The sequence below is a fragment of the Hippopotamus amphibius genome, chromosome 3 (genome assembly GCF_030028045.1).
Source record: "Hippopotamus amphibius kiboko isolate mHipAmp2 chromosome 3, mHipAmp2.hap2, whole genome shotgun sequence".
Classification (NCBI taxonomy): Eukaryota; Metazoa; Chordata; class Mammalia; order Artiodactyla; family Hippopotamidae; genus Hippopotamus; species Hippopotamus amphibius.
The window spans coordinates 18,748,763-19,037,120 of record NC_080188.1 but is presented as its reverse complement, the minus strand read 5'-3'; the positions used below and the strand labels follow the sequence as shown (position 1 = coordinate 19,037,120).

The following is a 288,358-nucleotide window of genomic DNA, read 5'->3' as shown; positions in this document are numbered from 1 at the left end:
GTTCATCATGGGCTCAACCCATGTTCTGGTTCAACCATGTTCTGGTTCAACCATGTTCTGGTTGAGATTGAGGGCATAGGCTGCCCTTATAACCTCTTGGCAATGGGATTAAGTGATAACACCACAAAATCCTCTGGTCCAGAAATCCTTTAAGATTTTACTTTTTAGGTATATCAGATATACTGGTTTTGATTAGAGAGGCCACCTATCCCGTAAGGGGTTACTGTATGTGGTAGTCCTTCAAGTTCATCACAGTTCAGGACTTGATGTTCAACCTTGCACATCTGGAGGGTTGATTTTTTTTTTTTTCTCCCACAGATCTAGGGCTAATGAGGCTTTAGGTGTTAACTTATAATGACTAAGCTCATAAAAGACCAGTGGATACACTAGAATGGAACTTTGCTATTACAGCAGGGAAATTTCATTCCAGTGCCTGGAATACTTATGTCTCAAATCCAGGCCATCCCTCTCTAGTATTATGATTCCTGGCAATCTGAACTCATAATGCAGAGTGGAATCAGAACAAAGAATTTGGGGGGGGGGGGGGCATATGCCATCCAAACATTGGGAAAGCTTTTTCTTGCCCCACCTCTCTGAAACCAGAACAGTTCTGACTTCCAGATTCTGTGTCACTCTTTAGACAGTGCTGAACTAAACACTGTGTCATTCTTATTCTTAATGCCCCTTTTCCAGGCTCCAAGCTGATCATTCTCTTTGCCCCCCTTCCCCTTTTTTTTTCTAAAGTGGAGTTTGTTAGATTTTAGCTACATTAATGCCTTTGAGTGTGATGGTTACTTTCAGCTGTGTTACCTTAAGTTATTAAATTATAGCCTCATGGATTTTTATGGTCATGCTTTCCTGAAAGGGGCATTCAAGACCCACTTTCAATTCATCTCCGCCCTAAGAGACAATTATTACCTCCCAGTACTTCTTAATACCTACTTTTTTGTGCAGCTAGGCAGATATCCTCACTTCTTTGACTCATTTCTGTATGTAAGTCCTTATTTATTCCTGTTCTGTCATCCGGAATGCCCTCCCCACTTATCTTTCATTTCTATATCCTACTCATTCTTTAGGCCAAGCTTAGTTTTTACATTTGCCTTGATACAGATGCTTTCTCATTTTGATTTTTTCCCACCTCTGGACTTTAACCCTCATTTTGTTGTTTAGTTGATTATACTGCCTTGTATAATTTAACCATATTACCTGGGTGCGACTAACTCCATTTTATCTTTTAAGTCAGTTTAAAAGTCACCTTCTCAGAGAGTCCTTCTTTAACTACCGTAACTAAAATAGTCCTTTCCCCACATACAATCTTTCTCTTTCACCTACATGTTTATTCCCTTTATGTGGAATTTACCACAACTGCCATTATTTTGTTTGTGTGCTCTCCTACTAGAATATAACTATGTAAAAGTAGGAGCTGTATCTGTCATGTTCACTGTTGTATCTATAGTACATAGAATAGTAGTGGCTGTTACATAGTGGGGTCTTTATTAAATGTTTTTCAATTGAATTATTCCCTAAAGAGTTAAGTACTTGAGGACCTATAGTCAGGACCTATATTATTCTATGGCCAGATTCTCTGCTGTGCCCATACAGTAAACCCTTAAATTGGAAATATTAATTTTTCATGAAGGAGAAGAAGGGAATACGCCTGAAGCAAGTTGAAGCAATTTTTTTTTGAAACCAGATGCCAAGTCTTTTCTGCTCTAGAGGTGGGTACAGCAGCAGTGAATGCTGGAGACACATCTTTGTAAGCCTGCTCCAGGCCAGCTGTCCCTCCCACAGCTGGGGGCTTTTCAGGAGAATGTCCTCCTTAGCTTCAGCCCTTAGCAATCCCCATGCAGTCTTATCTCCCCATGCATCCTCCTCCTATATAGGGCATTTGAGGCCTGGAGAGTGTAAAGGGTAGAACTGAAAAGCAGAAGGGTGAAGAAATGAAAGATATATTGTTGCCAAAAGTAAAATTTTCTAGGCTCAGTGTTTTTGCTAAGGTGAATCTTGGAATACTAATAAAGAGGTTGCTTGTAGAAGCAAAGTAGAGGGTGGCAAAGTAGATGGGAATGGAGTAGGTGTGAGGCTTCTGAGTGTTTACCTTGTTATAGAGATTTAAATTTATTTATTTTTTTTGGCCGTGCCTCAGGGCATTTGGGATCTTAGTTCCTTGACCAGGGATTGAATCCAGGCCCCCGGCAGTGAAAGTGCCAAGTCCCTTTTTCTTTTTTTTAACTTAAAAAAAATAAATTTATTTATTCATTTTTATTTATTGGCTGCACTGGATCTTTGTTGCTGCACACTGGCTTTCTGTGGTTGCAGTGAGCAGGGGCTGCTCTTCGTTGCGGTGCGCAGGCTTCTCATTGTAGTGGCTTCTCTTGTGGAGCACAGGCTCTAGGAGCTCGGGCTTCAGTAGTTGCAGCATGTGGGCTCATTAGTTGTGGCTTGTGGGCTCGAGAGTGCAGGCTCAGTAGTTGTAGCGCACAGGCTTAGTTTTTCCGGCATGTGGGATCTTCCCGGACCAGGAATCGAACCTGTGTCTCCTGCATTGACAGGCGGATTCTTAACCACTGTGCTACCAGGGAAGCCAAAGCATGAAGTCTTAACCACTGGACCGCCAGGGAATTCCCCAGATTTAATTTTTGAATCATGAATTATTACCTATTCAAAATAATAATACATTTAAAATATCTCTTTGTATATATATATATCACTAAGAATATTTCTTTCGGGGAATCATTAGATTACAAATTCTGTTCATATTTACTGTTGTACTAAAATTCTGTTTCTTTTTAAGTTATTAAAAAGTCTTCAGAGGGAATTCCCTGGCTGTTCAGTGGTTAAGACTCTGCACCTCCACTGTGGTGGGGGGTTGCCGAGTTTCGACCCCTGGGGAACTAGGCCACACAAGCTGTGTGGCCAAAAAAAAAAAAAAAAAGTCATTAGAGATCAGACCCTGTGAGTTGATATCTGCTAATTATAACACTGAAGATCAATTTATAGGCTAGATTACTTGCTTGTTAACACAGACCAGGATACTTATGTGGGTTGTCAGCTCATTCTCTTCCGGTAGGGAAGTCTACCCAGAGAACCAATGAAGATTGGAACATATTTTGATTAATACAGATTTAGACCAAAGGGAATTGGATCATCTTATTAATCATGTGCTTTGTGTATCTTTTTTCAGAATAGGGATATACTTGCAAGGCATTGTAATTAGATCAGCCTTCCAGAGTGCCTTCTCTGATCCGTGCAGGCATACACTAACAAATTCTTAAATTCTCTAGGACAAAAAATTCTAAGAATCTTATCAGTTTGACAGTTCTCGTTCTCATTACTGAATAAACCGACATTCTTTTGTATAACTCAGTCCCTTGTCACTTTGATTAGTGTGAATCAGTTCACCTAATTGCTTTAGAAAGCCCATCAAAATCTGTGTAACAGCTTTGCTAACCACAGAAATTACTTTGAGATCGTGGTCCATACCTAAAAAATGAACTGCTGAAACCAAATTGTGCAGGGAATATAACTTCAGAGGCCAATTCTGGACTGTGGAACTAATCTTAATATCTGTCATTTCACTCTTAAACCTGTAGTAAAGCTGACCCTTGTGCACCAGCATCTAGTTAAGCAACAATTGCATTGGTGTGTCCACCCTTGAATTTTCCCTCAGCAATCACAGTTTCTCCAGAGTGTTAGAAGGCTATGTAAGGTTTTATTTTGCTTCTTGACTTCATAAATATTTGGTCGTTATAATCTTTGAGACACTTTTCAGTAATATCAGTTACTATAATTTTTTCCATGTTTCATGCTGGTACAGCTGAGAACAGGCTAGGTCATCCAATTGGAACATTATTTTTTTTTTCCATCATTGTTTTCATAATTCTTAGTGAGTGTGAATGTAGGAAATTTTTCCAAATAGCTGTCAGTTGACAGTTTTTATTAAGTGTGATGAATGTGCAGTGTGATTTCTTTGAATTTTCTGTCCTTAATAGTTGGACGGTCTTACTGTTTCCCTTCTAGTACAGTCATGTTTGAAATTAAGAAGATCTGCTGCATCGGTGCAGGCTACGTTGGAGGCCCCACATGTAGTGTCATTGCTCATATGTGCCCTGAAATCAGGGTAACGGTGGTTGATGTCAATGAATCAAGAATCAATGCATGGAACTCTCCTACACTTCCTATTTATGAGGTAAACCATATTAAACAATGCTTTGTTCTTATGCCCTTTGTTTTCTTACTCTTTTTCTAGTTTATTTTTAATGTAAAATTCTATGACTGCAACTGATAAAAAATTAAATGAAAAAAATCTAAATACACAATGTCATATGGACATTACAATTATAATTATGTCAAATATGCTCAGGGAAAATGCCTAGAAAAAACGTATATTGAATATTAATAACGGTTGTATTAGTGGAGTAAGATTATGAGTAATTTTATCGTCTCTATTTTCTAATTTTGTTTGTTAGTATGCTTACCACATTGTAATAGTGCAATTAAAAAGTGGCATTCTGTAACAATAAAAAAAATAAAACTGTGGATGTTTATGATAATTCATGTAAGTCTATTATATTTTGGGTTATTGTATTTATATTAGGTAAACCTTGGATGAGTAAATGGTGTCTTTCATATTCAGTGGTTAGTATCACAGATTTGTTTAAATTGGAATTTCAAAATTTCTGTAGATTTAGAGAACTTGTAGCTAGGAAAATATGCCTCTATTTTATTAAGCATGGTTCCATTTTTTAAAATTTTCACTGTAAAATGACTGCATGATATTATGTTCTTGAAGCCCAACAGAGAAGCATTTGAAATTTTGAGGATAGCATTTTTTCTCCAACATTAATATATTCTCTCTCTTTTTTAGAAACATTTTGTTATTTATAAGACTCTTATCAACCATAGTCTTTAAGTGGTCTTTAGAAGGGGAAGTCTCTGTAAGATAAATCTGCCTGCTATTTATAGGCCTATGAATAGAAATCTCTGAAAAAGTACCCATAGATTAGTAGCCACTTAACTTCACAGATTTACTAATATCTAAATCAGACTTAGAGTTAAAAAAAAACAAAAAAACCCCTCCGTGTATGTGGCAGCTTCTGTTTGTGCTTTACCCTTTCTTCCCCTACCAGATTAACTTTCTGTAATAGTACTTTAAATAGCTCAGTGTTATAATGTTTCTTTTTCTTTACTTTTTTTGTGTTATTGGGGTATTTGCTTTAATTAGTGAACAATTTTCTTTGATTTGTAGGCAGTGGAAGTGAAAAGCAGCTTCAGGGGATTGTTGAAATATTATTATGTGAATTATTATGTTCTTACAAACCTTATATCTATAGCTGATTACTTCTAAATGTTTGGAAAAACTACTTTTGACTACCCCTGTCATATAAGTATAACATTACTACTATATTTGGTTTGGGGGAATTTTTAAAAACATTTGGAAAGATAACTTTTATAATTCTGATATCTATAAAAGGGCTGCAAGTAATCTGAAATCTTGTGAGCCATATTTATATCCAGTCATTCAGTAATTAATTATCTCACTGCTATTTGTAATAACCCCAAATGGGAAACAACCTAAATGTTAATTAGCAATAGAATGGATGCATAAATTATAGTATAATTTTGCAATAAAATACTAAGCTGCATTGAAAATCAATGAAACTACTCCTGCACGCAAGCATATGTTTACATTCTTGCAAAAGTAATGTGTTGTCAGACACAAAGCTGTCCATACTGTATAATGCCATTTGTGTAAACTTCAAATATAGGCAAACTAATCTCTGGTAATAGTATTGCACATGATGGTAGTTTGAGGGGTTGTAGTGACTAGGAGAGGGCATACTGCAGGCTCTGATTTACTGTTAGTGTTTTTTTTGGATTGTTTTGCCATGCCACATGGCTTGTGGGATCTTGGTTTTCCAACACCAGGGATTGAACCCAGGCCATGGCAGTGAAAGCCTGGAATCCTAACCACTAGGCCACCAGGGCACTCCCTGTTAGTGTTCTTCTAATTATTACATGGATAGTGGTCACACAAGTGTGTTCACTTGTGGAAACTGAGCTATACACTTTTCCATACTAAAGTATATGCACTTTTTTGTATTTTGTTTTACTTCAATAAAAATTTTACTTAAAAACAAAATAAAAAGGTTATCTTGAACTAGAAAAAAGTATAAACTATCTATAATATATTGGATTTAGACATTTTTCTTGGAGAAAACAAAAAAATTAGTTGGCCAGGCATGTTCCCTGGCCAGATTCTTACTATACTGTTTCTATCATTTGAAATCTGAAACTCTTTTCCTAAGACTTCAGTGCTTTCCCCCCCTGCCCCCCGCTGTGTTGGGTCTTTGTTGCTTTCTCTGGTTGTGGTGAGCAGGGGCTACTTTTTGTTGCAGTTCATGGGCTTCTCAGTGTGAGCGCAGGCTGTAGGTGCATCGGCTTCAGTAGTTGCAGCACATGGTCTCAGTAGTTGCAGCTTGCAGGCTCTAGAGCACAGGCTCAGTAGTTGTGGCCTATGAGCTTACCTGCTCCGAGGCATGTGGGATCTTCCCAGACCAAGGATCGAACCCATGTCTCCTGCATTGGCAGGCAGATTCTTAACCACTGTGCCACCAGGGAAGTCCTGACTTCAGAGCTTTAAATTAAAAATAGTTGTTCTACAGATACAGAAGACAAACTTGTGACTACCAAAGAGGAGAGGGAAGGGAGGAGAGACAAATTAGGGATATGGGATTAACAGATACAGACTGCTATGTATGAAATAGATAAGCAACAAGGATATACTGTATACCCATCATCTTGTAATAACCTGTAATGGAGAACAATCTGCAAAAATGCAGAGTCACTATGTTATAGACCTGAAACCAACACAGTATTGTAAATCAACTGTACTTCAATAAAAATAAATAAATAACAACCAAAAAACCCAAAATAAAAAAATCAGTAAGCCACAGAAGTGAGAGGATGATCTGAATTTACCATGTTATACTCTTTTTGCTTTTTTAAAAATTAAAAGTTAAATTGCTCCAAGAAAAAAAAAGTGTGTTCTACATTGATATTGAATCCAGCTGGGACATATAGTTAGATTAAAAGAGTTAAGATTTAAGATTATTTTTTTCCGTATCTTACTTGTTTTTTCTTGATAACCCAGCTTTTAGAAACAAAGAAATAAAAGTGTTTCTTGTTGTTTCACACTTTTATTTCATATATAAATTTTGTCTTCTTTAAATCTCTTTAAATAGAATATAAAAGATTTGAAAGTCTAGCTAGCACTGTGCTCATTAGAAGCAACGTCTGAGTTCTCAGAACTCTAATGTCCCAAAATTGTATTGGTTTTATTTAATAGTTGTAATTATTTGGTCTTTAAAGTCTTATTTTTATCTCATTTTTAATATGTCTACTCCAGAAAATTAGATGATGCCAACCTAAGCAGCTATTTTAGTTCTGCACTATTTAGTGTAGCCTGCAAAGGGAATGGAATCTTTTAAAACGATCCAGCTGACTTGGGAGGTTAAAAACATGGCACTGCTACTTTAAAATTCTGGAAGGAATCTTCTTAACAAGTAGAATGATTTTCCTCTTAGCAAGTAAATGACTTTAGGTTTATAATTTTCATGTGTCTTTCTTAGACATCAGTTGTTAAAAGATACCTGCTTAGGACTTCCTAGGTGTGCAGTGGTTGGGAGTCCACCTACCAATGGCAGGGACACAGGATCTATCCCTGCTCCGGGAGGATCCCACATGCCACGGAGCAACTAAGCCCGTGTGCCACAGCTATTGAGCCTGCGCTCTGGAGCCCGTGAGCCACAACTGTTGAGCCCATGTACCACAACTACTGAAGCCCACATGCCTAGAGCCCGTGCTCCACAACAGGAGAAGCCACTGCAGTGAGGAGCCCCCGCTCACCGCAACTAGAGAGAGCCCATGTGCAGCAATGAAGACCCAATGCAGCCAATAAATAAATGAATAAGAAAAAAAAAAGAGAAAAGACACCTGCTTAAGAAATTTATAAATCAGAAGAAAATAAAGATTTCTATAGTGTCATGTATTAAAAAAAAAAAAACCAAAAAACAAACTTGGGGTGATGAACCGTGTGACCCAATTATCCATTCTCAAAGATATGTTAGGCCTTTGTTCCATTTTTTATTTCTTTATTTTATGTTGTAAAACCATTCCTGCACATTTCCTTGGCTGTATTGGAGATGTAAAATGTTAGGTGAAATGTCAACCAGGAAGAACTATAAAAGAAGAAAAACAAATGGCAGATTTAACCAGAATTCGTGCTGCTTTCTGAATTCCTTTATTGAATGGCTTATAGATATTGCTACTACTTGTGATTTTATACTGATCTACCCTGAACAAGACGAAATATTTTTATTTCCAGAGAAAGCTTAGATATCTTTGCAATCAACTTCCTCCTTAAATTTTGAATCCTATAATGGATTAAAAAATATACAACCAAGTAGATATTTGTTTTCAATGATATTATAAAAATCTATGGCATGGATTTTTCATTGTAAATACCAATTTTTCATATCAGAGAGTCTCTTGGCAGCTAATGTTTAACTCCTGCTCACTGATAGAGAAATGATGACTAATATGTGATTATAATATTTAATGAGCTCTTTTGAATACACAGCTTCCTTGAGAGTTACACCTTCACTCCATTCACTCAGAGACTCACTAGACTAACTATAGAAAAAAATTTTTTTTTTTTTGGCCTCACCCGGTGGCTTGCACGAAATGACCAGGGATTGAACCAGGGCCCTCGGCAGTAAGAGCGTGGAGTCCTAACCACTGGACTGCCAGGGAATTCCCAAGAGAAATATTAAGAAGGAAGAAAGATCAGACTTGATAGGTGACTATATAAGAAGGATGAAGGAGAAGAAGGAATCTAGAATGATATTCAAGAATTCAGGGCTGGGGAATTCCCTGGCAGTCCAAGGTTAGGACTTGGTCCCTTCACTGCCATGGCCTGGGTTCAATCCCTGGTCCGGGAACTAAGATCCCACAAGCCTCACAGCATGAGCAAAAAATAAAAAAGAGAGAAAGAGAATTCAGGACTGAAGATGTGAAGTTAAGATTATGTAGGTAGTTAAAAAAAAAATTATGCAGGCAGTAGTCAAAATCAGAGTAGTTAAGCTCTCCCAAGAAGAGCCTGCAGAGAGAACAGAGCATGAGGTCAATGACGGAACCCTAGAAAATGCTATTGTTTGATGGTGGGTGGAGGAAGAAACGCTTTAGAGAAGCAATGAAGAGTAGTTCAGAGAAGGTGAACCAAAAACCAGAAGAGTTTTAGTAGCGCAAGCTCCATAAAAATGTATATGTCCTGATTAGCAGTGACTAACACAGTGACCAGTACTTAGTAAGTGCTCAGCAAATATCAATATTTGCTGAATGAATGAGTAAGCTGTCAATTATGCCAAATGCAGGAGAAAGAACAGAGACATATTCATGAAATTCGGTATTATGGGGGCCATTGTAACTTTTACAAGAACAGTTACAAATGGTAGGACATTGAAGTAGTGAGAGAGTGTAGAGAAGGAGTAAGACTCTTCTTTTAAAAGGTTTAATTAGAAGAAAATAAAGGGGGTGGTCACCAGAGAGGGACACAGGGTAAAAGCAGTGATTTTTTTTTTTAATTTATATTTTTTCCTGGGGTTGGTAAAGAATCAAGCATGTTAATAAACTAAGGTAGACAAATCACATAGAGAAGGAAAGGTCAAAAGTATAAGAAGAAAAGGGCTAACTGATGGAATAAAGTCTAGAAAGATAGCAAACATGATGGAATCAAAAACACAAGAAGAGGAATTGGCCTTGAAAGCCTCTTTCTCAGAGATTGGAGGGGAAGTAGACAAGGGTGCATGAAGATACTCTTTTGTTGGTGAGAACAGGAAATAAAAGTGACTGAAACATTGGTCATCTCAATTGGCTGAAAGTGGGAGGCCAGATACTCTGAAGAAGATGTAGTGGTGTTCGGAGCAGTAATCTCAGAATGAGAGGACAAGTAAAAAGATTACCAGGCTACACTGAAAAACCCAGCTAAATGGACTTCAGGTTCATGAATTTATGTGTTCATTGTGGTTCTTTCTAGTATTATAGGCTTATGTTTTATGGGTCAAAACTATATTAATAAAAAAGTAGTCATTTTTACCACGAGAAGGAAATAGTAATGACTGTCAGATGAAATATGGTAATAAGATATTCCAGTTTTTACTCAGAGAACAGCATAGTAGATACTCTTAATATTTAACAGTGAAGGGAATTCCCTGTTAGGGACCCCACACTCTCACTGCCAAAGGCACACGGGTTCAATCCCCGGTGGGGGCACTAAGATCCCACAAGCTGCACAGTGTAGCCAAAAAAAAACCAACTAATCAAACAGAAAAACCAATGAAAACATTTTGTGTTGTATTGCCATATTTATTGAGTAGTCATTGCTTTTTGTTAACTTTGTTCATTAAAAAAACAATGTAATAACTACTTACATAAAAATCCAAAATGGATAATTTGCTCTGCTTTTCTGAGTAAAATGAAAGCTGACTTAGCCTGTGAAAGGATTTGAGTTCTTCCATAAAAAGTACCATGTAAATTCTAAATACTGATTATGATAATTACATAATAAATCTAAGAAGTAGAACATATATTATCAACTGATTCTGCATGCATTTTGGATATCTACAAATAGCCCATTGATTTTAATGGAATAATGTAGTTGTTCATTTTGGGGTCTTATTAAGACAGTATAAATTCTGTGTTGCTCTGATTTTAGATTAATTTAAATGTTAGGAGATTATATAGGATTGAATTAAATCTCTGTAAAATTCCAGCTCCGTAACCTTTTACTCTCATTTTCTAGAGCCTAGTCAAAATAACCAAGGAAACAGTTGCCATAATTGGTGACACTATATTCATGGTGTCGTGGTTCATACATTTTGCTGGCCCTGTTATACATTTTAGTCAAACAAATGGAAGTTTTAAGTTTACATTTTACACTTTCTCTGATTGCTTATGTTTAAAGTCCTCAGAACCACAAAGAAAAGTGAATTTCCTCTGGGTATAATTCTAGACCTATGCCCCTGAATTGACTTTTTACTTTGCTATATAGTTTTATATACATCCATAATATTTCTGGATATTATTTGAACCTTCTCTCCCAGGAGAGGAGAAGGTCTGTTTTGCTTCGGTTTTCTATAATTCTTAAACATGTCCTTCCCCTCCATGGTTTATTTGAATCAGAGTCCAAGTAAGGTCCATATATTGCAGTAGATTTGTATCACTTAAGTGTCTTTTAAGACCACTATATACATATATATATATATATTTTTGGCCTAAGTGTCTTTTAAGACCACTATATACATATATATATATATATTTTTGGCCTAAGTGTCTTTTAAGACCACTATATACATATATATATTTTTTTGGCCTCACTGCATGACATGCGAGAATCTTAGTTCCCCTGACTAGGGATCAAACCTGTGCTCCCTGCAGTGGAAGCTCAGAGTCCAAACCACTGGACTGCCAGGGAATTCCCTAAGACCACAATATATATATATTTTTTAATTTATTTATTTATTTGGTTGCCCAGGTCTTAGTTGCAACACTTGGACTCCTTAGTTGTGGCACATGGGCTCCTTAGTTGTGGCTCACAGGCTCCTTGGTTGTGGCTCATGGGCTCCTTAGTTGCAGCATGCAAACTTTTAGTTGCGGCATGCATGGGGGATCTAGTTCCCTGGCCCCCTGCATTGGGAGCATGGAGTCTTATCCACTGTGCCACCAGAGAAGTCCCCCGACCACAATATTTTAATTTCTCCTTTTTTCTCTCTGTTTTTCTCTTCAGATTATTTATTGAAGAAACCAGGTTGTTTATCTTGTAGATAAACACATTTTGCTGATTGAACTGATCTGATCAGGTTTAGACCTGATTTTTTGAGGGGGTGGAGGCAAGAATACTTGTTAGGTGGTGTTGTACAGCTCAAAATTCTTAACTATCTCCTGTTAAATTGCATGGGAAAAGTAACAGATTTTTTAAATAGAAATGTTGCTTAAAATAGGACTTAGAAAAAATATATATATATATTTATGTATGTGTAGAGTAAAGACTGTTTCACAGCCACTCTGAATGGCCTGTGTTCTATGGCCTGAATTCGTGGGAGTAAAAACCTGTATTCATAGTGACGATGCAAAATCAAGTGTTTGCTTAAAACCACAAAAAACTTTGACTTTTCCGATGATTGTGTTGATACTTGGAGTTAATTGTTAACTGTTATGAAATAGTCTGGAACATGGTAACAATGACATGCATTAAATTAATCTGCTGCTTTAATTGTGGCAAGTTCAGTTTTGCCTTGTTTGTTATGTTACGTAATAATGTACACGTGATGGCCTCTGGTACCTGTATAATCTTTGATTTTTCTACAGAGGTGTTGAGAGCAAATCTAGACCTTTAAATTACACATGACCTTTCCCTTAATGAATATAATTCTATACTATTGCGTTATTTCGTATGACTCATAAAATGTATGTCTTTTTTCTTTTTAGCCAGGACTAAAAGAAGTGGTAGAATCCTGTCGAGGAAAAAATCTATTTTTTTCTACCAATATTGATGATGCCATTAAAGAAGCAGATCTTGTATTTATTTCTGTAAGTATTCTCCTTTGCTGTGTGAGTAATGTGTCCTTGTCTATATAGAAGTTTCACTGTAGTTTAACAGTAAATCCATTGGTATTAAGCCACAGCATTACTTAGTATAGAGTTGTCCAGTTGAATTTTGATTATCACTGACCTTATCCAACACTTCACCAAACTCTTTAATCACCTGATCATTTCAGATCATTGAAAAAATAAGTTCAGAGAAACTTTCTAATAAGAAATTTAGAATTAGGAAGTGCTAGTAAACGTGTGAGCACGTATGGTGATAGTGTATGTATTTCATTGTTTCTTGTTTCCACTGCTTGGTGGAGGTAAGGTAAAAAGAATCAGGTAAAGTTTACAGCAGACTTACAGGTGTCTCCTATTTAGATGAATTTATGCTTTCAATTGTTATCTTCAGAGCTCCTTTACCTGGGGAAGCCATCCCATCATCCCCTCTGTCTGGTGTTTTACATTATCTCATTAACCATTTTCGCTCTTCTGTGCTCCCCTGAACCCTTCCACGTTGAAGTCTTTTCCTAAGTTATTCGTGCATGTAAACAACTTTTTCCTCCTGCTTTTCAGACCTCAACTCAATCTTCACATTTTGATTTATTTTGGCTTGATTCCTTTATTTAGTCTCCCATTAAGTTATAAGCTTGTCAAGAGAAGAAAATTGGTGCTACTTACTGGCTCCGAAATTATTCCTATATAGAATTTTAGACTTTTCAGAGTACTTTCATTTTTATGAGCGTGTTATAAAACTTCTGTGTTAGATTTTAGGGAGTGTGTTATTCTCATTTTCCAATGAGGTCATTGACACAAAGGCAGCCACACTTCTCCAAGGTTACATGATACAGCTAAGCCAAAACTAAATGCCTAGACTCTGGACTCATGATTTATTTTTCATTCTATATGATAGTCTTTGTCTACATAGTATTCTGTATCCTAAAGATGCTAGATAATTTCTAGCTCTAATGAGCCAAGAAAGCATTTGTGAATGATACTGCAGAGATTTTTAAAAACCTATTGATATAGGTCTATAAAAAAGGAGAGTAAAAAGGAGTTTAAAGTTTAGTTTTAAAAACCAGGATAATATATTACATGCCATTGAGAGAGGAAGAAAGAGAAAACTTACATTTCATTTCGGACTGTGAACTCCTTTTGGAGTCTTTCATCTTTATATCTGCAGGCTTAGCCTGGAAACTGCCTGCCCTGGTTCTGACACATGTGTAGTAGCTTCTCAACAGAAATGTACTGAATGAGTTCTCCAGGTGCTTCAAGCTGTTTCCTCTGGTATTATCTTTATAAAATATTATTTCCATGGAACTAATAAGGTAGTGAAACCAGGGCTTCTGATGATAACTTCCCAGTTGACTAGTCAGTTGATGGTCCAGGGCATATCATGAAATCAGTGAATATCTCACAGATACTCTGTTCTTAACCCCATATGCTTTCATCAGGTGAACACTCCAACCAAAACCTACGGAATGGGAAAAGGCCGCGCAGCAGATCTAAAGTATATTGAAGCTTGCGCTAGACGCATTGTGCAAAACTCACACGGGTACAAAATTGTGACTGAGAAAAGCACAGTTCCAGTGCGGGCAGCAGAAAGTATTCGTCGAATATTTGATGCGAACACAAAACCCAACTTGAATTTACAGGTATAAGAAAAGGAAGCATTAGAATCTGGCTCTTCTTTAAGCCAGAAAGAGAAAAACAAATACCATATGCTAACTCATACATGTGGAATCTAAAAAAATGGTACTGATGAACCCAGTGACAGGGCAAGGATAAAGATGCAGATGTAGAGAACGAACTTGAGGACATGGGGAGAGGGGTGAAGGGGAAGCTGGGATGAAGTGAGAAAGTAGCATTGACATATATACACTACCAAATGTAAAATAGATAGCTAGTGGGAAGCTACTGCATAAAACAGGGAGATCAACTTGATGATGGGTGATGACTTAGAGGGGTGGCATAGGGAGGGTGGGAGGGAGTTGCGGGAGGGAGGGTTTATGGGGATATATGTATAAGTACAGCTGATTCACTTTGTTGTACAGCAAAAACTGGCACAACAATGTAAAGCAATTATATTCCAATAAAGAGCTTTAAAAAAAAAATCTGGCTCTTCTTATGTAAATATTGATGCTTTAAAGTTGTTCATAATTAACTCTAGCTTAAAACTTTCCTTTGCGTTGGGATTCTAGGTGCTGTCCAACCCTGAATTCTTGGCAGAAGGAACGGCCATCAAGGACCTCAAGAACCCAGACAGAGTACTGATTGGAGGGGATGAAACCCCAGAGGGCCAGAGAGCTGTGCAGGCACTGTGTGCTGTGTATGAGCACTGGGTTCCCAGAGAAAAGATCCTCACCACCAACACTTGGTCTTCAGAACTTTCCAAACTGGTTGGTACATAGCACTCAACTCTCTCTTAAATTTATTATTTTTTAAATTTCTATTAAATTTAAAGCCAAGGACTTATTTCTCTTAATGCTGATAAGCTATGTAGGTACTTTCTTAATATTAATAAAAAGATATGCTTTTGAAGATAAGATTCTTGTATATTATGAAATAATTTTCACAAGGGGATCAAATATTTGGGTATAAAATATCCTATAATATGCAAAATAGAGTGTACATTAAAATAGTAATTTAAAAAATCACTCTTTCACTTCTTTTACCCTTTTCTTTTTTAAAAAATATATTTATTTATTTATTTGGTTGTACCAGGTCTTAGTTGCAAGCAGGCGTGCTCTTCAGTTGAGGTTTGTGGGCTCTTTAGTTGTGGCACATGGGCTCCTTAGTTGTGGCTTGCGAACTCTTAGTTGCGGCATGCACGTGGGATCTAGTGCCCTGACCAGGGATCAAACCTGGGCCCCCTGCATTGGGAGTGTGGAGTCTTAACCACTTTCCACCAGGGAAGTCCCTTTTTACCCTTTCTTATCATCTTTCTTTTCTAATTTAAAACATTTTCCCTTACCAACCCATCCACTGCCTCCTCAAATTGAGCCCATCAATAACTTTTATCTCCCTCAGTAATTTGGATCAACTCAATGGAATATAGTATGGATATATAAAATTTATATTTTAGCTCATCCTATTCTTGCTTTTTTTTTCTTTTAAGGCAGCAAATGCTTTTCTAGCACAGAGAATCAGCAGCATCAACTCTATAAGTGCGCTCTGTGAAGCAACAGGAGCTGATGTAGAAGAGGTGGCAACAGCCATTGGAATGGACCAGAGAATTGGAAATAAGTTTCTGAAAGCCAGCGTTGGTAAGTTGAAAGCTTTCTGTACATAAAGTAGGTTCATTTAGCTAGGTCTCTAACTTTAAGGAAGCCTTTGCTTAATGCCCTTAAAATAATGATTCCATTATACATGTGGCTTTCAGCCTAGGAGGGACTTTGTAAGTGAGGCAACAGTTACTTATATTGTTTAATAATTACTGACTGATTGGTAGATAAACATAACTCACTGTTTTAGGAGGAATATATTAGTGTTTTGTTAGACTGTTTAGATAGAATAAATTTGGGAGACCACATAGAAAATCACGTAACATCTTATTGAAGCAAGTAGGAAAAAATTCCTTACCATTTGCTTTTCCTACTAATACACTTATGGAAATGTGACCTTGGTGACAAAAAGTTGATCCTCATTATTCATGGATTCCATATTTGTGAATTAGCCTACTTGCTAAAATGTATTTGTAACCCAGCATCAATACTCATGCGATCATTTGTAGACATAAACAGAGCAGCAAAAAATTTGAATCACCCAACACATGCATTCCCAACTGAAGTTGAATAAGGCAATACTCTTACCTTCTTGTTTTAGCTCTCATCCTGCAAATAGGTGCTCTTTTTGTGGTCTACTTAGTGCCACATTTTTGTGCTTTTTTTCCCTGTGATTTCACTGTTTAAAATGGCCCCCAAGCATATCGCTGAAGTTTTGTCTAGTGTTCCAAAGCGTCAGCAAGCTATGATGTGCCTTACGGAGAAAGTACATGTGGTTTGATAAGCTTCATTCATTCAGGCATGAGTTATCGTGCTATTGGCTGTGAGTCAATGTTAATGAATCAACAGTATTTTTAAATAAGGTGTCTTTAAACAGAAACATGCATAAAACAAGATTATGTTGATCAGCTGACAAAAATGTGACCAGAAGCTCACCTAGGAGCAGTAGTTCAGTATTTGCTAATTCAGTGTTCATGGCAAGTATGTAGAACTACTGAGTTTAACAAGAGCTGACTATATTTTTGGATATGAGTTAATAAGGTTGATGTAAATGTATATAGAGTCTTTTACAGATTGAGCCATAGGCAGCCCTTCTTGTATTTCTGGGGCTTTGTGCCATTTCTCAGGACTGACTTCCCTGGCCTTTTCTATCTTTTGATAGAAACTCTTGTAGCAACCATTTAATAAAAACAGCTACTATTTACTGAAGGCATATTATGCATCAAGGTCTGAACCAGCACTTTATATATCTTAATTATTAATCCTTATAACCTGTTACAAAGGTGCTGGTATTTATAAAGATGGTTAAGGATTGGGGGAATTTTTGTAACTTGCTCAAAGTCATACAACTAGTGAGTGGCTAGGTGTTTCTGGCTAAAAAGCCAACACCAACCCTCACAGTATACTGCATTGCACTAGAACAGGGGTGGGCAAACTACAGCCCCCAGGCCAAATCTGGCCCACAGCTTGTTTTTATAAATAAAGTTTTACTGGAAAATAGCTATGCCCATTTGATTATATGTTGTCTGTGACTGCTTTTGAGCTACAAAGGCAAAGTTGAATAGTGCCAGAGAATGTATGGCCCACAAAGGCTAAAATATTTTTTATCTGGCCTGTAAAAGTTTGCCAGCTCTATGTTAGAGTTAAAAATGTAGGGCAGTGATACCAGCTGAATGAGGGAAAAAAATAGAAAATATAGCCACAATAAAACTTAAGCTAGAAAATTATTTATAACTATTTGTAATTATTTAAAATCATTTATAATTATTAAGAAATTATAGTTGATTAGTTGCTCGCAAATTTCATACAACTTATAAACCCATTCATTTTCACTCAAATTTTATTATTAAAAATCCTAGCATAGGTCCTCTGATTAGTATGACAAAGAAATTTGTAACATGATTTAGTTGTGTGGGTCCTAAATAAATACAGTCTTTTTTTTTTATTTTTTCTTTCTTTCTTCAGGTTTTGGTGGGAGTTGCTTTCAAAAGGATGTTCTGAATTTGGTTTATCTCTGTGAGGCTCTAAATTTGCCTGAAGTAGCTCGTTATTGGCAGCAGGTATTAATCTTTATAATGAACAGGTTATGATTAACTTCTAATTAAAACATGTCACCCTTTTCAGTCAAATGTTTTTGATAGGATTAATTTTTTTCCAGGAACTCAATTATAATTATACTCAGTTTGTTCATTTTAGGTGTATTTATTGGGCTTCTGTGTTTATCATTTGTCTTTTTTGGTAATCATCTATGATGGAAGTTTATGATAAATCAGTATTCCTTCTAATTTTAATAACTAAATTTGCTCCCTGAGTAAAGCAAGAAATATTGCTTTTAATTATAATTCTTCTCTATCTTGAAAGGCATAAGATAAAAGTGAAGGAAGAACCTCTATTGTCATGCTTCGAAGTGGTTTACATGTGTTGATATTTGTTTTGTCCCTTTGAGATTTACAGAGCTAAAATTAGAGACCCTTCTCAAACTGTAAATGGAGTTAACATTTATTGCATGCTTACTCTGTGCCGCGCACTCTTTTAAGCATTTTACATGTAGCATCTTAGTCCTCATCATTAATATTCTGCCTCATTTATAGATGAGGAAGCTGAGGCTTAGCAATGTTAAATAATTTGTTCAAGATACCAGCCAGTGTACGTACCTTTCCCAAATATTTTTCCCCCAAGTTTATAGTTTTTCAGATTTCCGCAGTGAGTAGAAATATAAGGAAATGAACATTTTTAGGGAAATGGACACATTTAAGCTCATTTCACTCAATCCAGTGTGACGGCTTTATCTTACTGTCCACTGTGGGGAAAATGCAGATAAAGGCTTGATTTTCCAAAATTTTCGGCTCATTTCCCAAGCTCTCAGGTTCTGAGATGGCTTGTACAACCCTAAAGCCTTTAAAACAGTCTTTCCTTATGTTTATCTGGTCACCAATATGATGTCTTGTTTATAAATTCTTAGGAGAGTAACAGATTAGGTGATCAGAGACTTTTACTCATAACATTTAGTTAAAAATTTTGCCAGATGTTTGTGGTGTTATGGTTCATCCAGTGGCAGCTGTAACTCTGTGCATGGTTTGACTGTTCTCTGTCTACTTTCTACTCACACTCTGTTTTGGTGAGGCGTCAGGGGTAAGCTTATGAGAGTACTTTGAGGTTTGATTACTTCCACAGGGTTTGGAGAAGTTGGCTAAGGAGAACATTGTTTTCTGTGTGCGTTTTTTAGGCTGACTTCGTGGCTGGACCTCAGATGGGGTTGAAATTTAGCCGTACTCCCCACCTTGACACCCATCCCAGCCTGATGCATGGAAAGTTAAGCCAAATGAAAATTAAAATGTTCAGGATAGCTGTAAGGGGGTGGGGGTGGGGGCGATAATTATGTATTTATTTTTCAATCTGTAGATACTAAAGAAGTTGGTAATCTGTGCCTCCGGTTAATTGATAAGGCTTGTGTTCATACACGAGTACTCATCATAGAGCTGCGGGCAGTGTACGGCACAGGCTGGACCTCTTCTCACAGATCCTTGCATAATTGTACATGTCATTGCAGGTCATAGACATGAATGACTACCAGAGAAGGAGGTTTGCTTCCCGGATTATAGACAGTCTGTTTAATACAGTGACTGATAAGAAGATAGCTATCTTGGGGTTTGCATTCAAAAAGGACACGGGTGATACGAGGTATCAGTTCTTTAAAATGGTTCAACCTTTTTGAGAATGTTAACTCCTATCTTATCCTGATTTTTTGATGGTGGTTGCGTATGTGACATGCATGTATGTATATAGTATAAAGAATAAAAATAAAGTGGACATCCATATCCTCACAAGAAATAGAATCTTGTCTGTATATTAAACCCCTTAGGTATTAGAATATATGCCATTTATGGGACTTCCCTGGCGGTCCAGTGGTTAAGACTCCACTCTTCCAATGCAGGGGGTGTGGGTTTGATCCTGGTTGGGGAACTAGGATCCCACATGCTGCCCAGCGTGGCCAAAAAAAAAAAAAAATTTTAGAATATATGTCATTTAAAAGTGCAGTAATACTGATTTGTTTTTTCCTTCAGAGAGTCGTCTAGTATATATATTAGCAAGTACTTGATGGATGAAGGCGCACACCTCCACATATATGACCCGAAAGTGCCAAGGGAACAAATAGTTGTGGATCTTTCTCATCCAGGAGTTTCAGAGGATGACCAAGGTAAGTAAGGCTTTGAGACTCATGTATCACTTTGAGCTTGGGCCCCCAAATTTGTTTGTTCTCTAGAAACCTTTGGTTGTTGAGTTTTTATCATTTATATCATTGGTAGGACCCTCTTTTCAACCTCACTTCTCTAAAAGTAAACTCTCAGACATTGCTTCATCGACTTTAATTTGAAGCCATCGGCTGTGGGTTAGTCTAGTGATTTTTCCAACATATTCTAAAAGGTCCCAGAGATTCCAAGGAGATGCTTCTGGGGCAAAATTGGGGGATACTCCAGGCCCCCCACTGTTACCCCCGCTCACATTCCAACCAGACTGTTCCACTTCTGTCAGACCCGCGACTGCTCCTGCAACCTTAGTGTTAAAAGGCATAATTTCAAATCACTTCTTTCTTATTCCCACTTTCTGTTGGGTTGTTATAGTGGCCCGGCTTGTGACCATTTCCAAGGACCCCTATGAAGCATGTGATGGTGCCCATGCTGTTGTGATTTGCACTGAATGGGACATGTTTAAGGTGAGGTGACAGAAATGAGATGAAGGAAAATTTTAGCGGTGTTCTAGTACCCGTTGGGGTTGAGCGTGTGTTCCCGTATATGCTCTGACTGTTTCTGTGGTTCTGTCTTTACAGGAACTGGATTATGAACGCATTCATAAAAAAATGCTGAAGCCAGCCTTTATCTTTGATGGACGACGTGTCCTGGATGGGCTCCACAATGAACTACAAACTATTGGCTTCCAGGTAAGCATGATCCTGGATTGGTGGTGTTCCATTCGTTTGGTCATTTGCTTTTTAATGACTTTCAGTTTTAGAATTTTAATATTTTCTCATTTAGCAATAACATAACTCTGGGGCAACATGTCAGTCAACTCTCTGGAAAGTTCTGTGGTATTTGTGAAATACTCCCCTCCCTCCTTAAAATTGTGACTGAAAGGTCATTCAGTGTTCGTTTCCCTTATGTAATATCAGTTGTGTATCGTATAGGGTCAAGACATGCCTTGCCTTACCTTATAGAAACATCAAGTAAGAAAATATACACATTAAAAAAAAAATGTTTTTTTTCCCGGAGCCTCCAAAGCTACTCTGCTGCACTGCCTGCATCACACTGACCCCCTCGGGGCCAGGTCACTTATTCCTATATGAATGTTTTGAAAACTTCAATATGCATATAGTTGTCATGTGTTGGTATAGGATCCTGTACTTCTGAGTGTTCCGCACTGTGCTGGTTCTGTGAGAGGTCTGAATGAAAAGTATGGGAGCTGCAGTGGTGCTGGCCCTCTTTTAATTCAAAGTTTGTCAGTTAATTATGGAATGTTTAGAGAGCTGACAGAAACCTGTGGAGTACATTTTAAGTTGCAGCCATTTCAGTTCTACTAGGGGCCCCAAAAGTATTAATAAGAAGCAGCTACTTTCCATTTCCTCAGAGCAGACATGGAGTGGGAGGCTCCAGGGGGACAGTGGGGAGGATAAAAAAATCTGCCAGGAGATTGCTGTCAGCATAGTCCTGGAGCAGAGCAGTGTTTAGAGCTGGCTGTGTGCGTCTGCTCAGCACCAGTTGTCTTGGAGAGGTACTGATAAGGCCTCATCTACTGTTCAAAATATCTGATCTGGTTCTCTTAACCTGTCACTTGACTTGTTGAAGATTCTGCTTATTTAGAATTCAGTGCCCATTTCTCATTCATAAGAGATTAACTTGCAACAAAAATCAGATGACATCCTTGTCTGTTCACACTCCATCAGAGAACCCGGGGACCCCTTTATCCTACCCCTCCTTCATGAGTAATGTGACTGTTTTTCCCAGTCATGACTTAAATTCAGCAGTGTTATTTTTTAAAGATTATTTGCAGGCACAGATACATTTCTCTCTCATTCCTGATTTACTCATCTAAAGGAGAAGATGTGTAGAGACATATATATTTTAAATGACTTTGAATTCTTATAAAAATTAACTTTTCCAAGTAAGGATTAAAAAACAGTTAGACTGGTATTACTATATAAGGGGAATTTATAAGCCACTCAGTAGGACATTTGATTAATACAAAGCAGAAGCCCCTTGTGGTATGAATCAGCATTAATTATTTTTAATTATAAAGACATTTATGAAAATTGTGTAGTATATTTATCTCTGCTGTAGAGAGGAGATAAACTTATGACTATTAAAGAAGCAGTGTCTTTTTTTTTTTTTTTTTTTAGAAGCAGTGTCTTTAAAGATAAGATTGATTTTGGATAGAGGGGAAAAATTTTAAATGTAATATGCAAAAGGAAAGTTAATTACCCTTGGTTTATTGACGGTTGACTTGTATGCCAGACACTTGTCCTGAGCACTTTACCGAATTGAATCCTTACACAACCCTTGAGGTAGGTGGATTAGCACCATTTACGAACGAGTAAGAAAGAGAGTTTAGGTAACAGCAATTATCAGTCAGGATTCCAGCTGGAGCCTTTCAGACTCTGAAGCCTGAACTCCTAAAAACTATGCTGTTATGGCTTATGCAAGTTTTTTAGAATAAGGGAAACAGACATTAGAATAGAGTTTGAAAGAATGTGAATTAATTGGAATCTGGTCTATTTATTGCTTTCATGTATGCTACTAAAACAATAGTGGCATGTGATTCCCTACTCTGTTTGAGGGGGTCTGGTGTTGAGAATGACAGGAACGAGCGTGTCTAGATATGAATATGAAAAGGGGAGTGTAGACTGACTCTAGAAACATAAAAAATATGGAAGAAACCAAAGATCTTTCATAGCAACCCAGACAACTTGAGAAACTTTTTCTGCCTTTAAAGAGAAAAAAAAAAAATCATCTAGGTTTTAGCCCTTATTACACTACATTACAGAGTTTTTACATGTAGCTATTGTAATGTTAATAATTTTATTTCTAAAATCTTTTTTCCCCTCCAGATTGAAACAATTGGCAAAAAGGTGTCTTCAAAGAGAATTCCATATGCTCCTTCTGGTGAAATTCCAAAGTTTAGCCTTCAGGATCTACCCAACAAGAAACCCAGAGTATAGACATTGCCATTTTTATTTGTAATTTTTTTGGTACTTGAGGATAGCAAATATCTATCTGATATTGAATGGTAAATGAACCAAGTGCTTTTAAGGAAACAAAACTATTTTTTTAATAATCAAATTTATACTAGCTGTATGGGAATTAGTGTATCTGGTAATTATGAAACTAGAATATTTTTTACATATTTTTATAATATTGTTACCTCAGTGATTGGATGAGTAACAAATAATCGTGTTGTTTTAATGGTGTCGATTTTTGTAAAATTAAACTTCAAACACTTTTTACTTGATAAAAATGTCTTTAGGCAGCACTTTAATATCACACTGTAATGGGAATGGCACTCTTCAGTTTTTCTGATCATTGGTTTATCTACTTGTCATTAAGTACTTATTTTAAACCATGAAATGCCTATGCTAAATACTGGGCTAAACCTGTTAACCTTCCCAAAAGTGTAATGGAGATTGAGAGGTTCCTGAATTAATTGGTTAAGATGTTTTCCATGCCATTTCTTATCTCTCTGAACTGAGGAGAATGCAATGGACAGAATGTGGCCTTTGTACTTATTTTCCCCCTATCTTCCATGTTAGAAGTAACCCTACAAGTAGGGTTTGGTTAATGTTCTTTTGCTCCTTTTGTTTTAATGAGCCATATCGTTGGTTTTTTTAGTCCAAAAAGATCATCACTTCCCATTTCCAGTCAGTCCAAATAAGATTAAAAGGCAATATATTTTTTTTAACATGAAGAGAAAATCAGTGTAGTGAAATGAAAATCTATTTCACTCCTCTCCGCTTCCTGTTTTTCCTCACTGATGATTAGTCCAATATTTGTCACTTTTACTTTGCAGTTTATAACTCATCTCAATTTCTCCCTTTTCCTTTAAGTAATAAAACCAATTTAATCTCATATATAAACTTAAAGAAGTAGATTTTACAAGTTATGTATAGCATAATCCTAAAATAAGGAATTTTGTGTTTTCATCTGCTTTTTTTTGTCTCTTGTTGACTTTTATTTTCTCTTGTTTATCATTATTGAAATATGTCAGATGTCCCTTTGATGTTTGTGCTCTGCTGAGAGTGTACAAATTGAGTTAAACAGATACATGTCTCATTCTTTGGGAATTTTGTGGTTCAGTAAGAATGCAGAGCTAAAGATGAGGATGGAGACATCTACACATATATCAAATACCTAAGTAAAATATTCTGCATAAGCCACTGTGTGGGTTATTCTTTCCCTAGTGCAAGTAATTAGTAAGTCATGACAATATGACATTAGATGGGAAAATAACACTCCTTACTTTTTTGAGAAAGGGGAAATTACATTGTTCTTTCAAATGATGCAAGAAAGGGAGGGAATTTAGCAAATAGACCAGGTTTCGGCAAAATAAATCCCATGGGCCAAATCTGGCCAGCCACCTGTGAGGTAAGAATGTCTTTTACAGGGCTTCCTAGGTGGCGCAGTGGTTAAGAATCCGCCTTCCAATGCAGAGGACATGGGTTCGATCCCTGCTCCAGGAAGATCCCACATGCCACGGAGCAACTAAGCCCGTGTGCCAAAAAAAAAAAAAAAAAGAATGTCTTTTACATTTTGACATGATTACATTTTAAATGGTTATATAAATTGCTATCTAGCCCTTTAAGAAAAAGTTTGCAAACCAGAGTGAACCAAACAAAACACCAAGAAGAGACAAATACCAGAGTATTCAAACATAAGATGATCCCTTACTCATAAGACTTTGAAGTAAGGATGAGCTTATTAGAATTTACTTTACATTTTTGCTGAAAATATTCTTGTATTCTGCTTAATAAACTTATATTCTAGTAAAGGGGTTATAACCCAAAGATGTCTTGGTAAAGCAGATAGAATTAGGCACTGGTTTTAAGTTGCAGGATGCTTCATTGCCTAGGATTGATAAGTAAATTGATAAGTAAATGTGTAGAATATAGTTACTGATTAGAAGGTAGGAGAACTGGTAAGTGGAGGAAAATACAAAAGACAGTTCATAGAGCCATGTAAACTGGCTGTTTGTAATGGGGAAAAAGCCCCCCTGTGACTGGACAGGTAACTTAGCACAGCAATTCGAAGGCCTTTGTGTGAAAAGCTGCAAGATGGTTAGCCTTGCTTTCCCCTATTAAGAAAATTAAAGACCATGTGTTTTTTTAAAAATTGATACAAGATTTCTATTTTTAGGCGAGTTCCCTGTGGTGTAGTGGTTAGGATTCCAGGCTTTCACTGCCGTGGCCCAGGTTCAGTCACTGTGTGGGGAACTGAGATCCCACAAGCTAGCTGCATGGTGCAGCCAAAAAAAAAGAAAAAAAAAAAAAAGATTTCTATTTTTATTAGCTAGTACTTTGAGATTATTAACTAGTACTTAAAATTGAAAATAACATGTGGACATGATTTTTAAAACTTGAAACAGATACGAAAAGATACATCTCTCTCCCACAATGTGTTCTCCAGAAGTCGTGTTATTCCATTTAAGACTTCCAGCTTTAAATCCTGACTGCATTACTTACTAGCATGTGACATCTTGGCTAAGTTACCTGAAAGCTTTATTTTCCTCATCTGCAGAGATAATTCATTGCTAACTCAGAGTTGTTATGTGGATTACATGAGATCAATGTCTATACCAAGATCTTACTGGCAGTGGCCGGCAGGTGATGGGCACTCCTGTCAGGCCCACTGACCCAGAGCCACGTGTAGACTCTGGAATCACTGAGTACAGTAATTAACACAGCCTTACAGGCCCTAAAATGGATCCTTTAGGTGCATTTTCTCATCTATTCCTCATGTCAGTCCTCTGAGATACGTTCCAACCCATTTTCAGAGGGAGGGCAGAAGGCTAGAAAGGTTAAGTAACTTGATCACAGTCACAACGGTTTGCATAGGAGCTTTTCTTGCTTGAAGTTGAAAGCATCCTAATTTCAGACGTATTAAGAGTGAGCACCTGTGGCCTTGAGCAGGCTGATGGGATAGCATCGCAGGGGAAGAATCAGGCGATGGCGAGGGCAGAACAGCATGAGCGGCAGCAGAGAAGGATGAGAATATGTGCCCGGCCCCCTCTCAGGCACTCCCAGCCACTAGAAAGGGGTTTGAGGGTCGCAGGGGGCTGGGGATGGGGAGGGACAAAGCGGGTTCAGTAAGCCCAACTGTTGAGACGAAGGTTTCGTTTTCTTTGTAAGTTTATTTGTACAAACATCTGAGTAATCCTAGTCACACTGTTTGAAATTGGGTGTCTGTGTAGTCACTGTACGGTCGATGCTGTGAGGTGCTAAGAAATGGCACAGATGCATGAGGGCAATCTTGCAGAGAAGCTAAGACACGTGCAGAAATAACTGACCAACTATGAAAACAGCCGTAAATGAGAAGACCCAAATGCTTATGTGGGCATTTGAGGTGGGCCTTAACAGACAAACATGGTCTTGAGAGGGAAGCTGTGTCCAGTGAGCACATCAGGGGCAGGAGCAAGGGGAGCCCAAAGATGCCTGCAGGAGAATTCAGACTGGTTCCGGGGAGAGCAAGTTGCTTTTGGTTTAGGGTTGAAGAGAGCGTGAAGAGGGAGAGCTGGAGGAGACTGGAAGTTTAGACTAAGGACAGATTGCAGAAAGCCTTGAGCTTCAGGCTGAGTTTGGGCTTCACTTCACTGTCGAAATGGAGACACCAATGGTTATACAACATTGTGAATGTACTTAATGCCACTAAAGAGTTTAATTTAGAATTGTTAAAATGATGAATCACTGGAGGTTTTCTTTTTAAAATGCAGTCACTTTCTTTAAAAAAAAAAAGAAAAGATATTAACTTTGTTAGTCACACTAAAGGATAGCCCTCAAACTAGTTTTCCAGAGTTACAGCCCCAAACTAAATGTTACCATCTAGTTTATTCATACATTGACACTGTATTAAAGTTTTAGACCAAAACCCAGGCATAAATATATCATTAGTGCCAGCCTTGCAAAATAATACTTATAAAGGACCTTTAAACTTCAGAGGATAAGTTGGATACGTGACCTCGTGCTGTCTTCCTCCCTTCCTTTTTCTTGAATATAGACTAAGAGACTAATTGTAGGTCTGCATTTTACAATATACCACTAGTAACATGGGAGATTATTTTAGGTGAACATACATTTTTCTTAATTTTAATAGGCATTTATTTTAAAGGCATTAGAATAAATGACTTACAAATTATATTAGTATAAACTTGGCTGCTCTAAAAGGGACCAAAAATGATAGTGTCTTAAACAGAAGGGAAACATATTTTTCTCACACATGGAAGTCCAGGTTGGTGGTCCAGGGCTGGCAGAGCACTTCCATAGTTGTCAGAGGCTCAGACTTCTTTACCTGGACTCTGCCACCCTTGACACAAGTCTTCTGTCTCATGGTCCAAGATGGCTGCTCCAGCTCCAACATCATGTTCTCATTCTAGCCAGCAGGGAAGGGGGAAGAGAACGGAAAAGTAGGACCCACCCTTTAATAGCACATCCAGAAATAGCACAAATCATTTATGCTGACATACCATTGGTCCCAACTTAGTCACATATCCACAACCAGCTGCAAAGGACTCTGGGAAATACAATTGCTAGCAAGATAATCAACCATGTGCCAGCTAAATATTCTACATGAAGTTTCATTTTAAGGGGATTTAAAGGACTTCCCTGGTGGCGCAGCAGCTAAGAATCACTTGCCAATGCAGGGGACACGGGTCCAATCCCTGGTCTGGGAAGATCCCACATGCTGCGGAGCCACTAAGCCCGCGGGCCACAACTGCTGAGCCTGCGCTCTAGAGCCCTTGAGCGGCAACTACTGAGACCATGTGCCGCAACTACTTAAGCCTGTGCTCCTAGAGCCTGTGTTCTGCAACAAGAGAAGCCACTGCAATGAGAAGCCCACACACCTTAAGGAAGAGTAACCCCCGCTCGCCGCAACTAGAGAAAGCCTGCGCCCAGCAACGAAGACCCAACGCAGCCAAAAAATAAATAAATAAATAACAAAAAATAATAAAGGGATTTATGTTTAGAAATTCAATCAATTGTAAAAAAAAAATTAATATATGATACTGTAGTTCCTATCCAGATAGAGCAAAAAATTGTGACAGTTTTAAAGGAATGACTAGAGTTTAAGAAACAGCAGTAGGTGATGTATTTTAATTAGTAACACTAAACATAGTGTTAGTTTTTCTAACACTAATGACCAAGCATACATAATGGCAAACATACAGATGGAAAGTGAATATTAAATGTTACTTGTTCTTTATCAACGATTTTCAAACTTGTGACCGACCCAAGCATCTCTATAGATGCTTCAGGCATTCAGCAAAGGATTGATTTAAATATAAACGTAAATATATATATACACACCTAGATAATTATATATCTAAAATTACCTACAAAGCTACTGTGAAAAAGACAGCAAGCAGAATTCTTGGTCAACATGGCAAACTGAGCACACATTTATATCCTTTTCCTTCTAAGGACACCATTAAAATTACAGTGAGGGGGGAAAGGCATAATCCCATAAAGCAAAGAGAATAGGAGGGGCCCATCAGTAGTCAAGAGATTTAAAGAAATTTCTGTAAAGCATGGAGTAGATGGATGTATACTGACTAAAGAGAAGAGTTGCTTCTTGGAATACTGATACGAGGGCCACAGGAGGAGGCCCGGTCCGCAGAACAGCAGAGGCTCTACCCAAAAGGAGGTAGGAGGGAGAGGGACACACACCAGGGCCTTAACTGTAGGTCTTTAACTTGAACAATCAACCTTCTCATCTCATCCACCCCTAGAGGCACCATAACAGACAGCCTGTCACTTACACCCATGTGATTACATCTTCCAGCCCCCAGTGTCAAGGGGAAATAAAAGAAAGAAAAAAAAAAAAAAAGTAGGTGGGGGCAGAGGGAAATTTCTTCTCTAAAGAAATTGATTCAACTGTTTGGGGAGAATTGTCACAATGAGTACTGTTTCACACCAGAACAAAGCCCAAGCCCAATACCAGATGTCTGCAAGCTGGCCCTAAAGCAAGCCAGCAAGTCAAAGGACTGTCTGGACTTTTGGGTTATATGCGTTGAATTAACCACATGCACTATTTTCATTCTCTCCTGAAATCTCACTAAAACGGCAGTAAAGAAATAACAAAAGTATGAAACAGATTAAGGACAGAAAATGAGAAAGGAGGCAGTAGATGAGAGATGTCAAACCATTTTTGGAAGGTGGACAGCAACGGGAGGCTAAGTAATACCATGAAGAGCAAGCAGAAACTTCAATGCCCACATAAGGAACTGCTTTCTAGATGTAGGTAATTGGCCCCTTAGAAGATCATGAGAATTAGAGGCACCACATATCACAAAAAGATGGGGTTTAGGTGTGTGCCAAAAACAGGGGACTTTGATGGAAGACTGTATAAGGAAGACTTGAATGCACCCAAGTCTCTACCCTACCCACCCCAAGAAACTACCTTTCCCACGCCTTAGCCTCAGGGGATATTAGAGGTTTACTTTCAGGAGGAATAGAATGAGAACGTTTCAGCCTTGGAGAGGGTGTTAGTGAGTTGCCACACTGGAAATAAGGAAACTAAATAAAAGCCTGCATACCGAACAGAGACCCACCTTCCCCTATCCGGCTTGCTTTTACTTAGCTGGCTCTGAGTAAGCAGGCAGCCAAGTTTATAATCCTCGAGGCAGGAGACTGGAGGGTTATAATTATTATTTCCAATCTTGACATTTGGGAATCACTCATTGAGAAATCTAACTCACCCCCCAAACACTCTACAGTGAAGCTCTATCAATTAGATAGCTCCCCCCGCTCCACCCCCCAGCTTCCAAATAGTTTTAGAGTGGCTCATCACTTAGTATGTCTGAACAGCCAAGGAACTGAAGGAGAGCCTTTAACACAAAAGGTAGAGACCAAAACAAACTAAGGAAACAGAGACAATGCTCAATGCAGACAACCACAACTTCAAAACACTATCCTTGGGGCTTCCCTGGTGGCGCAGTGCTTAAAGAATCCACCTGCCAACGAAGGGGACAAGGGTTCGATCCCTGCTCCAGGAAGATCCCACATGCTGCAGAGCAACTAAGCCCGTGTGCCACAGCTATTGAGCTTACACTCTAGAGCCCCTGAGCCACAGCTACTGAAGCCCACGCACCTAGAGCCCATGCTCTGCAACAAGAGAAGTCACCACAATGAAGAGCCCGTGCACCACAAGGAAGAGTAGCCCCCACTCACTGCAACTAGAGAAAGCCCTTGCACAGCAATGAAGACCCAGCGCGGCCAATAAATAAATAAATAAACTTATAAAAAAATACCCAAAACAAAACCCACCATCCTCAGAGAGAAAAATGGAAGAAACTGTAGCTAGGAAACAAGAACAGAGTGCTATTTAAAGGAAAAAAAAAAATCAGAGACATGCTCTTGAAAATTAAAATGTGGTGCCTAAAATTTTAGCAGGGGAATTGTCAAATGAAATTTTCATGGAAGTCCAACACAAAATAGATTAAAATGGTATTTTATAAGCACAAATGTATATTAAAATGCATGTGTGTGTGGCTTCCGAGTAGCTGGGACTCCCCACAGGGATGAAGGGGATGTGCTCACATTCTTCTCAGCTGCTGCTCCTGCTACTTTGCTCTATTCATATTCTGAAGAAACCTTTCTTTGCGGTGTTTTTCCCGTTTTTCTGCCTAAGTCCACTGGTGCTCATGTTTCTTAATGCCATAATACAAACAATATCTCTAAAGTTCAGATGCTTACAGGGAATTCCCTGGTGGTCCAGTGGTTAGGACTCAGCACTTTCATTGCTGGGGCCTGGGTTCTATCCCTAATCAGGGAACAAAGATCTCGCAAGCCGCATGGGATGGTCAAAAAATAAAAAAAATAAAAACTAAAAAAATAAAAGTAAAGATATCTCACCAAACAGGAACTGGGTTTCAGGGTTGGCAGATTCAGTGGCTGGAAAGGGGACAGGGACCCCTGTATTAATTGATTTCTTAAAAACCATGTGCATTTGTCACTTTCACTTTCTTAAAAATACCATTTGTGCTTTAGAAAGAAAAAGATCAGACATACTTACTGAAATGGGCACATACCAAATTTTAACACATTGGAGACCACTGATACATTAACTTGTGCTGCCCAATCAGGAAATTTTGTATAGGCTGCCTGCCATGTCTGTGCATTTAAATACGCTTTTTAATACATCATTGTTTAGGAAGGTCAAAGCTCTGCCCAGGCCCTTTAAAATTCAAGTCTGTCCATTCTTGCGCAGTTATGCAAGGGACCACACCTCTACAGCACATGTTCTTCACACTCAAACATCCAGCAAAGACCAGGCACTTGGTCACATATTCTAATGATGAATGAATAACAAATTCAGAAGATACTATTTGTGATTCCACTTTGAAACAAACGTTTCCTGCTAATCATCTTTCAGGTTTTGGATTAAATTTAACTGGAGACTATCTTGAGATGGCAAGATGTTTTAAATTTTTTAAATAATTTACTATTATTTAGCTGTCAGGATCTTTCTCAATACTATGTAACCAAAATAAAACAAGGGAGTAAGCAGACTGTTGAGGTCTCACAAAGACTGCAAATGTCATCCATGACTCCCAATTTCACATTCTTATCAAAACAGCTTCATCCTTACCATTCACTATTTTTATGTGCAGTTGTTACAAATCTAAAACTTTAACATACATTTGTGCTAATAAAATGCCATTTTAATTATTTTACATTGGGATACCAAAAATTTCATTTGACAAAATGACTCTTCTGCTAAAGTGTTTCATTACCAATTGCCTACACTGTGCAAAATTAGGAAATATCAGATTATGTTATAAAATCATAGTTTGAAAAGTAATCCATTTTTCCTGTGAAATAATAGATTTTAAGGAGGGTAGTTGCCAGAAATGTTAAAATGGAAAGCTGATGGGGTTAATTTTACACAGCAAAATTTATGAGAATCTATAAGGAAAGTGAGTCAAAGGCTGAATTAAAATAAAATGTAACTAATTTTCAAAGTTATGCATTTTATAAAAAAAAATTTGTTCACATATTTAAGACTTCAAAACAGAACTGGGTATCCAAAATACATATTTTACAATAGTGCCATCTAAATATTTCCTTTGTGAGATGTAGAAAAACAGGATTCAGAGTCAAAAGATGGAGTTCTAGCACTTAGGAAACAAATTCCTCATTCAGGTCATTACTAGGACAGAACACAACCACCTCACCAGAGTGATATGGGGAACAAAAGGAACAAATGGATAGTGCATGTGATGTAGCAAACTATTGTAAAATGAGAGTTAATATTTTATTCTTAGGTTATATTTCACCATCTTGGACAACATCATGGTCTTGGTTTGAGAGGTCCTAAACAAGTAATCAGTGCAAAACTATTTTGCAGGTCTAAAGTAGTCATATCAATGTGAGAAGACAACACTGAAACTCTTAAGCCTTTTAAAATTATTCCAATGATGTTATGCTATTATGCAAAGGACATATGTTAATCATAAGTAAACAGATATAATCTCAGTCTGTGTTGACTGTTTCATCACAGTATGTCATTTTTCAGAAATGAAATATGACGATGTATACAGGCTTCAAAGATTTTCTAGTTTTTAATGTATTGTTTAAATTATACTATTAACAGTAAACATGAAGATGTTTTATGATTACATCATAACAAGTAATTGTTTACTGGAACAAAGATATTCTAAAAGACAAATGAGTTATAATTAAATATGCACAGCTTATTGACATTTTTCTTAAAAAAAAAAAAAGACTGGGATATATTCACTGAAATCGAGGCATTCTGCCATCACTTCTGTTACCAACTGGAGTCAAAGTTTTAAAATTCTTGTGATCTTGAATGTCTTGTTAAGTGTTAGAGGGCTTTTGTTTCTTTTTTAGCCACTAGATTTTTCAGGAAAAATTCACCTATTTAAGAAAAATAAAAATACATTAGTATCAACTTAAAGTAAATTTCAGAATAATTATACTTCAGTGTTTCCCTTTGAAAGAAGACTTTTGTATTTATTGGTGTTTCTCTCTTCATAGATCTCAATGGCAATAATTTTTCTAACCTCACATATCCCCCATATCTTTGGTCCTTTCTTCAACCACAATAATTAGTCACTATTCTTAAACTTTTTCTATCACTACAATTTCTACCACTATTCTTTCCAGTAAAGAAATATTATAAAGGTGACCCTATTGTTTCTATGGGCTGCTTCTGTGCGTTTATTCCACTTTATGTGCACTATCTATTCCTCCTCACTGACAAAGTATTGCTCTTGGCACAATTCATTTCAGAGAGCAGTTCTGCTACATTATTAGCCTGGATCTGATGTTTATAAAACAGACATTGCTGCAGTTGAGCAGATTCATTTGATAGTATCTCTTTAGCTTATTCCCCTCTAGGGAAGCAAGAGCTCTTCATTTAAAATGGGCTTGCTTTCTCTCCACCCCCTAAGATGTGCCTGTGCACTAAGTTAGCTGCTTAGAGGGGGCACTTTCACTTTTCAGGTCATTAGGGTTCCATTTAGTTTATCACTGTTACAACACGGTTCAAAGCTTGTTGGCGGAACTCAGCACTGCAGGCCTGACTTTATGAGGAGTCTGCTGAACTTCTCTGTCATCTTAATATATGAGTAGAATTGTGATGATTGTATCTGTACACAATCACCAAGAATCCCAAGACTCATATTCTCTCCAAGTAACGGAGAGGATAATCCGTGCTGCTCCACGCCTCATCTAAACCTGACAAGAGTAGAACCATACTATCAGATCCTAATCCATCATCTAAATCTAAGACTTTGATCTTTTACTGGTAATTTTAAAGGAAATAAAAAGTTTATAAATCCTTATAAATATTAGAAATTTTCCTTACCAAAAATAACCCCCCCCAAACAAAAAACAAACAAACAAAAATCAAACCAACAAAGTAAAAACTCCTTTCAAATGATATTATTCTACTTTAACTACCCTGGAAGCTGATGTTGGTCCTATCCTTTATACATATTTTTAGCTTGACAGTAGCGCTCCTTGAAGAAGAATAAATCACTTATAATTATTTGTTTCCAAAATGCCCACATCCTGTCAGTCAGTGTTGAATCAAATTCTTGGGTTTTATAACTAAGATAAGCTGTTGTTAGTTCATTACAATATCTTCAGTTTCTTTACAGGAACACACTGAATACCACTAATACCTGAACATTAATTTTTACAAACAGAATTTATGCCTAATTTTAACACACCTAGGATTTAGACTCCACTATGTAACAGTCATTTAAAAGATCATTAATAAGGGAGGGAATACGGGGATATGTGTATAAATACAGATGATTGAACTTAGTGTACCTCAAAAAAATAATAATAAAATGAAAAAAAAAAGATCATTAATAGTATAATTTAGTTTGGACATATCCAAAAAATAACTAGCTGTTTATTCCTGTAATGGCCATTACCAAAGGACTTTATCTCCTGAAAAAGGCTTTTATTTTTATGTCAGCTCAAACTACTGACCAAAATAAGAACTGAAATTACAAAGGTAAAAAATTGGATTGTGGCTAGTAAAATTACACTAAATGTTTCCACAGGGAAAATAATCTTATGGATTTTTTCCCTGTTGCTTCTGGGAGGAAAAACACAAAGATATTAATGCAAATAGCAATGTTGTCAAATAGATACTTACCCTTATGAAGCAAAATTCCTAAAGATATTCCAGAAAAAAAAAATTGTTTTCTCCCCCACAAAAGACAACCACAGCTATTATCATTCTAATGTGGAAAATTATGGACTAAATAGAACTATGCTCTGCAGCCTAACTTACCTGCTTTATATGAAGAACGCACCAGTGGGCCACTTGCAGTATAATGAAATCCAAGTTCATTTCCTACTTTTTCCCAGTATTTGAACTTTTCAGGAGTAACGTATTCTTCAACCTAGATTTAAAGAATTAACTCTAGATTCTAGAATTTTTCCTAAATCATTTTCATTCTATACAAAAATATACTTGTTGGCTACTTGGTCAGAACGTAATTATAGTAAATTAGAGAGGAGGGGAAACATCAATTCTGTATTATATTAGCTATTCCAAAAGAGAAAGAAAATGAGATTATCTATAGAGATTATATACCTGTATCATTCCTTTATTGACTAACAGGTATCAAAAATTAGTCACGCCTATAAGATTCCTGAAGACAAGACTATGCTACTCATCTTGTATCTTCTGCTCGGCACTGTGTCTGGCACATGGTCACTACTCAAGAAAAGTTTTTTGAATGAATGAATAAAGGTCCACTATAGAAATAGGGAGACTGCCTTTTCTTTCTTACTTTCTTACTGGCTCTCATATAATTCTAAAACAAATCACAAGATCACCAAGTGTGAAGGAACGCAACTTCCCAACTTATAAATTTTTTTCCTGTAGGTCACTTAAGTTGTACAATTTGGGGGGCAGCGAATAAGTGCCAGTGTAGCTGCTTTATGCAGATAATAAAATGGAAACTGTAACTTAGAAATATAAATGGAATATTACACTAAAAAGCCAGCAGCTTCTTTGTTTTACCTAAAGAAAATAAAGATTTAATTCAAATTACCAATAAACATTTGGCAACTTATGGTAGTTGTACCTTAAGGTGGCGCTTTGTTGGCTGCATATATTGTCCTAAAGTCAAACAGTCCACATCTGCCTCACGAAGTGCTACAGGAAAAAAGCACACAATATATTAGCAGATGTTTTTACAATGCTAACTGTATGCATTGTTGTAAAGAGCAGCTTTTAATTATTATTTGAGCTTATTACTCTTTGAGCCAATAAATAACTATAAATTGGCCAAGGATCTTCAAGTAAAATAAAAGCTTTTCTATTTTAAAATTTAAGAAGCCCAATAACAACAGAGCAAATAGGTTTAATGGACTAAGGTTCGGCGAAATCCAAAGCACACCATGTTATGTAACAATTCTATAAATACGCACTTCCTCAAAGGCCTGAAGCCATCCTAGTCATCTTTGAATTGTCAGTGCTTGACAGAGCTCCTGGTACCTGGCTAGCATTCAAAAATTGTCTAATGAGTAAACAAGAAAAGTGGACAAAATCATGTTTTTAGTTGATGAAAGGGTAAGAAATAAAATGGGATGCAAATTTCATATCCTGAGCATCCTGTACACCATTCCATAGAATTTTAAGAAAACATACTTCCCTTCCATTCTATGCTGCTGTTTACAACTTTATACTGTATTTTTGTTCTCACTGGCACTTTCATGGAGACTATGGAGAAAGCCTAACAGGTCCTTCAAAGTGGGATTCCTGCTATTACTCAAATTAAATGGAAAAGAACTTTCATTTTCAATTTCTTTACCTTTCATTGTTGCATACACTTGCTCGTCACTCTCACCTAGACCCAACATTATACACGTTTTAGAAATAACATCAGGTCGGACTTCCTTGGCATGTTTCAGTACACGTAGAGACTGGTCAAAATTGGCCCGGGGATCACGAACTTTCCTTGAAAACAGCAAAGCTGTTGTCAGCAAGAACAACCACAAGCTCAACTGAGTACATAATTATGCAAGTAACCTGAAAGACCAGAAAAGTACATTCTAGACATCATGCTACATCATACGGTTCAATGGCAGCATTTGTGCACAAATGTCTAACTGTTACTTTAGGAAAGAAAATAAGGCTTCACTAGGCCCCCAGCTCTGTTGACTTTTCAGGCCTTTCAAGCCTGGGGCAGAGAAAATGAGAATGAATGAATTATTCATTGAGAAACCAGGATTCTGAAGCTGTGAAAGAGTCACTATAAGGGTAGTTGAGAGAAGGGGAAAAAAGTGGAAGAAAATCTTGATACTGAACAAAGAAAAAACTGTTTAACCTGAACCATTTCAGACGACTGAAACTTTTATGTTCATTTCTCTTCTAGAGACTAAGCTGCCCTCTGCTGGTAAGTATAGAGCGTGGACATCTCTTAAGTAAAAAAAATACGATTCTGGAATTTTCACTGGAAAGGATAATGTTTTTTAAATGAAAACAGAGAAACTGGCACCCACTGGTGGTAGTATCATGAGATATGACAGGGTTGGAGCAGACGGTGCTAGACTTCAACAGGGGCCAAACCACCAAGGCTTAAATGGATAAGGCCCAGAGGAGAGAATGTTGCAGATGTTAAATCAGCATTCATTTGAATTCTAATGTACCTTTATTTTGTGTAATTGATTTGTTGTTATGGTTGTCATTTTTAATCAAAGACCAGTTTACAGGGAAAAAAGGAAACAAATTTATGAATTTAAAAATAACCACAGAGACCAGTGGGTAGGACCCCATGCTCCCAAAGCAGGGGGCCTGGGTTCGATCCCTTGTCAGGGATCTAGATCCTTCACGCATGCCTCAACTAAAAAGATCCCGCATGCCGTAACTTAAGACCTGGTGTGGCCAAAATAAAAAAAAAATTAAAAAATTAAAAAAAAAGAGAAAGGACTTCCTAGGTGGCGCAGTGGTAAAGAATCTGCCTGCCAATGCAGGGGACACGAGTTCGAGCCCTACCCTGGGAAGATTCCACATGCCACGGAGCAACTAAGCCTGTGCGCCTAAAAAAGAAACAAAAAAAAAAAAAAGAGAGAAAGAAAAATGACCACAAAACTGCTAAGGAAATTAATTACTTTTTGAAAGTATTTCTCCACTGAATTTAAGTTATGCTCCCTAATACAATTATGATTTAGTGGAAATGCTGGTTATTATCATACCTCTTTCTATAACACAGAATAATGTGTAAAACCTAATAAAATCACTGTCAAATGAGTTACTAAAATAATGGAAATGAATGTATTGGGCTTCCCTGGTGGCGCAGTGGTTAAGAATCCGCCTGCCAATGCAGGACCCACGGGTTCGATCCCTGGCCCGGGAAGATCCCACATGCTGCGGAGCAACTAAGCCCGTGAGCCACAACTACTGAGCCTGCGCTCTAGAGCCCTCAAGCCACAGCTACTGAGTCCATGTGCCATGACTACTGAAGCCTGTGTGCCTAGAGCCTGTGCTCCACAACAAGATAAACCACTGCAGTGAGAAGCCCGTGCACCCCAATGAAGAGTAGCCCCCGCTCTCTACAACTACAGAAAACCCAAGAGCAGTAATGAAGATGCAATGCAGCAAATAAAAATAAATTTTAAAAAATGCATTAATCTTGGACTCCCTAGGTGGCGCAGCGGTGAGGAGTCCGCCTGCCAATGCAGGAGACACGGGTTCGAGCCCTGCCCTGGGAGGATTCCACATGCCATGGAGCAACTAAGCCCGTGCGCCACAACTATTGAGGCTGTGCTCTAAAGCCCGTGAGCCACAACTACTGAGCCCATGTGTCGCAACTATTGAAGCCCATGTGTCTTGGGCCCGTGCTCCACAACAAGAGAAGCCACTACAATGAAGAGCCTGCGTGCCACAATGAAGAGTGGCCCCCGCTCGCAGCAACTAGAGAGGGCCCGTGTGTGGCAATGAAGACCCAACGCAGCCAATAAATAAATAAAATAAATAAATTAAGTTAAAAAAATGTATTAATCTTGCCTGAAATTTTTCATTTTTCTGAAATATGAATGTACTCATTGATGTAGAATAACAATCTGTAATTATTCCAAACTACCAAAATTATTAGGAAGAATATGAAAGCATAGTATCTACTTTTTAAAAGAGATCTGAAATACATCTGAATGATACCAGGTTTTTCTTCAGCATCATTTACTGCACATATTATTGCCAAATAGCCTCTTTAAAAGTCTTTTTTCAGAACTACAATCAAAGCAATTGCTCTCACGTAATTTTTTCTTTTTGAAAACTGTTCTTTGAAAAAAAGCAGCTCACTGGCACTTGCAATGATACTTTACAAAAAAAGGGAAAAAAAGATGTTCTTTATGTGTGTGTGCACCAAAACATAAATACACATGTATAAATATATAAGTATATATACACTTAGATGTTAGTCATTGATACTACTAGGTGGAAATACTATGGGTGATGTTTTCACTCTTTTTGTTGGCTACATTTTCTGATTTTTCTATAATAGACATATGTTGTTTCTGTTTAAAAAGAGGATTCAGTTTATAAGTCAGTTACAAAGTTCTCCCCTGAAAAAAGTGAGAAAATATATAGCAGATTGTGACCCTCCAAACTTCCCAACATTACTTGTACATGGAATCACCTCTGTAATTCTGGAACTGTTTCTACATTATGTGCATATACATCTAATCCTGACAGAGCAACTTTTTCTATTGCTTTAAGATCTCCTCGAAAATCAGGGGTGAGGCATTCCACAAGGATTTTCGGATTCCTAGGATGAAAAAGAGATAAGTATCAAACTGAGGAAAAGAATTGACATAACTGTTGCTCAAAATAGAAGTCACCAGTACTCATTCAGTATCAGTTTCAACACAGTAAGCTTTAGAACTTTGCCAAGAACAGCCTGAACATACAAATGTTTATATATGAACTGCTAAATGAAAAACAAAACCAAAAAACACCGAACAAACCTAGAACATCAAATAATATGTACACTGTGATTAAAACACATCTGCACACAAAAATAATGATCAGAATAAATTTGGGGATTATACAGACTTTTAAACTTTATTAAGTAGGTATTAAAAATTGTTTAAAGGAATTAAAATATAAATATAAAACATTAAATATAACTTTTGTAATTTTTAGAAAATATTGGGATATTGCTTATGTGAATACAAATATTAATTGCTTTAATTTTGAATTCTTTTAAAATTCACAAATAGTGCCCTCCTGCCTTCCTCTAGACAAATATCTCACAAGTGCTCTGAGCTTTAAAAACTATCTTCTGAGTTGCTGAGTCATGAGCTTTGCTTAAATGAAATGCAAGCTAAACATTAACCTTCCTATTTATATTCTGGCTATATCTATGCATTCAAGCATTAAAACATGAACTAGGTCATAACGCTGTTCCCTTTGGCAAGGAGTAGAAATGACTGGGAAACTAATAAACTTTTTCACAAACCCAACTGCAAAGTTTTTTTTGGAGCTGTTTCATGAGAGAACAGATGTGGAAAGGACCACATACACATCCTCTCATGGCTACAAGAGATGTTGAAAGAACACATCTTACAACTCACTGTTTTTTTAACTGCAAGTTGAGACCCATTAGTAGTTTGTGAAATCAATTTTGTGGGTGGCAAACAAAACTTTTAATGAACTATAAAAAAAATAAAATAGAAAATACTGGAGGAAATCACTGAAAAAACATTTACTGAGTGTGCTAGGTGCCAGACTAGTATGGAGCTGTAAAAAATAAGCATAAACTTTTTTAATGCTTTTTAAACAGAATGTACATATTAATAGAATATGAGTTACGGGTAAAATTCCCAGGGCATATCAATATTGATAAAATGTATATCAAGATTACATATTTTAACAATGTGGGAGTTTATCTCATCCTAACTTCTTCTAGCAGATGATTTATTTAAATCAGTGCTAGGAAGACTAGTTTTATACTTCTCATAAAATTACTCAAAGTTTAGACTGATACTCAAATATGAAGGAAGGGTCCTATGGACTAAAGGTCCATGAATAAGTCTGTGCCCCTGCATCGCTAAAATTTCTGTAAGCATGTATCTGTGAGTTTGAATATGATTTTTCCAGAGAAAAGACCACATAATTCCAGCAGACGGGTTTATAACCCCCACAAAAGGTTAATAACCACTGCTTTAAGGTAAAGACCTAAAATAAACTGAATTTATATGGGTCAACAAAAGTCCTTAAATTACACAAGCAAATGCAAAAACAAGTACCTTTCCTTTAAGTAAGATACAGTCTTTGCAAAGTGCTCAGCTCCTCCATCAGGTATATCTAGAAATAGAAGAGTCCACTGCTTAAGATGATGTTGCAACTTAGTAAAAGCCAGTTTCTAGAAGAGGTAATAATGATGCACTAACCATCTCGATCCACAGACGTCAGGACAACGTAATCCAGACCCCACTCTGCAATTGCCTTGGCAGTATTATAGGGCTCATTGGCATCCAGCGGAGGTGGATTTCTTGCAGTCTTAACAGAACAAAATCTACAACCTCTTGTACATGTGTCACCCATCAACTAGAATAGAGATGTTACAATTGAAACCAAATACACAGATGACTTTGAGGAATGTAATGTTAAGGGAATAAAGCTGTAGTGAATTATAAATTTTGATTCTTTTTATAAGAAATTTAAAACATTCAAAGCTAAAAAATTCAGTTAAGGAATACAAACATACATGGTAAAACTAAAGGAAAGGAAATGATAAACTCAGATTTAAAAGTGTTAAGGGAAAAACGAAGGGGCGGGATCAGGGAGGGACGCACAGAGCAACTCAGAGATAAGACTCACGTTCTGCTCTCAAACTGAGGGTGAGTATCAGGGTGTCTGGGTTACAAAGGCTATAGGTTACAAAGATAACATGTATAAAGATACACAGGTTATAAAGATTCCTTCATATCTATTTAATTTTAATAAAAATAATTTAAAAAATATTCAATTAACCTATCAATATGCAGATCTCTGTGGAAGTTAAACAGAAGAAAGAAAAACCATGTAAGAAGTTAATAATCTGCTTCCCCTTCTGCTGAAAAATTAGCTGATGACCCTAAAAGAAAACAACAAAAAACTGCTTCCCTGCTGTTTCTCCAGGACGCTGCTTCTGCTGCCATAAGTAACCACTGTGCTCTGCCCCTGGCCAAGCACGGCCACTGCATATGTTTTGGAGCCACTGGAGTTTCAAAGTCCCATGCTAGGGTTGTGATTTGGGGGAGAAAGCGATTCTTCCCTTTCATGTTTAACTCTCTCAGCGGGGACTCAGTGCAATGGTAATGAGGCCCAACTCTCACAGAACTTTACTGAAACAACAAAATCTCCCAGGAACCACTATGAGTCAGTAGTGGGGAAAGAGACCAGGCAAGGGATAAAATCAGAGATTTTGGACTTCCCTGGTGCCGCAGTGGTTAAGAATCCACCTGCCAATGCAGGGGATACCGGTTCAATTCCCGGTCCGGGAAGATCCCACATGCTGTAGAGCAACTAAGCCCGTGAGCCACAACTACTGAGGCTGTGTGCCACAACTAGGGAAGCTCACACACCTAGAGCCCGCGTTCCACAACAAGAGAAGCCACCACACAGAGAAGCCTGCGCGTGGCAACAAAGAGTAGTCCCTGCTCGCTGCAACTAGAGAAAGCCCTTGCACAGCAATGAAGACCCAATCCAGACAAAAAATAAATAAATTTATAAAAATAAATAAATAAATAAAATAAAAGCACAGTATTATTAAAACAAAACAAAACAAAACAAAACAAAAACACAGCGATTTCCATCATGGAGTGTTCAGAATTACTCCTTCCTCCAAGAATTGACATTACATAACTTAGATAAGCCATCCAGCTGGCTCTGTATTATTCCAGAAGGAGCTCCATCTCATAAGAATCCCCAGTTCCTCACGTAAATAGCCTCTCTCTCTTTTTTAATAGGTCTGGGGTGGGTCCAAGAGTTCACATTTCTTTTCTTTTAAAAAAAATATTTATTTATTTATTTATTTGGCTGCACCAGGTCTTAGTTGCGGCATAAGGGATCTTTGTTGCGGCATAAGGGATCTTTGTTGCAGCATGCGAACTCTAAGTTGTGGCATGCACGTGGGATCTAGTTCCCTGACCAGGGATCAAACCTAGGCCCCCTGCATTGGGAGTGAGGGGTCTTAGTCACTGGACCACCAGAGAAGTCCCTGTAAATAGTCTCTTGCTGATATAACTCAACAGTTTATCAGACATTCCCCAGACAAGTATGAACTTTCAGTTGCACATAATTTAGATTTAACCCAATACTTCAATATCCAAAGTCCTCTGTATAAATAAATACAGTAGACTGCATTGTTAATCCTATTTTCTACTCCATCGTATTAAGATTATACATCTCACCCACTGCCATGTAACTTGCAGGGCCCTCCTGCTGGAGGAGGAACTTATGCCTCTACTCCCATTCATGTCTGGCTTGGCCATGTGACTTACTTTGGCCAACAGAATGACAGCAGCCATGAGGAATCAGAAGCCTCAAATATGCATGGATGGTTGGCTTGCCCTCTTATACTCCTTTCATCCTCCATGATAAGAATATGCCTTGGAGAGCCAATGGTCCAAGAATAAAGCTGTGTAGAGCAGACCTGAACCCAAGCTACTTCCTGGAGTCCAGCTTAGCCCAGTCATGATCAGATGAACACGGGCCAACTGAAAGGCCCATGAGGGAGAAAAATAAATGCTTGTTATTTAAGAGGCAAAATAAATAACAAGTTAAGCAAACATGAAAAACATTTCCAAAAATTAATAGAAGAGATATCTCAAGGCAGCACATGATTAACTATCAGGTAGATGGAAGAGAAGAATCAATAACAGACTTGTTCAGAGAAGGATGAGATTATAACAGGCTGGATTATTCCGTTGGGTTTTTTCCCACATTTCTCATAAATTCATATGTAACAAAAAATCTGATTAGAGATTCATAATGCACATTTGTAGGAGAAAGACATAAAACATTTCCTTTCAGTTTCTAGACTTTAGAATTTGAGGCTGGCCTTACCATGATCGTGGCTGTGGCAGTGGCATATTTTCCGCCTCCCCAGCACTCTCCAATATTGGGACATCGAGCTTCCTCACACACCTGTGGGTAAAAGGGAACTGAATACAATAAGGTTGAAAATATTTACCAATTGAGCACATTAGTCATCAGGCATTTTACACTATCCATTCTTTACAGCATACTTATGAAGAAATTCACTCTTCAAAAATGCTGTTAATTCCATTTTTAAATTAAAAACTATATGAACGTATATATTGTACATGTGCAAATAAAAAGGTCTGCAAGGGTATATGTTAACAGTTAAAGTGTTGTAACAGTTAAACATGTGAGATTGCATATAGGATGCTTCACATTTAATATACTCTTTCCAACAAGCAAGTACTTAATTTGTAATATAAAACAAACAACAAAAATCCTCATTCCCTAAATTGCAGAAAAAAAATTTTTCTTTTTGTTTGCACTATTAGATGAGAGGTTAAGAAATATAATTACTGGGCCTTCCTAGGTGGCGCAGTGGTTACGAATCCGCCTGCCAATGCAGAGGACACGGTTTGAGCCCTGGGCCAGGAAGATCCCACATGCCTTGCAGCAAATAAGCCCATGCGCCACAACTATTAAGCCTGCACTCTAGAGCCCGTGAACCGCAACTATTGAGCCCACGTGCCGCAACCACTGGAGCCCACACGCCTAGATCCCGTGCTCTGCAACAAGAGAAGCCACTGCAATAAGGAGCCCGCACACCACAATGAAGAGTAGCCCCCACTCTCCACAACCAGAGAAAGCCCATGTGCAGCAACAAAGACCCAATGTAGCCAATAAATAAACAAATAAATAAAAATTTAAAAAATAAAAAAAAAAGACTGTTTTCATGAAAAGAATGTGTTTTTTTTAAAAAAAGAAAGAAATACAATTACTTTTTGTTTTCTTTTGCAGGGAAAATAATCCTTAAATGTATTTCCATTACTGAAAGTAATGTATCACTAAACATCTTTATTTACTTTCTTTGCTACTTTTGATATGTATTTTATCAATTTTTAAGTTACATATATGTAGAAAAATTATGGCTCTGGTAAAGAGGGGTATTTAATCCTCTGACAACTTACCGTATGAAGATTTAAATTCCGCAATGTATATTTCAGTTTATTGTAATTTTTCCCCATGGGAATCTCTGTCTTTAGCCATGGAGGTAGTCTTAACCTGAGGAGAGCCAAATACAACTATACATTAACAAATATGTTCCCAAATAATCACACAGCTTTGAAGTTACGCTGCTCTATCACAATTTCTAGTTAGGACCTCCCCCCCTCATAATTCTGGATTAACTCTTTTAATTTCTGCCATAGGAGTAATAACAGAGAATCAAATTTAGATCTGCTCAAGCCACTTTAGAAAACACCCTTTACTGTGTCTAACAAGGCACTTTGCTTATGTCTACCTTTTGCAAAGGCAGAGAGTAACACCATCCCACTAAAAAATGAAGCTTTTCAACATCTCATTCCCTAATATACAATACTGATGAAAAGTTCTATATTTGTTCAGATTAAGGAAGAAATCCCACAAGTGAACTTTCTGCTCTACATCCTAGATTTTGATAGTTATTAAATACAAAAAAATCTAAAATTTGGAGTGAAGACTATATCCTTAGGTTTCCCTTGACTTCTGCCCACTCATGGTCTAGAAGTTGCTGGGTAAAGCAACCCCCAAAACAATTTGCTCTCTGCACTAAATTCCCTTACCATTCTTTTAAACTAAGGGATGTTACCCATAGGTCATATGTACAGTGACTAGGAGAAGCAACAAGTTAGATCACCAACACCCAGTAACAATGAAAAACTTATCAAAGTGTAATAGAATAGTAGCAAGGTGATAATCTTTGCTCTCTGAAGAAATCTGTTGCAGGTCCCAGGAAGGCTGAAGAAAAACTGTTAGAGGGCAGAGAGAAAAGAAATAGATTCCAACAATTTCACCTATTTACCTATTCTATCTATGTTTCTTATCACTTCTTTCTAATGATTTTTAGCTAAATTTAACAAGCTGATTAAAAATATACTCTAGGGCTTGATTATATCTGAAAATGATGCACTGTGAAGAAATAGGACATTAAAATTATCTCAAAATTTCAGTTACCTTTCTCCTTTCTGGCGTTTTAAGTTTCCTTTATATTCATCCCAGGTGCTCTTGTCTGCTAGATCACCAGATACAAAATCTTGAAGGTCTGGTCCATTCTGTAAAAATTCCCTTTTTTTATCTGTCAAGGAACTTACTTTTCTGACTGGACTGCATAAATATCGTCCAAATACCTAAACAAAGGGTTCATTATGACATTTAGTTAGTGGGGTTTGGAATAACTTAGTTTTAACCTACTTTAATACCTAAAAGGAAGTGTGAAACCCAGAGAACTGATTCAAAAATTATGTCAAATTATTTACAAGCTCTGTGTAGGAGCTTCGAATCTAAGATTCAGGAGGACCCAAGGGGAACAAACCAGACCTAACGGAGAATGGGAGCTGATCACTTCCTGCTAGATTTAGAATAGATCTGGAAATCATTGGAACTGGCTAACATGCCACACTTTCATGTAATCTGTTTAGGTACTAAAAGTCTCTCTTTCAAGTTTACATTGCAATAACGGGAGAAAAAGCTACAGCTCTGAATTTTCTATTCCTGATTTGAGTCAAGGACATTTAAATGACATTTTCAGTAAACCTCTCTGCTTTGGTCTTTGGATAAGTATATGTGTTAAAACGTAAAGGTAGTGCTCAGCTGGTTTCACAGAACTTGAAGAAGGGAAACCAAACCTCATGTTTTAATTTTCTAGGTTATATTCTGTTTTTGAACAAGGAAGTTGCTCAATATACATTTGTTGACCATAAGGAGCCAATGGCTTCTCCATCGGAACACACACATGGACAAGGCGCTGCACGATTGCTACTGTACTCGCCCAGGTCTCCCGCTCAAGTCTAGAGCACAGACTTGGATTCTAATTGCCCAAACTGGTGTCTAGCGCACAAGAAGAACTCAACATAAAGTACTAATTTGGAGCGCCTATAGCAGTGCTCCTATAACGCTCCAATAAATACAGAGTACAAAACACTGATATGCAGGAAAAAAAAGCGCTCGGCCCTAGCCGGAGACACCTACAAACAAGCTAGTACCAGACACTTAACCTCGTGGGGGTGTCGGAAGAATAAAGTGAGATAACACACGAATAATGTTTACAACAGTACCTGGCTACAAAGAAACAGTAAGTGCTGCCATTACTGGGCGCTCTAAAGGGATGGGAGCCCCCACCCCACGCCCGCACCCTGCTCGCCCCGCCGCTCACCCGGGGGCCCACGGTGCGGACCGCGCCCCCGCATCGTAGAGACATCCCGCTCTTTTTTTCCCTAGCAGAGCCGAGCGATCACTAATTCCCAAGAAAAAAAAAGAGATGGAAAAATCCGTCGCTCGACTTATGACAGACAACCTGAGTCACCCCTGACCCGGTGGAACCTGCGCTGCTCCGCGATTGGCTGCTTTAGCTTAGCGGCGTCGTGCGCATATGACGACATACGCAGGACTCCTACGGACTATAAGAACGTGATGACGAAAGACGTTCTCTCTTTGCCGCATCTACTGCGAGGTGAGGTGGCTTCTGACATCCGTGGGCCTTAGGAATCTGAAGCCATCGGCTCAGAGAAAGCCCACGGCGCGAGTCTGGCCCTCGGAGGTCCTATCTTGGTTGTCTCCCGACGCGGCGAACGCCATATGAATTTGGTGGGGCTGGGATCCGAGTCCTGTACTGGGCTTTTCGGCCTACCGCCGCTTCTCAGCCTTGCCGGGGTGGCGCCGGCTTGATGGGACTCCCAGGGTTGCCCTGAGCGGGCGTTGGCCCTTTGAGCTTATAACACCCCGTCTAGGAGCTTCTCCTTCCAGGCCGGGGCGTAGCGGGGGCCGTTCTCCGTGCTAGTCCTCCCGTTTCCTTCCCGGGATTTTTGCCTGCCGTCCTCCGGTAGGAGTGCAGCTCCGTGCATTGTAATTTGGTCAAAAACAGGTCCTCTGCGGCCTTCTTACCCCAAGTGTTTGTGTTTCAGAATGAAGACCATTCTCAGCAATCAGACTGTCGACATTCCAGAAAATGGTACGAGACTTGGTGTTTGCATTTTTCTGACATCTTTGCTATATACTCTATACCTTGTTCCGAGCCCTCACAAATACGTTCTCTCCTAGTCGACATTACTCTGAAGGGACGTACAGTTATCGTGAAGGGCCCCAGAGGCACCCTGCGGAGGGATTTCAATCACATCAATGTAGAACTCAGTCTCCTTGGAAAGAAAAAGAAGAGGGTGAGTTTTTGTTTTCTGACACTTTCAGTTGCTTGTTTGGAAGGTTGTGATTTAAGAGCATCAAATTGGGTTGCTTTTAAATTTATGAAATTGGAGGTTCGATGTTTTAGCTTAAAATTTGGTGTCCAAAATTGCAGCTGGATTTGGTGGTGTTTAGTGGAATTGGAAAACTAAATCCTGAACAGAGTGGATTATAAAAGCTCAGTACTAGTAGTTGTTCGTAGCAGCTCTTAATACTGTTACAAGTTAAGTTTATTTTTCTTCTGATTGTTTTGTAAGAATCTTAGGAACGCAGCAGTAGGTCTGTTAAACCTGGTATTTCAGTTTTCCAGGAGTGAAGTTTGATGCAACTTGTACAAAACTTGTGTTTCTGGGTTGTTATTCCTTTGTGAGATAGTGTACCTGTAATGTATAGTAACAAAAATATTAATTGAGGGCTTTGTGTGTGGCTTAATTTTTCCTTGAAAACTGTGTTTTAATTAGAGCAAATACTAGAATTAGAGTAATTACTGAATAAATGAACTTTTTTCCAAGCCTAGTTACTACTGAAAAGAGTTTTCTGAAGTTTTCTTCTGTTACAGCTCCGGGTTGACAAATGGTGGGGGAACAGAAAGGAACTGGCGACTGTTCGCACTATCTGTAGTCATGTACAGAACATGATCAAGGGTGTTACACTGGTAAGCAAATTAATCAGACTACTTTTGTTTTGGAAGGGGAGGGTTCTCAGCTGTACTTTGTGTATGCAACATAAATGTCTGCTGCAGAGAATAGATTATGCATGTAACTTAGTTACATGTACTTATTAAGTACTTGGGGAAAAGTGATCTTGGCAAATGTGTTTAATAGGCATTCCTGGGTCTTAGGATTAAATGATATGCAAAGATTGAGTGATTAATAGGACTATTCAGATGGTGTGAATAGTATGCTGATGGTGTTTTTTCCACACAAAATAAGACTCACTTTCGGGGTACATTTTTTTTTAATTTTTAATTTTTTTATTTTTTAAAATAAACTGCATATATTTAGAGTGTACAATTTGGTATCCCAATCTCCCAATTCATTCCCCCCCCCAACCCTCCCCGCTTTCCCCACTTGGTGTCCATATGTTTGTTCTCTACATCTGTGTCTCTATTTCTGCCTTGCAAACTGGTTGATCTGTACCGTTTTTCTATAGTCCACATGTATGTGTTAATATGCAATATTTTTTTTTCTCTTTCTGACTCACTTCACTCTGTATGACAGTCTCTGGGTCCATCCATGTCTCTACAAATGTCCCAGTTTTATTGCTTTTTACAGCTGAGTAATATTCCATTGTATGTATGTACCACATCTTCTTTATCCATTCATCTGTTGATGGATATTTAGATTGCTTCCATGTCCTGGCTATTGTAAATAGTGCTGCAGTGAACATTGGAGTGCGTGTGTGTTTTTGAATGATGGTGTTCTCTGGGTATATGTCCAGGAGTGGGATTGCTGGGTCATATGGTAGTTCTAATTTTAGTTTTGCAAGGAACCCCCATACTGTTTTCCATAGTGGCTGTATCAGTTTACATTCTTGGGGTACATTTTTTTATAGAAAATGTAACACATAGGGTAGGCTTTGGTTTCTTGTCTTATGCGTGTCACCACCAGGGCCTCTCGTAGGGATAGAAAAAAAAGGTGAATCTAATTTCCGAGCTCCCTGTCTATTTCCTGAAAAACATACCAGGCTAGGTTTCTTGAGGGCAGAGGCCTGTCTTCGGTGTCCTCAATTCTTGCTGTCTGGTGTACCTTAGTAACTCAGTATGTTAGTTTGATGCCCAAAATGAAGGGCTTTGGGGTTCTTCTCTGATGGGAAGCTAGCATTATTTACTGTGGGCATAGGAGGTAGTAAAATATATGCTTCCTTAAGGAGCTGCACAGTCCAGTAAGGAGACACAGAAACAAATGTTTGTGTATAAAATTGTTGTAAGGCTTGGTGTAGGTGATAATATTTTACAAAACCTTGACACAGTGAGTGCTACGTGAGAACTGTTTCCTTTGTCAGGGAGGAGGAAATTTTCCTCTGAAGTCTCCGTTGATAATTCCTAGAGATTTGGTCATCCTTTTTTAGGTGGCAGAGAGGGAGACAGCCCTGACAGAGACTCAGGAATGCCTATTAAACACATTTGCCAAATGTCCTTTACAAAAGGGCAACTCCTACTTGGTTTTCAGAGAAAAATTGGCAATCCTGTCCTTCACATTTCTCGGCATTACTAATAGTTTGTCTGTTTAACGTAGGGCTTCCGTTACAAGATGAGGTCTGTGTATGCTCACTTCCCCATCAACGTTGTTATTCAGGAGAATGGTTCCCTTGTTGAAATCCGAAATTTTTTGGGTGAAAAATACATCCGCAGGGTTCGGATGAGGCCAGGTATGGTTCAGAAATTTTCTGTTTGTGAATGTTGGTATTTTGGGTTAACAATAAGACCAGATTTGTTTCAGAATTATCCAGTTTGATTATGGCTTTATATCATATTTATACCAATTGTGATTCCTGAAGGCTTACGGTTGGGGTAGTTTGCAGGCCATAGGAGCTGTGATTGGTTTTGCAAACTGAAATCCAAAAAAAGACCATCTGAGTAGTGGTTAATACCTAGATTTCCCAGGTTCGGGCTCAGCTCCGGCAGCCTTGGGCAGATTGCCTGTATGTAGCTCACTTTACTCATCTGTAAAATTGGGACCATCTCGTGATTAAATGACTTAAAGTTGAAATGCATTTAAAATAGTTCTCGTCTGATACATAGTTAACACTGATGCATTAGAAAGTTTTTAAAACTTAGTACTCTTGATGCTTTTTGATTCCATTTAATTGGGGAGGGGTGGGAAGAAGGGTTCTTAGTACCAATTAATGGCTCTACAGAAATATTACATGGTAGTTGCTGTGGTCAGCAATACTTAATGAGAACCCTTAGGTAAAAAATTAGTTTTGAGGGATACCAAATATACACAGTAGAAGTAAGATTGGATACAAAGCTTTGTATAGCTAAATTATGCTAGCTGAATACCATTTTCTTATGCTCCTTAATTGAATCATAGTCTGTAATCAGTCTGAGACAGATTCATTCAAGCAGGAATATAAGATTTTGGCCCAGGTTGCTACTTAATTTAAATATTTTAAATATTCTACAAATCTGATTTTATGTTGACACTATCCACATGCTCTCTTACGTTTTAGGCGTTGCCTGTTCAGTTTCTCAAGCCCAGAAAGATGAGTTGATTCTTGAAGGAAACGACATTGAACTTGTGTCAAATTCAGGTTTGTATGTTTACTGTGTCTGATTATGCCTACAAAATCTTTTTTTTTATATATAATGATGACTAACAGTTATCTTAGAGGTTTTTATTTTTCTAAATAAATTTATTTATTGGCTGTGTTGGGGCTTTATTACTGTGCATGGGCTTTCTCTAGTTGTGGCGAGCTGGGTACTCTTCGTTGCGGTGTGTGGGCTTATTGCAGTGGCTTCTCTTTTGGAGCACAAGCTTTAGTAGTTGTGGCACTTAGGCTCAATAGTTGTGGCTTGTGGGCTCTAGAGCACAGGCTCAGTAGTTGTGGTGCATGCGCGTAGTTGCTCTGTGGCATGTGGGATCTTCCTGAACCAGGGCTCGAACCTGTGTTCCCTGCATGGGCAGGTGGATTCTTAACCACTGTGCCACCAGGGAAATCCCTAAAATACTTTCTTATGGTGAGTTTGTCTGATAAAATAATTGCCTTATCTTTTTCACTTTTACAGCTGCTTTAATTCAGCAAGCCACAACAGTGAAAAACAAGGATATCAGAAAATTTTTGGATGGTATCTATGTTTCTGAAAAAGGAACTGTTCAGCAGGCTGATGAATAGGCTATGAGGTAGGTTCTTGTAATGTCCATATAAATTTTATTAACTGCTTTAGTTGGGGGTCTTAATTGATTAAGACTTAAACTGGAGGCGTAGCAAAGGCAGAAAATGGAGAGTTGCATTCTGAAACAGTAAATTTGGCAGAATAAGAGATAGATTTGACACAGTTTTACTGTGAACCAGTAAGTTATAATCTTAAAGTATGTCTTAGGTGATTCAGAGTAGAACTTTTCTGGGCAAGGATATTGATGGAGATTTACAGGCATTTTCATTTCTTTTTACAGTGATCCAGCTACAGAAACCGCAAGAGGCCAGACTCAGTGAGGATATTTTAAAAATGAATAAAAGCCCTTTTGACTTGAGAGTTTTTCTTAATTTGATTATCCTTTCCAACTATTTGGCCAGTAAGCAGTTAAGTAAATTCTAGTGTGGTAACAGTAACAGAAGGAATAGCAGTTTTTTGTATTTAGTAAGACTTAATGGGAGAAGTGGCTTGAAGGAATAGCAAGAGTATTTCAGGCAAGAGGAATATGGGTATTGGTGACAAGCAACACTGTGGTTGTTCATTACTGGGTGAGGAACTTTGGGAGATGTCTGATAAAAACTCCAACCTATGATTTCTCAGGCAAAACATGACATTCAAGTTTGATTTCTCTTACATATTGTGTATCTAGTACATCAGAAAAATCTGTGTGCTGTGCCTTCAAAGCAAGGTATGTTATGTTCAAGGACTAAGCAAGAAAAAACAAAACCCATTTGGAACATGAGGATCTTAAAAGATCTTGATTTAAATAAATAGAATTAATTTTTACTTTGAGTTAATCTTTGGTTTGAATTGTAAATGTAGGTTTTGCTTTGGAATTTTTGAGATGTGGTTTGGAGTAGGCATTGGATGGGGTTCTAGGTCTAGGGTTTCAATACATTAATATTTGTTGAAGCTGAATGAATGTACTGTTCCTACTTGCATAAAGTTTTGAAGTTTTCCACAATTAGAAGATGAAGGCAGAAACCCTTTGAACTGATCACCTTTGCTCCTCTCAGCAGTAGCCAGAGTGCATCTTTCATGCATTTAACTTTTCTGACTACACTGACTGATTTGCCCTTCCTGCTCTTCAATACCACTGCCTTAAAGCCTTCAAGTTGTCTTTCTCTTTGGAGTGACAGATTATCTTCAGGTCTATAGTCAAGTGTTTTCAGTGCAGCCTACCTTGACCATCCTAGCATACCCTTACCCTGCTCCTCTTGTTTTTGTCCATAGTATTTATAATGTACTATTAATAATTTACTTTGTTGTGTATTGATTGTATGCTTTTTTCCTGCTAGAGTCTAACCTTCATGAGGATGTGATCTTTTCTACACTGGGATATTCCAAGTAAAGTACCTAGAACAGTGTCTGGCACATAGCTGTTTGTTGAGTGAATGGTTCCCACGTTGCCAGGGAGATTCACGTTACGGAGATTCAGTAATAGTAACGGGACTAGAAAGATGCTTTGGAAGGTGTTGACAGAATTTCAAAATTGAATATGAGGGTTGAGGAAGAAGGGATAGAGGTGTTACTATTGAAGAATGTCAGTATATAGGCGGTAGTAGCAGCTGTGGGAGTGTGATGTGTTCTCCAAGAGTGACGTGGGTTTGTATGAGACTTTCACGGGATAACTATTGCAGTCTCGTAGCTAAGGAGTTATTTCCATTTAATAACTTGGATGTGGTAAATGAAAGTCTAGTTCTCCCCAGGGAAAACCTCCATGTTTTCTGTTTTTTCTATGGATAAGCATGTGTGTGGTTTTCGATTTTGAGGTGTAGGAGTCCACGTTTTATAATGAGAAAACATACTCAGGAGTAAGTTACCCAGTTGGCACACAGTTTGGGAGGATGGGGAAGGCAGTGTTGGGGCAGAACCCAGTTACAACACCAAACCCATTCACATTCCACAGTTCTTAAAACTAACCAGATTGTTGGTTAAATATAAATAATAAGCATAAACCAATTTGTTTGGAATAAATTACATTGAGAATTAAACACATAGTCACAATGTACTGACCTCATTTTCCAGAGGCTCTTTAAGTACTATAGTTGTGAAAGACAGGGTTTTTACATTGAATGCAACAATAATGTAACAATATACAAAGTAACACAAGCTACATTTTAAGAGGACTTTCTTCCAAGTCTCAGAAAAGCCTAAAGATCTTATCCTGTCAAAAGCTATCTACAGTTCCTAATTGACCCTTTATGATTTTAAAATGAGTCTAAGAAAAACCTGAATAGTAAGTGTAATCGATAATGGGCCAGATTTAAGTATTTACCTAGGGACACTTGAACGATGATGGCTTAAACCAGTGGTTAAGACTGCTTCCACTGCAGCGGGTGGTGGGTTCGCTCCCTGGTTGGGGAACTAAGATTCCCACGTGGCGTGGCCAAAAAATAAAAAGTTTTTGAAAATTAAAAAAAAAAACCTAGTAAAATAATTCCCAAGTGGCCAAAAAGGGAAGAAGGTAAGCATTGGGTTAGGAACTTCAGTACTTTGCGGAAATTTGTGGCAAGGCAACAAATTTAAAAAGGGGGGACATCAGTTTTAAGCTTAAGCACCTAATGTAAAGACATAAAATAATGCTGTTTAATAGATTTATAAACCATGAATACAAGATACTTTAATCAAAACACAGAGACCAGAAAAGCAAAATCGATTTAATCCCAAAGCTTTGTTATTCCTATGACTGAATGTGCATTTCTTTTTCAAAACCTTGGAGGTTAGAGAGTTGATGAGTTGCTCAACTGATATTGTATAAAATTAAAACAATTGACTAGTTATCGTAATTGGATATAGCCTCAAGTTCAATGACTAAGTGGTTCTCAGAGAAAATGCCAAAAATTTTTTGCAAAACAACCTACAATCTGCTAGGTTTGAAGGAAGGGTGGAGTTGGAGCAAGGAGAACAGAAGAGCACGTGCAAATTTTTACTTTTTGAATTTGGCCAGCCAGATAGCAAATTGATGTCTCATCACTTTTGCAATTTTCAATTGACCAGTTGTGTTATTTGTTTCTTTGAAACAGTGCTATTATCAATTAGTATCTCAGTAAGAGTTTTCCTTTGACTCTTTATTAAAGTCAAAATTCCAGGACAGTAGACAATGGTTAGTTATTTAAATATTGACTCACCTAAAGAAAGGATGGATATAAGTGGGTTTAGGGTCAGGTTTTCTTCCAAAATTTAGAATAATACAGTGAATGAATCTTAAGCATAGAGTTCAAGAAAGTCAAACTGCAAATTCAGGTTTAAGAATTTACTTAATCCTAGCTTCAAAGGTTGCAGTGTAAGAATAGTTTCAACTCATTCAGACCACCATTCTGAATTGTGGCCAAAGAGACACGGTTGAGAGGTCCAGATACGCGTGCATTCTGCATACACCTTGCGAGGTCTCTGTGCATGTTGGTATCAGATCAGTGAAGCACTTCAGGGGAGAGACTAAGTCTTATGGGATAAATGGTCCTTTGTCTGGTAACTTTATAATGAAGATAAACCTTTTCATCTTTTTAGAATGTTTTATTTTCCTAAGTATGCTACATCTTGTCAGAATTCAAATGAGGAATAATGTCAATTTGTCTAAAGAAGTTGCTGTATGGCGAGGTTGAGTGACTTCCCTGTCTACATAGACAGTTGGCTCTAGCTCTTTACTCTTAGTCATCTGATCTTTAACATGAGATGAGTTATGGGAATTAAATGTTATTTTTTAAAAATCATCTGATAAAGGAGAGACCTCACAAAATCAGATATTTTATAAATGCTTAGTAATTTTTATTGAGGAAAACTAAAGGATTGATGTGCTTAAGAGTCTATACTGTAACTGGCTATCAACAAGCATTGTTTGCCCTATTTTTTATTTCCATTTGAGAAGCACCCTGACCAAAGAGGAAAGCACCTTGTTAGAAGTGACAGAATTTATCACTGACTATCCAGTGTTCAGAGTTTTAAATCACTGCTATGGAGTCTTAACTAAGTTGCAATTTTTTCAAAATGATTTTGTCATAAGTAGCTATTGGTATTCATAGAAGAAAACTGGAGAATGATGATAGGAAACAGCTCATCAAACTCCATGAAACAACGTATCAGATAATCCTCATAGCTTACTGTCTAGGGAAGCCTTTACCTTAGATCCAAGAACTGAATTCACTGATGTCAACATCTAAGGGAAATTTTGAACCACACAGTGGAGACATCAATTGTCACGATTGTCATTACCTTGGCTATCAGTAATATCTCAAATTGTCTTTTTTCTACAGTATAGGTATATCTTCTGTAAGTTACCAGTATATGGAACTGGAGTGAATTTTTAAACTTTTCCATCAGGCAGACAGAAATATTGTAGGATCAGCTTAGCTAAGAACTCTCTTGTGGCCTTTCTTTAATGGTATGTGTTGTAAGTTCTTTGCTTTCCAAAATTTTCTTCTCTTTTGCTTATGAAAAATGGTAATTGATAAAAGTAGAACCAAGGTGAAGAAGAAACAACATCCAAAGAATATCAGTGGTTTCTTCTGCACAAGAAATAAGCAGAGAATACATTCTGTGTTTCTTTGAGTCTGACTGCATCTAGGACTACTGTTCTCAGAAAGGAAGCCATTGTTGCTGATCAGTTTGTTGTAAAACTGGACTGAGGATTTGGCTTTGAAATCAGATGTGAAGAATCCAAATCTGGGTCTAGATTTTTCTTCAGTCAGTTTGAATACATAATAGCCTTTGATTTTGATTTTATCAGTCAGGTATGCTGAAAAACATCAGAAATGAACATTATTAATCACAAGTAGACTATAAAGTATCTTTGAATAAGAATTTAGTTTTCATTGAAACAATCTAAAACTCATGCCCATAAAACAAGTGATTTTCATTAAAAGTTTTTTGACATTCTTTTATGATTGATCTTTCTTAAGAAGATGAAGATACGTGTAATATTATAACTTAAAAAAATTTGATGTAATACAAAAACACCTGGAGGAAAAGCAAATTTAAGAATTGGAGCCATGAAATTCAGAGAACTTATTGTCACTTTTGTTCCTAGTGTCAAAAGCAGAAAAATCTTACCTATTTGGCCTGATTGCAAATCTCAAATTTGTGCTGCCCAATAACTACACTTGGTTACCCCAGCCATTTACTCTAGCTCTACTACTACACTTTCACACCTTTTCTGTCCTCAAATTTACAGTCCCTCCTCTGTCATCTTTGCTCTGAAGTGATGACCTTCTCCTCTACTTCCACTGAAGAACTAAAGCTCTCAGAGGAGAGCTTCAATCTCCTACAGTCACATCTACCCACCTACTGGCATCTGCACTTATATTCTCCTTTCTCTCCTGTTATTGTGGACGACCTGTTCATGCTCCTGGAGGAAGCACAGTTCTCTACTTACACACTAAGTTTATTTGTCTACTCAAGGACATTACTCCATTGTTCTCTTATGTATTTTCCCTCACTTCTGGATTGTTTCCATATAAACATGCTGTAACTTCCAGTATCTTAATATGCAGAAAAAACAACATGCCTTGATCGCACATCCTCCTCTAGTTATCTTTTACAGCACTGGCTCCTGTTCAGTCTTTTTTTTTTTTGAAACACTGGTTTCTCATCTCTCTGACCTGAATATCGAAGTGTACCAGGGCTCAGCCCTCTTCTCTATGCTTGCTCTCTTAGTGATCTCATTTAGCCTTATTGTTTTAAATATACCCATTTACTCTTGATTCCCAAATTTGTATATCAGCCCCAGACCTCTCAACTTGAGGTTCGTATCCGTTAGCTTACTTGACATCTCTAATTGGACATCTAAGAGACATCTCAGACTTAACCTGTGCACACCAAACAACTCATTTCCAAAAACCTATTCCCCAACCTGATAAATGGCCACTCATCCTTTTAGTTACTCAAGCCAAAATGTTAGAATCATCTTTCTTCTCTCATACCCACATCCAGTCCTGTTTACTGCCTTCAAAATATATCCAGAACCTGGCCACTTCTCACCATCTCCACTCTTAATAACCTGATCCAATCCAGTTATCCTTACCCAGACCAGTGCAATTCTCCCTGTTTGAATTCTTGCTCCTTTACAGTGTATTCACAAAAGAGCAGCGAGAGTAATTCTTCTAAAGTGTGAGTTGGATCATGTCACCTTCTGTTTAAAACCACCTGGAACCTTTCTATCTCAATAAGAGCCACAGTTCTTACAATGGCCTACTAAGCCCCACCTGATTTGCCTCTACCTCCTTGACCTCATCTTCAGTTACTTTCCCCCTTGCTCATTCTTTTCTAGCTATTCTGACCTCCTGATTGTCAAATAGGCCAGGCATGCTCCAATATTAGGGCTTTTGCATTTGCTCTTCTCTCACCTGGAACACTTTAGGTAAGTACTGGTTTGCTGCCTCACTTCTCGAGATCTTTGAGGTTCCCTAACCACTCTATTTAGAATTGTAACCACTCTCCTATCTCCCACCCTGGGGGTACCCTCTTCCCTGCTGTTTTTTCTCCACAGACCTTTTCACCTCTGACATGCTATATCTTACACTTGTGTATTGACTCTTATCCCAGAAAAATAGGGGCTCCATAAGGATAGTAATCTTTATTTTTGTTCAGTGGTGGCATAGTGCCCAGAACCGTTTTTGCCCATACTAGGTGCTCAATAAATATTTGTCAAATAAATGAACAGATTTCTGGGAACTTTTTGCAGCTTCAACAAATTGATCATGAATATTTAAAAATATTTTTTAAAAAAATGTAACAATAACCAATCCTGGGAAGAGTGTGTGAGATAAGCACTCTCAAACACTGCTGTTTATATGTGACCCCATAATTCCATATTGGGTGATCCATCCTAAGGAGAGCATTAGAAATGAAGACAAAGATTTATATACAAGGATAGCTATTTTTCAGTAGTTAAAAAAACACCTAAGTAGTAAACATCAGAGGGGTGGCTAAGTACACTGCAGTATGTCCCTATAATGAGATATTAAGCAACCATTAAAATAATGTGAACAACATGTATAATGTGATACTAAGAAAAAAATTGGCTATAAGACTATTATAGTACAAGCGCAAATGTATTAAAAATGTCAGCACAAGTCTAGGTGCTTTTTCGGGGGAGTGAGATTTCAGGTTTTTAAAAATATTTTTCTGTACTTGACACATTTTCTGTTATGAGCTGACACTGTCATTAATGAGCCTGTCCGCCTCATTCTTTTGTTCATGTTATCTGGGAATGTCATACTTCACTGTATCTGAAATGGCCCCCGAACCTCACCTTTCAAAGCCTCCTGAATGTATTTCTCTAAGTAGTATTTTCGGAGTTCATCATTTTCCAGAGACTGGTCGTCAATGCCACTGGCCGTGATGTAAACATCCGCGTCTCCATAGTTCCTCTGGATCCACTTCAGCACCTTGCGCTCTCCCCAGGGTATCACGGCCAGGCGGGTTGGGGAGCTCAGGCAGGTGATGTCCTGCAGAAACTGGATGTCCCTGTCCGTGTCATAGTTGTTACCGTTCTGGCGCTCGTGCATCACGAACCTGGTGGTGAAGTGGTTAAGGGCGTAGAAGTCGGCAGTGCCCTTGACCAGCCTCCTTTCCTCCTCTGTGAACTGAGGCAGCGTGGAGCGCGTGAGCCCTTGCTTATTCTTGGAGGCGATGTACTCCCTCATGGCCAACGGGTAGTCCCCGGTCTTGAAGAGGGGCTCTGCGAACCAGGCGATTTCAAACTGGAGGAAGCGTTCGGCCGCCTTCCAGTGCGAGTCTGCGTAGGGATTAGCAGGTTCGGCCCAGTCCGAGTGCAGAGACAGCGACACGGCCCCGCGCTGCACAGGCCTGTACTGCCGGTCGTAGAGGTGCCAGGCCAGGGCGTGGGCGATCAGCAGGTGGTGGGCTGCCCAGTAGGTGTCGTTACCAGAACGGTCGTAGATGTCACTTAGCCGGTTAGGCTCATTGATGGTGATCCAGAGCTTCACGAGGTCCCCCAGCTCCTGGAAGCACAGGTCGGCATAGTCCTGGAAGGCCTTGGTGGTGGACGGGTTCAGCCACCCTCCTCTGTGCAGCAGAGGCACGGGGAGACCTAGGTGGGCATGGGTCGGATAGTACAATGTGACCATTGAGGAGATGTTGAGCTTCAGCCCCTCACTGACCACACACCTGTAGTACCTCAGTGCCTGTCGGTTAACTGTGGACAGGTTGCCAGTGGGAAGGATTGAGGGCCAGTCCAGAGCAAACCTGTAGTGGGTGACTTTCATTCTTGCCAACATCTCAAGCTGTCTTTTGACGCTGACAAAATCTGTGCATTGAGCTGGTCGTGTTTTCAGCCTCACCCCTTCCACTCGGTGCAACAGTCGATTGCCCGTCACATTCCACACATACAGGTGAGGATCGCTGAACTGTGGGGAGGAAGCCACTGACTCGGGCTGTGAAAAACAAGTACATTCAGGTAAAGCGCTCCCTGGCAGATAGACTCTCGGCATACGTCCCCTGAGAGGAAGAAGAGCCTGATCTTACTTTGTCCCTCACTGACAATAGAGAAAATAAATGATGCACATGTCCTTCATAACAACCTATGTCTTCCTGCTGTTCTCCTGGTGATGTCAGGAAAAAAGGCCTGATGGGCTATTCTCCTTCCCAGCCCTTGAAATTTACCAGAGGGACCAGAAAATGTAGAGAAGGAACCACAACCAGGGCTTGCCTTGGAAAACAAGTTGTCTCAGGAAACACTGAGAAGCTGCTTTCCAGTTTGTCAGTCCTGAAAATCCAGGTGAGGTAGTGGGGGTCTCATGTGATTCCATTCAAATGCATCTGGCTTAGTACTGACTTAGTACTCTCAGTTAAAAGGAGTCACAAAAGATGGACCTTCCAAATTCTGCCATAAATTGAAGGCAAAGTTAACATTCCAGTTGTAGAGGATTTCAGTGAGATTAGCACTTGGGGTTAGAGGATGCTGGTTGACCCCAGCCACAGTCCCTAAAAGAGGACAGTGAGATGGGATAGGGAATGACCCCTTGCTTTTGCTGAATGCATCTCTCTAATGCCTTCTGTTTGAAAAGTCCCAGTGATATCACATGTGCATCATTCTGTATCCCCCACCCATGTGCCTGTGAGAATATAGAATTTATTCATCCAAGGGGAGAATACTGAACACCCTCCTTACATACGGTACTTGAAGTATGAAAGGAGAGGACCCTAAAATAAGCCTCAGAAACTCCCAAGTTGACTCTTGGATCTGATGGTGTCTCATTCCCTGCCCCTCTACCACGTAGAGAGCCCTAGACTCCTATTGTAGTTCTGTCCCTTTAAAACTCAGGCTTGGCAACTGTATAGTGACAGGGCAATCTCACCCACCTCACAGGTGTGCTGTGAGGAGTCCGTAATCTGGGCAACTGCTCTGTCGACTCTCAGGCACTCTACAAACATAAAATACTTATGACTTGGGTTTAATTTTCCTTGCAATAATTGCCTGCTAGGCCCCTGAGCCTAAATTAAAACAGAAAAGGGCTTAAGAAAAAATTTTCAAATTCAAGATTAATTTAAAACAAAAGTAAAAGTTCTGAATTTGTTTTAAAGTGCTATTTCTTCCCATGACTGAATTTAAATGCACCTGGAATAAATGGGTAATTAACCTTTGGTAAATATTTTCCCTTTAATTGTTTTCTCGTGTGTCATTGCTCATTGTCTAATTACAAAATCATATCATTGCCCACTTGCCATCTGCCAACCAGTTATCTAGAACATTAAACTGAGAGAACATTGATCATGTGAGCATAAAGTTAAATCTGTATATAATTATTTGGGTAAAATCCTCCTAGCCTAGATGGTCAGTTTAGTGTTTTGAAATCTCAGAGCATCATGATATTGAAAGGGTATTTACAAAGGGCGATCTTGCCATAAGGTAAGGCATGATTAAATGAAAAATCTCTTTTTTTTTTTTTTTGGCCAAGGCGCAGCTTGCAGTATCTTAGTTCCCTGACCAGGGATTGAACCGGGCCACGGCAGTGAAAGTGCAGAGTCCTAACCGCTGGACAACCAGGGAATTCCCCAAATCTGTCTTACTTTAAAAAAAGTCTCCAGAAAGCATTAGTCTTAGCAAGTGTGTGATTAATCTGCCAAGAGAAATAAAGTATTGCACCCTGATCTCAACCCTGGCTCCCAGAGCTTGGTTCTAAAGTTCTATTTTCTATTAAAAGGATCCTGGGCTTTTTGGAGAAATGGCTTTTTGCAGGTCTGGGGCAGGAAAAGAATGAGGTGATGCTGGTACGTCTTGTGCCACAAAAATAAGGAAGTGCTTAAAAACTGAAAGGGAAATGTCAAAAAGACACAGAGCAGTTTGAAAGAGCCCCATTGGCCAAATCTGAGATAATCTGAGCATCAAAAGGCCCAATGAAACAATGACAACAATGAATTATAACACATTGAATTTAAAATAATTCACCTAAAATGGAAGGAATAATCTAATTAGAAACTCACCATTTTTCAACCTACAAAGTAATAATTCAGTCAAGGTTCATGAATCAATGTTAAGACCATTGGTTGAATGTTGTTGGGGAAACCAGGGTATTTATACGGTCTCAAATTATCACCATCAGATTAATTAATTACAAATGGAAAAGGTACTTTTCAGTTAAGAGATCTGGCAAATACCACCTTAACCAAGAAATCTGATGACTACTACTTCAACTAATGTCTTCAGTAATGAAACAAACTGGTTTTATGTGCCTCCTAATGTGAGGTATGGGAAATACACGACATCATCTATGTAGTAGTATTTCCAGAAATGGCTAACTAATCTAATAAAGAAACAAAGAAATCCATGAAACATTCTACAAGCATCTGGCCTGAGCTCTTCAAAAATGTCAGTACCATGAGATTAGGGGGACTGCTCGGAACTAAAGAGACTAAAGATGTACAACAACAAATGTGTGTCCCTTGTTCATGATAAAAAAAAGTTTTTGTTTTGAATCTATAAAGGACATTTGGGGGACATTTAGGAAAATTTGAATATAGGTTGTATGTTGGATGATATTGAATAAATATTAAACTTCCTGAGTATGATACTAGTATAATGAACAGGAGAATGTCCTTGTTCTTAAAAGACACATGCAGAAATATTTGGGGGTAAAGTTTATTTATTTTTGTTTTTGTTTGTTTGGCACACGGGCTTAGTTGCTCCGTGGCATGTGGGATCCTCCTGGAGCAGGGATCGAACCTGTGTCCCCTGCATTGGCAGGCAGATTCTTAACCACTGCGCCACCTAGGAAGCCCGGGGGTAAAGTATAATGATGTCTGTGACTTTTTAACAGTTCATAAAAGAGAGAGAGAGAAAACCAAACGTGGCAACATGTTAACAATCAGCCAATCCTGATGAAGGGAATATGGGTGTTTATTGTACTAGTTTGAAAATTTTCAAAACAAAATGGTGGAGAAGAATATTGGAGGAGAAAAAGATTGGAAAATAAGATGTGTGTGGGTAGGCACAGTAATATTTTTTAAATGTTACTTTCATTTTGTTAGTCTTCCTATAGAGGACATCTACTCTTTTGCCTACCCATAATCTATTCATACATTGTCTGGCTGATTTTTCAAAAAGGACCCTAATTTTTCTTGGCAAACCATTCATCCTCACTCCTGGTCTAAGTTTAAAGGACGCTGACTCCTTGATGGGTTCCAGGTGTGCGCAAGAAACCCAAGCCTGGTTGATCACAGAATTACTTTCCCCTGACCCAAGTGATCAGCTCTTGCTCCGAGGAATAGGAGTATGGTCCTCAGAGTGGGCAGGCATTCACAGAGTCAAACACTGGGGAACAGATGGGTCTTCAGAGGAAGCAGGAACTTGCAGGTTGGGTCATGTTCAGGTTGGAACTCTTGTCTCTCCTGGGGCCTCTCTTTGCTGGGTCTGGAATTTTGCAAAATATAAACCTACTTGAAGTGGTAAGGAAAAGATGGCCTGCCTGTGCCATGTGCAGGAGATAGACATTGGGTAAGTAGGTGGCTCTCCAGGGGACACAAACTGAAGGTGAGTCACTATGTTTATATTACTCTCTATATCTTTCCCCCTTTTATCACCTCTGAGCCTTTACTAAAGTCTTGTTTAAATATCGATAGGGGTTGAGATTCATAACTTTGCCCACTCATGGTTTGGGCCCTTTTGTCTGCTCCTATCCCTTGCACATCTTGTTTTTCCATATGCATCTAGAATACAGGCAGTAGTGAGGTATTGTGAGGTCTTAAACCATAATGGTCAGGAGACAGACAAATCTGGGTAGCCCAGACAAGTTATGTAACCTCCCTAAACTTGTTTCTTTGCCTATAAAATGAGGGTTTTAAGATTAGGTAGGCAGAATGCACATACATACAGCAGTTAAGTACTTGGTACATAGTAGGAACTTCAATAATAGTAGTTATTATTATTTTGGAAAGACCATTGTGTGTCTGGGGGCTTAATGGTTGCCTGCTATAGTTCTGCCACTATTTGTGTTATCTTGGGGAAGTCACTTAGGTCTCAGTTATTAACTGGTGGGTCTTACTTTCCTCAGCTATAACATGAAGGATTTGGAATAAGATGTTTCCTAGGGCTCACTTGGCTCTAAAAGTTGACCTTATTCATGCACTATGCATTGAGCACCTGCCATGTGCCTGACACTGCTCTAGTAAGGCATACAGCAGGTGGCAAAGCCTCAAATGTCTCTAGTGTCTTGCAGAGAAAGTTTGCATTCTAGGAGGGAAAGACAGGTGATCAGTAAGAAAAATGCGTAAAGTGGTTATCAGGTGGTGGGGAAAATGGGGAGATACTGGTTGACGGGCACAAACTTCCAGTTATAAGATTAACATGTTCTGGGGGTCTGTTGTACAGCAAGGTGACTATAGCTAATAATATTGTATTATATACTTGAAAGTTGCTAAGAGAGTAAATCTTTTCTCACCGCAAAAAAGAAATGGGAATTGCGTGTGATGGTATGGAAGTGATAGCTAATGCCATAGTGGTAATGATTTTGTAATATATAAACATATCAAATCAACACATTGTACTCCTCAGGTTTACACAATATTGTATGTCAATTGTATCTCAGTAAAGCTGGAGGAGAAAAGGAAGCGTATAAAGTACATAGTATGTTAGAGAGTGATGAATGTTATATAGGAGAATAGAGCAAGAAGGGGGAATGTGCTCTGATAGTGATGGAGCTATGCTTTTTGAAGTGGAGGGAAGCTTTATTGAGAAGGTAACATTTGAGTAAACATCTAAAGAAGATGAGGAATGAGACGTCGGAAGGCCTCACTGGGGTATAAAGACCTCATAAGGCAAATGACCCACATTTATCAAATAAGAGGAATCACTTAAATAAAGGGCCACTAACAGTTTGCTTTTGGCAAAACAAAAATCTAGGAAATTCCTGGCGTTCCAGTGGTTAGGACTCTGTGCTTTTACTGCTGAGGGTGTGGGTTCAATCTCTGGACTAAAATTCTGTAAGTCGCATGGTGCAACCAAAAAAAAATTTTTTTTTGATCTATAAAAATGTTTTCCTGTAATTTTGACACTACTAACAAATGCCTCTCACAAAAATGACTGTAATTTCCCTCTAGATTATGCAACTTGAGGACAGTATCAAAGGCTCTCAGTAAGCATGAATTCTTCTCTTCCTTCCTCTCTTCCCAACTCCCCCTCATAGCCTCCAGGTAATCATGGTGTTTGATGTTGTCTGGCAGCTATCTCTTAGATGTCACTGAGTAAAATGAAAGAAAATATTATGTACTATTTGCACCACTTTATAGTTAATTGATAAGTAGCCACTTACCTTAAGGACAGATTCGGTGACGCCCCAGGAGAAATCACAGGGAAACTGACCCTGCACGTCTGCTGTGGAGTCTTTCAAAGTGAAACCATTTTCTTGTATGATCTGTTTATAGTAATGTGCTGAGGACTTGGGTTTTCTTTCTTTTTGTTTACTATTAAAATCCACATAAAATAATCCTCGGCGAGTGGTGTAAGCATCCTGCCATTCAAAGCCATCCAGGAGGGACCAGGCAGTGTAACCAAACACTCGTATTTCATCAAACTTGATTGCTGCACAGAAGGAAAAAAGCAGAGATGTTCAGAGGCCTAAACACTCTGGTTCGTGTTTACGACTTCACTAACGACATGCCAGGGGTGGCATGTTGTGAAACCAACCTTTTCCTAATTCACAGGCCCATTATAGCAAATAGAATATTTATTTTTATATTTGAAAAGGGGTGGATATTTTCATCTAGAATGGTCTTCCCAAGTGAACAACGCAGTTAAAGGATCAAATTTAAAATATTCCTGAGACTTAGCGTGCAAATCTGTGTCAGAGGGCATTGTAATTTCCAGAGCCCTTTGGGACCAATGCAGATGCCTGCTCGTGACCAAGAGTTTCTCATTTCAACCTTGGGTTGGTTCCCATTTGTGGACAAACTGTCTTCCATGAAACAATCCTCAGGGACTGAAATAGCTTTGAGAATGAACATATGTGAATGTAGATTTAAGGAGGAGAAAGCAGCACAGTGATGTAAGAGAACAAGAACTGACTGGGCTGAGGGGCAGGAGGAGAGAGGGCTTGCTCTCCTGTGCTCCTGGGATGGGGCTATTGGGCAAGTTTCTTGACCTCAGTTTCCTCATTTGTAAATAGAAAAGTCTGGAAAAGATGACCCCTCAGGACCTCTCCAGCTTTAAATTTAATAACTTTTAGGAACTAGATAAAAATGAAATACGCAATAAAACAACAAATACCCCAATCAATCATGAACCAATTTCCATTTCTTAAAAGCTTTCACTTTCTCATGGAAATGTCTAATTTCTGCCCTTTGGGGGTTTTTATCACTGACATTCTTTTCCTAAAAGGTGGAATCAATGTCAAGGGAATTGATGTCAAGAGATACCGACGTGGGACCTCCCTGGCAGTCCAGTGGCTGGGACTCCGTGCTTCCACTGCAGGGGACGTGGGTTTGATCCCTGGTCAGGGAACTGGGGTCCCTCATGCCTCTGGGTGCGGCCAACAAAAAAGGGGGTTCTGATGAGATAAATATATTCCAACAGGCCGTGGTTCTAGTCTCTCTGGTGTCGTAGGGGCCTGAGGAGTGGTGGAATGGTAAACCCTGGAGAATGACACCACTTCTGCCTAAGTGCTTGGCATTTGGCCCAGGCCCTGTGGATAGAGTCCTCTGCTCTGGAGGCCCCCATGTGCATATGCCCCATGGCCGGGCATGACTGTTCCACATGCCCCTCCTGCAGGTTGAGACAGCAGGTTGTGCTCTCCCTGAGGACCCTCCCTGAACACTCTCTCCTCCAGAACAGGGGATTTTTCTCCAAGCTTGTGACTTTTTTTTTCCTTTTGGCCATTGCTGTGCCACATGGGATCTTAGTTTCCTCACCAGGGATTGAACACGGGCCCTCAGCAATGAAAATGCCGAGTCCCAACCACTGGACCAGCAGGGAATTCCCTCCAAGCTTGTGACTTCTAAAGAGAGCTACAGAGTTGTAGAAAGATCCACCGAGAATTCCTTTATATAGGAGAGAAATGGAGCCCAACTCTGTAGGAGGACAGAACATCATAATTTGAGCTTGTCCTCTGCTCCATGATTTCAATCAGCCACCTGCAGATGTCACTACTTGAGTAACAGAAAAGGAATGAGGGGATGAGCAGGGGTTAGAGAATATCCAAGAACAATAGAAATTGCTCAGCTTAGGCATTCATGGCTCATTCTGTGTCTTCAGACTTTCCATCACTGAGTCATGTAGTAGAGTAAAAGGAGCACAATCCAGGAAAGCTTTCAGCATCTTAGACTAAATTACTACTGTTAGAAAGCTTTTGACATGCCTCCTTTAGCATTATGTCCTTTTTAAAGGAATGAAACAGCATCTTGTTGCCAATTAAGGATGTATCTACAGTCTAAAATTATTTTGTTTCCAAACCTTTATTTAAAAAGAACATGAGAGTTACATTAAAAGATCTGTCAATATTGGACAGCAGAAAAGTCCGGGACTTCCCAGGTGGCACAGTGGTTAAGAATCCGCTTGCCAATGTAGTGGACATGGGTTCGAGCCCTCGTCTGGGAAGATCCCACATGCAGGGAGCAACTAAGCCTGTGCGCCACAACTATTGAAGCCCGCATGCGCCTAGAGTCCATGCTCTGCAACAAGAGAAGCCACCCCAATGAGAAACCCACACACTGCAACAAAGAGTAGCCTCTGATCGCCACAACTAGAGAAGGCCCATGTGCAGCAATGAAGACCCAATGCAGCCAGTAAATAAATAAATAAAGTCCAATAACAACAATAATCATATATTCTAAGGTGACTTTAAATATCCTATAGCATAAGTATTCAACACAATTTTTTCGAGCTAATGTGCAACCAACCTTGAAGAACCTGGTTGAGGAAGTTCTTCATCATGTAGATGGCTGTGGTATCCTCTGTTTTCACATGACTGTCCGTGAACCAGCCATTCTCAGTAATCAAGATTCGGGGATTGCCATATTCCAGTTTAATCCAGTTTAGCACATCTCTTAAATTAAGTGACACATTTTGTCCCATTTTAGCCATGGTGTTGTGGGGCTTGAAATTGTTGGGTCCAAAGGAAAAGGCAAAGAAGTCAGCTGTGCCCCTCACCTCATTCTTGTCTGCTTCAGAGAAAAGGGGTAGAATGGAGAGCAACTTCTTTTTCATCACCTCTGGATAGTCGCCATCCCCGTGGATAGGGTTGGCAAACCACCCGAGCACAGAAACCATGGACTGTTGGCACTTGAGTATATCCATTGTGTTTTCTGATCTGTTTGGTTCAATCCAATGGGATCCCAACGTGATTGATAGCCAACCCTTCTGATGTGGGCGGAAATTTCTATTGTAGTTACGCCAAACTTTCGAATGAGCCTAGTAATAAGAAAATATTGTTAATCCTTATTGTCCTTACTCACATGGTCGTGACTTGCCTGATAGAAGGTCTTTTCATGGACAAATTAATGAAGAGTCGGGTGCTGCAGAGGAAAGCTGCCAAGGAACCCTGACGACCTCAAAGTCTGCTCTCTGTTCACTTCCCCTGTGCTTCCACTCTAGAGCCTCCCCTGTAGGATCACCGAGAGGCAGACAGAGAGCTCTTGTCCAAGCTGCATCTTGGGGCTGGGGACAGGTGAGACACTGTGGATTATAGGGTTTCTTCCTCCACATAAAAGGACTCAGAGCAGTGATCTTTCATTGTTCTATAGAGTCTTCTTTTGGCCCTAACTTAGAAGTCCAGGATTATACAGTCTCTAAATTCTGTAAATGGATAACAACAGAGCACACCTCCTAGGCTTGTTGTAAGGACTGAATGAATTAATGCACTTTAGAACAGTGCCTGGCACATGGTAACCTCTATATAAGCCTTAGCTGTTATTACTATTATTATAAAAGGGTGGCAGGCATGGCATGAAGCAGAAAACCAGTGGAAACAGTGTAGGATTTGGGATCAGCACACTTGGGCTTGAAGTTCAGGTACTAACTTTAGTGGCCTTAGACAAGGCACTTAACCTTTCTGAAATCTCTTTGTATCCTCAGCTGTAAAATGAAGTTAAAAATAATAATATCCTTTGTAAAGCTGTTGTTAGATGTAGAGCTAATGTATATATTAAATATGTAGCATAGAATAGAGCACCTAGGAGCTACCGCCTAAAGATGCATGTTATTACTATTGGTCTCCTGGAGTTTACATTTCTGGTTGAGCTCACTTAAAACAGAGCCTCACAATCAGTTTCCAGTCTATTTAATAAATACTTTACTGAGCGCTGACTCAGTGCCTGTCTTGCCCTGCCCTGAGAGGCTGAAATAAATGGTGCAGGGATTTGCTCTCAGGAGCCAATAATCTTAATGGGAAAATAAGACTAAAATGTGTGAAAGAGAAACACACAAAACTGCATAAAATAAGATTAACTGCATTAAATTAAGCCAGAGGCATGGTTCAGTAAAGAACCATGAGCTGTCTCGGAAGGAGAAGCAAACATGAAGGACTCCAGTTAAATGCGCAAGGTCTCCCTCCTGCCTGGCCAGCCAGAGCTTGCTCCTTTGTGTATCCACCTCACCTCTTCTCAGCACCTGATTTATTGTCTTCCCAGGTCTGCCAATTTCTCCTCTAATTGGGTGTTTCTAAAGCAAGTGCACTAACACTTACTACTTGTAACCCACAAAGTCAGCTTTTAGTCTTGTTCCTTAGCTTTCCTTTTGCTCATTGGAGATGTTTTATATCTGGCTGAATTATCCAAAAGTGCCTTTTTGTAGGTCAAAAAAAAAAAAAAAAAAATACGAGCAATGGCTCAAACCTAATAGATCCTGTGGACATTAAAAATGTTCCATAAACTCTGTTAGGGTGGGGAGAGACATTAATGTAAGGGGTGAGGATGCCAAAACTGGTGTCTCCTTACTTTATGCAAGAATAGCTAATTTAAATAATTCCATGAAAGATTTTCTGAAGAAGTAGATGCTTCAAGGTATTACCTCTATCTACCTGCTCTTACTCAGTTTTCATTGGAAGATCCTGGAACCACTTAGCACCCAAATGTTCCTAAAGATCCTTAAGAATGTTCTCAGAAAAGTGTTCAGGCTGTAGCCTCCTCCCCTGCCTCCAACCTTAGGTTCCAGCTTCTGGAAGGCATCTCAGGGCAGCCCAGGACAGACTCCACCTTAAAGTGGTCTCAGCAGCTCTTTCTGGACTTTTCTGGGCTGGAATCACAGCAGAAAGTCTTAACTGCATTTTTTCCTGATTTGAAACAAAAGCAATCGTGCATTACTAGAATCAAAGGGAGGCATTCATTGCTTTATTCTAATCAGTCATTTAATCCCTTGGTAGCCTCAGTGCTTTCATCCATAAGAGCCAGTGGTCAGTACGCCTCTTCAGGGTGGGTGTGCACCTCTGATGTGTAAACTGTAAAGCACTAAACACATGTACTAGCTGTCTTGCAAATATGATGCCATCGGACACTAAAGGGAGGGTGAGGTGAAATTAGTATAAATGTATTAAACCAGTTCTAAGAGCAATTAACCAGTTCTAATAGAAAAAAGGGAGGGGGGATTTTCTTTGAAATAGATATTCTATTGTATATTTCAGTAATTATATGAAAGATGACAGAAGCTGTGTTAACAGACATGTACCTTTGCAATAGCTTTCCAAGCAAGTTTTCTGGAGATATGTATCTCTCCATGTATCTATACATACATGTGTTGTTATGCCCCAAGGTGACCTTGGTGTTTCAGTGTCTCTTTCACCTTTGCTGCTATTTGCATAGGCTATCAAGGTATCTAGGGTTATCTTTGCTCTGAGCTGAAGACAGCCTCTCCATTCTCATGTAGAGAATGTGGGGGAGGTTTTCTGTGCAGCACTTATAGTTATAATTTGATCCTGTTTGCCAAATAACAAGGTAAAAAGTATTGCTCTGAGACAGTGAGTTTGCCATAACTTTTGATGAAACTGGGATATCTATGCATGTGCCTTGGTACAATGCTCATAAAGGAGGTCTGTTGGGGAAATTGAACTGGGGTTGGTGGGGGAGTGCAACCTGGGCCCTGCAACCTTGCACAACAAGTCATTCTGTGATTTTCCAAGGTTACCCTCTATCTTGTACAAGGCCATCTACCTTTGGAATGATTGATTTAAGGGAGCGTCAACCTTTGTTCTTTAGATTCAGTAGCTTAAAGGGGAAGTCAGCTTTTTCTTTTTGAGGCAGATAGCAGAGCCTAATGTCATTGAGAGACAGGCGGGGCCTAATATCTCATTCTGTTCCCGCCTCTACTCTAGCATAGCAGCTCTTTGATGCCCCTGGAAGTCCAGACTCTGATAAGTTCTATGCATGATAGGAGGCAAATAAGATAGCTGGACAACTTTAGAAACAAACATGAAGAAGGGGTTAGAGGTCAGGAAGACATGGTGGAAGGGACACGGGTGGAAGGCAGTGCTTTGGACAGCATGCCTTGAAGAAGAAACCTAGCACATCACATGTGTCTGTATTTAAGGAGTACCCAATCATCTGTCAAAAATTAATTTTTTGTTAAATTTTCAAATCTGTGCATGATTTTAGTCACATTTTGGCTGAAATATTTTCATGTGAACTATTAACTTGTTTATTGTTAAAGCTGTTTAATAAAGTATTAAATGAAAATCATTAAAGAAAATTTACTTTAAAATGCCACAAACTTTCATATTTGTGTTCTCTCCCAGCTTCTCCAAATATATTTCCCAGCTAAAGTCGCTCTAACGTTTTCCATGTTATTTTTAGTTTTCATAATAATCTTAGTATAACAATTCATCAATTTGATGAAATATGATTTACTTGATCATCCCTCTCTTTTGATAAAAATTAGCTTGTTTTTATTTTCCTTCCTTCTTCCCTCCCTTACTTACCCTCCCTCTCCCCGCTCCCTTCTCTCTTTCTCTCTCAATGCCTGCCTGCCTGCCTGCCTTCCTTCTCTCCTTCCTTCCTGTCATAAATAATGTAGTAACTAAATTTGGTCATATAGCTTTTAATTTGTTTGAATTCTTTCCTTTTTTTAGTCCCAGGAATGAGCTACCATTTTTTTTTTGAATTGTTTTACGTATTTCCAAATTGATTTCCGTACATTTTGTCCTTCAGTTGTTAGTGTTTTTTGACCACTTGCTTGGAATCACTGATTGCTCTTTTTGGGGATAACTGGCCATCAGGAATGATATAAAAGTGCTACTCACCTACGTGGTACCACAGGGTACAGGACCCGGCTGTTGAAAGCAGAACATCTAGGCTCTAGCACTGGCTCTGCTACTAATTAGCTTTATGGTCTTGGATAAGTCATTTCCTTCTCAGCAGCCTCAGTTCCCTCCTTCATTATGTTTAGCTAAAAATAAACACTTTAGAGAGTTGTTGTGAAGATGGAATGAGGTAACATGTGTAAAGACCCTATGAAAACCACACAAACTTAAATTTGAAGTACTCTGAAAGAGCAAGCTGAAAATGATTTAACCTGCTGTGCAGAACAACTGTGGGAAGTTGTGTAAGCACCAGAAATGTTCGCAGACGGCTCTCCCTGACCTCTCAAGGCTCGCGGCTGACACTTTTGTTCTCATTTATTTTTTTGCAGGGGATTGAATTTATTCATTGCTCATTTAGGCTAGGATTAATTTCCATTTGATTTATTTTTTTCATTTACTCAGCACTTCTTTATATTAAGTATCAGGTTTTCTACTAGTTACATTAGCTACTCTTTCAGATTATTTAACATTCATTCATTCCATAAATATTTATTGGGTGCTTAAGATATGTGAATTTTATTGTTCAGTGGTAAAATAATTACATGACTATTATTTCCTTAAAATATATTATGTGATTTTCTTCTTATTTTTTTGATAATCTAGAAATTCTCTTGGAAACAATATCTTACCCTCATTATTCTTAGGAGAGAATTTAAATATTGACAAAAGTTATCACCTTTCATAAAGGAAATATTTACTTGTTCTATTTTTAATGGTTTCAAATTCATGTTTTCTATGGTTGGAGTAACTCAGTAACAATCATATTAAAATTTTTTCCTCCTATTTTCTTTTCAATCATTATATTTTCAACTAATTCTAACAAATCATTGATTATTATCAATCTGCATAGTGTTGGGATTTCCCCATAGAAATCATGTAAAAACTAAACTCTAATATATTTGTTCTTTCAAAAAAAGGTCCTATTATTGTTATAGAATTCTAATTTCAATTATAATACTACTAAATTAAACTAATGCCTGAGCCAGAATCTAAACCTGGCAACACAAAGGGAAAAAGGTCTAGAATAAAGTTCATAATTTATTAAATGAAGCACCATTTTCCCCAGATATTAGAAGGGCAGTTAGAAGAAATCAGTGTCAGTAAATTGGTACATTACTGAAGTTCAGGTTCTTTACCCAAGGAGAATATTTGCATGGCAACTTTGCAGAAGGTGAAATGACATTTTAAGCTTTTTGTTATTAAATTAACAATAGTGATCCTGTTAGTAATTTTTTTTTATGCAAAAAGACCATATCTCCAAGTATAATTGAAGCTAAAATGGCCTGGGTTGGAGACTTGAAGTCTTTCTTCAGGATTTGGGAATAGAAAAGTTAAAGATAGTCACTGTAGAAACCACTCTGAAAATTGCAAATAAAATACTTATTACAAAAACAAAAATAAGACTTACCATTTTGGAGCCTGCAACAAAGGCAGATTGACCATGAACCTAACGAAGCAGAAACTTCAGGGCTCCTCACTTGCCTGAGTCCCCATGAAATGTGCAAGGTGGGTGGGGAGCTGGGTAGTGATTGGAAACATTTCTAAGTAAGTATCAATATTTCTGATAAATTCCTTGAAGAGACCTCAGAAAACAAGGAATCTGAATCTCCAAGACTACAGTAATTTGTTGTAATATTTTAGATTGTGAAAAGTGAACACTTTTGTAAACTTTTGTGTCCATAGTTTTGTATTTTTTTTCCTTATGGAAGTCTCAGGCCCAGGCACCATAGACCCACTCCTGGCCTACTAGCTTCTTGAGAGCAGGGACTGTGTCTGTTTTGTTCACAGTTGTACATACAGATGCCCAGGGAAGAGCCTGGCATAGAATGCTTGTTGAATGAGTGCCCACTATGGATCAGATAGTTTGTTGGTGACCTGACATACATTGTTGATAATGCAGCCTCTGCAAAGCAGGTTTTATTTTTCCCATTTCAGAGAAGAAACTGAAGTTCACAGGGGCTGGATTGTAGTGGAGCCAGCATTTGAATCCAGGCCTCTCTGATCACTGTACTAAACGATCCTGCTTTCTGTGTGTCCCACCAGTTCTAAAGTTTGAATGTTGGGGAAAGGCCATTTGACATGAACCACAATGTACTGTTTTAAAATTTTATTTTCTTTTTGCTGTACTTGGTTATCAAAAGAATTAAACATTCCTAGAATGAGAGTTCCACTCTCCCCTGTTGAGAATAAAATATCTCTACATGTCTGGAATTTAGGATCACCTAAAAAGTTCATGAAGGACCTGCCAGCAAATTTGGAATATTCAGAAAACCACATAGTTGTCCAAGTGCCTAGTACAGCATGTAACATTTATGTGTAATTCCCTGTACCTCTTTCCTAGAAGCGGCAATGTTGACATTGGATGTTGTCCTCACTAGTGTCAGAGGCTAAATGAGTCCCTTAGGGAGGACTTCTACCCTTGACTGAAGATGGTGATCTTTACACCATTGTCAATGTTAGACTGAAAGGGCAGGGATGCTGTGGTTGCATAGCAATTAGCCCAGCATCACCTTCGAACATGTCATAATTAAATGATCCTTAAAGGTGTGTAACTTGATTCGTGATCGAATAGAATAGTGGTTAAATTACAGAACCATAGAAAATTTACAGTGTAAACAGTAATAAGAATGAACATATATTTAGTGCTAAATGTACTGAGCACTATTCTAAGCACTTTCCGTGTACTATCTCATTCAATCTTGAGAGGTAGGTACTATTATTATTCCCGTTTTACAGGAGAGAGAAGAGAAGTTAGGTAGCTTGTTCATAAGCTAAGTCAAGCCCAGGCTGTATTGCTCCAAGTTCTGTGTTCTTGCCTGCTTCTAATTAGAGGTAGAAGATGGACTTTAGAGATCATTTGATCCAATTATTTAAAACTCTCTATTATAGATAAGATGCTGAAGCAAAAGAAATAAGTGACTTGGGAATTCACTGGCAGTCCAGTGGTTGGGACTCCATGCTTCCACTGCAGGGGCCTGGAGTTTGCTCCCTGTTCCGGGAACTAAGACCCCACAAGCCTCATGGCGTGGCGAAAAAGAAAAAAGAAAAAGAATAAGTGACTTGTGACTTCCCCAAGGTCTCAGTTAGTGCAAAGCCAGCGTTAGAACTAAATCCTTCTGCCTCTGGATCACTGTGATTTCTGGACATTGATACACATTAAATTATGTGCTTTTGAAACACACTTTTACATCTTAGATACAAAGGTGATTGAACAGGCTGTGCATATGAAATGGTATGTAGCAGACATGGCACAAAAACCAGGGCCCGTACATCGAGGAAGCCATGTGACAGTGTTTGGGTGCCAGGAACACTCTAAGAGGCAATCTGAGAGTCCTGGTTCTGATTACGCCTTTATCCAGCCTCACCAGCTGGGACACCAGCTCAGTCCCCAGTCAAACAGGGAGTTCATCAGCATTACTTCTGTTCTGCTTAATTATTTTTCCCCCTTCAAGAAATTATATACATCAGCAAAATCAAGTTTAGAGAAATCATTTTTACTTATCTCTTTCCTTCAACCCATGGCTATTATTTTATCCTTTTCTTCACTCTTCATTCACGTTGATTGATTGCTTAAATTCAAGTCTCTAAGCACTTATTTAGCAAATACGAGACAGCTTTGCACAGTGGCAGTATCATAGCCAATGAGGTTTATCTGAGGTGTGATTTTTGCTAATTGAAAACTTTTCCCAATACCCCACCCTGAAGACTTGAAATATAGTCGGCGTTGGGAATTTTTGACAGTCTCTATGGAGACTGCTTAAAAAAAAAATACAAGGCACCTTAGTAGGCATTTAGAAAAAATATTAACAAGATAGCTCCTGCCTGCAGATGACCTATGACCTCTAGTAGGAGAGAGAAGTAGAGAAATAAGTAGAAGAAAAACAGTATACTTCTACATTTCAATTAATTAGAAATGATAACAAAAGTTTAATGTAATAATATGATTCAAATTTGTAAAAAATGACTACATGTGTATGCTTACATATACACAGAAAAATATTTGGACATTGAACAAGCTGTTAGCAGTTGTTACTTCTAGGATATGGGATTAGGGAGTAAGAAAAGAGGAGACCTTTCCTTTTTAACTTTATGTCTTTCTATACTGTTTGAATGTTTTGCAGTAAAAATGCATTATTTTTGAAATTTAAAAAAGTCACAAGAATTGGTTGAAACAGATGGTTTCTGCAGAGAATTTAATTGCTTCATGCTATCACTCTTCACTGTCTCTGAAGTTCCAAAAATATCAAAGGAAAAAAAGAAACAAATAAAAAGTTCTGTTATTCTGGATTTCGTTATATATTAAAGATTTTTTTTTACTCCAGAATAATACGTTGATATTCAAACGTAAAAGGAGGAGGCGTACAATACACAGGTGATTAACATGGAAGAAGAACTGATAACAGTAAACCCAGCCCTTTATTTAAGACTCAGTCACATAATCTCTGGTCAAGATATGATCCTATAAAGAACAAATGAATGGAATCCTCCAAATACTAAAAGATCCTGGTTTTAACCAGCCTCAAGTCTCCCCCAAACAAATAGCACTATTAGATCACCCAGGAAATCACTTTAATTACTTCTGTGATTCACTCTTTACTGGTTAGTAAGTTAGAAGATTCTGATCTATTCTCAGCATCCCTGTACTTTTCAGCAACAGAATCTCTGTTAATGTTCAGTAATTTTAATGACTCCTTTTTCTTTAAACATAGACTATTTTCTAATATTGAGTTTTCTCAGTAAGATTTTTTACATGCAATTAAATGACACATATAAACTACTGTGAAGTTTCCCTCAATCCATAGTTTCATCATCTCTAGCACTGTTTCTATTACTTACAATATTTTCTGATCTCTAGTTGGCCTAATTTTCCATGTATGAGAGTGTTCATATCATATCAAGCTGTTTAAATACGATCACAATGTTATTCTCTGAACATTTATAATTACATTTATTTAAACCTGTTAATCATTCACTGACGTATAACTTTTTCTACTTAATGATTAGAAAAGGTAAATACTGCTCTCTTGAAGTTTTTAAAATACAAATTGTCGTCTACAAATAGTTTTTTTACGTGACTCTACTGTCTAACAATGGTATTCTGGTTATTGAAACTTTGGCACTTCTTATCCAAAAGCTGTTTTTACCTTTTATTCAAATTTGATTAGGAACATCTGTAAGAATACTAGTTTTAATTTGTTTGATCATTATTTCCTATATTTTGTTAGCGGTGTCTTAGATCCTAATAAAGGTGAGTGGGATTATAATATAGGTACTATTAGGATTCTGGGCTTTCATTGTATGGCCTGGGTTTAATCCCTGCTCAGGGAACTGAGATCTGGTAAGCCGCGTAGCATGGCAAAAACAAGCAAACAAACAAAAAAGTATACTATGCATTAGCTAATTAAATGAATAATTGTGCTAACATTTTTAAACTTTAGATGGTATTGCCAAGGGCACACGTATGTGATTTAACAGCATTTTACTGGGACAGTAAAGTTTTGAGCAAATAAAAATTTAAATCCATTAATTAAAAAACGAAAAAAACTCATGGTTAATGTATGAGTCAGGGATAAATTGTTCACAGATTTTGTGGACAAATAAACTTGTAGATAGATTGTTTTGGTCTTTATTTTTTTTGTTTTTTTGTTTTTTTTTAAATTTTATTTATATATTTATTATTTTTTGGGGGGGTACACCAAGTTTGGTCTTTAAATAGGCAAAGTGAAGTCAAATATCTACTGAGTCGGCATCAACACAAGTTGCTTCCATGGGGTTATAGGCTGTAAATTGTTTTTCGCTGAGGCTAAGTAGCTGATCCATGTCATTAAAACTGGCTAGCTTGGATTCAGACAGACGAAATTTAAATTTTGGATTTGATGCTTATTATGAGTAAAAAACCCAGACGTACAGCTTTGTAACCTCAGGCAAATTTCTGTGGGCTTCAGTTTCATCAGCTATAAAATGCCTATAAGAATACCTACCTGGCAGGGTTGATGTGAGAATTAATTGAGATAACTTTCCTGTAGTAGGAAAGTACCTACTGCAGTTTCTGACACTACATTAGGTGTGCAATAAAATATTCTTCTTATAATAATAGTTATTAAGAATAGTATGATAGAATGTCAAAAAGTTATCTGTAATAATTGTCTCAAGTCTCCACTTTAAGACTCAAGACCAGGGACTTCCTTGGTGGTGCAGTGGTTAAGACTCCGTGCTCCCAATGCAGGCGGCCCGGGGTTCTATCCCTTGGTCAGGGAACTGGATTCCACATGCATGCCGCAACTGAGAGTTCACATGCCACAACTAAGGAGTCTGCCTGCTGCAACTAATATCCAGCACAACCAAATAAAAAAAAGAAAAGAAAAAAAGACTTAAGACCAGTCTCTGTCCTTGTCCTCTATTCTCCCCATTTCTGTGTTCTCTTTCACTTGTTTGCTTGTTTTCAGTGTCGGCGGGACGTGGTGGAAGGTAGCAAGTCAGTTTTTTTTTTTTTAACCTTCTTATTGACAGGAAAGCTTGGGCTAGTTTTTTAGCTACAAGATTTAGCAAAAATTAATTTTAATATGCTGTTGTCTTGCAACCCAACGTTAACAAAGGAGTTTTTAAATTTTTCTTTCTTTTTTTTTCATGGAAAAAACCATTTCAGATGATCCTTGAAAATTTTGCTTCTCTCTAACCAAAGCAAGCTAAAAAATGCTCCTGCTAGAAACTCCATTTCAAAATATTACACTTAGTCCTCAAAATATTGGTGGGGGTTGGGCTGAAGAGGTTTAAAAATGACATTTAATCTATTTAAATGTGACTGTGAAACACTGCAGCCTTCTTGTTCAAGAAAACAGTTGCAGCTGTCTGTTGCCAAAGAACGCTTAGCTATAAATCATATGAATGGTGGCTTTTTCACAGCTGTTTTTGCAGTTTTAGCACTAAATTTTGGTTAAGAATTTCAACAGAGCCCTTAATAAGTGTACTATATAAAGATGATTGTTTTCTTTTCTTTTAAAAATACAAAATATTCTCTTTACTTTTTCATGTATTTGTTGCTTTTAATTGTGAAAATTGTCACAACACATAAAAATAGAAAGAATAGTATAATGACCCCTCAAAATACATCACTTAGCTTTAAGAGTCATCAACACTCTGCACCTTGTTTCAAGATGGGCTTTCAATGTAAACTTTTTAATAGAAGCAGGTATACACAATTGTTTTGCACGTTCTGAAAAGACTATATGTTTATGCCAGTATCTGGGTTGGGGTGTGTGTGTGTGTGTGTGTGTGTGTGTGTGTGTGAAGTCCACTTTTATTCAATTACAATTTTAAATCCTTTCTGGGGCAAGGCAGATAGTCCTTAAAGAGAAAATAATCAATTGAATTATTTATTGAATATCTAATACATATGCAGCCTTGTGTGACCTTCTCTGAGGGAATGACGCCAATAAATGCTAAAACAGAGTTCCTCAAAGAGGTGGAAAAATAGGGAATAAATCAAGTCTTATTTCAGGCTCAGAACAAATTGGTGAGGCCTTGACCTAGAGTAGAGTTTCCCAACATTTCTTGTCCTGAAGGCCTTTTTCACAGTATTAAGCAATCTCTTGAGCCCCTGAGGAATTTAAAAAATCATTTCATCATTTGTGTGTAGTATACAAACAAGTGTTGACCTATATTTTATTTTATACGCCTATTTCTTTAAAGATTGTACTGAAAAGTTTATTTCAAAGAAATTTAAGTCAGAAAATAAAATATGATTATTTAAAATACTCATATGTAAACAAAAATATTGGCATTTTCCCATTTAATAAATATTTTTACATTATTAAAATTATTTTAATTATATAAGAAAAAGCATTTTATGGCACATTTTAAAATGACACACTGTGTTTGATTTTAGGACTGAACATATACTAAAATGCACAATAAAGTTTACATATTCCGTGATGTTTTCTAAGGCTGGTACATCTAACTCTTTGTATAGGATATGATATTGGGCATAACAAGAAGAACATTTTTAAATTGTAAATGTTACATATTTATTTTAAGGATATTAGAAAATATTGGTATTTCATGTATAGTAGGATAAACATTTTTTTCCACTTTTTTTTTTTTTTTTTTGGCCATGCAGTTTGTGGAATCTTGGTGCCCCAAACAGGGACTGAACCTGGGCCACAGAATTGAAAGCACTGAATCCTAACTAGTAGACCACCAGGGACCTCCCTTCAAAATAAACATTTTTAAAGAAAAATATTTTAATAAATAATAGTGCGTGTGGTACTTGGATATACAAAAAAGCCAGTGAAAAAGCCACAGTGAAGTGTTGCACAAAATACCCAAACTTTTGTGTTATGGCATCAAAAATGGATAAATATTTATACATTTATAATACTGCTTCTGTAAAATGTTGTTTGAATTCTTGAATTTTGCTCTTAAAAACAGTATCAGCTTTCAACAAGTAAGTTAACTGTTTTGTTCATAAATAATATATAAGAAAAATGGTTTGGGCAACTCTTTCAAGTATTTTACAAATAACACAAAGCTAGTAGGAACAGTCTTTATTCCCAAAGAGTGAAAAGCCAAACTAGGTACAATCGTCAATGTTATTTCCTTGTTTAACATTTTTAAAAGAATGATTTGTTCTCTAAAAACATCCTGATATGCTATAAATTGGAGTCTATCTTTGCGACTTACAGGTCTGGTGAAAATCTCCTTGAGGCAATTTTGTAAAACTGAGGCAATTTTATGTCCCTCAATATGGATTCTAGTTCAAACTTCTTGTTCTCTATGCTTCATGTCTTTAACTAATTGCCAATGTATAGGTTTCAAGCAGTGGTTTTCAAGGGAGGGAAGCAAGAAAAATTTCGTCCCACCGCCCCCCGCCCCCCCCAAATCCAGGGGACGTTTGGCAACATCTGGAGACAATTTTGGTTATTACAACCCTGGGGACAAGGGTGCTACTGTCATCTAGGGGGTAGAGGCCAGGGTGCTGCTACACATCCTATAAGGCACAGGACAGCTCATGACAAGAGAGAATTTTATGTCAATAGTGCCCAAGTTAAGAAATCCTGGTACTATGTAAACAGTACACATCTATGAGAGATAACGAAGTCATGAAGTGGTTAAAACTATGATGGAAGCTGGCAGGATTTAGGGGAGTAATAAACTGAATGAGTTACCATCTCAGGAGCAATCTCATATCCCCCAACTTCCTTGTGTGTTTACTCAGAGGCTCTCAAATATTTCATTTTAAGGAGGAGGGGATGGAACCTATAAATTTAAATTATTATGCATATTTATTGCTTTAAAAATAGAATGAAAACAGACACCATTATTGCCTTTACTAATGTGAAAACTTGCAGCTTTGCTGCTCTGAGGCCATGAGTGCATAGGCCAAACAGGCTGGAATCTGTCTCTGGGGTTTTAAAAACTGAACTGGGGAGAGAGAACTCTTTCCTCTACAAAGCAGAGAATGGAGTGAACCCACAAGAAGAAATGGACATGATAGACTGAGATAAAGGGTTCTGAGAGTGTCCTGGTTACTGGGTCCCTGTGATTTGGTTACAGGAAATTGCTCATTTTTGTTTAAGCCAACTTGAATTAGATTTCTGTCTCTTGCAACCAAGAGTCCTGACTCATACACACGCCACTGGATTAATATACGCAATATTTCAAGAATGAGCAAGAATGCAATGAAATATGAATTTTGAACTTGAGATTGGTTCTTTGGTTACAAGGTTTAAGATAGAAATCCTAAACCACTCATTCCACAAACATTAATACCTAGCATGTACCTAATATTGTGTGCTAGGTGCTGGAAACGTAAAACACATTAAAAATAGTCTCTCCTCGTGAAGAACACTCAGGCTAGTTGGGGGAGATGGAAAAGTACCATATGAAAAGACTGCTAGGATAAAAGCAAACACATCTTATTATGGGAGCCTTTAGGAGGGGCATTAAACCTAAGTCAAGAAGAACTTAGAGGTGGTGACTGCCTAAACTGAGTCTTGAAGGACATTAGATGGATAAAGCAGGGAGCAAGGAGGGTGTTCTAGTTGGACAGAGCACTAGTAGAGGCCGAGTAGAGAGGAACAGTGAGGTAAAATGAAGGCACTCCTGATAATGCATTATTGTGGAGTGTAGGTACAAGGGGTCTGACGGGAGAGTGGCCAGGAAGGAGGAAATGGAAGCTGGGGTTGTGTCTTGAAGATCTTGATGAAAACTTGGGACTTTATCCCTAAAATTTTGGGAAGCCACTAATGGATTTTATTCAAGGAAGTTACATGATGCTTGGCAGAAATGTCACTCTGTAAACAGAGATATAATAGGTACCTGGCAAGGTTGTAAAAATTATAGATAATATTTAAAGCTATGATTACAGTGCTTAGAGATGGTTAAGGCAAAGGAAAAACGCACCCTCTTTCTGTTCCAAATATTGTTGAAAACTCAGAGTGAAGCATCTGTTAGTAGGTGTGATTATGGCAGATTTTTACCTGAGACTTAGACTCACTCTAAGGTAATCACCAGATCAGCAATAAAGTGGAATCTAGATTCCAGGTCAGTCTCAGGACTGGCTAGACCATTCAGGTTTCCTGCAAACCTGGACATTCAGACTGAGATGGCGTTTCAGCATCATCCTGGAACTAGAAAGACTGCAACAGCCACTGTGAAATCTTTTCACTGTTCTGAGGATTGGGGAATAAAGTGATCTATAAACCACCATGAATTTAGTTTTATATGTTTTTTTATGATTCAATAATGTTCTTGGACAAAAAACGAATCCTAAAGAATGTTGCTTCTGGGTCACAAGGTGGCATAATAAGGAAGAAATACTTCATTGCAACACAAAATATCAAATTAATCTTTTCTATGTTAAAAGGACAGAGAAGAGGCAAGTGGGAAAACCTAGTTCACCAAACTATTGCGAGATTTCTCTCTGGTGCTATAAGTCACTGCGTTATGCAGCAGATTTCACTTTCTGACTGATTACAAGGGACCCCTCATGCTCCTTATGTAGGTTCATGATTTAGAAACTTTAAAGGGATGGAAGAAATTACTTGGAAAACATAATAATTTAAAAATGTAATCCATCAGTGTAAAACAATAAAATTTATCTTACTATCAGAGAGTGTTAATTTTGTGTTAAAAGCAGAGTTTATCTTAAATGAGAGGAAAATGAAAAACATCTGAAAATATAGCTTTGATAAGTTTGGAAGTGGTATCTATTTGTTAGCTATAACTTTTTCCTGTGTATTTTTATCAGTCAGTTTTTAAGGCTTTAAATGAACCACTGAAACATATTCTTCATGATAATTCTAATTGTTAACATTTCCCCAGGTAACCAAAACCTTAACAATTTAGAATATTTTTCTTTATAAACAGTTGAATAAGCATATATGTGCATGTATTTGCATAGAAAACTTTCAAAAGACTACATAAAATACTAGTGACACTAGTTTTCTTGAGGTTGGGATTATCAGGAGAGGAAGGGAGAAACAACTTTCTCATTGTATATCCTTTGGTACAATCTGATGTTTCTCAATTTACACAAGCATGTATTGTTTGAATAATTGAAAGAAAAGGAATACTTTTTCTAAAATATAAATGCATAATCTCCATGTTAACAGCAAAACTTTTCTCCCCTTTGAGATCCATTTGCCAAATCACAGTATACCCACATAGTAATAATATGTCCTATATACAACTATATTCAAAGCTACGTAAATGACCTTGAGATCATAATGCAATCTGTCAACTGCAAGGGCAGATGTGACTGAACCAAAGTGCAGTGCACAAGTATAATAATCCAGAAAGTTCAAAAATAAGAGAAGGATTAACAGATATTTTTGTATGTGCAAATTTAGACATGGAGTAATTTTTTATGTTCCTACACATTTTTGTTTCTTTATATTTAACATTTGATTATTAAAAAATCAAATTACTTCTCCTAGCATATTATGAAACCCTACTAGTAAAGCTTTTTTCATTTTCAAAATGTAACAGGTGTCCAGAGTAATTTATTTTTCCCAAGCAAACTATTTAGCTTAGATAGTGAGGCCTGATTCTAGATATTAGCCTCAATGTGAGATGAAATCTCTTGAAAATTCCTGAAAGATTTCTCTTTTAAAAATATTTTTAATAGAGACAGTGTTTAATAATGTTGTAATTTATAAATTCCATGTTCACAACAGCTCAACCTTGGGCAAGTTATTTAATCTCACTAAGCTTCAGTTCCTCATCTTTAAAATGGGGACAATAATAGGACCTGGTTCATAAGGTTATCATGAGGATTAAATGTGATAATACGTGGAATATGCTTAATGTCGTCTGTGGTAAATAGTAAGCACTCAATAAATATTAGCTATTATTTTGCTTACATTTTCACTATTGTTTTACATTTTAGCATTTCCCAGCATAAACTCTGGCTTTTGAAATATGCTCCTTTAAAACACTTAGAGAATATTCTTCCCATTTTTTGTACTACTAGTTTAATCTTAGCTCCTAGAACAAATAATCTCATCTTTTCTGCCATGTAACACAAATAAAATCAACTGTGCAATACAGTCATTTCAATTCCTGCATTTAATATGTATCAGCAGTTAGCTAACATTTATTTAGCTCACTATTGCTGAATATCACTAAGATTAGAAAGACTAACAACAAATACATATTTGAAATGGTCATGCCTTAACATAAAATTCTGAAATTGTTGCATGTGGTTAGAAAAGGGTTTCAACAATCAAATTTATAAAGGACTGGTTTTCCACAGAATGAAAGTAAGATCACATTCTCTTGCTCTGATGTATAACTGTAGATTAAAAATAGTTAATTTTAAAGGTGCAATATTTAAGGAAAATAATTTGATTAATGCATTAATAATAGCTTAGATAAGTAAAACATACACTAAGTATGAAATCTGAGGATAGAATTTGTGAATTAGACTAAAATTAGTTGAGTTGATTTCAATAAAGTTATTTAAATGGAAGATACATTTCTTAAGAGTTTCTTTTAAACTCCTCCTTTTTATATCCTGAAGCTATAATATGAAGTCAGCTGTACAGTACCTTGATCAGGTTGTGTCCCACGGTGTAGACAGCTGCTAAATTTCCCTTCTCTCCAGGGGCATGGATACCTGTCCCATACCCGTGCCAAGCGACTAGATACGGGTTGTGAATTGTAATCCAATATTTGACACGGTCTCCAAACGTCTGGAAGCAGTATGTGGCATAGTCATTGAAGATATCTATTAAGGTTTCATTTTTCCACCCCCCATATTTTTCTTGTAGCGCCAAAGGCAAATCCCAATGGTATAAAGTAACTATAGGTTCAATGTTTCTAAGTGCCAGAGCGTTGAGAAGAGTGTCATAGTACTGGAGACCTTTTGTGTTAGCAGCTGATACTATTCCATCAGGGAAAAGCCTTGGCCAGGAAATTGAAAATTGATAAAAAGAAACTCCTATAAAATCCAGGGCTGATAAGTCTTTTTCCAGAAAAATGTAACTGTCACTGGAACTATTTGTGCTGTTGACATTTTTAAGGTGTGTATGGATGAAACGATCCCATATAGAGGGTCCTTTTCCGTCTGTCTTCCAATTCCCTTCCACTTGAAATGCTCCAGTCCCAACGCCCCAGGAAAAGTTTTTAGGAAAAGTGTCATAGAGAAACAGCTGACTCTCATTTACCGGACTAAAATTAGGATTTTTGGACCATATAGCTCTTCCGTCTCCAGAGAATCCAGTAACAGCTTGCAGGAGCATAAACGCTGACAGGATGACAGATCTTTGCAGTGCCCCGCTGGACATTGTTTTCCTATAGCGTATGTTTCTTTCATCGGTGCTGAAGAAAATCCATTCATTCCCTGGAGATCATGCTGCACAGCCTGGCTTCATTTGCCACTAACTGCTCGACTGTCTTATCAACGCTTCAGTAAAAAAGCTTGTGATTGTAAAGCTCTGTCAATGATTAGCTTGAACTGTGAGACTTAGGATGGGTCGTGGAGAGCCACGTAATTTGAGGGAGGTGGCTCTATTACACTCACCAACACGTTGCCTTCTCTCTTATTATTGGAAAAATTAGATGGAAATGCATCACTGGCAATAGTTTGAATGTGTAACAAAGACATATAGACAAGGAATAAAATGCCATAGTTTCTCTGTAGCCTTTCATGTTGATCCAAATCTTTTCTGAATGTTTTGGACATTATTGAGCAAAGTGTATACCTTTACTATTTTTATAGTCTTTGAGTGATAGTTTTATTTTTCACAGTTCAGGGAAAAAACAATCTTATGGACAAAAAAATAGCATTCCTATATGTCAATAATAATTTAAAAACATAAGATATTACACTTCCATGAAAATTATAACACATAAAAGAATAATCTTATTAAATGCTATCTATTTTAAGAAAGTTATAAAAATGTATTTATAAATTAAAAAAAGATGAGTGAAGAAATATATAGCACTTTCTGGGTGGAAACACTGAATAATTTCCAATTTAATTTATACATTTAATGCACTTTTAACCAAAGTCCTCTAATTCCAAATTTTAGTTCAACAAAATTATCGTGGAAGTTCACTTAAAGAATAAATGGACAATAATTATGAAAAAATACCTGAAAAAGCAAATAGTGAAACTGTGTACTATCTTCAGATATAAAAACATTAAAAAGCACAATTTAAAGAGAATTGTCTGGAATGAGAATAAATAGAAAGAAATATTGTGCTGAATCTATCGCCTCCAAATAACCTTGAAAAAAGTTAAAGTTGTAAATATTTGAAGTATCACATACTAATGAGAGGCAAAGTGGTTAATAGTTTGGCCCCTGGAGTTAGACTGCCTGAATTTAATACAGCTGTGTGACATGGGACACGTTCTGTCACTTTTCTGCTCCTTAGTTTCCCCTCATGTAAGATAAGGCATAATAATAGTATCAACTACCTGAATTATTATGAGGGTTAAATGAGTTCATATATGTAAAGCACCTCGAACAGGTACTGCATAGTAAGTGCTCAGTGAGCATTACTCTTATTTTTATGTGAAAGGTAACAATTATTCAGGCAGCGATGCTAGGATTTAGCACAGAAGACACTAAGTCCTGGCTCCTGCCTACTTTTTTAGCTTCATTTCTCATCCGTTAACCACATGTAGCCTCCTCCCTGCAGCCATAACAAATAGCTTTTAATTAGCTGTGCGCACGTTGAACGCTCCCGTCACTGTGCCTTGGTGTGTGTGCTCCCTGCATAGGGTGTGTTCTTCCCTCTTCGACTAGCTCGTGTCTACCTGTTCTTCAAAACTTCAGTCCCTCCTGGGGAAAGCCTTTTTGACTCCCCAGCTTGATTTTATTTATTTTTAAATTTAGATTTTAAGAAAATTTTTAGTTTATCAATCCTCTTGTGAAAAATCCTTACAAGGGCTGCAGATGAAGTCACTGCAGAATCCACTCCACCTGCTGCCTAGTCTCCAGCTCGCTTTTTGCCAGCGTTAACAATTGGCCTCACAGTTCCCTGGTTTTAATTCATTCTGTTCTTGCATTCCTTGTGTTGTTTTCTTGAGGTATGTGTCTTCGGGCCACCTCTTGGAATTCTGTGTCCGGGTTCATTTTTTTGGCTGTAGTCTAAGGAATTGTAAATCAGCTATCTTATTACCACCAAAATAGGTTGAGAATCCAAAGATGATATCGGGTATGGTCTTGTATATTTTAGCTAGTTTTTCTAGAATTTCTGTGTTAGGTACTGTTGTGTTCCCAGAATGAAGGACATCAGTGACCATTTGTTTCTGCTGAAGTAGTCACTCGGTCATGAACTTCCTGGTCCAGGTGGTTGATCCTCAGACAGCCAGGCAGTGAAAAAAGCCAGTTTGATATGATTTAGATGGATATTCTGTGTGTCCCCCTGGCAGCGCATGCTTTCACTGTTTTGACACTTAGCATACGCTTATCTGTATCCTCTGTTTGACTGTCATCTCTCACTCTTTTAAAAATAAGGGCCATGACTGTTTGGTTCGCTATTGAATATCTGGGGCCTAAAGTGTATGTTGAATGAAGGAATGTACCTATGGTGTACTATGTATACCGCTATCATTGCATTTGTCACATAATCTCAGAATTGTTTGTCTCCTTTACTAGGCTGTAAGAATATCTCTTATCTACATTTTTATCATCACTTATCAGAGTAAATGCTTAATCATTTTCTGTTAAATGAACGGAGTTCATGCAATTAGTTCTCTATTTTAAAATAAAAAGTTTCCAGGTTTGGGACTTCCCTGATGGTCCAGTGACTAAGACTCCACGCTTCCACTGCATGGGATGTCTTCCATCCCTGGTCGGGGAACTAAGATCCCTCATGCTGCGTGGCATGGCCAAAGATAAAAAGTTTTCCATGGGCTTCCTAGGTGGCGCAGTGGTTAAGAATCCACCTGCCAATGCAGAGGTCACGGGTTTGATCCCAGCTCCAGGAAGATCCCACATGCCGCTGAGCAACTAAGCTCGTGTGTCAAAAAAAAAAAAAAAAAGTTTTCCAGGTTTATTGAGATTTAATTGACATATAACATTGTTTTAGTTTAAAGTGTACAACATAATGATTTGATATATGTATATATTATGAAATGATTACTAAAAATAAAAAAATTAATGTAATAATTTGCACCCTCACAAATATATTTATTTCAAAAATATATAGCCACAAATATTTAAGATGGTAAATTTTATGTTATATGTGTTTTACCACAATTAAAAAAAATATATATATATATATGGAATTCCTTGGTGGTTCAGTGGTTAGGACTCTGCACTTTCACTAATGAGGGCCCAGGTTCAGTCCCTGGTCAGGGAAATAGGATCCCACAAGCCACACTGAACAGCCAAAAAAAAAAAAAAAATATATATATATATATATATGTATGTATATATATATATATATTTAGGAAGAGAGAGCAAGCCACAGAAATCTAGAAGACAACAGAAGTAAATATGAAATTATATAAACACACAGTTTGTATGATCTTATGTATGCATGATTATATATAAATAATTTATAATTAAAATATTTGAAAAAATAAAAAATTGAAAGGCTAGTAATAATCTTGAAAAATGAGCAAATCTGGAAAGCAAATGGCCAACTTTTTATTATGTAAGTAATTCATTGCAAATCAGTAAGAAAAATACTCTAAATCAAATAAATGGACAAACAACGTGAATAAAAATATACAAAAGAGGAAATGTAACTGTGTAGCCAGTGAAAAAAACTTAAATGATCAGTAATGAAAAACACACAAAAAACTATAAAATAGTTTCTTTTTTTTCTTTCTTCTTTTTTTTAAAGGTTTATTTTGTTATTTATTTTTATTTTTGGCTGCGTTGGGTCTCGTTGCTGAGCACAGGCTTTCTCTAGTTGTGGTAAGCAGGGGCTACTCTTCATTGCAGTGCCAGGACTTCTCAGTGCGGTGGCTTCTCTTGTTGCAGAGCACAGGCTCCAGGTTCACAGGCTTCAGTAGTTGTGGCACACGGGCTCAAGAGTTGTGGCTCAAGGGCTCCAGAGCGCAGGCTCAGATGTTGTGTGGTGCACGGGCTTAGTTGCTCCGCAGCATGTGGGATCTTCCTGGACCAGGGATCAAACTCATGTGCCCTGCACTGGCAGGCAGATTCTTAACCACTGCGCCGCCAGGGAAGCCCTATAATATTTTCTTTTATAAAATTAGAAAAAGGAAATATAAGTAATGAAAATCAATGTTGATGAGGTTGTAAACATTGCTGATTAGAATATAAATTTGTGTAATACTCATGGAAAGCAATTTTTCAATATATCATGAACCTTAGATTTTGTCATATCTTTTAATCTAATAACTTCAGATATGTATCATAATAAATTTTTTTAAAAAATATTTATTTTTATTTACTCATTTATTTGGCTGCACTGGGTCTTAGTTGCAGCACACAGGATCTTTGTTGCTGCATGTGAGATCTTGGTTGTGACATGAGGAATCTTAGTTGCAGCATGCAAACTCATAGTTGTGGCATGCATGTAGGATCTGGTTCCCTGATCAGGGATTCAATCCAGGCCCCCTGCATTGGGAGCTCAGAGTCGTAACCACTGGACCACTAGGGAAGTCCCGTATCATAGTAAGTTAATTACAAACATACAAAATGCTATATGTGCAAATATTTTTATAGCAGCATTATTTACAACAGAGGAAAATTAGGAATAATTTAAAGATTCACTCATAGGGGAATAATTACCTAAAACATAAACTATCCATTTGATGAAATGTTGTAGAGTCATTAACGTTTTCAAAGAATATATAGTAACATTAAGATGTTGAAGATAAAAAACTAACTGAAAAAATCTAGACAATAAATAGAATAATCAGTACGACTATAATGATGTAATAAAAGCTATAACCAATACATAGAATTATAAGAAAATACCCGCATTTTACCATATTGTGTTTGGATGGTGAAAAATAGATTATAATTATTTCCTATATTTTGTATATTTAATTTAAAAACTTTACCTTTAATAACAAAAATGAACATAAAAAGAGAAAAGTCAATATTAGATATAAAAGTTTACTGATGAGAAATTAGTTTCCTGCTAAGATTAGGAACAAGGTAAGGATTTCTACTCTCACCACTTCTATTTAACATCATACTATAAGTCCTAGATAATGTAACCAGACAAGAAAGGGAAATAAAAAGTATACAGATTGGGAAGCAAGATATAAAACTGTCTTTGTTTGTAGATGATGATAATCGTCCATGTAGGAAATCCCAAAGAGTTAACAACAGCAACAAAAATTCTGCAACTAGTGAGCAACTATATCAAGGTTATAAAATATAGGTTAATATACAAAAACCAGTTGCTTCGTTATTTAGCAGCAACAGACAATTGGAATTTGTTTTTTTATTTTGTTTTGTTTTTTTGGTTTTTCTTTGGCTGCATTAGGTCTTCGTTGCTGCGCCCAGACTTTCTCTAGTTGTGGCGAGCAGCAGCTACTCTTGGTTGGGGTGCATGGGCTTCTCATTGTGGTGGCTTTTGTTGCGGAGCACGGGCTCTAGGAGTGTAGGCTTCAGTAGTTGTGGCACTTGGGCTCAGTAGTTGTGGCTTGTGGGCTCAGTAGTTGTGGTGGGCGGGCTCTAGGGCTTGCAGGCTTCATTAGTTGTGGCACGCGGGCTCAGTAGTTGTGGCACATGGGCTTAGTTGCTCTGTGGCATGTGGGATCTTCCTGGGCCAGGGATCAGACCCATGTCCCCTGCATTGGCAGGTGGATTTTTAACCACTGCAGCACCAGGAAAGTCCCTGGAATTTGAAATTAAAAAGATAATACCATTTACATTAGCACCAAATAAAGTTAAATAATTCGGTATAAATCTAACAAAATATGTACAAGATCTATATGAGGAAAATTACAAAACTCTGATGAAAGAAATCAGAGAAGATCTAAATAAATGGGGAGAGATTGCATACACATGGGTAGGTAAATTAAATATTATCAAGATGTGAGTTCTCTGTATCTTGATCTATAGAGTCAATGCAATCCCTAAAAATCCCAGCCAGTTATTTTTATGGATATTGACAAATTGATCCTAAAGTTTATATAGAAAGGCAAAAGACCCAGAATAGCCAACATAATATTGAAGGACATTCCAAGGACTGACGATACCTGACTTCAAGACTTCTCTAAAGCTACAGCAATCAAGACTGTGTGGTATTAGTAAAAGACACACAGAGAAATGGAACAGAATAGACAGCCCAGAAATGCACCCCCACAGATACGGTCAGTTGGTCTCCGAGAGAGGAACAAAGGCAATTCAACAGAGTAAGGATAGCCTTTTCAACAAATATTGCTGGAACAACTGGACACCCATTTGCAAAAAAATGAATCTAGGTAAAGACCTTACATACTTCATGAAAATTAACTCAAAGTGGATCATAGACCTAAATATAAAGTGAAAAACTATAAAACTTCTAGAAGATAACACAGAAGAAAGTCTAGGAGACCTTGGGTTTGACAATGACTTATTAGATGTGGCACCAAAAACATGACCCAACAAAGAAAAAATTGATAAGTTGATCTTTTGAACTGCTGTGCAAAAGACATTGTTAAGAGAATGAAAAGATTAGCCACACATTAGGAGAAAATCTGTGCAAAACAGATAAATATCAGATAAAGGGCTAGTATCCAAAATGTACAAAGAACTCGTAAACTCAACAACAACAATAATAAAAAAAATCCAATTAAAAGTATGCAAAAGATCTGAATAAACACCTCAGTGAAGAAGATGTACAGATGGCAAATAAGTATATGAAAAGATACTCCTCATGATATGTCATGACGGAATTGCAAGTTAAAACAATGAGATACTGTTACATACCCATCAGAATGGTCAAAATCCAAAACACTGACAACACCAAATGCTGCTAAGGTTGTGGAACAACAGAAACTCTCATTTATTGTTGATGGGAACGCAAAAAGGTGCAGACACTTTGGAAGATGACTTGGAAGTTTCTTACAAAACTATAAGTTTCTTACAAAACATACTCTCATCACACTATCCAGCAATCATACTCCTTGCTATTTCCCCAAGTGAATTAAAAATTTATGCCCACACAAAAACCTGCACACGAATGTTTATAGAAGCTTTATTTATAATTGGCAAAACTTGGAAGCAACCAACATGTCATGTAATAGGTGAGTGGATAAACAAAGCTGTGGCATACTGGTACAATGGAATATTATTCAGCAATAAGAAGAAATGAGCTATTAAGCCAGGAAAAGACATGGAGGAGCCTTAAATGCACACTACTAAGTGAAAGGAACCAATCTGAAAAGGCTATATACTGTATGATTCAAACTATAATATATGTTAAGCTATAAAAAAAAAATCAGTGGTCGCCAAGTATTGGGGAGAGGAGGGGATGCATATGTGGATCACATGGGATTTTTACAGTAGTAAAAGGAATATTTTGTAGGATACTGTAATGTTGGGTCCATTAATCAAAACCCATAGAATGTATAACACAAAGAGTGGACCCTTGTGTAAACTATGAACTTTAGTTAGTAATATGTATCAATATTGGCTTATCAATTGTAACAAATATACCACACTAATGCTAGATGTTAAAAATAGGGAAAGTGTGGGAGCAAGGAGCGAAGGAGTGTATGGGAACTATAATTGAACAATAGAAGTCTATTAATTAAAAAAAATTCATTGACGAAGGCTAAGTTTTGAAATCTGTACTGAGTATTTTTTTTAATTAATTTATTTTTATTTAGCTATAGTTGATTTACAGTATTGTATTAGTTCCAGGTGTACAGCTTCAGATTCTTTTCCATTATAGATTATCACAAGATATTGAATATAGTTTCCTGTGCTAAAAAGTAAATCTTTGTTCTTTATTTTATGTATAGTGGTATGTATCTGTTATTACCTTACTCCTAATTTTCCCACCCCTCCTCCTTTCCCTTTGGTAACCATAGGTTTGTTTTCTATGTCTCTGAGTCTGTTTCCGTTTTGCAAATAAGTTCATTTGTGTCATATTTTAGATTCCAGAAATAAGTGATATCATATAGTATTTGTCTTTCTATTTCTGACTGACTTCACTTAGTATGATAATCTCTAGGTCCATCTATGTTCCTGCAAATGGTAATATTTCATATTTTTATGGCTAATATCCATTATATATAATACAGTAATATGTATAGTAATATAGAGTAATATTCCATTATACATAATGGAATATTACTATATACATCATGCATACTATATACATTGTATGTAATATATACATTATATATATAATGAAATATATCTTCTTTTTTTATATTTGTAGAATTATAATTTGTAGAATTACCAGAAGGACTTTGCCATTTCTTGAATATTATCATTATTTATTTTATCAATCTGCGAGAAGCAAGATTTTAAAAACACTTTGGATAATATATAACCTCACTTGTCTCTTCATGAATTCCATGAACATTCATGTAAATAGTTGGCTATCATTTCTTTTTCAGATCTTTATTGGAGTATAATTGCTTTACACTGTTGTGCCAGTTTCTGCTGTACAACAAAGTGAATCAGCTGTATTTATACATTTATTCCATTATATATGTATATATTTCATTATATATGATATAGTAGTGTATATTATATATAGTATATATAATATGTAGTTATATATAGTAATATATAGTTATATATAGAAATATATAGTAACATTCCATTACATATAATGGAATGTTACTATATATATTATACATACTATATACATTGTACATAATATATACATTATATATATGATGGGATGTATCTTCTTTATCCATTTCTCTGTTTATGGGGCACTTAGGTAGCTTCCACGCCTTAGCATTTTTTTTTTTTTTAAAGAACAGAAGAGGGCTTCCTAGGTGGCGCAGTGGTTGAGAATCTGCCTGCCAATGCAGGGGACACGGGTTTGATCTCTGCTCCAGGAAGATCCCACATGCTGCGGAGCAACAAAACCCGTGCGCCACAACTATTGAGTCAGCACTTTAGAGCCCATGTGCTGCAGCTACTAAAGCCTACACACCTAGAGCCCATGCTCCGCAACAAGAGAAGCCACGGCAATGAGGAACCTGCGCACCACAATGAAGAGTAGCCTCCACTCACCGCAACTAAAAAGAAAGCCTGCACACAGCAAAAAAAAAAAAAAAAAGAACGAAAGAGAAAAAAATACATGAAGAAATTTTATGACAACAATGACATAATACTGAGACAAAAATTTATAAATATTTATGAAAATGGATTATGAATTTATGAAGTATTTATCATGACAGTGAATCAGGATAGTGGCTTCATCTTTCATAAACAATTATCAAATATTTATTCAATATTTACTCATAAAAGGACCCATCTTAGGTCCTAGGAGAGAACTATATATGTCCCTGCTCTCAAAGAGTATATAGTTTACTCAAGGAAAAAAACATAATAAAAACCATAAAATGCCTAAGAATATAAATAGTATCTGCCAAGTACCAGGTAAGTGGGACAGATGTCCACACTCTAGGAATTCTACATTCAAAGCATCATTTCATAATGCTTTGTACAAATGACAGAATTTTACAACTGGAAGGGTCTTTAGAGATCCTCTAGGTCAGCCCTTTATTTTATAGATGAGCGTTTTGAGACCAAGATATTAGAGGCCAGAATTCATCATTTAATCATTCAGTTATTCATTCAGCAAATCTTTATGGAGCATCTCCTATAGGTCAAGCACTTTGCTGGAGGTTGGAATTTAAAACTCAAGAAGATGGGGACTTCCTAGGTGGCGCAGTGGGGACATGGGTTTGAGCCTGGTCCAGGAGGATCCCAGGAAGATACCACATGCTTCAGAGCAACTTAGCCCGTATGCCACAACTATTGAGCCCATGCTCTACAACAAGAGAAGCCACCGCAACGAGGAGCCTGTGCACCACAATGAAGAGTAGCCCCTGCTCGCCATAACTAGAGAAAGCCTATGTGCAGCAATGAAGACCTAATGCAACCAATAAATAAATAAATAAATAAAATTAAGAAAGAAAAAAAAACAACCCTGAAGATGTTATAGTATTCACAAATGTTATAGATTTGTGGCCATCTCTAGAGGAAAGGTGGCTGAGCACTGTATCCCCTACTCTATACTCAGTTCTGTGGAAGGGAGAGCACACATTTCGGAGGCATGTATAACCAGCATTGTGAGTCTGTGTGTGTGCATGTGTATGTATGTAGGTGGAAGGCTGGAGTCGAGATGTCTGAAAACTCTTAGTTAAGTCCTGAAAAATGAAGAATAACAAGATTTAGCCAGAAGGAAGAAGGGAGGAAGGCTATCCCATGTAGATGGAGGAGCATATTTAACGTCCCAGAAATGAAAAAGTTTGACACGTGGTTCAGGACACCCAGCTCACAAGAGTTAGAGGGAAATGGCAAGAAGTGATTTGCAGAGACTGTCAGGGACCAGGTCATAAAGAACTTCATGAACTATGTTACTGGAATTTGGGCTTTACCTTGAAAGAAACAGGCAGCTATGGAAAATCTTTGAAGCAAGTGTGTAAGTCAGGTAATACTGTACAAATAGACCCTCAGATACAAAGTCAAGGCCCAAATAGAAGGTCATTTGCCACACATTTGTCTGAAGACAGACAGATCTGCACTCTAGGAGAATGACTCTGGCAGGGAGTGGGTAATTCTGGAGGCAGGGAGATTGATTAAGAGGCTCTTCCATTAATCTGAGTGAAAAATGATTTGGCTCGAACAAAGGTAACAGTAGTGTAGGTGGAGAGAAAGAGACAAGTTCAAGAACTAGTCTCAATAATCTACAGGCCTCAATAATCAACTGGATGTTGAGACTGAGTTTAAGAGAGGAAGGGGCCAATGGTGACCCAGAGTCCTGACTTGGGCAACTGGTACAATTGAGAATACAGAAGACTTTGGAAAGAAGATGGTGTTTTAAACATTTTGAGTTTGAGGTATGAGATTTCTGATGGCCTGGTGGTATTTGAGAATAAAGTTTGAGGAAAGATCTTTTCTGAAGGTATAGATGTGGGTGTTATCAGTATGTAGACAACAGTTGAAGCTCTAGAAATAAACGGAGATGCATCACACAAGAAGAAGTGAAAAAGTAGTTTTTCTCAAGTCTTTAAAACTATTTTTATTGTGGTAAAATATACGTAACATGAAATTTACCATTTTAACCATTTTTAGATGTACGGTTCAGTGGCATTAAGGACATTCACATTGTTGTGCCACCATCTTCATCATCCATCTCCAGAATTCTTTCATCTTCCCAAACTGAAACTCTGTACCCATTAAACAATAACTCCCCATTTTCCCCTTCCCTGAGCCCCCAGGAATCAACAGTCTACTTTTCGCATCTATGTGAATTTGACTTCTCCAGGTACCTCATATAAATAGAATCATACAGTACTTATCCTTTTTTGGCTTATTTCACTTAGCTTTATGTTTTCATAATGGTTCATCCATCCGTAGCATGTGTCAGAATTTAATTCCCTTCTAAGGCTGAATAATATTCCATTGGATGGCTCTACTACATTTTGTTTATCCACTCATCCATTGATGAACATTTGGGTTGTTTCTACCTTTTGGCTATTGTGAATAATGCTGCTATGGACATGAGTATATAAATATCTGTTAGAATCCCTGCCTTCAGTTCTTTGGAGTGTATACCCAGAAGTGGAACTACTGGATCATATGGAAATTATATGTTTAATTTTCTGAGGAATTTCCATACTGTTTTCCACATTCTCAATTTTTGCTGTGCATCAGAATCACCTGTTGAGTTTTAAAAAATACATATGCTCAGTCTCTACCCTTGGAGACTGATTCAGAAGATCTGAATAGACGTCTGACTTCTGTTTCTTTTTAGAATTCAAATTCTTTAAAATATTAGAAACAAATTATTAACAGGTGGTTTTATTTATTTTTCTTTTTTAAGAGCTTTTATTGAGATACAATTGACATACAATAAACTGCATATATTTAAAGTGTACAATTTGATTTTTTTTTCTTGTTAGTAATGTATATATGGTGATCCCAGTCTCCCAATTCATTCCATCCCAACCCCAACCCACGCTTTCCCCACTTGGTATCCATGTGTTTGTTCTCTACATCTATGTTTCTGTTTCTGCCTTGCAAACTGGTTGATTTGTACCATTTTTCTATATTCCGCACATATGTGTTAATATACGATATTTGTTTTTCTCTTTCTGACTCACTTCACTCTGTATGACAGTCTCTAGGGCCATCCATGTCTCTACAAATGTCCTAATTTCATTCCTTTTTACAGTTGAGTAATATTCCATTGTATATATGTGCCACATCTTTTTTATTCATTCATCTGTCTATGGACATTTAAGTTGCTTCCATATCCTGGCTATTGTAAATAGTGCTCCAATGAATATTGGAGTGCATGTGTCTTTTTGAATTATGGTTTTCTCTGGGTATATGACCAGGAGTGGGATTGCTGGGTCATATGGTAACTCTATTTTCAGTTTTTTAAGGAACCTCCATACTGTTCTCCGTAGTGGCTGTATCAATTTACATTCCCACCAACAGTGCAAGAGAGTTCCCTTTTCTCCACACCCTCTCCAGCATTTACTGTCTGTAGATGTTTTGATGATGGCCATTCTGACCAGTGTGAGGTGATACCTCATTGTCGTTTTGATTTGCATTTCTCTAATAATTAGTGAAGTTGAGCATCTTTTCATGTGCCTCTTGGCCATCCATATGTTTTCTTTGGAGAAATGCCTATTTAGGTCTTCTGCCCATTTTTTGATTGGGTTGCTTGTTTTTTTGATATTGAGCTGCATGAACTGTTTACATATTTTGGAGATTAATCCTGTCTGTTGAATCATTTGCAAATATTTTCTCCCATTCTGAGGGCTGTCTTTTCGTCTTGCTTATAGTTTCCTTTGCTGTGCAGAAGCTTTGAAGTTTCCTTAGGTCCCACTTATTTATTGTTGTTTTTATTTCCATTACTCTAGGAGGTGGGTCAAAAAAGATCTTGCTGTGATTTATGTCGGTATTCCTATGTTTTCCTCTAGGAAGAGGTGGTTTTAAAAGAGTAGAGATAAAAGAATATGGAGCAAAAAGCTAAAGTTCCCCTGTTAATGTTTGGAATGTATCCTTACACACACACACATGCACACGCACACACACACACATGCACACACACACATTTTTGTACTTTTAAAAAACATACATATGATCACACACCACACACAGTATACTACAACATGCTTTATTCTCTTAATATTCTGAAGGTCTTTCTGTATCAGTACATACGAATCTAGCTCAATGGTTTTCAATAGGTGCATAATATTCCATGGCATATGTGCACCTATATATTTTATTTATTTAACTATTTATGTATGTACAGGTAAACATTTAAGGTTTTCCATTTTTTCTATTACAAACAATTCCGCAATTAATAACCTTGAATCCATAACTTTGCATATGTGAGAGATACAAGAGCTTGCTAAAATTGGAATTGTTGGGTTAAAGGGTATGTACATTTTTTATGTTCAGGGATATTTCCTAACTGCCTTCAGAAAGGCAGTTGAAACTTTCAAGCTCCTACCGTTAGTACATGAGGGCCATTTTCCCCTATTTTCCTCAGAATTGACTATTATCAGTAGTTCTCTTTTTTGTCAATATGGTAAAAAAATGTCATTTCATTTTTGTATTCATTTGGGTTTCTCTTATTACTAATATTTTCCTATTTTTATTGGTCCTTTATATTTCCTCTTCTGTGAGTTACCTTTTCATCTCCTTTGTTTACTTTCTTGTTTTTTCTTTTTCTAAAGAATTAGAGGAGGAAGCTCATTTATATATAAAGCATTAAATCCCTTGCCTGATGTATATGTTGCAAATATTTTCTCCCAACAATTTGTCTTTTAACTTTTAAAAAACAGCTTTATTGAGATATAACCCCCATACCATACAGTTCATCCACTAAAAATATATACAATTCAACAGCTTTTAGTATATTCTTTTTTTTTTTTTTCCTCTGTTGGGTCTTCATTGCTACACGCAGGCTCTCTCTAGTTGTGGCAAGCAGGGGCTATTCTTTGTTGTGTGTGCGGGCTTCTCAGTGAGGTGGCTTCTCTTGCTGCAGAGCACAGGTTCTAGGCATGGAGGCTTCAGTAGTTGCAGCATGCGGGCTCAGTAGTTGTGGCATGTCCAGCCCTAGAGCCTGAGGGTTTCAATAGTTGCAGCGCATGGGCTCAGTAGTTGTGGCACATGAACTTAGTTGCTCCACAGCATGTGGGATCTTCTCAGACCAGGGCTTGAACCCATGTCCTCTGCATTGGCAGGCAGATTTTTAACTACTGCGTCATCAGGGAAGTCCCTAGTATATTCAATTTCAGAATATTACTGAACTTTGCTTTAAAATATTTATGTGTGCAAAAGGTTTTCACTTTGTACTATCAAATTATTCATTTCCTTTTGGGTTTCTGGGCTAGGAAAGCAGTTCCCACTCCAAAATTATAAAGCTATTCTCTTATATGTTCTTTTTAGTACTTTTATAGTTTTGTTTTTCATGTGTGATCTTAAAATCAATTTTTATTTTTATAAAGGTATTTACTCCCCTGGTCCCCTCCCCCAATTTCAACTCTGTGGTTGTTCTTCTAGAATTTGTACCTCTCCACATTTGTACTTTGCATAATACCCAGGTACTGATATCTTTCAATTCATTATTTTAGGCTATCTATTGACGTCCTTTCATGGTAGATAAAGATTTAGGTTTCTTATATCACCATTTTCTGCTGGTTAAAAAATTACCTTTTTGGTTAAATTGATATCTAGAATTTACATTATTTTTTACATAAATATTATTCATTGCTGAGTATTGTAGTATACTATGATTATGTACTTTTTTTTCTTATAGTTTAATAATTGCCTTGTTTTTCATTTGCTTAGTTGTCTGTACCTATTGCTAGGTTCCCACACCTGCCAATAGCTCTTAGTACAAGGTCAAGCTCCTCTATTATTAGTTTCAATCTGTTTTTTTGGAGTTACTCTTCCTGGAGACATTTGTTCCCTTCTATCTACTGATGCTCTGGGCCTCCTCCATTCTGCCTATTTGTCATTTTGGACTTCTCTTTGCTGACAGCTTAGGAATTCCTTTACTTTTTCCTAGTTTGAATTCCATTACATGAATCTCATTCTTTCATTTTTCCTGGTTTATTCCCTCCTTGTCATGGAGTAAATGCTCCGGTAGCTGTGTCCAGAGGGCACAGTGATGACAGCCCTTGCTACGCCTGTCTCTTGAGTGGCACTGCTGCAGCCTGGACCACTTGCCCTCTCTCTACACCTGGGACACAGCCACCACCTGGGGATTCCCCTCCCTCTTTCTTTCTGCGCTAGATTGCCTTTTTCTTTATCCAATGTCTTCCTTTTTGTTTGCTCTCTCATTTCGAGTAGTTTCCTGAGAAAAGCTTCAGAGGGAATACAGAGGGACAGGGCAGATTACATGTTTTCTCCCCCACACATTTGTTTTGTTGTTTGGCTGGTTTTAGACTTCTAGGTTGGGGATCATTTTCATATAAACTTTCAAAGAAGACAGAGGAGATGCTTCCTGTGGTGGTAGAGGCCGATAGCCCACCTCTCGCATCATGAGTAGCTGAAGCAGCCTGCTCCACATGGCCTGGACTGACTCCAGATTCCTGAGTGTGAGAGGCCCTGGCAGTGGCAGTGGTTGTGAGAGCAACAACAATAGCTGCAGTTTCCAAGTGTGACCTTAAAGCCAAAAGTCTAGTGATGGTGTCTGGCTTCATTTCTTAAACCCCTGTCCCTCCAACATATTAAGCACTAAATTCCTGTAAAAAAAACCAAAACAATACTCTTTTCTGAATGACATACCCAGAGTGATTTCTGCTTCCTACACGGTTGGTCAATAGATACCATGTTCCTCTCTGTGATTATGCCTGTAAATACTCCATACATAGCTGTTCTGTGTTCTGAACTGCTAGTTATTTGGAATCTAAATCTGTTTTTTGGTTGTTTCTGCTGATGTTCACTCGTGGCGCTGGTGTTTGGCCATTTTTGCTTGTGAGTAGAGGCTTTACAGTGGTGAGGGGTGAACTGTACCAGTATTCGAGGGAAGAGCCCTTGACAGACAGTAGAGAGTGAGACGTCCTTGAAGCAGAAGCATGTCTGGCACCTTCAAGAAATAATGAAGAGGTCAGTGTGGCTGAGGTGGAATGATTGAGAGCAGTAGGCAGTAATTAGAGAGAGGTAATAGGGCCAGATGGTGCAGGGGAACAGGGAGGAATTTGTCTTATACCCTTAGTGAGAAGAGGAGCACTGGGGAGTTTTCAGCAGAGAGTGACACAATCTAACTCACATCTGAAAAGAATCAATCTGCATGCTGTGTTCAGAGTGTACTGTGAGGGGAACAAAAACAGGATCTGGGCGATCAGTCAAGAGATGATAACCTCGCGAGAGCTGACGGTGGCTGGGACCTGTGTGGTACTGGTAGATGTAGTGAGATTTATTAGGTTCTGGTTATGTTTTGAAGGTAGAGCCAGCAGAATTTGATGGTGGCTTGGATATGTGTGTCTCTGTGTGTGTGTGTGAGAGAGAGAGACAGAGAGACAGACAGAGACAGGCAGAGAGAGAGAGATGAAGTAGGATTGCTTCAAAAATTTTTGACCTGAGCAAATGGTAGGATGCTATCCGTTGAGATGCAGATTGGTGAAGGAAGATCAGGAGTTTAGTTTTGGACAGATTAACTTTGATGTATCTATTAGAAAGCCAAGGGGAGATGTGAAATTGGAAAATGGATATATAAGTCTGACCTTGATAGGAAAAATCAAATTCATATAGTAGGTAAGCCTATGAGATTGGACGAAATCACCAGGCAGTGAGTACAGAAATAAGCCCTAGGGTAATCAAATATTAAAAGGACAGAAAATTAGGAGCAATGAACATAAGACTCTGAGGACTGGCTACTGAAGAAAGAAGAAAATCAGAAGACTACAGATGTCCTTGAAAGCAAGTGAAGAAAGTATGTCATCAAGAAATACTTCTCATGAAGAAATGTTTTAATTGAAATAGTAAATATTTAAGTTCCAGGTTATTAATTATTTACTAATTATACCTTCAAGTTTTTTTTTTTAATGGTCCTTCTTAAAAATCTCATTAAGCTTCAGAGCCATGTTATATATCACTTGGACATAAATACAAATTTTCTGATTTCTTTGCTCATGACTATTTCTTTCATCCCAAGTCTAACAGACATCTCAGACTTAACATGTCCAGAAAGCAAATTCTTGTTTCCTGCCTCCAATCCTGTTTGTTTAACAGCACAGCCATCTATCAATACTTTGGGGCCTTTTTTTTTTTTTTTTTACTTAAAAAAAGTTATAGGGAAGCTGCAAAAAGAGTACAGAGTTCACACATCCTTCACTCAGTTTTGCTTCATTATATGTTATATAATCACTTGCAATTATCAAAACTGGAATACTATGCTATGCTACTATTTACTAAAGTACAGATCTTATTCAAATCTTATCCTATTTCCTTCTAATGTCCTCTCTGTCCAGGATCTCACATTGCATTTATTTATTTATTTATTTACTTTTGGCTGCATTGGGTCTTTGTTGCTGTGTACTGGCTTTCTCTAGTTGAGGAAAGCGGGGGCTACTCTTCATTGCGGTGCATGGGCTTCTCATTGTGGTGGCTTCTCTTGTTGCAGAGCACCAGCCCTAGGCATGCGGGCTTCAGTAGTTGCAGCACGCAGGCTCAATAGTTGTGGCACCTGGGCCTGTGGGATCTTCCTGGACCAGGCTCAAACCTATGTCCCCTGCATTGGCAGGCGGATTCTTAACCACTGCACCACCAGGGAAGCACCCACATTGCATTTTAAGTCCCCTCCAATATGTGGCAGTTCCTCCATCGTTTATGACCTTGCTTTCATGACCTTTCATGACCTTTCATGACTGTTGCTGAATCCTGGTCAGTTACTCTGTAGAAGGTCTCTCAGTTTTGGTCTGTTTGATATTTTCTCATGATCAGATTTAGATTATGCACCCATGGTGGAAGAAAGGAAAAGAGGTGAAATTAAAATTCAGATACTGCAGAAATGGGTTTCAACATACAGTAATGTTAGGTTTTTGCAAATCACACTCAGACTAAAATAAACATCTGCTGAAAAACGTCTAGGGAATCCCAGGTATTAGTGATATGCTGTAGTTACCTTACCAATTATAGTGCTTCCCACCGTCCCAGAGCTAACGATAATACTTATAGAAAGGCATCAAATCAGGTATAATATTTTAAAATATAGACTCCAAAGCACTTGACTTTGTCTTAAAGCAAGGTTAGCTCTTTCTACAGGAACTAGCAGTTTAAATGAGTATGTTAAAAGTATTATTTATATCCTTTTTGTGGCAATGAATCATGTTTCATATTAATAAGATTTTGCTGTATATTCTATGGAAGATGTGAATTTGTGGGAATTCCTTTTTCATGCATCTTTTCTATTCTGACTTGTGTTCATTTACAAGATTTTTTTTCCCTCTCTAATATACACTACTCTGTATAAACAGTGATTACATTCAATTCTATTTAAACTGCATGTTGAGAAAAATGACATGTGAGATTTCCATGGACGTTCAAAAATATTTTCATTGCAAACTTTGTTGAAATATAAATAACAATTCTGGGTGTATCTTATCATAGAAGCTCAGATTCTTAAGAATCTTAAAGGTCTACAATATCCAAGTATGTGATCATTCTTATTTGCTATGCCTCACAGTTTTCCTATGAAACAAAAAAAAATTCTAGAATTACTTTGATTTGTAGGACTTGGAGAATGACAGATTATCCTAATGGTAAAATCTTCTATCACTACAAAATACTGTTGGCATTCCTGTTGCTCTGTGTATAAACACTTTTAAAATTGCCAATGAATACTTTAGGGAATGAATTCACAATTTGAGATACATTATATATATAATCAAATGCATATGTCAATAGTAAAGATATATGCTTTTTGTTAAATTTACTATTTTAAATGTAAATGTTTCTTCTAACTTCTGGTTTATTAATGGAACAAACATTTTATTATTTGTAAAATATCATCAGGCAAGTTTATATAAATTTAGATTACTCAAGCATAATCACATTAAGAAGATTAACTGGATATCATCCAAGAATTAAGATAAATGACATAGTTAGTGCCTCATTTCCTAAGTTAGAATATGTCCACTTTATGGATGGATCATTTCCTAAGTTAGAATATGTCCACTTTATATGATGGATTATGCCTTAACCATTATGTTCATAAATGGATTACAAGGTCAACACCACCGTTCTGGAACTGTGCAGGCATCACAAACACAGAAAAGGACAAGCTGCCTAACAGGCTGTTTTCTATAAGGAAAATGCTCCAACAAACCCGGACAAAGCAGGACATGCTAATATTTATCCAGAGGGCAGAAAGTCACATTTGTTGTTGCACAGTGAAAATTCGATTGATTTCTGCTGACTTATAAAAGTCTGTGTGGAAAACAATGTAACGATTGTGCTCTTGAAAAGCATTCCAAAGTGACTCCAAGTAAAGAGTTATTCCTGTCACACAGATAAGTTAACTAAGGCACAGGCATTAACACTGAGAATTTATACTGCCCTTTGCAATTGTTTTTCACATATATATGGCAGTAATTAGTTAGATGATAAAGAATGACCAAAATGCAAGTCATGTACTTTCTAACTAACAGACACACAGCTTTAAAGTCATTTTCAGGAGGGCAACGATTTAACTTCCTGTATATGTTATGGAAAGAGAACCAATTATTCACATAATCCAACTATTCACATGTTTAGAAACATACTAGTAGAGATGTCACTGTCAATATTCTAACTTTTGGGGTAAAGAGTTCTTCATGCAATGTCAGCAATTCTTCTACCAGTGCTATATCTCTAAGTGGAAGAGGGAAAGAGATCCCTAACTTTCACAGAATTGACTTTGTTGACAGTTTTCCTTGAAGTCCTTTCTTTTAAGGATTAAGACAAGGCCAGTAAGCATCCAATACATAATATATCCCTTAAAATGGGTCTTCTCTGTGATAGGTCTCAAATAATATTAAAAGAAAAAAATATTAAAAAAATATTTTAGGCTTTTAATAGATGTCCTTAATTCTGGAAACTGCAGTGTTTATACAGTTGCTGTATTATCTGTTACCGGTGTTACTCTATAAATGAATTATTAGTCTTATGTATTTGTCAGCTGATTTCTGACGCATTCATACTAAGAGCTGAACTAAGGAAAGCATGACTAAGGAAAACATGAGGAAATAGTTTTTATGAAAATACTTTAAGAAAACATGCAAGGAATCTTTGTTAGCTAATGTTTTCCATTACCGATTAAATGACTTTCTGGGCCTCCCTAAAAAACTATCTAAAAATCGACAGCCCTAGTTTGTTGTATTCTTTCTTTGTGTATCCTCAACTTCCTGGAGATGTATTATTGTTGTCTTTCAGTTAATACTGAGGGATGGAGGACCTCCCTGGTGGTCCAGTGGTTAAGACCCTGCACTTCCACTGCGGGGGGCACAGCTTCCATCCCTGGTTGAGGAATTAATACCGTGTGGCGCAGCCAAAAAAAAAAAAATCTTGAGAGACGGGAGTAGTTATGACCTATTATCATTTTATTCTCGTTGTTGTAGAAAGGCCACGTAGAGATGGAAGGTACACATAGGTTGGTCTTTTGCCTGGAATAAATTCAAACTAGACACTATTATAGAATAGTGCTCTGTAAAGGTTAAAACCCAGATGTAGTTTTATGTAGTAACAAACTTAATAGGAGACTCTGCTGCTCTCCTACAGATAGATGGAAAAAAATCATATTTGTTAATCTTTTTAGCACTCTTCAGATTTCTCTGCTACAGGAAACAAATGACTATCATATTTTGCCACAAAACACATAGTAATCTTCTTCCTTCCTCCCTCCCCTTTCTTTCTTTCCCTTTCTTTCTTTCTTTCTTTCTTTTTCTTTCTTTCTTTCTTTCTTTCTTTCTTTCTTTCTTTCTTTCTTTCTTTCTTTCTTTCTTTCTTTCTTTCTTTCTCTCTTTCTTTTCTTTCTTTCCCTTCCTTCCTTCCTTCCTTCCTTCCTTTGGCTTAAAATCTTATGAAGCCTTTCTTTATAGCACTTACCCTTAACTGAAAGTACAGACTTTATTTTTGTCTACTTACTTATTTTTCTCTTTTCCTCAAAAACATAAACTTTAGGAAAGCTGGTACTGTCTGTCTTATTTATCATGGTTTCCCAGCATGCACATAAAAAGTGATGAAACATGGAAGATGCTCAATAAATATTTGTTAAATGATGCATCAATAAAAATCACCATAGGGGAGAAAATAAGCATGAATATTCTGTTTCTGCTTATTTTTTGGTTACCCCTTGGGTTCTTTAAAACATATCTGTTTATCTATTACTTTACAACAAACTACCCCAAACTTAGTACCTTAAAAGAACAATAATTTTATTATGCTCACCCACTGTGGGTCAGAGAATTTAGGCAAGGCTTGGCTAGGTGATTTTTCTGCTCTACGTAGTGTTGCCTGGGGTCACTCAGTGGAATTCCACTAGCAGCTGGTATAGTGGGTCCAAGATAGTTTCACTTACAAGTCTGGTACCTGGTGGAGGTGGCTGTAAGCCTGGGCTCAACTGGCTCCTCCTCCTACTTTACATGGTGGCTCAGGGCTTCAAGAGAGCAAGATGAGAGCTGCTGGTCCTCTTAAAGCTTACATTTGAAGCCGTCATAGCATCATTTCTACTACATTCTTTGGTCAAATCAGTCACATGTTTGGGGAGGAGTATCAAAACACATACAGCCATTTTAAATCTGGTACATTTTTGAGATAGAATATTTCCAAGTAAATGTTCATAAAGAAAACAGTCCAACAAATTCAATTCAGTATCTTTCTGGAAGTTACTGTTTTCTGACTTAATTCTCACCTGAATTCAAGAAAGCTTCAAAATATTAAAAAAGGAATGCAAAAGTTTAAAGTATTATAATGTAAAAGATATGTAAAACTGTTTTAAATAAAACTTTTAATATATATCTTATTTGCTTATTTATAACACAATGAACATTGGAAATTGGTTTCGGTTCTCTGAAGTTATAGGCAAAAATTTATGTGATGTGTTTGCTATGCACAGTTTCCTGGGGAGTAGCTTCAGAGTGTTTTATTGATTTCTCAAAGGATCTCATGACTCCCCTCCTCCCCAATCAAGTATTTCCCTGAGCAAAATTATGGAGTAGATAAGTTAATTATTTGGAACTATCTCCCTTGTTAATGCCTAGCCTTGTGTAATAATAATGATAATAGATGACTTAAAAAAGATTATTATCTGCTTATGTGACAGGAACAGTTTCATCATAACCCTATGAAGAACATAGCACTATTATCCTTGTTTTACAGTTGAGGGAACTGACGCATAGTAACTCGCCCATGGTTACACAATTAGCACGTGGTGGGGCTAGGGACCCTAGCATATTGGCTTCAGAGGGTCCCAAGCAATGAGGCCCTGTTCAAGAGTAATAGTTTACTCCTTTGTAAATTGGGGATGATAATAACAGCCAGTGTCATTGTGGGTATTAGATGAGTTAAACTGGGGTAACCCCATAGCTGCACGCCTGGCACGTATTACAGTGGGTGGTTAAAAATTACAGAGCTCTCCATGCTTAGCTTCTGTTTTATTCCTGAAGGCTTTGCTATCTTTCATTGTAGAGATATGGGTGTGATAAAATGCAAGACAGAACAGGGGGTGCGTGGGTGGGTGAGTGGGTGGATAAGGTGGGTGAGAGTCTAGGGCGGAAGCTGGAGGTATTGCTCTTCCCATTAAACTCCTTAAGGCCTCACGTTTTCTAGTAAAATTGTATGCAAATGTCACATTCTGTTCCACAATTCAGTTGCTTATCTATTAATATAAAACTTGTTGACGCCGAAGCTTTCGGGATCATTGTTCTTCTGTGGCCATGTACCTTGTTTGTGCCGTGGCTTCCCACACACCCCTTTGAGGGACTCAGCCACGCAGGCTTGGGAATTTGGAGGCCTAGATTCCCAGCTAGGACCCTTAGCTTGTTTGGGCCTTATATTTTTCGTTTATAAAATGCAGTGGGTAGTCATGACTATTTTACCAATGTCATGTTTGCTGGAATTATACGACATACAATTGTCCTAAAAGTGTTTTCAAACTGTGGGTCTCCATTTAAAAGTAGGCGAAAAAACCCAATTCGATTGGTCAAACATTAAAAAAAAAAAGACCAGGTTAAGTACTGTTTGGTGAAATTTTTGTTTCAGAATAGGTATTAAAATGCAACACGTGAAACGTACACCTAAAATGTGTGTCTCACTGCGGCTGGTAATAGAAACATTTTAACGCTACTAAGGAGGGCGGCGCATCCTCCAAACGTGCCTCCCCTCGGAGGAAATCAATGTCGAGACTTCCCCACGAGAAGTCGAAGGCGCGAACTGGGCTAGGGCCTGGGTCCCGCCGCTCCTCGCGATGGCAGCGGCCCGTGGGTCTCGCGGGCGGCACCTGAGCTCTCGTAGCAACTCCCGCCTCCCGCCTGCCGCCCAGGCCCAGAGGCAGCTGCGCGACTCCTGACGTCATCACCGGGCGCCGCTGCCTCGACCTCCTTCCGCTTCGCGGGAGAAGTTGTTGGCGCGAATGGGTCCCGAGCCCCGGTAGCGGATTCCCCAGCCGGCCGGCCTGCCCACCCGCGCCTTCATCCGTGGGCTGCAATGGTGAGCCCCCGAGGGAGGCTGTGCGGCTGGGTGGCCGGGGAGCGTTTGCAGGCTGGGCGTGGACCTGGCACTCCTGGCATGGAGCGTCGGGGAGGACCGCGATGCGTGGCTCCGGAGAGGAGCGAAGGCACGAGAGGGGCCACAAACTGGGCACTGGTTGCACAGCTTTCCCTTCAGCTCTCAGCCGCAGCCAGCGCGCAGTTAAACTGCTGCGCGGCAGTTTAACTTTTTTCCGCTCTTGGGGGAAGGGAGGTAGGAAGGGAGTCATGAAGGTGATTTGGGGGGCTCAGCGGTAAAGTTGCTTTTCCTGTTCAGTGCTGCCTCGAACCTCGGTTTGAGTCCTGCGTAAAGCGTTGATTTCAGGCTTTGGGTCTTGAAGGAGAAGAATGTAACAAACTTTCCTTTCTAATGAAGAAGTTAGCTTAGGCCTTCAACTTTCGTCATTAGCAGCTCCGCGAAATGCTCATTACAAAGCTGTTTTGAGATCAAGGTCATGGGAAGGATGTTTTATTTTGTTTAGATGAGTTCATAGAAATCAAAAGGATAACACGGTTAACCGGGGGTGGGGGGGGGGGAACCACACCCAGCAACCTGGTAGAAACAGTTGTAATACATTTGACAGCTGTCATCGCTTATCACCTGATGTCAACAATAATCTTAAAAAATCCTCAGTGCATAATTCTGCATAAACCTTTTAAATAATTTTGCAGCCATCCAAACAGACATTCATACTGGAATGGCAATAGATACAAGTATGTGTTTGAAATATTTTAAAGGACAATTTATGATGGTCCAATAGGCCAGAGTCTACTTAAAAAATCAGACATAATTTTTTCTGTCATTTTATTTTCAGTCAGCTTATTTGTCTGTCACAGTGCCAACATTCTGAGCTGTGTGTGTGGAATTTTATGCCAGATTGGGAAACCTTACAGCCCTTTGCGTTTCTTCTCAGAGAGTGATGAAATAATAATAGCCCCCTTGTAACAAGTTTCTTCAGGTGGATGTGTGGGCTGTTTTACATACCTTTTTTCAGTTAAACCTCACAGCAGTCCAGTTTTACAGATGGCAAAGGAGGCTTTTAGTTTTAAACAGTTTGTGGTATAACTGATAAATGGTTGAACTAGAATTATAACGTAGGTTTTTCTGACTGCTACATTATACCATCTCCCTGAAGTGACTATAATTACATTGTGCACTTTGGGCACTGTGGTAATGGTGGAAAGTTCATGAGATCAGGAGTCTCGAAGGTGAGAGTGAGGCAGTGTTTTGGTCTTGCTCGCCATCTAATAGTTAAATGGTTTTGAATAAATAAATAGCTTAACTTTAACCTCTTAAGTCCTCTGTTTCCTTACCTGTAAAAGCGGGGAAATATAGCTGCCTTAAGTGATTGTCTTGAGGATTAAATAAGATAATGAACATAAAGCTTCTATTCCGATGCCTGGCATGTGGTAGGAGATATACAACTACATCACTAGTCGTCTGATTTTCTCAAGAAGGACTCTGTGAAACATTACAAAGAGTTTAAGGGGCATCAAAGATACTTCTGGTGTTGCCAGTTAATGGTGAACAACAGCTTATATAATCAACTTTTGGTCATTCAGGTACTTTAAATGGTTCTTTTCCTTCTTAGTACTCCTGTTCATGGTGCAAATGAAAAATAAAGCCCTTCTCAGGAAAGAAGTGGGGAAAATGTTCTATAAAGTACATAAGCGTTTTGGGTTATACTGGTGTTTAATTTAGTCCTGTCTTTAGTACAAAAATTAGCAGAATCCTGGACCAAAATTCTGTTCGACCTATGTTTATTGAACACCTGTGCTCAAGTTACATTGTACAGTAGTTCTTTTTGGTTTTTTTTTATGATTTATTTATTTATGGCTGCGTTGGGTCTTTGTTGCTGGGTGTGGGCTCTCTTTAGTTGCAACGAGTGGGGGCCACTCTTCGTTTCAGTGTGGGCTTCTGATTGCAGTGGCTTCTCTTGTTGCGGAGCAGGAGCTCTAGGTGCTTGGGCTTCAGTAGTTGCGGCATGTGGGCTCAGTAGTTGTGGCACATGGGCTTAGTTGCTACATGGCATGTGGGATCTTCCTGGACCAGGCAGGGATGAAATCTGTGTCCCCTGTATTGGCAGGTGGATTCCTAGCCACGGCGCCACAAGGGAAGTCTCTGTACAGTCGTTCTTAGATTTTGTTTGGGTCACAGCTTTCTTTGTTAATGTAGTGAATGCTATGCACATTTTCTGCCGACAGAAATACATATGGGTACACATACACCACTTTAGGGGATTCACATATCTTCTGAAGCCCTTCTATAGATGCAAGGTTAGCAATTCTTGCCCTGGGAGCTGCTTCTTTTTCTCAGATCTTTTCCAATTAAAGTTATCAAAGGAATAAAATACTGTATATCCACAAAATGGAATACTATGCAATCATTAAAAAAGAAAAAACTTTATGCCTTGATATGAAACAATTGCCAAGATAATTAAGTGAAAAAAGAAGGTGCAGGACAATACGTGAAGTATGCTACCACTTTATGTAGAAAAGGAGAGAAAAGAATGTATGCACATATTGCTTGAAGATGTGAAGGATACACAAGGAACTAACTGATAACATTTGTTGCCTCCAAATATAGGAAATGTGTGTCTGAGAGACAGGGTGGGAGGGAGATATTTTACACTTTTGAATTTTTGAACCATGTGAATATAATGTCTATTAAAGGAATTGAAATGAAATTAAAATAAATAGAATGAAAAAGTAGTCATGTAAATGATTTGGAATGCTATGAGGATTTAATTATTTGCTCAAAATGTGAATAAAACTTGAGAGATGCCATTTTTAAGAAGTCAACATATATAATTCATTGGCTGGCATAGGTATTTATTGAAAATATGCATAAGTTTGAATTAAACACACATAAGACTTAAGGGATAGCCTTTTTGAAGAGCTTTCAAAGAGAGGCTGAATATATCTTAGCTGCTTCATTGCCACATACTCAGGGAGACATTTCACATTATAGTTTACTATGTGAATGCTTTCCTGGAGCAGTGTTATCACCCTTTTATAATGTAGCTTTTGCCATTTGTACTAGTACTTGACCTATAAGGCTCCTCCTACCTTTCTGATCTCATCTATGTGTCCTTTGTGTTAAGCTGATTCTGTCTTGGCTATTATTCTTGCTATTTCCTCTCCTTGGAATACTCTTCTGTCTCTTGGAATATTCTGCCTTTTTCTTATCATTGATGTCTCAATCATCACTTCCTCAGAGCTTTTGGTGTCATATCTAAGAAACCGTTCCATAATCCAGGGTCTTGAAGATATACGCTTCTGTAGTCTTCTAAGAGTTTTATATTTTTAGCTCTTATATTTAGGACTTTGATCCATTTTGTGTTAACTTTTGTATATAGTGTGAAGTAGGGGGCCCAAGTTTATTCTTTTGTTTGTGGGTCTCCAGTTGTTTCTGTACCATTTGCAGACTATTGAATTATCTTGGCTCCTTTGTCAAAAATCAGTTGACTGTAAGTGTGAGGGTTTTTTCCTGGACACTGAATTCTGTTCCATTGATCTGTCTTCTGTAATGCCAGTAATACACTGTTTTTATTACTGTAGCTTTGTGGTGAATTTTGAAATTGGGAAGTGTGAGTCCTCCAACTTTGTTCTTTTTCAAGATTGTTTTCCCTGTTCTGGATCCCTTGAATTTCCATATGAATTTTAGAATCAGCAAAGAAGCCAGCTAGGATTTTGATAGGGTTTGTGTTGAATCTGTAGATCAATTTGGGGACTGTTGCCATCTTAACAACATAAGGTCTTTTGATCCATGAACATGGGCTATCTTTCCATTTTTTTAGGTCTTCTTTAGTTTCTTTAAACAGTGTTTTATAGTTTCCAGAGTATGGATTTTATACTTTTGTTCAGTTTACTTGTAAGTATTTTGTTCTTTTTGATGATACTGTAGATGGAATTGTTTTCTAAATTTCACTTCTGGATTGTTCATTGCAAGAGTATAGAAATACAATTGGTTTTAGTATATTGATTTTGTATCATGCAACCTTGCAGAACTCATTTAATAGTTCTAATAGTTTTTTTAGTGAATTCCTTAGGATTTTCTCTATTTAAGATCATTTCATCTGCAAATAAAGATAATTTTTCTTCTTCCTGTCCCATCTAGGTGCCCCTTCTACAATTTATTTTTTGCCTAATTAGGTTTTTTTTTTTTGGCCAAAGTGTTGAATAGGAGTGGCAAGGATGGATCTTTTTCCTCACTTAAGGGGACTACATTCCAACAACTTACCTGTTGTTTTTAAAGTATAAGGAAGGTCTTAATATAATTTTATCTACTTTAAAATTATTTCATTTCATTTGTTTCTTCTGTACTGCTATCATTATACAATTTTAGTTAGATATATAATTTTGCATTTAAGTGGTTTTCAAGATAAAATATTTTTACATTTTGTGAAGTGTGTGGGTGATAATCAATTTCTGCTTGTGGATTTGATGGAGGACTCAAAAATATTAATCAAATATTTATATTTCTTTACTTTCAAAATAGAGAAGTGAAGCCAAAATGTAATATTTTGGCAACTGCCCCACAGAACATTACAGTACTTATTTTGCATAAAATCCTGTACTCTTCAAAGTAAGTTAACACAGTGGTATGATTTGCTTTCTCTTTGCATTGTTGGTAGGCAAATATAACTTGTTTGTTGGTTGAACCCATCAGCAGTGAAAAAAAGTTATTAGAGCCGTTAGGTTATACTTCAAAGTAAATATATATCAGCTTTTGTACTTTGACCTTTTAAAGTTAAAAGGGCCTTATGATAGCTTATTTTGTGCAGGTTTAGGAGTATTTACTGCAATTTTTTTTTTAATCTCTCTGTCAGTAGGTTTATAATCAACCAGGTTAGAAACTTTAAAAAAAGACATGATTTTTTTGAGTACTGGTGAAGTCTGGTATTTGTCTTGACCTATGTATATTAAAATTGCATTTGGGCTGCCTGATAGGCAATGTTTCTCTGTAATAGTGTTGTAGAATTGTTAGTTACACCTTAGGGTGGGAGAGTGCAATAAATCTTTTTTTAATTTTTAATTTTTTTTTGCTTACATTTAAGACCATTTTAAATTTCAAAACTTTTAGTAGAAAATGTCATGTTGGCATTCACAGTTTTTTCATCTGTGAATTAAAGCACGTCATAGATTTGTTCTGTGGGTTAAATTAATTTTTTAAAGTGTTTAAATCATTGTATGGCACTGAGTAAGTCCTGTTTAAGGGTTTGTTAAAGTAAATAAATGAAGCCCTAAATCAGGGCATTCTAGAAATAGAGGAAAGAGGACAGCAGTCTTTGGGAGATTAGGTTAGGTGGGATTATTAGGTAGAGGGTCAGAATGAGGAGGAAAAACAGTGAGCATTTTTCTGTTTTGGATGAATTGTGGTGCTATATGTTGAATAGAGAGAAACAAGTCCTCCCCAAATATGAGCTTAGTTTTGGACATTGTGAGTTGGGGGCACCTTTGGGTGTATGCATAGAGGTGGAGATGACTATTGGCTATGGGGATATGGAGCTCAGAGTTCTTGAGCGGAGACAAGATTTAGGAGGTAGCAGTGTGGTTTTTTTTTTTTTTTTTTAATTTTAATTTTTGGGTGCATTGGGTCTTCGTTGCTGCATGCGGGCTTTCTCTAGTTTTAGCGAGTGGGGGCTTCTCTTATTGCAGAGCACAGGCTCTAAAGTGCAGGCTCAGTAGCTGTGGCACACGGGCTTAGTTGCTCCGAGACAAGTGGGATCTTCTCAGCCCAGGGATCAAACCCATGTCCCTTGCATTGGCAGGTGGATTCTTAACCACGATGCCACCAGGAAAGTCCAGCAGTGTGTTTTTAAGTGGTACTGACATTGAGATGGATGTGAGTTAGCTTGTGCAGTGTGTATATATGTGAATCAGAAGTTTTTAATTTAGGGTTTGTGGAGAACCATTAATCAGCTTCAGGGAGAAGCCCTGAAGAAGAGGAAGTATTATACTAAAAGTGAAAGTATTTTGTTTTTTTGTAGCCACGATTTTGTAATATGACAAGAAAGTACCATATGATAGAATAATACACAGTTAGTGTTAATACCCACTTAAAGTTTCTTAAAACAAAGAGCAATAGGTAAAGTGATGGCAAAAAACTAATCTCAACTAAAATTTATTTTAATACACAATCTTTAAAAACAAATCTACCATGAATTTCATTTTACATAATTAAGAACCTCTCTTTCTGAGCCCAGGTGTGAAGGTCAGTGACCTTAGGAATAACCACTCATGTGTTCAACCATTATTAATTAAGCATCTACTTACCTGAGGTGCTGGCCCTGTGCTTGAGATACAGAGGTGGGATAAACAAGCCTGCTGTATGGAATACAGCAGTATATTCAAACTCAGATTTCTATGACTATCAAAAGTATCTTCTACTAATCATTTTGGGACCCATTTCAAGTGTTGCTTCTTTTGGTAAACTGTCCCCGAGGCTCTCTGTGTTAGGTGCTCCTGGTGCTCTTACAGTTTTGTGATTTAGCTCTGTCTTTAATTCTTTATATACTAATTTGTCTCCCAGGTAGCTTCATGAGGGCATTTTCCTGTTTGTGTCCTAAGTCCCTGGAACGGTGCCTGCCTGTAATCATACAAGGATCAAATGTATCAGGAATAATGAGAAGGGAAAGGCCACATTGCTAGTTGTGGGGTATGGCTACTTTTGCACAGATCCTTAGAGTTATGGTAAAACTCTGAGGTGGCTGTCATGGTCGAGTGGAGAACTGTGAAAGGGATTTGGAGTCAGAGGACCAGGTTCCATTCTGGGGTGTCACCTCTAATCCCCATAGGAATCCTGTGAGGCAGGTGGCATTATGAGGAAGCTAAGGGCCAGAGAAGTTAAGTAATTCATGCTGTGTCTGGAAGTCAGTGGCAAAACTGACAAAAAGCTTGTGTTTGTTTGACTTAATTCCACTTACCTCTAAAATGGAGATAAATCATTCTGTTTGCCTTTATACCTCATAGAATCATCAAAAGAGATAAATCTATGTCTAGTAGCTGTAAGTAAAAGCGTGAAAAACTTGCTTGTTACTATTAGATGTCTGTGCTAAAGTTTGTTTTAATTTTTATGTAATTTTTGCCTAAATCTTTTGCCTTGTTTGAACGGACCTGTTCAATTAATAACTATTAAAAAAAAGTAAGAAGAGTGAATTACTACTCTCTTTTGGTTTCCCCAAATAAAACTATTTCTTTTACCATTTATTTTATTTTATTTTTTTTAAAGGTTTATTTATTTATTATTTATTTATTTTTGGCTGCATTGGTCTTTGTTGCTGTGTGTGGGCTTTCTCTAGTTGTGGCGAGCAGGGGCTACTCTTCGTTGTGGTGTGCAAGCTTCTCAGTGCAGTGGCTTCTCTTGTTGTGGCTCACGGGCTTTAGAGCTCATGCCCAGTAGTTGTGATGCATGGGCTTAGTTGCTCTTCAGCATGTGGAACCTTCCCTGCCCAGGGATCGAACCCCTGTCCCCTGCATTAAGAATCCTGCAGGCAGATTCTTAACCACTGCACCACCAGGGAAGTCCCCACCATTTTTTTTAGAAATGAAATTACTGGGACAAAGGGTATGCACAATTAAAATTTTGACAAGTATTGTTGGATTGTCTTAGAAAGGTTATACCAATTTTTACTTTTATTAGCAGTGTAGTATGTGAGCATTTGTTTCCTCATGTTTTTGACATACCTGGGCATTATCAGTCTTTTAACAGTCAGAAAAATAATCAAGTTCTAATTTATCTATTTATTATGTGAAGTTGAACATCTGTTTGTTGGTTATTTGCATTTCTTTTATAAATTGTCTACTGGTAGCTTTTATTTATTTTTCTACTGGGTTATCTTTTATTGATTTGTAGGAGTCCTCATATATACCATGTTGTAGATATTTTCATGTTAATTGCTTATATTTTAACTTTGTGGCATCTTTTGTTTTATTTTTATGTAGTGAAATCTGTGTTTCTTTATGGAAGGTTTCTAGCCTTGGTGTTCTGCTTGCAAGGACTTCCCTTTGCTAAAATTATAAAAGTAAATTTAAAAATTTGTTCTTTTTTCTACTCTTATACTCAGCAAGAATTATTCTGTGCAGGTAAGAGTGATGTCTAGATTCATTATTTGTGAGTTTGATCAGTCACTAGTCTTGTTCTTCATTTCATGAAATCTTTGAAGACCTTGAATACCAGACAGGGAATGTTAATTAAGAGTGAGGTGAAGTCACAGTATAAATTAAGGTCAAATTGGTGACCTTTACCTCTTAAATGTTTATACACCAGATGGCAGCTCACACTGGAGATGATCCTTAAAAAGGTGTGAGTAGAAGGGCTTTCATTCCGATGAAAATTCTTTTCCGAAAGTTTAGATCTTTAATGTATATTGAGTTAGATTAGGATGCTGTAATTTAATTGTTCTGCTGCCTTCAGAGTATAAGGGCGTGGGGAGTGGGAGAGTAGGGTAGAATAAAGGGAAAGGAAAAGAAAGGGGTTGTGTATAGGAAGGATTACTTAGGAGGGAAAGACTGTAACAATGCTGAGGATTGGCAGTATGGTACAGACAAAAATCAGAGAACTCAACGTTACCAACAGTTTCATTTCCTGAATTTGTTTTCTTTCTCATTGCGGTTTTAAGTGTTTGTGGTTCCAACACAGGTGGAAAACCACCACTGACTTCAAGCTGATAATTAATATTCAGTTTTCGTATTTCCATGGTGCTTGTATACTCTGTGTGTGTGTGTGTGTGTGTGTGTGTGTGTGTGTGTGTGTGTTTAAAAAAATCACCACTGTTTGAATGAAGACTAGCTTGGTAATTTCAAAAGCGAAACTCCAATGTGAAACTCTCATTTCCTCCAGAAGCAATAAAGTAAGTAGTTGTCAGCCTCAAACTCAATTCTTTGCAAATTATAGGGAAGACTGTGGCTTTCTGGCTTTCCTTATTGTCTATCTTTTCTTTAGCACCTGACACAAATGTCTCAGTTTCATAGCCAAGGTATCCATTCTGCAAACAGTATTTTTTACACTTAGATTTTATTAGGATGGATATGTGACTTTTTTATATTAAGAAATTTACAAAAGAGGGTATAAAACCAGGGAAATCTGTAACCTTTCAAAAAAAATTTAACATCTGTGTACCGCATTTGTTTTTTCTTCTTTTTTTTAATTTACTATTTTTTTGGAGGGTACACCAAGTTCAATCTGTTTGTTTTCTTTATTGACTTAACCACAAAGCTGTGTGTGTGTGTGTGTGTGTGTGTTTGCATAACACACTTGTTTGGGGTTTTTAAAAAAAATATTTATTTATCTTATTTATTTGGTTGTGCCGGGTCTTAGTTGTGGCAGGTGGGCTCCTTAGTTGCGGCTCACTGGCTCCTTAGTTGAAGCATGTGGACTCCTTAGTTGTGGCATGTGAACTCTTAGTTGCATTATCATGTGGGATCTAGTTCCCTGACCAGGGATCGAACCTGGGCCCTCTGCATTGGGAGCACGGAGTCCTACCCACTGCTCCACCAGGGAAGTCCCTGTTTGGTATTTTTGTCATTTTAAGAGTTTGACAATTACTGCCAGGAGTTAGGAAAAAAATTGTTACCTTTTTACATTTGACAAAGTACTTTTAACCGGAATTTTCCTCGCTACAATAAAGAGAGATAGGTTGGAACAGGTAAAAAGAATTGAAGACTCAGGCTTATGACCATTATGGATAGGAACAGGGAAAACAGTACAACTGGCTCTCGAGCCCAGTTCTTTGGAATTCAGATCCTAAATTCCACTGTGCCTGTGAACAGAAATAACTGTAATTGGAGATGTTTCAGTGGCATGAAGGGATAATAGTTCATAAATGAGGGAGAAGGGAAGCTTTTCCCTGAGCCCATATTGTGATAGATGCATAATTAATCCTCATAAAGTGTAGGGAGTATTAGTCTCTGTTTACTGATGAGAAAACAGATTAATTTGCTCAAGTTCCCATGGCTAGAAAGCACTAGAGCAGAAATTCATACCAGGGATTTGTCATTCTAAGGTCTGTTCCCTTTTCTCTACACCACAGTTTCTTCAAAGCTAAAATCTAAAAGGATAGGGAAGAATATATATGCAAAGGGTAAGAAAGGTGAGTGACAGTAATTGTAAATTACATTGTAAATGTTTCAGTATGATTACTTTGATTCTGCTGTTAACATGGGGTAGAGTAATAGAAGACAGTATCGTAATCAAAATTTTTTCTTTGGAAGTTGGAAAAATCATGTAAAGGAAAATAATTTCAAGGTTCTTATTTATTAAGGTCTTAAGTGATCAGCGTCGTGAGAGTTATTCTTCTCTCAAACTGGAGTATAAATCCCATAGGCAAGGATTATGTTCTTCAACTTTTTGTCTTTTCCCCTAGTGTGTCTGTGATGGGGTAGGTGCATACATGATCAATAAATGCTTGTTACTTGCCTCTTTAGTAATTGTGCTGTCGTTAGCAAAAAAATTTCCCTTGTTTATTTTTGCCCTGTTTTTGGCCAGATTTTGAGAACTGATATTATTTTTCATTAGGCACATTATTTTTTTTATATCTTTTTTTGGGGTGGGGGGTGGGGGCGTGTACCACACGGCTCGCAGGATCTTAGTTGTCCCACCAGGAATTGAACCCAGGCCCTCAGCAGTGAAGGCGCGCAGTTCTAACCACTGGACTGACAGGGAATTCCCCAGGTATGTTATTTTTAACTCAGGTAATTTTATCAGTTAACTTTTGCGTATAAAAAGAATGCTGCTGCACACTGGAACTATCTCATTATGAAGAAATTACTGACAGTAAACCAGTGCGTGTGTAGAGTTGTTCCTTTTTACAGTTTGACATTAGAAATTTGTGCAGTTAATGTTTGTTTATGAATCTCCTTTTTTGCTTCTAGGATATTCGAAAATTCTTTGGGGTTTTACCAAGTGGAAAGAAACTTGTAAGTGAAACAGTAAAGAAGAATGAGAAAACAAAGTCTGCTGAAGAAACTTTAAAAGCAAAGAAAGGAAAAAAGGAAATCAAGGTCAGTTTTCCAGGTACAATACTGAATTGTATAAAATAAACTCAGTTTTGAGATTTGATATATTGGGAGCCTCGAGTAAATACAGATTTCAACTCATTTAGCAGAGGAAGAAGAAAAGTAATAAGGTATTACTTATTTTTAGTTATATATCTTACTGCATTCATAGCTTGTTGTTTTCCTTAACTAGACATGGAACCCTTTTTAGTTGTTAAAACTTCGTGTTTTAAGACCAAAGTTTGCTCATAAAGACAGGAGCTCCAGGTGAATGGTATTGGGCTTCTGGAGAGGGAAGGCTTTGGAGGAAAGCTTTATTCTTTTCCCTGTCCTCCTTGGGCCTTAGAGAAGTTAAGATATAATGTCACTATGGAAAGCAGGCAATGACTCTAATAGTGTATTTGAGTTAATATTTTTCCACTTTGTGTAACATGTAAGAATTTTGCAACTCTACAGGTCTGTTTACCATCACTGCATCCTTTATGCCCTAATTGGCATATGTATTATATCTACCTATGTTAATACTCCATATTCAGTGTAATAATTATTGCTGTAAACTGACATTATTTTGAAGAAATTAAAAGAGGAAGATGGATTTGCAGGTATGTATGGTGATGAATGTTAATGACTTGTGGTGGTTGTTATACAATATATACAAATATCGACACATCATGTTATACACTGGAAACTAATGTTACATTAATTATAGCTCAATAAAAACAGAAGTTAATAAGGTAAACATAAACAAAATTTTAAAAATTTGTAAGATTAAAATTATAAATAAATACATGTAATAACTTAAAATAAGCAATACATCAAAATCATCAATAAATTATCATTTAAACACATAAATTTTTTTTTGTTTCCTAGATGAGAATAAAATAAAAATCTCAGTCTTCTGCTCTCAAAAAAAAAAGAGGAAAATTGATCTTTTGTACTTTATGTATTTGCTGCCTCTAGTGCTTTTCATTTCTTATTGAAGATCTGAATTTCTATCTAATATCATTTTCTTTAAACCTGAAGAATTTTCTTAAGCATTTCTTGTAGAGTAGGTCTGTTGGCAATGAATTGTGTAAGTTTTCGTTAATCTAAAAATGTCTTTATTTTGCCTTCATTCTTGAAGGATATTTTTGCTGGATATAGAGTTTTGGATTGACAGTTTTTTGTTTCAGCACGTAAAAATGTTCCATTTTTTTTTGGCCTCCATTTTTTCTGGTGAGATGTTAACAGTCATTTATATTGTTTTCTCTTGTTATGTAATGTATTATTTTTATCATGCTGCTTTAAAAGATTTTCTCTTTATCTTTGAGTTTCAGCTTTACCCATGGTATACTTGGGTGTGATTTTCTTGTGTTTATATATATTCTTTAGGATTTCTGAGCTTCTTGAATCTGTAAATTTATATTTTTCTTCAAATTTGGGAACTTTTGCCATTTTTTCTTTAAATACAAGTGTATTTCTGCCTCATTCTCTCTCTCCTGTTCTTATGGGATTCCAATTATATGCATATTAGAATTTTGGAGTTGCGGGACTTCCTGGTGGTCCAGTGGGTAACACTCTGCGCTCCCAGTGCAGGGGGCCCTGGTTCTATCCCTGTTCGGGGAACTAGATCCCACATGCATGCTGCAACTAAGAAGCCTGCCCGTTGCAACTAAAGATCCTGCAGGCTGCAACTAAGACCTGGTGCAGCCTAAATAAATAAATAAACTAAATAAAAAGAATAAATAAATAAAAAGAAAAGAATTTTGGAATTGCATCACAGATCATTGCGGCTTGTTCATTTTTATTCTTTTTTTCTCTGTACTTCAGGTTGGATAATTTCTCTATTACTATCTTCAAGTTCTTTGACTCTTGGTCTCAGTTTAGTGCCTTTTATCTTTAGTCTGTGGCTCATGTGTTAGTCAGTTTGGGCTACCATAAAATATGTACCAGAGACTGGCTGACTTAAACAGAAGAAATTTATTTTCTTACAGTTCTGGAAGATAGAAGTCTATGATTAGGGTTCCAGTCAATTCAGTTTCTGGTGGGAACTCTTTCTGGTTTCCAGATGGCTTGTTGCTGGGTCTTCCTATAGCCTTTCCTTGGTGTGAGCACACGGGAAGAGAGAGGTTGAGAGACTGAGTGAGTGAGTGTATGCATGTGAGCTCTCTGGTTTCTCTTCTTATGAGGATGCTAACTTGTCAGATCAGGGCCCTACCCTTATGACTTCATTTAACCTTAATTACCTCCTTAAAGACTCCATCTCCAAATACAGCCATACTGGGGGTTAGGGATTCAACATATGAATTTTGGGGGGATATAAGCATTCATTTCATAATATTCTGCCAATGTCCCCCCAAATTCATATCCTTTTTGCATGCAAAATACATTTATTCCATTCTAAAGCCCCCCAAAGTCTTAACTCAGTGCATCACCAGTTCTAAAGTCTGAAGTCCAAAGGCTTATCTATATACCATCTAAATCAGATATGGGTGAGACTTGAGGTATGAGGCATCCTGAGACAAAATTCTTCTCCAGCTGTGAACCTGTGAAACCAGACGAAGTACATGCTTCCAAAATATAATAGTAGGACAGGCATAGAATACACATTCCCATTTCAAAAGGGAGAAATCAGAAGGAAGAAAGGGGTGACAAGTGCCAAGCAAGCCGAGAACCTAGCAAGGCAAATTCTGTTTGATCTTGTTTTATGAAATATCTGTGTACCTTGTGACCCAGTCAAGTTGACAGATAAAGTTAACCATCACAGGTCACATTTCCTATTTCTTTGTATGTCTGATTTTTTTTTTTTAATTTTTTACAATAAACTGCATATATTTAGAGTGTACCATTTGGTATCCCAACCTCCCAATTCATTCCCCCCCAACCCTCCCTGCTTTCCCCACTTGGTGTCCATATGTTTGTTCTCTACATCTGTGTCTCTATTTCGGCCTTGCAAACCAGTTGATTTGTACCATTTTTCTATAGTCCACATATATGTGTTATTATACGATATTTGTTTTTCTCTTTCTGACTCACTTCACTCTGTATGACAGTCTCTAGGGCCATCCATGTCTCTAGAAATGTCCCAGTTTCCTTGCTTTTTACAGCTGAGTAATATTCCATTGTATATATGTACCACATCTTCTTTATCCATTCATCTGTTGATGGACATTTAGGTTGCTTCCAGGTCCTGCCTATTGTAAATAGTGCTGCAGTGAACATTGGAGTGCCTGTGTCTTTTTGAATTATGGTGTTCTCTGGGTATATGCCCAGGAGTGGGATTGCTGGGTCATATGGTGACTCTATTTTTAGTTTTTTAAGGAACCTCCATACTGTTCTCCATAGTGGCTGTATCAATTTACATTGCCACCAGCAGTGCTAGAGGGTTCCCTTTTCTCCACACCCCCTCCAGCATTTACTGTTTGTCGATTTTCTGATGATGGCCATTCTCACCAGTGTGAGGTGATACCTCACTGTCGTTTTGATTCACATTTCTCTAATAATTGGTGATGTTGAGCATCTTTTCATGTGCCTCTTGGCCATCCATATGTCTTCTTTGGAGAAATGCCTATTTAGGTCTTCTGCCCATTTTTTGATTGGGTTGTTTGTTTTTTTGATATTGAGCTGCATGAACTGTTTACATATTTTGGAGATTAATCCTCTGTCTGTTGAATCGTTTGCAAATATTTTCTCCCGTTCTGAGGGTTGTCTTTTCGTCTTGCTTATAGTTTCCTTTGCTGTGCAGAAGCTTTGAAGTTTCATTAGGTCCCACTTATTTATTTTTGTTTTTATTTCCATTACTCTAGGGGGTAGATCAAAAAAGATTTTGCTGTTATTTACGTCAAATAGTGTTCTTCTGATGTTTTCCTCTAGGAGTTTTATAGTGTCTGGCCTTACACTGAGGTCTTTAATCCACTTTGAGTTTATTTTTGTGTATGGTGTTAGGAAGTGTTCTAATTTCATTCTTTTACATGTAGCTGTCCAGTTTTCTCAGCACCACTTATTGAAGAGGCTGCCTTTTCTCCATTGTATATCCTTGCCTCCTTTGTCATAGATTAGCTGACCGTAGTTTATCTCTGGGCTTTCTATCCTGTTCCATTGATCTTTATTTCTGTGTTTGTGCCAGTACCATACTGTCTTGATCACGGTGGCCTTGTAGTATAGCCTGAAGTCAGGAAGCCTGATTCCACCAACTCCATCTTTCTTTCTCAAGATTGCTTTGGCTATTCGGGGTCTTTTGCATTTCCATACAAATCGTAAAATTTCTTGTGCTAGTTCTGTGAAAAATGCCATTGCTAATTTGATGGGGATTGCATTGAATCTGTAAATTGCTGTCGGTAATATAGTCATTTTCACAGTGTTGATTCTTCCAATCCAAGAACATGGTATGTCCCTCCATCTGTTTGTGTCTTCTTTGATTTCTTTCATTAGTGTCTTATAGTTTTCTGAGTACAGGTCTTTTACCTCCTTGGTTAGGTTTATTCCTAGGTATTTTATTCTTTTTGTTGCAGTGGTGAATGGGATTGTTTCCTTAATTTCTCTTTCTGATCTTTCATTGTTAGTGTATAGAAATGCAAGAGATTTCTGTGTGTTAATTTTGTATCCTGCAACTTTTCCAAATTCATTGGTTAGCTCAAGTAGTTTTCTGGTGGCATCTTTGGGATTTTCTATGTATAGTATCATGTCATCTGCGAACAGTGACAGTTTTACTTCTTCTTTTCCAATTTGGATTCCTTTTATTTCTTTTTCTTCTCTGATTGCTATGGCAAGGACTTCCAAAACTATGTTGAATAGTAGTGGTGAGAGTGGACATCCTTGTCGTGTTCCTGATCTTAGAGGGAATGCTTTCAGTTTTTCACCATTGAGAATGATGTTTGCTGTGGGTTTCTCATATATGGCCTTTATTATGTTGAGGTAGGTTCCCTCTATGCCCACTTTCTGGAGAGTTTTTAATCATAAATGGGTGTTGAATTTTGTCAAAAGCTTTTTCTGCATCTATTGAGATGGTCATGTGGTTTTTATCCTTCAATTTGTTAATATGGTGTATCACATTGATTGATTTGCGTATATTGAAGAATCCTTGCATACCAGGGATAAACCACACTTGATCATGGTGTATGATCCTTTTAATGTGTTGTTGGATTCTGTTGGCTAGTATTTTGTTGAGGATTTTTGCATCTAAATTCATCAGTGATATTGGTCTGTAGTTTTCTTTTTTTGTAGTATCTTTGTCTGGTTTTGGTATTAGGGTGATGATGGCTTCATAAAATGAGTTTGGGAGTGTTCCTTCCTCTGCAATGTTTTGGAAGAGTTTGAGAAGGGTGGGTGTTAGCTCTTCTCTAAACGTTTGATAAAATTCACCTGTGAATCCATCTGGTCCTGGACTTTTGTTTGTTGGGGGATTTTTAATCACAGTTTCAATTTCATTACTTGTGATTGGTCTGTTCATATTTTCTGTTTCTTCCTGATTCAGTCTTGGAAGGTTATACCTTTCTAAGAATCTGTCCATTTCATCCAGGTTATCCATTTTATTGGCATATAGTTGCTTGTAGTAATCTCTTATGGTGCTTTTTATCTCTGCGGTGTCCATTGTAACTTCTCCTGTTTCATTTCTAATTTTATTGATTTGAGTCCTCTCCCTCTTTTTCTTGATGAGTCTTGCTAGAGGTTTATCAATTTTATTTATCTCCTCAAAGAACCAGCTTTTAATTTTATTGATTTTTGCTATTGTTTTCTTTGTTTCTATTTCACTTATTTCTGCTCTGATCTTTATGATTTCTCTCCATCTACTAACTTTGGGTTTTGTTTGCTCTTCTTTCTGTAGTTTCTTTAGGTGTAAGGTTAGATTGTTTATTTGGGATTTTGCTTGTTTCTTGAGGTAGGATTGTATCTCTATAAACTTCCCTCTTAGAACTGCTTTTGCTCCATCCCATAGGTTTTGGAATGTTGTGTTTTCACTGTCACTTGTCTCTAGGTATTTTTTGATTTCCTCTTTGATTTCTTCAGTGATCTGTTGGTTATTTAGTAGCGGTATTGTTTAGGCTTCATGTGTTTGTGTTTTTTTACATTTTTTTTCCTGTAATTGATTTCTAATCTCATAGCATTGTGGTCAGAAAAGATGCTTGATACGATTTCAGTTTTCTTGAATTTACCAAGGCTTGATTTATGACCCAAAATGTGATCTATCCTGGAGAATGTTCCATGTGCACTTGAGAAGAATGTGTAATCTGCTGTTTTTGGATGTAATGTCCTATAGAAATCTATTAAATCCAGCTGATTTATTGTGTCATTTAAAGCTTATGTTTCCTTATTAATTTTTTGTGTGGATGATCTGTCCATTGGTGTAAGTGGGGTGTTAAAGTCCCCCTCTATGATTGTGTTACTGTCGATTTCCTCTTTCATAGTTGTTAGCATTTGCCTTATGTGTTGAGGTGCTCCTATATTGGGTGCATATATATTTATAATTGTTATCTCTACTTGGATTGATCCCTTGATCTTTATGTAGTGTCCTTTCTTGTCTCTTGTAACATTTTTTATTTTAAAGTCTATTTTATCTGATATGAGTATTGCTACTCCAGCTTTCTTTTGATTTCCATTTGCATGGAATATCTTTTTCCATCCCTTCACTTTCAGTCTATATGTGTCCATAGGTCTGAAGTGGGTCTCTTGTAGACAGCATATATATGGGTCTTGTTTTTGTATCCATTCAGCCAGTCTCTGTCTTTTGGTTGGTGCATTTAGTCCATTTACATTCAAGGTGATTATCGATATGTGTGTTCCTATTACCATTTTCTTAATTGTTTTGTTCATGTTTCTGTAGGTCCTTTTCTTCTCTTATGTTTCCCGTTTAGAGAAGTTCCTTTAGCATTTGTTGTAGGGCTTATTTATTTATTTACTTATTTATTTATTTATTTACTTAATTGGCTGTGTTGGGTCTCCTTTTGCTGTGCGCGGGCTTTCTTTAGTTGTGGTGAGTGGGGGCTACTCTTCGTTGTGGTGTGCGGGCTCCTCATTTCTGTGGCTTCTCTTGATGTAGAGCACGGGCTCTAGGCGCGTGGGCTTCAGTAGTTGCAGCACATGGGCTCAGTAGTTGTGGCTCATGGGCTCTAAAGCACAGGCTCAGTAGTTGTGGCACACAGGCTTAGTTGCTCTGCGGCATGTGGGATCTTCCTGGAGCAGGGATGGAACCCGTGTCCCCTGCATTGACAGGTGGATTCTTAACCACTGTGCCACCTAGGAAGCCCTATATCTGATTATTTTGGATTTACCTTGGATGGTATGAATTTTACAATGTAGGAACTTTGGATTCTGTTATTTCCTCCAAAGGGTGTTAATTCTTTCAGTTTAGCAGGCAGTTAACTTGGCTGAACTCAAAGTCCAAACTATTGTCCACCCTATTATGGGCAGCGTCTGAAATCTTTGTTCAGTTTTTTTCACCTTAGCTGGGCACTTCGAGTGGTTCTGTGCATATGTAGTTCAGGAGACAGCCACAGATTTGGGCTAAGTTTATTGGCAGAATTTGGAGCACTGCTTCTGTGGCCATCTCCCTCCTGGGATACCCCTTTCTCTTACTTTTCAGTTATTGTTTCTAACCCTGTCCTCTAGTCCAGTGGTGTATTTGAATTACAATGGTTTATTCATCTCATTTTTTTCCAAGCTAGTTGATTGTGCTTATGTTTTTGAAGTTTTATTATAATGGGTAGAAATGTATTTCCACCTTGTAATTGATTGTAGTCAGTTTTTTTGCTGTCTGCTTTCTTGTTTTTTGGGGGGAGAATTTGAATGTGTTAGGAATGTGATGTATAACTACAAAATATTAGTAATACATTATGAATATGTTATAAATGTGTATATAACTAAAAAATATAAATATTAATACCCTTTGCCTTGGTTTTATTTAGTTTTCTAACCAGGCATTGAGTAGTGGTAGCTCCAAAACTCCTTAGCTTTTATTTCTGCCTCAATTTTTCATTTTCAGGAAGCACTTGCCTTGTAATACCTGACATGCTTTTGTTCTTCATTATACGTAGGTCAGTGTTGAAAGTGGAACTGAATAATAATACTGCCTCTTCTACAATCCTGTCTTTCCTATATGATGCAATTATTGTCCAGCTTTTACCACGCACTGCCCCCCGTCCCCCCCCATTTTATTGAGAATTGACATACATCACTGTATAAGTTTGAGGTGTACAGCATGATGGTTTGACTTACATATGTTATGAAGTGATTACCACGATGATTACCACATGTGGGTGCAGATATCTTTTCAAGTTAATGTTTTTGTTTCCTTTGGGTATATTCTCAGAAGTGGAATTGCTGGGTTGTGTGGTAGTTAGTTCTATTATTAATTTTTGACTTCCATACTGTTTTCCGTAGTGGATACACCAGTTTACAATCCTACCAACAAGGTACGGGGTTCCCTTTTCTCCACACCCGCACCACCATTTGTTATCTCTTTTCTTTTTGATGATGGGTCTGGTCTGTTCTTTAGCCTAATTAGGGCATTATTGGCATTTGGGACGAGATAATTCTTTGTTGTGGAGGACTGTCCTGTGCATTGAGGAATGTTGAGTAGTACCCCTCATCCACCCAGTATATGCCAGTAACACCCCCACCCCAGTTATGACAAGTAAAAAATGTTTCCTCTGGGGCAGTGTTTCTCTAGTTGTGAACTGTTGAGCCCACATTTAATGAGGAAAAAACAGCTAAGTTATATTGGCTTCTTTGTGTTCTAATTATATTGTGATGTTTATAGGTAAATAGTTCTTGTAAAGAAGATGACTTCAAGCAGAAGCAGTCAAACAAGAAAAAGAGGATCATCTATGATTCAGGTAATATTGCTTTTGAGAAGCTTTCAAGTTTAAAAATTATTTTGTATATGTTAGAACAGTGTTTTCCAAACTGACGTTCTGAGACACATAGCTTTCTGTGATGATAATGGATGCTGTGAGAAGAGGGCTCTATCTACGTTCAGGTAAAGTTGAAAACAACTTTATTACACTACAGAATTTATCAGAGTCGAAATATGTTAATATATTTAAGTTTCGTTCAGGGGGAAGATAGTATATATAGCATGTCTGAAACTTACTTTGAATATGGTATATTTATTTTTAAAAAATTCATATTAACTCTTCTTTCAGCTGAGGTTCTTGGAAACTGAATTTGAAAAATAGTGCCATAAAATATTGCTGTAGAAGAAAGATCTAAAATTTAATTTTTGTGCTTTTGATCTGGTCCTTTTTTGTTGCAGTTAAAAAGAACAAGCACAATTTAAAAGCTTTGAATATACAATTGACCCTTGAAAAATGCAAGGGTTGGGGCTTCAACCCCCCTTGCAGTTGAAAATCTGCATATAACTTTTGACTCCCCCCAAAACTTAAGTACTAATGGCCTACTGCTGATCAGAAGCCTTGCCAATAACATAAAAAGTCAATTAATACATATTTTGTATGTTATATGTATTTTGTACTGTATTCTTACAATAAAGTAAGCTAGAGAAAAGAAAATGTTATTAAGAGAATCTTAAGGAAGAGAAAATACATTTATAGTACTGTACTATATTTATTGATGCTGTAAGTTTATGTTGTCTGTTTATAAGATGAATCATCTCTCAGTACGGACATCAGTATTGTGTAATATGGTACAAAACACTGTAGATGTTATATGCATTACTAACACTAGACATCAAAAGTGAAAAAATAATGTGAAAAGGAAATTCGTATTTATTTACAGGTATAACAATTCATGCATTGGTAATGAAGAAGCAGCAGTATGATTGCTTTATGGTAGCCAAGTGTTGTTGGTGCAGCCTATGCACTAATGAATGAATCTGTTATAAAATTTTGGCCTACAGTATTACAGTCATATTCATAGTACAGTATTGGAAACATTGTTACATTAAAAAAACCTCACCTGTGACGATAGTAGGCTGATATGCAGTTTCTCCAGTTACAGAGAGGCATACTGTATAGTGATGTAATTCTTTGAAAGCAAAGTTATAAAACAGAAAACTAACACATTAATTTTATACTAAAGATCACCTTATACCTATGCAGGGATAGACTAGTATCTGCATATATTTTATGCATTCATGACATACTTTTTTTCTTAATTTCTTTAGATATTTCTAGGTTATGTGGTTTGTCTCTTTTTTCAAATTGTTGTACATCTCCAAAAGTTTTTCCAACATATTTATTGAAAAAAATCTGTGTGTAAGGACATGTGTAATTCAAACCCATGTTCAAGGATCAACTGTATTTTTAAGATAGGGAACATAACGCTTTGATGCATGGCTTTTATGATATATTAAAATAATGGTAGAACTCAGAAAGTTTTAGGTTTTGCTTTTTTGGGGAAGATCTATCTGGTATGAATTCTTAAAATTAAAAATGTAACCTAAGGAAGCATTTATAGATTGTCAGTAGTTTGACAGTGATAGTAAAGATTCTGACTCAATTCTAAAAGTACTTGAGTGTTTATTGTGAGTCTTTTACTGCTATATATTATAAAGAATTTGAAATAAGTACATATCACCATTCCCCAGGAGTTTCCATCTTTTGGGAAAGTGGAAATTTAATTGATACATTTTAGAGCAGTATGAGAGAGGATTTATAAATGCATGGTGAGAGGAAGAGGAAGGACAGTAAAGTTTCTGAAACTTCTGTTTTGTGCCAGGCATATGCTAGGTATTTATACTTTGTCTTGATTTATATTTAAGTGCTCTGGGTGATTAGATTGTGGTAGACAGAATAATGGCCCCCAAAGATGTCCATACCCTAGTTCCTAGAACCTATGAATATGTTTGGTTATGTGACAAAAGGGAGGTAAAATTGCGGATGACATTAACGTTGATGATCAAATGACCTTAAAGTAGGAAGATTATCTGGTTGGGCCCAATGTGGTCACAGAGAAGAGGAAGGCAGAAGAAGAGATTTAGAGAGAGATTGACTATGGAAGAAGGTCAGAGAACTAGAGAGGTGGCAGCATGAGAAGGACCTTGCCTAATGTTGTAGGCTTTGAAGATGGAGGAAGTGGGGACCATGAGCTGAGCAATGCTAGCAGTCACTGGACACTGGAAAAGGCGAGGAAATGGATTCTTCCCTATAGTATCCAGAAAGCATCACAGCCATCCTGATGCTTGATTTTAGCCCATTGAGACCCATACTGGATTTCTAACCTCTAGAACTGTGAGATAATACATTCATGTTAGTGTGTTTTTTGTTTTGGCCGTGTCACGTGGCATGCGGGATCTTAGTTCCCTGACCAGGATCAAACTCGTGCCCACTGCAGTGGAAGCTTGGAGTCCTAACCACTGGACCGCCAGGGGATTCCCCATTTGTGTTGTTTTTAAGTCACTAAGTTTGTGGTGATTTGTCACAGCAGCAACAGAAAAGTAATACAAAGGCTTAACACTGGATAGAAGCAACCTGTGAGAATTTATAAAAGAGATTTGCTTTGAAAAGGGTTTTGAGGAATTGGTTAATAATAACCACTTTAAGGGAATTCCCTGGTGGTCCAGTGGTTAGGACTTGGTGCTTTTATTGCCGTGGGCCCAGGTTTGATCCCTGGTTGGAGAACTAAGATCCCACAAGACGTGTGGCACAGCCAAAAAAACAAAACAACAAAAAAAACCCCACTTTAAAAACACATTATTTTATACTATTTCTTTTCAAAGTTTTAATTTTTCTCTCATTCAGATTCAGAATCAGAGGAGACAGTGCAGGTAAAAAACACCAAAAAGCGACCAGAAAAATTGCCGCTGTCTCCTAAACCTTCTAAAATTCGACATCAGGATCCTATTACATACATTTCAGAAACAGGTAAAGGTACTGAATATGTTTATTGTTTTAGAAAAAAGCACAGTGTGTGTTATGTTCTTGAGCTTCTCATTGGTATCTTAATGTACCTCCTTCACTTTGAACTGAATTTCTGTTGCCTTTTTTGCTTTGTTGAATTATATTTACCAGGGGAAGGCTTTAATTATCTTTGGCATTTTCTGTGAGCTAAGGGCCAATTACAGGGGAATTGGTTCTTGGAATTTTTTTAAAGTGCTGTATATTGAATCATATATGTTGAAGCTCTCTCTTGAATCATATATTCAAATAGTATTGGGTTGTTTTTTAAAACTTTTTAATGTGAGTTTTTTTATCTTGGGTGTTAAAGTCATTACAATCTAAGTATATAATGACTGTTCATATTTGTGCTCTATAATCTAGCACAGATGTGACCTGAATTCCTCATATTCTCTGATGACGCTAAAGATTTTAGCATTGGCTTTTAAAAAAATGATTGTTATTGTATTTATATTTATTCGGTCTGTTTTGCATGATCAATAAACAAGACATTTATAAATGTACACTAATCTTAAGATTTCATAGCATAAAGAATTGTTTCATAGATGGTATTCTTTTATGGTGAGGAGCCCTGGATTATATCGTCATCTTAGGAAAAAACTTAAATGGGTTCATTATAAAGTCATTTTGATTTTAGCATTGTTAACTCCTAGAGGAGACCATCTTCAAATTCACAGAGCCTGTTGAATCAGTTCCTATATAGAAATGCTTGAAGGGGCCATGAGAGCATCTCATTGATTTGTTCATCTTGAGGAAAACCTCTGACACCATTATTTTTAGCACTGTGCTACTTGTATTGTTAGTGAAGTGAATATACCTGGTTTGAAGAGACAGGGTAAAAACCACCATTATTTTGGCACAGCATGCTACAACATATTCAACAGACATTTATTGATTGTCTTTTCCATCCTGGACTCTTGGTGCTGGGGATACAAAGGTGATTAAAGACTCCTAAATACTGTGGCCTGAGGCTGCAGTATGCAATAGTCCGGGAGAAGGCTTGATGGAGAGGGTAAGATTTGATCTGACCCTTGAAGGATGAGCAGGTCATGGAGGGAAAGAATGTCTGGTTAATAAGATGGGATTGTTTAAGGCACAGCGTCTAGCATAAGGCTTGATATGTTCCTAGGACACTGAAGAGATTGCTTGCCCACATGGTGAGGACTAATGAGAGTTAATGAAGCCAATTTAGGGAAGACCTTGAAAGCTAGGCAGAGGAATTTCACAGAACAGGGAAAAGGGAACCATTAAAGTTTTTGAACAGAGTTATAGAATGATGAAAATAGTATTTAAGAGTGATTGCTAGTATTTAAGGTGGGAAGGAGAATAGAAAAATCATAATTGGGGAAGCTGAAGCATTTATGGTAATCTACAAGTGAATTAATGAGAGTCTTGAAAGTTAGCAGTAGTGGGCTTCCTAGGTGGCGCAGTGGTTGGGAATCCGCCTGCCAATGCAGAGGACATGAGTTCAATCCCTGCTCCAGGAAGATCCCACATGCCGCGGAGCAACTAAGCCCGTGCGCCAAAAAAAAAAAAAAAAAAAAAGTTAGCAATAGTAAGGGACTGATTTATAAACCTTTTGGGGAGACGAGTTATAGATTAGGTTTTGGATTACCTATGGGCTTCATTCAGCCATGCTGTCTGTGGTTTACTATTAGGATAATTGAAGAGTTGATGTTGTTAGCTTGCTTATGTTTAAAATTAAAAAAAAAAATTTTTTTTAACATCAGCTTTATTGAGACACAATTCACATACCATACAATTCACCTTTAATGTTTTAGTGTTACTGGAATTTGCTTACATGTATGGGCTGTTACTTGAGAGTTTGAAGGTACCCATTGTAAATAAATTGGTCAATAAGTAGGGAATGAAACACGAAAGAAGTCCTTGTGCTGTAGAAGGAGGCTGAGACTGGAAGCTCAGAAGCCCTGTCTGGAGGGTACATCCTTGGTTCCCATGTAACTGCTGTGTGACTGGGCTAAAGGGCAGTGAGTCTGTCTCCCTTTCTATAAAGCAGAAACACGAACTGAATAGGCTAGTTGGGAAAACTTCATGGGATGATGGTGCATATGAAAGGGCCAGACCCAGGGCTTGAAATGTATAAATAACAGGCTGTCAAAAGGAAAAAAAACAAAAACGAAGGAAGCCCATAGATGAGGTTTGTAGGCTCTTTGAAACATTTACATATTTGATAAAGTTGTTCAAATGACCAAAGACAAAATCTAAGTGATGTGAACATATTTTCTGTAAAATTTTTTGTAAGCTGAGATATTACTTCATAATGGTCTATGGCAGATTGACTCTTGAACCTTTCTGTTCTGTTTGTTGGTAAATATCTGCTTAGGCACGTTGTGCAAATGCACTCTTCCATTAAAAGGCCCCCTCTTATATCTGGCCACCTTTGTCAAGTTTTGAATATGTGGGAGGGGTGCTAAAACCAGTAAGGTGATAGGTTTATTATGTAACTGAAGGTGGTGTGATCAAGCTTCCCAGTGTCACCCTGAAAACGTCAAAGTTAGTGTGCAGACAGCGATGACCTTCAACTGTGGATCAAGGCTATCGTTATCTTGTGATTTTAGGTACACAGAAGGGTCAAACAATTTAAGCTCTGATCACAGGTTTTCTTTAACACAGGACTGTTTATTTCAGACCAGTTATTTTTGAAAGTCATTTTCTGAAGAGATAAGTAGCATCTTATCTGAAATTTTTATGACCATTAGACAGTGTTTACATCATGCTGCCAAGGGTATGTACATGTGAAAGTGAATGTTGTCATCTTGTTTTAGCAAAAAATCTTGAGGTTTTAATATATCTATCTAATATGATGTTCAGTATTACATAGCATTCTGCTTTTTCCTAGAATTGAGATATAGGAAAGAAGCGAGCTGTCTTTTTGCGTGTTTTATCTTCTCATACTTTTTTATGCCTTGGAATGATAGGTGAATGGGAGAAAAGCCCTTTTCCTTCTCTTCATAAAAGAGAATGAGACTGTTAAAAAGAGGTCTGCAATAAAACTAGCATAATAAAATCAGAAATATAATAAGTTTCAAAAAAAGAAAAGTGCAGCTTCTTGAAATTAATTAACTAGAAATTTCTGACCACAAAATAATTTTTATTCTTTTTTTTTAAGCTAAAACTACATACAAATTTTCAGTATCTGGTTATGAATAAGTATTCATATGGTAAATGTAGATATCAGTGTATTAGGACTTCCCTGGTGGTCCAGTGGTTAAGACTCCATGCTTCCAACGCAAGGGGCATGGGTTCGATCTCTGGTTGGGGAACTAAGATCCCACATGCTATGCGGCCAGAAAATTTTGTTTTTATCAGTATAAGGTTAAATAAAATATTTGCAGTAATAATAGTTTACAAATAAAAATTCTAACCGAAAATTGTACTTTTTTTTTTTTTGAGTTTGGAGCTTCTTGTGGAAAAGGATTATAAGACATGATTCAGTTTTAAAAACTTGTTAATTCCAAAGGAAACAATTTTGCTTTACTATCCATAATTTATCTTTAATAAACCAACTTTTTTTTCCCCCTTCCAGTATATCGTGTGCAGTGTTTAAGAGCATGAGCTCTTGAGTTAAACTTCCTGCCTGGGTTAAACCTTCGTTTACCTTCCCTGTGTCTTAGTTTTCTTGTTTGTAAGATGGGGGTATTACTAGTGCCTACATCAGAGGCCTTTGTACTTGATCAAATGAGAAAATGCTTGAAAAACACTTAAAATAGGGTCTGGCACATTACTGAAGTGCTCAGTAAGTATTAACTGTTATTCTTATGTTTTGATTTGATCTTATACCTACATCTGCCTTTAAGATTATGCTAAAGACATTTGCTTTTGCTTAGGTACTTAGGGTTTTTTTGATTATATAACAGTGCTTTAGAAATTTAAAAATTGTATTTGACCCACTTATGTTATAGATGTTCTCTGTCCAGTATGGGAACTACTACACCTGGCTATTGAGCACTTGAAATGTGATTGGCCCAAATTGAGAATGTTGTATGTGTGAAGTGTAGATTTCAAAGACTTAGTACAAAAAAAAGATAAATTATCTTATTAATAATTTTTTAGCATTGATTACATGGTGAAATAATAATCTGAGTATATTGGGATAAATGAAGTATATTATTAAAATTAATTTCACCTGTTTCTTTTTACTTTTTAAAATGTGGCTCGCATTTTATTCCTGTTGTACAGTGCTTTATAAACAATAAGAAACATATTTAGGAAATAACCTTACTTTATTAAAAAAAAGTTCATTCATTCATTCATTCATTCATTCATGCTGCACCGGGTCTTACTTGAGGTATGTGGACTTCTTAGTTGCAGCATGCGAACTCTTAGTTGTGGCATGCATGTAGGATCTAGTGCCCTGACCAGGGATCAAACCTGGGCCACCTGCATTGGGATTGTGGAGTCTTACCCACTGGACCACCAGGCAAGTCTTGGAAATAACCTTACTTTAGAAAATCCTACTAAGCAACTATACTCCAATAAAAATTAGGGGAAAAAATCAGGTTAAAAAAAAAAGGAAATAACCTACATAACCTACTTCCAGTGCTTTTGTTTGTACTGTTACACAATGACTGCTTTAGGCTAAATTGTTATACATTTAGCTCCGTGACGTACTTCTCATCATCACTTTGTTTGATTAAATGTCTTCTATTATTATTATTATTTTTTAAGATTTTATTGGTGTGGTCTATTTTTAAAGTCTTTATTGAATTTGTTACAATATTACTTCTGTTTTGTGTTTTGGTTTTTTGACTGTGAGGCATGTGGGATCTTAGCTCCCCGACCAGGGATGGAACCTGTACCCCTTGCATTGGAAGGGGAAGTCTTAACCACTGGACCGTTAGGGAAGTCCCTTACTGATTTTTAAAGTATTTAAGTACATTAGTTTCCCAGATTACAGGAAAAGGAAAAAAATTGCTTATACATATCTTCATAGCTAACCATTGACTGTAGTAAAATGTCTTTGTAGGTTGGTAAAAATCCAATACTGTTGTACTGGGTAAATATATTTACTTTTAGCTGTTTAATGAAGTGAGAGACCTTGAGTTTTGTTTGGCAAAGATGACCTTTTATTATGCAGTTTCATCAGGAGCTGCTGGTGTTTGGTTGAAAGTGGTGGGGGTTTTCCCTATCTTGAGAATTATTTATGACTGGTAAGTAAAAACTTTTTTTATTGCAGTATGGTTGATTTACAATGTTGTGTTAGTTTCAGGTGTACAGCAAAGCAAATATCTTCATATATATATGCCACTCTTTTTTAGATTCTTTTCCTATATAGGTCATTACAGAGTATTGGGTCAAGTTCCCTGTGCTATACAGTAGATCCTTATTAATTATCTGTTTTATATATAGTAATGTGTATATGTCAATCTCAATCTCCCAATTTATCCCCTCCCCCCGTTCTCCCCTGGGTAACCATAAGTTTGTTTTCTACATCTGTGACTCTATTTCTGTTTTGTAAATAAGTTCATTTGTACCATTTTTTAAGATTCCACTTATAAATGATATCGTGTGATATTTGTATCTCTGTCTGACTTACTTCACTCAGTATGACAATCTCTAGGTCCATCCATGTTGTGGCAGATGGCATTATTTTGTTATTTTTTTAAGGCCGAGTAATATTCCATTGTATATATGTGCCACATCTTTTTTATCCACTGCTCTGTTGATGGACATTTAGGTTGCTTCCATGTCCTGGCTATTGTAAATAGTGCTGCAGTGAACATTGGAGTGCCTGTGTCTTTCTGAATTATGGTTTTCTTTACATATTTGCTCAGGAGTGGGATTGCTGGATCATATGGTAGTTCTACATTTAATTTTTTAAGGAACCTCCATACTGTTCTCCATAATGGTTGTACCAGTTTATATTCCACCAGAAGTGTTGGAGAATTCCGTTTTCTCCACACCCTCTCCAGCATTTATTGTTTATAGGTTTTTTTTTTTAATGGTTAGATTTTTTAAAATTTATTAATTAATTTATTGGCTACATTGGGTCTTCATTGCGGCACGTGGGCTGTCGCTAGTTGTGGCGAGTGGGGGCTGCTCTTCGTTGTGGTGCTCGGGCTTCTCATTGCAGTGGCTTCTCGTTGCGGTGGCTTCTCGTTGCGGTGGCTTCTCGTTGTGGTGGCTCCTCATTGCAGTGGCTCCTCATTGCAGTGGCTTCTTGTTGCGGTGGCTTCTCGTTGCGGAGCATGGGCTCTAGGCTCTTGGGCTTCAGTAGTTGTGGCGCGTAGGCTTAGTCGCTCTGCAGCATGTGGTATCTTCCTGGACAAGGAATCAAACTCAGGTGCCCTACATTGGCAGGAGGATTCTTAACCACTGCGCCATCAGGGAAGTCCCTATTGTTTGTATATTTTTTGATGATGGCCATTCTGACCCGTGTGAGGTGATACCTCTTTGTAGTGTTGATTTACATTTCTCTAATAATTAGTGATGGTGAGCATCTTTTCATGTGATTTTTGGCCATTTCTTTGTCTTTGGAGAAATGTCTAGATCTTCTGCCCATTTTTTGATTAGGTTTTTTTTTTTTTTTTTTCATCTTGAGCAGCAGGAGCTGTTTTTATGTTTTGGAGATTAATCCCTTGTCAGTTGCTTTGTTTACAAATATTTTCTCCCATTCTGTGGGTTATTATGACTGGTAATTTTTATTGAGCACATAATTCCAGAGGGAGATAGTGCTCTTGAAGTTATAATTATTTTGGGAACATTAAGTGGGGAATAATTTGTGACTTGGGAAAATAGCCGCAGAAAATATTACTGGGGAACATGTGTGCTAATTTTTAGTAACATATAGCTTTGTGTACCAGATAAATAGGAATAGATTCTGTATAGGATAGAGAGCTTCTCTTCAATATTTTCAGAGAGACCCAGTGTGACTGAGACAGAATTTCCTTGAAGTGAGAGGAAACTTAAGAACTGTGTATTATATTTCTTTCATTATACTCATTCAAAAATTAATATTGATTTGTGCACTAAGAAACTAAGTTTAGATTTTTGAGGATGAGTATTTAGATTAACATTTTTAAAAATTACCTAAGTAACACATTCTTACTGGAAAAGAATTAAACAGCTCAGATAAAAAATGTTCCATTCCTTCATCCATCCCTTTTGCCTTACATAGCTATATAAATTTAAAAAATATGTGTATACACACATATATATGTACATATATACACACTTGTATTTTAGTGGCATCTTGTAACATTTTTGCAGCTTGCTTTTTCATAACTTACTCTCTCCCTCCCTTCCTCCTTCCTTCTTTCCTTTTCTCCCCTCCTTCCCTCCCCACTCCCCTAGCCCCTCTTTCTTTCAGTACAGAAAGATCCCTATCTCATTCTTTTAAGCTTCTGCATAGAATTTAATAGTATGCATTTAATTTTTCGCATACTCTTATTTTGGACATTGGGTTATTGATATGAACATACCCGTTTATGCTTCATTGTAACAGAACATATTTAATATCAGTAAGTGGACAATTCACAATGAAGAGTATGATCAAAGAGAACAGTATTTCTTGAGGTTAAGTGGCATTCATTTTAAGGTTGTAGTTTGTCTGCCTATATTGTGAAGAATAGAATGGAGCTTCCACTTTCTGCTTCTCAGGTCCAGAAAAGGGACTTTACATTTATCCCTTTTTTTTTTTTTTTTTTTAAATAAGAATCACTCCTCTTTTTTAAAATTACTTAATTGATTTTTTGGCTGCATTGGGATTTTGTTGCTGCGCACAGGCTTTTTCTAGTTGAGGCGAGTGGGGCCACCCTTCCTTGTGGTGCCTGGGCTTCTCATTGCAGTAGCTTCTCTTGTTGCAGAGCATGGGCTTTTAGTGCGTGGGCTTCAGTAGTTGTGGCATGTGGCCCAGTAATTGTGGCACATGGGTTTAGTTGCTCCACGGCATGTGGGAATCTTCCCAGACCAGGGATTGAACCTATGTCCCCTGTATTGGCAGGAGGATTCTTCTTTTTTTTTTTAAACTCTTTACTGGAATATATTTGCTTTACACTCTTGTACCCATCTCTGAGGTACACCAAAGTGAATCAGCTGCATCTACACACATATCCCCTCCCTCCCACTTTCCCCTCCTGGCCCTCCAAGGCATCTCCCATGAAGTTGATCTCCTTTTGTTATACAGCAACTTCCCACTAGCTATCTCTTTTACAGCTGGTAGTGTAAATATGTCTATGCTACTCTCTCACCTCGTCCCAACTTTCCCTTTGCCCCTCACCCCAGCCCCGTGTCCTCAAGTGCATTCTCTACTTCTGTATCTCCACTCTTGCCTGTCACTGGTTTCATCAGTACCATTTCTTCAGATTCCATATATATGTGTTAGCGTACAGTATTTGTTTCTTTCTGGCTTACTTCACTCTGTATGACAGACTCTAGGTCTATCCACCTCATGACATATAGTTCAATTTCATTCCTTTTTATGGCTGAGTAATATTCCATTGTATATATGTGCCACATCTTCTTTATCCATTCATCTGTTGGTGGGCATCTAGGTTGTTTCCATTTCCTGGCTATTGTAAATAGTGCTGCAATGAACATTATGCTACTTGTTTCTTTTTGGATCATGGTTTTTTCTGGGTATATGCCCAGTAGTGGGATTACTGGGTCATATGGTAGTTCTATTTTTAGTTTTTTAAGGAACCTTCAAACTGTTTTCCATAGTGGCTGTACCACCTTACAATCCCACCAACAGTGCAGGAGAGTTCCCTTTTCTCCACATCCTCTCCAACATTTATTGTCTCTAGATTTTGTGATGATGGCCATTCTGATTGGTGTGAGGTGATACCTCATTGTGGCTTTGACCTGTGTTTCTCTAATAATTAGTGATGTTGAGCATCTTTTCCTTTGTTTGTTGGCCTTCTGTATGTCTTCTTTGGAGAAATGTCTATTTAGGTCTTCTGCCCATTTGCGGATTGGGTTATTTGCTTTTTTGGTATTAAGCTGTATGAGCTGCTTGTGTATTTTGGAGATTAATCCTTTGTCCGTTGCTTCATTGGCAACTATTTCCTCCCATTCTGAGGGTTGTCTTCTTGTCTTGTTTATGGATTCTTTCGCTGTGCAAAAGCTTTTAAGTTTCATTAGGTCCCATTTGTTTATTCTTTTTTTTTTTAAATTTTATTTATTTATTATTTTTTGGGGGGTACACCAAGTTCAATCATCTGTTTTTTTGTTGTTGTTGTTGGTTTTTTTTTGGGTTTTTTCTTTTAACTTTTTAAAAAAATTTTATTTATTTATTTATTATTTTTTGGGGGGTACACCAAGTTCAATCATCTGTTTTTATACACATATCCCCATATTCCCTCCCTTCCTTGACTCCCCCCCCACCCTCCCTCGAGTCCCCCCCACCCTCCCTGTCCCAGTCCTCTAAGGCATCTTCCATCCTCGAGTGGGACTCCCTTTGTTATACAACAACTTCCCACTGACTATCTATTTTACAGTTAGTAGTATATATATGTCTGTGCTACTCTCTCGCTTCGTCTCAGCTTCCCCTTCACCCCCCGCCCCCTCCCAAACCTCGAGTTCTCCAGTCCATTCTCTGTATCTGCATCCTTGTTCTTGTCACTGAGTTCATCAGTACCATTTTTAGATTCTGTATATGTGAGTTAGCATACAATATTTGTCTTTCTCTTTCTGACTTACTTCACTCTGTATGGCAGACTCTGGGTCTATTCACCTCATTACATATAGCTCCATCTCATCCCTTTTTATAGCCGAGTAATATTCCATTGTGTATATATGCCACATCTTTATCCATTCATTTGTTGATGGGCATTTAGGTTGCTTCCATGTCCTGGCTATTGTAAATAGTGCTGCAGTGAACATTATGGTACATGTTTCTTTTGGGATTATGGTTTTCTTTGGGTATATGCCCAGTAGTGGGATTACTGGGTCATATGGAAGTTCTATTTGTAGTTTTTTAAGGAACCTCCAAATTGTTTTCCATAGTGGCTGTACCAACTTACATTCCCACCAATGGTGCAGGAGAGTTCCCTTTTCTCCACACCCTCTCCAACATTTGTTGTTTCCAGACTTTGTGATGATGGCCATTCTGATTGGTGTGAGGTGATACCTCATTGTGGCTTTGACTTGCATTTCTCTGATGATTAGTGATGCTGAGCATCTTTTTATGTGTTTATTGGCCATCTTTTATGTCTTCTTTGGAGAAATGTCTATTTAGGTCTTCTGCCCATTTGTGGATTGGGTTATTTGCTTTTTTGGTGTTAAGCTGCATGAGCTGCTTGTATATTTTGGAGGTTAATCCTTTGTCCGTTGTTTCATAGGCAACTATTTTTTCCCCTTCTGAGGGTTGCCTTTTAGTCTTGTTTATAGTTTCTTTCGCTGTGCAAAAGCTTTTAAGTTTCATGAGGTCCCATTTGTTTATTCTTGATTTTATTTCCATGATTCTAGGAGGTGGGTCAAAAGATCTTGCTTTGATGTATGTCATAGAGTGTTCTGCCTATGTTTTCCTCTAGGCGTTTTATAGTGTCTGGCCTTACATGTAGGTCTTTAATCCATTTTGAGTTTATTTTTGTGTGTGGTGTTAGGAAGTGTTCTAATTTCATTCTTTTACATGTAGCTGTCCAATTGTCCCAGCACCACTTATTGAAGAGGCTGTCTTTTTTCCATTGTATATTCTTGCCCCCTTTGTCAAAGATAAGCTGCTTGGGTTTATCTCTGAGTTCTCTATTCTGTTCCATTGATCTTCCTTTCTATTTTTGTGCCAGTACCATACTGTCTTGATCACTGTGGACTTATAGTATAGTTCTTAGCAACTGTGCCACCAGAGAAGTCCCTTTACATTCATTCTTATTAAATTTTTTCTGAAGCTCTTATGGTTTTATCTTGTTAGATTCCAGGATTTTGTATTCTGATTCTGTCATCTATTTTTTAAAATTTTAAATTTGGATACTTTTGTTTAACAATATTAAATTCTCACTCATTTATTTATTTAACAAATGTGATTGTTCACTGTATGTGCCCAACAGTGTACTGGATAATCTATGGAATAGATAAGAGAGTAAAGCTCAGTCCTATCTTTAAGGGCTTAAACTCTATTGGGGAGATAAGCCTTTTAAATAAAAATTGTAATAGAAGGAAACAACAGTGATAAAAATATCTTCCAAGGATATTTGGGCATGAGAGAGGTAACTTTTATTTTGGAGGTTCAGGAAACATTTCCTGGGAGAGAGAGAAATTTGAGATAACGTCAAAGGTTTTGATAGGATTTAACATGGAGATTTAGGTGCTGTGTGTACTAGAAAGAGAATAATGTGAAGTTTGAAAATCAGTAGTGCTATTTCATATGCATTATTCATTACTTTCTAACTTATAGAAAGATAAAATCTACTTAAAAAATTCAGTTTATAAACTTTCATAGTTATTTACATCAGATTAATACTACCTAGTATTGTATTGTACCTTGTATTTTCTTAGTTACAGTATCATCTGTGTAGGAATCTCTTTACTTGAAACAGTGAAAGGCAGGGAGAATTTGACCTTAATGTTTCAGCGTGAAAGAATTCTGTAGTTCTTTGTTTTTTATTTCTAATTAAATTAAATTTTATTTTTTTCCACATCTTTATTGGAGTATAATTGCTTTACAATGCTTTGTTAGTTTCTGCTGTACAACAAAGTGAATCAGCTATATTTATACATATACCCCCATACCCCCCTTGCCAAACCTTCTTCCCACCCTCCATATCCCACCCCTCACAAAGCATCGAGCTGATCTCCCTGTGCTATGCAGCAGCTTCCCACCAGCCATCCATTTTACATTTGGTGGTGTATGCATGTCACTGCTACTCTCTCACTTCGTCCTAGCCTCTCCTTCCCCTCTGTGTCCTCAAGTCTGTTCTCTACGTCTGCATCTTTATTCCTGCCACTAGGTTCATGTGACGTTTTTTTAGATTCCATATATATATATGTTAGCATATGGTGTTTGTTTTTCTCTTTCTGACTTAATTCACTCTTTATGACAGACTCTAGGTCCATCCATCTCACTACAAATAACTCAGTTTTGTTCTTTTTTATGGCTGAGTAACACTCCATTGTATATATCTTTATCCATTCATATGTTGATGAACATTTAGGTTGCTTCCATGTTCTGTCTATTGTAAATAGGGCTTCAGTCAACACTGTGGTACATATATCTTTTTGAATTATGGTTTTCTCAGGGTATATGCTCAGTAGTGGGATTGCTGGGTCTCATGGTAGTTCTATTTTTAGTTTTTTAAGGAACCTCCATACTGTTCCTGTGGTTCTTTGTATGCCCCTCATCCAGTTATTTTTTATATCATCTGATTTCATATCTTCCACAAATTTGATAAACCTGTCTATGTATTTCTTTCTGAATCATTAGTAAAATCATTTAGTATAAAAGGACATGTAAAGAAACCTTTTTCAAAATTGACATGATCCATTATCAGCACCCTGGATACAACTTTTTGGTTTCTTCTGAATAGCTTTTCAATTACTTATGAATCTCAGAAACCACTGTTACTTATCTTGTACTTCTCCATCTTGCTATTAATCAGTGCTTCTTAATTGAGGGTGATTTTGCCTCCCAGGGGACCTTTAGCATATCTGGAGTGCTATTTTTTCATCATCACACCTGGCAGGTGCTGTGGCATCTAGTTGGTAGAGGCCAGAGTTGCTACTAAACATCCTGCAATGCACAGAGAGCCCCCTACAACAAACAGTTATTTGGCTCAAAATGTCAGTAATGCAGAGGTTAAAAAGTCTGCCACAGCCTATCGGGAGACAGTTTGGTAGATGCTCTGTTAAAGTCCAGACATCCCTGTTTGTAGTATTCATCACATCTACTAGTCCTGTAACTCAAAGAATAAATGATGGCTTAGGCCAGCATAGTTTAATCTCAGTGCATCTCTGTCTGCTTCTGTTAAATACTCTCTTTTTGGTTTTTGTTTGTTTTTTATTTTAATTTTTCATTGACGTATAGTTGATTTATAATGTGTTATTTTGTGCTATATATATAGCAAAGTAACTCAGTTATACATATATGTACACTTGTTTTTCATTATGGCTTATCACAGGATATTGAACATAGTTTTCTGTGCTATACAGTAGGACCTTGTTGTTTATCCATTCTGTATATATCAGTTTGTATCTGCTAACCCCAAATTACCACTCCATCCCTCCCCGCCCCACCCCACCACCCCTTGGCAACCACAAGTCTATTCTCTGTGTCTGAGTCTGTTTCTGTTTTGTAGATAAATTCATTTGTGTCATAGTTTAGATTCCACATATGTGGTATCATATGGTATTTGTCTTTCTCTTTCTGACTTTATTCACTTAGTATGATCATCTCTAGTTGCATCCATGTTGCTGCAAATGGCAGTATTTCATTCTTTTTTATGGCTGAGTAGTATTGCATTGTATATATGTACCATATCTTTATTCGTTCATCGGTCGATAGACATTTAGGTTGTTTCCATGTTTTGGCTTTTGTGAATAGTGCTGCTATGAACATTGAGGTGCATGTATCTTTTTGAATTATAGTTTTGTCCAGATATATGCTCAGGAATGGGATTGCTGGGTCATATGGTAGTTCTATTTTTAGTTTTTTGAGGAACCTCCATACTGTTTTCCATAGTGGCTACACCAGCTTATATTCCCACCAATAGTGTAGGAAGCTTCCGTTTTCTCCACCCCCTCTCCAGCACTTGTTATTTGTAGACTTTTTGTTGATGGCCATTCTGACTGGTGTGAGGTGGTAACTCATGGTAGTTTTGATTTGGATTTCTCTAATAATTAGTGATGTTGAACATCTTTTCATGTGACTGTTGGCCATCTGTAAATACTCTTTTTGACCTGCTCTTGATATTGTTGTGCAGAATTATTACCAAACCTATCTGCTTCTATATTTCTGTAGTTAGGGATCTACCTTTCTCTTTTTGGCAATTAGGACTCCATTTCTCTAATCTTTAGAGACGTCTTCCATTTTACATGATGATTCAAAGGTCACTGATATCCTTTAGCAATTTCATTCACAAATTCGTTTTGGCTAGAGCATCGTTATAAGAGCTAGATGCTTTCTTATAATCTTTTTTGCCTAGTTTGCTCTTCAGTCCTCTTTCAATATGCATAGTATTATGAGACCTGAAAAAAATTTATGGGGAGGGAGAATTGAAAAGGACAGAGTGAATATTGAAGCACTAGCGTAACTGGAATGATTATCGAGTGTCTGAAGCACCTTTGAAAATGAACAGACTGTTGTTTGTTTTGGTGACACATATTTTGTTGTCAGGCACTTGTGAAAGTATGAGAGACACAGAATTCTATTCCAGAATGCTAAGAAAGTAGGATTGTGTTATGAAAATGTCATTAAGTACTAATAAAACAATATACAGGTGATTTATACTTGGTCTTAACACAGAAACCAGCGTTGTTACGTCCTCTCATGTGCGGGGAAGTGGAATGTGAATGGAAGTGGGGAATTGCATTGCTGAACTACTCCTTTAACTCTTCTGACCAGTCAGGTTTCCTTCTATTGCCTGTTTCATGCCTTAGAGTTGTAAGAAGCTCTGGATAATGGACTGTGGCCAGTTATCCAAGCTTTCCCTCCCCTAACCCTGACCCTTCTTTTCCTTTTCCTGTAAGATGTAGTGGAGATGGAGGAAGGAGGTAAGTAGTAAAATGTTCCACTTTCTGCTCCTGTGTTGTTTTCTTAGTAATTGAAACCAGCTGTGACTTTCCATGGACTGTTACTCCTGCTCTGGTGGGGACTCTATGTGGTAGATAACATCACAGCACAAGCCAGTACTTTTTTCTCTTAACGATAAGTGTCATTACATACCTAACCTCACTAGACCTCACAAATTATTAAATAATTTTATTTTTAAAATATAACTGACTCCTTTTGATTCTAAGAGGGTTTATTAGTAAAGAATCATGATATCTCTAAATTTCTTGATTAAAGATGGGCAGTCTCAGTTTTATTTCATTATACTGAAATATATCTGATTCACCACATAAATCATACAGTAATTCACCACAGAATGTCTGATTCTCACACCACATAAGTGGTGCAAAGATGGTATGTGTAGTTTCTCTTCCATCCACTTAATTAACAAATATTTATTGAAGACTTGGAACATGCACGAACCTTTTTCTGCGTCCACAACCAAAATGACAGTTTGGATTTTTGACTTAAGGAAGTATTGAAAAGAAACTTAGTAGAAAAAGGCTCTAAAGACCCAGATTCCCTGTTTGATTTTTGACTTGTTGCAAAATAAATTATTTTTAATCCTCTGTAACCAGATTCTCTAGCATGGTTTCCATTTGGTTTCTGTGTGTTTCACACTGAAGGAAAAAAATCAGAATCACAAACTCTTAGCAATAGGAACTTCAGAATTAGATTTTTTTAGAGACCTGCGCATTATTTTCCTGCTCTTTCATCTGTAATCCTTCTAAATAAATGAATGTATCTAACTCAGAGTGGCAAAGCAATCTTCTCTTCCAGGCAATTCCTCTGCTGTATGTTGGATAATGCTAGTTTACGTGGTGATTGTTACCACATTTGAGGCTGTGTTGTATATAAATAAAAATAAATGTTTTTATAAGGAGTCAGATGTCCTGGGGGGAGATCCTGAGTGTTCAATTGCCCATGATTTTCAACTAGGTCAGAGAAATTTGACTTAGATCTATTTATCATTATTTTATTGTAAGTTTCTGGGAAGAAGAGAACATAGTTTTTTGCCTTTGGCTTCTGACAAGGCAGAACAAATTTAAGCTCATTAGAAAACAAGAACAAATGTTAAAAAAGAAAAACAACTATAACTTTATTTGGAATGTTTCATCTCTGCACACTGTGTAGAATTGTAAAATATTTATTTTATGTAAGGATGGTCATAGCAGCACCTGCTAAATGACGGTCTTTGTCAAGTGGCTAGTTGCATTGCTCTAGTCCTTAGCCTTTTTTGCCTTCTTTGTTCATAGTATGTTGGTATAGCCTTTGAAGTATCAAGGGCTAAAGGAGTTTTAAGAGCTAGTTCAGAAGTCATAATGTAGAGATAGGAGGACTGCTTCTTTCTTCAGGTTTTCTGGTGTTATCAAGGCAAGATGACAACATGCTTTCAGACATGCCTGTGAATTTATAGAATACCACATTTAGTTGCCTATCTTCACTTTGATGAAATCCTCTAAATTTGTAAGAAATGTCTTTATGCTCAGGATCATGAATGTACTTTCTTGGTGTTAGTTTTCCCCATGTAACTATAAGGACTGTGGAGAAGTGCACAAATCACAGGGCACTAAATAAGTATTAAATCAAGCAAGTCAATATTTTTTTCCCTTTTTGCATAACTGTATTTCACTAGAATTTCTCCTGCTTTCCAAGGGGGCCTGGAGAACCATTTATTTTGTGGTTAGTAGAGAAAAAGGGACCTCGTATATAATTTTTGCTTAGTACAATGAAAACATACTTGAAATTTCATGCAAAATATATCCATATTTTTTCTTGAAAATTACATTTTTACTCAGTATTTATGAAAATGTTTATAAAATTATGTCGGTATTTAGGTATAGAATATTTTGGGGATCTATATAGCTTGAAGACATTGTTAACTTAAACCCATTGTAAAAAGATCTCTTGTAGAGAAGCCTGTGAAAAGAAGCCCTCCTTTAGGAGTGATGTTTAAGGCTAACCTAATAGAACAAAGTGATGCACTTTTGGTTTTTTGCCAGCTTAATTTTACTGTTTTCATAAATTTTTTTGAGCTTTGAAATTTGGGCTTTATTTTTAATGACTGGATGAATCCATTGTATGGCTAGATCACAATTTATATAGCCCTTCCAGTTTTAATTATTTTTGTTGCTTACATTTTCAGTGTTCTTAATAGTGTGATGAATACATTTGTATATAAATATTTGTCAGCACCTCTGATTATCTCTAAGAATTACTATGCTAAAAGTTATGCACTTTTTTAAGGTTCTAGATATAGTTTGCCAAATTGCTTTCTAGAAAAGTCACACTATATACTTTATACTTTCATAGTTAGTGGTTGTGTTAGTACAAACATATCACATTCTCACCAGTATTGAGTATAGTAGCTACAAAATCTATGTGACTTTCCACAGATTTTCGGAATTATAGAAGGGAAAATCTTAAAAGACTTTGTCTGGTCCAATATTTTGCAGAGAACAGTGAATCCCAGATAATTATTTAAAATAACAATAGAAAGTCGAAGTTGGGTTAAAATTTTAGTTTTCTGGACTTCTGGTTCAGTATTGTTTTTACCAGAGAATACTGCTTTATTATTTATTGAATGTTTATTATAACATGGCGAGGTGCTATACTGGGCACTTTGATTTTTAAAAATCTAATCTTCCCAGTAACCCAAATGGTGAGTGGTTTGAAACTGTTTTACCATTTGTAGGGAAGGGAGCTAAAGAAGAGAGTGAGGGCAGTCTTCAAACACTGAAATGAAAAAAGATGAATTAAGGAAAATAGGTGGAATTCACAGGGAAGTGTTTTGGCTTAATATAAGGAAGAACTTTCCTAGAGAGTACAGTGGTGCTGTTCACCAAAGAAAAAGGAGGTCACGTTGAATTACACTGTTCAATTTTGAAAATATTTAAGCCCAGTCTGTGTTTGCCAGGAATGTGGAAAATGGAGTCCATGTATTGAATAAGAGAACTAGTTGACTAAAGATAATGCATTATAAAGAATGTGGTAGACAGACATGGAGAATGGACATGTGGACACAGGGTGGCAAGGGGAGGGTGGGATGAAATGGGAGATTAGGTTTTACATAAATACATTATCATGTGTAAAATAGATAGCTAGTGGGAATCTGTGGTATAGCACAGGATGCTTAGCTTGGTGTTCTGTGATGACCTAGATGGGTGGGATGGGGGAGTGGGAGGGAGGTCCAAGAGGGAGGGGATATATGTATACATGTAGCTGATTCACTTTGTTGTACAGCAGAAACATAACATTGTAAAGAAATTATATTCCAATAAAACAATAAAAAAGTAAAAAGGAGATGAAAGATCTTAAAAAAAAAAAAAAAAATGTGGTAGAGTACCCGGCATGGAGTTTAATGCTCAATAATAATAACTATTATAAACTAATTATATCATAAATTAGATGAAAAGATATCCTAAAGTCCCTGAAGCTAGTGGCAGAATAAGCAGAGATGCTAATAAGTAATGAAAGAAGTGAGCAAAGAAAAATGGAGAGGAGAGGGAAACTAAGACCAAACCTTTTCTGTCTCAGAAAGCCAAGGGGACAGAGAGTTTCTAGAAGACAATTTGTTGTAAAATATTAGATGCAGGGTAAAAAGAAAAAGTGTAATATACAGGTGAAAAAGATACGATGAAAAAAATGAAAAATCACCCACAATCCTCTATCCAGAGGTAAAAGTTGCTAACATTTTATTCTTTTCAGATCTTTGAACGTGAATTTAAAAGCATATCTATAAGTACATAGATGGGTAGATTCAGATATATCACTAAACATCTTGTAATCTCTCTTTTATCACTTAAACATTTGAATATCTTGATGTCAGTAAATGTGGATATGTATTATAATTTTCTGTTGCTGCATAGACTTCATTACATGGTTGAACATAGTAGTAGATATTCAAGTTATTTGTTTTCCCACTTTATGAACAGTATTTACTTATCTCTATCTTTGGTGCCACTGTCATAGTTGAGGCTTTTTTGTCTAAACTGTATTAGTCCCTTAATTTTTCCTTCATCTCCTCTTGCCCTTTTGCAGTCTGTTCTCCATACTTTTGAATGGACAAATGCCATGATAAGCATTTTTGTACATATATCTTTGTGTACATATATCTTTTGTTTTCTGGCCGCACTGCACGGTATGTGAGATCTTAGTTCCTGACCAGGGTCGAACCTGTGCCCCTTGCAGTGGAAATGCGGAGTCTTAACCACTGGACCGCCAGGGAAGTGCCTGTTTTGTTTTTAGACTAATTAGTTAGAGGTGGAATTGCTGAGATTTCCCTGGTGGTCCAGTGGGTAAGACTTTGTGCTCCCAATGCAGGAGGCCTGGGTTCAGTCTCGGGTTGGGAAACTAGATCCCGCATGCATGCTGCAACAAAAAGTCTGTGTGCCACAACTAAAAGGTCCCGCATGCCTCAGTGAAGATCCTGCGTGCAGCAACTAAGACTTGGTGCAGCCAAAAAAAAAAAAGGAGTGGAATAGCTGTGTCCAACTAATGGGTCTGCATATGTGAAGGTCCCATTTCCCTACACTCTTGCCAACAGTCTTTTTAATCTGATAGTCTTAGAAAGTCTTGATCTCACTAAATTTCATGCTAGTCTGTTACCTGTGAATATTTATGAGATTGCTGGAGAAAGGGTTAAGCTAGGGATTGCAAATATCTACAATACCATTGTTTCCCTTTCTGAGGCTATACCAAATAACAGTGATTGATCTTGCCTGAATCAATTCCTTAAGGACAGTTACAATATTTTGTATACTAAGGAAGTTCTTGAGTAAAGGGGGAAGAACTATGACAGAAAAATATAGTGGTTGACTTGGTCCATTCAATTCTGGGATTTTCTATTATATTGCTTGTATGCATGGCTAGGTGTAGTGGAAGTGGAATGTTACTGCTTTTGGCATTTTTAAAGTGGGGGGAAAACTAGCTGAGGACTGTCATTTTGCAGATACAATTTAATTTTGTTCTTTCCCCATTAAGGAAATCCTTTCTCCTCAAAGTACAGTTGTTGAACTATACAAACCAAGTAAAAACCAAACCAAGTAAAAATTATAAACAAGCCAAGTAAAAAATTATAAAACAAACCAAGTAAAAATTACAAAATTTAATAAGCTCTTAGATAAGGTTAGAAGTCTTATCTTATATACAGTATGTACGCTTTTAATTTTGCATTTACTACCTAAGGAGATGTATTGGATGTCTATCCTTAGGAGGTTCCAGTTTTGTGGTTTTCTTATTTTATTTTTATTAAAGCCAGGATATCAGCAATGCTATTTTTGTTCTGAATCTTCTTTTAAGGGCATTTTGTGTAATTTGTTAGACTGCTAGGGTAGAATAGTTTGTTGTTGAATGCTACTGGTTTGGTTATGCTACAGCTTAACTGAATCTAGGAATTAAAAATTGACAAATTGTAAATTATAAAAAATTGTTGGGGTTTCGATAATATAATAATTCATTATGTTATCTTAGAGAAAATAGAAGGGATTTCAGATTATATTCTCAATGGTTATAGTACTATTATGGGTAATTCTCATGGCTATTGTACCTAAGTGGAATGGGGATAATGTCACCTAGCCTTTGCAGAACCATCTGAATCAGGTGGCAGAGGCAGAGAAGGACTGGTTGTCAGGTAGGGAGAACAGATATATGAGTGACTGAACTTAGTCTGTTGACTCTTGTCAACACATGGATTGAAATCTGGTAAGTGTATCAATCCTTGGATGTGCTTAGCAGGATTGTTGAATGAATTTTTTATTTAATCTTGAAGGTAGGTTGGCTATAGTTGAAAAGTAAAACAAGTATGCTTTAATTAAAATTTTTGGTTGCAGGTTAAGAAGAAAACCTAGCTTGTTTTAAGCAAAATGGAATTTATTAGGTAGCCATTGTTGAACCTCATTGAATACAAGAATAAACCTTTAGTACCTTAGTTTAAACACATTAATTCAGGAAACTCATCAAGGGTAAGATTGGACCCACCTTGTTCAGGTGCCCACTGCTGGTCCAGTTTGTGACGGCAAGGAATATGGAACTATCTAATAAATATATCTGTGGTTATTGGAGGCCCTTGGAGGGTGGAGTGGGGTGTAAGTCCTTAGGGAAAGTGGGCTTATAGTGAACCGTATGGGCATCCTCAGAGGTGTCTACTCTGCTCTTGCTTTAAATAGTGGATTACTTTTTACATTTAGTACTTAGAAACCTGTAAGAGTTATTTATGCTATGTAAAGCATAAAGAACTAAGCTATAATTTAAGCTATAGTTTAATTGTAATATAAATATAATTAGAGAGTAAGAGTGAATCATTTTTGATTTTTTCCATATCTTAGGTGCTGTTTGAGATGGCAGCACCTAGGAATAGCACAGTGCTTGGCACATATGACCCTTAGCAAATACTGGTGGTTGAATGAGTGCTTGAGAGGAAGTAGGACCCGTTCATATGTGGCCTTGAACACCAAACTTATAAAGTGAACCCTCCCTCCCCTGCAGTGACCTAGTCTTCTTTCTTTTTATTGGATTTCTTTTGTTGCTAGGCCAAAGTAAAAAGCTTTTTGTCTTGAGTCACTGAATCAAAGAAAAAAGTTTGCTGAGGCCCTTTTGAACTGCATTTTTGGGGTCCTCTGCAAATACCACCCTAGTCCAAGGCTTCAGCATTGCTTCTGGAACCGTGTGGAGTAGCTACCTAAATGGCCTCCCTGCATTCGCTTTCATCATCCCTGACCATGTGTTCTCCAGAGGACTTGACTTAAGCTGAATTACTCACAACTTTGCTGAAAATTCTCCAGGGAATTCCCATTCTAAAATAAACCCTAAAATTCCTTCTGTGATCTACAAAGTCCTACAGGATTTGGCTTCTACCTCTCTCACCTTACTCTTGTGGTGTACTCACTTCATTGACCTCCAAGCACACTCAGTTGAAGGCTTTTGCACTCGTAGTTTCCATCGTCTGAACATTCTTGCCTGAGGTAACTTCATTTCCTGGCTCTGTTCAGATGTGGCTTATCAAAGAAGCTTTCTCTGATTACCCTATCTAAAAGAGCACCCTTCATCACGCTCTAATTCTTTCATTCTGTTTTACTTTTCTTCATAGCACTTTTAACTTGACAGTATATGTTTGTTTATTTCTATATCTGTTTCCTCTTCTAGGCTCCAGGCTCCATGAGGGCAGGGATTTTGTCTTTTTTATTCACTGCTGTATCTTCAGTGCCTAGCACATAATGGATGCTTAGTAATTATTTGTTGAGTACATGAGTAAATATACATGTTTGTGTACTCTGGGTAGTAATTGGGGGAAATGGTGTGTTACAGACTTGGCACTGGTAAATGTGAGCATAGCTGTTGAATGGAGGAGAAGGAGGAAAAGAAAATCATTAGCATCCCATAGCACTTGTATATTTTTTATGAAATTGGTGAAAGTGGTTGCTTTTGTAATTAGAATTGATGTTTTATCAAACCATATTTGGTTATATTTCATTTAAGATGAAGAAGATGACTTTGTGTGTAAGAAAGCAGCCTCTAAATCAAAAGAGAATGGAGGATCTACAAATAGTTATCTTGGAACATCAAACATGAAAAAGAATGAAGAAAACACTAAGACTAAGAATAAGCCTTTGTCACCAATAAAACTTACCCCCACATCAGTGCTTGATTATTTTGGAACTGGAAGTGTCCAAAGATCAGATAAGAAGATGGTGGCAAGCAAAAAAAAAGAGGTGAGTGTACTACATACAAGCAAGAATGTTCAGGATTTGTACCCATTCAGTTAATTAATAAGAGGTGAGTGAAATTTGGGTTTTATAAATAAATTAACATTTTATTGATGAAAATAATTTTCCTGTGATTATGGGTAAAATGTATTGCTATTATCTTGGAGGATGAGGAAGTTGGAATATCACACATTTAAGTTTTTAATATTTGGAAGTGGGAAAGATCTTTAAAATCCTAAGAATAAGTTGTAATTCTTAGAATTTAAATACTAAGAATGCAAACTTATTTTACTGTTGACCTCGGCCAGACAAAATTGGACAATATAATTGTTCCCAAATGAGGTCATGAATACATAACTTAGAATAGAGCCTTCCTATGCTATACTTGTGACCTTCTCTATTTTGGTTGGTGTTGGATTCATCTTTTTCTGGACGTTTAGGAAACAGAAATACAGATAAACCAATGAAAGTAGTTCCCTGCGTGGAAGCCTGCCAAGTGATGTGTGTGTGTGTTGATTTTGTTAGTACCTCCATTAGACAGTGTCATCTTTCTCATGTATTGGTTTCCTGGACTACTTCTGAAGCCAAGATGTTAGTCTGTAGGGTTTTTTCTGGGTACTTCTTTTGAACATTTCAATAAAAATAAGTGAGAAACATCTGTCTGTAGGATATTTGCTCGTTAGAAAATTGGATGTGGTCACGGAATAACCATGAACATAATTTTTTGGCTGGTGTGCATTGAGACTATTTCACAACTGATAACATTTATCTCTCTGGTGTATTTATTCAGCTACAGTTAAGAAAAAGTACCTTACTTTCAACTTAAGGTGTTTATGCTGATCTTACTTGATTTTCTTTGAAATGTAGCCTTCACAAAGTGCAGATGATTCCAGATTAAATGATGAAGCCATCGCTAAGCAATTGCAACTTGATGAAGATGCAGAGGTATTGGCATTTTCTTTAGATACCATTAACACCTCGATGTTGTCACTTGCTATTTAGTCTATACAGGCAGACAATTAGGATTGTTCTAGTCTCATTTTGGATTGAGCCTTACTGTAAGAGTTATGTGTAAAATAAGTTAAAATCTAATACTATATAAAAATCTAAGTTTATGTAAAAGATAAATGATGAGAGCAGAGGATAAAGATTTATTATTAGATTTCTTTGAATGGAAGCCTCCTTTAGAATAAAGTAATTTTTTTTAAAGCTCTTATTGGAATATAATTGCTTTACACCGTTGTGCCAATTTTTGCTGTACAACAAAGTGAATCATCTGTATTTATACATATATCCCCAGATCCCCTCCCTCCCACGACTCCCTCCCACCCTCCCTATGCCATCCCTCTAAGTCATCGCCCATCATCAAGTTGATCTCCCTGTTTTATGCAGCAGTTTCCTACCAGCTTCTGTTTTACATTTGGTAGTGTATATAGGTCAGTGCTACTCTCTCACTTCGTCCCAGCTTCCCCTCCACCCCCCCACCCCATGTCCTCAAGTCCGTTCTCCACAACTGCATCTTTAGAATAGTTAAAATAATTTAACTTGGTCATCTCTCTTCTCTTTTCACTATGGGCAATCTCATCTACTCCTATGGCTTTAAGTACTATGCATATGCTGGTAAATCCCTAAATCTGTCTTCAGTTCAGAGTGCTGTTGTAGTAAACCTGTTATATTCATTCAGTAAGTATTTATTGAGTACTTACTGAGTGTGTGGCACCCTTGTAGGTGTTAGGGATTCCCCACAATTAAAAAAATAATGTCAAGTCATTATAAATGCTATGCAGAAAAGTAAAGGAATAGGTACTTTGAGGGTGATAATCAGTGGGGTTATGAGTGTTCTATTTTAAATTCAGGGGTTAGGAAAACCCCTCTAAGGAAGTGACATTTTGGCACAAAATTAAGTGATAACGATGAGCCATGGGGCTTCCTTTCATCTGGAGGAAGATTTTCTCTAACCATAGAAAATAGCAGGTGCAGGCATCCTGAGGTAGAAATGTTTTGAGTTTGTTGAGTTTGGAAGAAATGACCAGCAGCAAATCCTGTTAAGTCATGTCTGGTCTTTGGTACCTACCAGAAAGACTTGGGATGGTAAGGAGTTTGGATTTTAGTCTCTGTGAGATGAGAAGCCATTGGAGTATTGAATAGAGAAATGACATGACTTTTGATGGATCTTAGAAGAAAATTATTCTGGCTGCCGTGAAGCTAATAAGCCACGGTGGGCAAGAGCAAAAGATGTTTGGAGACTTAGGGTAGGGGAGTAAGAGAAGATGTTGGCTTGTACCAGGGTGGTGGTAATGAAAGAGGTAGTGAGAAATGGTCATAGTCTGTGTGTGCTTTGAAGGCGCAACCTTTAAGTTGTTGCAGATGAATCGGTTGTAAGGTATGAGGCAAAGAGAAGATTCAAAGGTGACTCCATGTTTTTTGGCTTGAGCAACTGGGTGAATGGTGATAGCATTTATTAAGTCTGGAACACTGGTACAGGGAAATCAAGAATTCTGTTTTGCACATAAGTTTGAGGTGCCTAATAGGCTTCCAAATGGAGATGCAGAGTAGGTAGTTGGGCAGAGGAATCTGGAGCTCAGGGGCGAGGTCTATCTCAGCTGAAGATATTTATTTGGAATCATTAGCATTTGAATGGTATTAAAACCCGTGTAACTAGATGAGGTCATGGGGAGAGAATGTAAACAGGAGAGAAGTCTCAGGATTGAGCTCTGGGGCACTGTTAACAATGGGAGGTCAGGAAGAGAAGGATGATCCAGCAGAGGAGATTTAAGGAAGTGGCTAGTGAAGTCAGGAAAGCTTGGTATTCTGTGGAAGCCAAGTGAAAAAAATATTTCAAGGAGGAGTGTTCATCTCTGTCAGAGGCTCCAGATCTTGGTACCTGCTTTTTGAACCCGTTTCCTGTTTATTAGCTTAAGTGTCACCTCATATTCCCTAAACTATGTTAGAAATCCCTTATATACCCTGTAGCTACTATTAACATTTATTTAAGTGTCTTCCTGTATTGTAGACTGAACTCTACCTGTCAGGGCTGTTGACGTCTCAGCTGTTGTGACATCAGTGCTCATTTTAGTGCTTGGCAAACAGGAGGTTCTTGATAACAATTGTTGTGAGAGAACAAGATTCCAGTCTTCTGACGTATATCTGACTGTTCATGTTTTATTAATTTGGCAGTTTATAGTTTGGGTTTTCAGAATCTTTTCCCATCTTACTGCCTACACTGAATTTTATAAACTGTATATACAGTATCCACATGACTCAGGGTAGGACAGATGGCCTAGGTAAAATTGTGAAGTGTTTTTTTAGGGACCTGACTTCTTATCTGTCCAAAATGCTGGAGGCTTTTTCTTCCCTTTCCAAACCAGGTGTGGCACTTTGTATCACAATCCTTTATTTTCCCGTTTCTATTACATTCTTTCAGAATCTTGTTTGGGTAATTTATTAGTCTGATGAAGGACTTTCAGGGTGTTAATAACTGACTGATGATGTCTTTCCTAATTATCCCTCTAAGAGCTTCTATTTTCCTTTCTCCCCCCTCCCTTTTACCTTTTGGTTTATTCATTTAGTGAATGTGTGCCCAGAATTTAACACACAAGTCAGTGTGTTAAACACTGTCTGCTGTGCTCAACACTGTATTAAAATATAAGACTTTTGATCACATGATGCCATAATTAACAATAATTAATTTCTAATGGAAATATTTAAATTTCTTCTGTCTTCAGAAACATCTAGAATCCTCTTTACTGAAAGTATACTACATGGTGTGAAATTTTAGAAAAATGGTATAGAGTTCAACCAGAAATCCTTTCAGGACCACTGGAAGTTTAGAGTTTGAAGGATCTTTATACGATGAAGATTTTCATACTGTTTTTAGCAATTAGATGTGTAGTTCAGTTATGGTAAAGAAATATTAGGCAGCAGAGGGTGTATTGATATGCATCAAGAGGAGGCTTGGTTACTGAGCTTTCATCAGGCTTATACCAGTTTCTAAACCTTTTCTTTTGGGTTGGATGGATTTTGAGTTCCTTTCCTTTGTTTGAATAATATATTGTATTAAGCCATTTTATCAGGGAGCATAAAACCATTTAGTTTATAATGAGAAATATATTCTACTTCTCTTCTGGAAGAGCTCCATTTTACTGAAAGTAAAAATATTTGGAAATAACAGTGAGGGAACTGGAATGTCTGTGTGTTACATTAGCATATTAGGAAAACTTCCGATATAATGACTTAAATTTTCAAAAGTCAGGACAGATAAATTACTACTGTGTTGTACACCTTAAACTAATATGATATTGTTAAGCCTACTATACTTCAATTAAAAAATCAGAACAGATACATTTGAATTAGTAATTGAAAATAGAAGTGTGATGATATTAGTGCTAGTTACATTAGTATATATGTCTTACTGTTGTGTGCACAGAAAGTATATACTGTTCTTGATTTATTAGAGTCAATTTTTTTTGTGGCCCCCCCCCGGCTATTGTTTTCCTGTTAGGATAATGATTCTTTTGTGAGCTCTTCTTAGAGTTTTAAAATAAATAGAAATGAGAGATCTGTAAGTGTTGCATTGGGACCATTTAGAGAAAGCTAAAGACTTGGAACTTTACGCCCAATTTATCTATCATGCCTGCAAAACTAGAAATATATGTTCTGCAATCTAGTTTTGGCTTAGTGAAACAAACTCATGATACTCAACTATTAAAGTGAAAAAATGTCATAGTTACTTTCTGGAAAATGTTTTTCCAGTTTCTTTTAAGTATCATGATACAACCATTTTAAAACTTTTCATTTGCAAAAAGAAAAAAAAGTGTTGACACTTTTTACAGCTGGAGAGACAACTGCATGAAGATGAGGAATTTGCCAGAACGTTAGCCATGTTGGATGAAGAACCCAAGACCAAAAAGGTGGTGTGTTAGCATGCTGTTTGCATGCTCAGTATACAGTACAGATCAGTGTTCCCTTTCAGACCTGTGCATTCCAAGCTCTGGAAATATAACCATGAATAAATCTTCTAGAGAGAAGCTAAACTATTTTAATTTAGAAAAATGTTTTTGGAGAAGCTCATTGAGAAACTTATTTTTCCTAAAGGAAGGTTGATAGAGCCAAAGCCAACCAGAACCCTTCTTCACAAAACAACAAATTGTAACTTTTACTTACTCTGTCATAAAGGGATTCTTATGTATTTGTTCAGAGAATAACACTTATAAAGATTGCGATGGAATCTAAAGTTTAATAGCTTTAATATTAATCACTCTTTTTAAAAGCATAATTTTGCTGTTTCCAGTTAGCTAACTTTGAGATCTGTATTAGGACGTCTCAAATAATAATGAGTGTATTTTTGGGACTCTCTAGAATCATCAAGATTTTTTTCTTTAAGCACGTGATCTCAAAAAATTAGCCTTATTTCTGTTGAATCACATTCTGTTAATATTGTCAGTTATCAATAGCTGACTTTTAAAAGATTTTACAGCAGGCAGGTTAAGACAATAGGGAGTGGTAGGAACTTTGTCATTTGAAAAGCCTTACTTTACCTAAAGGCATTTAAATTATAATTATTTAAAAAAAATATTGTCATCCACCCCAATTTGTGACCTCTTTGTAAAATGGAGTTTTGAAGGAGCAGTGAAGAGAATGGACATTTTATTCTCCTTTGAGAAACTACTCTGTTTTTCTTTTGAGCTTTAGATTGTTTTTAATTTAGTCTTTTGGGTTTAGATTGTAGTTTTTAGCTGCATAATGCTAACAGTTTGAGAATTGAGATGAAAGCAGCAGAAACAGGGCTTTCATTTTCAGACTCACAAGTGGGGAACAACTGGGATAATTTTTTGTAGATGTATTTTTTATACCCTTTCATCTGTTTCCTTGTTTGTAAAATTAAAAGTAATAAAACATGTTTCATCTGCCCCAGAAATTTAGTGTATGAACGAATGAAAATTTATTGTATTGTTCCTCTACTTTGGAAGATGACCCTTAATCTTTGGTTAATTTTAACAGTGTATTTTGTGCTAATAGTTTTCCTGTTATGTGTCACATTTGACACTTTTTATGTTTTCTTAGGCTCGGAAGGACCCAGAAGAGAGAGAGACATTTTCATCTGTACAAGCCAGTTTATGTAAAGCAGAAAAACCTAAATATTCTCATAAAGGTAAAACTAGCAGAAAAAAGGAAGCTGGAACATTTGTCTTTATCAAAGAAAATTCATGTAACCTTGTTTAAACATTCTGTTCAGTAATTGCCTGGTATTCTTAGGTAGACATTATTTCATAGGAGTACTGGAGCATGTTCTACTTAAATACTTGGAAAGCTGTTTGAATATTAGCTGGTACAGAATGCCCGTCTGCTCTGATTGTGAGAAATCTATCATAGCTCTTGGCTTCACGTTAATTTCCAAGTGTAGTGCAGCTGTGTGGACTTCAGTACATGAAGACAAAGGACTAGATGTTCCGGGCTCATAGAGTTTACTCACAGCTGTCCGGGTCATCTGAAGCTCTTCTGCTGGTTGTAGCTTTTAATTTTTTTTTTTTTAGTGGTCCTGATATCTAAGCATTTGCTAATATAGATGGGCTTAGTCTTTTTTTTTTTCACCTCCTTTTATTTTTTTATTTTTTATTTTTATTAAGCTCTTTATTGGAATATAATTGCTTTACACTGTTGTGCCAGTTGTTGCTGTACAATGAAGTGAATCATCTGTATTTATACATATATCACCATATCCCTTCCATCCCGTGACTCCCTCCATCCACCCTCCCTGGGCTTAATCTTTTTTTTAATTAATTAATTAATTTATTTATTTTATTGGCTGTGTTGGGTCTTTTTTGCTGTGCGAGGGCTTTCTTTTTAGTTGCAGTGAGTGGGGGCTATTCTTTGTTGTAGTGCGTGGGCTCCTCAGTGCCATGGCTTCTCTTGTTGCAGAGCACAGGCTCTAGGTGCATGGGCTTCAGTAGTTGTAGCACATGGGCTCAATAGCTGTGGCTCACAGGCTTAGTTGCTCCGCGGCATGTGGGATCTTCCTGAAGCAGGGATTGAATCCGTGTCCCCTGCATTAGCAGGCGGATTCTCAACCACTGCACCACCTAGGAAGCCCCCCTGGGCTTAATCTTATAAGTATATCTGTTCATGTAATTTTAGTCTTGAAATCCCAGGATTCTTTCAGACTTTATTACAAATAGAATTTTTTTTTTAAATTTTATTTATTTATTTATTTTTGGCCACATTGGGTCTTCATTGCTGCGCACGGGCTTTCTCTAGTTGCAGCAAGTGAGGGCTACTCCTTGTTGCGGTGCACGGGCTTCTCAGTGCGGTGGCTTTTCTTGTTGCGATCTTGGGCTCTAGGCATGCGGGCTTCAGTTGTTGCGGTGCATGGGCTCAGTAGTTGTGACTCGCGGGCTCTAGAGCACAGGCTCAGTAGTTGTGGCATATGGGCTTAGTTGCCCCGTGGCATGTGGGATCCTCCTGGATCAGGGCTCAAACCTGTGTCCTCTGCGTTGGCAGGCAGATTCCTAACCACTGTGCCACCAGGGAAGTCCCCAAACAGAATTTTTTATGTGACGTGTTCTAGTTAGCAACTTTTCTTTTTGTGAATTTCAGATCATTGACGTTTATCCGTGGAATAAAGTCCGTGTTCTCAGATGTAGTTTACGATATCATTTCAATTAGAGTAATTTATATTTCAAAAGGCAGATCCCTTAATTTGAACTGGTTATACAAAGAAGTAATATACAGATGTTTAATTTTTAAAAATAAATGTTCCGTATAAACTGAAGAACTAAAAATCTTAATGTGAATGTTATGAAGTCACCATGTGACATTGTGTTCTACTAAGATTATTCTGTTGAAAATAATCTTGATATTTGGTATCATTTTCCAAAAACAACAATCATAGTCTTTTCTTTCTTCCTAATAAAAATAGAACAATTTTCAGATGACAGAAAGAACTGCAGTCCTAAGAAGCAAGCTAAATGTGAAAGTTCAAAACAATCTCAGCAGCGTTCCAGGTCATCAGCTCATAAAATAGGAGGAACTTCTTCTCCAAAAGCCAGTTCCAAGCTGGCACTTGTGAAAAAAAATGAAGAAAGTTCTAATAAAGAAACAGAGCCTAGGGCCTCAAAAAGAAAAGAAAATGCCATTGAATTAAAAGAGACTAGAACACCTAAGAAAATCAAAAGTTCTCCAGCTAAAAAAGAGGTATAAATTTTCTAAAAGCATATCATTTTGGGACTATTTGTTCTTCTGGGTTTGATTATTTTCAAGTTTTATTTCTGACTGTATAAGTCATTGTAGTACTTTAAAGATACCCTCTTATTTAATGATGATGTTGCAGAATATAGGTTATTAATATAGCTAAATAAGCCAATATTTATTGAGGGTTAATGTGTATCAGATATTCTGCTAATACATGTGGTATGCCATGTAAGCTTCACAACAAGACATATTTACTTTTATTATCCAGGTTTTACAGATGAGAAAACAGGCTAAAAGGGTTTAAGTAACTTTTCCAAGATCATCCAGTGGCTAAGTGGCAGAGCTATTTTGAATTCAGGTCCTCTGAGGCCAGAAAAAAGCGGTATAACATGATGGCTCTGAGCATAGACTCTGGAGACAGTTTCAAATCATAGTCCTGCCACTGAGCAGATGTGTGACCTTGGTCTGGTTCTTCCCCTCGCTCTGCTTTGGTTTCCTTATTTGTAAAATTGGCATAATAATAGTACCTAATGAGTTAATGTGTATAACCCCTTGGAACAGTGCCTGGTACAGACTAAATGCTGTATAAGTTTTCGCTATTATTATTAAAATGACTTATTTGGATTTATCCTGAATGTACTCCTTTTTGTTCCTCTTTAACAGTGTTGAGATACTGAAATCATTTTCAGAGGAATAAACAGTGAAATAATGCAGAATGGTTTCAGAAATTTTCTTTGTTTTCATATATATTTGACAATTGAATAATTTCTTAGAATCTCCAGTTTGGAACCACCTTATTAGAGTCATAGTGAGAAACCACTATTCCTTCAAGCCTCTGAGGCACTTGGAGTTAAAAGCAGAATATTATCTATTTTAGCTGCTCATCACCATTATTTTTTAGTGAAAACCTGTGAAATAGTGATTTCTAGATGCTGTTGTTTTTGGTCAGTGCTGATAAATACGCTTAAGGGAACAATTAACTTTTTGGTCTTAGATTTTTCTTAACCAAGCACTCAGCTGGTGAACGAATGTTTGTCTTCAGGCACAACAAGCATGTTCAGTTTACAGAGGCTTGTCTGTTTTTATTAAAGTAGAAGAAATTTTTAAATGATACTGTTACACCACCTTATTTTTCAAGGTTGGAATAAAAATGGCTCAGAGAACTTCAGTTTTGGGAACATGAAGGTCTATTTTATAAATTCAGTCTATCTCAGTCAAATAATTTTGACTTTGTAAATGGGTGTGCTTCAAAGTTATTTTATAATTTGTTTATAATTCAGAATTATACTTTTCATAGAATTAATGTTATAAATGATTTCCCATTTTGGCATGCATTGGACTTTCCTGGGAAGCTTGTTAAAAATATGGTTTCCTAGGGCATGTGGTCTGGGCAGGTGTATTTCAATAAGCTCCTCAGATGATATGAAGGCACACCATTGCTTGAGAACCACTGTTAGAAAGTAAGGTTAGGGTCTAGGACTAGCCTATAATAGCATAATTAACTCAAAAGCAAAGCAGCTTATCCTATTTTGTTGTTTAAATCATTTATTTGTGTAGAAGTGGTATTTTGTCTACTATCAAAGGGATTTGAGGTGGCTTACAAGTTAAAAAAGAATGTAAAATAGGAAGTGGAAAAAAACAGCAGAGACCATTCTTGTAGTAGATCTTATTTATCTAGGATGTTCTTCCCCGAAATACACGTCCCAGTCATACCCTATATCTCTGGGTCAAAAACTTGGAGTGCATCCAGGGATATACAGTTTAAAAAATTTCCCCAGGATTTTCTGAGCTACACCCATGGTAAGATCCCCTTGAGAGAAATAGAATAGGAGAGCTTAAACCCAGGAGGGAGAGGGGTGGCATATAGAATGTGTCTGCTTTTTGGAGTAAAGCTTGCCCCTCGTTTGAACCAGCTGTTTGTATGAAGCCATGAATCCTCAGACTGTAGTGCTTATATCCCCAGTGGTACAGGGGATAAATTATTTTAAGGGTGTACGAGGCCATTGGATAAAAATAGGATATCTTCTTATGTGACCAAGTTTACTTGGGGAAAAATAATTTTTCCATTAAAATACACATGATATATTATGGAGTAGAATTTGAAGTTCACATGAGTTTTTAAAATAGAATATACCTTTTTGGTTTTTTGCTTGGGGCTAGCAACTTGGCTTATATACCCAATCCACCCTGAGGTATGTGCCTTTAGAGAGAGTGAAAGGTTTGAGAAGGGCTGATGGCAGGGATGTTTATAAGCCAGGCATATGTAAATTGGAGAGTACCTGTGTAGCTAAAAACCTTAATATCAGGACCAAACACCGAAGTGACTTATTGTTTATTTATCAATATGTATTTTTAATTTTACATGAATTTTGCATAACTTTATTCAGTTTCCTTTTCCTCTCCCCAAAGTCTATAAGTCCTGAAGATTCTGAAAAGAGACGCACTAATTATCAAGCTTATCGAAGCTACTTAAATCGAGAAGGTCCCAAAGCTCTGGGCTCCAAAGAGATACCAAAGGTAAGAGTACTGAGAGGACCTGCCAGGGCCTCTGGCCTGTGGGTCCATGTATGTATTTACTGTGTTTACAGTAGCAGAGAATTAATAGTTAAAAATGGACAGAAAAGCCTTAGTCACCATCTTTACTAATTAGGAAATAGGATACGACAGTCACCAGACTAATGCTCTTTGCTTTCATGGTACTTATGGTCTAACTCAGGAGAGAGACATTAAGTAAATTGTTGTTTAATTATAATTGTGATATGTGCTATAAGGGAAAAATCTGAGATTCTTTTAGGGAGTATAACAGAGGAATCTGGCCCTAAGGCAAGTTGTAGGTGGGGGAGTAGTATGACCAGATTTGCATTTCAAGCAGAGCACTCTGGCTGCTGAATAGAGACTGCAGTGGAGGGTGAGGAATAAACACAGGGAGATCAATTAGGAGAGATGGTGAGAAATAATAGAGACTTGTCTAGGGTAGTAGCAGTGAAAGGGCTGGGAAGTGAAGTAGCTTCAGTGGAAAAGGCAAAATGAGTAGGACTTGGTGATAATGGGAAGTAGGAACTGAGAAAGAGTGAGCATCAGGGATGATTTCCTGGTTATTGGCATGCACAGCTGGGTGGATACTGATGCCACTGGAGGCAGAGCAGATCTGGGGAGATGATAATGAGTTGATTGTGACCATGCTGTGCTTTAGGTGTACGTGAGGGATCCACATGGAGATGTTCAGTAGACAGGTAGCTGTGCAGGACTGGAGCTCAGAACAGAAGTCAAGGTGGGATGTAAAAGATTGGGCATTATTGGCATGTAGATAATGTTTGAAGGAATTGATGTCACCTGGCAAACAGGGACAGAATGAGAAGGGGGCTTTTGGTCATGAAGTAAAGGAGGGTGAAACCCCAGAGCAAACTGAGAAGAAGTAGCCACAAAAGTAGGAGAGAAATCTGGTAAAGGTGGTATCACAGAAACAAAGGGAAGAGAGATTTTTAAAAAAATCATTAAGAGGAGACTGAAAATTGTCCACTGCATTCAGTAACGTGAATGATCCTTAGTGATCTTAGCAAGAGAAGTTTCAGTATAATGATGGAGGCAGAATCTGATGGAAGTGGGTTGAAGAGTGAGTGGGAGGAGATAAAATAGAGGCAACGTAAGTAGATGATTTTTTTGGTAAGTTGGTGGTGAAGGGGAGAGGAGAGAGAGGACTTCTAGCTACAAATGGAAGGTGGGATTTAGGGGGAGAATGTAAGGGTTTTTAAGGTAGGAGATACTTAAAGCATGTTTTTTGCTGATGGAATTGATCTACCAGAAAGGGAGAGACTGAAGATATACCAGGAAGAGAAGGATAATCAAATGTAGTCGGAGATTTCTGAGAATGTAGAAGGGCAGGGAATTCAGATCACGCATGAAGATGTAGTTCCCCTAATGAAGAGGGGGAGAGGATGAGCCTTAAGGGGCTAGGGGGTTGTGTAGGAGGCTAGAGGAAGATGCCAGTCTTGCCTCCTGTACATAGTGTGTGAAAGACTAAAAAAGCCTCTGCTTGAGAGAACTTGAAGCAAAGTGGTGTTCTTGGGGGGGGGGGGCAGGTTTCAGTGAAGGCAAGGCCATGGAGGGAGTATGAGAGAAGAGGTTGAGAAATACTGGGTAGTTTGCTGGTTCTACACTAAGAGTTCTAGAGCGGAAGAGTTTGGTCGGGAGGCCAGAAGTGCTGAGATTGGGTAAGTAAAAAGATAGAGCCTCAGTGGGTGACCGTTGCAGATGATAGGTAATTGGGGTGTGTGGGCTAGGGGTGTGCATGTAATTGTCCAGAGTTATTTTACATTTGTTGAGAAGACTTGAAGTACCTTAGTATTCACAAGATCATTTCCATCCTAGAATCACAGGGACCTTGAGATGTTGTTAGTCAGACCTTTCCTCTCTGAGCAGGTTTATTGCCTCCACCTCCACCCCCGCCCAGAGTAATGCTTCACCTGGATGGTGAAGGATTGAACTTGTATTGGGGCAGTCTTTGAATTCTGTTTGGCTGCTTCTTTTCAAGCCTGTTTTAAGTCTGTGTGGATCTCAATTCTCTATTCAAAGAGTAATAAGTAACTTGGAATGACGTACATAACTTTCATTTTGCTTGGTTGCACCGTTTTGAACCATTGTGAAAATAAAAAAAACCTATAACTATACACAGTTCCAATTAAGTTAAATGTGCTTTCCCTCTGGTTCTCTTTGGCGTGTGTCTTTTGTATGATCAAGTTAACTTTCCAATCAAGAGATTATGTGATGTTGCCTTCACGTTACTCGCAGGTTGTTAGATTTACTGTCATAGGGTAAATAGCCTGAGAGAAGGGCAGGAGCTCATACTTGTTTAGTTTTTTCAGAATTGAAATTTCCCTTTTTTTAACAATAGCAAGATATTCTGTAGGTGCATAGGTTGTTTACTTAAAGTTATACAAGTTAACTAGTAGTTTAAATATTTTAAAAAATGAGAGTAGCATGAATGGATAATTTTAATAAGCTTTCCTAACCATGTTGGACATGTATTTTTTGTTGCTGGTTTTATAAGTTTATTAAATGTTAACCGACATAAGAATGTCTCAGGATTTAATTTGTTTCTGCTTATTTGCTGTAAATTTCCTGCAGATTTTTTCATGCTGAGATTATTTATGATGTCAAATGAGAAAAATCAACTTCCTGCAGCTTTGATGCCAAATATTTCTTTGGAAAGCTACCATGTAATTTCCTCTCTGCTTGAACATTTTGGTTTTTAGGGAGCTGAAAATTGCTTGGAAGGCCTTACATTTGTAATCACAGGAGTACTGGAGTCCATTGAACGCGATGAGGCCAAGTCTCTAATTGAGCGTCATGGGGGAAAAGTAACAGGAAATGTCAGCAAGAAAACAAACTACCTTGTCATGGGTCGTGACAGTGGTCAGTCCAAGAGTGATAAGGTGGGTACTGCTGTGTTCTCAGCACAGTGAAATAGCCTGCTTGCCTTGGCAGGCTCTTCATGTGACTGTATGTAGTAATGTCCTCTACACAGAGTGAGATGAAGGAAAAAAACGGAAAAGTAATTTCTTCCCTACATTATTTCGTGTCCACAAAAGTGTTGTTTGGCTTTGACCCCGGGATTTTGGTTTTCCAGGTGAAGGCACAGTTCCTGTTTACTTGCCTTTCTTAGTATAGTATTCTAGTCAAAATCTTTTTTTGAAGATAGAAGCAAATGTAGTTTTCTTCTTCTTCTAGTCCTAAGTATTCCTATATATGCTGCTGTGGACTCCATCCTAAGTTTTTTAATCAGAAGCTCCTTTTATTGTAAGGTCTGTTGAGTAGGATTGCATTTAGTTCCAAGTAATAGAATACCTGACTAACTGTGGTTTTGACTAATAGCTGCTTATTTCTTTACCTTGTGAGAATTTCAGCAGTTGCGAAGGATGGTTCAGCACCTCGGTGATGTAGCTAGACTTAGTGTCATCCTCCACTTCTGCGTTGCAAGGTAGCTGCCACTCTCAAGTTTACATTCAAGGCAGGAACTAGGGAGCAGTGACAAGATGTTCTATTAACTATGACTGACCTTATGAGTTTTCCCGGAAACACCTCTTATAGAATTCCACTTGTCTCATTGGTCAGAGCTGTCACATGGCTCTTCAGAGCTATGAGAGAGGTTGGGGAGGATGAGGACTTTTCTGATTCTTAGATCAATCATAAGTCATCACTTGGAGATGGACTCATTGGAGTTCTGTTAGCGGGGAGAAGGTAGAGCTGGATTTAGGCCCTAGTGGCTTTGACCTTTGTGGGGCAGAAGGAAACGTAGAGCAGTCCACAAAAGTGGCAGTGTGGTACCACAGGTGGCAACCTACTACTCTTAGAGGAGGTATCTATTATTTTCTTTCTTTTAATGATACTTTTTCATGAGTACAGTTTTAAAAAATGTTCTAGTGTTATCTAATTTACAAATGTGGTTTTTCATCTTCTGACAAGCTTGAGAATCATAATTTTTTTTTACGGAAAGTAATGGTTTCAATGATTTGTATTTTTAATTAATAGGCAGCAGCCTTGGGAACAAAAATTATTGATGAAGATGGCCTATTGAATCTGATTCGAACTATGCCAGGCAAGAAGTCCAAGTATGAAATAGCAGCTGAAGCTGAGGTTTGTATAAAATGGACTTAAGTTGGTGTATAGCAACTTTCCTGTTTCATAGAGACATTTCTTGGGTGGATACAGGCCTGTGGGCTAAAAAATTTTTTCCTTCTACAACAAATGAACTTCCCTTATTTCCTTTTGAGTAGGTGGACTCTGCTCTAGGCTGTGATCTTTGATGTATTTCCTTACTTGTCTCAAAGGAGTATCAGGCGGGAGAGGGGACCATGTATTGCACTTACCATGTCTGCTTATTAAATAATAAGATTATTTTCCATATTCTTGCAATAACGTTGTGTAAAGATTCCTTCTTAAGAGTTCTCTGAAGGATTTACTGTAGGTATCAACATGATGATATCATTTTTGTTTAGAACTATATTAGGACTTTTTAGTTTTGACAGAAACCAAGCTCATAATAGCTTTAGCAAAAAGGGAAACATTTTGACTCACATAACTAAACTCTGGGCAGTCTGATGTGGGAACTATTGCGTCTACAGGCTGCAGTGCTTTTAGGACCCTTTCAGTTTCTGTCTCTCCACTTCTCCTAGTGTTAGCTTCATTCATTTCCACTATGTACAGATCTTTTCCATGTGTAGGACACAGGGGTGCCAGTTGCCCAAGTTTAATGTCCCCAGCTCTGTCACCCAAGTGGTGAGGTGGTCTTCTGATTTATTCCAGTTAGAAAAATCTTGGGGAATGATTTGGGTTAGCCCGTCATCCAGTGTCCCCTAATGTTGACAGCTTACGTAACCATAGTACAGTTAGCATAACTGGAGATTAGCACTGATGCTGTACTGTTAACTTCACATCCCCCCCATTGTCCTTAGAGTCCTACACTGCATTGAGTTGTGCCTTCTCTGTCTCCTCCAATCTATGATAGTTCCTCAAGTCTTTCTTTGTCTTTTTATGACCTTGATTTGATGCGTACTAGTCAGTTGTTTTGTGGAATGTCTCTCAGTTTGGGTTGTTGATGTTTTCTATGGTTAGATTGAGATTATGCATTTTTGGCAGGAAGATCATATAGATGATACTGTGTCCTCCCCAGTGCATCATGTCAGCTGTGCGTGATGTTGCTACGTCTTATTACTGGTGATGTTAACCTTTTATTACTTGGTTGAGATGACGTCTGCCTGGTTTTCCCAGGCACTTAGTGAAGTGACAGTTTTTCCCTTTTGGAATTGATAAATATCTTGGGGAGATACTTTAATACAATGCTAATACTTGTTTTTCCTCATTCACCCGCTAATTTTAGCACCCACTCAGTGGTAAAGAGGCACTAACTTTTTTTTTTATTGAGACATTATTCACACATCATAAAATTCACCCTTTTAAAATGTATGTTAGTGGTTTTTAGTATACTCACAAGGTTGTGCAGCTGTCACCACTGTCTGTTCCAGGACATTCTCATCACTCTCCCCCCACAGTCCCTGCATCCACTAGCAGTCACTCTTCATACCCACCCCTGGCAGCTACTACTCTACTCTCTGTCTATGGATTTGCCTATTCTGGACATTTTGTGTAAAGGGAAACATGTAATATGTGGCCTTTGGTCTTGGCTTTTTTCACTAAACATCATGTTTTCAAGGTTCAGCTATGTTGAAGCATACGTCAGTGCTTCACTCCTTCTTATTGGTGATTAGTATTCCATTGTGTGGATATATTATTTATTCCTTCATCAGTTGATGGCCATTTTGGGTTGTTTCCATTTTTTGGCTATAATAATATAATTATTTGTATATATAAAATATAATGATGCTGATGTGGACATTTGTGTACAAGTTTTTGTGGAGGAATTAAATATTAATTAGCCAGAAAACAAATTCTTAATCCTTCACCTTTCTTTAAACTGATTTTATAATACTTATTACTTTTAAAAAACTAATAGTCTCATTTTTAAAATTGTATTTGGGTGCTTTTTGGTGTGTTGTTAATTTTTTTAAAGTTTGGAAGGTGGGAGTTTCCACAAACAGCAGGGTCCATTGTGAAAAAACAGACCCAGGTTGGGTAGCTCACTTGGATACCTCAGATTGCCCTCTAGAGTACATTCAGAAGAATAGAAATTCTGTATATCTCATCAGATTTCTTTTTTCCTCCAATTTTTAAGATGAAGAAAGAAAAATCCAAATTGGAAAGAACACCCCAAAAAAATGACCAAGGAAAAAGAAAAATTAGTCCGACTAAGAAGGAATCAGAATCTAAAAAGTGCAAACTGACTCCCAAAAGGGAACGCTCTATAAAGTCAATAAAAAAGGAAACCGGTGGGTCTCAGAGAGGCCTGGACTTCAAGGAGCAGGTGGCTGAGGAGACAGATGGTGACAGCTGGGCTAGGAATTTGGCTGATGACAGCAGTGAAAACAAAGTGGAAAATTTGCTCTGGGTGGATAAATATAAGCCAACCTCGCTCAAGACCATAATTGGACAGCAAGGTGACCAGAGCTGTGCCAACAAACTTCTACGCTGGCTTCAAAACTGGCACAAGAGTCCATTGGAAGAGAAGAAACACGGTGATTTTACAGCTTCATTCATTTTTGTGTGTGTCTGTCACCATGTAAGTGCTCAGTGACACATATGTTAGGGAGTGTAATAGTTGGTTCATTCATCTCTCAGCAAGCATTTATTGAGAGCCTGCTCTGAGCCTCGGTGCTGTACTAGACCCCAGAAGTGCTGTTGTGACCAAAACACAGTCCCCTTTAAGGTGCTCCCGGTCAGTGAGGGAGACATAGATAAACCAGCAATTAAAATGCATTGTGCTAAGTACTGTTACAGGGTTAAGTATAGAGTGCTCGGGGTGGAAGTGTGATCAGGAGTCCCCATCCCTAGAGGAAGGGATATCTAAGCTATGGCTTGGAAATAAGAAGCAGTTAGCTAAGTGAAGGGAGGGGAGTGTCAGGGGGAAGAGCATACATGCACCAAAGTCGGAGACGTGAGAGCAAGACCCCTGCGAGGGCCTTGAGAGACTCCAGGGAAAAGGTGCAAATGAAAAGCTGAGGCACGCGTACAGAGTAGGCAGCCTAAAAATCCTAGTAGCGTGTTTGCTTTTGGTAGGCATGGAAAACGAACAGTCACAATATGTATTTAAGGTCCAAAGTATTTATTATTGGAACTGAAGTTTCCAGTCACAAATGTTAGTAGTGTTGTCTTGAGCTCCAGCCACAGCCCTGGGGGATGTTGTGTGAAAAATAAGAAGGAAAAATTTAGTGAGCATGATAGTGAATTCCCAAGTGATGCCTGGGTTATTACCGTCCAGGTGGCCACTAGATGTTGGCCAACAATGCCAGTTTATTTTATTTATTTATAACAGTTAGATAATATAATTGTAATGATACAGCGTTAAACTTAAGCTGACCCCTTTTCTCTTTCCAAAACCAAGTAAAAGGTGGTATAAGTGCTTTGTGTGCCTAGAGAAGACTTTTTAAGGCTTCGGGTGAACAATAGTCCCTTTTCCCGTGCCCGAAGTAGGTTTAACCATCTCTCTCTCAGTCCTTGTATATGAATTGAGCACCCATCATGTGCCAGGCTCCCATGTGATAAGGGGAGGAGTTGAGGTGGGCAGGATAGTTGCAGATACAACATCTTCAGTTCATTCTTTTTGTGATCATGTAGGCGACCCTGCTTGTTAATATTTATTGAGACATGCCAGGCTCTGTGCTCAGCAAGTCTATCCTCACAACATCCCCACCAGGCACATTACTATTGTCACCCTCATTTTACAAAGGAGGAAACAGATACAGAGGGGTGAAGTCACGTCTGAGGTTCCGCAGCTGGTGCGTGGTGGAGTTAGGGTATAGCTGGGGTTCAGATCAGAGCCCAGGCAGTCTGCTCCATGACCTGTGCTTTTGTAGAGGAGGAAACTCATAAAATTATTGTTTCAAATCAGAGTTTTAAAGTTAGTTTTCGTTTTTTATTTTGAATGGAGGTGAGGTAGGGAGTAGAATTTTATTAAGTGCTCTGGAAACTTGTTTATACTTTGAAAAAATATTCTGCAAATTTCCAAACTAAACTGGAGCACTTCTGTTGGTGCTAACACACAGTTATTCCTGCCATGCACAGTTATTCCTGCCATGCCTGCATTTCTGTTAGGTAGTAGAGGTTAACATTCTGGGATTTCTTTTTTCCCAGCAGCAAAGTTTGGTAAATTTGCTGGCAAAGATGATGGCTCCAGTTTTAAAGCTGCACTGCTCTCAGGCCCTCCTGGTGTTGGCAAAACAACCACAGCTTCTCTGGTTTGTCAGGTGGGTATTCTGTCATAACTTTTCTAAAATCAAACCTCAAGAATTTGCTTTGGTTCTGGGCATATTTGTCATTTTCACCCCTTTTTTGAATATTGGTAGTGATAGTTAAAGGTGATACTTACTTGTGTGCCAGGCAGTGTGCAGATAAGTTCTTGGGTGCATAATCTTATAGGTAATATGTCTTAGAAACTCTTATAGATACAGATATCTCATATACCCTTGTAGGAAGAATTCTGTGTACTGAATGTAGGTACTGTTGCCATCCTCATGGGACAGGGGAAACCCAGGTAGTCTCACTCGTCACTGCTACGGGATCCTGCCTTTGCTCTTGTTGTCTCTACGGCTGCCATATCCCTGGACAATGAGAGGCCGAGGCCCTAGAGCAAACCAGGGCTCACATATCAGGATGGTATGAAACAATACATGAAATAGTATCAGCATAGTAAAATGAGAGGTTTTAAACTTACTTTAAATGTATTGTTGCATTTCCCAACCATCTGTCCCATAGGCTGGTGGTTTTGTTTAGTCTTTGTTGTATGAACCAGACCATACATTTTTAGCTGGTGTAATAACTGTGTATTTTCTACTCTACTGTTTAACGTTTAGAAAAACAAAAAAATTTTTTTCCCTAGTGTCTACAGTTGTGAAGGTGATGCTTTTTTCCCCTTTATTATTATCCTTACCTTTTGGGGATTGAATTACCGTCTCTTGTGATGCCCTATGGTCAACATAATCATCAATTGTGGGAAGTACGTCCAAATTCCTTGATTTTTCACAATTTGAGAGGAAGGTTGTATATGGAGATAGCTTGATAAAGAATAATTTAACCTAAAAGTCTGTCTTGAAGAGTCAATAATTACTTTTTGGTATCTTTAAAAAAAAATTTATTTACTTATTTGGCTGAGCCGGGTCTTAGTTGCGGCACGTGGGATCTTTGTTGCCGCGTGTGGGATCTTCGTTGTGGCATGCGGGATCTTTTGGTTATGATATGTGGGGTCTTTCGTTGCAGCATGTGAACTCTTAGTTATGGCATGCAGGATCTAGTTCCCTGACCAAGGATTGAACCCAGGCCCCCTGCATTGGGAGTGTGGAGTCTTAGCTGCTGGACCACCAGGGAAGTCCCTGGTATCTTAGTATAGATTAATTCTAGATCTAAAATTGAAAGTTTGGGATGGTTATATTTAATTCTTTGGGTACTTTAAGAAGCAAACTTAGTAAAATTGCTTGTGTTCAAATATACTCTTCCAGATTAGTGATATATCAGCTGAGGTTTTAAGACCAAACTTGTGTGTGTTTATCTGTGTGTGGCATGTATGTATATGATATTTAAAAAAATCTCTTAATAATGTGAGGCATATTATAGTTAGTTTCATTGTCTGTTAGTATCCTACTGTATCTTTTTACCCATGGTTACTTATGTGACTTTTCTACCCTCTTTCTTCCTTAATTGCCTTGTTTTTGGGGGGAGAGTTAATAATTTGCACTGTGATAGTAATGATTTCCAACATTTTGATTAGGAATTGGGATATAGCTACGTGGAACTGAATGCAAGTGACACTCGGAGTAAGAACAGTTTGAAGGAGATTGTTGCTGAATCGCTGAATAATACCAGCATCAAAGGCTTTTATTCAAGTATGTGAGTTTTTAAACCTTTTTTGGTGGTGGTGGTGGGGTTGTGTAAGAAAAGCAGGTTTATTTCAATGTTCAATAACCAGTATTGAACATTAACTATGTGCCAGGCACCCTGCTAAATCCTGAGGCTAATGAGAGAATAAGAAAAGCCTCTGACATAACACTTGATAGGATAGTAGTTAACTTTTTTTTTTTTTCAGGTCTTAGTGGTTTCTGAGAAAGTGATAAGAGTGTATACGTGGACATATTTATGCAGATTTTAGAGGATTCAAAAGTGAATCCTGTGAAGAAAGTTAATAAATAACTAATACATCGCAATGAGTGAGGAGATAGAGGCCTGTAGATGAAGGAATGATTCTGTTGGGGACATTGGGGAAAGCTACCAGTAAAAGGGTGACATTTGTTTAAAGGGCCTTGAAGAATGAGAAAGAATCATTTGTGGGTGAAAGACGGTATTTCAGGCAAAGGTAGTAGAGGAGGAGAAAGGACATAGCGTGAAAGTGCCACTGTATTTCAGGTTGTAGCTAGCGGTCTAGTGTGGCCAGAGTTTAAAGGATAAATAGGATACCCAAATTACAGACTATACTGCATGTTTAGAATCTGTGGTAAATTGCATGGTCACCTGAATGGTAGATGATGATTATTAAAAAGAATTTGATCAGGAAACGTCACTCTTATACATGATTGATGGGAGTATAAATCAGTGCAACTCTGGAGAGCAATCTGGTAGTATTCCTCAAAGTTAAATGATACATACCCTTTAACCCAGAAAATCCAATTCCTGGAATTTAGCAACTGTTATACTTGTATATATGCAAAATGACATATGTATGTAGGGGTGTTCATTTCACACGATTCATAATAGCAAAAGATTAGAAACATCTTCATAGTTTATCAGTGGAAAGTGGTTAATTATGATATATGTGTAAAATGGAATATTTAAATATTTTAAAATATTTAGATGTATTCTATATCTACAGATAAGGAACAGGTCACCAAAATATATTAAGTGATAAAACCAAGGTGTATATTTTTATGTACACATGTTTTTAGTATGTATAGAATGTCTCTTAAGGGATATATGTACAGGAGGCTGTTCACACTGTTTACCTCTAGAAACTGCATATCCCAGGGGACAGAGGTGGGAGAGAATTTCTTTTCACTGCTTACTCTCGTGCCTTTTGGATTTTGTACCGTGGACCTGTGTTACATGGGTACGTTTTTAAAGCAGCAGTGTTTGAACAATTGTTATTTTGTTTGTGTCCCATCCCATCGCTTCTCAACATGGGTCAGGTGGAGCAGCCCAGTCAGTAGGTGTGAAACATGCTCTCATCATGGATGAAGTAGATGGCATGGCAGGCAATGAGGACAGGGGAGGAATTCAGGTAATGAGAACACTGTATTTTTGTAGTTTTACTGTTGATTCTTAGGTTTTAAAAAAAAATTTAAAGAATAGTTATGCTGTAGTATTTGTGGCAATTAAGGCATGTTGCTGAGGAGGTTTTAAAATCTAAAATACATACGTTGTGTGATATTTTGTTGTTGTTTTTACAAATTATTTTTATGTTGCAAATTTGCCTTTCAGGAATTAATTGGCCTGATAAAACATACGAAAATTCCCATTATTTGTATGTGCAATGATAGAAATCATCCCAAGATTCGCTCTTTGGTTCATTATTGTTTTGATCTTCGTTTTCAAAGACCTCGGGTTGAACAAATTAAGGTATGATAATTGGAATATTTTTCTCCATTACACTATCCTATATTTTGGGGGGTCAATTTTTTAAAGTACCTGATAAATATTTTTAAAAATCTGATTATACAAATTAAAAAAAAACATTGGCGATTCATTCCCCTTTGTCAATTTCAGGGTGCTATGATGTCTGTTGCATTTAAAGAGGGTTTAAAAATACCCCCTCCAGCTATGAATGAAATAATTTTGGGAGCCAATCAAGATATCAGACAGGTAAATTAGATATATACTATATAGAATTGATGATTCTTTTGAATTGATGCCTTCAGTGTTTTGGGGATGGGGAGTGGCAGTATTTTCCCACCTTGACAGTGTCTTACTTGTGATTCTTTCAGGTTTTACACAATCTGAGTATGTGGTGTGCACGAAGTAAGGCACTAACCTATGACCAGGCTAAGGCTGATTCTCATAGAGCCAAAAAGGATATCAAATTGGTAAAATAAATTTCCATTTCTTAAGTGCCAAAGCATTTCTTCCTCCTGTTAGTATTAATTTAATTGAAATAATAATAATTATTATAGTTCCTTGAGACACTTGTAGAACCTATGGGTATTTATAGGAAGAGATATAGACAGCTGCTAAAAGTGTTTCTAATTCAAATGAATTTTTCCTTAAGGACTGTCAATGTAATTGTAAATTTTGAGAAAGGAACGTTTTATGCCTCAGTGCTTATCAAATGGCGTTTCTAGAGTCCCTTATGTATGGATTTCATGTTTTGAATGGTTTTGGAACTATTCAGAATAATCTTGTTTCAAATGGCTTATAGTTTAAATGACCTCTCTGAAACTAGAGTAGAGGTCTGTATCAATTATCTCTGCGTTCTGTTTCACTTAGTCACTAGTCAGAATTTATTATTACAGTTAGAGCAATGATTAAACAGTATTTTTCCCCTCCCTCCCTCTTTTTACAAAATCAAACATTTTCAGAGCCATTTTAGGTTCACAGCAAACTTGAGATTTCCTGTGTATCCCCTGTCCCCAGACTTATATAATGTCCCCCAGTATCAACATCCCCTACCAGAGTGGTACATTTGTTACAGCTGATGAAGTCCATAGTTTAGCATTAGGGTTTGCTCTTGGTGTTGTAGATTCTGTGGGTTTTGACAAGTGTGTAATGGCCTTTATCCACCGTTGTAGTATCATACAGAATACTTTCATTGCCCTAAAAATCCTCTGTGCTCTGCCTCTTCATCCCTCCCTTCCCCCAACCCCTGGCAACCACTAATCCTTTTACTGTCTCCATAGTTTCACCTTTTTTAGAATGTCATATAGTTGGAGTCACATAGTATGTTGTCTTTTCAGATTGGCTTCTTTCACTTAGTAATATACCTTTAAGGTTTCTCCATCTTCTCATGGCTTTATAACTCATTTCTTTTTATGTGGATATGTTTTCAGTTCACTTGGGTAAATACCAAGGAGTGCAGTGATATGCTGGATGATATGTTAAGAATATGTTTAGTTTTGTAAGAAACTACAGATCTGTCTTCCAAAGTGACTGTACCGTCTTGCACTCCTGCCAGCAACGAAAGAGAGTCTCTGTTGCTCCACATCTTAGCTAGCATCTGGTGTTGTCAGTGTTTTGGATATTGGCCATTCTACTACGTATGTCCCTCTCTCTTTTTAGGGCCCATTTGATGTTGCCCGGAAGGTGTTTGTAACTGGAGAGGAGACTGCTCATATGTCACTTATGGACAAATTAGATCTCTTTTTTCATGATTATTCAATAGCACCCCTCTTTGTCCAGGAGAACTACATACATGTGAAGCCAGTAGCTGCAGGGTGAGTGTTAAGAGCTAGTGCGGGGGAAGATGAGTACCCTCCCAGCCCTGCGAAGGCTAGATACATGGGAGGGCAGGGTGTGGAGTGTGGGCAGTGATGTGATCCAGACTGGTTTATTCCTGCAGGGGTGACATGAAAAAGCACTTGATGCTTTTAAGCAGAGCAGCAGACAGCATATCTGATGGTGACCTAGTGGACCGTCAGATCCGGAATAAACAAAACTGGAGTCTTCTGCCCACACAGGTAAGCATCGGGCTCTCCTTAAAGTGCAGACTCTGCTTTAGTTAGAACAAAATAGTTTTTAGCTCTTGTAATTATTTGAAATACCAGATACACATTACGGCTCTTAATGGCAAAAATATAATGTTATAGATTAAAATACCCTGTGGTCACTATCGTCTGTTTCTTAATCTAGCCTTGTTTTTCAATGTTTTTAATGTAAGTGGACATATGGAAGTAGGAATGTTAGATTTTGGTCATAACTAAGATGTGAGTCAAAAGTTTCATTTGCTCTCTTTTTTAAGAATCCATTTCTTTTTTGTCATTCTTGGCTCTCCCAGATTGTTACTAAGTAGCTCATCCTTGAAGAAATGCAGCCGGCGCAGGTCCACAGCCACTTTTCTGATATATGAATTCTGATTTTCTTTTTTCTTCCATGCTACAGAGGCAGCTTTGTATTGGGCACTTTATTTAGGTTGATATCTTTTACTCAAAACAGAGTTTTGCAAACTTTCATATTAAGACTGGTTATTCTTGAGTTTTGGGTATTTACATATTATTGACCTGAGTAATAAGCAAGGGACTTCTGGTGGTCTACTCTTCTTTTAAAGATTCCTTTCTTTTTTTTTAAATAACACAAAGATTCCTTTCTCTTATTTTTTTTAAGCTCTTTATTGGAATATAATTGCTTTATACTCTTGTACCAGCTTATGAGGTACACCAAAGTGAATCAGCTGTGTTTATACACATACCCCCATATCCCCTCCCTCCTGTGACTCCCCCCCCACCCTCCCTGTCCCGGCCCTCTAAGGCATCACCCATCATCAAGTTGATCTCCCTTTGTTATACAGCAACTTCCCACTAGCTATCTATTTTACATTTGGTAGTGTATATATGTCTATGCTACTCTCTCACTTCGTCCCAGCTTCCCCTTTGCCCCCTGCCCCCCCAACAACGTGTCCTCCAGTCCTTTCTCTGCATCTGCATCCTTATTCTTGCCCTGTCACTGGGTTCATAAGTACCATTTTTTTTTTTTTTTTTAGATTCCGTATATATGAGTTAGCATACAGTATTTGTTTTTCTCTTTCTGGCTTACTTTGTATGACAGACTCTAGGTCCATTCACCTCACTACAAATAAGTCAATTTCATTCCTTTTTATGGCTGAGTAATATTCCATTGTATATATGTGCCATATCTTCTTTATCCATTCATTTGTTGATGGGCATTTAGGTTGCTTCCACGTCCTGGCTATTGTAAATAGTGCTGCAGTGAATGTTGCGGTACATGTTTCTTTTTGGATTGTAGTTTTCTCTGGGTATACACCCAGTAGTGGGATTACTGGATCGTATGGTAGTTCTATTTTTAGTTTTTTAAGGAACCTCCAAACTGTTTTCCATAGTGTCTCTTATGTTTTAAAAGTGTTCTTTTTTTTTTTAATGCCTAACAATTATACCTATGAGAATTTATCCTAAAGAAATAATGTTAAGTACAGGAAGAGCTTAATGTGCAGAAATACTCCCTAAAGCATTAATTCTGATAGCAGGAGGTGGGAGAAAATCTCCATGTCCAGGAGTACGAGTCTGATGCATTATGGTAAATCCTCTTGATGGAACGTTATGCAACCTTGAAAGTTACTTGTAAAGATAATCTAATATAAAAAATACTTATGAGAATATTATTAGAATAAAGCAGGATACAAAATTTATGTATAATTCCAACCTTTAAAAAAGTGAAAACCCTGCATGTAGAAGATAATCCAAGGATACCTTTAAAAAAACCTTTTTTCAAGTGCCAGTTAACTTGATTTTCTAATTATTAAATTTTCCATGCTTTCATCCACCTGGTCTGTCGATAGCTTATGTTGAAGACAATCGTATTCCTCTTAATCAGTTTTTCCTTTAACATTGGCATTGTGAGGTAACTGGTGTACGTTGAGATCAGTTGGCTGAGGAGGCTGGGTTGGCAAGATGATCTTTGAGGGTCATAACATGTTTTGGACCAAGGCATTTGCTGCAATTAATTGTTTTCTTGAGTTGAAGTTTCCCATACCAACAGATCAGAGATAGAGGGAAAGGGCCTATCTTGGAATTAGGTACTAGGGGCAATGTTGCTTCATTTTCCAGAGACTGTTTGGAAGCCAACAGCTGCTAAAGAAGCAACTTTGGACTGAATTTAACTTGTGCACTGCAATTAATTTTTTCAGGCTGTTTATGCCAGTGTTCTTCCTGGAGAGCTAATGAGGGGGTACATGACCCAGTTTCCTACCTTCCCAAGCTGGTTGGGGAAGCACTCATCTATGGGCAAACATGATCGCATCGTTCAAGACCTAGCACTGCATATGGGTCTCAGGTAAGTGGTGTATTACTCCATGTGTAGCATTTTATCAGGGTAGTATATTTATTTATTTATTTTTATTGAGATATAATTGTTTTACAATGTTGTGTTAGTTTCTACTGTACAGCGAAGTGGAGTTCCCTGTGCTGTACAACAGGTTCTTATTAGTTGTCTGTTTTATACAGATTAGCATATATACGTCAATCCCAGTCTCCCAATTTATCTCCCTCCCTCCCCCCCCCCAACTCCCCCCACTTGGTGTCCATATGTTTGTTCTCTGCATCTGTGTATCAGGGTAGTATATTTAGCCTTTATCTAATAAAGATAAAATCAGTCACAAAGATTTGTGTTTTAGTTTTGATTTTATTACTAACTAGATAAGTGATCATGGATAAGTTCATGGCCCTGAGTTTTATTATCTGTAATTAGTGTAACATTTGTTTTATCACTTAAAAGGATACTTTGGAGAATAAGCCAGATGGTAGATGTGCCATAATGTGAAGATAAGTTTTAAAGCTGTATAAATCTGAGGTAGTGCTATTATTTATTGTTAGTGTGACTATGCCTATTACTAGTAGGCATACATAATGTCTTGGCCTCTAAATAACTTAATAGGAAAAAGGGAACTATTTAAATAAATAGTTTTTGCCTCCTATCCTAATAGTAAACTGACCTAGTCATTTGAGATAGGGGATACAGTTTAGCGTATTACAGAAGGTGGATACTCAGATGATTGAAAACCAATGTCCTTCGAGAAGTTTAAGGAAGTTCAAAAATTCTTAGTATTTGGTTAAATTTTGTTATAAATTAGAAACTTTGAAATGTGCGTGCATGCAAATATTAAGTGAACTTTAGGGGTTCATTTTTAACCATGAAGAACTTCTTAAGCAATTTTATTTCCCTTTCTAGTCCCTGGAGAGAATATTAATATTAGTCCAACCTTAACTTTTGTTTAAAACTGAACTGAGATGTTCCTTTCTTCTGTTCCTGTAGAATTCAACTTCCGACTATGTTTCCTCTTCGTAGCCTATTGTATGGGTCTTTTTTTTGCTACCCCATATTAGTTTTCTGTTGCTTCTGTAATAAATTACTGAACCTTAATGGCTTAAAATAACACAAATTTATTCCCATCTTGAGATGGGAAGATTATCCTGGATTATCTGGATGGGCCCGATGTGATCGTAAGTGCTTTTACCAAAAAAAAAAAAAAAGGAGTGGTGGGGATAGGCAGCAGAGTCAGAGAGAGATTTGAAGATGCTGAACTTCCACTGCTGGCTTTGAAGATGGAAAAAGGAACCATGAACCAAGAGATGTAGGTGGCTTCTAGAAGCCGGAAAGGGCTCTTTTCCCCCTGTTCTTCTCATTGCTCAAGCTGAAGGCCTGCCTTTCAACTCTTTTCCTATCCTGCCCACTGCTTTTTAAAGGTGACACATCACTTTGCTCCGGGGTGTAATGATGTTTCCAGTATATTTGTGTAGATACATTGGTATGTGTGCATTACCCTAGTGGTGTAGTGCTAAGCTTTCCCTGCACCAGCTGTTAATTGGTAAGCATTCCATTGAGCATTATTAAAAGTGGATTAAACTCCAGCAAATTGTGAGTTGGTGGTAGTTTGCCATTGACTATAGGTGTATCTCTTGTTTTGGTTTAAGAACTTACTCCAGCAAAAGGACTGTAAACATGGATTATCTGTCACATATAAGGGATGCACTTGTACAGCCCTTGACCTCACAAGGGACGGAAGGAGTACAGGATGTTGTTGCTCTTATGGACACATATTATTTGATGAAAGAAGACTTTGAGAATATCATGGAAATTAGCAGCTGGGGAGGCAGACCTAGTCCCTTCTCCAAGCTGGATCCTAAGGTAAATTGTGTACCCCACTGACTCTCCATCACTTTGTAATTACCACGTACTAGGAGTACTTCAGAGGTGTTTTAGATTTTTAAAAGTTTTTAAAAAGTTTCAGCTTTTAAAAGTTTAATTTTTTTTTCTTAAATGCTTTTTGCTTATGTTCTGTGCTTTCCAAAGATACTATTTGAGTACAATATTGAGTAGACCTTGGGATGTGACTTTATAATTTATAGTTTTATCTTTGCTTTATACTGAGTGGGAAAGCAAGGTGTGAAATCTGAGGATCAAATGTAAATGTATTCTTTACAAGGATGGGCAGATGAGCCTGGGGAAGTAAAAGTGAGGTGGTGGTAATGCATTATTAAAAGAAGTGTTTACTGACTGAGCATTTTTAGACTTTGTCTTAGTCTGCTCAATCTGTGTTTTAGTGTGTTTATTACAGTTGGACAATCTATTATGTAATAGTGTATCCCCTGCCTTATATAATGAGCATGAAAAAACTAAAGTGACATAACATGAATTTGTGATATCTAATACCTCCCCCTGTGCCTGTTTATCTGGTGCTGTTCTAGAAGCCATATTCTCTGTGGTTTGCCTTCTCTAGAATTTTGATCTGACTATGGGTATGAGTATAGGTAAATTCTCACAAGAGACATCCGTTGTTAGAATTTGTGAACTAATTCTACAATTAGGTTTAGAAGCTTGAAGTTAAGGCTTTTTAAGTTACTTAGTATTTTAAAATAACCTATTTTTGTGGTAAAGGTAATTTACATATTTTGTGGTAATTAAAGGCCAACTTTAATTTGTACTTTATTGTAAGCTTTTTCTGACTTATTGTTTCACCAGCTGACTTTGCTTGTCACTTTATAGAACTGCAGAGAACACTGAATAGATAAAATTGATGACTTAAAGTGAAACTCTGCCTAAGGTTCCTAAGTACTGATTTTTATTTTTTGAGTCATGGCTCTATAAAGAATGTCATGAAAAATATGGAACTTCTCCATAGAAAAATGCATATAGATATCCTTACATGTACATGCATACATATTTTACAAACAATTTCAAGGGACTCCTAGGGTCTCTCAAAGCCTCTAGGCCTACAGAGTTTAAAAGGGTTGTTTGGCACTTAAGAGTTTTAAAAACCTCCGTCTGTTCCTCTTGTGTAGGTGAAAGCAGCCTTCACAAGAGCTTACAATAAGGAAGTCCACCTTACTCCGTATGCACTCCAGGCAGTAAAGACACACAGACACAGCACAGGCCCAGCACTGGATTCTGAATACAGCGAGGAGTTAAATGAAGATGACTCGCAATCTGACGAGAAAGACCAGGACACTTTGGAAACTGATGCTATGATCAAGGTAGTGTTTTAATCTACAAATAGGAGAAGCTATGATACGCCCTTAAAATAGCTTATCTTGTGTATAACTTGCCTTTTGAAATTATTCAGAGCCTGTTTAGCAAGTAGCAGAGGAAGCTGAAAATACTTTTGTTTTTTTGTTCATCACAATTCTGAGGGTAGAGAAGGTATAGATTTCATATTTATAAACAGTCTTCTTGTAACAGTGGAAGAGCCAGATAGCAAGAAAATATGCCACCATATTGATGGTAATATGCTCTGTTGGAAAAAGGACTTTTTTTTTTTTTGCCATTGGTGTGTTGCTTTACCCACAGACACGTTTTCACAGCATAATCAAGAAAAGCATTTTTAATGAAATCATTTCTCCTTTCTGTTATTCGTTTTTTGTTATAGTTGTTGAACTGCCCATAGGAGTTTCTCAGAGCAAAACAGCCTCATCTTTTGCTAGGAAAGATTAAAATCATTTATGATATCAGCCCACTGTTTACCATTGGCTGAGACAAAGGAATCTAGTTTGTATCCTCTTCTGTCCTTAGTGTGTGTGTGTTTATCATTCTTGCCCCTCAGTTCTGTTTTGTGTGTGTGCAGGAGTGGGAATAGTGGCCTTCTCCAGTGTGGTTCTCTGTAGTCTTGTGTAGACATAAGAGGTCTACTCCCTCCCCTGCTCAAACTGAGCGTGTTTGGATCTCTAAACTGAAACTGAAAGAAAAGGAAATTCTTCATGAAAATGTTACCATGTGTGTAAACTTTCTCTCCCTTATTTTGTCTTTCCTAAATTTACCCATGTTCTAAGTCTAAGAAACTGCATGCCAGGGAACATATCCTCGTTGTAGAGTCTGGATAGCTTTTCAGTAGTTAAAGGCTGCAACTAGCCAGTTGTTGTTAGTAAGCTCATCGGGGTAGCAGTGGTTCAAGATCTAGGTGTTTGCAACCTTTCTGCTTTTATTAAGTTGTAGGTAAAGATTTCATTTATTGTAGAGATGAACTTATTTTATTTACTCATAAACACAGCTACTAACTATTTTGTCCATCTTTCCCTCCCAACAGAAAAAGACAAAATCTTCAAAGCCTTCAAAATCAGAAAAAGATAAAGAGTCCAGAAAAGGAAAAGGAAAAAGTTCAAAGAAATGAAACCACTTTTCACTGCTGACAGCTATTTTTTACTCACCCTGCTGACCAGTCTAGCTGGTCTTAGAAAATGCCTTGTTTTTCCAAAGAAACCATGTTTTAGTGTAATGGGGGCAACCTCATGGTCCTATTACAAATAAGCAGTGGTACCGCTAGAAGGATGTAACCAGTAGGCTGATGTACACCTCTTATAGAGGTTGATAGGACTGCTTGGGTCCTGCTGTCCCCTGTCAATCTAATGAGATTGTACTTCAAAATGACTGTATAATCAGAAACTACATGTGGGCTTTGGAGTCAGATTTTTAGTTAACAGTAATATGTCTGGAAACAGAGCTACTAAGGCAGCTTTTGTAGGCTTAAGAATTTATCCTAATGGCCATTATAGGACCAATGTCGATTTTTAAAAGAGTAGTTACTATTATGTGGTGAAATTTTGTAAATAAATCAAAATACAAAACAATCACCACTTAGAACTGGGTATTCTTTGTACATTGTCAAATATCTTGCAAAATATAAATTAGAAATAAAAAAGTTTCACATGATAACATGTACAAATTCTTAAGATTTTCATCTTGTACAGTAAAATATTATTTTGGTATATTTTTTTCCTTTTTCCTTTGCAAATGTTTGGATAAAAAAGCTAACTATATTCCTACTAATCTGTTGTGTGAAACATAACTTTGGTAGTTGAAGAGCCAGAATGCTAATTCCCAACTTCATTACCCCTATGAGTGTCAACCACACCTCTGCTGTGAATAGAATTTCATGGCGAGATCTCTTTGTTATTATTAGAGGGTATTGTGGCTGCAGAAAGATTGTCAGACATTCCTAGCCCTGCAGAGTTTCAACTCAGTTTCAAACCAGCAGGGCCTAGGCTGGGTCAGACTCTTAGCCTCACTCTGGTTTGGGACAAAGTGAACTGGGAAGTCTAGTTCTGTCCTGACAGATTTCACAAACCCTACTGGAAATTTAGATTGTACCTGTAACTGTGCTTGTTGACAGACCCGAGGCTGTGGAACTAGCCTGGAACTTGGGTGTCTTGCAGTTTTTTTAATCTTGTCTGTAAATGCTCAGGGGTATGTGCTACTTCTGTGAGGTATGTGCTAAAAGGGATGTAAAATGAGGATTCTGTTCCCTGCCTTTAAGGAACTGATAGTCTTGTTTGGGAGGTGAGACAAAGTCCTTGAGATCTGTGAAATGTATTTACCAGCGTGAGAATTGTCTTTCATGTAGATTAAGTTCATTATGGGAATAAAACACTACCTTAAGCCTTTGTGTACTAAGCCATGTTCCTCTCTTTGTTAAAGGCCTGCTTAAAACTTGCGCTTGAGTGAAGGTTTTCTTGATTGACGACTACCTCACCTCACCAGTGGGGTGAGCATAAATTTCTTATGCATATTCTTCCATTTCTATTGCTTTTTGATATACAAGTCATATCTGCCTACTTGCTCTGTGCTTCACAGGAAAGGGACTGTAATCTCCTTGCAGCCAGAATAGCAGATATTGTCCTTTATTTGTTCATTACGATTTGGAGCCACCAGTAAATCCTTGTTGGAGCCACTGGATGCCACACATCATCCTTGCAGCATACAACTGTATATTTGCTTTGAGATCCATTGAGTCTTGGCCATTTGGTAGTCTATAACAAACTACTACTTTATCCTTCATCTTGTAAGTTTTGGCAATCTGTTATTTGCAGCAACATTATTGGGCCTCTTTAAGTTATTAATAAGGAGCACATTGTTCTATGTACTTAGGAGGAGTATCTTCCTAAATAACTTTTGGTACAGTTATGCTCGTTAGTGAATGTCTGAGGCCCATAACTACCAAAATACAATGTGCTTACCCTTATAGATCCCCAGTGCCTATGGCTCTTATTATTCCTGTAACCTTACAACATCCCTCTAGTGATAACAGAAAACAAAGGGACTATGGGTGAGTTTAATGATAATGACTTGTATCACTTAGTAAGGCCAAGGCCTCTACCCAGCCTTTGGGAGGGAAGAATAGATCATAAAGCTGGAGGCATGCATGTGGATACCTGGATGCTATAAAACTTTATTGGCACTGGGTTCTACCCTAGGCTCGTAGGTACCTCTGTAATGCTCAGAATGCTGGTGGTTATAGTGTAAGATCATGTCATCTGATACATTCAAAGTTAGGCCACATGACTGTCAACTCCTCAGACTTTGGTACTTTGCTTTTGGATGGTAAGGAAGCATATACTGATATGTATAGTATTGGGTGTGTGACATGTGGAAGGAACCCTCCAACCAAAGGGGGAAGATTCTGAGTAATGTACATCTTCAGGGGAAGTCAGATGATTTAATTTTGTGACAGAAATTCCACATTATGTAGTATAATGACTCAAGAAACATAGCTTATAGTTTCATTCTTTCAGAGGTTGTATGGATTTTTGATGTTTTTATCCTAGGACTGAATCTGCTAAATAGTCTTCATTTGTGTAAGCCTCTCACTTCAAACTTTTTAACACTGTTAACATCTGTGCTGTGCAGACTTCACAATATGGTTCAAAGCTACCTTCCTTTGTTTCCTTTGCTGTCTTTAAATCCAGGAAAACATTGCAAATATCTAATCAATAAGTTTATTTTAAAGGAGATATTTCAAAATAGAAAAGATATCAAAAAGCTGCATATTTACAATTATGTCATAGGTCACTATTAACAGTATAGAGCATAGAATATGTAAGACTCAGAAGAGGAAATATACAAAGTATAGTAAACAGCATGTTTTATGTAATGGTTTGCCACTCTACAGAAGCTGAAAGTGGTGAGCTGGAGAGGTGACCTTGTTTTTTCTGTATCCAGGAAGGACCATCTCTGAATCTGCCAGGGGTAGAAACAGCATCCTGTGGAAAAATGCTATCTTCTCAGAACCATTGTACCTAGAAAGGACAAAATAAACCCATATGCTTTTAGAAGGGTTTCAAGTAACAACTGGCATTTAGTAACAAAGCCAAGCATAATAAAGAAGACAGTTTTGCTCATTTGTGGAATGTGGAGCAGGATCACTACATTCAAGTGAGAAATTTCCAGTCTGTAATTGAGTTTCAGTCTTGGCTTTTCAACTGAGTAAAACTATGGGCAAGCTGTTGAACCTCTGTTATAAAGTGAGGATGGTGATAACAGCCACCTTACTAGGAATGAGACAATGCAAAGTTAGTGCTCAGCAACTCACCCCAAAAAGCCCCACACCAAGACACGTTATAATTAAACTGCCAGAAGTTAAAGACAAGGGGAGAATCTTAAAAGCAGCAAAAGAAAACAACTTGTTATATACAGGGGAATCTCCTTCCCCCGTAAGACTGTTAGCAGATTTTTTAGCAGAAACTTTGCAGGCTAGAAGACAGCGGCCTGGTAATATTCAAAGTACTGAAAGAATCAAACTGCCAACCAAGAATAGTCTACCTTGGCAAAGCCATCCTTCAGAATTGGAGGAGAAAGAAAGAGTTTTCCAGACAAGGAAAAGCTAGAGGTTCATCAACACTAGACTAACCTTACAAGAAACATTAAAGGGACTTCTTTAAGCTGAAACATAAGGGCACTAATTAATAATAGGAAAATATAAGAAATTGTAAATCTCAATGGTGAAGATAAATATATAAATTCAGAATAATCTAAAGTTGTAATGGTAGGTACTTATAAATATAGTATGGAAGTTAAAAGACAGAAGTAGTAAAAACTATAGCTACTAATTTGTTAACGGATACACAAGATAAAAAGATATAAATTGTGACATCAAAACCAGAATGTCAGTGGGGAGCATAAAAATGCATTTGAAATTAAGTTGTTATCAACTCCAAATGGGCTGTTATATTTTATGTAAGTCTCATGGTATCCACAAAGCAAAACCTACATAGACAAAATAGAAAGGAATCTAAGCATAGGACTACAGAAAAGTTTGAAATCACAAAAGGAGAAAAGGAGCAAGAAAATAAGAAAGGAACAAAGAAATTACAAAACAGCCACAAAACAGTGAACAAAATGGCAGTAAGTTCCTATCTCTCAGTAACCACTTTAAATATAAATATAAATTCTCTGATCAAAAGACAGAATGGATAAAAACCAAGATCCATCTATATGGTGCCTACAAGAGACCCATTCAGTTTTGAGGACACACAGACTGAAAGTGAAGGAATGGACAGATATTACATGCTAACGGTAACCAAAAGAAAGCTGGAGTAGCTATACTTAGACAAAACAGACTTTAAAACAAAGACTGAAATAAGGGACAAAGAAGGCCATTATTTAATGATAAAGGGATCAATCCACAAGAGGATATAACACTTGTAAGTATTTATGCACCCACCATTAGCCATATATGTATGTGTGTATACATATATATGTATATATAAAATAATATATAAAATATTTACATATCTAAAGGGAGAAAGAGCAATACGGTAATAGCAGGGGACTTCATTACCCCACTTTCATCAGTGAATAGATTTTCATTTGATAGAAAATAAGGAAACACTGATCTTAAATGACATGTTAGATTGGATGGGCTTAACAGGAATTTACAGAACATTCCATCCCAAAGCAGCAGAGTACACATTCTTCTCAAGCACACATGGAACATTCTCCAGGATAGATCATACATAAGGCTACAAAACAGGTCTTAATAAATTTAGAAGACTGAAATCATATCAAGGATCTTTTCTGACTATGCAAGTATGAAACTACAAATCAATTACAAGAAGAAAACTGGAACATTCACAAACATGTGGAGATTCAAACATGCTACTCAACAACTACTGGGTCAAAGAAAAAATCAAAAGAGATAAAAAAATACCTGAGACATGAAAATGGAAATATAGTTGGCCCTCCATATCTGTGGGTTCCATAACGAGAGATCCAACCAACCATGGATCAAAAAATTCAGGGGAAAAAAAAAGTACCAGAAAGTTTCAAAAAGCAAAACTTGAATTTGCCACATGCTGGCAGTTATTTACACAGCATTTACATTCTATTAGTCATATAAGTAATCTAGAGATGATTTAAAGTATATGGGAAGATGTACATAGGTTATATGCAAATACTACACCATTATATATAAGGGACTTGAGCATCTGTGGATGTTGGTATCCACTAGGGATCCTGAAACCAATCCCCCATGAATACTGAGGGACAATGATATAGCGTACCCAATCTTATGGGATTGCAACAAAAACAGTTTCTAAGAAGGAAGTTCGTAACTAACAATAAACACCTACATTAAGAAACAAGAAAGATGTCAAATGAACAGCCTAATTTCACACCTTAAGGAACTAGAAAAAGAACACGCTAAGCCCAAAGTTAGTAGGAGGAAGGAAATGTCAAAGAGCAGAAATAAATGGAGGCTAAAAAGACAATAGAAAAGTTCAATGAAACTAATAACTGTTGTTTTTTCCAAAAGATAGATGAGTAGACAAACCTTTAGCTAGAATCAGCAAGAAAAAAAGGGGGACTCAAAATAAGAAATGAAAGGAGATATTACATTCAATACCATAGAAATACAAAGGCTCATAAGAGACTACTATGAAATACTATAATGCCAGCAAAATGGACAACCTAGAAGAAATGGATAAGTTCCTAGAAACATACAACCTTCTAAGACTGAATCATGAAGAAATAGAAAATTAGACCAATTACTATCAAGGAGATTGAATCAGTAATCAAAAACCTCCTGACAAAAATCCAGGACCAAATGGCTTCACTGGTGAATTCTACCAAACATTTAAGAACAAATTAATACCAGTCCTTCTCAAACTTTTCCAAAAAACAGAAGAGGAACCTTCCAAACTAATTCCATGAGGCCAGCATTACTGATACCAAAACCAGACAAGGAAACTACAAGAAAGAAAATTACAAGCCAATATCTCTGATGAACATACTTGCAAAAACCCTCAACAAAACACTAGCAAACTGAATTCAATAATACATCAAAGGAATCATACACCATAATCAAGTGGGATTTATTCAAGGATTGCAAGGATAGTCCAGTATCCACAAATCAATCAATATGATATACCACGTTACCAAAATGAAGGATAAAAACCATATGATCATCTTGATATAGAAAAAGCATCTGACAAAATTCAACATCTGTTTCATGATAAAAACTTCCACAAAATTGCATATAGGTGGTCCAGTGGTTATTAGGACTTTGCCTTCAAATGCAGAGGGTGCGAGTTCTGTCCCTGGCCAGGGAGCTAGGATCCCACATGCCTCTCAGCCAAAAAACCAAAACATAAAACAGAAGCAATACTGTAACAAATTCAATGAAGACTTTAAAAATGGGCCACATCAAAAAAATCTTAAAAAAAAAAAAAAGGATATAGAGGGAACATACCTCAACATCATAAAGGGCATATAGGACAAGCCCACGGCTATCATACTCAGTGTGAAAAGCTGAAAGCTTGTCCTCGAAGATCAGGAACAAGACAAGGATGTCACTGTTGCCTTAGGCAAGAAAAAAGAAACAGAAGGCATTCTGATAGGAAAGGAATAAGTTAAACTGTCACTATTTGCAGATGACGTTATATATGGGAAACCCTAAAGACTACCAAAAAAAGCTGTTAGAACTAAAAAATTCAGCAAAATTGCAGGATACAAAATCAATATGCAAAAATCTGTTGTGTTTCTATATACTAATAATGAACTATCAGAGAAATTAAGAAAACAATTTCATTTACAGTTGCATCAAAAAGAATACAATGCCTAAGAATGAATTTAACCAAGGAGGTGAAAGACCTGTGTACTGAAAACTATAAGACACTGAAGACATAAATAAATGGAAAGATTTTCTATGCTTATGATAGGATTGAAAGAATTAATAATGTTCACCCTACCCAAAGCAACCTACAGATTCAATTCCTGTCAATTTCCATTGCCATTTTTCACAGAAGTAGGACAAACAATCCTAATATTTGTAAGGAACCACAAAGACCCTGAATAGCCAAAGCAATGTTGAGAAAGAACAAAGCTGAAGGCACCATATTTCAATCTACATTATGCAGCTGTAGTAATCAAAACAGTATGGTATTGGTATAAAAACAGACACAGAGATTAATGCAATAGAATAGAGAGCCCAGAAATAAACCTGTGCATATATGGTCAATTTATGACAAAGGAGCCATGAATATACAATGGGGAAGGGCAGTCTCTTCAACGTGTTGGGAAAACTTGACAGCCACATGCAAAAGAATGAAGCTAGACCAGTGTCTTACACCATACACAAAAATTAACCCAAAATGGATTCGTCTTGAACATAAGGCCTGACAGCATAAAACTCCTAGAAGAAACCATAGGGGGTAAGCTCGTTGACATTGGTCTTGGCAATGATTTTTTGTGTGTGACACCAAAAGCAAAGGCAACAAGGCAAATATAAACAAGTAAGACTATATCAATCTAAAAAGCTGCACAGCAAAGGAAACCATCAACAAAATGATGTTAAGAATCCCCCTTCCAATGCAGGGGACATGGGCTTGATCCCTGGACGGGAAACTAAGATACAACATGCTACAGAGCAACTAAGCCCTCACACTCTGGAGCCTGTGCGCCACCACTAGAGAAAAGCCCATGCTCCGCAACGAAAGATCCTGCATGCTGCAACTAAGACCCAACGTAGACAAATAAATACTAAAACAAAAACCAAAAAACCTCACACAACTCAATAGAAAAAAATCCGATTAAAAAAATGGGCATGACCATCATCAAAAAATCTAGAAACAATAAATGCTGGAGAGGGTGTGGAGAAAAGGGAACCCTCCTTCACTGTTGGTGGAAATGTAAATTGGTACAGACACTATGGAGAACAGTATGGAGGTTCCTTAAAAAACTAAAAATAGAATTACCATATGACCCAGCAATCCCACTACTGGACATATACCCCAAGAAAACCACAATTCAAAAAGACACATGTACCATGATGTTCACTGCAGCATTATTTATGATAGCCAGGACATAGAAACAACCTAAATGCCCATCAACAGATGAATGAATAAAGAAGATGTGGCACATATACAGAATGGAATATTACTCAGCCACAAAAAGGAAACTGAGTTATTTAAAGTGAGATGGATGGACCTAGAGTCTGTCATACAGAGTGAAGTAAGCCAGAAAAAGAAAAACAAATACCATATGCTAACCATATATATGGAATCTAACAAAACAAAACAAAACAAAACACGGTACTGATGAATCCAGGGGTATGACAAGAATAAAGACACAGGCATAGAGAGTGGTCTTGAGGACACGGGGGCAGTGGGGAATGGGGAAACGGATGAAGTGAGAGAGCTGCACAGACATATATACACTACTAAATGTAAAGCAGATGGCTAGTGGGAAGCAGCTGCATAACATGCAGAGATCAGCTAGATGCTTGGTGATGACCTAGAGGGGTGGGATAGGGAGGAGGGGAGGGAGGCTCAAGAGGGAGGGGGATATGGGGATATATGTGTAAATACAGCCAATTAACTTTGTTGTATAGTGGAAACTACACAACATTGTAAAACAATTATACTCCAGTAAAGATCTGTGGGAAAAAAAATGGGCAAAGGCTCTGAATAGACATTTTCCCCAAGAAAACATACATATGGTCAACAGGTATGTGAAAAGGTACTCAGCATCACTAATCATCAGGGAAATGCAAATCAAATGGATAAAGAAGATGTGGCACATATATACAATGTAATATTACTCAGCCATAAAAAGGAACGAAATTGAACTATATGTAATGAGGTGGATAGACCTAGAGTCTGTCATACAGAGTGAAGTAAGCCAGACAGAGAAAAACAAATACTGTATCCTCACTCATATATATGGAATCTGAAGAAATGGTACTGATGAACCCAGTGACAGGGCAAGAGTGGAGATGCACATGTAGAGAATGGACTTGAGGACATGGGGCTGGGGTGGGGGGCGAAGGGGAAGCTGGGATGAAGTGAGAGAGTAGCATAGACATAGATACACTACCAAATGTAAAATAGCTAGTGGGAAGTTGCTGTATAACAAAGGGAGATAGATCAACTCGATAACAGGTGACGCCTTAGACGTCCAGGACAGGGAGGGTGGGAGGGAGTCGCGGGAGGGGGGATATGGGGATATACGTATAAATACAGCTGATTCACTTTGGTGTACCTCAAACACTGGTACAAGAGTGTAAAGCAATTATATTCCAATAAAGAGCTTAAAAAAAAAAACACACAATGAGCTATCACCTCACACCTGTTAGAATGGCTGTTATCAAAATGACAAAAAACAACAAGTCTTGGCAAGAATGTGGAGAAAAGGTATCCATTGTGCACTGTTGGTGGGAATGTAAATCGATGCAGCCATTATGGAAAACAGTATAGAGATTCCTCAGAAAGTTAAAAACAGAACTACTGTATGTTCCAGCAATCCCACTTTTGTGTATTTATCTGAAGGAGACAAAATCACTATCTTGAAAAGGTATCTGCACCTCAGTGTTCATTACAGCATTTTTTATAGTAGCCAAGACATGGAAATGACTTGAGTGTTCACTGATACTGGATAAAGAAAATGACATTGGATAAAGAATATGTGGTGTATATGTATATACAAGTATATACATATAAAAAAGAAGGAAATTCTGCCATTTGCAACATAGATGGACCTTGAGGGCATTATGCTAAATGAAATAAGAAAGACAAATACTGTATGATCTCACTTACATGTTTAATTAAAAAAAAAAAACCCAATGGGGACTTCCCTCATGGTCAAGTGGTTAAGACTCCACGCTCCCAATGTAGGGGGCTCGGGTTCAATCCCTGATGAGGGAACTAGATCCCACAAGCCGCAACTAAAGATCCCACGTGCTGCAATGAAGATCTCACGTGCCGCAACTAAGACCTGGTACAGCTAAATAAAATAATAAATATCAAAACAAAACAAAACACAACCTACTGAACTCATAGATACAGAACAATTTGTTGGTCGCCAGAGGCCCAGGGTGGAGGGTGGGCAGAATGAAGGTGGCCAAAAGGTATAAAATTCCAGTTACAAGTAAGTCCTGGGGATGTAATGTACAGCATGGCGATCATAGTTAACAACACTGTATACTTGGAAGTTGCTAAGAGAGTAGATGTTAAAAGTACTCAATTACTAAAAAATGTGTGGTGATGGATATTAACTAAATTACTGTAGTAGTAATTTCACAATATAAACATATATCAAATCATTATGTTGTACACCTAAAACTAATACAAGGTTATAATTATACCTCAAAAAAGTTGTTTGATATTAAATATATATTGTTTAACAAGATGCTAAATATGTTATCACATATTTATGTGGCAACAGAAAAATAAACATATCCTAACCATAATTTGAGCAAACTTTTAAAACAATTTGATAAGCTGATTGTAAAATTTTATAGAGAAGTGGAAAGAAGAGTAGTCAAAACAATGGAAAAAAATGACAAAGTTGTAGGAGCCATAATACCTGGCTTTAAGATATACTATTAAGTAACAGTAATCAAGACGGTGTAATGTAAAAACAGGGGACAAATAGAGCAATGGAAAAGAAGAGAGGGTCCAGAAGTGGACCCATATTTAAAACCCAACTGATTTTCAACAAAGGCATGCAAGCAGTTCAATGGGGAAAGGAAAGACTTCTCAACAAATGGTGTTGGAAGCCTATATCTATTTGAGGGGGAAAAAAAACTCAATCTGCACCGCACATGGTAAACAAAAGTAACTTTAGATGGATCACAGACCTAGAGCTTCTAGAAGAAAACACAGGTGAATATGCTCCTGGCTTTTGAGTAGGCAAATGTTTTCTTAGACACAGGAAGTAATAACAATAAAATAAAAAGCTGATAAACTATAATTCATCAAAATCAAAATCTGCTCATCAAAAGACCATTAGAATATGTATAACTGATTCACTTTGCTGTATACCTGAAACTAACACAACATTATATTGACTAAATCAACTATATTAAAAAAAAAAAGACCATTAAGAGAAAGAAGTGGGAAGCCACAGAGTGGGAGAAAATATCTGCAAAAGAAATCTAAGATTTATAGGTAGAATGTACAAATAAAGAACTTCTATAACAATACTAGTAAGACAATAACCCAGTAATAATAGGAAAGGAATAGTGTTTTTAACAAATGGTACTGAGATATCTGGTCATCCACACACAAAAGAAGGAAATTGGGTCCCTACCTCACATCATACACAAAAATTAAGTGGATCAAAGATGTAAATATAAGAGCAACAACCATCAAACTCTTAGAAAGAAAAGTGTAAATCTTTGTGACCCTGGATTAAGCAGTGGTTTCTTAGACATGACACCAAGAACACAAGTACCCAAAGGAAAGAGAAATAAATTGGACTTCATCAAATAATAAAAACTTTTGTACAAAGGATACTATCAAGAAAGTAAGAAAAATACTTCCACAGAATAGAAGATATTTGCAAATCATGTATCTGATAAAGGACTTGGACCTAGAATAGGATTCTTATAACTCAATAAAAAGACAAAACACCCAGTTAAAAAATGGGCAAAGGACTCGAACAGACAGTTCTCTAAAGAAGATATACAAATGGCCAACAAGCACATGAAAAGATGCTCAACATCATCACCAGGGAAATGCAAATCAAAACCACGAGATACTACTTCACACCTACTAGGATGACTATAATCAAGAATGCAGACAATAAGAAGTGTTGGTGAGGATGTGGGGAACCTAGAACCCTTGTATACTGCTGGCGGGAACGTGAGAGATTGCGGGTGCTGTAGAAAGCAGTCTGGAGTCCAAGGAACAGCCAAAAGGCCACTGGGGCTGCAGCGTAGTAAGCAGAGGAGGAGGCTGGGACCAGCTCATGTGGAGTGTTTCAGGCTCTTTGTTTTTGTAGGTGCAATAAAAAGCCCCCCTGAGGAAGGGAACCAGGTACACTGGAGGTAGACTGAGAGGACCTGCTCATGGACTGGGTGACTGGGGGTGTCCACATTTCCATCACGATCAGCTGGCAGGATGGAGCTGCTCTTTACTGAGGGAGTGAAGACTGTGAGAACAGGTTTTGTGTGAAAACCTAGAGTTCCATTTTAACTATGTTTAGTGCTGTGTCAGGGACTAATCTTACTTTTTCCTTTTAATGAGAGCATCTTAAAGAGTTTCTGTAAGGGGCTTTTGGCTTCCCAACTAGAGACTACATTTCCCTGCCTCCCATTGTAGTATGTGTGGCCATATGAGTAAATTCTTGCCAGTGGCGTGAGAGTGGGAGGGGTATGTGCTGCTTCCATGCAACAGAAACGAAACTTGGACAGAAAAAGAAATGGAGATTTTTCAAGTCTCTGGAAGCAGAAGGTTTTACAATGTATTCTGAATTATAGAACTAAAAAACTCCATAGTTAATAGCCAGCTACAGTTTTTTAACAGACTGGTTAAAAAAAAGCCCATGTGATTTGATAAAATACGTTCTGGTTGGAATCCGTGATGCTGCTTGGCCAAATAACCTTTGTCACCATGGAGACCATACAACCTGTGTTTTAGCTTTTTTTTTAAAGTACATTAAAGGTTTATTGTTTGTTCAAATCTGACAAGTTACATGATGCGCAAAAAGGAGCCAATGGCAAAACACAATGTAAAGCTGTGTCTACCCTGTGGATCTCGTGCCCTGGGAAGGTGAGCGGATGGTCTGGCACTTACCTGCACATGCCACTCACTGCTCCACTTCTGTCCGCAGGTATTGGGTACAGTCTGAGATTTTTTTCAGTTGAGTGAAGTTTAATCTTTCTGAACACATAGGACATGTGCTTTCAGTGTTTAACATGCTGTTTGGGGAGCGAAAGGCAGAGTACATTAAATATATAATATTCCTTTACCTTTGGGTTATCGTGATGTGAAAAACAACTGTTCCTTTCTACTTCTTAGTGTATGTTCATCATGTACGTAAGAATTAGGAGCATTCAGTCTCATGTAAAATCCCTTTTAAGGAAAAGTTCTCAAAGATCACAGAAGGTTCTTCCAAGGAGACAGTTTGAGTCTTTAGAGATTTTAAGGAACATGAACAAATAAAGAGACCTCAGTATAAAAGTGGTTGAATAAAAGGCCTAGTTTTCAATAAATCTGTATGGCTGAGGGAAATGATGCGCACTTACATCTTGAATTCTGAATACAGAGCAGGGAAGTCGCAATGTGGACACACCGTCCAATCATCCTTTAACATATGTCGACCCTGGAAACAGTACATTGAAGAGTAAAATTCATCTTTATTTTACCCCCCTCCCCAATTATTCAGTTATAATACATGGTTACAGTTAAAAGCCAGACCTCTAAATTATAAAATTATTGATATTTCACATAGCTGGATAATTGATTAGAAAGAAACGGCATCAGAAAGACTAAAGCCAGATTTATTAGATTCATGTATAAAAGAATAATCTTCCATATTGTGACATTACCTAAATGTATTTTCCTTTAAAATAGAGCTTATATTAGCCTAGTGATGAACAAATAATCTGATATTTTAAAATTTTCTAATAGGTCTTAATATTAAAGTTTATAATAAAAGCTACCACTTATTAAGTGCTACAGCATGCCAGGAATTGTATTAAGTCTTCAAACATGTTCTCTCATCACCTGCGGTTTATCTCAATAGGCAGGTACTGTTACAGATGGACCTAGCAAAGTAAAAGGAAATCACACCAGATTATGTAGTCAATAAGTGGCAGAAAGAAGATCTAAGCCTAGAACCATCTGATCCCCCAGCTGTGTGCTCTCCTGTCCCGCAGTGCCTTCCTGATACTCGCTTAGGCTATTATGTGCCTTGAATATAACTTTCAACTTTGTTGACCATGAAATTATATGCTAAATGTTGTGGGAAGTTTGAGGGATAAGATTATTTCAGAAGTGAAGAAAGTACTGACATACATCAAGTATTCAAATGGGCTACAGATATGTATGCAAAGAAAGGGAAATGATGGTAAAGAAACTTACTGTTGCAATGCAATACGGGATGTTATTTTTACATCCAGGACAGAGGAGTTCACACTCTGGGAGAAGAAATTCGCAAAACGGACATGGGGTTGTGGCCTCTTCTGTCTCGGATGTATCAGGTCTCCTGTGAGGAAGAATCACATGAAATGCACCTACTTCTTCATAATCAGACTCTGAGACTAGAGATACAAGCTCCCCATCGGCCCAGGCTCCAGCCCATGGAGGAGGAAGAGGAATGGGGACTGCCCAGGCTATAGCATTATGTGGCCACCTCTGAGAGCTGGAGTTCAGAGCACATTATGTGGGAGAGCACACGGGTGGGTCTGGCTGTCTCCTGTCTTCCTTGCCCCTGGAGTGGTGAGTTTGCTACTTCTCTGTCTCTGTGTACTGAAGTGGTAGAGGCTGTCCGGGGCTGTGAAACACAACGTTCTGTGACGATGGCACTCTTCTAATTCTGTGCTCCACCATGGTAGCCATGAGCCACGTGGGGCGCAGAGCACTTGAAATATGGATAGTGTGAGGAACGAAGTCTTAAATGTATTCACTTTTAATTAATTTAAATTTAAATAGCCACATGTGGCTGGCAGATACCGTATGAGACCTCATAGTTTTGGAGTACTTGCGCAGGGAGAGAATAACCAGCACCTCTTCAAGCCGGCACCCAGGCTGGTGTGGCACGAACCTGGGGGGTAAATGTGCTCTAGCATTTTCTCCTCATCTCACTCCCCCTGATGGCAGGTATGATTTGGTCTGAAGCTACTTAGGCTTATCAGCTTTGGGAAAAAACCAAAACAAAACGGAGTGTCCCGTGTGGCCCTATCCAGGTTAGAGTTCTCGGCCATGAGCCCAGCTAGCAGTAAGTACTGTTTGCTTCCCTTTGCTGTTACTGGGGCAGCCATCTCCCTTGGCTGAGATGAGAGCGTTCTGGGTCAAGATTCAGGTACGCCTGAGTTCCCTGGTCAAAATGAGACTAACAGGTACCCCAGATGTCTTCAGTATGAAGCAGCGGTAGTATAGAATTACTATCTGATTGCAGTTAATTTTTCCTTTTGTAAAGATGAGCGCTACTTTTTCCTAGTTTTCCTGCAGAAAACCAGGCTTTCTGACGTGAGGACATGCCTTATGTGCCTTTGGAGCTACACAGGGTTTCAAAATGAAGACTCTTTTGGCAATAGGTGGTGTACTTACTAAGTTTCTTACGCTAAGAAATATTCACTGTCTGTCCATCTGTGGTAGACACTGTTTTGCTGCCTACCTAATAGCCATCTTTTCCTTCTTCCTTGCCAACAGAACTTTGTTTCTACTCAGCAGTACGCTTTTCAGCTAGAGGTAGCCACGCAGCAGAGTACTGGCCAGTGAGATGTAAATGCAAGGCCTGGGGGTGGTGTCCTTCCTGACGAAAAAGGCAGAGACCTTTTCATGTTTTAATTTCCCTACTTCTTTCTGCCTTGAATGGGATTCATGATGTTACCCCACAGTTGTGCACACCTGAGGAGGAAACCTCTGTGCTCTGGGGGGTAAAGCCCAAAGGCAGAGGGATCGTCTTGGTGACCTCAGGACACAGCGCCATCAGCCCTGCACTACAACACCTTGTGTACGAGTCAGATAAGTCAAATAAAGCCATTGTTGCGATTCCAGTTGCTGGTAGCTGAGTACAATCCTAACTGCTACCCGCAATCTGTGTCTATGTTTAGCCTACATATTAATGACTACATTCTGAAAAATACACTTGTGAAATGTGATTGGATGGTAGAAAGCTGTCACCGCCTACCTGACCATTGCCTCGATCTTCTTTTTGTACTTGGCATCTATCTTGTTGCGGTACTCCGGCCTCATCAACATTGCTGCAAAGCTGAAGGCTGAGTTCTTCAGGCCGGCCCTGTGACACTCGATCACGGTTGACGTCAGGATTGGCACAATGTCTGTGATGCAAACGGAGGAGCAGAAAGAGCACGTTGCCTCTACTGGCATGATGCCAGGATCGCACCTCTCTAAATTTGTTTTTTTCTGGCAAAGAACCAGAAATGGACTGTTTAGTGAGGAAAGGGCAGAGCAGTGGAGTCGGGTAACTGCTCATCCCACTGTCCTTCCTCCTATTATACTGTGTTTTGCCTGAAACACCAGGACCCACACTCCCTTGAGGTAACCTTTTGCGTGCATCCTTCCCCGCCTCTCAGATACAGGTTTGCATTTGACAAGACTGCTGATGAATGAATGGGTGGGGAGATGAACAGTTTCATGCACTAACCTCTCTGCGTACATCTGTTTCCTCAGGACACATACCTAAAAGTCAAATTACTGGCTCAAAGAACGTGACTTTAAAAAAAATACTCCTCACACAAACTGCCAAACTGCTTTCTAGAAAGGCCACAACAATGTCCATCCCACCAACAGTCTTAAGAGTGCCCGTCCTGTCACACCCTTTGCCAGCATGGTGTACAATTATGTTAGTCTTTGTCATGCAACAAAAAAGAACAGTTAGAGAACAGGGGCTGGTGAATTATGGCCTGTGAGCTAAATCTGGCCCTCTGTTTTTATACAGCACATTTGCTAAGAAAGATTTTTACATTTTTAAACAACTGGGGAAAAAAAATCAGAAGAATATTTTGTGACGCATGAAAGTTTTATGAGGTTCAAATTTTAGTGTCCAAAAGGATAAAGCTGTGTTGGAACACAGCCGTGCTCATTCATTTACGTGTGGTTCACACCAAAATGGAAGAGCTGAATAGGTGCCGCAGAGACCACGTGGCCCACAAAGCCCGAACAGTCGACACCTGACCCTTTACAGAAAAGTTTGTTGGCCCCGTCACAGAATGTGACAAAATCTAACCACTGGAAAATGTTATAATGACAAGTCTTTTAGAACCCTGGGACCTTTTTCAGAGGCAGTCGTCCACAGTGGTTGAGAAGACAGAGTCAGACTTATCAGCTGACAGTATGATCTCGGGCAAGTTACCTCTTTGGCCCCAGTTTGCTTCTCTGTAAAATAGCGAAAATAATAATAGGACACTTGTGTGCCATCTTGAGGCTGTTTTTCTTAGAAGGACCTGCTTGAAACTGGGATCTGGGAACTTGGATTTGGAAGAGTTCTCGCCATTTCCAGAACTGAGGAGAGGGGCTCCCTGTGCCTGACCTGTTTGTACAAACAATGGGGTTTATGCCCAGCACCTGCTTTCTGGGAGTCTGAAACTCTGGTATATGCCAAGCAGGGGGTGCCTATGTGGCCAGGTCCCCAAGACCACCCCTGGGCACTGCGCCTCCTCTCACAAGCGCCCTGGTAGATGCCATCTGCCCCGTTTTGCCCAGAGGGGTTGAGTGTCCAGTGCGGCTGCACTGGGTGGGGCTCTTGGACGCTTGCACCTGACCTCCAGATCCCACCCCTGCACCGTTCCCCTCTGCTGAGCGTGCTTGCATCCTTTCCCTGTAATAAATCTTCGCTTTAGCACTACTATATGTTGTGTGAGTCTTCTCCGTGAATTATCATACCTGGGGGTGGCCTTGGGGATGCCAGTTATAACATTTAATGGGGCCGTTGTGAGGATTAAATGAGCTATCACGTGTAGAGAACAGTGGCTGGCAGAGTTAGCGAGGATGGTCTCGCCATGCTACGCTCAGGCTCCTCTTAGTACTCACGTGAGGGAAATTTGCTGATGTTGTTGGCCACCCGGATAAGCATTCGTGCCCCTTTCATGTGATCTCCATTTTTAACATGAATCTGAAATAAATGATCCATTTTACTTTTCTTAGAGATTTTAATTAACCCTAATTCATGTTTTATCCCCCCAAATAAAAAACTCCTTGATTGTGACCCTGAACAGGGTGGTCACGAGATCCTTGCAGCCTTACTTTAATGCCACTTGGGTTCTCCGTTACTGCTCCTCCTTCCAGCAGCTGCTAACCTGGCCCCATGGCCTCACTGGCCTAACCCTTACTCTACACTCTGCTTTTTACTTTGCCTTAGATCACTCGACATGAGTTCAAATCCTTGGTCCATCTGTTACTGGCCATTACTGGGGGACTAACAGGTTGTGAGAGCTGAAAGCTGAGTTGGGCAGGAGGAGAGAGGATGAGTTGTAACAGGAAGCGGGCACTGCCTGTTGAAGAGAAGGGGCAACGACGGCTAGAGGGGCCTGGGATTAGGTAAATACGAGCGGGACTGTGATGAAAGGAGAGGGTCCACATGAGGCTGGAGAGTTGGCAGAGCCGGACCACGATGTCAGTGCTGTCGTCCAGGTGAGAGGAGGTGGTCCACAGAGGGCAGGCGGAGGGGATGGAGAGACATAGACAGACAAGGAGTTAGAACTGATGATATTTCGTGAGAAGGTGAAGGGTGAGTATAGAATAACTCCCAGACATAACATCCATCAGGTCTGGGCAGATGGATGATGGTATAATTTACTGAGCACTGCAACATAATAAATACCAACTGAATCGAAATTCACCCTCCACTGACTCCCTGGGCCTCAGACTGTCTGGCTCAGCCATCCATATGCAAAGGTCTCAGGCTGTCCTTCAGCCATAGTCCCTGTCTCAGCTCTGGGGAGGAAGCATGCACCAAAGCCATGTCGCCCTCTCCCCTGAAACGTGGATGACTTTCTCCAGTCCTTTGTGTCAGAGAGGCCTGTGACATTTTTACACCAATCAGTTCTTACTTGATAAGGTCTAATAGTTTTCCTTTTGATTCCACAAGCAGTTGAAAATCTTGAAAACATCTGGTGCTTGAATAAGAGACTAGAGCAGAGGGAAAGAGACGCCAGGGTGCTCGTCCGTGGGAGGGGAGGAGGATGTCTGGTCCAGCGGAAGCGGTGGGCCCACTCTTACGGCCGGAAGAAAAATGACTTGCGAACCATCCCTATGGCTTTTGGTGGAAGAAAGCCCTGGTTCTGGAGGGCTTCTTACGGCAACCCCTATTTCTGTTCCCATCTTCTACCAACTTGTGTCTCTCCTCCCCTCCACCCTTAAAGGCTCCATTTTGCTGGATTCTCTGCCCCCAGCCCATTGGCACCACTACTCACGTCTGAAGCTGAGAAAGCCCTCCCTCCCACTTTCTAGTCCTTTCTGTATGAGAGAAGGGACCCTCCTGTGGCTCCAAAGGGAAACACACTCCTGGTGGCTGCAAGTTAGAATTCTAAGTTTTCCCTTACAATCAGTGCTGTAGACCTGTGGGGCCTAAAATGGTAGCCACTAGTCATATGTGGCTAGTTAAATAAAAATTTATTTAAAATTTAGTTTATCATTTGCACTATCTGTATCTCAAGTGCTCCACAGCCAAGCTGGTGGATACAGAATACTTTCTCTCACTCCAGAAAGTTCTCCTGGGCAGTGCTGTTAGGGACCATATCATTCATAACATGTTTGCTGTAACCTAGAAAGCTTCAAAATTGAATAAGTTCTTGTGGGCTGGCCTGAAAACCAATTTAGCATTAATATTGGAAGATGTACTCTGACATAAATGAAAATTTGGAAAAGTATGTAAGTTAGCATCTACCTGTATTTTTACAAAGATGTGTGTGTGTGTGTGTGTGTGTGTATAACATTTATGTAAATTGTACATAGAAGTATTTCAGGTTTGCATGTTCTATTTTGTTTTTATTGAAAATCACTGATTAAAAGTACAATATACAACTAGACACAAATACATTCCTAATGTAAAAAAAGGGTGCACACATATACTTTAGAAATATGAAGGATATATGCAACACAGTTTAATAATTCTTATATCTGATGATGGATTTAAAGGGGGCACATTATTTTTTCATTATACCTTCCTATATTCTCTAAATTTTCTCAGTGAATACTTTATATTCAGATGAAAACTAAATAGTATTAAAACAGCAGAATTGTATAAAATCCACTATCCTAGAATTAATAAATGAGGAAGCTCTGGTTAAACAAAAATGTTTTCAGTAAATCTTTTTTGGACCGAGTAATACATTTATATGCTTCAAAATCAAAGCAATATAAAAAGACATACCACATGGAGAAATCTGTGCTTCCTCTTCTCCCTGGGCTGGGTCTGGTGCCATGCCTCCTCTGCCCTATGCCTTGATCCCTTCAGGAAACTATTTTTCCTAATTTTTTTAAAAAGTATATTTCTAATTTTATTTGCAATGGAAAAAAATATTTCTGCCTTTTGGTACACAAAAGGCAGCATACTGTATAATTATCCTGTATCTTGCTTCTTCAGTTAACAATATAGAGATCTAGGAAACTGCTCGAATCCAATGGAGAGGAGCCCAGAAGGAAAGCCCTTCAGGTGATTAATGCGCCTGGCAGACTGTGTCCCAAGTCACTCAGAGGGCCTCACCTTCACGAGTATGTAACTGTGCAGGATCATGAGGTTGGTGGCCATCTCAGAGGGAATTTTGATCTTCTGAGACTTAAGTTCTGCATACATGCTGAAGAGAACGTCATGTGCATTCCGATAGTTTCCTTGAAAAGAGTCGGTAAGATGACGTCACTGCAAAGGATGAAATCTGAGGATTTTCTATGGGCTACCATTTTACAGGTGGGTTTTGTTAATCTTACTAAGTTACTAAGTAATAAAGAATGACATTTAATTCCATATTTTCCAAAATTATATTCCATACTTATGAACATCTAAAAGAATCAGCTTGCACAAATTAGTGAAGATATCAGACCAATTCTGACTTTTTCTATGAGTATTTACAGAGCATAGACATGAACAGAACCATTCTAGAGATTCTATAAACAGTCCCTGCGTGTTATAAAGAACTAGGTCAACAAGAATACCACATCGCCTTCCACCTTGCAATATGTTTTATATTGTTAAGGCCAAAAACCTGGGATGGAAAGAAAGTGTGGTGAAAGGGCAGGGAGCTGTGGGCTGAAGAGGTCAGAGAAGTCGTCCTCCACGGGACAGAACTATGAGGGGAGAGGAACTAGCACCTAACACAGGAAGGCTTCAGTGGAGCTATTCTGTGATGGTGAATTACTTTACTTCCCAGAAACCCAGAAATGGTCATCCACCTAGCCTTCTGCGTTCAAAGCAAGCCGAGGTTAGAAATGGGCAGAGAAGGGACTGGAGCTTGCTTCTACGACTTGTCTGGGGAGAGAAGCACGCCTATCGGGGACCTACCTGCAGACTGCTCTTCCCTGGCGATGATGATGGCAGTCCGGGCGGCTTCTCGGTACTGCTTCAAGGCCATGTACAAGCGGAACAGGTACTTGGCATCCTGACATACAAGCCGTTAGAGAAATATCACTTTCTGCATTCGCTAAGAGGAGAAACACCTAAAATTCTGCATTTCAATCAGAATCACATTCACCTTCTAGTAAATGAGGGTTGAAATCGTTTCTGTAAAAAGCCAACAAATAAAGAATTATTTATCAAGTATTTATTCAGGGTTTAATGTGCCAGGTAGTATTCTAAGTATACTTAGAAAGAATAACTCAGTTAAATCCTCACACCCTCCCTGGGAGGAAGGTATGATTATGTACTAATTTCATTGATGTGAAACTGAAACTGCACCTCTCCAGAGGCAGGATCTGAACCACAGTGGTCTGGCTTCAGAGTCTGCGTTCTAACCCTAGCCCACAGAGTTCTCTCTCGTGTGCTTCAAATGAAAAGGTGTTTTTATACAATACACCAACTTCACAAGATTTCAAAAAATTTTACACCTATATAACCTTCTCTGGCCTATAAAACTTTCCTTAGCCCATTTTCCATTCCTATTTTAATTCTAAACAATTTCATATACTTGATGCTGGTTTGCTAATTATCAGAATAAGTGGACAAAAGGTGAGGTGGTTCAGCACAGTTCAAGGGCCTGTGCCCTTTGGCAGATTAACTTAGCCTCCCTGGGTCTCAGTGTCTTTATCTGTAAAATACAGGAAATTGACTTGGGGATGAGAATGGCTACAATCCTCTCCAACTATGACATCCCAGCACCTTGTACCCAAATCAGTTACAGCTGACCTTTGAACGGTGCTGTGGTTAGGGGCCTTCATGCAGTTGAAAATCAGTGTTTAATTTATACTCAGCCTTCTGTATCCACAGTTCCTCTGTAACCATGGAGTCAACCAACCTGGGATTGTGTAGTATTTACTGTTGAAAAATTCGTCAGTAAGTGGACCTGCGACCCATATCATTTAAGGGTCAACTGTGCTCGAGTTCCTTCATGAGCAGATCCCCATAAACACCAAAGCAAAAGGGGGAATACGGCTCTGGGGGCATTATCAAAAAGTCTGTCCTCATTAGGACCGAGAGAAGACCAATTTCTGCACAAAATCCAAGAGTCATCTATTTTGAAAACATGTTCTTAATGATTTATTTCTATTTTATATTTATAGTGAGTTACTTTTATGGTAAATAGGATTTTTACTTATTTCTGTAATTTTTGAAATATGAACAAAGTATACTGATTTTTAGGGATTAGTGCTAACTCATGGTTTTAATAATCATTTTCATAGTTCCTAGAATAAACAAATCTCTATGACATTTGGGGAAAATTGTGGGTGGTGAGGACTGTTACCCAGAAGGGCGTGGCTATTTCACAGGGGGCGATGCCAATTTCAAAGAGTGAACATACACAATATCCAAAATGCAGGGTCTGTCTAGATGACCTAAAGCTGCGTCCAGAAAGAAAATTCTTTACATCTATGATGCAAAAGCATTAATAGATAAGAACAGGGCAGAATAAAGTAAAACCACAACTAAGATACTTAAGAATCTGAGTGGTGAGAACACCGTTAGTACCTTAGGCATGCCATCACTCTCCCCCATAAGGTGGTCTATCAGTTGACTGGTCAGCAGTTCATCTTTGGCCTGACCAACCTGTTTAGGAAGAGAAAGAAACAATAAGTTCAGGATCTTAAACCTAGCAAGCGGTGTTGGGGGGAAGCACAAACAATCGTCTACTGAGGAGGTGAAATTTAAAAAGTGTGTAAAAATACCTACACTCAATGCCTGAAAAATGATGTAAGCTCAGGATCTGTCTTCATTCATTTGTAGAGTCTCCATTAAGAAAAATCCATCCATAGAAGCTATAGCTTTTCTAAGTTGCTGTATCAAAATACTGTAGTATTATTTTTATGCACAGAGAGAATGTACTTCTTGGATGTTTCAATAAAAACTTTCTTAAGATATGAGTGACTGTGACACAGAGAGAACGCCATCTTGAGCACAGGAACTGGGCCTTATACAACAATATACCTCCAAGTGCCTCACCTCCAGCAGCTCCCTGAGAAAACACGCTTGCACATGACTGTGTAATCTAAAGTAGAAATAAAAGTATGGCTAGAGGATCCCAGAAGAGGGCAGGCAGCTGGACATGTAGGGTGGAGTTCTGGAGAGGACTCAGGCCTGGAAATCTGGTGAGAGTCATCTCCATAAAGTTCCAAGGTAAATCACTGCCATGTTGGGCAGTGTTGATCAGGAAAATTATTTATCAAATTGGAGGACAGAAATGTATTAGATTTAGTTAGTAGGAATAAGTACTGAGAAGATTAGGAGGCTTAAGAGTCTTGTGTCTACAAAAAAGAGGTGAGCCAAGAACCCAACTGGAGCTTGACCAAGGGGAAGGAGCACTGAACAGCCCAGCACCGCCCTCGTGTCACATTAGTGACATAGTGAGAAAAGCTACCGGAAAAGGAGGGAAACTCACTGGGGACAGAGCAACACCTGGCCTAGCCTGCCCCCGCTCAGGGAAAGTGTAAGGAGAAGTTCAGAAGTTCTTTGTGCAGGACAGGAAGGATGAGATCAGTAGGCTTGACCACAGAAGAGGCTGCCGTGAACCTGTGGTGGGCAGAGGCTCTCGGGCTGCAGAATTTCTATACGCTCCGCTGACCGTGGTCGATGCTGGTGTAAGAAAGCGAAGCTTTGACCAATCTGTTGCCTCTGCTCCTGCCATTGCTCTAAGGAAGGGAGAGAAGGTAGAGCTCATCACCTCGATGGCTTTTGTGCATGGCTTTGGGTGAACAGCCCGTATAGAGAAATGGTTAAAGCTTTGGAGTCAGCCTGCCTGAGATCAAAATATCACCTGTGTGATCCAGAGCAGGTCACTCTTGGGACCTCAAAGAGGATAAAAATAATACCTAACTGACCGAACTGTTGTAAGGAATAAACAAGTTAATGCACATACAGGGCTTGGACTGGTGCCAAACAGTGTTGCCAGGTAAAGCAACCAAAAAATATAAGATGTGCAGTGAAGTCTGAATTTCAGGGAGTTGAACCCAAAACATTAGGCTAAATGAAAAGGGGAGGCAGCACGGAACAGATGTGGCCAGTCAGAATTAAAATTAAAAGAAGGGTAGAGACAATGCTCAGGACACTTCCACTGAAGGGCAGAGGAGCCAGAGAAGAAGGCTGAGAAGGGCCGTCTGAGGAGTAACTAGAGAACCAGAAGCAGTGTTCTAGGGGAGTAAAAAGTTCAAGAAAGATGTGGTGCAATAGTGTAAAATGCTGCCGTAACACGGAGTAGAGTGAAGGCTGAGAAGAAATGTCTGTATTTAGCAAGGAAGAGATCCGTGGGGACCTTTTAGAGAAGTTTACAGAATGGTGAAGGCAGAGGTGTCTGCAAAGAGGTGAGCAGGCCCCCCGACAAAGCTCACGGCTGCTGGACAGATCCATCTTTCCCGTCCCTATCATGGGTTCTCTCAGGTGATGAGTCCCCACCAGGGGTCCATTACTGCCCCCTCCACCAATACACACAGCAAGAAGGTATTTCAGAACTCTGGGCTGCAGAGGATGGGGGTGGGGGTCAGTGACGTATGAACATTTTAAAGATGTTTTCCAGCGATTAAGGGCGATGCCTTCTGGTTGAGAATCAGCAGCTACAAAGGCACAGGTTGTGAGAAAATGCCTGTCACAAGCAAAGGAGATTTTTTTTTTTCAGGGGAGGGGTCTCAAGGTGGAAAGGAGATAAAAGAGTAGAGGAATGGGAAGGAAACAAATATAATCTACACAGTCCTCTGAGCGGGGACCAGCATGTATTCATCTCAATAAATACTGAGTGTCCAAATGTGCTAAACACTCCATATAAAGAGATGGGCCTTTGACCTTGAGGAGCTACTGATCTGAAGGGGGTTAACTGTAGCAGTAAATGAGTTTCAAAGTACTTACAGGGTTCTAAGGAAGGTGAAATTTCACCCAGAGGACAGTTCAGGAAAAACTTAACAGGGAGTGGTGTGTGAAGTGGGTCCTGCGTGTTGGGTGGGAGGCAGGGGTGCAGGAGGGAGGGTGTCCTAGATGTGGGGAACAGCAAGGGTGAAGGAACAATATCAAGAAATAATTGTTGGAGAAACTGGAACCCCTGCACATTGCTGCTGGGAATGTAAAATGGTGTAGCTGCTTTGGGAAACAGTTTGGCAGTTCCTCAAAACGTTAAACATAGACTTTAAACACATGGCCTAGCAATTCTGCTCCTAGGTATATATCCAAGAGAAATGAAACACATGTCCACACAAAAACTGGTGCACAAATGTTCACAGCAGCATTAGTCATAATAGCCCCAAAGTGGAAACCACCCAAATATGTATCCACTGATGAATGGATTAAACACAATGCGTACAGCATTCAATTAAACATTATTAGGCTTTAAGAGGAATACAGTACTGATACATGTTATAACAATGTATCTATCTGATGAAAAGATTTGTATCCAGAATATATAATACAGTCCTACAAATCAGTAAGAATGAGATGATACAATTAAAAATTAGAAAAAAGATTTGAACAGAACTTCATAAAAGAGGATATTCGAATGGCTATGACATATTCGAACCACGACACATCTATCAGAATAGTTACAATGAAATAGACGGATAAAGCACTGGTGAAGATGGGGGGCAACTACATCCTTTTACATTGTTGGTAGAGTGAAACTGGTACAACTACTTTGAAAAAAATGTTTGGCAGTACCTACTATCAGTGAAGATAATTATACTCTGTGACCTAATAATTCTACGCATGGATATATGCCCAATAAAACTGAGGGCTTATGTCCACAAAAAGACATGAACAGCAATATGGCAACTTTATTCATAATATGCCCAAACTGAGACAACCTAAACGTCCATTAACAGAATAATGGGGAAAGAAACTGTGATAGTCACATGGTGGAATACTACACAGCAATGAAAAAGAACGGACTATTGCTACACATGATAATACAGATGGCTTCTCAGACTAAATGCTGAGTGAAAGAAACTGGACACAAAAGAGAACATATGTATGATTTTATTTATATGAAATTCATAAACATGTAAAACCAATCTATAAGAACAGAAGTCAGAATTGTGGTTATCCTTGGTGGGGAACACTGACTGGGAGGCAGCATGAGTGGGCTTTCTGGGGAGCTTGATCTTGGTGGAGGTTACACAGGTGTACATATCTGAAAAAACTAAATGAGTTGCATATTTAAGATTTGTGCATTTTACTGTATGCAAGTTATACCTAAAAGACAATCCAAAGGTTCTTATCTTTTAGAGATAGATTTTGTATCCACAAATGAAACAATATGATGTCTGTGATTTGCTTTAAAATAATATAGGGAAAGAGGATGGGGTATGAATAAAATATGATTGGCCATGTGTTGATAGCTGTTGAAATGAGATGATGGGTACCTGGGAGTTTGTTATACAGTTTGGTCTACTGTTGCAAATGTTTGGAAATTTCTTTAAAAAGTTAAAAAAATAATTAACATTCTTGAGAGTTTCATTACAGAGTTTACTTACTGTTTCAATTGCCATTTCTATTGCTGCATTATCTTCTGAGCTTGGACATTTCAGGAAGTGTTTAAGTGCCTGAAATGAGAATTGCAGAGCAATTAAAAATTTTCAGACTGCTTTCCCATTGAGAAAAACAAAGCTTTCACACAAAGTAATCACAGTTTGTGAAAGTATCTTCATCTCACCCAGGAGCTTGCAAGGTGCTGGATCTTAAAATATATACTTAATAGGCTGAGTATAGTTTAAAAAGTGGAAGGATCCAGGTGACCCTTTGAAGAATCTAGTTCTGATTTCGAAAGAAATCAGAATGACAAATGTGCCCTCTTTCAGTAGGAAGATTTAATTATTTTCATTCATTTATTCCCTCAACAAATATTTACTGACAACTTGCTGTTCTGTATATGAGACTGTGCTAGATGCTATGGAAAATACCAGGCCGTCTTTCTGCATCATGTACAATCCAATTGTAGAGATCCATGTGATGTGATGAGAATATAATTATAATCAATTATTTTAAGCCACAGGTGTCTAACTCCTGAACACCACACCATCACACCCATGAAGACGGTTAAAGTTATAAAAATTTCAGAGACAATGGGCAGTATTGCCAGTTGGTTTTATAGGTGGTATGAGGAAGAAAAGATGATTAAACACGAGGGATGATCTTGAAAGTACCACAGAGGAAAAGGGCTTGAAGATGAACAGGTCTGTGGAAGGTGGGGAAGAGGGCAGAGAGGAACCCACGTGGAGAACAAGGACTGGAAAAGGCTAGTGGAAGTGTAGGATTCTTCGGTGGAAAAAGCTAGATGCCAGACTGGGAGGTTCGGGCTGGTTGGTCAATTGTGGAAATTCTCTGGAGTGTCAGCTAAGGAGTTTAGACTCAGTAACTAAGAGGCCAGAGCAGCAGATTGGTAGCCTGAAGGCTGAATTCACACACAGACGTGTTTCTTTGGCCAGCGAGATGTTATACAAATATCTGGACCTATATTTTAATACTGACCCAGATTTTTGTTTCTTGTTGAAAACCCTATGATGTGGAACTAGCAGGCCCAAACTCTTGGATCCTTTTTTGGAGATGGGCAGCAGCTCTTCCCTTCAGACAAAACACGTGCCGCTCAGCAGTCCCTACCTCCTCCCTCAAGGAACGCCCAGCCCAACGCTGCAGCTTCACTTGTTTACCTCCTTCGTTTGAACACCATAACCCCTGCTTTAGGGGCTCTTTGGCAATCCAAGGTAGTACCATTTGGGGAACAAAATGAAGGGTGAGTTATAGAGAGAGAAGCTAAAAACAAGGAAAACAGGAACCATCGCCATAGTCTAAAGTGAGGTGAGCCAGGTGTGGATTACACGGGTGGTCGTTAGAACGAAAAAGAGAGAACTGTGAGAGAGGTTACAGAGGCAGAATGTCACTGCATGTGGGAGAGAGGGGAAGACTTTAAGGTTGACTCTGAGACTCCAAATCGGGGTGTCTGGGAGCGTAATATATTTTCAGATATTTCCTCTAATCATTCCTGTGGAGTCCAAAGTATGTTTTCTTGGCAAATACTCACTCGTGAATACTGGCCACACAGCAAGAAGAATTTTCCAGCCTGAAAATGTCTTTTTTCTCCTTCAAAATATAAGGCAATGCTTTGATAGTCCTCATTAGTAGTGTCTTCAGAACCTACAACAGAAATTCACTGCGTAAAATATCTGAGCAAAACATGTTTACCTCTTATTGCTAATCTAAAAAAATCAAGATCTAAAAACAGGTGATCTAAAAAGAGGTGATTAAAACCTTTTAACAGCAAATACTATCATCAGTGTCTTTTTTCATCACAAAACACAGTCACCATAATAACCCCACATATCAACTCTGTTCCATCTTCTTTTCACTCTAAACAGCAGTCAGGAGAGGAAGTTATGAGGCTTTATGAGAAGCTAGGTTATGGCTTGACATTACCCTTAGCAACTTTTATCTTTCCTTAAGAGTCTCAATCTCATTTCCTAAAAAAATAGGAACAAGGCAGGATTTCCCTAGGGTTTCACCACAATCAAGAGCAAAGTTAACCATAATGCAAACGTAATCCATCTCCTTTCTCCAATGCCTGGTTTAAACAACAGTCTGCATGTATTTGTCAGACAAGGAGGTGATACTCAAGAAGACAATAGATGCTATTTAAAAGTAACTGTTTTTCCTTTTTCACTATTTTTCTTTTTTTAAATATTTATTTATTTATTTTTGGCTGCGTTGGGTCTTATTTGTGGCATGCTGGATCTTTAGTTGCAACATGCATGTGGGATCTAGTTCCCTGACCAGGGATCGAACCCGGGCACCCCCTGCATTGGGAGGGTGGAGTCTTAAGCACTGGACCACCAGCAAGGTCCCTTTACTGTTTTTCCTTTAGTTTGAGGCTTAAACATATTAAGCACAGAAGACCCCAAAGCTGTTGGAGTTCCAATTCATTGCTTGCATTTACCCACGGGAGCTGGAGGCCCAGTAGGGCACCAAAGCATAAGAACAACCCCATGTCTCCAGATCAAGGCAGATATGGAGTTTATAAAAGAAGGGAGTAAAGGAAGGTGAAGAAAAGTGTATGTTATGCTTCAGGAGTGGGAGGGCATATGTGTGAGTGTATGTGTATGATACAGGATAAGTCACATCCTTATGAAATTAGAAAAAATGAATGCTTTAGTGCAATGATGATTTGCAATGTTAGGACAGAAATGTCATCTGTCATGTTAAACATTAATAATTGTAATGGTATCTGTACTTTATCTGTACTTCCTTTTTTTCTTTAACTCTTTATTTTCTCTAATTATCTGAATGACTTCCTAAGATATTAGAAGATACTTTCACCTATTACTTCCCTTGAAGACTGAAGCAAAAATTCTCTCGTGAATCCCACCATCAATTCTCATGGTCATTTTGTGAATTTAAAAAAATCAAAATAACATAAAAGGACAAATACTATAATTCCACTTATATAACGTACCATGAAGAGTCAAATGCATAGAGACAGAAAGTAGAACATTGGTTACCAGGCTGGGAGATGAGAGGAATGGGCGCTCTTGCTTAATAAGTATACAGTTTTAGTTTAGGACGATGAAAAAGTTCTGGAGATGGATGTGGTGATGGTTGCACAACAATGTGCATGTACTTAATGCAACCGAACTACACACTTAAAAATGGTTAAAACAGTAAATTTGCTATGTATATTTTACCCCAATAAGAAAAAAAAAGAAAAATCATACCACAAATAATGTTATATATGGTCTATGAAGTAAAAAACCTGAAAATTATTTCAGTAGTTTCTGAGAATAATTGTAAACATGGGAAGAAAACCTATAAGCTGGTATTCTCAGAATATAAAATTTTCTTCTGGACTTTCAAAATCTTTAAAAACCACATCTTGTGTAGATCACTCTTCATCACAGTAATTAGATGTTCTTAATTTGTAACAATTTTAAAAATTTATGAAAACATTTACGTTTTCAAAAATCATTCTGCATTTCCTATTACCTTCTTTTGGAAGCTTGCTTTACCACTGGTTGATCAGCAGCAGGATTTGGGAAATCTGGCCTCTCACGGAAGTCACCTATAACACCTTAATTTTTGAAGATGGTCTTATAATTCCATCTGACCTTTGAGGTGATAGTAGGGATCTTGAAATCTAACAAGTAACATACAGCTGCATGTGTGTTTGTGTATACATGGTGTGTGTGCATGTGCTTGTGGATGTACCAATTTGATCATTAGCCCATAAGAGTCAAAGTGTTCCTTTGATAAAATCTTTAAGAGAAATTAGGGAAAACAATGATATTTACCAATAATGTCTGCATAGATTTCCATTTTGTTGTGTTGCTGAGCCAGTGTGAAAGCTTCATTATTACATTTGGACATAACAAGAAACTGGATGGCAGACCCGTAGTCACTCAGCTGTAGAAAAAACCTGAAACAAAGGACTTTAATTAGCTTGACTCATTTAAAAGAAGTGTATCATTTACAAAAAAAAAATCTTTTTCAACCAGGAGAAACCATTTAAAAGTAAAAATGTATTCAGTAAACTGCAGTTCTATATCATACACTTCTGTTTGGAAAACGTACTCTCATACGCTGACTACAACAAACAGCCTTTGAATTTAAACACTTAGATATAATTTTAAAAAAATAGAATAAATATTCCATTTGAATTGATTTATTTGATAAGAGGACATGGGGGCTCTCTTTTAAGGCTAGTTTTTAGAAATCCAAATATATTAATGCATTGTTACCTGGCTACCATCTTGGCTCCATCCAGGGACTGGGTCTCTCTGACAATACTGACAGCCTTTTCCGGGTTGTTGAGGTGGTCCAGGTAGATGCGGATCGCGCTGTTCCACTGTTTTGCATTCTCATAAGCCACAACAGCTTCTTTGTATCTATAAGAGAAAATTATTTCAGACAAACTTTCTTAACACTGTCACATTTGGGGGAAAAATGTCAATAAATGTTTGGGACACTTTTTTATTGATAGTGGTTGCTTATTTTTTTGAACTTCTTTGTGTTTTTATCAGAAAGAATACCAGGAACCATTTCACTAAAATGTTGTTTTTAGAGGTTTGATAAACTAACAGTAAAATACCAATACTGAACTGTGTTTTCTTGTCTGAACAACTTATATACAATTTTTTACATTTTATTGTTTTTGTTAGAAAGATTATAATAGTAATACAGGCTTATTTTAGAAAACAGAGAATAAGGAATTTTTCAGTTATAGATACAGCTTAACAGTGATATATGAAATCATTGTGTGTTGACCTCTAGGTGGAGCTCAAGACTCCTGTTCAGTCCCCAAGAGCTCTCTAGCTCTTTCCATTTTAACAAGACATTTCGTGTATATCTCTTTCTTAAGGTTACTTTTCTAAAAATCGAAGGAAGTAACCTTTAAAAATCTCTTAATACATATTGCTAAACAACTTTCTAAAGGCTTTAGAAATTTACAGTCCCATCAGTCATGTATAATAAGTGCTTTCTGACAATATGGTTATTAGTTTAAATCTTTTCCCAATATGATAAGTTAAAATGATATACTGTCCATACAGAATAATTTCACAGCCCAGTACTCTGCCTATTCATCCCCCACCTTCACCGCAACCAACTCCCGGCAACCACTGACCTTTTTACTATTTTCATAGTTTTGCCTTTTCCAGAATGTCATATAATTGGAATCATACAACACATAGCCTTTTCAGATTGGCTCTTTTTCAATTAATAATATTTATTTATAAATTATTTTTTTTGCACAAAGATGCTCAATTGTTCCAGCGCCATTTTATTGAAAAATTGTCCTTTCTCCGTTGGGTAGTCTTTGCCTCTTTGTCAAAGATCAGCTGACTATACATTGTGCAGGTCTATTTCTGGGCTCTATATTGTGTTCCATTGATCTATCTATTCTTTCCCCCATTTAATTTTATTGTCTAGAAGGTTATTTTTATAAAGTATCATTTATATTATCAATTTCTAAAATAGTAATATTCTAACATTAATATATTCATGGAATGCATTTAATGTACACATTTTCATTTTGGATTTCTTCATCCAGAACTTAAATAAAGGCATTGAATAATTAAACACTAAAAAAAAAAAAAAGATATACTGTTGCTTTAAGTTAATTACTTTCAGTGAGCTAGAACTTTTTCATGTTTGCATAAAATATAATTTCATAACTGCATTTCCTCCTCTGGGACTCCTTCTTATCTTTAGCCCATTTCCTCCTAATGCCTCTGAGTTTCTTATATTAAAGTTTCAGGAGATCTTTGTATATTTAGGATACCAAATACCCATTACTATATTTTAATACTGTTTTGCAGCTTAAACAGTGCCAGAGGTGTGAACCTCTTCATTTTTTTTTTTTGGAACCTCTTCATTTTTCTTTTCCTCTGCATCTGTAAGTTATCCTCCTTAATAAAATGACTACTGCCTAACTTCATTTTCATGCCATAGTATATCAAAATTTCAACTTCTAGTATTTAACCCTCAAGTAAAAATGAGATTGTACAACCCTAACCCTAACCCTATATGAATACATAAAGGATTGACTGAGGTATATGAAGTATGGGAAAAATTTAATAGTCTGGCACTTCAAGCCAGGTGAGGGGTAAAGATGTTTTCTGTCTGTCTTTGCTTTGCCTTTCTTAGAGGGTTGCAAATATCAACAGTTAATTTATAAAACATTCTTTTAAATTTGTATAAAATCGAAAAATTGTACAAACCTTCCATCTGCTTCTTTAGCTTTGGCATACTGCAAGTGAATCTTTGGAGAAGAAACATGGGGCAGAAGCTCACCAACTTTTGCCCTAGAATGGTAGGTTTAGCAGAATAATATCAGCACTACATTTGCTCTAAAAGTAGCTTCCTACAATTAGATATTAGTTTTTAGAATTCAAAAACCAGTTATCGTGATCTTTAAAAAATCTTGGCCCCTATAGGTGAAAGATTTAATTGCTTTTTTTCCTACCCCCAACCCCACCAGTCCACCCTCTGTGGGAAAATGAAGGTTAGTTCATTAACTCTTTTGGGGATGACAGGGCTTTTTTATTCTAGTAATTTATCTGACTGGGTATTTCCCCATATTAAACCAAGAAAATGTGCTGTTCTTTGGAAACAGAACTATTAATATGAACTCATCTGAAAAAAAAAAGAGGAGATGGAGGGAAGGCCCAGATAGAGGCAATAGTTGTACAGCTGGGAGAAACAACAAGAAAACCACCGACACATTCATTTCCACATCTGCTTAGAACAAATTTTAGCAAATTCTTACCAATTCTTACAGCGGATGTAAACAGATGCTGCTTTGTCGTAGTAGAGACCTTTTTCATATAGTTGAGCTGCTTCTGAAAATTGCTAAAATAATACGAGATTATCAAAATACTAAATTTATTATGTATGAGACCACATGAGTATTTATTCACAGAAAAGTCTACCTTCATATTCTCCAATATGGCTCCACAGTCTCTTTTAAGGACCCTGCTGGGATGCTTGAGGGCTTGGCTAACCCCTCGACGGATGTCTCCCATTCTTATGGACATCTGGGCCACTCCAGCCAGACATACTTCATCATGTTCCTGAAATTAGAAGGCAAACAACTAATGAATCAGGCCCTAACTTAAAATGATGTATTTTAGCCAAACAATCTAAATCTAAAATGAGCCCAAAGATTATGGTTTACTTTCATTAATCTTTTCTGGCAAATTTCAAGATTTTGAAATAACACTGAGTCTTTTTTTAAAACTCATCTGTTGCAAAGTTGTATTCTTTTCTTTAGAAGTCTAGATCTTTTGTGCTCAAGACCAAATTTTTATTGTGCCTTTGTTGTAATACTTTGCATATCTTTGTATGTCTTCTTGGTACAAAGTTTTGTGTGAGAGGAAATATACTGGGTACATAGCATAAATGCTATGAATAACATTAAGAGAAAAAACATTTATCAAATTGAAGACTTCTCTACTAGGCATGATGAAATAAAAACTTTATTTTGTGACAGAGGAACTGAATTTTACATTTTATTTAATTTTAAATAAATGGCCACATGTGACTAGTGGTGACTATATTTAATAACACAATTAAGGATGAACTATCAACAAAATAGATGCAGCCGAGCAAAGAAAATGTCAAAACCCCAAGAGATAAATGAGCAAAGGATATAATCAGGCAATTCATAAAAAACATACAACTGGCCAATAAATAAATAAAACATGCTTGACTTCATCAATAATCAAACACACACAAAATAAAATGAAATTCTCTTTTTTTTTTTTGTGGCTGATCAAATTGGTAGAGGTTGGTAGTGTTGAGAATGTGGGGGAAACAGACACTTTCCTACATGACTGACAGCTGGATGAGTTACTACAAGTTCTTTTGGGGAGCAATCTAGCAGTACAAAAAATTAAAAGCACACATTTCATGACCTAGAAATCCCACCTGTAAGACTATATTCTGCAGAAATACTACCTTAAGTAACTAAAGATACATTTACTAGGTAGAATATTCACTGTGGTGTTTTGGATAGAAATAAAGCCCCAAACAACTACAGTATAATCAATAAGGGAGAGGATGAAAAAACCATGGTACATCCAAGCAATGAAATTTTAGAAGCTCTTAAAAAATTAAAACATTCATGTGTATTGATTTGGAAAGACCACAAAGCAAAATGCTGCTTTTCACAGAATGGATTCTCAGTTGATCTCTGCTGAATGAATGCAAGTAAATGATTTCATTTTCAGTAAAAACCCCTATTATATACAGATGTGTATGCTTAGAAGAGATTCTGGATGGAAATACATAAAATTATGAACAGTGGTTACCATTAAGGAGTGCAGATGGGGGAGAGAACGTTGGACTCTCACTCTGCAGGTTAACATACTTTGGTGATTTTTCAAATTGATTGTGATGAGATTTTATTGCTTTTGTAATAAAATGCTAGATATAAAATAGAAAATAAAACTCTTGACGTCACCTAACTTAAACACATCAGTTTTTATCACAAAATTTAGCTTCTTGAGCTAAAATTCTGGGATGGTCTGGGATGGGAGAATGGACTGGTATAAAGTACATGCTTACCAGGTTCATCATAGAAAGTACAGCATGAGGAACGAAAGGGCAGAACAAACTTTTGTGGACTGGGAATTCGCTTTCGAAGTGGTTACTGAAACTTTTAAAAGTAAAAGGAAAAGCCTTATGAAAATCACAGCTAGACTGTAAGTGGGAAGGGATAAAAATCTTACTCCCAACCTTAATAAGAACCTCATGTTTAGGGTACAATGGAAAACACAGCTTTTTCAGACTGATAAAAATAGTCAACTTCAGTTTTTAAGAGGTCAAAGTGTTTTAAAATGATTTAACTATATCCTTGCAAAGTTGTTAATAAACTGAAAAAAGGCTCACCTGCTATATACTGAATAAATACAATGAAAAATAAGATTTTTTAAAGGAAACTCACAACAAACCCAAAGATAATTATGCATATCTTAACTTTATTCAAGGTTACCTTATTATCACCTGTTATTCCTTTCTCATAATGAGCCAAAGCATTTACATAATCACCCCTGAAAAAAAAATCAGTGAATTTTAATACACATTTAAGTATCTTATTTATGTATACAAGATTTAAAAGCCAATCTGTCACTGAGTTGCTTAAGCACATAAAAGATGTGATATACAACATTTACGTGTGCATTCTTTCAACTGTAGTCCATTATTTTGCTACTTTAAAAATAATTATTAAGCTAGATTATGCTAAGACTGTATGGTACTAACTTTGCATTTTGAGGAGCTACATAAAGTTTTATGGGTCACTTTTGCTTAATTATCTCCTTTGGGGCACTAAAGACAATCAAGTGACCACAAAAAACAATGTTTTTTTCCAAACACCCAATATTTATAAGTACAATATGTGTTGAGAGAATCTGGGTAGAAATGAAGGAGAATACCGGGGATGACAGTATTAAGGGCCCTGGTTCTCACTCTGATAAAAAGTGTACATGATGTAAATAGCACCCCTCCCTATTCCGACGACTGATGCTAACACGGACCTGCATATCTAGAGGTCATATTTATTACCTCAATTCATTTTTATTGCTTGGAACAGAATGGATCAGTGGTTTGCCTAAGATCCATTTGGAGATTCATCAATCGTCTTCTGAGAAACCATTTCCCCCAGAATAAATTAATCAGCTCTGAAAACGGCATTATTGGAGCTCCACCTTATCAGCTTAGACCAGTGATTCAACCTCTCTCAGCCTCACTCAGTTTCCTCATCTGCTGGTTACAAGGAATTTCTTGGAAGAGAAGCCGGATGAGAACTTTGTTTTGGGCGTCACAGTCAGTAGCGTTCCCAAGTGGAATTTCTAATATTTGGACACAGTCACATCAACACAGCTAAAGAGATGTCTCCTGACAGTTCCTCCCTCAGGACCCTGAGGTTTTCCTTGAGCAAACCCAATTAGGAGATGCTAAATTAAGACTCTGGAACTCTCACTTTATTTTTATGGTATTTTAGCTCTCTCGCTTTATTATTATTTTATTTTGGGACTCTCATGTGGATCTAGCTCATTATTCTACTGCCAGACTGGAGCGCTAAATCCCTCCCACACATGACAGACTGGTCCTGCTTTGATCTAATCAATGCCTTGGATGCAGAATAAAACAGACTGTTGGAACTGAGTACAGGCCTAGAGCCCTAGCATCAAAATCAGCAGCTGGCGGCTACTGGGGTACCGGATGATGATGAGATATACTTAGTTCATGACTATTCTCACAAGGGAAAGTCTCCTGATTTGGGGGCTGGAGCGTGTATCTAGATCAGGGTCCAGGGGTCGCCATAGAAACCGCAGTGAAAGTTTTGGGAATCGGTGGCTTCCCAGTCAAGTGTTGAGCAGAAAGGGTTAACCAATATCAATATCACAGGCTTTCAACTGTCTCAGCTCCATCTAAGACCTGCCACAAAAACGTGATTCTCCTGAAAGAAGTGACAATGGAAGTTTTCTGCATGGTCCTAGGGGTTCCTTGGCTGTTTGTGCTCTGACAGGAGATGGTGGATCATCTCCAAATGTAGGGACCCTTTTCCCTTCACTCTAAGACCCAGTCACTCTCAAGACAGACACGGAGGGCCAGGGAACGGGGGCCTTGTCCCTTGTGTTATGCACTAAGATTCCTATTTGACCTTTTCAACACATGGATTAACTATGTAAGAGGCAGAAATGTGACAAATTTAGATCAAGGTCGACTTAAGACGAAATAAAATCTCCAAAAAGTTTTTATTTGCAAAATGGAAAATTTTAAATAAGGTATTCTGGTTAGAAATGAAAGAGTACTTTTTGGTGGAATAATTTCTACGGCTATAATCTGTCAACATTCACAATGAATCTAAAGTCTATACGAAAATAAAGTGGAACTATATAAAAATGTTTTTTTAAATGCTAGAGCCATATTTTCTTTGTTCAAAAAACAGTGTTTTTCCCATTTTTTTAATTTTCGAAATTGGAGTGTATCCTATGATAAATGTCAAAAGAAACTGTCCAGTTGTGATGTAACTGCATTGCACATATACCTGAGAACTTATATTTGCAAATGAATTATTCACTTTTTGTCTCTGCAGGTATCTGCATTAGTGGCATTAACCATGGCTGAATGTGAGCTTAAAATTGGGTCTTGAATGCCTCTTGAATTACATTTTTATGCAGCACTGAAATAAAAATGTATAGTCTGTCAATTGAGACTACTGACAGTTAAGACTGTCTAGCAATTAAGAGCACTAGAAAATTCTAAATCTCAGATAGATTATGGCATTTTCAAAGGTAGGAAAGATGTGTGAAGCCTATTCATCATGCATCATGAAGGATTATTACTTAAGCACTGCATATCCACCTGTGAAAGGTTTCTGGCTTGATTTGCAACATTAACTATTGAATTTTTATCCATGCTCAATTCAATTTAAAAAAGAAGAAGTACAGGGCTTCCCTGGTAGCACAGTTGTTAAGAATGCACCTGCCATTGCAGGGAACATGGGTACGATCCCTGCTCTGGGAAGATCCCTTAAGAAGAAAAAAGAAAAAAGAAAAAGTACAAACTTAAGCTAAGAGAAGTTGTAGAACAAAGCCTGGTATTTTTCACTGTGCCTTGAAATCACGCTGCAAATCCTCAAAGTGTTCAAAGAGGTCAAGGTCATGAGCACAGGTTAAGAAAAGCAGAGTCACCCCGATGCTACGTGTAACTGTTGTTGGCCAAATGTGATTCAAAACAATATTTAGACTCTAAATATAGAAAAGGCTTAGACCCAAACTTAGACTTTGATGCTGAAAATGAAAGTGGATAAATCCATGGATGAGACATCATTAGAATAAAACATTTTTTGGATGTATAATTAATACGGCTTTTTCCACCTAAGAAGCAATTACTAAATCAATGGCCTTATAATGAACAGCAGTTTAGAACTGAAGATATTCAATAACCAGATACTGACTGAAACATATAGAGATGAGTACTTACGTAAATTCAAGCTGAATAGCATATTCTTTTGATATAAATGGTATTTGGTCTGGGGCTAAACGCTTTGCCAGTTGTAAAGCACTGTCCCAGTGCTGTAAATCCCTTCTCATCTATTAGGAAGAGAAAGACATTAATTTCAAATAAATTATTCTGCAGACTCACCATATACTTTTTAGTAAAAGTGATTAGATACTTTTTGTTTAAAAAATGAAACTTGGTCTTTCCAAAGACAAAAAATTACTATAGCATACATTCTCAATGCAGGTGACAGAGCCCTCAAAAGGGTGAAAATTGGTTCTTGGGGAGCAAAAACATCTTGGCTATTACAATGGTTTGTGGCCCACCAAAACTCAATCCTAAACAGAATCTTATTCTCTTTAGTATTTCATTTTTCTCCAAAGGAAAAAATTAAATTGAATTAAAATTAATTCAATCAGCTAAATTAAAATTAGTATTTCTTCTTAGAGGGGAGATAATAAAGAGAAAGTTGAGAAATACTTTACTGTAGGAATTTATGTTATTTTCTGAGAAAATCTGAACCTATATCATGAGATGAATAGTAGCAAATATAAATCAAAGGTAACTGTGTCTTTCTCTGTCTCCCGAGGTCTTTTATCTGTGTCTGGTACACAATTCTACATGTACACTAACCATTAAAGATTAAACCATTAATCTTTTAATCATTCCTCACTTTATTCACCCTTTGTAAAAAATTAATAATGGCTAACTTTTTGCAAGTGCTATTTTCTGCCAGGTATTATTCTAGGACATTAGCCTATTTACTTTTCACAACTAGAATTTTTGTAATGAGCTGTTCTTGTGCCCATTTTAGGGATCCAGAAACTGAGGCAGAGAGCCTAGTAATTTTGCACACAAAGTCTCACTGTGAGTGTGTGGCAGGGCTGGACAGTAGGGCTTTGCCTCCAACCTCTTTACTTAGCTAACCTGTCAGCTTTCGAAGTGAGGTTAAAGGAACAATGGGATGCAATCACCTCTTTCCACTGTGAAGCCATCACCTTAAATACTTTACAAATCCAGTGTCCACAGCTAACGCAGAAGAGCTGGGATGACATCTCTGCCCTCGCTCAGTGCAGCCATGTTCCTACTTCAGTGCGTACCAATCCAAGTTCTGAAAATTTCTCAGGGTGTCCCCAATGATCTCAAATAATATTGTAAAATTATCTAATTTTTTTCTTAAAACAAAACTGATTTAGTTCACTTAAAATTTAAAAATGAAAATCTGCTATAGAACAGTTTGAAAAAGAGAAGTTGTAAAATCAATAGCAAATAAGTTTTCCTCTGTGTGGCTGTGGAAATGCTGGCTGGGGTGGAGCAGTGTTAGTGACAAGAGCTTGTGTCTCTACAGTCCTTCAGGCACTGTTCCAAAAGACCTAATCCCATTCTTAAGTTGTTACAACACCCTGTGGGCTAGATATTGTTATCCCTCCTTTAAACGGGGTCGAGGGCACAGAGAGATGGAATACCTCGTCCAAGGTTACGCAGAGCTGGGATCTGAACCCAGCCATGTCCGACTCTATAAAGTCCACGTTCTTAACCACTACCCTCTGCGGCCACAGCTCTCTCCTTCCTTGTGTTGAACTAGGTCCTTCACTCTGTTCTGATCCTTCCCCTTCCCAGGTGACTCTGGGAAACTAGTGATGATGCACAAGCCTTAGCCCGCTCTTCATACACAAGAGAATTTCACATCATAAATAGAAGACAAATGGCGACTCAGTTTTCCCATTTGGAAAATAGAGAAAATAACAAGAGTATCTCACAGGACCGTTGTGAAGGTTAAGTGAATTAAAATATGTCAACGCTTAGAAAAGTGCCTGGCACGTGTGAGCACTCAATAAATGGTGGCTGTTATTATATGTATGTGTTTTTGTAAATTACAGAATCTGTTCTCTTTGGACACAGTCTGACTCCAAATTATCTGGTAATGTTACAATACCATGCCTTTTATGGCTCCACAGAATGTGGAGTGAAAATATTTCTAAAGTGAATGAATACTCAGGGGTTCTTAAAGCTGAAGTCTGAGTTCTAGGAGGGGGAAGGCACCTTATATCTGGTGGTGAGAGATTTTAACTCTACAAAAGGTGACAGGCTCTTTGCATGCTTTTCCCCTCGTTTGCTGCCATACCTCCAGGGCAGCAGCAGGACAGCTGGATGCCAGGTACAGGTCCTGAGCCAGGTTGAAATCATTAGTAAACATGGCCAGATGTCCTGCCAAAAGATTGTAGTCTTCTATTCCCTACAAATAAAAGCAGTTTTAATGCGAAGAAATACAAAGGTTTCATTTTTATTTAAGGACTGTGCTTAAGAGGAAGTGGTAGTGGTCTATCAATTAATTTGCTGAGTTAGGTAAGATTAACTACAGAAATTTTAAATGTCTGACTAATTACCATTTAAATGCTAATCTGATAATTCCCATTAGATGCTGTTTACCTTTATTTGTTCCAAGGACATCACCATGCCAACGTTTCCAATTGTCCGATAAACACGGATTGCAAACTCCACTTCCATGTGGTGCAGACAAGCTCTGCCCAGCTCGTTCCAGGCAGCGTGATCATTCAGAATCTTGCACGTTTCCCAAGCATCAGAAAACCTAGCATTTGAGTGCATAAGCTTACTCACGGAGCTCTATTTGCTGCCATTAGGCAATTTTCAGAGTATATACAGTTTAATGTCATGCCCTAGATAAATTCTGCAAAAACATTTCTTAATCTTTGTCATTTCCAAGTTATGAAAAACCACATAAACTTTTCTTTCTTTTATGTGCAGATGTTTTTTCTTGAATTTCTTGGATTAATCTGAATCTATTCTGTGTAACTACCTTCCCTCATCAACAACTAATTCTATTTATTTGCTTTTTGGTTTACTTCACACACAGATGAAAATTATTTTTAATAAGTTTGATAAAATTAGTATTCTATTCCTACAAATTGGGAAGTTTAAAACAGGGGTCGGTAGCAGAAACTGGCACAACAGTGTAAAGCGATTATACTCCAATAAAGATCTGAAAAAAAAATCCATTCCTAACAAAGTTAATAACATGTAAGTAAACGAAATGACAACTCATGCTAATAGAAAACAAATAATAATAGAACCAATCCTAATGTGCTCTCCAGCATGTTAAATGAAAATAATTCTTTCTCTACCAAAACAAAACAAAAAACAAACAAACAAAAACCAGGGATCGAAGATGGTTTTTTTAGGAGACATTAGTCTGCCATCTTCACAGTTTGCCGGCTTTCCGAATAAAGTCGTATTCCTTGCCTCAAAAAAAAAAAAAAAAAAAACCCAGGGATCGGCCAACTACAGGCAGCAGCTGCCTGTTTTTGGAAATAAAGGGTGAGAGGAATACAGCCCCTCACTCGCCCCTCTTTATGGACCATCCCAGCTGCTCCTGCTCTGCCATAACCGACCTGAGTAGCTGTGGCCCTTGGAGCCTGAAATACTTGCCATCTGGACCATAAAAGAAAAAGCCTGCTGACCTCTGGTTTAAAACTTAACTGTAAGTGCCAATGAGAACTTCTGTGGAACCCCTACATTAATGAATATATTACCCCTCCCCATCTATTCACTGATGCACTTTTTTCATCCAACACACATTCACTGAGCACTGTTATGTGCCAGGAACTGTGCCTGGATCCAAGATGTTAAGATCAAACATAGTCACTATCCTTTGGTCACACCTGGGGATGGTGGGAAAGACAGGTAAGTAAACAGATGACTGTGACACGGTATGAGGAGGTACCAAGTACCTACAATGTGTGAATCTTTGTGCTAAGTGCTTTGCATAAATTCTCTCACTGGATCACCCTAACGACCCTGTCCACTATGTGTTATTATTATTTCTCCTTTAGAGATGAGGAAAGCCAGGCTTAGAGGCCTTAAAAATCCAGCCCAGGGACTTCCTAGGTGGTGCAATGGGTAAGAATCCGCCTGCCAATGCAGGGGACACGGGTTTGATCCCTGCCCCAGGAAGGTACCACATGCCGTGGAGCAACTAAGCCCGTGTGCCACAACTATTGAGCCTGCGCTCTAGAGCCCGTGAGCCACAACGATTGAGCCCATGTACCACAACTACTGAAGCCCACGCGCCTAGAGCCCATGCTCTGCAACAAGAGAAGCCACTGCAATGAGAAGCCCACGCACCACAAGGAAGAGTAACCCCACTCGCTGCAACTAGAGAAAGCCCATGTGCAGCAATGAAGACCCAAAACAGCCAATAAAATAAATAAATAAATAAATTAATTAATTAAAAAAAAATGCAGCCCAAATTGCACAGTGGTAAAAGATAACGTGTTCTAAACCACTCTGCATACTGGATCCTGGCTCTGAGGCAACACATCAGACTGCCAGCGGTTGGGGGCTTCCAGGAGGGCTTCCTGGAGGAGGAGAGGGCTCTACTGAACAGCGAAGAATGAGGAGTTACTACCTACAGAGACAGGGAGGGGCAGTCCAGGATGAGAAAGCGGCACGTGCCAAGGCAGGAAATCATGAAAAATACTGAATTCAAGCAGTCGGTGAACAGCGAAGAATGGAGGATTGGGGACAGGTGAGGCTGGTATGAAGTCATCAAGAGCCTAGCATGTCATGCTGAGGTCCCCAAGAAGCAGGCGTTTCTTCCTAAAGGCAACAGGAAGTCACTGAAAGATCTTCACCTGGGATCAGGCTCACATTTTCCAAAGTGTGTGGATTAGATTGTCATGAGGCTACCAGCAGAGAGAGCAGCCAGGAAGTGGTTCTGCTATATATTACTCCATGTGAGGGCCTGAGTTAAGGTGGGGGAACAGTGAAGGAGAACAGGACCTGGGCTCTGTGTGTGTGTGTGTGTGTGTGTGTGTGTGTGTGTGAGAGAGAGAGAGAGAGAGAGAGAGAGAGAGAGAGAGAGAGAGAGAGCGCGGGAGGGAGTGTGTGTAGTACAGCATGTGCACAATGTGATCAGGGCAGGGGGAGAAGAGGCTGGGGAAGGTGAGGAGCTAAGTTTGAGGAACTCGTGGACTCGCAGCTACATACGACTGGGAGGCAGCAGCAAATACAGGTTTAACTCACGGACACAAATTTTGGGGTCAGCCTCGTATAGATGGTATTGAAACCATCTTTGGGGAGATTCACGCAGGAAGAATAATTACAGTGAGAAGAGAAGGAGCTCAAGGGACCCTGAGGATGAGAAACATGTAAGAAATGGTGAGAAGAATGAGAACCACAAAGGAATGCACTATGGCCCTAAGAGGTGAAAGGGAAAAGCAGGAAAAGGAAATCTCAAGTCAGGTAACGTCAAAGTTTGTTATGATGAAATTAAGAGAGTGTTGAAATAATTATGTTTCTTAGAATTTCACAATAACTGTGATATTTGGATGATTAGAAATCTTTCTGTTTGGACAGGCTTTGCTTGGAATAAAGCACAGAGAGTACAAAGGTACTTCCTTTAGAATTGAAATACATTCTCACATCCATCATCTCATCTGAGCCTCACAATCAGCTTGGGAAGCAAATGAGGTAAATACTATTATCTCCATCTATTTTCATAGGGTTTGACCTTTAAAATCACAAAAGCAAGTGAGAAGCCACATGAGAAGTGTTTAAAACATAAAAAGAATGACATTTGCCATCTGCAGCAACATAGCTGGATTCGGAGGGTATTATGCTAAGTGAAAAAAAGTCAGACAAAGACAAATACTGTATGATATTGCTTATATGTGGAATCTAAAAAGTACAACAAACTGGTGAATACAACAAAAAAGAAGCAGACTTACAGAAATAGAGAGCAAACTAGTGGTTACCAGTGGGGAGAGAGAAGGGAGTAGGGGTAATACAGGGGTAGGGGATTTAAAAAAAAGGGGGTTATTATGGGATTATATGAAATCATGTGTGTGAAACTTTTGAAAATTATAAGACACTATAGAATTTAAATAACCTTTCATTTAATTACATAAAAAGTTTAAAAAATAAACTCAAAAACAACAAAAACAAAAAAACCCCTACCTTTTTAGCATTAAAGTCTGCGTCAGCATCTGCCGCAGTTCATGAGGCCCCACATCTTTTACGCTGTCAAGGAAGCTGTGGGTGCTAAGGTAGATGTTGTTTATTCTTCCACTCTGTGTCTGGCAGGTCAGCTCTCCATTATATAACAGCAAAGGTTTATGAGAGAAAGGAACTTTGGTGCCACCAGCCAAAATGACCTTGGATCCTATATTATAAAATAGACATCTTAATGCTGAAAGCTAATACTCACCACATACATCAGAAAGGAATGTTTTAATTTCACTGCAATGGAAATGGATTTCTCAACAAATGTACAAAAAAGTGATTAAGTACCTTGTATAGTGTCCTTGTGAAAGACATAAGTGTACACCTTATCATCATCGTAGGCAATAAATACACCTTTATCCATCGGCCAGTTTTCCCAAAGGATACCTTTAATGGTTGGTGAAAAATTTGGAATCTCATGGGTAGCGTCATTAACCTAAAAAATAAAGATTTTCAGATTTGCCCTGAGTCTGTGCTTAAATCCTCCTCATTTGCTTTGGTAGGATGGAGCCTGACTGCAGCCCTAGCTGGCAAAGCTTACCAAACCACATTCCAGTCAGTAACACCCCAAGATAAAAGAAGGAAAGTTTCTTTTCCTATTCCTATAGGTCTGGCTTGAAAAAAACTGCAGTTATATGGGAAATCAAGAGTTTTATCTAAAATTTGGTGAATTGGCAGGAAAAACAAGTCTGGACACAAAACTTCAGGGTAAGAAGAAAAAGTTGATGTTGCTCAAGATGGCAGAAATTTAAACAATGAAAACACTTGTGCTTAGAAAAATTTCAGTAATACTGGGTACAGCAATGCTCCAACTAGAGAAGAAACTAATTCATATATGATTTGAAATTTAAGTAAATTCCACTGGGTATGTTTTATTTCAAAAACTTCTCTGCAATGCATTCCAACAAATATAAACTGTAGCTACAGTAATATAAGTATTAAAAATCAATCCACATATTCCTGTGAATTCAGGCAGATAGGCTTATATATAATCCCAAATGTAGAGTCGAAAAATACCTGCCTCCTCCCTAATCTATCTTCCTTTCAAAATAAGAATGAAATGCAAAATTCCTACAAATAATGACTGATATTATAGAGCCATGCTGTCCCATACAGTAGGAACCACTATTTAATATCCACATTTGGTTATTAAGCACTGAAATGTGTCTAGTTCAAACTGAGATGTGGGTAAGCATAAACTACCCATCATATCTCAAGGAGTTAATACGAAAAAAGGAGTGTAAACCATCTCATTAATAATTTTTATATTGATTACATACTGAAATGGTAATATTGGGTTAAACTAAAAACATTAAAATTAATTTCACCTGTTTCTTTTTACCTTTAAAAAATGTGGCTAGTAGAAAATTTAAAATTATATATGCAGTTCAAATTACATTTCTATTGGATAGTGCTGCTTACCAGGTACTGTACTTATATTTAATTATACTTATTGTATTTATATTTACTTTATTTTGTAAATTACTTTTTGTAAATTATACTTATTTAACATAAAATTACTTTAAGATATGTAAGTATATATATAATTTAATACATTATAATTTAATATATAATTTAATTCTAATCTCTTACTCTATAAGACAGATACTATTATTATGCCCATTTTGCAGATGAAGAAACTGAGGCACACAGAAGTCTGCCCGAAGTCACACAGCTAATATGTTGAAGAGTCAGGATTTGAACCCAGGCAGTCTGGCTCCATAGTCTATGCGTCTAAACACTATGTCATACTGAGGATGAGCACACCAGTGCCAGATGGTAGAAATGTTTCAAAGAGGGTAACCATTTGTTAAGTGCTTACTGTGTGGCAGATGCTGTACTGAAAGCTTTATGTGCATTATCCCATTTAATTTTTATACAATCTACAAAGTAGATCCTGGAATCATATTCATTTTATAGATGGGGAAACTGGGAATCCAATCAAAGTGAGAGCCCTGGAGGAAGCCAGCCTAGGCTCACACCACTGATACCACGTGCTGGCCGTGTGCCCTTGGACAACTGACTTATCTTTTCTATGCCTTAATTTCTCTACCTGCAAAATGGCAATATACAAATATTTAATCTCTGGGGTTGCTGCAAGGATTAAAAGAGATCCCTGATACATGGACAGCATACTCAGCACAGAAATATGAGTCGTCATTATTACTAATCTTAAATCCAGGTTTGTCTGTCTGCCCATGCACTCAACCACTACACTCTACTGCCTCTGTTTATGAACTTCCTACAGTATATCACAAGCCATCCTTTGTGGGTATACAGGGAGTGAAGGGGTACGAGGTTGTTTTATTAGGGCACATGTAAGAAAAAAGTCATCTCTCCCAATTCTAATGTACAACTGGAGTCACTTCCTTGCCGTGAGGGAAAAGAGGCTGAATAAATACAAGTATGAAGGGAAACTGCGAGTATATATGGGAATTTTAAAAAGGAAGCAATGTCACAAAAGCAATGTTTTTCTCAGATTCTTTGAAGCTGGGTGGAAGAGTAAGCTGCACTCTATGACAGGGTGAGTTCTTAAAAAGAAAAAAAAGAAAAAAAAGAAAAAAAAAGAAGCACAGCGCTCTGTCCAAGAGTCCAAGGGCCTTACCACATCTTCCTCTTGTGTCCGAGGTGCGGGGGAGGCTCTGTACCACAAGCCCGTCTTTCCCTTCCCTGCCAGGCTGGCCCTACTCCTAGGAAAGACTGGCTGTTACTTAAAAGAGGGACATTCTCCTTTGGTTCTGATACGCCTCTTGGATATCTTGTCCAACAACCTAAAATTCTAATCTACCAATGAGATCCTAACTTGGAAAGCAGCTCACACCCAGCCCCATGTTGGGTTAGGGAGAGGCTACGCCCTCGTGGAGTCATTCTTTTGTGTGGATTTGTTTGACCAGGGTTTTTCTTTTTCACTGAGCTGCAGGTTAGAGTTGGGAAAGGGACTGGGGATGAGCAGCAACAGGAGAGAAAATTCTGGAATATAAGTGTTCTAAGTTGTGATAAAGAGGTAAAGAGGCCAGAGCTTTAACTAACCTCTGCTAAATAGCTACCTTGTGTCTGATAACACGTTTGGAAAAATCAGCTCGCTGAAACCTCATCCCAACCCCAGGAAGGAGGTCATACTAGCCTCTTTGACAGAAATTATCAAGGAAAGGAGAACTGTAAAAGGAGAATGAAAAAGGCATCAACTTGTTCAGGACAGGCCTTACCACGGGCTCTCCTCCGAGCTGTCAGACCCCCATTCTGACTCTCAGCCCTGTCAGATGCCTGCTGCGCCCTGCTACCCTCTTGTGTACCCTGTCTAAGCAGCAGATTCCACCTGGGGTGAACCCACATAGGAAGCAAGGCAGCTCAGCTTCCTTGTATCCTGTTCCCGAAAGGAAATCTCTACAGATTGGAATTTCCTTTTAGTAGAGGGAACTCAAGGCCATCTTTATATTTAGGTCATTTTTCCTCATTTGTTTTGTGATTGAAAAATGGGCTGAATAAGAACTAGCATATTAGGAATTTTGCATACATAATCCAGGCACCCGTGGAAACCTGTTACATTTCTCAAAGAAAGAAAAGAAAAGAAAAAGATAAAGAAAGGAAGGGAGGAGAGGAAGAGAGAGAGGGAGAGAAACAGAAGGAAGGAAGTCTTACTATCTAAGAGGGTGTAACATGAGGGGAGGGCTGTCGTCACTGAACTGTGTCTTCACTCTGGTGAAGCGCAGACGCCTGGGGAACAGTTACTAACGGTGGGTCCAAGAGCAGCTGTGTGAGCTGTGACCAAGAATGTACTACATCATTAACTGGATATCAAAAATAAATGAAAAAACCGAGTACAGTAAATGATGTAAAAACACAACATTTCCTTTTTCTAAATGTATTCTCAAAAAAGTTAAGAATTTAAAAATAAGAGTAACGATGTCTAAAAATAGGTTCATCTGTTTTTAATCACCTAATACAAAAATACCTTTCCTTTGTGTTCAGGATCTTTAAGGAAGAAGGAAATCAACTGAGGTGGGCAGAAAGGACAGAGAACAGTCCCCGCCCTCTGAAGCTACTGCATTTCTAGACAGAAAACTCATGTACCCGAAGATAGGTTGTAATGCTGTGCAGTAAATAAGATTAAAAATGTGCAGACTATAACAACTATTCTTTCCATTAAAAAATGGCAGAATCATAGAAAAACTGTTCTTGATGTAGACAGTCATGAAAATGGATCACGAACATGATAACAAAGTACAATAATACTTGGCACAGTTTAAGAGAAAATGATCTTATACATGAAATATACCTTAAAAACACTTCTTTTCTTCCTATGTTGCATTTTTTAAAAACAAGCATTTGAAAACTTTTCTAGACTTACTGGACAGTAGACATATCCATCACTTTTTTCATCAATGAAAACTATTCTGGTCCCATTTGGGTCAGGAAAAATCTTTTTCACGCCGACAGGATGTCGATAATCATTAACAAATTGCCAGTCTTCAATGTAGAAATACTGAATGACACCAGTCTAAAAAAATCCAGCCGTAGAAATAAAAGGTTGTCAAGCAAATGCTGACTTTCAGCATTTATGTTAAACATACTTCCAAACTTAAAGAAAAAAATGTCATATTTTTGATCAAGGAAGAATCTAAGAATAATATTTACTATATGAGCAAAGCACAGACCCAAGAAAATAAGTAAAAGGAGAATGCACCTGTGATTCAACAGTCTGTTAATTCTAATATTCTTAGTGATATTAAAGCTTAGTTGATTTTTCAGATTTTCTACTTGCAAGAAATACCCTTATTGTTTCAGAGTGACTTTCAAATCATGCTACTTTAAATATTTTTGCTGTTAATAAATTAGAAAATTAAGTTTAAAATAAAAAATAAACAAAACCCCACCATATGTGATCAAAATTGTAGTTCTACATAATAACAATGAACACGTAGACATCAAAACTTAAAAATATATCATTTACAATCACTCAAAAAAAATGAAATACTTGGGTTTAACTCTAACAAAGCACGCACAGGATTTGTGTGCTGAAAACTGAACACATGAAAGAATCAAAGAACATCTGAATAAATGGTGAGGTGTACTGTGTAAATGGATTGGTGTCAGAGTAAACATTTTATTTCTCCTGAACTGACATACAGTTTAATATAATTCCAACAAGTCTCAACAAGATTTTTTTCTAGGTACAGACAAGATTATTCTAAAATTTATATGGACCAGCGAAGGAACTAGAAGAGTTAAACAGTTTTGAAAAAAAAAAATAAAGTGGGAAAACTAGTCTATTAAATTTCAAGACTTTTTTTTTTTTATAGCTACAGCAATCAAGATTCTGTAGTACTGGTAGAGAGACAGACACATAGATCACTGTAATAGAGCAGAAAAGGCCAGATTATTTGTTACCAGGGATTAAGGATGAGGTGAGGGCAGGAGGGAAGTGGGTGTGGAGATAAAACAGCAACATGAAGGATCTTGGTAGTGACAGAATTGCTCTGTATCTTGACTAGTAATGTCAATCCCCTGATTGTGATATGTAATGTAATGTTACCACTGGGGGAAACTCGGGAAAGGGTTTATAGGATCTCTCTGTATTGTTTCTTACAATTGCATGTGAATCTACAATGATCTCAAAATAAAAAGTTTAATTAAAATAAAAACACATGATAATATCTTAGATTTCTGTTCAGGCCAAGATAGAATAACAGACTGGATTTAACTTTCCCACCCAAAATGACCAGAAATAACAGACAAAATATATGAAAAAACAGTTCTAAAGATATTAGAATAAATAAGGCAACAAAGGACAATGATCCTGCGACATGGGAAATAAGTTAAGTCCTGTGATTGCTCCAGTTTTTGCCTTGAGGGAGTTTCCAAGCCATGGCTAAAGAGGGAAAATGCAGGTGGAGCGTGACCCTCTGAGCTGAGGAGACAGAGCGGAGAATCCAGTGAAGGCAAGGAAGGAGGTGGCTAGACTTTGCAGGGTTACAGTACCAGAGAGGAGAGAGCTGCACTGAGAGAGAACCTTGGAGATCTTCAGAAAGTCTGCCTTGAGTCTTCAGCAGAGTCCTGATCACTGCATAAATATGAGAAAACTGCTGAAGCCAGGGAAAAGAACCATCCAAGAGGATCAGAGTGAACAGTGACTGGCACTCACCCAGGACTGGGAACAGTGACTGTTCACAATAGCCAGATTGGAAAACATAACTCACAGGACTTTGGGTAGAGTACTCAGGAATCTCTTGCCTCAAAAGTGGGAAATAATTAGCTGTAGACTAAGCAGTATTTCACATCTACCTAACAAATTGAAAAAGCAGACTCAAAAGGGTCAAACTGTTTCCAAGCAAATTACCTGCATCCCAGAACAAAGCTAAAGACTATTTTTAGGAATACAAAAACATCCAGCACCCTGAAAGGTAAAAGTACCACGTGTGCAAAGAAGTAGGAAAACATAACCCATATTAAGAAGAATAACTGATCAATCAAAACTGACCCAGATATTAGAATCAGCAGACAGTTAATATAACTGTATTGCATGTGTTTAAAGAGGTAAGTGGAGACATGCAAGATACAAAAACAAACTCTCATGTATCTTCTGCACGTGAACTACTATGTCTGAAATGAAAAATACAATGGATGAAGCTACTGGCAGATTACACACGACAGAAAAAAAGGCTAGTGACCTTGAAATACAGCAGTAGAAATTATTCAAAATAAAACTGAAAAAGAAAAAAAAAGAATTAAAAAATTTAAAGAGCATCAACTGTGGGATAATTTGAAGTGGTTATATATACATATATATATTTTATATATATATAAAATTGGAGTTTCTGAAATTGGAATGCAAACAGAGGGAGAAAAAATATTTAAAGAAATAATGGCTGAAAATGTTCCCAATTTTATTAAAACTATAAACCCTTGGATTCAACAACCTCAAGCATAAGAAATATGAAGAAAACTACATCAAGACACACCATAATTAAATTGCTCTAAACCAGTGATAGAGATAAAATATTAAAAGAAGCCAGAGGGAAAAAACAGCTTATACATAGAGGAGCAAAGATATGGATGACAGATTTCTGGTTAGGAATAATGTGGGCAAGAAGACAGAGGAGCAACATCTTCAAAGTACTGAAAGAAAAAACCGTCAACCTACAATTGTATATCTAGCAAAAATATCTTTCAAAAATGAAGATGAAATAAAGATGTTTTCAGACATGAAAGCGAAAGAATTCATCACCAGCAGACCAACATTACAAACAGTGATAAAGGAAGTCCTTTAGTGGAAGGAAAATGATACCAGCTGGAACTATGGATCCACACAATAGAATGAAGGGCACCAAAAATGGTAATTATATGGATATATATGTATTTTTTATTATTTAAATCTCTTAATTGATTGTTTAAACAAAACTAACATCCGTGTATTATGGGGTTTATAACAACTATAAAAGTACACTGTAGACAACAATAGCAGTAAGGTAGGAGGGGACACATACTATTCTAATAAATGGACTTTTATTCTCTATACCTTACATGGTACAATGTCACTTGAAGGTAGCCTGTGATAAATTAAGGATGTATACTATAAAACCTAAAACAACCACTAAAATAACAGAGTTGCAGCTAATAAGGTCTGCAAATGAGATAAAATCGAATAATAAAAAATATACAATCCAAAAAAAGGCAATAGAAGAGGAAAATGGCAACAAAGAAGAGATGGGACAAATAGAAAACAAACAGCAAGATGAGAGACTGAACCTCAACACGGAGAATAAATTCATTAGTCATTAAATTCAAAATTCTAAACCCCCTAATTAAAAGGCAGAGTTTGTCAAACTGTGAGATCCAATCTGGTGCCTCAAAGAAAAATATTTTACATATAAAGACACAAATGGTTAAAAATAAAAGATTGGAAAAAGATATACCACAGTAACATTCTAAAAAACTGGAATGGCTATATTAATATCAGGCAAAATAAATTTCAGAGCAAAGACTATTACCAGGGATAAAAAGAGTCATTTCAAAATGATAAAGGGGCTAATGTATCAAGAGAACATAACCATCCTAAATGGTTATGTGCCTAATAACAGAGCTTCAATACTGATAAATAAAAAAAACACTGATAGAACTGCAAAGAGAAACAGACAAATTCACAACTGTAATCTGAGTCTTCAATACCATTTTCTCAATAATTGATAGAACAAGTACATTATAAAGTTAGAAAGAACACAGAAGTCTTGAACATTACCAATCACCTTGATCTGACATTCAAGGACAGCATACATATTCCTTCAAATACACAAGATCATTAACCAAGATAGATTACACTCTGTACCATAAAGTAAGTCTCACAAATTTAAAAGGATTCAAGTCATACAAAGTATGTTCACTGCCCATAACAGAACTAAATCAGAAATCAGTAACAGAAAGATCTCTGTAAAATCTCGATTATTTGGAAATTAAACACCAGACTTCTAAATGACCCATGAGTCAAAGAAGAAATTAAAATGGAAATTATAAAATATTTTGAACTGAATAAAAATGCAAACACAACATATGAGAATTTGTGAGATGTTGCTAAGATAGTACTTAGGGGAAAACGTCTAGCACTAAGGAGTATACTAGGAAAGAATGGTCTCAACTCAATGAACTCAGCTCCCATGTTAAGAAACTAGAAAAAGAATAAATTAAAGCCAAAATAAGCAGGAGAAAGGAAATAAAGATCAGAGCAGAAATCAATGAAACAGAAAAATAGAGACAAATCAATGAAATAAAAAGCTGCATTCTTCTAAAAGGTTGATAAAACAAAACTGATAAACCTCCAGGCAGACCAAATCAGGAAAAAAAGACACAAATCACCAAAATAAGGAAAGAAACAGGTGATATTACTACAGATTCTACAAATATTTAAAGGATAATAAGGAAAATTATGAATAATTTTATGCCTATACATTTGATAACTTAGATAAATGGACAAATTCCTTGCAAAACACAAACTACCAAAGCTCGCCCATGAAAAAAACAGATAACCCAAATACTTTGATATTTATTATCGGAATTAAATTTATAGTTTAAAATCTTCCCATAAAGAAAACTCCAGGCCCAGAAGGCTTTTTAGGAGAACAGCTCCACCATGGCACCCTGACTACCTTGCAATGCCACAGAGTCAAGGCCCAAGTGTAGTCTGACCCATGTCAAGATTAAGATAACCTAATTCTCTGCTATCTTACAAAAAACATGGTGAGATGGGCAGTCTTGTGAAAAGCTGTCACTAAGTCATCTCTCATCCACTTCTCTATCTTGTGGGAGACTTACATGAAGGAATTTCTCAGCTGTTTCCCTAGTTCCAGTGATGCATGAGACTGTCCAATTCATCTTCCTTAGGGTATAGCTGCAGAGTATAAACTGCTTGGTTGTAATAGAACTGGGTCCTCCACAACAGATTGCCCAGAAGAGCATATGGCCCCTTTAGTTTGGTATTATCCTGTGGCACTAAGCATGTGGGGAACTGGTAACATGATGATTTTGCCTTTGCTATCTACATCCATTTGGGACTGTTTTCTCCTTACCAGCTGAATCTATGAAAGTGCAGGAAGCCAACCTAGTAGGTACTAGTCAACTGCTGCTAGGAACTGCTTGATCACTTGATAGGCTTCACTGGTGCATTTTTTCAAACATTTATGCTAAAAACAAACCAAAACAAAAAACAAACCAAAACAAAAAAATACTGATTTTAATGAACTCTTCCAGAAAATTGAAGATGACTAACTCATTCTATGATCAATTACCCTGATACTAAAATCAGGCAAAGGCATTATAAGAAAACAGCAGACCAATATCCCTCATGAACATATATGTAAAGATTTGAAATAAAACTTTAGCAAATGAATTCAACAATATATAAAAGGAAGACTATATTGTGATCAAGTGGGGGTTACCCCAGTAATGCTGGGTTGGCTTAACACTGGAAAATTAATCAATATAACCCACAAATTATAAACAAACTAAACAAAGAAATCCCATGTGATCATTTTGATAGATGGAGAAAAAAGCAGTTGATAAAATTCAACATCCATAAAAATTCTTAGCAAACTAGGAATAGAAAAAAACTTCTTCAACCTGATAACAGGCATCTGTAAAAGACCTACAGCTAACATCATACTTAATGGTCAAGAACAAGATGAAGATATCTAGTCTCATCACTCCTATTCAACAATGTATTGGAACAGAATGCAGTTTGAAAAGGAAGTAAAACTATCTTTATTAGCAAGATGACATGATCATCTATATAGAAAATCCAATGGAATCTACCAAAAAAAAAAAAACAACAAAAAAACCACTACTAGAACTAGTGAGTTAAGTTAGGTTGCAGGATACAAGATGAATATACAAAAGTCAGTTGCATGTCTATATGCAAGAAAAATGAACAATTAGAAACTGAAATAAGAAAGCAATACCATGTACAAGAGCACCCAAAACATGAAATACTTAGGTATAAATCTGAAACAAGATGTGAAAGACCTGTATACAGAAAACTCCAAAACACTGCTAAAAGAAATTAAAGAAAACCTAAATAAATGAAGATATATGTCTTGTTCCTGGGTGGGAAGACTCAGTATTGTTAAGATGGCAATTGATCTGTAAGTTCAACAATGATCCCAATAAAAATCCCAGCAGGCTTTCTGTAAAACTTGATAAGCTTACTGTAAAATTCAAATGGGATACGAAAAACTGAGGATAGGGGACTTCATAGCTGGCGCAGTGGTTAAGAATCTGCCTGCCGATGTAGGGGACACAGGTTCAAGCCCTGCTCTGGGAAGATCCTACATGCCACAGAGCAACTGCACCTATGCGCCACAACTATTGAGCCCAAGAGCCACAACTACTGAAGCCTGCGCACCTAAAGCCTGTACTCCACCACAAGAGAAGCCACCACAATGAGGAGCACGCATACCACAATGAAGAGTAGTTCCCGCTTGCCGCAACTGGAGAAAGCCCTTGCACAGCAACGAAGACCCAATGCAGCCAATAAATAAATAAATAAATTTATTTAAAAAAAAAAAAACAAAAAATTGAGGATAGCCAAACAACTCTGAAAAGGAAACACAAAAATTAGTGGGCTAACACTACCTGATTTCAAGGCTTATTATAAAGCTGAAGTAATCAAAACAGTGTGATACTGATATAAAGATAGACAAACAGATCAATGGAATGAACAGAGAGTCCAGAAAAAGATCTGTGCATTTATGGACAATTGATTTTTGACAAAAGTACAGAACTGACTCAATAAAAGAACAGTGTTTTCAACAAATGGTGCTGGAACAACTGAATAGCTACATGCAAGAAAAAAACCCACAATACTTTGATCCATACCTCACAGCATAAACAAAAATTAACTCAAAATGGATCACAGACCTCCATGTAAAACATAAAACTTTAAAACTTCTAGAAGAAAACATAGGAGAAAAACTTTGTGGCCTTGGGTTAGGCAAAGATTTTTTAGATATGACACCAAAAGTGCAATCTATTAAAAAAAATTAATTGATAAACTGGACTTGGTCAAAATTTTTAAAATTCTTCTCTTTGAAAGACACTGTTAAGGGAATGAAAAGACAACTCATGCACTGGGTAGAAAATACTTGCAAGGCATATATCTGATAAAAGACCTGAATCCAAGATGTACAAAGAACCATCAAAGTTCAATAAGAAAACAAACAATCCAATTAAGAAATGGTCAAAAAATCTGAACAGACACTTCACCAAAGATAAACAGCTAGCAAATAAGCATATGAAAAGATGTTCTACATCATTAGCCCATTAGTAAAATGCAAATTAAAATCACAACGAGGTACCACGACACATTAATCAGAGTGGCTAAAACCTAAAAGATTGATCACGTCAAGTGTTAGTGAGGATGCAGAGGAATTGGAGCACTCATACACTGCTGATGGGAATGTAAAATGGTACAACCAATTTAGAAAAGAATTTGTAAGTTTCTTAAAAGGTTAAACATACACATGGTATATGACATATCATTTTACTTCTAGGTATTTATCCAAGAGAAAAGAAAGCATATGTCTATAGAAAGACTTGAACATGAATTTATTTATAGCAGCTTTATTTGTAAATATTCCAAACTGGAAGTAATCCCAATGTCCATCCACAGGTTCATGGATAAGCAAATTACGATATATGCATGCTGTGGAATACTACTCAGCAAGAAAAAGGAATGAACTATTGATACACACACCAACATGGATGAATCTCAAAATAACTATACTCAGCCAGACAAAAGGAGTGCATATTATATGATTCCACGTATATACAACTCTAGAAAAACACACTCATTTATAGAGACAGAAAGCACTCACTGGGGAGGGACAGGAGGAAGGAATCATAAAGGGTCATGAGAAAACCTTTGGGGGTGATGCATATGTTCACTATTTTGATTAAGTTGATTGCTTCACAGGTATATACATATGTCAAAACATCAAATTATAGACTTTCGATACTGTAGTTTATTGTGTAACAATCATACTTCAATAAAGCTGCTTAAAAACCCCGATATTTTCAGAATCACTCAAGAATGAGATATATCATAAGAAAAAAAGATTTTGTAACTTTGTGTGGCGATGGATGTCAGCTAGACTTGTGGTTAGCATTCTGCAATATGTGCAAATATTGCATCATTATGCTGCACACCTGAAACTAGTACCATGCTATATGTCAACTATATCTCAATAAAGAAAAAGAATGAGACAGAGATAGATGCTACATTATTGCCACATTACTACATTTTGAGTTCTTACTACAAAATGCTGTGTGGCATGGTGGGAAGAGTAGATTTTCCATCAGGAAATCTTGCTTGTTAAGTCCACCTCTATTACAAACTTACTAACCTCTCAATCTTCAGTGTCCTTATCTCTAAAACGTTCCTGCTTATTTCACAGAGCTAAGAAGATGAAATAAGTGAAATGAGGGTTTTACAAATTGTGTGTCAATCAAATGTACTATATTTACTAATTATTTACCATATCACTTACCACTTTACCTGATACACAAAACCCACCCGACTTGTGTATATTAGCTCAAAGGTTCATTATTTTAGGTCAAACTTAAACTTAAAAAGTCTCTCTCTGGCAATAAGCATGTCTTAAAACATGTTTTTTTTAAAAAACAGTGTGAGAAAATGGAGCCTTTGAAATGGTGAATAATTGTTTTTCCAATGTAGAAAACAATGTCTTTTTTTGTTTTAACCAACTTTACTGAATTCTTCTAGAGGCTAAGCGAGATAACAGGTATGATATGCTTTGAAAAACTCTGAAAACTTTTTACAAATATAAGATGCTTTTACTAAGCTATGTTTTATGTGTATGTGGCTAATGTAATATTTAGGAGTACAGGGTACTGGTGGTTCAAAAGACCAAAAGACTGAAGTGGGATTCTCAATATTCAATTAATTTTAATTAAATGCCCACTAAATGTAGGCACTGGAGAGCTAAAGTTGAATGAGAGGTCTTACATTTGCCATCAAATTAAATCCTTAAAGCATCAGATAAGGAAAATGAGGCTGGGAGGCGTCCAGCAGGAACTAGCAAGTAAGAGAGCTAGTATTTGAGCCCAGATTGTCCAAAGTTGTTGCGCCATCAAAATTGCTTATAGTTACAAAAGCACTTGATACTAGCAAATCACACCACCTATGTGCTCTACATAAGTATATAATGTTTACCTTATAATTGCACATATAATATCTACATAGTATATGTATATTTACATATATATAATAAACTACAAAGTAAAAATGAGAAATTCGCCCATGTTCTATGTTAGGGAAGACAGTACGCACATCTGTGCCATATATGAGGAAATCACCAGTTAAGGCATGACATAAAATACGGCACTTATCATCCACTGCTGGGAAAAGTCGAGTCTCACGTTCTTCTTGAGTGTCCAACATTTCACTTTCTATCTAAAACATAAAGAATAACAGTGGATCACAGACTTATCTGAATAAACCCGGTTTGCAACATCTAGGGGGTAGGGGAGAGTCTTTTTCTTACGTTCAACTAAACATTCAGGCTCACCAAACTATCACAGACCAGTTTACTCAGAAAGATATCAGGAGGAAACCAGCTCGCCAGCAGGGCACATTAAACATCCCTTTTAATGGGAACAGTCTTCGTGGCAGGCTCTGAAGTTGTCTAGTAGCTAATCTCTTTGGCTTCCCGGAAGCAAAGAGCCAAGACACAGATGTGGGAGATGCCCTGGCTGAGAAGCCCCATATTTCAGGGACCAGTATCTCTTGAGAAACTCAATAGGCATAGTTTCAAGCTCCCAACAAGTGACGTGCCCAAATACACGGGTGAGTGCATTCAAGGAAGCTAGACATATGGCATTTCCATCAGTTTTTACAATTTACTTATAGTTCTTCTAGATGCAGCTTACACAGTCATTTTTGCCATAAGCAATGTTGTGAACAGCACAGCTGAAACTCTGTCAGGTTTCCTGGCAACAGAGCAAGGGAGTTAACTGAACAGCTCGTGCAGAAGGGTAAGGAGTTTTGTTAGTTCTTTATCCATATCTGACTTTCTAGCTAGTCTGTACATGGTCACTTCTTGACCAAAGTTCTTGATGATAAAACATTAGGCTGTTCATCACTTACCTGAGCAGGCCTCAGGACATCAAAATTATACTTACCAAATGTAACTGGACTTTGCCTTCAAAAAGTGCAGCTGCATAGTCAGAATGAAGGCAAACACTGGCTACTGTCCCCAGATATTCCACATCTTTCAATTTTTTAACAGCTGCAGCAATTAAAACAAAACCAAACACATTAAAATATAAAGTTATATAATTAATGATTTGCAAATAAGTTTTAAATGTGTGCCTTCACAAGAATATTTTGAATCTAAAATTTTTATTTTAGCCATTCTAAAGAAAATCTTAGTTGCCATATAAATTTGCCTTCAGGAATTTCATAGTGGTTCACATAAAACAAAGTAATATAAAATAAAATCACGTGCAAAACAACCAAAAATTAAACTTTAGTCACAATAAGCTTAATAGAACATGTAAGGATAATTCTCAGGCTGGCTCTATTCCTGAGGGACATCTGACCTAGTGGGGAAAAGGGTGGAGAGGAGGAAGGAAGGGAAGAAAAAGCAAGGCTCCCTTCAGATGCTAATGGTCATTATTCAAAGAATAAAGCAGGGGAGAGAATCAACATTTACTAACTACCCACCAGACCAAGGAGTGCCTAAAAAAGACTGTGTGCAAAAGCAGATCACACATTTTATTTCATTTAATTTTCCTTATGACAAGTAGAAGAATCCTCATTTTCCAGATGAGTAAAACCAAGGCTCAGAAGGGTAAAGAATTTGTCCACAGGCACCCAGCTAAAAAGGGCAGAAGGGAATTTGAACCCAGGGCCCAATTCTAAAGATCACACACTGCCCCACTATACCATGGTATCTTCACAACAAAGGCAAAGAATAAAATCTTTCCAAAAAGTATGCAAAATTTTTAGAAGATTTGCAAAACCATTTAAGCTAAGAAAAAGATGTCTGAAGAAAAAGATTGAAAGACTTGGTCTTAAAAGAAACTATCAGTGCTTCCTAAATAAAAACAAATTAATCTATATTTCTGTTTTTGTGCCAGTACCATATTGTCTTGATTACTGTAGCTTTGTATTATAGTCTGAAGTCAGGGAGCCTAATTCCTCCAGCTCCATTTTTTTTTTCCCTCAAGATTGCTTTTGCTAATCGAAGTCTTTTGTGTTTCCATACAAGTTGTAAAGTTTTTTGTTCTAGTTCTGTGAAAAATGCCATTGGTAATTTGATAGGGATTGCATTGAATTTGTAGATTGCTCTGGGTAACAGAGTCATTTTCACAATATTGATTTTTTGAATCCAGGAACATGGTATATCTCTCCACCTGTTTGTGTCATCTTTGATTTCTTTCATCAGTATCTTATAGTTTTCTGCATACAGGTCTTTTGCTTGCTTAGGTAGGTTTATTCCTAGGTATTTTATTCTTTTTGTTGTAATGGTGAATGGGATTGTTTCCCTAATTTCTCTGTCTGATCTTTTGTTGTTAGTGTATAGGAATGTAAGAGATTTCTGTGTATTTATTTTTTTTAAGATTCATTATTTATTTACTTATTTTTGGTTGCTGTATGTGGGATCTTCATTGAGGCATGTGGGATCTTTTGTTGCAGCACACGCACTTCTCTCTAGTTGTGGCATGCAGGTTTTCTCTTCTCTGGTTGTGGCGTGCGGGCTCCGGGGCATGTGGGCACTGTAGTTTGCAGCATGCAGGCTCTCTAGTTGAGGCACATGAGCTCAGAAGTTGCAGCGCACAGGCTAAGTTGCCCCATGGCATGTGACATCTTAGTTCCCTGACTAGGGATTGAACCTACATCCCCTGCAATGGAAGGTAGATTCTTTACTATTGGACCACCAGGGAAGTCCCTGTGTATTAATTTTGTATCCTATGACTTTACTAAATTCATTGATTCGCTCTAGTAGTTTTCTGGGGGATCTTTAGGATTTTCTATGTATCGTATGATGTCACCTGCAGACAGTGACAGTTTTACTTATTCTTTGCCAATTTGAATTCCTTTTATTTCTTTTCCTTGTCTGCTTGCCATGCCTAGGACTTCCAAAACTATGGTGAATAATAAAATATAGATCAATGGAACTGGATAGAAAGCCCAGAGATAAACCCACACACATACAGTCACCTAATCTATGACAAAGGAGGCCAGAACATACAATGGAGCAAAGACAGCCTTTTCAATAAGTGGTGCTGGGAAAACTGGACAGCTACATGTAAAAGAATGAAATTAGAACACTTCTCAACATCATACACAAAAATAAACTCGAAATGGATTAAAGACCTAAATGTAAGGCCAGACACTATAAAACTCTTAGAGGAAAACATAGGCAGAACACTCTGACATAAATCCCAGCAAGATCTTTTTTGATCCACCTCCTAGAGTAATGAGAATAAAACCAAAAATAAACAAATGGGACCTCATTAAACTTAAAAGGAAACCATAAACAAGATGAAAAGACAACCCTTGGAATGGGAGAAAATATTTGCAAATGAAGCAACTGACAAAAGGATTAATCTCCAAAATATACAAAAAGCTCATGCAACTCAATGTCAGAAAAACAAACAACCCCATCTAAAAATGGGCAGAAGACTTAAATAGACACTTCTCCAAAGAAGATATACAGATGGCCAACAAAGACATGAAAAGATGCTCAACATCACTAATTATTAGAGAAACACAAATCAAAACTACAATGAAGTATCACCTCACACTGGTCAGAATGGCCATCATCAAAACATCTCTAAACAATAAATGCTGGAGAGGGTGTGGAGAAAACGGAACTCTCCTGAACTGTTGGTGGGAATGGAAACTGATACAGCCACTATGGAGAACAGTATGGAGGTTCCTTAAAAAACTAAAAACAGAGCTACAATATGACCCAGCAATCCCACTCCTGGGCCTATACCTTGATAAAACCATAACTCAAAAAGACACATGCACCACAATGTTCACTGCAGCACTATTTACAATAGCCAGGACATGGAAGCAACCTAAATGTCCATCAACAGAAGAATGGATAAAGAAGATGTGGTACATATACACAATGGAATATTAGCCATAAAAAGGAATGAAATTGGATCATTTGTAGAGACATGGATGGACCTAGAGACTGTCATACAGAGTGAAGTAAGTCAGCAAAACAAATACCATATATTAATGTATATATGCGGAATCTGAAAAACTGGTATAGATGATCTTCTTTACAAAGCAGAAATAGAGACACAGACATAGAGAACAAACATATGGATACCAAAGGGGAAAGGGGGGGTTGAGATGAATTGGGAGATTGGGATTGACATATATATACCATTGATACTATATATAAAATAGATAACTAATGAGAACCTACTGTATAGCTCAGGGAACTCTACTCAAAGCTCTGTGGTGACCTAAATGGGAAGGAAACCCAAAAAAGAGGGGATATATGTATACATATAGCTGATTCACTTTGCTGTACAGTAGAAACTAACACAATATTGTAAAGAAACTAGATTCCAATAAAAATTTTAAAAAAACAAATTATATGCTAGATAAGAAAACAACTGGATTTAGACTTGCCATTCTCTCCAAGGAAATAAAACCAAGCTCGATTATTCATTCCCACAGCCAGGTGATAAAGCCCTACTGCTACAAAGTTGGGTTCCACATCGACAGAAACTGTGATGGGTAGTTCCTGTAATAGAGAAAAGTAACTGTAGTTAATCAACTGCTGAAACTGTTTTGATTTTATTAATAAATAAAAATAACACCATTTTCATACTCCTTCAACAGGGTTGGCTACGGTGACTTCAAGGAGGGAGGTGAGATATGCAATCCTGGTGCTGCAGGCATCGCCGAGAATGGGAAGCTTGGTCAGGAAAACATGGAGCGAGCCCCTCTGGGTAGACAGTGCCAGCAACTGACCATCATCTGTCCAGGACAAGGTGCCCAACCCTGAAATAATGACCAAAATAAAGGATTATTAAAAAACAGATATACTATTGCAGGCAAACAAGCAAATGTCTTCACTTAAGCTACCAGAGGCATAAAAATCTTCAAATTTTAAAAATAAATAGTCTTTATTTAGACTAGGACATTCATCACGGATTGGCTTATGAACATGAGCCCTGATTCATTCAACACTGACTCAAAGGGAAGGTATATAAGAATTTAGTTTTTGCAACTGGATTTGAGACAAAACACCAGAAATCTTTGAATCAAAATGGACTTATATCCTTCTAGTCAAGGAGTGTGATTCAACATAATTAGTAAAATAAGGAGGCTATTTTAGGGAACTCTAGTGAAAGGTGTTAAATTTAATCCTCCTATACTGAATGCAAACCATACAGTAACAAACATATTACTGTCTGTAATCGAAACGACAAAATGTCAATCTGCTACAGAAAAATCAATACCTTTATTTTCATCATCCAGGTTGATTATAGCATACATGTCTTTTAATTCTGCCAAGTCATGGATTTTAATGCTGAAAAATGAAAAATATATACTTTAAATATGAGCACTAAGTTAAACTGTTTTTGTTCACAAACAATTATAAGCTATGGAACAGGTCAGTGTTCTTCAAAAGGGAATGTACAGAAGGATCTACTGGGTTAAGGTAAGAAAATATTAAATTTTCTATATTTAATTATATTTTATCGTTTAAATTTTTGTTTGTTTGTTGAGATGTGGCGCGGGGGTTGTGCCCAGCTTAGTTCTCTGATCTACAGCTTCAGGAACAAGGAGGTTTAAGTTATCCTGAAGAAAAGTTTGAGTAGGAAAACATTCCCCTGAGCAGTACTGATGATTGCAAGCGGAAACAGGTTTGTCTTTGCAATATGTCCTCTCCCCCACCCCCAACTGAGCCAAGAGTTCATTCCTACAAAAAGAAGTGAGGTATAATAGAAAGAGCATCCGACTTGGAATCACAAGGCTAGGTGGAAAGCACTGAAAAATGGGGGCATAATGCTACTTCACAGGGTTATTGGGAAGAGTAAATAGGCTAACGCAAATGAAAGCTGTGCAGCATGACGTTGGGACCTAATAGTTGCAATATTTCTTTCTTCCTGTCTTTCCTCCCTTCTCCTCCCTCCCACTGTTTCCCCCTTATATATTTTTCCTTATTGTTTTCATTTAATTAAACTTTTAATTTTGATATAATTATAGGTCCACATGCAGTTGTAAGAAATAACAGAGAGATTCTGTGTACCTTTTACCTTTTCCCCAATGGTAACACCTTGAAAAACTATAGTATAATAACATAATCAGGATTTTGACATTAATACATTCCATGAATCTCATTCAGACGTCCCCAGTTTTACTTGTTCTCTCTCTCTCTTTGTGTGTGTGTGTGTGTGTAGTTCTACGCAATTCTATCACACATGAGATTTCTGAGAGCCAAAACCAGAGTCAGGACACAGAACTGTTCCCATCACCACAGGGCCCCTTGTGTTGCCCTTTTATAAACACACTTACCTCCTTCCTCCCCACCACACCCCAGCGCTATCCCTAACCTCCTGCCACCATTAGTCTTATTCTCTGTTTCTATAACTTTATCATTTCAAGAATATTATGTAAGTGAAATCATACAGTATGAAACCTATGGGGAAAGTCTTTTTGCAATCATAGTTTTCTGGAGATTCACCCAAGTTGTTGTGTGCATGAATAATTTGTTTTTTTTAATTGCTGAGTAGTACTCCACACCATGGATATACCAGGTTGTTTAACCGTTTACCCACTGAAAGACATCTGGATTGTTTCTAGTTTTTGACAATTACAAATAAAACTGCTGTAGGGACTTCCCTGGTGGTACAGTGGTTAAGAATCTGCCCGCCAATGCAGAGGACATGTGTTTGATCCCTGGTCAGGGAGGATCCCACATGCTGCGGAGCAAGTAAGCCCATGCGCTACAACTACTGAGCCTGCACTCTAGAGCCCGCAAGCCACAACTGTTGAGCCCATGTGCCACAACTGCCGAAGCCCAAGCGCCTAGAGCCTGTGCTCTGCAACAAGAGAAGCCACACAATGAGAAACCCACGCACCGCAACGAAGAGTAACCCCTGCTTGCCACAGCTAGATAAAGCTCACGTGCAGCAACAAAGACCCAACATAGCCAATAAAAAAAAAAAAAAAAAAAAAACTGCTATAAACATTCATATTCAGGTTTTTCTGTGAACATGTTTTCACTTCTCTGGGGAAAATGGCCAGGAGCGCAACTGCATGTTTAGTTTTTTTAAGAAACTGCCAAACTACTCTGCTTTCCAGAGTAGCTATACCATTTTACATTCCTACCAGCAATGATCTAATTTCTCCTCACCGTCGCCAGCATTTGCTGTTATCACTGAGTATTTTTAATTATACCCATTCTAATAGATGTATAGTGATACCTCACTGGTTTTAGTTGGCATTTCCCTAATAGCTAACGATGCTGAGCATCTTTTCATGGTTTATCTACCATCTGTATATTCTCTTTGCTGAAATGTATGTCTTTTGCCCATTTTCTACTTGGATTGTTGGTTTTTTACTTTTGAGTTTTGTGAGCCCTCTATGTATTGTAGGCACTAGTCCTTTGTTAGATGCGTGGTTTGCAAATGTTTTTTCTCATTTTGCTGCTTATCTTTTCATTCTCTTAACAGAATCTTCCACAGAACAAAAGTTTTTAATTTTGATGAAGCCTAATTTAACAACTTCTCCTTATATAGATCATGTTTTTGGTTTCAAATCTAAGAACTGTCTGCCTAGCCCTAGATCCAAAAGATTTTCTGTTCTACATGGTTTTACACTTTACATTTAAGCCCATGATGCACTGAGTTAAGTTTTGATTAAGGTGTGAGGTTTAGGTTCAGGTTCATTTTTTTTTTTGGTGTACAGATATCCAACTGCTCTAACACCATATGTTGAAAAGGCTATTTTAATTCTATTTAATTACTTTTGCATTTTTGTTAAGAATCAGTTGTAGAATGGACTGGAGAACTCGAGGTATGGGAGGGGGCGGGGGGTGAAGGGGAAACTGCGACGAAGCGAGAGAGTAGCACAGACATATATATACTACCAACTGTAAAATAGTCAGTGGGAAGTTGTATAACAAAGGGAGTCCAACTAAAGGATGGAAGATGCCTTAGAGGACTGGGGCGGGGAGGGTGGGGGGGACTCGAGGGGGGGAGTCAAGGAAGGGAGGGAATACGGGGATATGTGTATAAAAACAGATGATTGAACCTGGTGTACCTACCCCCCCCCCCCCAAAAAAAAAAAGAATCAGTTGTACATATTTGTGTGAGTTTATTTCTGGCTTCTCTATTCTGTTACCCTTAATCTATGGCTTTGATTACTGCAGCTACATAGTAAATTTTAATATCAGGTAGAATTTTATTATTATTCTTAAAAGATTGATTTCAGCTATTTTAGGGCCTATGATTTTGCACATATATTTCAGAATAAGCTTGTTTATATCTACAAAAAACCATGCTGGGGTGCAGCTATGAATTTCATTCAATCTATAGACTGATTTGGAGGGCACTGGCATCTTCACTGTTGTCTTCCACCCAATGAACACAGCATGTCTCTCCATTTATTTGCATCTTCTTTGATTTCTTTCAGCAGCATTTTATAATTTTCAGCATACAGACCTTGAACATATTTTGTGAATTATGTATCTAAGTATTTCTTTTTTGTCGGAGTGGTTAAAAATAGTATATTTTAAATTTGATTTCCACATGTTCATTGTTAGTACATAGCCATGCAATTGATTGTGTGTTGATCTTGTATTTTGCCACCCTGCTGAACTCACTTATTAGGTTTAGGTCTAAGAGTTTGTTTGTAGATTCCTTGGGATTGCCTACATAGACAATCATGTCACCGGCAAATAATGATAGTTATACTTCTCCCCTTCCAATCTGGATGTGGTTTATTTCTTTTTCTTTCCTTACTGCAGTGGCTAGAACATCTAATATTAGATTGAGTTAGAGTTGTGACAGCGGGTATCCTTGCCTTGTTCCCAGTCTTAGGGGAACAGCATTCAGTCTTTCACCATAGAGTATAATGGTATCTGTAGGTTTTTTGTAATGTTCTTTATCAAGCTGAGGTAATGCCCCTCTGTTCCTAAATTGATGAAAGTTTTTATTATGAATAGGTGTTAGATTTCATGAAATTTTTGTGTGTCAAATGATGTGATCATATGATTTTGCTTCTTCAACTGCTGATATAGTAATTACATTGATTTTTGAATGTTAAGCCAGCTTTGCATACTTGCAATAAATCCCACTTGGTCATGAGGTACAATTCTTTTTTTACATTGCTGGATTCAGTTTGCACAATTTTGTTGAGGATTTTTGTGTCTAAGTTCATGAGAGATAGTAGTCTCTAGTTTTCTTTCCTTCCTTCCTTCCTCTCTCCTTCCGTCCCTCCTTCCCTTCTTTAATATTACATTTGTTTGCTTTGGTATAAGGGTAATACTAGCCTTATAAAATAAGTAGAGAAGTTGGTTGGTGTTCTTTTTTTGTTGTTATTGAAATTTATTTATTTATTTATTGGTTGCGTTAGGTCTTCGTTGCTGCACACAGGCTTTCTCTAGATGCAGCAAGTAGGGGCTACTCTTCGTAGCAGTGCACAGGCTTCTCATTGCGGTGGCTTCTCTTGTTGTGGAGCACAGGCTCTAGGTGTGCGGGCTTCAGTAGTTGTGGCACATGGGCTCAGTCATTGTAGTGCACAGGCTTAGTTGCTCTGTGGCACGTGGGATCTTCCTGGAGCAGGGATTGAACTCGTATCCCCTGCCTTGGCAGGCAGATTCTTAACCACTGTGCTACCAGGAAAGTCCTGGTGTTAATTCTTTTTTAAATGTTTGGTAGAATTCTCCAGTGAAACCACCTGGACATGGAGATTTATTTTTCAGGAGCTTTAAAATTACTATTCAATTTCTTTAATGGTTACAGGGCTAATTCAGATTACCAATTTCATCTGGGTTGAGTTTTGGTAGTGACCTTTGAAGAATTGTTTCCTATCTTCTTTTTCTTTAAATTGTAATATAGTTGATTTACAATGTTGTGTTAGTTTCAGGTGTACAGAGAAGTGATCAGTTATGCATATACATATATCACTTTTTCAGATTCTTTTCCCATATAGGCCACTACAGAATATTGAGTTGAGTTCCCTGTGCTATACAGTAGGTCCTTATTAGTTATCTATTTTATATATAGTAGTATGTATATGTCAATCCCAGTCTCCCAATTTATCCATCCCCCCACTTCCCCCCAGTAACCATAGGTTTGTTTTCTACATCTGTGACTCTATTTCTGTTTTGTAAATAAGCTCATTTGCACCATTTTTTTAGATTCCACATACAAGCAATATCATATGATGTTTGTCTTTCTCTGTCTGACTTATTCACTCAGTATGACAATCTCTAGGTCCATCCATGTTGCTGCAAAAGGCATTATTTTGTTCTTTTTTATGGCTGAGTAATATTCCATTGTATATATGTATCACATCTTCTTTACCCAATCCTCTGTTGATGGACATTTAGGTTGCTTCCATGTCTTGGCTACTGTAAATAGTGCTGCAATGAACACTGGAGTGCACGTGTCTTTTTGAATTATGGTGTTCTCTGGGTATATGCCCAGGAGTGGGATTGCTGGATCATATGATAGTCCTATACTTAGTTTTTTAAGAAACCTCCATACTGCTCCCCATAATGGTTGTACCAATTTACACTCCCACCAGCAGTGTAGGAGGGTTCCCTTTTCTCCACACCCTCTCCAGCATTTACTTCTTCTAGATTTTTTGATGATGGCCATTCTGACTGGTGTGAGGTGCTACCACATTGTGGCTTTGACTTGCATTTCTCTAATGATTATTGATGTCGAGCATCTTCTCATGTGCTTTTTGGCCATCTATATGTCTTTGGAGAAATGTCTATTTAGATCTTATGCCCATTTTTTCATTGAGCTGTGTTTCCTATCTTCTAAGTTGTCAAATTTCTAAGAGTGTAGAGTTGTTTGTAGTATTCCCTTATCCTTTTAATGGTTTTCAGATCTGTATGGATACCTCTATTTCACTCCTGATACTGGTGAATTGTGTCTTCTATTTTTGTCATCCTTGCTAGATATTTATCCGTTTTTTCAAAAACTTCAGCTTTTTGTTAAATTCTTTTTGTACTTTAAAATTTTTAATTTCTGGTCTTTGTTACTTTCTTCCTTCTGCTCTGGGCTTATTTTGCTCTTCTTTTTCTAGTTTCTTGAGGTAGGAACTTAGATAATTGATTTGAGATCTTTTCTCTTTCCAATGTATGAATTTAGTACATTTTCTTCTCAGCACTGCTTTAGCTGCCTCTCATATATTTTAATATCTTGCATTTTTATTTTCACTTAGTTCTATGTATTTTGTAAATTTGCTTTGAGAGTTACTCTTTGACTTATGAATTTTTTGGAAGTTGGCTAATTTCCAAGTGTTGAGAGAATTTCCTGTTGTCTTTGTTACTGATTTCAAGTGTGATTACATGATGGTTAGAGAATACATTTTGTATGATTTCAATTTCAATTTGTTGAGGTTTGTTTCATGGTCCAGGATATGGTCTACCTTGGTGAACGTTCCATGCGGGCTTGGAAAAAATGTGTATTCTGTTGTTGTTGGGTAGAGTGTTCTGTAGATGTCTGCTAGGTCTAGTTGGTTTATAGCACTGTCCAAGTCTATTGAGAGTTTAGCTAAACTACACCACGATATAGATGCCCCAACATCTACTTTGTTTGGCCAAGTGGCCTGCAGGGACTTTAACACTAGTCCTTCATGTACATGCATGCCCTACATAGCAGCCCACAGTCACAAGCACATGTGAATTCCTGATGTGATTTACCAACAGCCCTTGTGACCAACAGTCTCCCCTACTTTCTAATACCTTCATCTTATCTTCCCAGGTATTTACCATTTCTGTTGCTCTTCTTTTATTCTTGATGTTCCAAATTTCCTTCTATCACCTGTTTTCTTCTATCTGAAGAACTTCCTTCAGCAATTCTTTTAGAGGAGGTCTGCTGGTGGTAAATTCTCTTCATTTTCCTTCATCTGAGAATGTTTTTATTTCACCTTCATTACTGATAGATATTTTTACTGGATATAGAGAGAAGTTTGGTTGACAACTCTTTTCTTTTAGCACTTTAAGAATGTTGCGAGTAAAAAAAAAAAAAAAAAAAAAAAAAAAAAAGAATGTTGCGAGTTTTCTTCTGGCCACTATGGTTTATGGTAAGAAATCTGCTGTCATTCAAAATGTTCTCTGGCTGCTTTCAAAATCTTTTCTTTGCCTTTAGTTTTCAGCAGTCTGATTACGAAGTGTCTGGGCCTAGATTTCTTTGGATTTATCCTTTTGGGGTTTGCTGAGCTTCTATAATATATAGATTTATGTCTTTTGCCAAATGTGAGAAGTTTTCAGCCATTATTTCTGAGATTCTTAAGACACAAATGTTAGATCTTTGGTAGTTTCACAGGTCCCTGAGGCTCTGCTTATTTTTTTTTTCCCAATCTTTTTCCCTCTGTGCTCCAAATTGCTATTTCTATTGTTCTATCTTCAATTTCACCAACTCTTTTACCTTGTGATTTCCATTCTAGTACTACATACACTGCATTAATTTTATTTTTTCAGTCCTAGAATTTCCATTTGGTTCTTCTTTATAGGCTCTATTTCCTTTCTGAGACTATGTTTCCATCTCTTTTGAGAATGTTAGCCTTTACCTCTTAAAGCATTTTTATAACAGCTGCTATTTGCATCATCTTGGCATTGGTGTCTTTTGATCACCTTTTCTCAAGTGAGTTGAAATTTTCCTGATTCTTCATATGTCAAGTAATTTGGGGTTATATTCTGGACATTTTGAATATTATGTTATGAGACTCTGTCTTGTTTATATCCCATGGAGAAGGTTAATTTTTTTTTTTTTTTTAGCACGCAATCAGCCCAGTTGGGTTCAGGCCACACATGTCAACCAGCCTTCTGTGGGTTATGGTTTCAATGTCAGTTCCACTTCCAAAGCCCTTGCAGTGGTATTCAGATATGTCCCTGCATGGCTCACTCAGTGGCCAATATAGGACCTGGGCTATGACCTATCCCTTAGTTCAGTTCTCAAAGTCTTTGATATGTGTTTAGGATGTGACAGGCACATGTAGCTCTTGGATGAACCTGGGAGTTCATAAATATCTTCATAGGGTTGCTTTCCAGAATTCCTCCTTCTCCAGGACCTCCCTGGTATATTCTGGTTCCCTGGGGCTCCCCATTTGGGTATTCCAGCATGAAAGCTGGGACTCTAGTTCCTCTGCTCTGCCTTGTACTTCCTACAACTGCACCTCTACCTGCAGCCAAGTAGTGAGAGGACAGAGAGAAAAATAAAGAACAAGGGTATGGCCCACCTTCTTGGGACCACAGCTTCTCCAATTGGAGAGGAAGGTTACCCTCCATCAGGGTTTTAGGTGCCTGTGGGTCCTTGCTGTCACTACCATGCTCAGACTGCTTGGTGGCTGGGGCATGAGAGAAGAAAGAAAGAAAAAAAATTGAGGGATTTCCCCAACTTTCTCTAAGCGTTAGGAGTTCTCTTTCCTGCAACTTGAGCCAGAACTAAAGGGTTTCTATCAGAGTTCTCTCTGTCTCTGCTCCGGTGCTTATGTCCAGGTTTCAGGAAGCCTTGAGTCCTGGCTGAGAGAGACCAGAAGACAAATGGGAGACTCACCGCTGGCTCAGTGATACTTCAAATGCTGGCCTTCTTCTCCAATCTGCCTGCTACTATTTACCTTTCAGAATCCTTAAATAGCTGTTTCATGGATTCTGTTCAGGTTTTACGGCTGTATTTAGTGAGAGAGACAGGGTGGAGTATGCTTACTCCATGTTATCCAGAAGCACCTATTTTGTTTTTAAGATTGATTTTAAAGCATACTCCATTTTAGGTTTTGTATTTAGTACACATTTAGTATTTTAGGTTTTACCCTGAGTGTTAAAGGCAGAGGTAAAGGCATCTTAGGAATTTTCAACTGCAAACATATTTTAATAGTGCAAGTATGGTTGATAGATTCACATCAGTTAATGTCTTACTGAATCTCTTGAATATAAGCTTTCTTGGGAATATGTGAATATAACTTACCAGTTATCACCACATGTAGCAGCTTTGTTAAGGGTCTGTGATACTGCAATACTGGTTAGACTATCTTTATGGTCACGAGCCTGAAATATCTCTTGACCGATCTCTCGAACATGAGTGGAAATGACCACAAAAATTCCACGTGAAAAACCAATCATTATGTAGCCATCACCGTACCTATAGTAACAAAGGCAATAATACAGTAAAAAGGGAGATTAACTATCATTTGCAATACAGTAAATAAGCAAATACCTTAAAACTAAGGAATGAGAGAATATAATTTATCAAGGGCCTATTTGCCAGATAATATGCTAGGTAGTTTCACATACTAAATAGGAGACTGTAATCCAGAAAACGTTACATAGAGAAGTGAAAATTCTACAGACAAAAATTACATATAATTAGTAAGGAAAAACACAGGGGTATCTTTCTGTAATGAGCTTGTGTACATACCAACTATAGCAGACAATGTTGCCATAGCGCTGCTGGAACTCCAGATCAATTGGGCTATCTGGTTCATTCAGGTTGAAAAGAAACAAGGTTTTCTTGCCAACCACTACACTTATCTGCCAGAAAAGAAGAGATCATGAAATCAATTACTCAGTACTTCTCGAAAAGACAAATCTAAACAGCATAGACCTTATTTAGAAAAACACTGAGCCAAATTTTAGAGTGTTAAATGTTATAAATTAGTAAGTAACAACAGGACTAACTCAGAACATTTGTAATGTTTTCCTAATATGTAGTCTGGGAAGGATCCTTGGCTTTACACATATCCAAGATACTCTTGGAAGTACACTAAAAGAGCTCGATGGAATAACTTTTTAAAATTCTCTATACCTCTAATAAGAGTACTGTGCCTTACAGCAATGTAAGCCTGACACAGTTCCACTGAAACTGAATTCACATTCAGAGTATAGACAGTCTTCTATCCTAAGGCCATCTGATTTGGATTTTGAGCCATGTGGGACTACAGGTCCACAGTTGTGTGGATAATCTAGCTCAGCTTTTTTTTTTTCTTCTCATTTTTGCTCAGCTTTTTATATCATCATTCTTTCCATCACCTGCAGGGCACTGGTCAATGTGGCTAGACTAGCATCCCTCTGTTACTCACAAGTCAATACTTAACTATAACTCTCAGCTGAGGGTGTAACTGCGTTGGGGAGAGAAAAGAGTACATTACTTATTTGGGCTCATTAAGGGTAATGGAGATACACACACACACATATATAAAGAGAAACACTTTGATATAATTCCTTGATTCTAAGATGCTATAATTATGAGTCATTATCAATTTAACAACTTTTTAAGCAATAAAGAAACGTTACTTCATTAAATATATTCTTGTTGATTATGAAAATCATCTGGATTTCAGAATGTTAAAATGTGGCAGGGAAAACAAATCTAAGGTATTAGAAAACTATAATTTCCAGAGCTCTGGTCCCTGCATTAGAGAGAGTGAAAATTTAAAAAAAGATGTAGAAATCAATACTCTTGTTTTTGAAGGTGCCCCCACTGTTTTTGCTAGAACATAAGAATAAGAAGAGCAACAACAAGTGTAACAGCAAGCCGCCCTCATTTGCTGTGATATTACGTGACAGCAAAAACAACATTTACGCCTGAGAAACTGGGGCCTAAGTTGGTTTAATAAGTGACGGACTATAATTTATCACTATAGATTCTGAACCATCCTAGAAAAGGAGACAGTATATCCTACAAAATTACTAAAATAATTTGAGCTTGGATTTGACTTATAACTCTTACTGTGCTTTCAGTGGTGGAGGTTCGGTCATCAGTCTTCATCATGGAAAACTGCATGTTGCTAGGGTCTGATCTCACTGGTGTCTGCAGGGGTGAAAATACTATCACTATGAATAAACCCCACACTCAAATTCATTCTATTAATAAAACAGATAACTTGCATTCATTTCTGTTATAGGTTGGGCTAGCAACCTGAAAATCCCATTGCTACAAACTTCTAGAAATTCTAGATGAAACTGAACACGTATCTTATTAAATGGCTAAGATAAGCTTGAAAGAAGGTTAGAAAGATTTTCAAGGATCCTAAACAAAATTTAAATTGAAAACCAAAGTGTGTATGGAAACTGATGCTGCAGATATTCAGAGCGGCAGCTGGTAAAGGGAGACAATAAAGAAGCCCATTTGACCGAAGCTGGGCTTTGGGTCAGAAAAAAGTCTTTTCAAATCAAGGACTTTCCTTCTTATGCTCATTGTGGTGTAAGGTCCAAAGTTATACTTTGAGTGGTCTAGAAACTCCCTGCAGTGTTTGGCAAGAATGAATCTAAAGCCACCTCAAAGACTGCAAAAAACTTCCACAGTTAAGCCCTGCTGGAGATGAACTCACAATCCAAAATGAGAAAACTCACAAACAAACAATGGTTCAAGAGCAAGAGTCAGCAGAACTAAAAAGAACTGAATTATCAGAAAGAGATCATAAAATAAATATTTTTCAAATAGCTAAAAACATAAAAGGACTCATAAATATAAGACAACACTTTCTTTAAAAGTCCTGGCAGATTTTAAGAAGAACTACAAAGTACCTTCTACAAAGAAAAAGTAGAGTCATTAAAATAAAAAGACTCAACTATTTATAATAGTCAGGTCATGGAAGCAACCTAAATGTCCATCGACAGACAAATGGATAAAGAAGATGTGGTACATATATACGATGGAATATTACTCAGCCATAAAAAAAAAATTGGGTCATTTGTAGACATGTGGATGGACCTAGAGACTGTCATACAGACTGAAGTAAGTCAGAAAGAGAAAAACAAATATATATTAATGCATATACGTGGAATCTGGAAAAATGGTATAGATGAACCGGTTTACGAGGCAGAAACAGAGACGCAGATGTAGAGAACAAACATATGGACACCAAGTGGGGAAGTAGGGGTGGGGGGGTGGGATGAATTGAGATTGATGTATATACACTAATATGTATAAAATAGATAACTAATAAGAAAAAAATCAAATGTACACTTTAAATATATGCAGTATATTGTATGTCAATTATATCTCAATAAAACTCTTTGAAAAAAAATAAAAAGACTCAATAGGATAGACAGAAGATTAGACAAATTTGAAGAAAGAATAAGTGAACTGATTTAAGGAAATTATCCTGAAGATTGCACAGAGTGACATAAAGAAACAATGAAAGAGATTAAGAGGTATGAGAAGATCCAACATATGTCTAACAGTAGCTCCAGAAAGAGAATAGAAAGGGCAAGAGGTGAATTTCAAAGAGACAATGACTAAGAACTTTCCAGAATTGATGATAGACAGCAATCTTCAGATTCTGCAAGATAAAGATAAATTCACACAAGTTACACTGGAGTGCTCTGCAGAATAGCCAAGTCAAAGCAATTCAAAGAAAATACCACACAAAACAATACTTATATGCTTTGTTTACTACATCATAACTTAAGTAGTATGCCAAATTCTGGAAGCATACTTCTTGGGGATTAAAAATGGAGAATAGCTGTCTTATACATTAATAATGACTCAGTGGTAGTGGCTTCCCAGGATGTTACGTGTGGAAAAGTATTCTAAGGTCATGTCTTGATTCAGTGAAGAAAAAAAATGCCAATATCTACTGATAATGTCTAATATGGATATAAGATGGGGGAACCTGTAGCATTCTAATTCTAAAGGACATCAATACATATTGATCAAAATTACAAGATTTCTAGAAACTTTTTTTTTTACAGTAATGCCAGATTAATCTTCCTTAAGAACCACTGTAATCATGCTATGGTCTGTTCAACATGATTGAGTTACTTCTACCTCACTTTCAAAGCTTTCCAGATATAAGAACCAACTTTCTTTCTCAGGCTCATCTTCTATAAATTCTCAATCAAAGCCCAAATCTTCAGTCAGTCCAATCCTGAACAAGCCACGAACAAGCTGTAATAAGTTTTTCCTCTTATCTTTGTTCTGCTCTGCATGGAGTGAATGACAGCGACTGCTAAATGTCTTACAATACCCATTAAAACACATTTTAGCAGGTACAGGATCACCCAGGCAGACTAAATTTGCAGCTTCCCTGGCAGCTGTTAGGTGTGACCATATAACTAGGTTCTGGTCATACAATATGAATGGAAATAATGCTTGCATCTTCCAGGTCAGGTCATTTACAAATTTCTTGTGGTCCACTTCTCTTTTTCCTTTCCCTGGGGCTGAAATGTGGTGCTATAAGATGGAAGGAAGGGAGGGGAGGCAAGGAAGGGGGACTTTATACAACCTTGAGAAGCAGAGAGACATAGATAACCTGCTTACCTTTTTCTGTTTTATGAGGGAAAAAAAAGAGAAAAAAACTATCCAAACTACCATATTCTTAGAGTCCTTGTAATTTTGAGTCTCATTGTTACAATAGTTTAGCCTATACCCCGACTGATTTAGATCATCTTCTCTCTTACAGATTCGCAATCCAACTTTCATTTCTCTCCTCTGTCTCACAAATGCTATAGGACTTATAAGCTACATCACACAACTTGATAATCATATAAGGTCATATGTATTTTATCATGATTAGTTTTCTCTTCTTAAGAGTAGGGGGCCTATGGTGGGCAGCTTATAAGATAGTCCACAATGATCCTCACCTCCTGGTGTTTATGCCTTTGTGTAATCCCCATCCTGGCCCCTGAGTGTATGCTGGGCCTAGTGACTCACTTCTAGAGAACAGAATACAACAAAAATAATTTTGAGATCAAGTTATCCACTAGTGATCGTGGCTTAAGTCTTGAATGACTATTCTTATTCTCTTGCCAGCTGCTTGGTTGTGAGGTATTCTATGGAGAGATCCATGTGGCAAGAAAATGAGGCAGGCTTCCAGTCAATGACCAGAGAGGAACTGACCTGAACCTAACAGCCTGCCTGTCAACAACCACATGAGCTTAGAAAGAGATTTGTCCCCAGTCAAGCTTTCAGATTAGACTGCAGTCCAGACTGATAAAGTGACTGCAGCCTCATGAGAGACCCTGAGGCAGAAGCACCCAGTTAGCTGCACCTGGATTCCTCATCCACAAAAACTGCAAAGCGATGTTTGTTGTTTTAAACTGCTAAGTTTTGGGGGTAATTTGTTATGCAGCAATACATAGCTAATATAGGGCCATATTTCATATTTCTTCTATAGTCATATTTCATATTTCTTCTACAGTACATAGCACAGTGCCACATAACTAGCAGGTATTCAAAGAATGTGTTAGTCAATACTGCTCTAGAAATGATAAATCATAAGCCAAGTCCAAAGTGAAATTTTGCCACTGGTGAGATTATATAGCTATGGGTAATACAAATTCCCTTCAGGAGGAGCCTTGAAGATCTAATCAATCTTGGGAAATTTGAACAGCAGTAAAAGTTAATCCTAAAATTAAATTTAATTAGCATTAGTTTGCAAGCAATTTAACATATCAGTTAAAGGAGTGGGCTTTAGAATCAGGCAGACCTGACTGAGTCCAGTTGTTAACATTCACATTGTAAATATACATATATATAAAAAATACATATAAGTTTTTTCACAAATATACTGTTTGACTAAAACCACAGAGCTGATAATCCGTGCTAATACTAGCCAATGGGAAATGTACAAAGGAGGATATTTGGATAAAGTATTCATATTAAAGAAATATGTCCTCATACATTAAAAAAAATTGACATTTAGAATATGAAGTTATTGTATACATATGTCACATAGAGATTTTTAAATTTTATAGATCGGTTTGATAGACAAACTTCATTTTGGAGGAAAATTTGAATATAGCAGACCAAAGAGATGTTACTGTATTACCTGTCTTATCGTGTCACCTTCCTGATTACTAACGGTAATCATTTTATCTTCACCGCCTAAAGCAAGCATGTTTTCTGCATTCCAACACCCACATGTGATTCTCTTAGTATGTTTTCCTGAAAAAGAGATGATTTTTATACATATTGACTTCTCAAAAAAAAATTTAAATATCTGTGATGTTAATCTGAAAGTTTAGGTAATATACTATGGAAATTAAAGAATTTAAAATCTCATCAAAGCAGTTAGTGTCTAAGCAACCTTATTTAAACCAGTTTATTACCAAGTTGTAAATCAAGATAAAGGCATATAAGGGCAATCGTGTTTTCTAATTTTTTATGTGGATATGAGCATAGGTCCTAACATAAAAAGATATCCCACCCCTCGACAAGTTTACCATATAACCAAACCTATCATAATAATGTCTTAAGCACAATGATGTGCTTAAATCTCAAAGCATTAAAGCTATCTTTACTATATTCAGCTTCGTGGGGTGGGAGACCCTTGGCATAAGCAGATTCAACACCACAGTTTTGATGATTCGTATATAACTAAGGGATGTACAACGATCGTGATAATACTGAGGCACAAATATGAATGCACCTTGGTGAGACTTGTGTTAAGAACTGACTCATTTGGCTAGTGAGGGATATTAGACAGCCACTAAGTATCAGGACGCTTTTTTATTGAGCAATGTAGTCAGTGCAAAAGCCACATTTTGGAGTGGAAATCACATGCCTGTCACTGGCAGCATCTGTTGAAGATCCTGGGATAGATAAATACTTGAGAGTCCCAAGGTTAACTAAGTATACAGATTCTGGAGGCAGACTGCCTATTCTGAATAAGTGGCTCCACCACTTACTGCAAAACCTTGGGTAAGTTACTTAACCTTTCTATTCCTTAGTCACATCATCCAAAAACTGGGGATAAGAGTAGGAGCTATCTCATAGGGTTGAGGATCAAATGAGTTAAAGCACTTAGAAGAGTGGCAGGCATATAGGAAATGCTATATGTGTTAGCTATTTTGGCTGTTATTGACAGAGGTCATGTTTATTTTATTCACGAACCCCTTAAAGAACCTAATACAGTATCTATGCAGAAGGCAGGCTCTAAATAAATAGTTGTTAAGGGAGTAGACCCTGAGGTGAAAGTGTGCCGAGCATGGTAGAGGCTCAGCTAGGAGGACAGTGTGGCTGTGAAATGAAGCAAGATGAGTAAGAGATGAAGTCAGAGAGTTTCTAAGGGCGAGGTCCTGGAGGGTTTAGCTGGCCAGAGTGAGGACTTTGACCCTGGGTGACAGGGAGAGCCATTGGAGAGTTCCAAGCAGAAGGCTCACTCTGGCTTCTGGCTTGAGAATATCCTATAGCACAGCAAAATTTGAAGCAGGGAGACCAGTTAGGAGAGTCTAGAAATTCAGGTCAAAGATGTCTGAGCCCCACACCATAGTGGTAGCAGTAGAGGTGATGAGAATAGTCTTGATTCTGGAGATATCTGGAGGTAGATCCCACAAGATTTTCTGGGAGGTTAGGTATGGAGGATAGAAGAAAGATAAGAGTCAAGGATGACAATAAGGTTTGGCTTAAATATCCAAAAGGATGGAACACCATCAATGATGAGAGGGAAAACTATGGGTTTTGGTGACATTAAATTTGAAGTGTTTACTAGAAATCTCATTGGAGATGTTAAGTCAGCAGTTGGATATATGAGTCTAGAGTTTGGAAGAGACATATATGGGATGACAAAGACAGTATTTCAAATCAGGAGAGCAGAGCACAAAAGTGAAGGGAACATTCAGAGAAGAGATTGGGATATACATTTTGCTGATCATAGATTAAGGGACTTAGGTGGTACATTGGAACCAGGTGTCCAAAGTAATGGACATTAGAAGGGGAAAAGGAGTACATGAAGAGAGGTGGAAAGATGCCAAAGACAAACTTCTTCCTATACTCAAGAAAGGGAGAAGAAAATCTCTCCTTTTCTTCTAGTGCTTAGAATTCAGATTAGCCTTAACTTCAGTGATAACAGTTAACATTTTTGGGTGCTTACTTAACAGTGTTCTGGGCACTTTACATGTATTGACTCAATTAATATTATAGTTACCATACTAAGGTCACTGAAATGTAAACCATGTTATTGGGAGACCAGCAATATTAAGTAAACTTTATAACTATTGAGTCAATGAAACTCATGCATATTAGAGCCATGCAAAGTGAGAACTGCCTATATCTAGTCTAGTTCAAGGAAATAAACCAGAGCAAGACAAAACAAGATAACAGATGTTAGCTACTGTAAAAATCGCTTGCTGGTCATGCATTCGTGCAGCTGTTATTGAAAGTAAAATGCCTTCGTTTTAAGAAAGTAAATTTTTCAAAGGAAAAAAAGTAGAGCCACAAATCACAACTAATTCTGAAAGAGGCAGCTAAAGGACCTAAAATATATAATTAGCCTGAATCTTTTCAGGTCCGTTTTACAGTTAATAAAATTAGACTGAGATTAGAATATTCATATTAAATACAAAGATCACATATAAAATCATGTATATATGACAAATACGGACACAAAATAATTACGCTTTGACAAATTATTTTCTTATACCTCAAGTGTCAATTTTCTAGGGTTTATAAGTTAACTGGTAGGCTATACCTGTAAATGAAGTGGGATATAGAAAATGCCTACTGAAGTCAAATAGTTTACATGGTGAAAGCTGATTTCTGTAACTCAAAATTTTTTAGTTTAATTTTTCAAATGGATCAATGACATAACTGTTTTAGCTAGGGCACTAAAAATATTCCTATGAAAGATATACATATATGTGAAAATAATTTGAAATGAACAAGTGTCCTTAATTGAAAGGCACTTTCTTAAGTATTCTGTGGGCACTATTATCTCCAGCATTTAATTCTTGCATTAGCAGTAAATTATACTGGCCACCTGTATGTAATTAAGCTAATTTGTTTCACCATTCACCAATATGATGTTACAATAATGGAAAAGAATCAATACTGTTTCCTCCTGGGTAGTTAGAGGGCAGAGGCTAAGTGACCAGAGGCTAGGGGAATCAAAGACTGAACCAAGAAGGTCAAAGAAGGAATAAACACACATACCCTGCAGTCATAGACCCTGAGGCAAATATAACTCCTAGTCCACACCTAGATTAAATTGGCGTTTGGAGAGAGTGAGGGGTCAGAATTAGGAATCTGGATATACTCTGTCCAAGACATTAACAAATGTTTTAGCTCATCTACTAATGTGTTGATATGTATATGAGCTATTATATGCCAGAGGCACAGTCTGGGTGAGAAAGGGACAGATGGAAACCATGGTATTAACCTACTGGTGTCCAAAGGCACACGCTCACCCTAGAGCAACCTGTTCTATGTAGTGTGGGAAATTCTTAGTAGGTAGTGAAGATGGATCTTCTAGTTTAGATAGATGTATGGCTTGACCAGGGGAGTCTTAATTTTAAACTACAAAATTTCCCTTGCAATATCAGGGACATCTGAGGTGCTAAAATTTACATTTATGCAAAGCATCTCAAATATTCAGCAGTGTTTCCAGCTGTAACCTACCAAGGACAGGAATCTTTCGAGATGTCTGACGATTATAAATAAGCAAATTTCCTTTAACAGTTCCAACAGCCAGGAAACTTCCAAATTTTGACCAAAGAAGGAAAGACAATTGATCCCTGTAACATTAAGATATAAATTACTGAACAATTCACAATCATAATCCCTACTAGCCTTCTAAAAAGTACTTCATGAATAAATGTAACATCTACTTAGCAGCTGAAGTACAAAATTACAACTTAATGCTTTAGGACAAAGAGCGCTAAAGACATTTTGGGACACTATCAAATGATCTTAGGTCAGTGAGACAAAATACAAGCGCATGATGAACACAGGCTTCAGTCCAGTCATGATGGAATCTCAAATTTCATGAGATGGCTCATGATGAGGTAGTTATTCATCTGTCTACTAATGACAGTTGTAACTCTGTGGTAAAAATCTTAATGGATGATAATATCTCATGCTTTAAAAAAAATAGGGCCCAACTATATGATATATTAAATTGGAAATATCATTGGGAATTCATGATTCTTGAAAAAGGACATATATTTTCCAGCTCTGTCACTATTAAAAGCTCAGAACGAGGTAGAAAGCACGTTTGCCTACCACCAGTTCTTAATGCGCATTCTAGGACCCATAGGTTGAACTTTTATACAATTCTCTACTAAAGGGAATCAAGACTCCTTGGAGAGCAGCTCATTTATATGTTGAGGAAAGAAATCACAATGGGTCTAGAAAAGTGGTTATGAAAATACAAATCCAGGACCAGCAGCATCACCTGGGAACTACAGAAATGCTAGTTCCCAGATCCCACCCCTGTCCTACTGCATGAGAAACTCTGGCAGTTTGCGCAACTGTGTGTTTTCATAAGCTCTCCAGGTGATTCTGATGCAGCTAAACTTTGCAAACCACTGACAGATCACGCTACAGTTTTCAGGAAGCATCCCAGCTTTCAAGAATGTTGGGAGCAGTAATAAAAGGACAAAAGAGTTACCTTAAAGGAGTCTCCTCTGACTAAACCAGGGGAATTTGAGCATTAAAAATTACATATTTGATTGAAACAAGTTGAGTTTGTGAAAGGCCAGAAAACCTAATGATACTTGGAAGACAGAAATTCACTTAAAGCATAGGAAAAGTTAGTTGTAATAAGTGAATGTAATAAAATGTTTAGCTAAAGATCAATTTTAATAAGAAGTACTAATATACCAGGCTACTAGGTTTCTTCAAGTGAATATATATATATATATTTATTTTTTATTTCAAGTGAATATATATTTATAACTATTGAATATATTAAGTGTACAGTATATTTTATAAAAGATATTAAGTACATATTTTATAAAAGATAAATATGTATTTGTCTCTCAGTTTGAGTAGCTACAGCAGCCCTGAGAAGGTGCCTCTCATATCTCCAACTAAAGAAAGTGTAACTGACCAAGGCTCCCAGCTGCTAGGCACTGGAATCCATCGCCTCAATGTGCTGGGACCACGCCTTCCCACGGGCTGCTCCCAGACAACCACTGAGCATGGCAGGGAAGCCGCTAAGGCCCATTCCTGGGAGGCACAGGACTCCTTTGATGGTAATGTTGACTCAGACTGGGCCTAGCTGAACTTTTTAGAACTGTGCTGCAGTCTCAGATGTTTCTACCCCACTTTCTTTCTTTCCTCTCTCCTTCACAAGGGTCAGACATGCACTGGGGTCTGATGGCTCTTCTAACCTCTTCTTCCCCCCCTCTGTTCCCTCACAGATATTTCCTGGGATAAACACCTTACACATCTAATCATGTTTTGGAGTCTGCTGCTCAGAAAACATGAATTGAAAAAATTGGAGTGAGCTAAATATTACCAGAGAAAAGAGGAACTATATGACAAGAACAAGGTCTGATTAGCAACTGTGGTCACATATAGTAAGAGTCATGTAACAATATTACTCCAGTCACTAGTTAATCAGTGCTAACACTCACACAACAACCAACTAGAAAGAGGGTTAAATAGTGTATTCCAAGAAGATCAAGTAGTCAAATGTCTTTAAAAGAAGAGCTAATTCAATGGGCTTCATCTCTCCTCTCCTAGGAGATAAGACCTCTAGAAGGTCCTACAAAGTGTGCTAAGATACTAAGACATACAGAAGTTTCCCAAAATGCTAACAGATCAGGCCAATGTATAATAATCGCACGTATTTCTGGCCAAGAAAAATGTAATGAATACATTATTTTAGGAAAATGCACCTGGCTACAAAAAAAAGGCAACCTACATGAAAGGCACAGGTTTATAAAATTCTTGCTGATATGACAACTGAAGGTTAATTTGAAAAGAGGCAGAGTAGGATGATTAGTCCTCAAGTGTGAATGGCCTTGGAAGAAATAACCATGTCCCATGATCCAATCATGAATCAACTGGTTGATGAACCAGATGTTGTACTCAGAGTTTCTCTGAAAAGACTTCTGTATCCCAGGTAAAAAATTAAATGACTACTGCTGTAGGCCTAAGTAGGATAAGGGTAAGTACCACTATAATCTTAAAAAGGTATAAAAAATACATTTAGTAAAAATGATGCAATAAATTCAACCCACTGTGTTAACATAATAATTTAAGATAGTTAAGTGGCAGTGCAGTAAGTTTTATAATAATTACATTTGAATATGCTTTGTGAATTGTGTTTGAAGTACGCAAAAGAATCCAATCAGATTAAATTTGTAAATGAAATTTAAATTGATTAAAGGAAACTTGAGTTTGCAAAATATTTAAGAAAATTTTGCATACTTGATATTCAGAATTTTGTTTAACTATCATAATGTATTAGGTTGATCAATAACAAAAAAACAAACAGTAGTAATAGCCAAAGGCCTTTACACATTAAGTATTAATAGCAACAGTAAAACACCCTTAATTTTACCTTAATGATAATTACAATAACATTTACTGTTCACTCGGTTCTTATTTTGGTGCTTGGCCATGGCATACAATTAACTATCACAACAACCCTGAGATGATGTGAAGAAATGGAGATGGGGGGGGGGGGGGGGGGAGGATGCACAGCGGGAGGCAGAGTTGCCAATTCGAAACACCTGGGATCAATTATGCATTTTTCTCTGGGTGAGGATGTGGCCTCACTGATGCTAAATTTGGTTTAAGAAGCAGTACTTGATGTTTATAAACATCCTCTTGAATGGAAGCACACAGGGTGTGTAAAATCCTTCTGAAAAGTGATGTACCTAAGTGTAAAAGGACAGAGCAAGAAATGAAGGTTCTCGGACCTAGCAAGACTAGATCTTGGTCAGATACTATCGTCTGTGGATGCATGTCTCGTGCGTCACTTTGGAGGGTCAAGGGAACCTGCACTAAGGTGATGTTTGGTCCTGCTCTGTTACTGCTTGGTAAGTAAGTTGGAAAAGTATAGTCTAATCTTAAGGTATGTGTGTGATCTCTTCCTGTTCACCTGCAGGCCACATGATGCCATGAGGCAGATACTATTACTATACACTTTTTACATTTATGAAGAAATTGAGGCTTAAGGAGAGGTTAAGCAACTTGTCCATGGTCAAAATTTCAGTCTTAGTTGTAAATACCGAAAAGTTTTTCTTTTCCATATGGTAAAATGGTTTCTATTTTAGCAGAGATCTGTCATTTATTCTGTCTGCCCAGGATTTTTCCCCCTTGTGAACTGCCCCACCTTCACCCCACTCTTCACCCAGTAGGATTATCAACCCTATGGCCCCGCCTACCCTATTCAGAGACCTTTTGAAGAACTGAGTGGACACTGGTGATGTGATAGAGGCTTGTTCTTTTCTCTGGCATAACTTGCTATGAAGAATGGTATAAGCTGATACCTGCCAGTGGCCATCAAAAGAGTCTGACATATATATATGATGGATAAAAGACAAGGTCCTATTACATAGCACAGGGAACTATATTCAATATCCTCTGATAAACCATAATGGAAAAGAATGTGAAAAAGAATATATATATATATATATGTATAACTGAATCACTTTGCTGTACAGCAGAAATTAACACATTATAAATCAATTATACTAAAATAAAATTAAAAAAAAAGAGAGTCTGACTTAGAAGTCAATACAGGGAAAGGAAAAGCCGAGAGATGGAGACAGTCTTAACTGCTTCATTAAAACCCCTAGATCTAGCCATGCCTGCAGCCAATCCCATATCCAGATTTTCCCATACATATTTTCTCTCTTCTTTGGACTTTTTAGTTTGTTCCATGGAAAGCAACTTTTAAAGAAGCTATATTTTATAATTCTAACAACTTTATTCTAATTAACTGGACAAAATAGGATTATATATAAAAATTTAAAAAATGAACTTTTTCCTTTATAATAAAATAACTCAGTGCATCTTTACAATGAAAGTAGAATTTGTAGCATCAAATTTGCAAATAATGCTATTTCTAAGTGAAGATTTAAAGCATAGAAAAAGTTACCCTTACCTCATGCCACTGTCTAACTGGCTGGTTTTGTTTGTGTTGGCATCCCATAGATAAATGCAACTGGATTTCTCAGCAATCACTGCTAGGATATCTCCATCCTTATCCCAATCCATAGCAACACAGTTTCTTTTTAAAAAGAGAGCAAAACATCACTATGCACTTTTTTAAGTAGGGGAAAGAAATTTAAACACTCAATTATTTGTGATTTTTGTGTATAACAAGACCATTCAATCTATTTTTGATTAGGTCATAAACTTTCTAAAGTGAGAAATATAACTGACCATTCACTGCTTGGATAATACGAACACCAATTTTGTTGTTATTGAGGGGATGGAAAAATTCTGAATTCTATTTTAAATATCAGTTTCATATACTATATTAAACATAATTACACCTAATATTAAGTTAGTAGATTTTCTTGACACCTATAAGGAGCCTGGCCCTTTGGTAAAACAAACTCGTCAAGCACCTCTAGAAAGGAATCACATCTGGAATCGAGGAAATTTGTATGATTAACTTTTGAAAGGTTATTTCAGATTTACAGAGGGAGAAAGAAGGTACTGATAAGAAATAACATTATATATAGATAAACTGTGTATTAAACAGATCAAGGCTGGGTAGATGTAGGATTGTAAACAATAAGAAAGACTGAATTTTGAAACAGTGAGTAAGATGTGTTATTTTCATTTCATATCTTAACAGAATAAGTGATTTGATTAAGATAACAAAATAGTTATAAATAGGAAATACTCTATTTAACATGTTTCTTACTGTTTAAAATTACTCCAAACGTTTATTATAATTTAAGAACTTCCTTGAAGACTAACCTTTCCTTCCTTCTTAGATGCTATTTTTCATTTGGAGACCCTTTGTTCTTGGGTACTGGCTAAGCCACACTCACCTTTACATTTAAGATAGTTGGGAATTACTTCAGTTATTTTACTCTTCAAACTGTTAAAATATGTTTTGGGGGACTTTTCTGGTGGTCCAGTGGTTAAGAATCCGTGCTCCCAATGTAGGGGACAAAGGTTTGATCCCTGGTTGGGGAACTAAAATTCTGCATGCTGTACAGCGCAGCCAAAAATAAAAAAATTTAAAAATAAACTAAAACATGTTTTGGGATCTTAATTTTCTATAATATTTTCAGAGATTTTGAGAGTGTGGAAGAAAAAGGCTTTCAAATTGTTGATAAAATTATCTGCCAATTAAAGACAATATACAACAGCATTTTATTCTTCAGGAGATCTTTTGTCAGTCTAATTCAACACTGATGAATACAGCAAAAGAGTTCAGAAGTAAAAAAAATTAGGCCATTGTGTAACCAAAATAGATGTCACAGAAATTATGCAGTAAAGCTCATACAATTTATTCAAAGAAGTTTTTTACTAAGTGCCTTCTTTCTTTATTTTAGACATAATTATAACTAGCTTGCCCTCCGTTTCCCAGGATATAGAAACCAGAAGCAACAATTAAGAGAGCAATGTGATACAGATGGCCAACAAACACATGAAAAGATGCTCAACATCACTAATTATTAGAAAAACGCAAATCAAAACTACAATGAGGGGCTTCCTAGGTGGCGCAGTGATTAAGAATCCACCTGCCAATGCAGAGGACACGGGTTCGATCCCTGCTCCAGGAAGATCCCACATGCCGCAGAGCAACTAAGTCCGTGCGCCAAAAAAGTAAAAATAAAAAAAAAAAAAATGAAAATAATCCTAAAAAAAAAAAAAAGATATGGAAAACTACAGTGAGGTATCACCTCGCAATGGTCAGAATGGCCATCTGCAAAAAACCTACAAACCATAAATGTTGGAGAGGGTGTGGAGAAAAGGGAACCCTCTTACATTGTTGGTGGGGATGTAAATTGATACAGCCACTATGGAGAACCGTATGGAGGTTCCTTAAAAACTAAAAATAGAACTACCACACAACCCAGCAATCCCACTCCTGGGCATATACCCAGAAAAAAATCATAATTCAAAAAGATATATACACTTCAATGTTCATGGCAGCACTGTTTACAACAGCCAGGACATGGAAGCAACCAAAATGTCCATTAACGTAGGAATGGATAAAGAAGATGTGGTACATATATGCAATGGAATATTACTCAGCCATAAAAAGGAATGAAATTGTGCCATCTGCAGAGATGTGGATGGACCCAGAGACTGTCATACAGAGTGAAGTAAGTCAGAGAAAAAACAATCACTTACATGTGGAATCTAGAAAAATGATACAGATGAACTTATTTGCAAAGCACAAACAAAAACACAGACATAGAGAGGAAAGGAGTGGGTGGGATGAATTGGGAGATTGGGATTGACATATATACACTATTGATACTATGTATAAAATAGATAACTAATGAGAACCTACTGTATAGCTCAGGGAACTCTACTCAATGCTCTGTGGTGACCTAAATGGGAAGGAAATCCAAAAAAGAGGGAATATATGTATACGTATAGCTGATTCACTTTGCTGTACAGTAGAAACTAACACAAATTTTAAAGCAACTATACTCCAATAAAAATTAATTTAAAAAAATAAGAGAGCAATGGGAAATGCTAAAATGGTGGCATCAGGTGGCAGGAGAGAAGTAAAGCAACTTGATTTGCAAAGATGGTGGCAATAAATTACAGAAAACAGACGTGAATTTAAAAAGCCTGGCAGCATAAGACCATTCAGTTGAGGGACTCTACACATCATGATAACCACCTTAGTGGTTACTTAACGATCAGTAAAATAACTAATACAGGGAATGGTCACACCGAATCATTAAAAATGCTTATGTTATGCTTACTGTAATCTAGAATGACTTCCTTAAAATGGATAAAATAAGGTCTTTGTCCTTTAAGAAGTATGTGGAGGGCTTCCTAGGTGGCGCAGTGGTTAAGAATCCGCCTGCCAATGCAGAGGTCACGGGTTCGATCCCAGCTCCAGGAAGATCCCACATGCCGCGGAGCAACTAAGCCCGTGTGCCAAAACAAAAAAAAACAAAACAAAACAAAAAAAAGAAGTATGTGGAAAGTAACTACTTTCCAATTTATTAGAGGGGAAATACTATAGCCATATGGGCTTATCTGCATACAGACATACTAAAACTTGTTTATAATTAAATAAGAATTCTTTCACATGGACTCATTTATAATTCTGCCTCACAGTTTATCTGTGAATGTATGAGTGTTTATAAATATTAAATTCTAATTCATATGCTATATATATACATATTTCATTAACTGTTTATGGTATAAAAAACCAAATCTCTTTGCAAATGGAGAAAACGAAAGAGGAGATACAGGTTAGGTATGTCATAAAATTCTATTTGGTTATAGTTTTAAGACAAGCTTTTTTATCTTTTAGGCCACAAAGCTGGAAAAAGTTTTTGATCTACCTCTGTACTTACCCAGGTAAATTGATTTCACTTCTCTTTTGACCATGGCGATCAAAGATTTTCACAATATGATCAGCTCTAAAAGCAATCAGAATAAAAAGGTATGATTTAAATGTTTCTTCTTATTTCCCTAAGGAGTTTTTTTATACACCCAAGTGATTTCAGTATTTTCTCATGATACTTTCATAACTTGTAGGTAAAAAGTTATTACCAGGAAGAGGCTTCTATGAATTGTGATGTTAATGGAAATATATTACTTTTCCCACCATTCAGTCATCACCCAAGAATTTCTACTGAACAGATAGTGTCGTTAGGTGGGCATACAACCCTTTCAAGTCAGGATGATTTACTAACATTCACTGATTTCTTACCCTGTTACTGCAAGGTAGTTTCCTGATGTTTTCTGCCAGGTAAACTGTATTGGTGCGCCAAGCCAAGTCTTTTCTAGCAATGAGAATACACGCTAAAAAACACAACACAATTTTTATATCTTCAAAATATACAATTCAGGGTTGGTCAGAAAAGATGTCATAACCTGACAATGAAAACAGTAGGATTCAGGATGGGGAAGGCTTAACGCTAGAGCTTACCCAAAAGAAGTTAACAATATAACAAACAAAATGACCAATCAACCAACCAACCAAATAACCACAGTCTGGTTGGTAAAGTATGGACCTCAATAAATATGGGAGCATTTACTGTAAAACTTTTTTGCTTTTAAATGTGTTTGAAGGTTAATTTTATAAAAATTTATGGTTTTAGTGTTTTATACCTATAGAAAGTTTAAATACTTAAAACTCGAATTTAGCTAATTATTAATGGCATGGATTTGGGGAGATTAAATTTAACAAAATTGCTATTAAAAAATCTTAACCATGATAGAAATACAAAATGTTCATATTTCCTCAAAATTACTTTTTTCCTTTCCTCATTACTTACACTTACTTTATCATTAAGTGTAATCTGGCTATTGGGTGGACACTTTCAATTGAAAAATCATTCTTTTCACTTAGACAATAAAGAATTGTGTATCCAATATGGAAGCCACAAACCACATGCGGACGTGAAATTTTATTGAGGACTTGAAATGTGGGTAGTCCAAATTTAGATGTGCTGTAAACATAAACTACACATGGGATTTCAAAGATTATAAAGGAGAGAATGCAAACTATCTTCACTGATAATTTTTCTTACTGATTACATGTTGAAATGATAATATTTTGGATATATTGGGTAAAATAAAACATATTACAAAAAGCAATCTTACCTGTCTCTTTAAAAACATTTTAATGTGGCTACTAAATTTTTTAATTTACATTGGCTCACATTATATTTATATCAAAAAGTGCTGATCTACAACATCTAGGAATATAAGAATTCGAACGAATAAATGTAGATTTTAACATTAAGGTTAAATTACAGATTAAACAATGACACCTATATCTAGGCATGTGAAGTTTAGAGACTACTGCAGGTGGCTTGACAGTCTGAATGGCCAACACAAACTCTTCCAATGGTCAAAATTAAACACCAATCATAGGCATTTACTATGCAAAAGAGAAGATTAAATCCACCTCTACTGAAAACAGAGGTGAGCTAAAATCACACGTGCATCCAAGTTTTGTGGAGCATGAAGAAGCCCTCAAAGGAAAAAAAAAAAAAAAGTAGAAAAGCATCTTACTTTTGCAATTTTACGACCACATTGCCCTGGAACCCCTGCATGCAAGTGAGTTTCCCTAAACTTGAATTTCACTAGCTTCAAGGCAGACCTCCACTGGCTGTGCTCTTATGTATTATTTTTCTTCAAAGGAAGCATACAGACGCTCCATACACATACAATGCCCCCGAAAAAGGTGCTAGCTTCGCAATCAGAAAACCAACGTTTAGATTTTCCTTTTTATTTCTTAGCTGTAGGGCTTAAAGCAGGTCGATTAAATTGCCTCCAGCACAGAGTTCTCGACTGTAAACCAGGAATGATAATAACTCCTTACTTCTGGTACTTCATAAATGAAGAGCTTTAGAAATGGATAATTTTAAAATTAAGCTTTCCATTTCTTGCGTGTGTGTGTGCAGAGCGTGGGCGTGGGAGGGGGGCACTGTTTGGTAAAACGAAGGGTTAATGAGCTGTAGCCAATGACCAGGGAATGGGGTTCCCGAGAAGCCCAGGCCTAGACACGGTGCGTGCCGAGGACGCCGCTCCAGAGCTGGACACCTGCGGGTGCAGATTTCCCCGTGGATAATGTACATCGCCACCAGGTGATCTGTATCTTGCACCAGTCACAGGCAGTACAATCAATTTAAGATTATTTTTTTCGCAGGCTTTTCACTCGTTTTAAAGCGCCGAGCAGTTGCGTGGCTTGCCAGGTGTTCCGCTGCAAGAAATGAGACAGCTCCCGACACCCGAACGAGTCAGCTTCACCGCGACCCTGCAAACACTTTCACACGACTCGTTCTTTCCACCGTGCGACGTTCGGGGTCTCTTCAGATCCAGTCTGCTCATTTCCAGCCGTGGCGGGGTTCCCTCTCCCCGCAACCATCAACTCTGTCAGCGGTCCCAGAAATGCGAGGCCTCCCTCCCCGCCTTTTCCTCAGTTCCTTCAACGTCGCCCCTGCTCTCCCTCTCCCTGGCCACCCCGCGCCCTTCCCCACTTCTCACGCACTCGGGAGGAGGAAGGGAGGTCACAAGCCCCTATCCTCGAAGCGACTCTTGGAGGACTAAGGGAAGGGCCGGTGGTCGCGTCTTCCCGCCCCGCCGGGGTTTGTAAGTTATTTACCTTCATCGCAAAGCTCGAGCAGCCGCGCGACCTAGCAAGTGCGCAGGCGCACCCGGTCTCCTCCAAGAAGGCGGCCGCGTTCCCGTCACCTGGGAGATCGCGCGAGCCATGGCCAATCAGCGAGCGCCAGCTGAAGGGCGGGGCCTCGCCGCGACCTCCGTGAGGGTGGGCGGGAGCCGTGGACTGAGGTCACGTGACGCCAGCGAAGCAAGGCCCGGAGAAATTGAACGTCGCGAGGTCTGGCTTCCTGGCTGGACCCTGATTGGACGAGACCCGCAGACTGACCCGGGGAAGGCGGGCTCTGTGAGACGTCGGCAAGCGCCTGCGTAAATGTCGGCCCCGGCTACTGAGAAGCCAGTGGTGGTCAGAGAGGCTGCTGAGAATTTCGAGAAAAGAAAGGAGCTGAGTGTGGATAAAAGGAGGCGGGAATTGGTTCACTGGGCAATACTCTTGCGCAGTTCACGCAAAGAGATCACTCTGCAGCTGTTTAAGTTGAAGACTGATTTCTGCTCGGGATATATTTGTATCTTGAGATGTTTAAATTTGTGTGCAAGACCTGCACATTTAAACGGAGATGTCTTTAATAGGAGATTGAGTGAGGGAGAAAAGGGTTAAAGAAGTAGAAATTCAGAAACTGTCCTTGTAATATTAAAAACGGAGTGAATGGGACTTTTTAGATTTAGGGAATCTAAGACAAATTTCTATGTATTATACTTACCCGATATGGGAGAATTAGTTAAACAGAAAGAAAGAAAACAAAAATCCCAAATCAACATATTAATTGGGGGGGGGGGGGCACATTTCCCTCTAGTTTTTGCCCCTATGTATACCAATTTTACTACGTATTTATAATCGTGGTATATATATGTGTGTGTATTTAACACATTTATTTAGGTCGAATAATATAACACATTAGAGTGGTTAGTACTGAGCAATAGAAAAAAATTCATTCCTAATAGAAGTTTTTAGTTTTCCCATACCAAGTAAATCAACTTTTTCAACTCCTTTCCACTGCTTTTGAGGCTGAATCATTTAGATCATTGGTTTTCTAACTTTACTGTGTATCTGGTAGGTTTAGTGGGTGTTAGAATCACCTAGAGGGCCCGCTGAAACAGATTGCTTAGTCCCGCCCCCAGGCTCTGATTTAGTCCTTCTGGGGTCGATGTGGAGAATTTGCGTTTGCAACATATTTCCAGGTGATGCTGATTATACCCATCTGTGGATTACACTTTGAGGCCTCTGTTCTCTAGATATTTGTTTCCTAAATCCTCTCCACTTTTTGTCATACGTGTTTTACTAAAAATAGTCTGTATTCTTTTTTATGTTAAGTTTACGAAGCAACAAATCTTTTCCACGTATGTGCCTCTGAGAGTCACTTTTCAATTTATTATTTTTAAGCTGCAAGGAGCATTTGGTATTATTTTAGATAAAACAGGGATCCTAATTAATGCCTAGTTTTTTGTTTTTGTTTTGTTATTCCGTTTTTCTCATTAGGCTAACAGAATAGGTAGAATTTCAGTAAGTGGATAAAAGAGAAAGGATATTTAGAGGTAATGAGGTACAAGGTGGAAGATGTAGACAAGGTGATTTGAACCCAGTAAAAAACCACTTAGTAACAGATTATGTACTTAACTTTTTCAGTTTCACTTTTTAAAAATTGAAATATATATTTGACACATAGTGAGGTGTAGATTTAAGGGGTACAACATGTTCATTTGACACATTTATATATTGTAATATGATTGCCATTGTAGCAATAATTATCAAATTATCAGCTTCACTCTCCTCCCTCCCTCTCTCCCTTCCTTCCTTCCTTCCTAAGATCCTTGGCTTGAAGCATCTTAGTTATCCTGGCCACGCCAGCGAAAGTGCCGAGTCCTAACCTTTGGACCGCCGGGGAACTTCCCCTCAGCTTCACTTTTATTATCTATAATGGAACTTGAAAATTGATAAAAATGTTTTCAGTGGTGGTATTCTTCTGGAAGTATTTGTATCCCTTGGAAATATGTGTATCCTTACCTGAACATAAAAGTTTATGTAAAATAGTTGGAAAAGAAGGGAAATACAGCTTCCCATTCTAAAATTTAAGAACCAGGAACATGATTAAACCTGTACATCTGGGAAGGGATTTGGTGTCCACTTGTTGAGAGAGATTCACTGAAGAGTTAACCAATCCGTTATACAATCTATGCGAGGGGGTAATTCTAGAGTGCACAGAGCTATTCTTTAAAATAAAGTATATAACTTAAAATTGATGCTTAAGTATAAATAAATATCTGTTATTACAGTAATCTTTAGGAACCTCTAATTTATTTGGAAAAGAATGGCATTATGAGAAAGTATTTGTCAAAATCTGCTATAAAAGCTGGTAAAAATGGCATGAAGCTTGTCAAAAGGATATTGAGAAAAATGAATAACATAACTTGTTATAATATCAGAAAAATGTTTTTTCCAGAGAGAGAAGAGAGAGGAGAGTTTCCAAGGTGACGAGAAAGAGGGACAGCATGGGATTGGGGATGGAAAATAATGACATTTAATACTAGGTACAGATAAAGAAACTAGGAAATTTAGGTGGAATTCAGATTTTAAAAATAAACGGATATAAATTCATAAAGTTTTTATTGCCTATTACACTTCTAGTAAATGCCAGTATTGTTTGATCATCTTATATTTTGCCTCCAATTTATCATTTATACTTCCAAACTTTAAAATGGTGGCCATTTGATGAAATAAATAATTTCCTACCAATACTATATAGAAAGGAAGTCTAATAAGCCTAACAAGTAATAACTAGGGAAAGATAGTGTATTCAAAAGTAATATCTGATCAGGGGATCCTAAATTGAACACATTTCCCTTTGATATCCTAACTAATATCAGTAGCCAAAAATTATTAGTCATTTAAAAATTATTAATTGTTATTATATATGGTTAACTTTAAGCTTAGAATATAATTGAATATTCAACATTAAACCAATTATTTTTTGTCCAATTCTGTGCCAAGCATGATTCTTGGGGCAGATACATGACTATGAATCAAATAGCCAAGGAAATTAAGAAATTAAAATTAGTTCTGGGTCCATGACAGTTTAATGATTCCTGTTCTCTAGGGGAAATTTTTTGCATTATTCCCCTGAATTCATATTGTAGTTCTTAATCCTGACTGCCATTAGAATTACTTGGGGGTCACTTGGGGTAGCTCAGGCTCAACCCAGATTTACTGAAACAGAATTTCTAGAGATAAAGCCAAAGCCTGTCTTCTCTCTCTCTCTCTCTCTCTTTAATTCTGTGGTGTACAGTCAGAGTTGAGAATCACTGATTTATTCTAAAGTATGCCAAATGTAAAGAAGCAGATGGAAAGCCTGTTTTGTTTCTGAAGGTGGATAGCTACTTCTGTTAAAAACCTATGCTCACTAATGTAAAATGGCTCTGTTGCTCTGGAAGCCAGTTTGACAGTTCCTTAAAAAGTTAAACATAGAATTACTATATGAATCAGAAATCCCACTCCTAGAATTAAAAACAGGAATTCAAACAAATACTTGTACACATATGTTCATAGCAGCACTGTTCACGTTAGCCAAAAGGTAGAAACAACCCAAATGTCCATGAATGAATAAGCAAATTTTGGTATACACATTCAATGGAATATTATTCCAACAATAGAAAGGAATGAAGTGTTGCTACATTTCATGGTATAACATGGGTGAATCCTGAAAATATACTAAGTGAAAGAAGTCTGATATAAAGTCACATATCGTATGCTTCTATATGAAATATCCAGAATAGGTGAATCCACAGAGATGGAATGCAGATCGGCTGCCAGGAACGGGGGAAAAGGGGGAATGGGGGTTAGCGCTTAGTGGCTATGGGGTTTTCCTTTGGGCTTATGAAAATGTTTTAGAACTAGATAGAGGTGGTGGTTACACAACAATATGAATATACTAAATGCTACTGAATTGTTGACTTTAAAATGGTTAATATTATTATATGAATTTTGCCTTAATTAAAAAATTATAAGCATTGAATCTTTACATTTAATGGGATTTTTGAGATAAAACTAGTTTTTCTGAAAATCAGATTAAAGCTTGTCATAAAACAACTATTGAACCTACCTAATCACGGGATCCAGGCTTTTTGTTTCATAAAGAGCCTTGGGTAGAAGTTGTGACTTACCTATATTCTGAATATACCTAAGAATATACTGTATCTGGGGATTTGAATTTTTTTTTAAAGATTATTTATTTAATTTTTTGGCTGCATTGGGTCTTCGTTTCTGTGCATGGGCTTTCTCTAGTTGTGGCGAGTCGGGGCTACTCTTCGTTTGCAGTGTGCGGGTGTCTCATTGCGGTGGCTTCTCTTGTGTGGGATCATGGCTCTAGGTGCGCAGGCTTCAGTAGTTGTGGCGCAGGGGCTTAGTTGCTCTGCCGCATGTGGGATCTTCCCCGCCCAGGGATCAAACCCGTGTCCCCTACATTGGTAGGTGGATTCTTAACCACTGTGCCACCAGGGAAGCCCTGAATTTTTTTTAAACTGGGTGTTTAGGTCCTCAATGAGGAGCACGCAGTGACCAAAGTGTATCTCTTGTCCCAATTATTAGTGTTAGTGATTTAAAAACTTCTGGATGGACCTGTCCTCCAAGAGTAAATGATTGAAGATAATGTTTTCTCTAAAAGGGCAAAGGAGAAGCATGCCAAAGGGAAGGGAAGAAATTAAGGAAAATAAAAAGAGAATGGGAAACAGAGTAGTAGGGTTAAGAAATGTGAATGTTGTCTTAAGTAGCTGCAGACTTCAAGATTTCTCTTGAAAACACACCGGAAATGTGAATTTTTCTTTAAAAAAAAGATATCAATACATTCCTATGGTATTTAAAAATGCCAAGCAATGGGATATATTTGGAACCTAGGGAAAAGTTACTGTTTGAAAAACAATCTTCTGAAAGATCGAAAATAATGGATAAGTAACATAACTGTTATGCTGCAACATTCTATGTGAAACACACAGGATCGGACTCACACAGGATCGGACTCACACAGCATAAGTGGTCAGAGGCCTGAGATCTGCCCTTAGATTTTTTCTACCTGATACTCATATCCACAGGAGGACCACTAGTATAACACAGAGCTAAGGCCTTAATACACTTTGGTTACATCAGGTCTTTGAAACCCTAAGGCTAGCCCTGAATATAAAACACCTTTTTATCTTCCTAGTTAACGTGTGTGTCCTTTTGCTATGTCCCCAACATTCTTTCAGCACAGCCTTGTTTACTAGCACAATAAGATGTTCCAGATTCACCTTATTTTCACTGCCTCAACTTTGGAACCAGCCATTTACTCAAGGATCTTTCATTCCTTTTGGTAGAAAGTGGTATTTAGAAGCCAAGATCTGGGCACAAGATGTGATCACTGCCATTCCCAGACTCTCTCTGAACTGAGCTAGGGAATGTATACTATCTATCATCTATCTATCAACTATCTATCATCTATCTATCTAAATCTATCTTGAAAACTGAGTTCATACCGATGTGTCCAGTTCCAAATTCAATACCAGTGTTCATTCTAGTTTTTTTCCTTTTCTGTATTCATAACTGTCTTCTCCAACAGTGAGCATCTGGTCTTTCGTTATCCTTAATTACTATTTGATCAATCCCCTTTAATGGTTCTGGGGCCAATTCTAACGTCTGCAGGGTTTTTTCAAACCATCAAGAAATTCTGCAATACCAGCTGGGTGTCCTACAATTCAACTCAGCTCTGACACTACCTGAAAATACCCCAGCAGATCCCACAGGTTAAGGGCTCAGTCCTTAGACTGCTGCCTCCTCCTTACCCACTCTCACACTCCTGACACCAATCTCAAGTTCAGGCATCACCTCTGATTCTGACCAACCAGCTATAGATTGGAGGTTTCAACAACCTCCTCCTTGGGTTCCATCAATGTGCTAGAGCTGCTCACAGAAACATTTTATTTACCAGCTTATAAAAGGATATAACTCAGGAACAGCCAGATGGAAGAGGTGCATAGGGCTAGGTATGGAGAAAGGGTTCGGAGCTTCCAGTCCTTGCCGAGTACTCCATCCCTCAAACCTCCACATGTTCACCAACCCGCAAGCTCCCCATCCTTTTGAGGTTTTAAGGAGGTTTCATTACAAAGACACAATTGGTTAAATCATTGGTGATTGATTCAACTTCCAGCCTCTCTCGCCTCCCTTGAGGTCAAGGAGGTGGGACTGAAAGTTTCAGTCTTCTAATCTTTAAATTGGTTCTCCTGGCAACCAACCTCCATCTTTAGGTGCTTCCCAAGTTACCTCATTAACATAAAAAAAGAAACCTGCCCCCAGCTCTGGAAATTCCAAGGGTTTTAGGAGGCTGCCAGAAGCTGGAAGACGAAATATTGATACATATTTCTTGTTATAAATCACAATACCACACCTTGTATGCAAACACCCTCTAATCCCTGCTCCCATTCCCTCTCTGCCTAGATGCCCACATCTCCCTGCTAGGCTCTAAATCCTCTTCCCAGGCTTTTGCCATGTGTCATCCTCCCCACATATACCTTCCTCACTGCTCAGGCTCTGACTTTTTTAATGCCAGGCTGCCCCCCTGTGTGGTTACCCTCCTTACCTTGCTCAGGGCCTGACACCCCCTACCCCAGGCCATCCCTCTCCTCCTCACCCAAGTTGGACTCCAACACCCCACATGGGGCCACCATGACATCCCGCAACACCACTGCAGGTGCCATTCTTGCCATGCTTCACCTAATGGCTTTAAAGAGCATTATTAGGATACGAATATGCTTTTCAAAAATGAAACAAATTTACTATGTTTTTATTTGAATTAGATTAATTTCCAGTAGGTCATTCTGATTCTCTTACCTATTTTTAAATTGGCTCAGCAACAAAATCAGATGGTACTTTAGGTTGAAATTACTGGTAAACAGTATACATTTTTCAAGGGCTGTTGTTTTTACTTTCAAAAGCCTTGTAAATCTTGATAGTTTGTTCCCTATTCTTTATTTTCCCCTTCTCTGTTCAACTTCATAATATCCCCTGTAAACCATTTTTTCCCACTGCCATTTTCTATTTTTTTCTTCTAATATTTAGTCACTCCTTTATTTTTTTCCCTTTTCTTCCTTCCTTCCTTCCTTCTTTTTCTCTTTCCTTCCTTCCCTCCTTCCCTCCCTTTCTTTCTTTCTCTCTCTTCTTTCTTTTCTTTTTCTCTGTCTGTCTTTCCCATTTCTCCAAGGAAGGGTCCATAGGTTAGTATGACACAGTCTAAGATGGCCAGAATAGGTTTTGTTGTAATTGTTAGTTCATGCAGAAAAGGAAAAGAACATCCCTCTCCCTCTCTCAATTGACATTTAGGTAGAACATGAGATTTACCCCCATGTCTCTGTTGAGCTTCTGAATCTGAAGTTTAACTGGCGCTGGACAAGGGACTCAGATCATGGAAAGAGTATTAGATGTTACACAGGGTTGCCTACAATTTACTACAAAAGCAGTGGATTTCCCAAGTCAGGGAATTTCCTACCTGGGATCCTCCATGTTGCTCCTGTGGCACTTGGGAGGGAAGGGGAATTAACCCAAAGATGATAGTCATACTGCCTTCTATGCCTTGAGTAAAAGGCCAAAAATGAAAAAAAAAAATCCTTTTTCTCTGATCCAGAAGTTTCATGTCTTCAGCCAGCATCCATGAAACAATAACAGGCTAACTTACTAGCTTGCAAATAGGGCAGAATCAAATTCCAGACCTTAATAACCAGCTGATCCTTCGTGAGTCCAACCCCCTATTATAGCACAGAATTCTTTATATCAAACCTCCCCTGTTCAAATTATTGTGTGCTTTCTGTCTCCTGATTGGTCCCTGACTAATACATCACAGCTACAGAATCATCTTCCTCATATCCTTATAATTTTTAAGCATTCGTCCCTCTTAAATTATACTAAACTTCTAATAGATTCATGACTTTCTACTAATGGTTCATCTTCTCATTTCCACTCATTACTGCTCTACTCAGCATCCCCACTCTTCACTCTATTGATAGCAACAATTCTTCTCTGTACCTAGGACATGAAATATGCCAGCCTACTACAATGCCCTTCTTTTGTCCTCTCACCACAGAAAGGTACTTAGCAAGGATCTGTTTCTGCATGTGTATGTGTTTGTATATGCACTCATGCACATAACAGGCAGAACTACCCAACCTGTTTCCACTCATTAAAAGTAAAACCTTAAAGTGCAGCACAGATGCGATGAGGGCACTAGCACAATAGCTGACCTTGGCATCAAATATGTATCATCATCCTATGTAATCAGAACAGCTAGAACTCACCTTCATGTGGCAATCTTGCACAGATTTTTTTTTTTTTAAGGCCTGAAGGTCATACACATCTGTTGGTTTTTAAATTTGGCTGTGTTATGTACTAGCTAGTTTCTACATCATTAAGCGGGAATAATCATATCTACTTCATAGGGCTATTGTAAAGATTAAATGTATGAACATATGAGGGTGAGTCAAAAATTATCTGCACTCTGGTTATATTAAGACTTCTGTTGACTGCACTGTCTTATCAGTGCTTTCTGTTCAAGGCTACTGTCTCCCCAGTCACTGCTGTGCAGATGTGAATGTGTTACATCAGTTCATTTGTAACTGCCCTGCGAGCAAAAATGGATGCCTCACTTGTGATTTGCATGAAAGAAGAGCAGCGTGCAGTGATTCGTTTTTTGTGGTCTGAGGGTGTACCTGATACCATTATTTATCGAAGACTTTGTGCACAGTATGGAGAAAGTGTTTTGTTGCGAAGAAGTGTGTATGAATGGATAGAGAAGTTCAAGGAAGGTCACACAAGTGTTAGCCATCAAGAAGGAGCCGGGGCGAGGGGTGAAGGGGAAACTGAGACGAAGCGAGAGAGTAGCACAGACATATATATACTACCAACTGTAAAATAGATAGCCAGTGGGAAGTTGTTGTATAACAAAGGGAGTCCAACTCGAGGATGGAAGATGCCTTAGAGGACTGGGGCGGGGAAGGTGGGGGGGACTTGGGGGGGGGGGAGTCAAGGAAGGGAGGGAATACAGGGATATGTGTATAAAAACAGATGATTGAACCTGGTGTACCCCCCCCCCAAAAAAAGAATGATTGGCCGGAAACACGAGACAAAGCTGAGAATAAAGGCAGAGAGGGATTCTTTCACATTTTTGGACCCTAAATACCACCCCTTAATAACAACAATGAAAATAAATAGGTTGATTATTTAAAAAAAAAAAAAAAAAAAAAAGAAGGAGCCAGACGCCCATCCACGGCAACAGCTGATGACAACATTGAGCATACACGTGAAATGATTCTGTCTGTTAGACAAGGGGCAGTGGATTATGTGGCAAATCATTTGCAAATCAGCCATGGCTCTGCCTATGAAATAATCCACAACAGACTTAGGTTTCAAGTTTGTGCTGAAGCCTAAACTTTGGATTAAACGCAGAGCACTGCTATCCAGGGGCGTTGTGACCTTGCATGACAATACACGTCTGCACACTTCTGCCCACACTGTTGACACTGCAAAAACTTCATTTTGAGGTGTTAAAGCATCCTCCCTATAGTCCTGATCTTGACCCATCGGACTTTTACCTGTCTGGTCCCCTGAAAGCAGCCCTACAAGGATGAAGATTCATTTCCGATGAAGAGGTGAAGACAGCGGTGCATTTGTAGCTC

General features: G+C 37.7%; 6 protein-coding genes, 2 non-coding genes and 1 pseudogene across 23 annotated transcripts in view; 5 read left to right on the top strand and 4 right to left on the bottom strand.

The window, feature by feature from the left end:
* UGDH (UDP-glucose 6-dehydrogenase) overlaps nucleotides 1-23,712 on the top strand; it is a 26,559-nt gene extending 2,847 nt beyond the window's left edge. For 2 of the 4 annotated variants that reach the window (XM_057728815.1, XM_057728814.1), the window contains 12 exons: nucleotides 4,021-4,189; nucleotides 12,547-12,648; nucleotides 14,100-14,300; nucleotides 14,847-15,044; nucleotides 15,764-15,911; nucleotides 17,835-17,929; nucleotides 19,096-19,182; nucleotides 19,420-19,550; nucleotides 19,934-20,067; nucleotides 20,492-20,583; nucleotides 20,698-20,808; nucleotides 22,969-23,712. In XM_057728815.1, the coding sequence (XP_057584798.1) occupies nucleotides 4,028-4,189; nucleotides 12,547-12,648; nucleotides 14,100-14,300; nucleotides 14,847-15,044; nucleotides 15,764-15,911; nucleotides 17,835-17,929; nucleotides 19,096-19,182; nucleotides 19,420-19,550; nucleotides 19,934-20,067; nucleotides 20,492-20,583; nucleotides 20,698-20,808; nucleotides 22,969-23,079 (1,572 nt within the window). In that variant the 5' untranslated portion in view covers nucleotides 4,021-4,027 and the 3' untranslated portion in view covers nucleotides 23,080-23,712. Of the gene's footprint in view, nucleotides 1-1,639; nucleotides 1,719-4,020; nucleotides 4,190-12,546; nucleotides 12,649-14,099; nucleotides 14,301-14,846; nucleotides 15,045-15,763; nucleotides 15,912-17,834; nucleotides 17,930-19,095; nucleotides 19,183-19,419; nucleotides 19,551-19,933; nucleotides 20,068-20,491; nucleotides 20,584-20,697; nucleotides 20,809-22,968 lie in introns of all 4 variants that reach the window. The other 2 variants (XM_057728816.1, XM_057728817.1) reach the window with 2 other exon arrangements.
* Nucleotides 23,713-26,313: 2,601 nt separating this feature from the next.
* LIAS (lipoic acid synthetase) lies at nucleotides 26,314-47,142 on the bottom strand. 4 transcript variants are annotated; one of them, XR_009052798.1, is made up of 12 exons: nucleotides 46,998-47,137; nucleotides 45,800-45,972; nucleotides 44,776-44,869; nucleotides 43,673-43,753; nucleotides 41,014-41,170; nucleotides 40,870-40,927; nucleotides 39,258-39,386; nucleotides 36,432-36,577; nucleotides 35,703-35,773; nucleotides 34,901-35,012; nucleotides 27,342-27,496; nucleotides 26,314-26,847 (listed from the first exon to the last, which is right to left on the bottom strand). XR_009052798.1 is itself a non-coding variant. In XM_057729015.1 (11 exons), exons 1-11 carry the CDS (start codon nucleotides 47,040-47,042, stop codon nucleotides 27,492-27,494), a joined length of 1,071 nt encoding a protein of 356 aa, XP_057584998.1. In that variant the 5' UTR covers nucleotides 47,043-47,137; the 3' UTR covers nucleotides 26,314-27,491. The 4 variants fall into 4 exon arrangements, 3 of the variants coding, with proteins under 3 accessions (XP_057584998.1, XP_057584997.1, XP_057584999.1); XM_057729015.1 differs by having other exon boundaries at nucleotides 26,314-27,496; XM_057729014.1 differs by lacking the exons at nucleotides 26,314-26,847; nucleotides 27,342-27,496 and adding an exon at nucleotides 32,675-33,006 and having other exon boundaries at nucleotides 46,998-47,141.
* Nucleotides 47,143-47,276: 134 nt separating this feature from the next.
* On the top strand, nucleotides 47,277-52,215 carry RPL9 (ribosomal protein L9). Its single transcript, XM_057727480.1, has 8 exons — nucleotides 47,277-47,294; nucleotides 47,746-47,792; nucleotides 47,882-47,997; nucleotides 48,579-48,674; nucleotides 50,257-50,389; nucleotides 51,194-51,274; nucleotides 51,750-51,864; nucleotides 52,138-52,215. The coding sequence occupies exons 2-7, from the start codon at nucleotides 47,747-47,749 to the stop codon at nucleotides 51,854-51,856; spliced, it is 579 nt and encodes a 192-aa protein (XP_057583463.1). The 5' UTR covers nucleotides 47,277-47,294; nucleotide 47,746; the 3' UTR covers nucleotides 51,857-51,864; nucleotides 52,138-52,215.
* A 2,480-nt stretch (nucleotides 52,216-54,695) lies between these two features.
* Nucleotides 54,696-86,586, bottom strand: KLB (klotho beta). The gene is made up of 5 exons (XM_057727479.1): nucleotides 85,663-86,586; nucleotides 68,226-68,736; nucleotides 65,645-65,913; nucleotides 59,128-60,271; nucleotides 54,696-56,613 (listed from the first exon to the last, which is right to left on the bottom strand). Exons 1-5 carry the CDS (start codon nucleotides 86,398-86,400, stop codon nucleotides 56,225-56,227), a joined length of 3,051 nt encoding a protein of 1,016 aa, XP_057583462.1. The 5' UTR covers nucleotides 86,401-86,586; the 3' UTR covers nucleotides 54,696-56,224.
* Nucleotides 76,226-76,366, top strand: LOC130850654 (U4 spliceosomal RNA). The gene has a single exon (XR_009053003.1). It is a non-coding gene; the product is annotated as a U4 spliceosomal RNA (small nuclear RNA).
* A 1,465-nt stretch (nucleotides 86,587-88,051) lies between the features above and the next one.
* On the bottom strand, nucleotides 88,052-101,903 carry LOC130848410 (40S ribosomal protein S24-like; annotated as a pseudogene).
* Nucleotides 101,904-109,754: 7,851 nt separating this feature from the next.
* On the top strand, nucleotides 109,755-187,548 carry RFC1 (replication factor C subunit 1). Of its 6 annotated transcripts, none has more exons than XM_057728421.1 (25): nucleotides 109,755-109,887; nucleotides 120,801-120,929; nucleotides 129,658-129,733; nucleotides 132,599-132,721; nucleotides 154,953-155,185; nucleotides 156,047-156,124; nucleotides 160,012-160,089; nucleotides 161,243-161,330; nucleotides 163,095-163,369; nucleotides 165,776-165,883; nucleotides 168,619-168,798; nucleotides 169,895-169,999; nucleotides 172,095-172,494; nucleotides 174,113-174,222; nucleotides 175,740-175,854; nucleotides 177,148-177,239; nucleotides 177,440-177,577; nucleotides 177,725-177,820; nucleotides 177,943-178,041; nucleotides 179,231-179,385; nucleotides 179,511-179,628; nucleotides 181,809-181,954; nucleotides 183,592-183,805; nucleotides 184,960-185,151; nucleotides 186,198-187,548. In XM_057728421.1, exons 1-25 carry the CDS (start codon nucleotides 109,885-109,887, stop codon nucleotides 186,279-186,281), a joined length of 3,435 nt encoding a protein of 1,144 aa, XP_057584404.1. In that variant the 5' UTR covers nucleotides 109,755-109,884; the 3' UTR covers nucleotides 186,282-187,548. The 6 variants fall into 6 exon arrangements, with proteins under 6 accessions (XP_057584404.1, XP_057584403.1, XP_057584405.1 ...); XM_057728420.1 differs by having other exon boundaries at nucleotides 174,110-174,222; XM_057728423.1 differs by lacking the exon at nucleotides 109,755-109,887 and adding an exon at nucleotides 128,933-129,172 and having other exon boundaries at nucleotides 120,809-120,929; nucleotides 174,110-174,222.
* On the top strand, nucleotides 132,406-132,478 carry TRNAK-UUU (transfer RNA lysine (anticodon UUU)). Its single transcript has one exon. It is a non-coding gene; the product is annotated as a tRNA-Lys (tRNA).
* A 1,319-nt stretch (nucleotides 187,549-188,867) lies between the features above and the next one.
* WDR19 (WD repeat domain 19) lies at nucleotides 188,868-278,728 on the bottom strand. 5 transcript variants are annotated; one of them, XM_057728414.1, is made up of 37 exons: nucleotides 278,658-278,728; nucleotides 276,255-276,346; nucleotides 275,896-275,961; nucleotides 272,490-272,615; nucleotides 268,046-268,161; nucleotides 264,480-264,595; nucleotides 260,435-260,515; nucleotides 259,124-259,236; nucleotides 258,674-258,847; nucleotides 249,983-250,053; nucleotides 249,349-249,521; nucleotides 249,147-249,261; nucleotides 245,669-245,775; nucleotides 244,818-244,940; nucleotides 235,332-235,481; nucleotides 231,272-231,419; nucleotides 230,939-231,143; nucleotides 227,393-227,552; nucleotides 227,088-227,198; nucleotides 224,945-225,054; nucleotides 221,946-222,003; nucleotides 219,883-220,023; nucleotides 219,720-219,802; nucleotides 219,172-219,255; nucleotides 217,192-217,338; nucleotides 216,745-216,869; nucleotides 214,488-214,600; nucleotides 212,944-213,012; nucleotides 208,967-209,044; nucleotides 207,347-207,443; nucleotides 206,555-206,679; nucleotides 203,881-203,962; nucleotides 202,019-202,169; nucleotides 200,248-200,371; nucleotides 199,410-199,486; nucleotides 198,958-199,082; nucleotides 188,868-189,183 (listed from the first exon to the last, which is right to left on the bottom strand). In XM_057728414.1, exons 1-36 carry the CDS (start codon nucleotides 278,661-278,663, stop codon nucleotides 198,971-198,973), a joined length of 4,029 nt encoding a protein of 1,342 aa, XP_057584397.1. In that variant the 5' UTR covers nucleotides 278,664-278,728; the 3' UTR covers nucleotides 188,868-189,183; nucleotides 198,958-198,970. The 5 variants fall into 5 exon arrangements, with proteins under 5 accessions (XP_057584397.1, XP_057584401.1, XP_057584399.1 ...); XM_057728418.1 differs by lacking the exon at nucleotides 278,658-278,728 and adding an exon at nucleotides 278,544-278,601; XM_057728415.1 differs by lacking the exons at nucleotides 188,868-189,183; nucleotides 198,958-199,082 and adding an exon at nucleotides 199,118-199,294 and having other exon boundaries at nucleotides 278,658-278,716.
* Nucleotides 278,729-288,358: the final 9,630 nt, after the last annotated feature.

Bases quoted from the DNA above. Each gene is read 5' to 3' on its own strand.
- LIAS (XM_057729014.1), bottom strand. From the start codon at position 47,042: ATGTCTCTACGATGCGGGGGCGCGGTCCGCACCGTGGGCCCCCGG. The intron at 45,973-46,997 runs GTGAGCGGCGGG...CCCTTTGTTTAG, and splicing joins TCCGCACCGTGGGCCCCCGG to GTATTTGGACGATATTTATG. The intron at 35,774-36,431 runs GTAAAGAAATTG...TTTTTCCTGTAG, and splicing joins AGTGTATGCAACAATGAAAG to CACTTCGTGAGGCAGATGTG.
- RFC1 (XM_057728420.1), top strand. The intron at 175,855-177,147 runs GTATGTGAGTTT...AACATGGGTCAG, and splicing joins CATCAAAGGCTTTTATTCAA to GTGGAGCAGCCCAGTCAGTA. The intron at 181,955-183,591 runs GTAAGTGGTGTA...TTTTGGTTTAAG, and splicing joins GCACTGCATATGGGTCTCAG to AACTTACTCCAGCAAAAGGA.
- WDR19 (XM_057728414.1), bottom strand. The intron at 275,962-276,254 runs GTAAGAAATCAG...GATTGCTTTTAG, and splicing joins AACTACCTTGCAGTAACAGG to AGCTGATCATATTGTGAAAA. The intron at 227,553-230,938 runs GTAGGGGTTTTT...CTCAAATGCTAG, and splicing joins CAGACTTTAATGCTAAAAAG to GTTTTCTGATGCTTGGGAAA.
- KLB (XM_057727479.1), bottom strand. From the start codon at position 86,400: ATGTCCAGCGGGGCACTGCAAAGATCTGTCATCCTGTCAGCGTTTATG. The intron at 65,914-68,225 runs GTTGGTTGCACA...CCTTCTGTGCAG, and splicing joins CCTCAACCAGGTTCTTCAAG to CAATCAAGTTTGATGAAATA. The intron at 56,614-59,127 runs GTGAGGTTCGGG...GATGTTTTTCAG, and splicing joins CATTCAGGAGGCTTTGAAAG to CATACCTGACTGATAAAATC.
- RPL9 (XM_057727480.1), top strand. From the start codon at position 47,747: ATGAAGACCATTCTCAGCAATCAGACTGTCGACATTCCAGAAAATG. The intron at 47,793-47,881 runs GTACGAGACTTG...GTTCTCTCCTAG, and splicing joins TGTCGACATTCCAGAAAATG to TCGACATTACTCTGAAGGGA. The intron at 48,675-50,256 runs GTAAGCAAATTA...TGTTTAACGTAG, and splicing joins TGATCAAGGGTGTTACACTG to GGCTTCCGTTACAAGATGAG.